The sequence below is a fragment of the Melanostigma gelatinosum genome (genome assembly GCF_949748355.1).
Source record: "Melanostigma gelatinosum genome assembly, chromosome: 14".
NCBI classification, from domain to species: domain Eukaryota; kingdom Metazoa; phylum Chordata; class Actinopteri; order Perciformes; family Zoarcidae; genus Melanostigma; species Melanostigma gelatinosum.
In genome coordinates this window covers 12,283,857-12,510,050 of record NC_136647.1, presented here as the reverse complement: position 1 = coordinate 12,510,050, position 226,194 = coordinate 12,283,857, and the positions used below count along the sequence as shown (strand labels likewise).

Genomic DNA, 226,194 nt, shown 5'->3' with positions numbered 1-226,194 from the left:
TGTGTGTGTGTGTGTGTGTGTGTGTGTGTGTGTGTGTGTGTGTGTGTGTGTGTGTGTGTGTGTGTGTGTGTGTGTTTGTGCATGAGGGTGGGTGGCCCCTCAACAATGGCTTATAACCTTGAGGTAATGAGGAAATGAAATAATGGTACATGTATGCAATCCTTATCCTGCAGCATTGAATAGAGGAACAATATTTACAGTACGGGGCTGACCACTGATCCATGTGTAAAGAACGGAGAACTTCCTCTTAGTGTGAATGTCACATGACGCAAGTAAACACAACAGGCAACCTGTTTGTATCTAATGAGCTTTCTAGATGTTAAAACTAGATTTTGATAACACAACAGCAACTTTTTTCACCTGCCCCTGTGCACAACAAAGACGAACTCTTACTACTTACTGTAAAGCCTTTCAATAAATTAAGGCCTAATATTTATCATTGAATATGTTCAGGAGGCAAAAAACAAAACTCCATGCCTGTGCCTTGGCCACCTTGTCCAAAACCACCAGGACCAGCTCCTCCAGGCCCAGTTCCGTAGCCTCCAGGACCGACACCGCCGTGTCCAAAACCACCTGACCCGACTCCGCCTGGTCCCAGTCCTCCAGTCACTCCTCCACGACCACCGTAGCCACCTCCTAGAGATAAATAAGATGGCAAGAACAATCAGATATACTTTTATACAGAGGTAAAAGGTATCACGGTCTGTAGGCTTGTTCCTGCACACCTCATATATACATTTTCTATGCATTTAGCTCATGACATTTGAACTTTACCGTCTATAATAATGCTGTGAATCTGGTATACTGCACCTTTAAATCAGTACTCTAACAACAGGTGGGCCTGAAAGTCTTACCTGTTTTTGGAGGCTTTCCACCTGTAAGAAAAAAGCAATCGCAACAATTAAATCAGCAGTAGCTCGAAGGAAATCTTGCTCGACTTTGCTCTACAGATATTCTAGATGTCAACCAGCCATATTTGTCTTACCGGCCCCAACACCTCCCGGTACGACACCCAGTCCACCACTGCCTGGGCCGAAGGTGCCGGGCCTGAAGCCTCCTGGTCCAACTCCTCCAGGTCCGACACCCCCTGAGCCGACTCCTCCAGGTCCGACACCTCCCGGTCCAAATCCTCCCGGTCCGACTCCTCCTGGTCCTTGACCACCATAGGCCCCTGACAAATACGGTCATTGAGACATTGTTATTTGAAAAAGGCATGTAGATGAAGACAAACCAGATATCATTTATTTTGTTCTGTATGTGTTTCTTGAACAGTTAAACACGTCAGTCCTCACATTCCTAACTTCAAACTGAAGTCATTGTCAGTGCTTATTAAATTGAACAGAAAACACAAATGGTATCCACCTCCACCTGCTCCCGGTCCGAAGCCTCCCAGACCAGCACCTCCACCAGGCTGAAATCCAGTCCCAGTGCCTCCAGGGCCAAATCCAGTTCCTGTCCCACTTGGTCCAAATCCTGTTCCAGTTCCTGCACCGGCTTCTATGCCGGCTCCAGCACCTCCTGCTGCTCCACCAGCAGGTATATATACACCTGATACAGAACCAGTTCAGCAACAGCAAATGACAACATGAATTTATGATGGTTTCAAGTTATAACTATATTTCAGAGCAATAGCACAGAGAAAAAGTGTGTAAGTGTGTGTGCATGTTCACTGTGTGTATGTGTGTACTTGTGTTATCAACCCTGTGCTCTTGAGTTTCTTTATAGCTGATAACAAACAGCCCTTCATCCAAAAGGCATCTTTGGTCATAATTCTCACACTTTTTGACACCTATGTTTTGTTTCACAAATCACGACAGCCAAAAATAGAAACACAGAGAGGAACAACTATAAAAGGAAAGGTTTTTTAAGATCCAACAGTCCAGATGTGAAAAGAAGAGGTCTGTGGGGAATCCTGAAGAATGTGAGTAACTGATCTCACAGTAATACCATGTACAGCACATCAACATCAAGCAGTAAATAACTCAACAGGTCAGTCATTCAGCTCTGCCTGCTGGATGCTGCAGAGCAGAAACCTCCTTGCCCAAAAGCTTTTGTTGTTTTCAGAGGAATCTTTATTGAAATTAAACTTTGGACATGAACAACTATACAATCATATTCACCAGAGATGCGTCATGAAAACAAATCAGCAGTTGGTCCTTGCAGTGAATTAAATAATATATAATGTATATTTAACATGATAAATGTCATCTGTATTTTGACTAAATCTAAATAAGTTCTGATGTCTTTGCACTGGCTTCCTGTCCAACAAAGAATTGACTTTAAAATCCTGCTGTTGGTTTACAAAGCACTGAATGGTTTAGGGCCAAAATACATCTCTGATCTGCTGCTTATGAACCATCCCGACCCCTCAGGTCGTCTGGGACCGGTCTACTTTCTGTTCCCAGAGTCAGAACTAAACATGGAGAAGCAGCGTTCAGTTTTTCTGCTCCACATATCTGGAACAAAGTCCCAGAAAGCTGCAGGTCTGCTGAGACCCTCAGCTCATTTAAATCAAGATTGAAGACTTTTCTGTTTGCTGCTGCCTTTAATTGAACCACATTCAATTAATATATTCATCAATTTCCTGCATTTCTGCATTTTACAACTGTATTTTATTTCTTACACTGTTTCTTTAATTGTTTTTAAATCTCCTTTTCTTTTGCCTTATGTTTTGATGCTTTTAATGGTTTTATGTGAAGCACTTTGAATTACCTTGTTGTTGAAATGTGCTATAAACTTGCCTTGCCTAAATCAATAAATAAATCGAGATATTTCTTTAATTTGACATTTAGAGATTGTGCAGGGTTCCCTGTTTGGAAAAGACAGTTTTTCCAGAGTGATATTCATATCTCATTGTTGAATTAGTAATGTTTGTATTTTTCTATTACTCTGTCCATGATATCATACGGCAACTATTATTATTTGTAGCCTCTCTGGCGGCGTGGCTCCAGGGATGATGTCAGTCTGTCAGTCGGCCCACCACTTTGCTGTAGATATCTGAACTCTGTTGGATGATTTGCCATGAAACTTTGTACAGATATTAGTGATCCCCAGAGAACTCTACTGACTCTGGTGATCCTCTGACTTTTCTTCCAGCGCCACCAGCAGGTCATCCATCCATCTCGCAAAACATATCAGTTGTCTATTAGATGGATCAGCACCAAGTTTCTTGCAGACCTTTATGGTTCCCAGGGGTTGAGACTGACAGAGTTTGATGCAGGCATTCATGGTTTTAGTAAACTTTAGTGTTTCCCTGACATTTAATTTAGCGCCACCATCAAGACAAAATATAAATTTGTCCAGTTGTTTTTTTCTTTTTTTACAATGAGCATTACAAAGCATTACTGTTTATTTCAAAATACATTTAAAATGAGCAAGTGAATGTGTTATAAAGAATCAGACAAATACAATATCGCAACATTACATGTTTAAATCCATCTGGAACCCTTTGTTCATGTCCTGCTCTATACCGTCTCCTGTCTAATAACGACACTTCACATCTGAAACGTAACTATCGTCATCACATAGTTGTTACCGTGTATATTCAGTTAACTTGTGATTCAAGCTGACTATTCAAAAATATAGACTTGTGTACAAATACTCATCCAGTCTGCTTCAGTAAAACAAAAACACAGAAACTAAACAACCAATGACGCGTCTCCTTTCTCTCTACTAAGTGGTTCAGCCCGACCTTGTATAAATTCAAATTACAGATCAGCCTTTCAGCTTTTTAAACCGCTAACAAGACGAGGGAGAGGATGACAGGAATCTCCTTGCAGCAGCCAATTCGAAGTTTAAGCAGATGAGACTAAGAGATGGGATCTGGAGGGATGAGGTCTGGAGCACATGGTTATCATTAAAACCTTTAATAAGGGCCACTAAAAGGCAGGTGCTGCACCTCATTAAAGATGTGGCACCTTATTCAAAGATTTAACTGCACCCTGACCTCACGCTTAAAGAGGAGGCACAGCTGATCTGATAAATACACCTCAGCAGAGAGCAAGCGATGCTATGATACTGTAGTTTGTCTTAAGATTGCCGTTCTTATTTCACATGTTTACGTACTAAAGTGCTTTCAAAGTTCATCCAGACAGATGTTGAGTGTGGAAAGTTACGGCAACAAGTTTCAATCATTCAACAAAGCAAAAACGTTTTGTTTCGTGCTAAAAAGAAAGAAAAGCACTCTATTTTGCGAGGAGTTGGCAGTACTCTTGAAAACTTTTGGATGCAGAGAAGATAATATATTTCCAACACAAGCTCAGAAGTTTAGATTCTTAAACTGACAGCAAGACTGGAGATGAGTTTAACTGTTGGTTCAGAAATTTCAAATCCGTTCACACAAGACAAAATCTAAACTGAGTGATGGTGATAACCACCACATAATACAACAAAACATGCAGTCACTTCTCTTCAAACCACACTGAAATAAGTTCAACTATTCTTTATCATCATCGCCGTCAATAATCTGCAGCAGCAAATTTCTACGATAATCCTAGACAACTTCTTCATCATCACCATCATCATCAGTATACTAATTTCTGCAGCTCACAAAATCTCTCAAATCTCAGAAAATGCACTAAACTACCATGAAAGAAAACGAGACCTGAGTTCATGCATCCGTCTGCTGCAAACACTGCTACATAAACTGTATGTGATACCTGATCCACAGGTGCTGCACTGCTGAGCGCCGCACACCTGCAGTAAAGGGAACCCACCTCCTTGCAGTGAGGGTTTCCACAGAGCCAAGAGAAAGACTCCATGTAGGTACGTGGCCACCATCCCTCTCGCCATCTCGCTCCCAAATGTCCCTCTCCTCTTCCGAGGTCCAGGTTTTATCAGGGCTCAACAAGGCCTTAAGAAAGAAGGAGGGGAAATGAGAGATCAGAAAAAAAGGGGACAGGATGCAAGACAGGACACTGTGTAATTGGCTAAGAGACACACACAGAGAAAGCTAGACGAGGACAGGAGGGGCGCGGGAGAGAAAACACTGGATCACCTGATTAAACCAAATGGGTTGTTCTCACCCCCCAATGACTGTTGGGCTGCATTTATTTGGTTCTCTTCTGCCAAAAAGAGGGAGTTTGAAAGGTTGGTGGGGGTCTGAGAGACACACACACACACACAAAGAAAGAAAGAGAGGGGGAGAGAGAACATGTATGAGAGGTAAAAGAGTCTGTGAATTGTAAAAATTGGGGTCTCTGATTTTCATCCTCTCGAGACACCTCAAAAAGAAAAAGCAACTGTGCCAGATTTCCAAACAGTGTTATGTTTGTCAAGTGGAGGAGAAACAGCTCTGGATCAGCATCCTCTGGGAATATGTTTACAAAATAATAACAGAGCAAAAATGTTGCAACTTTTTAAGTACTGCTTTTGAATTTACTTTCAAATAATATTTATGTGAAAAAAATCCAAATGAACACTGAAAACCTGATAAAGGGCTTTTTTCTCATCCCTCAGACTTTCTCCTACTCATTTAAATGGTGTGGATAGAAAACATAGTCTTTGTGCATGGTACTAATAAATACATAAATAAATAAATGTATACTGGTAACATAGTGTGAGACTGACATGTAACTATAATGTGTGTGTATAAAGGGGGGTGGAGGTAGCTTGTCAAGCATCCAAAAATCAGAGTTAGCTGCCAAAGAAATAAAGAAGTTATGTCAATAAAAATAAAACCTTAAATGAAAACATGCTCTTCATAGACTGGTCAAATATATCAGTACCTGAGATAAGTGAATCCCTGTCACCTTGAAGTCAGATTGGAGCATCTTCTGCGAGGGGAGAAAACACTGAAGAAGTCCAAGAAAGTATAGGAGGGAAGGAAAGGAAAGGAAGAAACATGAGGAGCAGACAGAGAATAGTTATAAAAAGGAAATGCAAAATACTTTCCTCTCAGCATTGCAGTGCCAGGCTCTTAATGACTCACACAGGTGGTTGTGCTTAATACGAATGAGTTGCATCATCTTAAAAGATGTCACCTGCCTGGTTAGTCACCTTCAGACAAAAGGACTTTCACCCACAAAGTCTTGTGTTTTTTGCTCCCAGCTGCCACAGAGTCACACCAGTCAGCATACAGTGTTTTGTACTTCTTTTGTTCTTGGACCAGTGGTATTCCTGGGATTTGTTTCTCCATGTTTGGGCTGGCTGGTTCTGTCCCAGCTCTTTAGGGTCGATGTCAAATTCTGAAACATATTCTTCCTCTGGAGTTAATGGGCCTGGAAACAGATGAAGTAAGTGGGCTAATGTCACCTAAACATTGAGAGAAATGTTGGGAGATGTGCATCCTTTGGCAGAGGATGACTGAATGAAAGATGAATGTAGCTTCAGCTGAGTATCACTTCTTTAAATACATCCTGTTCACCTGTAGCACTGTGACCGTGTGGCTCTTGTCCACCTGGGTAAACCAAACATGGCTTCTGGGCTGTTGGTGATCTCATTATCAAGCCCACTTGCAACGCAGTTTGCTTGCCCAATGACTGCCACCTCAGCCATGAGATTCTTTCATGAAATGATAAATAGCTTAGAACAAGTGGCTGAGTGAGCCAGCAGCAGAGGCTGATGTGTATTACACCAGTCTGCAAATGTTTCTGAGATGTGATCATGTGGAAACCTTTGGCTCCGAGTGCTGTCCAAAACGGCTCAATTAGAAAACGAGTGTATTGTATATTTGTATTTCTGCATGAGTGTGTGCTTGCTCTGCATAGTTGTGTATGTACATGTGTGTGTGTGTGTATGTGTTTGTGTTGGAGAGAAAGAAGCAGAGAGGCAGTGCTACCTGAGCACCCATAATTGGTCTTAAAGTGTAGTTTTATTGCTCTGTTCAGCTTTGATGGAACCACATAGTTATGCAGTGAAATAACACAGGGGTAAGAAGATTGAAGCATGAAGGGGAGAATGAAAACTACATGCTGAGAGACATATACATTTTTTCTGTCTTGTGGTTATTAATACAGGTGTGAAGTCTAGACTCCGCACCGCACCTCAAATCAATTCTTCAGCGGGATCGCTGAGACTGACTGGAAGTAGTCAGAGGAACCAGCATGTCGCAGTTTGGTTCCACTTTCCACGACAGTTATGTGCTTTGTGCTGACATAATTACACTCGCACATGTAAACATATAGAGCAACATTAACAAACATTTGCACGTTGTCCGGACAGTAATGTGCCTGAAATCCATTTAAGAAAAGTGAGAATACGCTGACACACCTTTATTCCTGCTTCTTATCTATTGTGCCTCCTCTGGTTTTACTTTGTAGAGAATGTTTAAATGGATCATTATTGTTATTATTCTTCCTATCAAATTCTATTGTGCTTTAGTCACAGTGGAAACGTGTAGACATGACATCATTTGGCCAGCTATCCACAGGAATAAGAAAAAATGGGCTCAGAAATGCAGGTTCTGTTGCCAACAGTTTCTTTAAACAAAGTTAATGTGTTATTCTGAATATGGCCATCAGTGTGGTAATGGTTGTAAATAGTGTGATTCATACACTTTCAGTCATCACAACAAGCACCCACACAGTCTCTCTCATCAACCTGCTGTCCACCTCCCACATGCACACTACTTGCAGTGCCATGTGCCCTCATCTTTGCCAGCTCAAAGGAGCATATTGGTGTTACAAATAAAGTAGCCAACTGAGTATAGCCTGTTTTTGAGTTTACCTAACGTCTACCTAGCGTTTACCTAACGTCTGCTGCCTATATATGGGCGTGTGAGCACTGGAGGAGTGCTCACCCCCCTCCTGACAGGCTGGTAATTTACCCCTCTAGGTGACGGAGGGGGAGAAAGCAAGCGATAGGGAGGAGAAGTCAGAGAAGGAGAAAGAGAAGGAGACTGAAATGGCGTGACCCAGTCGGACAGAAAAGCAGACAGACATGCACTTGTTTGACTTCATAAAATGTCCAGAGTGCTGGTGAATATCAGGCTAAAGGTCTGGGTAGGATCGGCTTCCACTACTGATCTGTGCCAAAGACTGCTAAGAGTACGTCTGCAAATCTCACGACACGTCCACAGGCCCCATGCCCACCTATATACACGACGATGGGTCCAACTGGGAATCATGTCTTTGTAAAAGCCCAACATCAGGAATTCTTCTTTTCCTTCAGGGGTTGAAAGAACACCAAAAGAGCAGAGCTTTACATAAACACTGCAGATCTGTAGCATACAGCAGGAATCATCAGTCAGTGTTCAACACCGGACAAAGAATGTCACTGAAAGACATCAGGGATACAGGAAAAGTGTGTGTGTGTGTATGTGTGTGTGTGTGTGTGTGTGTGTGTGTGTGTGTGAATCAACACCTCCCAACTTCAGTTTCATGAGTGAAACAAGAGCGCATAAGAAAGGAGGTGGAGTTGCTGTTTTATTTCATGATTCTCTTCAATGGAAGCAGATGCCCTTTGGTCATTTTAGTTCTTTTGAATATGTGGCTCTGAATTCCACTCAAGCTTTATTCCTAAACATTTACAGACCGCCTAAATACTGTGCAACCTTCTTTGATGAGTTTACTGAACTGCTGTCTGTAATCTGTATTGATTTTGACTGTGTTGTTATTGTTGGTGACTTTAATATCCATGTTGATAATCCCCAGGACAGAGAGTCTATATAACTATGTGGTGTCCTTGATAACTATGATCTGACTCAGCATGTGACAGGACCCACCCACAACAGGGGGTACACTCTGGACCTAATCATCACCAAAGGTGTAAACATTTCCAAGGTTGCTGTGACTGATGTTGCACTCTCTGATAATTTCTGTGTTTTCTTTGAGAGTGCAATCTCCTTGCATACAAATGTCCAAACCAAGGTTGTGACAAAGCGTTACATCTCTGAAAACACCAGTGAACTATTTATTCAGAAGTTCTCCTCCACACCAGCCCTCTCTTGCCTCTCAGTCAATGAGCTTGTAGATGGCTTCAATTTTAAAGTAAAAAATATTATTGATGCCATTGCACCCACTAAAGTGAAGGTTGTCTCGGGGAAGCAAAGATATCCTTGGAGAAATGCTACGCTGGTCAAAATGGAGAAACGAGAGTGTCGGAAAGCTGAGCGCAGGTGGCGAAAAACGAATCTCCAGGTTCACTGTGACGTCTATAAAGAGAGACTTCGCAAATATAATTTGGAACTTAGAAATGCAAGGCAGTCATTCTTCTCTGACATCATAAACAAGAACAATACACGCGCCTTATTTGCTGCCGTCGACAGGCTAACAAACCCTCCAGTGTCGGTAGCTGCTGAACTCCAATCCACCTGGGCATGCAATCAATTTGCCTCCTTTTTTACTGACAGAATTCAGAAAATTAGACAAGCAGTCAGTGCCTCCACATCAACCACAGGATATGTGTTGTCCCGATCTAACATCCATTCAAATATCATGACACAATTTCATTCAATCGACCGTAGAAGCCTAGAAGACATTATACTACATCTGAAGTCATCCTCCTGCTGCTTGGATATTCTACCAACACACTTTTTCAAAAATATTTCAAACTGCATGACCACTGATCTTTTACAAATTGTAAACACATCCCTTCTCTCAGGTGTCTTCCCACAAGCCCTAAAAACTGCAGTTATTCAACCACTCCTAAAGAAAGCTAGTTTAGACTCCGCAACGATGAAAAATTATAGGCCAATATCAAACCTCCCATTTTTAAGTAAAATAATTGAAAAAGCGGTTTTCCAACAGCTGACCAACTTCTTGGTCAGCTGAATAACTGCTTTGATGTTTTCCAGTCAGGCTTTCGACAGCACCACAGTACTGAAACTGCTCTTGTTAAGGTTTTCAACGACATCCACTTAAACATAGACAATGGCAGAAGTTCAGTCTTAGTGTTACTAGATCTCAGTGCTGCATTCGACACGGTCGACCATGCCATACTCCTAGAAAGACTAAAAATTTGGGTGGGACTCTCTGGCACAGCACTTAACTGGTTTGAATCCTACTTGAAGGGCCGAGAATACTTTGTGTCTGTAGCTGATTACACATCAGAGCTGACTAAAATGACATGTGGTGTTCCCCAAGGTTCAATACTGGGGCCTCTTCTGTTCAACATCTACATGCTTCCACTAGCTCAAATTATGGAAAACAACAAAGTGTGTTATCATAATTATGCAGACGACACACAAATCTACATAACTATGTCACCAGGGGACTATAATCCCATACAAGGGCTGGGTAACTGCATTGAACAAACCAACAACTGGATGTGCCAGAATTTTCTTCAATTAAACAAAGATAAAACAGAAGTAATTGTTTTCGGTACCAAGGACGAACAATTGAAAATCACCGCTCAGCTTCAATCACTGATGTTAAAACCCACAAACCAAGCCAGAAATCTAGGTGTAGTTATGGATTCAGACCTCAACCTGAACAGCCATATCAAGACAATTACAAAATCAGCCTACTATCACCTGAAGAATATATCAAGGATTAGAGGATTTATGTCTCAACAGGATTTGGAAAAACTTGTCCACGCATTTATCTTCAGCAGACTGGACTACTGTAACGGTGTGTTTACAGGTCTCTGTAAAAAGTCCGTCAGAAAGCTGCAGCTGATTCAGAACGCTGCAGCTCGAGTCCTCACTAAGACCAGGAGGGTGGATCACATCACCCCAGTTCTGATGTCTTTGCACTGGCTTCCTGTCCAACAAAGAATTGACTTTAAAATCCTGCTGTTGGTTTACAAAGCACTGAATGGTTTAGGGCCAAAATACATCTCTGATCTGCTGCTACCTTATGAACCATCCCGACCCCTCAGGTCGTCTGGGACCGGTCTACTTTCTGTTCCCAGAGTCAGAACTAAACATGGAGAAGCAGCGTTCAGTTTTTCTGCTCCACATATCTGGAACAAAGTCCCAGAAAGCTGCAGGTCTGCTGAGACCCTCAGCTCATTTAAATCAAGATTGAAGACTTTTCTGTTTGCTGCTGCCTTTAATTGAACCACATTCAATTTATATATTAATCAATTTTCTGCATTTTACCACTGAATTTTATTTCTTACACTGTTTCTTTAATTGTTTTTAAATCTCCTTTTCTTTTGCCTTATGTGTTGATGCTTTTAATGGTTTTATGTGAAGCACCTTGAATTACCTTGTTGTTGAAATGTGCTATACAAATAAACTTGCCTTGCCATGTGTGCGTGTGTGTGTGTGTGTGTGTGTGTGTGTGTGTGTGTGTGTGTGTGTGTGTGTGTTAGCAGCAGTGTCTTATGTCGCCTGTGAATTCTTGAGCTCACCAGAGGGAGATTCAGAAAGCGATTGTGCAGGAATGTCAACGTCTCACATGCTCTGCAGAGCCGCTGTGAACTCATCATAAATCAGAGGGTGCTTCCTCTGTGATGTCAGAGATAGAATTTCAGATACCAGGACATGAACACGAGACTTATTTCCTGCCAAGTTTCTTTGCATAAGTCAACGATGGAGTGTGCGTCTGTGTGTCTGTGCCACTCTCACCGTCAGATGTTTCATATCGCACTTTCTTCGGGCAGACTGATGTAAGAGGAATGATGAGGTCAACACTTCATGCGGGGCGTCCTCTGACATGACACACACACATGAAATACACATAATGTAAACCCTCACATATACAACCCATCACACTTATGCAAACGTATGTCTTTGCACATGCAGAGATACTGTAAACACTAAATAGATTTTATGGCCTTTGGCAGTACATTTCATGACCTTTTTGAGCTTCTTGTGCGATATAAAGCTAAACTGACACTCAGTAAATCACAGTACCTGGTTTCATTGTATGTATATGTGGACCAAATTGTGTTTAAAACAAGTTCAGTAGTTTATCGGCTGTTTCTGATCTTTTTTTTGTCCCCCAATCCAATTTGTACATCAAAAGACAAACGGCACCAAGCGCTGACAACAGCGGAACATTTCCCCTTATGTGGGTAGGAGGAGAGCTAGTTAGCTGTTAGCAGATGGTCGTGGGAGTCCCACAGTGTGTTTGGCTAACGAAAACTAAACACACAGCAGAACTGACATCTTCTGTTCAGAAGAAGCGTTAAACAGTCAACACGAAGCGTTACACAGCGAACTGCAGTACAGCTGCATTCAAATATGAGCATATCTGTTGCGTGAGACGTGGGAGTGAAAATAGTGTCTTTCTTGGGGTCTAACTGAGGGCAATCGTGATTTGTATTCATTTAATAAAACATTACAGCATTGGTCGCTGCAGACACTAATAATCTGATCAAATCTGCACTCTACTGAGTGCACTTTTGAGATGGTCTCTTTTGCCTAATAATCTATGGGCTATCATCTTGAGCTTAAAGTTAAATGTCATTTTAATTAAATACATCTGAAACCTTTCAGGCTTGGTAAAATAGACATATACCGGTAGTTCAACGACAATAATTCTCTTTAAGTGGGAGAAACCCTCTCTCTCTTGCGTGAGGACTTCAGTGCATAAAACATAGTTTGAGATTCATCAGATACAGTGGCAGGACGGCTAAATGACCAAACCTCTAGAATGTTAGTTCACTAAATTAGATCTTTAACAAACTCATTATTCCGCCTTGAAAACATTTCATAGTTAATGTTAATACAGCTTAATTACTATTATCTGTCACTGCTTATCCTTTACAGGGATGAGCAATCAGGGCTGGAGCTGATCCCGATTGGTAAAGCCTGCACATGTCGCCAGTCAATCTCAGGGCTGACACATGGAGATAAACAACCATTTACGCTCACATCCACACCTATGGGCAATGTAGAGCAATTAACCTAACCTGCATGTAATTGGACTGTGGGGCGAAGTATTGGGAGAACATGCAAACCACACGGAAAGGCCCAGCCTGCAGTCTGTCACATACTTATTTAATTTTCTGCCTTCTTCCTTAGCTTTCACTTTTTAACCTCCTGTCCTTTTCCTTTTTTCACCACATTCAGTGGCAGACGTTTATATAGTGGAAATACAGCCAGTGCCGGGACTGTAATCCATCCCGAGCCACGCATGGGTCAGGCCCAAAGCGGGCATGGAGTCCCAACTGATTTGAAGTGCAACATCCCAGCAACAGGAACTCCGGTCATGCAATCTGAAGTCATTCAGCTCCCCGTTTAGCGAGGATCACCCAGCCGAGGACCCCGATGAAAAGTCCATCTCTGTCATCACCACAACGTCAGGACCGAGGCAACCAGCTGGAGGCAATTTGGACGCTGAAATCATCTCATTCTGCTGCTGACATCATCAGAGGGGGCCAGCTAGACAGCATCTATCTTGTTGCCTGATCAGATTGCCGTTTACACTTATGAACGAGTACGCTGAAAACTTGATGCGACCTCCGCTGACGCAGTTCACATCCATCGTGGAGGTTTCTGCAGTTGCTCGGTGATTGGTCACAGTCTAAAAGATGATGATGAGATGGTGATGGGACGATGAGGACGAGTGCAATTCAGTGTCTTTGTTTAGGTTTGTAATGACAGCGTACAGTCAGCAAGTGCGTGTGTGTGTGTGTGTGTGTGTGTGTGTGAGAGCATGCAGTGTGTGTGCTTGTGTCTAAGGCCATGTTCACACCAAGTATGTTTGAAATGATATTACTTTCTCCCTCGACTCTCTTCAGTTGGTCAGGTGCTTAACTTGCCAGTCAATCTGTAGCCACACCACCTGAAATCATAGCTCTTGGTCCTTTTCCAAGTGAACTGTAGCGCTTATGAGCAGTGAGAACATAATTGTACCGTCTACAGGAAATTGCCCTCAAAAGCACCATTTCACAGGCATTATGAAGCAGGCTCTGTCATTGGATAGCCGAGTATAACTCATGCCGGAAAGTCGAGCGTAAAAATGATTCATGATTCTCATGTTCATCATTTTTTGCCACATGTTTGTTCAGGGTATGAACCGAGGAAGGTGAAATAACATGAAGAGGTCGGAGAGGTCCATCACGCTGTAAGATCACAGGTTACCAACACGCTGTCCAGAAAATGAACATGTGAGTCCAGTTTTGTTTGCAATAACTGTTAAGGATGAGGACTTTGATGATATACAAAAATGCAAACAAGTAGGGTTTTCATGCAGGTTTGAGACCAAAGATAACGAGCTGGGGAGTGAATGCACTTTATGAAAGGGAGGATATCAAAAGATGATGTCTGAGTTCCCAGCAGGAACAGATTGATATCGTTTTATTAGCAGAGGGACCCAGATGGACGCTGAAGCCCCCACTTGGAATTCTCTCCACTTCCAGAGTGAACGCTGACCTGCTGCTTGATGTAAATAGCAGAGTGACAAACTGTGAGAACAGTGAGAGAGGTAATAAACCTGCACAACACACCTGGGATAATGAATGTCATTTTATGATAGTACAGATAACATTTACAGTATCCAAAGTCATATTAAAACTGTGTTTAATTGAGAAAATAAAGTAGAAATATTTTCAGTGAATATTGTGTCTAATTGTAAATAATACTCTTTGATCTTCAGCCACAGACTCCAGCATTCAGATAATATGAGACCACCAGATGTCTCTTTAACTGACTGAAACGTCCGATAATTGACCCCAGAAGAAATACTACACATTGTAACATACGTAGATGAAATGCCATCCGAAGAGAAATCAATCAGGGCTTTATTATTAGCATGTAAATACAATACAATACAATTCAGCTTTCAGTTATTCTGAAGCATCACCATATCCCAAACGTTGAACAGTAACGTCACCAAATCCTACATGTTCACACTGGACAAGGGCCTGCTGTGTTACAGACCGTTCACTCTGCTGACTCATTAGAACATTAACCAAGTGGCCAGCGAGTGTCAGCTTCTTATCGCCATGATTAATGTCATCTAAATGCCACCGCTGCAGTGGACAGGTGGCCGGGTCCGTCACTTGTGACGTTGCACAGTCTCTCACCATATCGTATCCACTGACCTGAGGTTGAACACATTGCTCACATACAGCACATGCATCATTCAGGCACAGCAGCTGACACATTTTAGTTGGCACTGAAACCTGTTTCAATTACTTTTTAGTTGTTTTTTTGTTCTTAATTGCTGTGAGAAAGGTACAATAAGACTTCACTTTCGATAGGAACATGTTAAAGAAAGAGGCTTGAATAAACGAGTCAAATGTGACTGAAGTGAGAAACTCTTGATAACCAATGAATAGCTAATAGCTTCAGTCCTACCTGCCATCTTGGCAGACAGGAGGCAGCTGAAATGTGTTCGCACAAAAGGAATGTATGCGTCACTTATTTAAAAAAATGTGCTGAGAGAATATGTGCACGCTTTCTTTTATGAGATTTAGTAATGACACAAAGTAGGACACTGTCATGAATCATAACTTTGGGTAACATTTGACTTGTATCTTTACTTTGTATTGTGATATTTTATTCCGTTATGAGTTGATAAGTTATGTTACTGCTGCATCATTTATACAGCAATGTGGGCATAAGATTTAAGTTCCACCTTCTCTTACCATCGGTCAGTTGCATCAGTGCATCGCTTTTTCCAAAAATACATGGAAGCCGCTTAGCTGCTCATCAAATCTGCATTTAGTGCACTACTGCACTAAACTGAAAGTGATCTGAGAGAAAGACCCACATTCCTTAACCTGAATCATCGTGTCAACTGCTGTGTCATACCCACATCTATTAACTCCATTTATTTATGCAGACAGAATAATGTTTTGTTATTTAACCAAAGTTATTGAACGCGTTTGACTTCGTCCCTGATATCCGTGGCTGTGTACAACATACGGCACCGTCGTCTTATTATATGGGAACATTGAAAAAGAGCAGCGTTGACACCATGAGCTGCATCAGCTGCTGTATTATAACAGTTGGCAGAATATGTTGTGGGTTTCATGGTTTTATCCCAATGTGGACTTGTTTTTGCACATTCAACAGGATATGCAATCAGCTGGTCTACGAACGGTAAACTTTTTAAATTTAAATGGTGACTGCTGATATCTTTGGTAGATGCCTCAAAAGTTAAATTGTTAGCAAAAGTTGTGTCTCATTTCATGCTGGATCCTGCCATACACACCAACAGTGTGACGCTCACAGCATATTGTGGGTATTCTGTTTGGTGGCTTTGAGAAACTGTCCTGTTACAGTGTACGTACTCCTCCCCCTGACTCTGACTTTCAACTGCTGTTGCTCTTTTTTGATGCAGCTTGTCCAAGTTCTGACATGTGTTATCGTGTCTTTCAAACCATTCCCCGAGCCATATCCAATTTTTACAGGGTTTTTACATTCACACGCACAATTGAGGCTGCAGTGGAAGTAGATTTGGTTCATCGAGTGAAGCGTAGCTTGACATAAAGGCCTAATAGACAAACTGAATTACAAAAAAAATAACTGAAATTGAAATGTTTCAAAAGTCTCCGCCCCTATACCCCTGACTTTTCTTTACTGGAGGGATGCCCCTCTTACATTGGCATCCGAGTGTTTGAGCCAGACAGCGTTAAAGTTAATGGATGTTGCTGTGTTTGTGTGTGAGAGAACAACATCGCTGACCTGTGCAATGACTACACCACTGTAAACACATGAATTACAGTTCTTACTTTGACGATAGAGAGCAGATATGGATGTGTTGTCTTCAAAATGTTGGGCCATCAACGTGAAAGGAAACGTCAAAAAAGAGAGGAATGGGCTTCAAAAACATTAGAAAAACCATCAAGTGACCCAGTGAGCATGACATGAATGAAGAGAGATGATTGTGCTGTTATTTGTCCAGAGTTGAGAAAGTTTGTCTCGCACCCAGAGGGCCAGTGAGCAGGCATGTAACTAATGCTGTCATTAAAAGTGTGTTAAATCCGTGCGCCGACTAGATTCATAGCTTGTCAAATGACTTAATGCAGCAATTAAAATGATGTCTTTCTCGTCTGATAGTCAGAGCCTTGGACTACATGATATTGAGAGCACAGACAACAGAAACTCACTTGTCTTCTGCACATGGATGTCGGTGCTGTGCAGAACTGTGTGTGTTCGGTGTGTGTGTGTGTGTGTGTTGCCATTGCATGCCACAGCTATGCCCGTAAAGTGTCGGATCTTTGAATCACATCCAAAATGCAACAGGAGAATTTAACCACTTTTCAGTGAGAGCAACTTGGAGAGACAGACATGAGACAATTGGCCTGAGCTGCCACTCAGGCCTTTGGCAGCAGGATGCATGAGCTCTGCTTGTGACGCATACCAGCAATACGTCCTCTCCTCCTGCCCATACATAGAATCAGGCAGCCATGATATAAATATTTTGGCAGCAAAAACTGTGACCTACATGCTGAAACTATGAGCAGCGCTGAAGGCTGTTTCTTAGAGACGAGAGAAAATAAAACGAATGAAGTTACTGTAATCTTTTTATAGACTATCTGAGCAGTCTGGTCGGCTGAATGCCTTCACTGGCTGGAAACTCGTGCTTGAAGTACAGTGTTACACATACTTTGTTGTTGATTGATTCTAATGGACAACAGTGGCCATAGAGATGCTTTGCTATTAATTATTGTATTGTCTGTTTTCCTGGAGACGATTGAAAATCGGAGAAAAAAAAACCAAATCCAGGTTAAATGAATATGATTACAAAAATACCATTTTCAGCCAAAATATTCTCCAGTTTTTAAGGACTTTTCTTCACAACAGTGATAGAATATATGCAAGTATAAAACATTTGCATGACATGACATAATTAGAGACATTTTTCATATCACATTTTTCGACACTGACCAAACCTAAACTCGAGACGTATGCAGCACATTATCAATGATTAGCAACACAAAAGTTCAGCTCAGCCTGGACAGTGGATTGCTCTCTAGATTTGATACGTTTAACCACACAGGATGGAAATATCTACAGCTCAATCTACAGCTCAATACGAGCCAGCTGTTGGCACTTCATTACAACTTTTATGTGGCAGTCATTACTCATTCAGGTCTATTACGCCGCCTCTATAAATGTGCTCCAAAATTATGTATATATATTTTTTTCTGGCTGGAGTTTGCAGAACAGACAAGCCAGTGGAGACTTGAAGTTGCCTTTTCATCATGTGTTCAGAGATAGAGCTCCATTATCTGGGGAGGTCCCAGCACACTCGAGCCAAAACCATGACCTCACTGCACTGTGGGAAATGTCCGTGGTGCTCTACCTCCATCGCGATTTAATTTAATCATGTTTTCACTCTGTCGTGTAATGATAGGGATTCACACGGCTGTAGCTGGGATTCCCACCGACTAAACACTCCCCGGAAAACTATCTTTTGAGTGTCAAATACCCAGTACCGGTAGACTTAAAAGGTGGTTCTGAAATGTCTGTGTGTTGCTCTTTCACGCAGGACGGAGCTGTGATCAGTTTGGATTCACAGCTGTTACAATGGATTCCTAAGGCAAAAAGAAAACACACCAAAGCATCCATGTGAAACTTCTCACTTCTACAGCATAATCCACACGTCGTTGTTTATTTTGTCAACTAAAGCAGCTGTGATCTACGCCTTTGGAACACTATTTATTCAACATCTGTAAACAGTCGCTATTAAAAACCATTCTCCGTGGTTTTATAACTTATAACCTGTTTGGGAACCCTGTCCACAATATTTGTTAATCCTTGCTACAAAAAGTGAAGCTACGTTCTTCTGGAGGTGTCAAAACCACGTGGCTCTTGAGCCTATAATCTCCTCGGCTTCTTGCCTTGTTCAGAATTCACGCCACCTTTACTTCAAACGGAGAAATGTGCACTCATTTAGCAAAAATGGCAACTGGAGTTTAACCTCTAGAAGACACAGATCTAGAGTTTATGATCAAGCTCACGAGATGGACGGCAATGAAAACAAAAACGTCAGGAAGACAAAAAGGCATTGATTGAAATTGCGTGTCAAACCATTCACTGCCGTATTTTTAATTAAAAACATTCATGTGTTCTGAGTTGTCCAGAGTGAGAATATGGTGTAATTTCTACATATGGCATGTACATATTGTCTTCGACTTTTTAACCCTCATTTCAGCATTTGATAAATGGAATCCAGCTGCTGTGAAGGTTATCGTGTTGCTGTCAACACTGTCAGAGCAGTAGAATAAATTATAAATTATTTGTGTTGTTTTGTTATTTTGTTCCCTATCGCATGTTTAGGGAGACCAAATGTTTTTCTTTCCACCTGCCTGTACTTATATTTTGTCCGTAAATTTTTGCGAGACTACGCTGTTTGTATTATGCAAAGATTTATCCTGGATTGATGGGGAATTAGACTTCATAAACTACACTGAAATTGTTCGACCATGAGTTATACATTGTAAATATGAACCACATTGCCTGCATGACATCTTATAGCAGAGGGATTTACTATAACATGCCTGCTTCACACGCTCTGCCCTGCTCGGAAGCATGACACAGTTTCTACAGCAGGTATTGTCAAAGATATCCCCGGCCTACGTCAAACCACCGAGTCCTATTATGAATGTTTGATGCTCCATTTAGAGGGAGTATTCACTTACAACATGCACTGCACTGTGCTTTACGAGGTCAGGGGGCTGGCAGCGGAGACGGGAAGAGGTGATGTCACTGCCCGGGGAATATCTCCGAATCCCTCTCGACTTGGATGTTTGATATACAGCACATGAGTCAAAGTGATACCATATTGTTACCTATGACCTACTTTAATGTTTAATGTGTGTTTGTGGTGGAACATATGGCGCTGAACATGACTCTGGTGCCGCTACATGCAGGGTGACATAACTCGGCTGCATCGGTGTCACACCTTCCACTCAGCAGGCCGTGTGTGTCTGTGTAAATATATACTATATGAAACCTGGGGTTGAATATATGAATATATCAACTTTCTTGAATGACGTTTTGAATGTTTCTTGCATCTATATCACTCGGCCACAGAGCATTTATGTTGTGCTCATTCCTCTCATTTTCCACATTTAACAGAAATGGAAATATGTCAGGATTTGTTTCAGTTCTAACTGAACTACCTGTATGTGACAGCAGTAGTTACCAGTTAGATACTTAAAAAAACATTTATGCATTAGTAATGATCATATATGTGGAATGATACAACACTCTGAATGGACCTATTCTGAATAATGAGCACTGAAGTGCAGTTTGATGATAATACACATTTTGAATGTAGGACATTCAAATTGTTTGTTGTGGGATTACATCTTCTGGCCTGAAGGGTCTGAATACATCTTACACACACTGTTTCTGAAAATGAAAGATGCACGCTCTATCGGTGATACATCGTTGCCGTTAATATGATTGTGAGACTGATGGAGAGACAGAGAGCATGAATCTTTTCTCCACATTTGATCCACAAAGGCTGGTTATAATTTTGGCAAATACCACATGATTAATGCCCCCCTCCCTGAGGACCATGAGCTCCATGTTGATGTAATAACTTCATGCCTGTCAGGGCACAGACAGCGCGGTCTGTCCACACCAGCATAAACAGAGCACAGTGACACATTCAACTCACATTCACTCGCATGCAAAGTATGAAATATACAGTCGCTTTTATTTATTCTCATTCGCCGTGGCAACAAATGTTTGGAGAGGCAGGAGAGTGAGAACATACAACTGCACCAAGGAAAAGACGGGATGTAATGTGTTGTGACAGTGTCGTGCTGTCAAGGAGCTTAGTGACAGTTAAAACCCTCACCTCTGACTCAAGTGGACACCAGCTGAGGTTGGAGTAATCATACATGCGAAACTTCTATGTGTTAAGGATCCTTACATGAGTATTAAAGTGCAAACACCAGTTAAATAAGAATAAAATCTGTGTGTACTGGATGTGTGGAGGTAAAACACAGGGATAGATTGTGTGAAAGACATGTAACATTTGAATGTTCTATATGTTCTATATGTGAACCCCCAATAGTCATTTCAAAGAGTCTGTGTAGGGCGAGGACTCCAAAAATCGAAAGGTTACCATATTTTCATCTTCTGAGAAGACTGAACTGCTTCAGACTGAGTCGGTCAGTCGTAGAAATAGTTTACAAAACTCTCATTGAGATTGTGCTCGTGTTCCACCTGACGACATAGTTTCGTCGTGACTTCAGGCCGATTAGTCAGCTTGTTACAAGACGTGGCGTGGCCAGAAAGGGCCATGAGCATCCTTTGTTCCCTCAGGACTCTGGAGGATGCTTTCAGATTTTGTTGAACCAACATGTCATAAACTCTCACTTCTTTGTGTCTGTTGAGTATTGTCAGACCTAAACCAAGCCTGGGGGCACGTCACCATCAAGCACTGGACTGGTGAGGGCCAGTGGATCATGGTGAATTTACAATGACCGTAGCTCTGTCCACCACTTGATAGTGGTATTAGGGGAAGTGTGCATCCAGTTTGACTTAAGTTGAGTATTGCGTGTTTGAATTTTCCAGACGTGGGACACAAGACAAGTTTTGGGACAGACCCTTTATTTTGTGTTTTCATAACATATGTTCTGTTTTGTTGTATTCACACTTTTCACGACACTGTCCAGTGACCATATTTGTTTTATCAATATGTCAGAGCAAGCTATTCTAAAACCCCCTCATTTTTGACACCTAATTTTGAGAGAAATAATACATTTAGGCCACATAACTAAATGCTGCCCATATGTTGTGTACTGTAAGTCTAAAGGGTGCAGAAAAAAATAAAATGAAACCTGAACTGAAAAGCAATTCTACAAGCTCAACAAACGTGTTGTTTTAGCTGTGCGGCTTTGTGAACTCTGTCCAGAAAACATGACGAATCTGCCTCGTGCCACCACTTGTTGTCTCAAAGACAAGTCATCAGCAACTGAGGTTAAACCAACACTGCAACTGTTACAGTAATGAGGAGAACAAAAGATGAGAGAACGTGCACAGACAGCTGGAGACATACAGGGCCTCGAGGATAGCCATCTTTAATCATCACCAGCTCTGTTTCAATTTTGGCTGCAGCCCAAAAGGGGAATACTTTCATTCAGCCTACAGTCAATCCACTGTGAAAACAAAGACATCAGCTTACCATTCTATGACTCACCGCCCTTTCACGTTGACCACGAATGTTCCTCTCCGCCCTTCCTCGCTAATTTCTGCCATCACTGCGCTGTCTTGCTTTCAACTTTTAGCCCTCAGTGCTAGAAGCTTGATGAAGCTGACTGACTGACCTTTTCGTTTTCACAGACTGCACAAGGGGTTAGAATGAATAGTGTAGGAGCCAAATTGAATGTGATGTTAAATATTCATTTGTATTTACATGTTTAACTGTAATCACATCTGTTTCTACCTTGAATGTTACAAGGATGTCGTTATAATTTGTTATAGAAAGAAATACACGTAAGTGACAGATAACTGGCCCTTTAAGGACACTGTGACAGTTACTGACGGTCGTGAGTAATATCTGAGGCAGTATGGAGCCGCACAGTTTTCCGAACGTGTTTGGGACCGTGTTGGGGATCGTGTTATAAAACGTGTTAAAGGGAACGATCTACGTGGATAACCTGTGGATACATATAGTAGGTCAAAGTAATCAGCATACTTTTAGGAGAAAGGAAGTTGATTGACTGACTTGTACGAAGAAAATGGATCAATAAAACACGTATTGCTTTTCATCTACGAGCGGCGTCGGTGTGAGATATGTGCAAAAGACAAGAAACACGCGTCAACTAAAGGTTTACTTACTGCTAAAGATTTGGACGCTACATAAGTCGGAAAACTCGCTCCTCACGGAAAGGAAAGGATTATCGATGACGAGGAAATTACGACGCGAGGTGCCAGGCTACAGTTTTGGACAGACTCCGGTAAGCATGTGCTAATAAGCTAGCTTGCTGGGTGCTGGTGATCGTGGAGTGTTATGCTGGTAGCGTAACTCTAGGAGCTGTCAATCAAGTTCACGTGGATAAGGTGCATTAACAGTATTACTGCGAAGCAAAAGGAACCCGATTGAAACGCTATTATGGAAGAAGAAGAGTTTGTCATAGGGAAAAGGCAAGTGATAATGACAGAGAAGGCTGTAGATGAAAGAAGGAATAAGCTAATACAGCAAAGACGGAGTAAGCTAGCTCAACTAACGAGCAAAACCAGGGAAATAGAGCGACTACGGGAGGAGGATCCTGATGTTAGCACTATAAAACGAAAACTGAGAGTTGACTATGAAGGGTTACTCAGAGACTTTGAAGAGAAGAACTATGCTCTGAAACAGTTCCTTACTGAGGAGGAATACATGAATGATCAGCTTTGTTGGTTTGAACCTAAAGCACATGAGGCCAACGTTTTCATTGCTAAAACTGAAAGATGGATAGAGTTGTTTGATGAACGTGCTGAGCAAGCAAAGCTATGTGATGATGAAATCAAGCCCTCGGATAGCATATCCACGATACTGTCTACCACGAGTAGAAAGAGTAAGAAACATGGATCAGAAAGTGGGAGTTCTGTGTCATCCACAGCATCATCTATTCGCCTTAAAGCAGAGGTGGAAAGAGCTACATTGCTGGCTAAGGTCGCCACATTAAAACGAAAACAAGAATTGGAAAGACAGGAAGCTGAATTAAAGGCTAAAAGAGAGGAGTTGGAGTTGAACATTGCTTTAGCAACTTCAGATGCTAAGCTTAAAGTGTTGGAAGATTTTGGCATTGGACGCATGTCGATAGTCCATTCAACGCCAGGAATAAACGATGTCAGAGAAAACTTAGCATCAAGAGAAGGGCACGAGCATCGCAGCCATGTGGAAACTGGTCCAGTTCATCTTCCTAACCCACAGCCAAGCGATTATGGTCGTTCAGTGCAGCCACCCAGGAACGCTGAAATCAGTGGCAATGTTGTGGCGACATTGTGCAGTGTTATGCAGCAGCAAGCCAACATCTCAGAGCTAATGATGAAGCAGCAAAAAGGATCAACTTTGCCGCCGTTGGACATTCCCACCTTTAAAGGAGACCTGCTCGATTACCATCTGTTCATAAGGGCCTTCGAGCATGGAGTAGAGGACCGTACTGATAATGCCAGGGATAGGCTCTACTATATGGAGCAGTTTACTAGCGGTCAGCCCCGAGAGCTAATTAGAAGCTGCCTCCACATGGATCCTGAGAGAGGATACAACAAAGCCAAGCAGCTTCTCAAGGAACAGTTCGGAAATGAGCACAAACTTGCCGTGGCCTACATTGATAAAGCCTTAAATTGGGCTCCCATCAAACCTGAGGACGGTGAGTCTTTAAACGCCTACTCACTTTTCCTTACTGGATGTTGCAATGCCATGATGAACATTAGCTACCTGGAAGAAATGAACAATGCTGCCAACATGAAAGCCGTTGTCACAAAGCTACCTTACAAGTTGAGAGAAAGATGGAGGGGAATCGCATGTGACATTCAGGAACGGCAGGACAGGAAAGTCAACTTTAAAGACCTTGATGACTTTATCCGTAGACAAGCCAAAATCGCTACGCATCCAATATTTGGCGATATAAGGGATAGCCAATCAGCTAAGTCAGCTACAAAGGTGCATGCAGAGGCAAAGACACATGATTGGAGAAGCAAGAAAACATTCACTACAAGCGCAATGCACATAGACCACAAGGTTAAAGACTTTGAACCAAGCATGCAAAGGGGTCCCACCGACATTGTGGCAACAAACTCATGCATGTTTTGTAAAGGACAACACAGCATAGACTCATGTAAAATGATGAGAGGGAAGCCACACAAAGAAAAAATTGAATATTTGCGTCGCAAAGGACTGTGTTTCAGCTGTTTAAGGCATGGACATATGAGCAGGAGCTGCAGTGAAAGGCTTTGCTGCCAGGTGTGTTCTTTAACACATCCCACACTCCTGCATATGAAAAGACGAGACGATGCAACTGAACAGGAAAGCAAAGCTACCGACAATACAGAGAGAAGTGGTGGTCTTCCAGTCACTAGTGCAATGGTATGTGCTGGAAATAAGCTATGTGGAGTCACTGGGGCCGGCGAAGAAGAGTGCATACTCTCAATAGTTCCTGTCCGAGTCAAAACAACAAAAGGAAACAAAACAGTAGAAACGTATGCTTTCCTTGATCCAGGAAGCACGGACTGCTTCTGCACAGAAAAGTTAATGAACCAACTTAAAGTCAGTGGAAGGAGAACAAGCATCTTACTGAGAACGATGGGCGATGAAAGACCTGTTGACACTTACGAGGTGTCCGGCATAGAAGTCAGTGATCTGTCTGAGGACAACTTCATTGAGCTCCCAAATGCCTTCAGTAGAAAAAACATTCCTGTAAACAAAGAGAACATTCCACGTCAAGAGGATTTGAAAGGATGGTCTCACCTTAAAGACGTGAGCATTCCTGTAATCAATGCAGATGTCGGATTGCTCATCGGAGCTAATGCGCACAAGGCCATGGAGCCATGGCAGGTTGTGAACAGTGTCAACAACGGACCCTACGCCACAAGAACTAGGCTAGGATGGACTGTAAATGGACCATTAAGAGGACGTAGTGCTCACCAGCAGGGAAAACAATGCAAGGTTTCATCAAACCGCATCTCAGTAACAAGACTTGATGACCTGTGGCAGCAGCAATTTAAGGTGGATTTCCCTGAGAGGGAAAAAGATGAACAGGTCGAAATGTCCAGAGATGATCATTGCTTCATGGACATGGTCACCAGATCAGCAAAGCTTCTGGATGGGCATTACAGCTTGTGTCTACCACTAAAGAACCGGATGGTCAACATGCCAAACAACCGTAAAGTAGCTGAGCAAAGAGCACTTAACCTACGGAGGAAGTTCAACAGAAATCCAAGCTATCAACTAGAGTACACTGCCTTCATGACTGACCTCATGGAAAAAGGTTATGCTGAGCAACTATCAGACGATGAGCTTCAAGGCAATGTGGATAAAGTCTGGTATCTACCCCATCACGGTGTATACCATCCTGTGAAGCAGAAGTTAAGGGTGGTGTTCGACTGTGGTGCATCATACCAAGGCATGTCATTGAACAAACAACTTCTACAGGGACCAGACTTAACCAGCAGTCTTGTAGGTGTCATAATACGATTCAGACAAGAACCGGTGGCACTTATGGCAGATGTGGAGTCGCTGTTCCACCAAGTCAAGGTGACAGAAGAGGATTCTGACCTTCTTAGGTTCCTGTGGTGGCCTGGGGGAGACCTCACGAAAGGTTTGGTGGAACACAAAATGGTGGTGCACATATTTGGCGCTACTTCTTCACCTAGCTGCGCCAGTTTTGCCCTGAGGAAGTGTGCTGAGGACCATAGGGAAGAATTTGATCCAGAAGTGGCCGACACAGTGCTTCATAACTTTTATGTGGATGATTGTCTCAAGTCTGTGGCGACAGAAGAGAAGGCAGTTGTGCTGTGTCAGGATCTAAGAGCAATCTGTTCCAAGGGAGGTTTCCGTCTCACAAAATGGGTCAGCAACAGCCGTAAAGTCCTAAGCCAAATTCCAGGTGGTGAGTTGGCCAAAGAGGTGAAGAACTTGGATCTCGAACAAGACAAACTCCCAATTGAGAGAGCCCTAGGAGCACACTGGTGTGTTGAGTCAGATACCTTTCAGTTTAAGATTACTGTCAAAGACTATCCTTTTACCAGAAGAGGCCTCCTTTCAGTTGTTAGTTCAATCTATGACCCCTTAGGAGTTCTCGCACCAGTGGTGTTGCCAGCAAAGAAAATCCTCCAGGAACTGAGTCGGATGAAAATGAGCTGGGATGACGACTTACCAGAAAAGGTTAAACAACAGTGGACAGATTGGTTGACAAAACTTCCCAATCTAAAGGACTTCAAAGTCAACCGGTGCATCAAGCCACCAGGATTTGGAAATCCTACTTACGCACAGTTGCACCACTTTGCGGATGCAAGTGAGGAAGCTTACGGCACGGCTAGCTACTTACTGTTGCGGAACGAGAGAAATCAAGTTCACTGCACATTCATGATGGGGAAGGCCAGAGTGGCGCCTTTAAAGCAACCTACCATTCCACGGATGGAGCTGACGGCAGCAACAGTTGCTGTGAAAATGGACACGCTGCTGAGAAAAGAGCTACAGTTGGAGCTATCAGATTCTGTATTTTGGACCGATAGCACTGCTGTGGTCGGATATCTTCAAAATGAAACCACTAGATTCCGTACGTTTGTGGCTAATCGGATCTTTGCTATCTTGAAAGGTTCAACCACAGATCAATGGAGATACGTGAACACTGCCACGAATATAGCAGATTGTGCATCAAGAGGACAAAGCGTGGAGGCTTTCATGAAAAATGACACATGGATCTCTGGTCCAGCCTTCCTCAAAGGACCAACAGAAGAGTGGCCTAAAAACCCCGAAGGCTGCAGGATTACGTCAAATGATCCCGAGATAAAGAAAGTAAAAGCAAACCTTGTGAACGTGGATGAGGACAGAAACACAATCAGCCAACTGATGAACCATTTCTCCTCATGGACAAAGCTAAGATACACAGTGGCGTGGCTCCTGAAGTTCAAAACCTTACTGTTGACTTTCTCACAGAAGAGAAAACAGCTTTATGCAGCCTTCCGTCAATCCGACTTGGATAAGAGTCAACAGGTTCAACAAGTGAACACAGCCATGAAGAAATTCAAAGCAGGATTAAAAGGATCTTCCTGCTCAGTTGAGGATCTTGCAAGGTCTGAGCTGGAAATCGTCAGACTCTGTCAAATGGCAACATTTTCTGAGGAGATTTCATCTCTGAGCAAAGGGCAAAATGTAAAACAGAGCAGTCATTTGCTTAAGCTAAACCCCGTGCTTCAGGATGGAGTCTTGCGTGTTGGAGGAAGACTCAGTCGAGCTGCTTTGCCAGAAGAATGTAAGCAACCCGCCATCTTGCCCAAAGACCACCATGTTACCAACATACTCCTTCGCAAGATTCACGAGGATATTGGGCACGCTGGAAGGAACCACATGCTTTCTAAAGTGCGCCAAAAGTATTGGATTCCCAGTGCCATCACAGCTATTAGGAAAATCATCTCAAAATGTGTCACCTGTCGCCGGCTGCATGGGTCCACAGGACAGCAACAAATGGCAGACCTTCCTCAGGATAGAGTGTTTCCTGATGATCCACCCTTTTCCAGAGTTGGTGTTGACTATTTTGGACCATTCGAGGTACAACGAGGAAGAAGCTTGGTTAAGAGATATGGAGTAATCTTTACTTGCCTAGTCATCCGGGCAGTGCACCTTGAAGTTGCTTCTTCCTTGGATACCAATTCATGTATCAACGCTATACGTCGATTCATTGCCAGGAGAGGACAAGTGATGGAGATCCGCTCAGATAACGGGACAAACTTCGTTGGGACGGAACGTGAGCTGAGAACAGCTATTGATGAAATTAATCACTCAAAGGTTCAAGGTTATCTTCATCAACGTGGAATCAAATGGACCTTTAACCCTCCGACAGGCTCTCACCATGGGGGAGTTTGGGAAAGGCTCATCAGATCAGTGAGAAAGGCTCTAAATTCTACAATTAAGGAACAAGTTCTGGATGAGGAAAGTCTTCAGACTGTACTTTGTGAAGTGGAGGCAATAATCAACAGCCGACCAATCACAAGAGCATCTAATGATGTGAACGATTTAGAAGCCTTGACACCAAATCATCTCTTACTGATGAAGGCTAAACCAGCTTTACCACCTGGACTATTCGACCATGATGACCTCTACACTCGGCGGAGATGGAAACACGTCCAATATATGGCCGATATATTTTGGAAACGTTGGACCAGAGAGTACTTGCCACAGCTCCAGGAACGGCAAAGATGGTCAAAGGCATCGAGAAACTTCACTCTGGGAGACATCGTTCTTTTAGTGGATGACTCTGCTCCAAGAAACTCTTGGGTCATGGGGAAGGTCATTAAGGCACTTCCAGACCACAAAGGACTTGTTCGTCAGGTCTGCATAAAGACGAAGACTAGTGTTTTACACAGGCCCATTACAAAGCTGTGTCTGCTTTTGGAAGACGAACAGTGCTAAAGACTGAGCAACAGTGAGGAGTCTATCTGCCTCCGGCTCTTATATCGTTATTTTGTGAGAATGTTCCTCTACAGTACATGGCTCTCTTACTTTAAGTTAGATAATTGTTTCAAATGTTAAATCTTGAGAACAATTAGGGGCCGGTGTGTAGGAGCCAAATTGAATGTGATGTTAAATATTCATTTGTATTTACATGTTTAACTGTAATCACATCTGTTTCTACCTTGAATGTTACAAGGATGTCGTTATAATTTGTTATAGAAAGAAATACACGTAAGTGACAGATAACTGGCCCTTTAAGGACACTGTGACAGTTACTGACGGTCGTGAGTAATATCTGAGGCAGTATGGAGCCGCACAGTTTTCCGAACGTGTTTGGGACCGTGTTGGGGATCGTGTTATAAAACGTGTTAAAGGGAACGATCTACGTGGATAACCTGTGGATACATATAGTAGGTCAAAGTAATCAGCATACTTTTAGGAGAAAGGAAGTTGATTGACTGACTTGTACGAAGAAAATGGATCAATAAAACACGTATTGCTTTTCATCTACGAGCGGCGTCGGTGTGAGATATGTGCAAAAGACAAGAAACACGCGTCAACTAAAGGTTTACTTACTGCTAAAGATTTGGACGCTACAAATAGAATTATCATCCAGACTGTATCATATCTATTTCACATGTTTTTCAGGATGTTCAGGCCTCATTGCGCACACCTCAAATGTAACCAGTAATGAAATGGGAATGAGAATGAAATGACATCGTCCGAAAGCAATACATTCTCCAACACAAAATAATGAGACAAATGGGACAACTGGTTGCTCTTTGTGAAAATGTAAATCAACCAGATCCGTGCCAGGCTGTTGATGCTATCAAACTCAGCAATATCTAAATCTGTCTACGTACAATATAGACAGTAATAACTATATAGTTCAGTGTTTTAACATCTGCAGGATCTTCTCATTGTGAACCTTGTGTGAATAGTTACCCAGACCTACAGTTTTTTTCTGGATGTTGAGGGGATTATTGACTTTAGTTGTCGATCAGGTACTTCATACATTCAGGCTGTATGCAAATCTTGCCCTCTGCAGCGTCAGTATGCTTGAAACAAAGTGCCTGTCAGGTCCTTAGACCCTGTTTTCGACTGCAGAAGAGGGACGGCTGCGTGCAACAATTGAACCCACTTTATTCACCGAATTGCAGGGTGTGCAGTCGACGAGGTTCAAACTTCTCTCTCAAGCTCTCTTTTGTCATTCTTCAAACTTTTTGTGTACAAACAAGTGCAACACAATGAATGCCATGAGGAGAGACTGGCCGGAAGTGTCCCCGGTTGTACGATTCGAGTGTTGAGAATATAAACACACGCAAAACACAGAGAGAGAGATCAGGGAGGCAGTTGGATGCAGCCATGAGGAGGTTGTGGTGGCAGACTTTTAAAACCTGCCTTAGTCGGTACAGGTCTTTGCTTTCAGGGTGGTCAAAGCACACATCATATGATTCCCAAAACACGGCCCTTACATTGACCATAACGTGTCCTGTTCGGTGAACGCATTTCAAGAAAGAGAAGTGCCATATCTATACCTTCGGTGGAGAAAATAAAAAAACATTCTCTCATTCCAAAATCTTTCCTGTATTTCCAAAAAACAATCGCTGAACTTTTCCCAGCTTACAAACGACCCCATGCACAGGGTCCTATGGCCTCATTTTAATTCAGTGATGGACTCTGTCAAAGTCATACACAAACACTCTAGTGAAACAGTCTAATCTATTGAAAAACGTCATATCTGGAGATTAATAATTTACACAAGGGGATGTAGGCCAACATTATTCTGGCATGTTAATCAAGCATGAAAATATAGAACTCAAGAGGTCGCTATGTTATCATAGAAAACATACATGAGTAATCACACAGTCTATGCTTGCAGGCCTCTGTTTTATGTCACGGGAGCCGTGGTTTCACATGATTCAGAGCTGATAACCGACCGTGTCAGCTCTCTTATGTGCGAAAACATTGGCTGCATTTGCAATTAGGTATGTATGCGATTGTCTTTGGTAAATATTGTAAAATGGCCATTGATACCGTGTGATCTGCACTTACCCACAGCTTTGATAAGAGGTAGACCATATCGGTGCTGCTTCTGTGCTTTTTTTTGACAAGGGTGCAGTGAAACAGACTTTCTGTTCTATAGTACCATGAATATATTTACTATGATGGTCGCATTCAATGTACACAGAATCTGTATTTTGTGTAATGCTGCTCAACATCAGCTTAGTCTTGCGTTGTTTGTCAGACAACGGTTTTAACGGGGAACAGTATGAAAACAGTTGGTGAAATGTGAATTGTCTCAGTGTTCTTGTATGAAGGAGACTAAAGTGGGCTAATACTGTAATTCTGGCAGAGGTATATCAATGCTGCACTGCCTTAAATGGGAAACACAGACCCAGACCTGTGCTTTACTACAACATGGCTCTGATTAAGACCAGATCGGTCTGCCTGTGGTTGGTTCTGAACCACAGCCAAGCACTACTCAGGGACAAGACTGTTAACATTGAATGCATCAATGTTGATCTCGCCCCCATTCCAGCCACTTATATCTGCTTCAGTGGAGATCCAGAAGAGCTCATGTCATTGCCAAATGGCTGGTTAGGGAATTGGTAAATTTGCGGTCCTTTTACAGAAGTCGAACATAAAGAAATCGATATAAAAGAATTCAGATTCTGATTAGATTTCTTGCCATTTGCACAGGAACAGGACCGTAAAGTTACATTGGAAATCGTGTGCGTATCTCTAAGTCACACAAAGACACAAGTATTCCACCATACAGATGTTGAAGGATGCACTTTTTCTCTCTAGCCCATTATCTCAAGATCAGGAGAGGTTCTCTCATGATGATTGGTTAAGAAAACAAACTGTATTTTTTGCAATGCATATTATCTCAAGATAACATGATCATTTTATTATTTAATTAAAATTGGTCTCAAGCATTCAAGGAAAAGACTTACAAGGAAATGTATTTCAGCCATCCTACTGATACTTTTGGCTGTAGGGATGGCAATTTCAGTCGGCCCACCACTTAAATCCACACTGAACTATCTAAGTATTGGATGGATTACCATGACATTCTGTACAGACATTCATGGTCCCCAAAGGATACATCTTAGTGATCCCCTGACCTTTCATCTAGCGCCAATTGGTTTCAATACTTTGGTTTATGACCAAATGGATGACGGATAAATGACGTGGTCTCCTGTATCTGATATTATCAGACCAAATCAGATGCTGTGTTAGCACACCCACAGCAATTTTTCAACAGTATTTTGTTATCTCGAGATAACAAAATACTTGTATCTTGGGAAAACAGCTTGGTTATCAAGAGATAGCGAGACAATTTATTCATCATCTTGACATAACACAACTGAAAAACAATATTGCAACCAGGGTCGCCATAAACGTGCGTGCGACAAACTTATTTTTCTCACATATACTTTCATTTTTCATAATGAGTTGTGATGCCGTGTTGTTGATCGTCACCTCCTTTCTCTTTGAAGATGACATGTTTTCAAAGCACCTCCGTCTCATCTGCAGTCCTGGTTACATCAGTTAATAAACTTTCTGTCATCAGGTGGTTTGAGGAGAACCATCTGCCGCTCAGTAGGCTATCCTAATAAGAATCCATCACACCTTTCCTACTGCGCTAATAAATATTTTAATTGTTAGTCTTAAGGTTACCTTCTCGTTTTTGCCACCAAATTTCTTAACTAGCAACATTACAGTATCTCGTTCTTCTTTCAGTGCTTTGAGTGTCCCCTCCATGTTAAGAAGGGATGTTTGCTACCATCTCGTGGCCAAAGAGAAAATTTCATGAAACAGATGAAAGCAACTTGACGAAACAAAACTTTTGTTTTCTTGCTAAGAGACTGATACTTTTTCACATCCATACATCCCATTAGATTTGCATGCCTTAAACATACAGTATATAGTCCAGCTCCAATTCCACGGGTCACATACCATTTGTCATTATTATTTATGTAGCCTACAGGATATTTTTTATCTCTATAAACAAAACAGGATAATATAGGACATGATATATATTCTGTATCCCATGATACCTATGGTTTTTTTTAAATAACACACAAATGAAATGAGTAGAGCGCAACAGCAATCAATGAACACTTAACAACTTACTTACTTACAAACTGACTAGAATGAAGTGAAAATAAATTGGAGTATGATATCGAAAATATCAAAATACGTAAACAAAGGAATTATCTTGTGGTTTTCTTTATATTTTGAAGTTTAGGTCCAATCCAACTCAAAAAGCGAACAGGCCTCTGTCCGTCGTTGTTAGCCGTAGATTACGTCATCAAAACAAGCCGACCGGAGCAGCATGGAGGAACCCTCTGAAGCTTTTCTGACCTTCTAAAATTATTCCTTTCATATAGTTTCGGTGAGTTGGTTCTTCACATGCTACCTTCAGGGTACATCTGTGATAATGTCAAAGTCGGTGAAGTTTGTAATTCTTGCATTTAATTTTTTCTTAAATTGAAGCTAGCGTTAGCTCCAGCAAGGCTAGCTATATGTAGCCCCTGTTTGTGTTCACATGTCACGCAACGTTAGCCACTGTTTTTCTTCACTTCATCCTCCCTTTTCAATCTGAATTTGTAAAGGCAAAGTAAATACTAATGTAAAACATAACCAAATGTTAAGGTTTGCACAAATTGGAGCTATGCTAAATGTATGACTGTTACCTTTCACTGCTGAGTCAATGAAATCGCAATAAATAAAGCGTGATGGAGGCCAGTTACACATGATATCATGACATGTAGGTAACCAGAGAGGAATTGAGCCTTCAGCTGATCATCATGTGTCAGATAGTGGCTCGAGGCAAATGTCAACTTTTCTTGATCTTCTTTACTACAGGTTGGAATTCAGCTTTCCAGGATGTCGGTCAAGCATGTGTCAGTCCATGCAAAATGGATCATCGGCAGAGTAATAGGGACCAAGATGTACAAAACTGCCAAAGTGAGAGTCACAAGGCTGGTGCTGGACCCATACCTGCTTAAGGTGAACCTTTTAACAATGTTCATCCACTGCTGATGCGTACATGAAGGACAGGTGGAGGATACACAGCCTACTTTCCAAGGAATAACCCAAAAATAACATAAATCTGGTTATATCTCGATCTTTTATTTTACTCTGCCACATTTAAAACTCATGAATTGCCCACAGGAGGACTTTGAACTGTTTTAGGATTCTTGTGTGATTATGATACCTGAGTTTTGCTATGGATGTTAAAACAATCCTTTTTTTTCTGTGCTGTAGTTTGAGAAATGGAAATATGTTTCAACAAAAGTATTTTCTGGAGATATTTTTAGCTCCCTCTAGTTCCACACGACAGCTACATGGCAGCTACAGCTACCTTTACTGTTAATAACAGTACCACTACTACTCCTGTGTCATCTCATAGTTTTCTGATCCATGCATTTTCCCTTGAAGAGATAACACATAATTTTTTATTTTTAAGACGTCATCTGTTTTATGTTCAGAAAATTAAAAACTTTGGGTGATTTGGCAGTTTGACTTGGTTAGCTGTAGTAACTTGTGATTTTCATTTGCCATTATTTGATGGAAATAATTTGTCACATAATCCGTTGTTAAAGTTACGATAAATAATCTAAAATTATAATTCTACACAAATTATGAATTTGCCACTTGTAGCCACCGGTGAACTACATCAACTTTATTATATACAACCAAATATTAACAATTTTAGAGATTAGTGATTGATGTACAATGACTATGTACTTAAGTCTAATGTTGTCTTTTCTTCCCAATAGTACTACAATAAGAGGAAGACCTACTTTGCCCATGATGCTTTGCGACAGTGCACTGTGGGAGATATCGTCCTTCTCAAGGCTCTGCCTGAGCCCAGGTCCAAACATGTGAAGCATGAACTGTCTGAGATGGTCTATAAAGTTGGCAGGGTGGTCGACCCACTGACGGGAAAGAGGGTTGAAGGAACCGAGTTTGCGGAGCCTCTGACTGACCTTCCACTCGGCCTGAGAGAGGACACAACGTTATCAGAAAAACTGCAGGAGCTCAACATCTCTGCCGCCTCCAGTGAGGCTGATTCTCCGCCAGCACAAGCTCCCACTTCATGATAGAAAACTGCATTATTTTATGCTGTAAGGTTAGCTGAAATATCACTCTGCACTTATGTTTGTTTCAGGTGTTCATGTAAATATACATTTATAAACCAGTCATCAATATACATCAGTTAATGTGGTAAATAAATGTTAGTTGCTTCCTGCTACGGTAGTTTTGAATTCAAGTCACATTTCTGATGAATTTACAATAAAATGACATGGATGCATGGTTTCATCCACAAACATGTATGCATGGTGTTCTTATCCGTTTACTGTGGGAGCAAATATCTTTTAAAGACAATACAATCAAATAACATTGCCACTTATCCTGTTCCAAATAGGATCAGACACATACGCATTATAAAAATGTTCAGTCACTAGGGCATTCTTTATCTGGCATTGGCATTAATATGTCTTAAGTAAATCTTCTCTGATTTATGTTCTCTTTCACAAATTTGAATACTATAATATAACAATAATAATAATATAAATGTGCACCATGCTGCATTGAAAATGTAACAGATCATTTTGATTGGTGGTCTTTTATTTTGTAAGAGGTGAAAATAGAAATTAACAACAGAGCTATGTTTATGTCCGAAGACTTGGAAACCTGGTACATGAAGTTATCACGGGGTTACGTTGAAGTAACGTTAAGTAACGTCAGCTCCACCGGGACCAGCCGTGTCAAAACAACCTCCAAGTGACAGCTTTCAAGGGAAAGATGGCGACCCGAGTCCTTCAGAGAGTGGTCAAAGGCCTTACTCAGACGACAAATGGGCTTCAGAAGAACGGACAGGTCACGGTGGTCGTAAGGTTAGACTTTTTCAGTTGATATTTTTGCCGGTGCAGCTGTATAAATGCTACTTTAAAATGCATTTTATCTTCCGTAGAGTTGACACCAATGACAAAGTCCGGTAGGCTAGGTGGCTAAGCTAACGCTAGCGTAAGGACGCTGGCTAACGTTACGTTCAGATCACCCGTGTAACGTAGATAGCATTATCCCTCTGGCTCTAAACGTGCTAACTCTTTGCTAACGCTAATTATTACCCTGCCACTTAACAAAGTTGTGAGCCAACTTGTGTTAGCACTTATCCCTGCGCACTTCGTAGTTGTATGCGTAGATGTATAACGTTAGTTGCTGTGAGTATAAATACTACAAAATCACAACTTTCTGTCAGTCCCAAACTTCAAGGTCAGAATACTATGAATCGCTTGTACAGCGTTTACTTGTTTTGATAAGTCAATGAGCTAGTTTCTCATGTTCTGGCTGCGACAGGTGTGTGTCCTAAACCAAGCTATGTAAACAACGATGATATACTAATATATAATACATCATATATAACGAATGCACAGTGTAAAGTAATAGTTGTGTCTGTAATTAAACACTACTCATGTGGGAGGGCTCTTAAGGGCCCATGTAGACTAATCCTCTGGTTATGTGCAGTATGTACAGCGCATATCCGTATCGTTTGCTGGCCACTGAGCTGGAGGTTGTATTTTTTGCAATGAATGAGTTGGATAGTCTAAAGATAATTGTACTAAGTTTGCTGCAGACGTCACTGACGCGCATACAATGCATCCTTGCACGATGCAGTTTTATTTATACTGCACGTTTCATCACAAGTAAACTCTATGTGACCTGAGGTGTCTGACTGGACAGCAGTGTGTGAGCAGGCCAGACGTTTAAAACCATTAAGGGCTTTAGAGACTACAAGCAGTTTTCTGTTGTTTTTCGTCACTGATTTTCTTCATTGTGTAACGGAAGAAGTGGTGGTGCCGAATCCAACTTTTGTGTTTTTGTTTTACCTCAGGAGCCTCTCAGCTCACCATGAAGACAGCTGGTTCAAGTCTCTGTTTGTTAGAAAGGTCGACCCCCGAAAAGACGCTCATGCTCATCTGCTCGCCAAGAAGGAAGACAACAATCTGTACAAAATACAGTGTATGTATTGTTTGTGACTTGCTGTGACTGGTCGGGTGGTACATTGCAAATCATTGCCCTGACTGCATGTGTTTTATTGATTTAAAAATGATTTCCCCCTAGAATAATCTTATGAAATCTGTGAGATGGTGTATTATCCACTCATGTTTTGTTGTTTCCTTGCAGTTCACAATGTCAAGCCTGAGTGCCTTGAGGCTTACAATGAACTTTGGTAGGAAGTCCCTGTCCCTGAACTGACTTCATTGAGATTCTTGTTGAGGAACTGGTGCATATTTTTTACACATTTGTGTTTGTGTGTGTGTCCGTAGTGACGACGTCTTGCCTTCCATTCATGCTGATCCTGAATACCCCTGTGAGCTTGTGGGCACCTGGAACACGTGGTACGGAGAGCAGGATCAGGCAGGTGAGAGCAGCATCAAGCTCCAGGTGTGATGGTTACCATAAAGAAAACTGACAAAGTAATTTAACCAGCTTCTTAAATGTGAGGATTTGTTGCTTCTTTCTATTCTGTTATGTTGTATTCAATATTTCTGTGCTTTTAAGTGATTGTTGGACAACACAAGCATGGTGGTGTAACTTTGGGCTCAGACAAACTGTGATAAACAATATGTTCTGACATTTTTATATAAAATTTTTGTATTAATAAAATATGTTCACAACATGTGCACTTGGAAATGATATTCAGTACTATGCTTCCTGTAAAATTGCAGTATTAATAAGTGATTTCTTGATTCAGTTCAGTCAATTTGTCATCTTGATCACTGGACTCAGAATATTGTGATGTAAAGAGCGTGTTTTCTCATAGAAATGAACTAGAGATTCATAGTTGTTTCTCTTGATCTCTTCATGCCAGCTCAGATCACAGGTGGTCAAGTGAGAAATAGTTAAACTACAGTTCTTAATATAAAACACCAGAGAAAATATCGACACACCGAGATGTATTCAAGATTTGCATTATTTTTGACTCCTCTGCTCCTTCTATTGTAGTTCACCTGTGGAGATATCGGGGAGGATACCCGGCTCTCACCGAGGTCATGAGCAAACTCCGGCAGAACGAGGTAACGATGCTCGGATTAGTTCAGTTTACTGGCAGCTGGTGAACGAAGAAGAACATAACATTGTTCAGAATGACATAAGTAAATTATTTCTTTAGGTAATACAAGAATACAGTTGTGTGTTTGTACTGGATGTTAACCCCCCCAAAGCAGAGTTTAATATTTTTACAGATGTTTATAAGAGTTGGTGGTCTGAGGCAGATTCAGGTAGTGTGTTGCTGTTGTCTGTCGTTGTCTGTAGGAGTTTACGCGCTACAGGAACGAGAGGGGGAAGATGCTGCTGTCTCGTAGGAACCAGCTGCTGCTGGAGTTCAGTTTCTGGAATGAACCGGTCCCTCGTCCAGGACCCAACATCTATGAGCTCCGATCATACCAACTCAGGGTAACGCCACAGAAGATATTCATGCTTCCTCCCGTTATACATGAACGTGTTTTTCAGTAACGTGTGTGTAACGTTTGACAGCTTACTTCCTACTCTTCACATTCTTATTTCAGCCAGGGACAATGATCGAGTGGGGAAATTACTGGTGAGGCATAACTTTCTTAATCTTTCTCCTTTTCTTCTTTTACACGTAGTTTCAGAAAGTCATGAAATTAGATTAATTTAGATAGTTACTCTGAAAAGCTCCTCCGCTTTCTCTCCATGATGCTGCAACAGTAGAGCTACCATTATGATGTACCTTTCCTCACTACTGCTTTATTGGTTTTGCAGATTGTAGCAGATGAATATCAGTCAACGGTACTTTTTGGCTACACAATCTATGCATGACTCCAAAGCATGACGAAAGATATTTCAGAAAAACAATTTGTAAATCTCAAGCATAATTGACCTATTTACCGTACCCTGTATTTCATCGATGTTGGTATCTGAATAATTTGATAATGACGACTGGGAAATTTGCCCGTTAATGTAATAAAGCCAAACATGCTTTAAAACAATTCTGAGGTTGTAACATCAACATTTAAAAGAAAATGATTGGGATATCTGTGAATATCTGTTTCATTTGTACTTTAAAACGTTACAAATTCGCTCTGATGTTTTAATCGACACCACCGTTGAATTAAAAGTTAGTGTTTTTGTAATGTTGTTTTAATGTGACGTAACATGTCGGTGCTCTGCAGGGCGCGTGCCATTGAGTTTCGCCAGCAGAACCACGAGGCAGTGGGAGGCTTTTTCTCACAGATTGGAAGTCTGTACACGGTTCACCACTTATGGGGTGAGCAGTGTTTCCTAGTTTTTAAGTTCCAAGTTTATGTGGGATTATACATTTATAAAGGCATCACTGTATCGCAAATGATTGCAGAAAAATTAGTTTATGATTTACGTAGCAGCTTATGAGGTGCATCTCTGATCCCTCGAAGTGCCTGTGTTACTATTCAGGAAATGTGTAATCAATATTATGTATGTTTTAGGTCATGAATTTGATCAATATAATTTAACGCAAATGTTTCAGAATTCCGCACTTTTCTAAGAGTTTAATACTTTATGTATTTCATGTGAATTTTGAGTAAAGACTACAAAACAAGCATGATTATTATTTTCTTTTTTTTCAGCATACAAAGACCTTCAGTCCAGAGAAGACACAAGAAATTCTGCCTGGCAGCATGATGGCTGGGATGAGGTTGTTTATTACACAGGTAGGTCTCAGTTTGAGGTCTTATTTCTCCTCTTTACCTTTCTGATATCACTGGACAATATTATCCTCTGTGACAGGACTGTGTCATCATGAGGATATGATGCTAACGTGTTGTCATTTCTCTAAATGCTTGTTGTCCAAATTAATGATTTCAGGCAAACAAACAAAATATATTACTGGAGTTTGTGTTCTACACACGATTCATTGTGTACAGTTTTTAGTTTTTATTGATGTTTTCAACATTTTCAAACACATAAAACCCACAGAGGCAAAAGTCAACAAACAAATAAACAAACAGAAAATCTAAATAATACAGAAGACAAAAAGAAAGTTTTTTTTGTTCCATTTTTATTAGTTCACCCATTTTCTCTGTTTGAATTGTTTTTACATGTATTCTCGTATCTGTCATTTATAGATATAAATTATGATAAGAAATATATGACATATATATATATTATTATTTTGTTTTACATTACTGCATGACACTGAAATCTGTTTGTAAGAACGTTTTTGTCTCTTCTCCGTTCGACAGTCCCTCTTATTCAGCACATGGAATCTAGAATCATGATTCCCCTGAAGAACTCGCCCCTGAAGTAACCACAAACACCGGAGGAACCTCTCAACAGCCACTGATCTGTGGAGAGTGTAACCAGCCATCAGTTGGTGCACTGCCGGGGAAATCTGCATAACATCAACGTGTTGTTTCAGTTTTTGTTTTCTTCTTCTTGCTTGTTTCTTCACTCTGCCCTTCACTCCCCTTTTCTTTGTGGGCCTAGAATGTCTTATTTCAGATGATGAGGTTAAAACGGTTATCACCAAAACTGGATCTGTTACAGCTGTTACTGATCCATTAATGCGCTTTGTGGAGACAACATATTATTTCACATGCCCCCTCCTCTTCACTCTCTGTCGCTATCTTTTTAAAAGGTCTGATTTTAAGAGGCTTGTCTTCTTATTTTTTGATGATTTGAAAACATCAGTGTGTGAATGTGATACCAGGAACAGATCAAACATTTAGCAGTTCTCGTGCTGGTCACAGGCGCTCAAAATGTCTGAAGGTCTTTCAGAAACATCACTGTTGCACTAGTATTGATAACGAATCAAACAAAAGTTACTGCTTCTAGTATCTCACAACAAACGCACTGCCTCCAGAGCTCACAGTTCGCTATCAATATGAACTGGACAAGCTTCTGTACGTGTCACAGGTGATGTGGTCAGTTTTACAAAGAGGAGCATGCTGATTATAAATCAGTGTTCTGAAATCACCGCTGAAGCTGATGGTCAGGGATGGAAGCCTGTATTGTAGGGCCACAGTCAGACTCTGGCTTTACATTCAGTAATATTTCACCAGGTATATCCATCAAGAAGATGTGACTTTATGTTTACATGGCTTTGTTCCAGCCAACTGATTATGGCGTGTTGTTTGAAGACGCACAGAAATTAAAGTCCACTATCACACCACAAGTGTCAGGCTAGTCAGAACAGTAAGCCAGACTTTGATGTAGTGCACAGTCTTTTCATACCGGCCGGATACGTGACAACAATGTCCAGTTCTTGTGGTGAAGTTGTGGTGAATCTGCCAAAGGTGTCATTTTAATTTAACATCATGCTGGCTCTTCCAACTGGGAACAAGATGATTCAAATGATTAGACAATGTTTGATTTCAGAACTAATCTCTCACTACAAACTGCTGTACACTGACTAGTTTGACTCATCCCTCTGTCAAGACATTAATGCCAACTGGGTTATTGTGTGCTCCAACTGAGATTAATGGGTTTTTTAAATGGTCAGATTGTAGATATAGATAGTGTGTTTATTGATCAAGCCAGAGATATGGTCAACTCTGTATCTGTTAATGAGGTGGGGTACTCTAAACTGTCTGATGACAAGTGGAGAGGAGTATCCCAATGTGGTAAATGCGAATTGCAGTGCTTTAATAAGATTAGTTGTACATATTGAATTAAACGTCTGAAAATGGAATAAAAAGTATGTGACTCCTTTTCTTCATGTAGGCCAGGGGTCAGCAACCTTTACTGTCCAAAGAGCCATTTTGCTCTATTTTCCACCAAATAAAATGTGTCTGGAGCTGCAAAAGCTATTCGATATCACAGCTTATATACGTTTTATATATAGTTATATTATATGTACAAAAACGATAGTTTGTTGTTTATATGTACAAAAACGATAGTTTGTTGTATTTATGAAATAATAGAACAAGAATAAAGACAATTATTGACATCTTATTGCTATTTTAACTTTCATGAAGAGAAAAAAAATACACTGGCATGTGTAGGCCTACATTGAGGTCACAGAACTAAACAGAACTATGCAGGCCTTGAGTCCTCCCCATAGTTGTGGGAAATAACTTAGAAATAAATATAACATAGCTGCAGAAGTGAATCAAACACTGAACAATTCAAGTCTATTTGGGCCCTCATGTTTGTGGAAAATAAATAAAATAACTTTGAAATAAATATAACATATAGCTGCAGAAGTGAATCAAACACGGAACAAGTCAAGTCTATTTGGGTCCTCTCCCCATGTTTGTGGGAAAAATATTAAATAAAAAGTAGCTTACTTTGAAATAAATATAACATATAGCTGCAACCTAATATCTTAAAATGAGTGAAGATAAAAAATAGTTTCGTTTGAAGTGACTATAATTACATACAGACATATCAGCGAAGGTGATGTAGTCAGCGCGTCGTCGGGTGTGCCTTTTGCTGCCTTCAGTGTATGTCGGAGATTCATGATCATCAAACCATAACAATGTACGGCTTCGACGAAGTAGCGATCATAGCAAAAATGTGCAATATTAGTTATAATTTGGATTTATCTGCAAACATATGATGTGCAGAATATTCTTCCCAAAAATATCAAAAACAATCAAACAAGCTTTGAGAAATGTGCACGCGTTTCCATAACTTTTAAAAACAGTGACTTGTATGCATCAGCTGCAGGAGTTTGGTTTAATATTCAGCCCTTTATCTACCAGCCATTGCCATTAAGGAAACGAACTGCAATATATATGTTTTACCCTGATCATTTGCACAATTACTTGTAATCAGTGCTCTTAAAAGTAAACGGGGAGTTTGAAGATTTCTTAAAAAGCGTATTGTCCGAGCTTGGACTGGTTCATAAACGCATCACGAGAACACGTGTTGGAGCCTTCTAGAAACCGACCCTCCTTTCGAGAGCGTCTGAGCCCTAACAGTGCGGACTCTCCACCAGCGTTACTTTTTACCTTTATTTCGCTGGTTGAGCTGCTTCGCCATGTCTGCCATAAAATCTCTGAACCCTAAAGCAGAGGTGGCCCGGGCCCAGGCCGCCTTGGCGGTTAACATCAGTGCCGCCCGGGGGCTCCAGGATGTGCTGAAAAGTAACCTGGGACCGAAGGGGACCATGAAAATGTGAGTGCTCAGCAGCCCTTTGTGCAGGACGCGTGCTAAGCTAACACTGCTAAGTAACGTTAGCTGCGATTCACCGGCAACGTGTGGCTGTCTGCGTACGTAACGTTATCGCTATAGTTATTCTGCACATTTATCAGGGATTTATTTTGGAAATCAACCCTCGTGTACAAGTTTGTCCGCCTGCGCCACAAAGTATTAAGTTATATCACAATTTGAGCCAGTTTAGGCCTCCACTGGCGTAGTTCCCCAGCGCACGTTGTCGTGCGCAGTCATCGCCAGGATGCCTTTTGACAACCACCGAGCTAACGTTAGCATGTTTGTATCAATCCGTTATCTGATTACGATAACGGGAAAATACAAAGTGTCTGTTACCGTAGCTTTACCGTCAACTACATTATTTGGATTGATGATCGAATGAATGACTCGAGCACTAGTAACTCAGTTACGTTAATTATTGAGGATTAACGCTGTTTCGCAAAGTTTAGTCCGATAACACCAGCTAACGGCTACTGCATCTTTGTCTGTTAACTTGGTAAATGGACCCTGGACGTGGTTATGTCTGAATTAAAACTTGTGTTGACTAACTGTTGACCAGCAGGCCGTGTGTTGTAGTGAACCAGCTTTCATTAAAGCTTCTCTGTTTGGATCCGCAGGCTGGTGTCTGGTGCAGGAGACATTAAGCTGACCAAAGATGGAAACGTCTTGTTGCACGAGATGGTAAGGAAGTGATCTGTAAACTGACTTCTTCTGTGGTGTCCATTTATTGTGCTTCATTCTTTACAGTTGGAGCGACCACACCCCTAATTTATGTGGGATCCATTTACTTAGACACTGAAAACCCCATTTATTTGTCCGTGTATGAATTAAGCAACGTACGTCATTTGAGAACATTCATTGTTTGAGGGATTTGTCTTTTTTTTTTAAATAAATATAAAGAGTTTTTGTAGCGAAAGTTTATATTTGAGTAAATGAATAAGTCATTAAAAGTAGAATGTTGCTTCCTAATTTGGGCACATAACTAATTTATGCCTATTGATGAAATATAAAGTAAATACTAAGTCTACAAATGTCTAACACAATGAACATGCTTACATTTTAAATGTGTTTGCCATGCATTTCCAAGACATCTGCAGTCACCTCAAGGGCTCTGTGAACATGTGGTTGTCAATAATCAGTCATGAAAGTAATCGTTAGTTGCAGCCTTGAGGACTTTCTATTCTATTTTTCACCACGCAGCAAATTCAGCACCCGACAGCATCCCTCATCGCGAAGGTTGCCACGGCGCAGGATGACATAACGGGAGACGGCACCACATCGAATGTCCTCATCATCGGTGAGCTGCTGAAGCAGGCGGACCTCTACGTGTCAGAGGTAAACTGAGATAAATACACAGTGAACTATTTCTTAGAAAATTAAGAGAAAGGCGTGTCGTTTTACAGCTCCACAGTCACATGCCTGTCTGGTTATCCAACAAGAAAGTAAGGCAAGGCAAGTTTATTTGTATAGCACATTTCAACAACAAGGTAATTCAAAGTGCATCACATAAAACCATTAAAAGCATCAAAACACAAGGCAAAAGAAAAGGAGATTTCAAAAACAATTTCAAAAACAGTGTAAGAAATAAAATGCAGTAGTAAAATGCAGAAATGCAGGAAATTGATTAATATATGAATTGAATGTGGTCCAATTAAAGGCAGCAGCAAACAGAAAGGTCTTCAATCTTGATTTAAATGAGCTGAGGGTCTCAGCAGACCTGCAGCTTTCTGGGACTTTGTTCCAGATATGTGGAGCAGAAAAACTGAACGCTGCTTCTCCATGTTTAGTTCTGACTCTGGGAACAGAAAGTAGACCGGTCCCAGACGACCTGAGGGGTCGGGATGGTTCATAAGGTAGCAGCAGATCAGAGATGTATTTTGGCCCTAAACCATTCAGTGCTTTGTAAACCAACAGCAAGATTTTAAAGTAAATTCTTTGTTGGACAGGAAGCCAGTGCAAAGACATCAGAACTGGTCTTAGTGAGGACTCGAGCTGCAGCGTTCTGAATCAGCTGCAGCTTTCTGGCAGACTTTTTACAGAGACCTGTAAACACACCGTTACAGTAGTCCAGTCTGCTGAAGATAAATGCGTGGACAAATTTTTCCAAATCCTGTTGAGACATAAGTCCTCTAATCCTTGATATATTCTTCAGGTGATAGTAGGCTGATTTTGTAATTGTCTTGATATGGCTGTTCAGGTTGAGGTCTGAATCTATAACTACACCTAGATTTCTGGCTTGGTTTGTGGGTTTTAACATCAGTGACTGAAGCTGAGCGGTGATTTTCAATTGTTCGTCCTTGGTACCAAAACAATTACTTCTGTTTTATCTTTGTTTAATTGAAGAAAATTCTGGCACATCCAGTTGTTGATTTGTTCAATGCAGTTACCCAGCCCTTTTATGGGATTATAGTCCCCTGGTGACATAGTTATGTAGATTTGTGTGTCGTCTGCATAATTATGATAACACACTTTGTTGTAAAGTAGAGGAAACACTTCTTTTTTTTTTTACCCAAAGTGGCATAATGAGTCTCTTCAGAATGTATTTTAATGTCCAGTATTTGGCTATATTTTCCTTCCATAATGCTCGTTGAGCATTTGTGCACAGAGAACACCCAGGGATGCTAGCGTAGCTCCCCCTGTTCCATTGTATCTGTGCTACAGTAACTCTGATCTGTACCTCTGCATTAGGAGAGTCCCTTCCTCCCCTACATGTATTCAGCGGATCAGAATAAACTTAATATTGCTTAAACTGACACAAATACACAGTGAATTATTTCTTGAGAAAGGCATGTCATTTTAAAGCTCTACAGTCACAGGCCTGGATATGTTTTCCTTCCATAACTCCCTTTTGGTTTCGTGCTGCAGGGTCTTCATCCCAGAATCGTTGTCGAGGGCTTTGAGGCAGCGAAAGAGAAAGCCTTGGCTGTTCTGGAGGAGTTGAAGGTCACTCGGGAAATGGACAGAGAGACCCTCATCCACGTAGCACGCACCTCCCTCAGAACCAAGGTCTACGCAGAGCTGGCAGACCTGCTCACTGAGGTGAGTGCAAAAAATGCACCAAAAATGATTGTTTTCTTCGTTATTGATAATCTTGGTTGACAAGTTTTATCCTTTTGGCGGTAAACTGTCAAATAATGACAAAATTGTTTGTCTGCAGGCTGTAGTTGATGCTGTGCTGGCCATCACTAAACCCAATGAGCCCATTGACCTGTACATGGTGGAAATTATGGAGATGAAGCATAAGACCGACTGCGATACACAGTGAGTTTTAATAAAAATCTGAAGACTCTGCTCTCTCACCCCTTTGCCAATGGCGGTGCAGGAGTGTATCAGGGTCCCAAACGTCTAAAGAATGTTGGGTTTCTTTCTTTCTCAGGCTGATCAGAGGTTTGGTGTTGGACCACGGTGCCCGACACCCAGACATGAAGAAGAGGGTGGAGGACGCCTACGTGCTGACCTGCAACATCTCTTTGGAGTATGAAAAGACGGAGGTCAACTCTGGCTTCTTCTACAAGAGTGCTGAGGAGAGGGAGAAGCTCGTGGCTGCGGAAAGGAAGTTCATCGAAGACCGCGTGCAGAAGATCATCAGCTTCAAGAACAAAGTGTGTCCCAACGGGGAGAAGGGCTTCGTCGTCATTAACCAGAAGGTATGCTCGACGAGGATTCATGCAGTATTGGCATTTTAACTGCGGCTCAACTTTTCCTTACTCGTAGCGCTTCTACTCTTACTTGGTTTAAGTAACTGCATCTCCCGAAAGGGGGGAGTGATATTTGAATCACAGCAGCTAATATTGGTAGCGAGAGCCACAAGCCTGCAGACTCCGAAGTGTCTGTAAAGTGTGTGTAAGCGTAGCTAACAAACATGACACGATAAATGACCGAAAAACACAGGAAAGATTTACCCTGAGCTGAAATGAAAACAAACTCCAGATTATGTTCCTTCACTGAATCGATGCAAAATCGTTCACGTCCGCATCGCGATGCACCATTGTTCACCAGACTACAGGTCAATTCACAAATGATTCAGGACTTAGAATTTCTATATGGACACTTAGTATTCTGTGATTTGCAACACGTCAGTGAAAATAAATGTCTAATCAATCCTAAGTGCACAGAGAACACTCAGGGATGCTAGCGTAGCTCCCCCTGGTCTCTTGTATCTGTGCTACAGTAACTCTGATCTGTACCTCTGCATTAGGAGAGTCCCTTCCTCCCCTACATGTATTCAGCGGATCAGAATAAACTTAATATTGCTTAGACTGACATAAATACACAACGAATTATTTCTTGATAAATGGAAATGTAATGTTTCTTTCTGTTGTGTAGGGTATTGACCCATTCTCCCTGGATACCCTAGCCAAGGAGGGCATCGTAGCCCTGCGCCGGGCAAAGAGGAGGAATATGGAGAGGTGAGAAAGAAACATATTTTAATTGTTACAAATGTATAAGTGGCCTTTTCTGTACAATGGATTGTAGTTGCTCTGTTTTTGGGGGCTAGCACCTGTTTAACACTAAAATCTACTATATTTACAAGAAAGACTAGATCAAGAGTTAGGCAAATCGGGTTCAAGATGTATAATCTAACAGGTATTATATATAATGTGTAAAAATAAGCATTCATGTAAAATAACATCACTCAACACCAGCTTACTAGAAACTTAATATGTCCGTAAGGTAGCTATAGCTGTGCTGTTATACTTGATTACAACTCTGTCAGCGATTTCCTGTTATTGAGACTGCTGCTGTCTTCAGAGCGCACCGTGATCCCACCACAGCACTCCTGCTTCTTTAGCAGTCGTACTTTGTTTAGCCACAAGGGAGCGCCCTGCAGCACAGACGTGGGACCATCAGTACAATCCGTCATTTGCTTCTGTATCTTGTTTGTTGTTATCGGAGAGATACTAGAAATTGTAGAGGTCTGGAATGTTAGGCGAGTCTGTTGCGTTTACTATATTGTGAGATGTGACATCTCACCCTGCTGGGCCCATTTAGCAAATTCTGAATTTCTTAATTGTGAAACTCGAAGTATAAATGAAATGTTAAACTCATGTGCTGTCCACAGTTGCGTGATGTTTTTCCTTCATAAATCATAGAACGGAGTTATTCATACAGTTTGTTTTTCCCTCGGCAGGCTCACCCTCGCTTGCGGTGGCATTGCCATGAATTCAATTGATGACCTCACACCTGATTGCTTGGGATACGCTGGGTTGATTTTTGAACACACACTGGTGAGTATTTGTGTTTTTTCTGTGTGCATTCTTTGTTTTATGTAACTTCAGTATTTTTTTTTAACCTGGACACTATTTCCCAGATTTTTAAAATTGGTCCCGTATGAGCGAGAAAGCTGCAGACGGTTATGTAACGAGTCACATGACACAATAGCAAAACCAGTCCACATTAGTCACTTGGATGCATAAAGTGGGCCCCTCCCATGTTTGCAGGGAGAGGAGAAGTTCACGTTCATCGAGAAGTGTGGGAACCCTCGCTCAGTTACCCTGCTGGTGAAGGGACCCAACAAACACACCCTGACACAGATCAAAGACGCCGTGAGGGATGGTTTACGGGCAGTCAAGAACGCCATAGAAGATGGTAAGACACCATGGAACCTCTGTGTGTTTGTGTTATATGACTTAGTTTTATGGGAATATCATTTATTGTATCAAAAGTGATCAGTTATGCTGTTTTGCCGCCAGAGTGCAGCTCATATTTTGATGTCCAATGTTCCTCAAATGTCCAATTTAAATCAAATAGATGGTTTGCAATAGTCTTGAGTTGATCCTCTTATCTGATTGAATACATATTGTGGTTTATCACACATTAACTGTTAAGTTTTAACATTTTTACACTTGCAGTTTTTGAAAAGAAAAGAAGCTGTTTTCTGAAAGTTACTTCTGTCCCTCGTCAGTGGGTTTTGTTTTCCTGTCAAAGGTGACCGTAAAGCCCTTTAGACATTTGTTATCCAAATGTTAACCAAATTCATTATCAGAGTTTATGAAGTTCCCCAAACGGTCACTCTAGCTCAGGTAATTTCTCTTCATTCTTATCTTGTTTTTCATAAAATGAACACCTGAACTTGTGGTCAGTGTATCTGTTAGTGTGAAATGCAGTTGGTGTTGTTTGCACAGCGAACACCCGGGGATGCTAGCATGGCTCTCCCTGGCCTTTCATGTCTGTGCGACAGTGACTCTGGTCTTTTCCTCTGCATTGGGAGCGTTTCAGTCTCTCCTACATGTATTAGCTGATCAGAACAAACTCCCCCGTCATTTCAAATGCGTTGTTCTTGCCTTCTTGAGCAAAGGCAATTTGACGTGCGTTTTCTGAGCGTCTTCTTTTCGTCTCTTCAGGATGTGTTGTGTCTGGTGCGGGTGCGTTCGAGGTGGCTGTGGCCGACGCTCTGGTGAAACACAAGCCCAACGTGAAAGGCAGAGCCCAGCTGGGAGTCCAAGCATTTGCAGATGCTCTTCTCATCATCCCCAAGGTGACTGTTTTTACTTAATCTCCAGGCTTTCCGTGTTTCTCTGTGATGTAGAAATCCCTTCTGCATAATGCTGCCTATAATATCTCTGGTCCTCTTACCAAAGTTATACTAGACAGAAAAAAATGGTAAACAAGATTCATTGCTCGTTAACGTTCATACTGTACCAACCTCTGTTGATTTTAACTCTGCATCTTCCTCGGTAGGTTCTGGCCCAGAACTCTGGCTACGACCAAATGGAGACCCTGCTGAAGCTGCAGACGGAGTACAAAGAAAGTGGTCAGCTAGTGGGAGTGGACCTCAGCACAGGTCAGAACCACAACACACTGTCATTAGAAGATTGTGCCACGCAATAGATATCAAGCCCTCCACAATACATGCATACGTGCTTGTTTTGAATTGAATCCCATTGTTCTTCAGGGGAACCCATGGTGGCAGGAGATGCAGGCGTTTGGGATAATTACAGCGTAAAAAAACAGCTTCTCCATTCATGGTGAGAATACACATTTCTAAACGGTGTAAGACTTTTTTAAATATTTAAAATTCTCCTTATGCATTGTCTCCATTAATCTCTTATGTGGCTGTTTATTCCTCTACAGCACGGTCATCGCCAGCAACATCTTGTTGGTGGATGAGATCATGCGAGCTGGGATGTCTTCTCTCAAGGGTTAAAGGTGAACTGAAGAAGTAGCAGCTGTTATCATATTCACAGGGACAGTTGTTTACCTGACGGTTCAGTCAAAGTGGACCTGCTCTAGGAAGCCTGAAGCACCCCAGTCTGACGGACGGCCAGCTGTAAACCCCACAGCATCCATCGCAGCGTCTGTCAGGACCATTGTTATGCTCGTCATGGTTTTTGTTTTTTCATGGATTTGTCAATGCTCTCCTCTGATTGGTTTATTTATGAGATTTTGTTAAACGCACTGGCCTCTAACCCTCAGTTCTGTTTCTACCCATTAAAGATTTTTTTGGCTCTTGAAAGATTTGGTTGTTTGTTCTTGAATAGTAATTGGCTCCATAAAATATAATTGCTGATTTGCGAGACAGAAGCTCGGTGCTCAACCTCAAAAATGTACTTTTCTTTTTTTTTTTTGCTTGTAAGACAAATGTTAAAAACCAAATCCAGACTAAGCTATTGGCGCAGTAACACACAAACAGTGGTGGAGTGTAACTTTTCATAGTTTTTGGTACTTGTACTTTAACCCCATTATAATACAAGCTATATTTACGTCAAATATATATTTTACACAACTAACAATTGCAAAATATGCACTGTTAGAGATTCAACTGTTCGACTGTATATAAGATAATTGGATTTAGCTTTATCTCCACCTGTTACATTAAAGTGCTTCTCACAAGAGTACATTATAAACTTATATTATCTACTACTTGATAACGTTTTTGTTACACGTGCATATTTATCTGTAAACTTCAGTGATGGCATTTGTTGAAACTAAATCTATGCATGATTAACTCATTTTAAGAGTAAAATGATACTTTTTAGTAAAAACACAAAATTTAACCTTTTTTAGATCTTATTTAACTTCACTTTTTAACACGGACATACAGTAGTTTAATGAATGTACAAATCACAAGTACAAATGTATTTATCCAGGGGAGCAATTTTTTTTTCTGGCTCAATGAGTTGCTTTAGTGGTAATATGTCTGGTGGTAGATGATCTTTAATATCTCGGATGCTACAAACACTTTGTTTTATTTCTTTGCGTAACTTTACTGGAGCTTATTATTGATAACATGGATAGTTTCCGTTTTTGTACATACAAATAAATGAACCCTGGTGTGTTGGAGTTTTAAAAAATTCGAGAACGTTTTGTTTTACACGGAACCTTTTTATCGTTGAACACACTTCCGTTGCGACGGTGAAATCTCTCCGACAGAGAAATGTAACCGTTAAGCGAAGTATAAGAAGTTTTTGCAGCTAGTTTAATCTTAAACCTGTATTTAAATATAACGCTATTTAAATACGCTTAATGTAAAATCAACGTCAGCTAAAACCAGCCCGTCAAAAATGAACGTGCAAACGGTTTGCTTGATATCTGCGGTGTTTTTACTGGCAGTGGCGGGTAAGAAATCACCTTTTTTAATTTCTAAACATACAAAAACATGAAATATATCAACAATGATGAAGGCAAGCTTCCTCCTAACAAACAGCAGCAGATGAGATGTCGAACATACCGGGAGGAAAGATGTTAATGGGAACCAGTGCAGCTGATGGGAGAGACGAAGAGGCTCCCACCAAGGAGGTTCAACTGCAGCCCTTTGAAATAGACACATATCCTGTCACCAATGCCCATTTCAGGTAATCAAACTTGAGATCTGATGTATCATATTGGGGTGTTTTTGATAATTAATTAAAAAAATATAACAAAGCCGTTCACTTGGCCTTAATTCACCACAGAGACTTTGTGAGAGCGCAGAAGTACAAAACTGAAGCTGAGACGTTTGGTTGGAGCTTTGTGTTTCAAGACTTTGTGCCAGAAGAGCTGAAGAGCAAAGTCACTCAGAGAATTGAGGTACTGGAGTTTTGAGTTTTGATTTCGAAAAATAAAAGAAATAATCGGAACATAACTGTTGGTCTGATATCAATTGACCATTTAAAAAAATATTTTAAAGGCTAAACAATTACTATATTATTCAAAGGATGAGTAGATCAGTCAATAATGAAAACATAGTCAGTAGTTGGTGCTCTATAAACATTACAATAAACATTCGTCTGACATACTGTAAGTACACTATTTCAATTCTCTTGACAGAATTGATGTGTAGCAATTTACCATTTGTAAGGCCGTCTGGTGAATAACTTGTGACTCTTATTTCCCATCCAGTCAGCTCCGTGGTGGTTGCCCATAGAACGAGTGTTTTGGAGACAGGTGAGGTCGTGAGTGAATCCCTATTTCTGCTGTGGTTTTTTGTGCCTTTCACTCCTTTGACCCTCTACTGTCTAGCCTGCAGGACCCGGTTCAGGCATTCGGGAGCGCCTGAGCTTCCCGGTGGTTCAGGTGAGCTGGAACGATGCTCAGGCCTTCTGCCGGTGGAAGGACAAGAGACTGCCTACTGAGGAGGAGTGGGAGTGGGCTGCGCGTGGGGGGCTGCAAGGTACACAGTTTACACACTGAAGACATAGATGAAATACTGCATGTGTCACCATTATGATACTTTTTCTACTCTTGACTAACATTTATTGAACACAGCTAGAACCGGGCTTTGACTTACATTAACACTTCACCAGTTAAAGATGAAAACACAGGACACTCAATAATCGCGATGTCATTTCATTGTTTGCTCTCCTCTTAAGGCTCTCCTTCCTCTTGTGTTCCAGGTCGGACTTATCCGTGGGGAAACAAGTTCCAGGGCAACAGAACCAACCTGTGGCAGGTCAGCTTACAACAATAATGCATGTTGCAGTAGCATTAGCACATTTGTATTAACTTTGCACCAAAATATTGTGTTGGGTACTATTTGACTCTTTAAATCAGTGAATACCAACAGATATTATAGATATGTTGTCACGCTTTCACATAAAAAGCGTGTGGAAATGTGAAAACACATGCCATGCAACAACTAATAATCTTCGTTTTGTTTTAGGGATCATTTCCGGATGGCGACACTGCAGAGGATGGATACCATGGGGTCTCTCCTGTCACAGCGTTTCCTTCTCAGAACAGTTATGGTAAGTGTCCATCGTGTATTGAAGTTGACAAAAAAACATGCATGATATGAGATTAAAAGTGCTACTTTGAAACAGAGATGACTTTAGTTGAAAGCAACAGACAGAAATAGATGTTTCCAGAAAATGTTGAAACCAAAGAGAGTCCAGGCCTTGTAATATTATGTAGGTGTGCTTCCTAATAGTACAAGAGCAATGTTGATTCCTCATGCAGGACTGTATGACATGATGGGAAACACATGGGAATGGACGTCCACACCCTTTCCAGCAGCACAACCAATGTACGCGCTGCGGGGGGGCTCCTGGATCGACACCGTGGATGGTTCAGCCAATCATAAAGCACGAATCACGACCAGGTGAGTTCTTTAAAAAGAAGAGACGCAACACTTTCAGACTCTTAAGTCCACAGAGCATCAGTACGACAGCGACTGATGGTCTGATTCTGTGTCCTAAAGGATGGGCAACACTCCCGACTCTGCCTCTGACAACCTGGGATTCAGGTGTGCTGCCGGCGATGGACACAAACAAGGGAAGAAAAAAGACAAAACTGAACTTTAACAACTCACAGGAAGTCCCAAAAAATGAAGAGAAGGACAATAATATACATAGGAGCGAAATAACAAACATGGAAAAAAAAAAAATCAAGGGACAGAGTAAGTATCAATGACGAACCAGGAATCTTAATGGATGATGATGATGACAGGAGGAAACTATTTCTCCTGTGGAGAACTTTTTTTTTTATGAATTAAAAGAAAAAACACAAACATACTAATACCTAACATTCAAGAAATAAATACTTTTGCAAAGACGAAAAAGTTATTAAATGTTTTTCATAATGTAGTTCACACCCCTGAACAACAATATCCAGATCATTATACAGGAGTGACTGAAGAGACTTGTTGAATAATCGCTGAGTGTAAGAAGTAGGACACTCTTTCACTGTTATTGCCGGTCTTCCTTCCACACGCTGGGATCTGTCTTTTGTTGAGCGTTTTATGTGACTGGGGAGTAAATCGGTCCGTCTGTTTAGTCACAGCCTCGTATAATCCCGTCTTTGTCTTTTTGTTTACTTTCTCACCATGAATACCCCGCTGAGCGGACCTTTGGACTCATTCTGTTAAACACCAGAGATAAGAAGTTTTGATCTAAACTCCAGTATCAGTAACTGTATAAAGGCCCAGAAGTGATCAGGTATTTCTGATCCGGTCACACAATCCAGAGATATTATGCAAGTGGGGTGAAAAGTGTTTTTAGTAACATTTGTCATTGCCAAATATTTCCACGAGGGAAAATCAGAGTTGACCGTTGTGTTCTTGTAACATGGACAGTTTTGCAATTTTTAAATCGACAAAAATGTAACGTGTACCGGTAGTCAAAAAAAAAAGAAGCAAATTATGCAAAACTACTTTAAATTGGACTTTGTTTTATTTCTTGCAGTCTCCTATAGTAGTCTCATGATGTGAGCTGCTGCATAATACATTAATAGTTTACATGCACAATCTGGATGCTTGCAAAATCATGAATCAGAGTTCAGTCAACAGTGTGACATTATTTCCATGTGTTGAATATAAATCAACCTGTTATGCTACTTTTCTTTTTTAGAATTTGTTGTCTTTTTTAATTTGTTTTCTTGCAGGTATTTGCCTTTTCTGTCTTTTTAACAACTGTTATTTCCCAAAATATTCCTGAAACAACAACAACTCTGGGAATGAGTGGCACTGTCTCACCCCACTGGCAGATTTTAATACATGAGGCTGAATATGAGACTAAATTAAGTTTCACCTGTTTAGAATAAAATGCAAGTGATTGGCGATGACAAAGGATAAAATAGTTTTAATCGGAAGACTCCACCTATCTTATCTAAGCAGTGACCTACTTCCTAGAAAGGAGTGTACAAAGTGTGCAGCACAGTTTGGCACGCTGCTTTAAGGAGACTGAGAAGGAACAAACCGTCAACCACTTCCTGCTGTTGGATAATAATACAAATATAGCTCTACAATTAAATTTGATATGTAACTCGAGTACGTCACTCATGTGGACAGTCAAGTGAAGAACGTGTCAATTTAAAACGTGGCATGACTGAAAAGATGGCAGCACTCTATGTGGCCCTCTGAAACAAGGCCATAAACAGGAAAAAAAATGTAGTTGAAATTAAAATAACTGATTATTTTAGTGTAGTTTTGTTCTTTGGGTGTAACCTTCAAATCAACTCACACCTGAATGAAGCTTTCTCTTGTACCAACACAAAAACACCGTCAAGTAATCGGTTATAAAAGAGGTTTATGTGTCACCGACTTGTCTCTGCTCATGGGTGTGGGTGATTTGTCACCAAAAATCCCCCCTCTTAACTGCAAGGAATGACTACAACTGGTGTTTTCCACAAAGCATTTTAATCTAAAAATAAATTGATGGCTAGGCAAAGGAACAAAATGACTTCTAAGTTACAACACAGAGATTCAACATGGCTTCATTTGACTGTAGATAACTTGTATCTGTTTTTTTCTGGTCTCCATCTCCAGCCCTCTGCTCTGTGTCACACGTTGCCTGATTATAAGATAATTATGAATCAGGTATCATGAGTCAAGCGTGAACAATCTGATCGTCACGAGGGATCAACGGTCCTCCTCCCTTTGTTCCCCCGCAGCTCTGGTATGTTTGAACATCACATGTTTGAACAGCAACTGCGAAGGAGGAAGAAAACAAACACAGGCAGCAGTGACATCACATCATGTCATGTCGCGTCTCTGTGAAGACGCAAGCAAGTCAGGAAAAACGAGTTTGGGGACATTCTGTTCTCACCTTCCCTCCTTATTTGTCTGCCTTGCTCTTCTGTGGTTTTCTATAACCGAACAGTATCTGCAGACGGTTCGACTGACGCAAGCGGATCATGGCAGACGCTCATTCTTTCTCAGCCCTCAACGAGAGGCTGAGACCTCGATCCAGCGCCAGTAAACAGCTCCACTCCTCTCTGAACAGACTGGAGGACAGACAGGTGGCCTCGCTCAGGAGCAAATCGTCATCCAGCCGACCCACAGTTGTGCGAACAGCACCAGAACCGAAAGTCTCCAAAGCCGAACCTGAAGACGACTCTGAGGCGGAAAGTTTGTTCTCTGATGACGACAACCCGATCCTCATCAGTGACATCAATCTCAACGACTTTAGAGGAGTGGACCTGGCTGACGACAACAGAAGCATTTCCTCGTCTGAGGAGAAAGACCAACCAGGTGAGCTGGCCTCGCAGGGGGCAGGTCATTCCTCACAGTCGGTACCTTTGGACGGTGAAGGTGGGAGCCCCCTCCAGATGAACGGGACATTACCAGACTTGCTCAACAGTGGCAAGATGCTCGTCAGACGTCGGACAGTGGGACATGTCTCAGAGACGGTAGGAGGACAGTCTTTATGTGTGTGTTTGAAATGAGGGAGAGTTTGTGAGTGTCCACAAACACTTTTATTTTACACTGGATGACTTTAAATCTAATCTGCAACAAACAGGCTTGTCGAACAACAAAACCTGTTATTCAGGGAGGGGTCGGTCCCATCGGCCAATCAGGAGTATCGGTATGACAAACAGAAAAGCACAGAATTTAAGATGCGTATTTGTTCCCAGAACACCAATAAATCCCGTACTGCAACATAACGTAGTGTGATGAGTGTAGATGAGTTTGACGCTCTGACGTCAAAGAGTGATGAACTTCAGTTTGCAGTGAAGAACTTTTATGATTTTACAGCTGACACGGCTTGATTTGTGGTTGATGGAAACAGCGTTGGTGGGAAATGTTTTGTGCCTCATACTTTGTCAATAACTTTCATGACTGTTACCTTCACGTGTCTTTGAGTGTCTACATGAATGCATTCTTTCGTGCATATTTGCAGTGTTTGCAGGCGCTGAGTAACTGCTCAACTTGTGCGACTGCATTTCTTGTTTGGTTTCACTCAGGACTCTAGATCAGCAGTTTGTTTACATTGTGTAAAAAAAAAAAAAAAAAAGTGTTGACTTGTGAAAATGTCCTGATTATGTATGTATTACTGCTTATTGTTTTTGCAGCTTAAAGAAGTGCGCAGAGAGGTGGCGCTGTCTCGGAAACGGAGTGTCAGGCTGAAGGCGCAGGTGGACAAACTACAGGAGAACAGAGATGGACCGGAATGGAGCCAGCACAGAGAGCGGGTAAGAATACACACACCGTCAGGGCAAAGTGTGTACATCACCTCCGCAGAGCTGTTCTCATGTCTTTCTGTTCCTTTCCATCCCCAGGTCACAGACGAGGTTCTGTCCATTCTGCGGCTGCTGCGCCCCCTTACAGAGTCGAGGTCCAGCCTTGTTCCTAAAACGTCTCGTGGGGAAAACAACCTGGACACTTCCCTGGCCCAGCTGCAGAATGTGGCCCGCGAACTGGCAATCAACCACACCAAACAGGTAAAGGCAACACCCGTTAATCATGTCAACCTCAGTTTGAGTCCATTTTTGTGAGCGTGTTACCCAGAAGAATGTCCGCTTTGCATGTAGACAAGTAGAACTCAAGGAAAGGTGTCAGCTAATTACAACTGACGATATTAACGTGGTACAAGAAGTGGCAAGACTTTTTCACCTGTACAAAAAAAAGAGCCATGAATGCATTTTTGGCAAAACAGCACGGAATTTCTGCCATCAACGAGATAGCCCAGCTATGTGGCCTGACAGGTTTACAAGCAGCGGTATCAGTGATCCCAGTCTTTCTGGTTTTCACTGCAGAGAAAGTCACGAGGCGTGTGACTGACGGTGGGATCGGATCAGAATACTGTTTCAAACTCAGTGAGGTTAGAGACAGAGAATAACGAGAGTCCTGCCCAAACATAACCTGCCTCCCTTTGTCGTTCGTTCGAAAGTTCAACTCTGGAAAAGGAAAAGGAGCAGAGGAGAGCGCTATTCTGCAGCAGGCGTTACGGGACAGAGATGAGGCCATAGAGAAGTGAGTACAAACACGACGCACGCAGTCACCTCCTCTAAAGAACCAATGAATCAAGATTCAAGGAACGAGGGAGCTAGGCGACATGAATCTATTTTGAGGAATGTGTCATTCTTTCTGTTCCGCTGTGCAGGAAGAGAGCGATGGAGACGGAGCTGCTGCGGAGTAAAACAGAGATGATGTTCCTGAACAACCAGCTGCTGGAGGCTGTGCAGAAACGCCTGGAGCTGTCGCTGGAGGTCGAGAACTGGAAGGTAAAAGCTGAGACAAAAACAGTGAATATACTGAACAGGGAAAGATAAATAAATAACTAAATTATTAATGAAATAGTTATATTGCGCGAAATAGAGAAGTCAAACGGAAGTAAGACAGAGTACACACACACACACAATTGATTAAACATGATACTTTCAGGACTGGGACCGTGTTCAGCTATAAAACACACACAATACAAACAACGATTGAAGTCCACACACATTACAGCCCATGCAGTGTGTATGCAGGCGTTACTGCCAGCTGATATCCTGCCAGTGTTGTGTGTTGGCCTCAGCCCTCATCTGGTGAGCGTCTGGCTCCCTGCAGGGTGAAAGTCAGACTACTTTGCAAGGGTTGTTGAGTTCACTGGTGACAGCAGCAGCAGCAGCGTCTGCTTCAGCTGTAACCTCGAAATCCAAACAGATTTCACCTCAACATGCTTTCATAAAGGAAACAAATAATTCGGTTTTTTTGTGTGTCATATTGCACATTTTGCAGAAAGTGTTTACTATTTGGAGCTAAAACACCAAAATGTCAGTATTGCCATTGTTTTTTTATTCATTCTATATCGGTCAATTCCTTCGAACCCTCACCGACTTTCTTTTGATATTGGAATCATCATATTTTTATAATATGTACAACAACACACACTAGAAGTGGAATTAGTCATTTACAAATGTATGGAAAATTGAAAATTATGAATATTAGTCACTATTTTAGAATGAAGATACAAAATAAAAGGCTACACTTGAATTATAAAATGCGTAGACTATGATGTGACAAACTAAGCCCATAAAAAGGTATCTTTATGAAAAATTTGCACACTAAACCCTTCATTTGTGACAAATTCATCCTTTTTTTTTAAATGTATATCTTGTGTTCTGACAGCCTGTTTGTTTCCCTTTGATTCAGGAGGACGTTCAGCGTATCATCCACCAGCAGTTGCTGACTCAGCAGCAGGCAGAGCAGGCTCAGAAGAGGCCCTCCCGCCTGGGCATCCTGAGGAGAAACAAATCACCCATCCAGCGGCCAACAAACTTCCCGGCTGTCGCTGCCACAACCAACCCCAACCAAATCTTCATCCCCAGAGCTGCAACTTTGCCTGCTCAGACTCCCAGCACGCCTCCTCCTCTCCAACGCAACTGGAAGGACAAGCTGAGGAGGACCAAGAACGCTCCTGAAGTAGGCCAGACTGCAGCGCCGCAGGAGTCAGGGGGAAAGGGCGGCGCCGGTATCTTCCAGGTCATATCACTCGATTGAAGCAGAGACGACTTTGCACCGAGTAAAACTACTCATGTCTGGCAATTTAACGTCCCCCTCCAGTCACAAATGTGTTTAGCTTATCATCCACTTGTGCAGAGTTTGACACAAGAAGGCCGTTTTCACATTCATCTGCTGAAGGGAGAAAGTTTCTCTGTGCTCATTTAAAATCCAACACGTGTACGTACATGAATGATTTGTGACATCACAGATAGTAACCAATGGTGGTCCAGTATGCAACTTATATTAAGTGTGGTGCGGAAACACGAAGCCTCCGGTGCACAAACACTGAGAATGGACTTTTCATTGAGTTCGGAGACATCTTGAGTCCAGCAGTTAAACCTCTGAAATTAATAATATTTACATATTCATACGTTCAATGAGGGAGGAGTAGATGTCTTTTTAAGAAGTTTTAACAAGGTAATTGAACCTCTTTGTGGGAGGGGGGGGTCTTCCATATATTCTTGGGAAAACATGCTTTGGATCTTTGACTATTGCAATTTACTCATAAATATAACTGGGATCATAAATGACCCATATACTGGTTTGATACTGTGACAGTTCACTACATCACTTTAGATCTTTCATCGTCTGCACATGTTTTTATTGTTGCATTTAAGAATCAAAAGCAAAACGCAAACTTTGTCGCAGATTTGTCATTTTATTGTATAATATCATTTTGTACATTTTCAATTATATATAATCAACCCACTCCTATATGCTTCTTTGTCATGTTTAAAATGTATATATGCCACTATCTAGAATAAGTGCCCCCATTGTGACAACATGTTGAACAAACTGAGACGTATATAGCACAGCAAAGTCACACCTGATGACAAGAGAAAAGGCATGCTCATAGTGGACCGTTTAAAGCCTTTTAGACTTCTGTACTCGCACCAAACGAACGCAAAACACAAGATCGTTGTAAACATCTAGCGCCGTGAAGGGACACACACCCTCGTCTGTTAAGCTTCCTTGTGAGAAAAGTCACGCAGAACTGGCAACCCAGCTGCCAATCGAAAGTCTGCCAGTCATCATTGAAGAATAAAAGTTTTGTTTCACTTTTCCTATCAAGTCTTACAGAACTGGAAAAAGGAGCTCTTGACAGAAGAGGCACACATTTACAACACCCTGCTTATTCACACAGATGGCAGTTTCACTACAGGACTGTCCTGCGCCAAACAGAGGAAACAGAAATAATATTAACACTGTTTTACGATTAGATAACATACATTGCTGCAGCATTTATTTTTGAGATACCCATATAGCCTCGTCTTTATTCATAAAGATAAGTGAGATACGGATAATAACTCGATACAACATGTTTAATCAAAACACTGCGTGGACAAATACAAAGACATAACTACGTTACTACGGCGTATTGCCAGACAGACGGGAGAATAGTATAGTCGTTTAATAATTAGCATATCCACTTGTGTGACCTGAGATATTCAGGAAACAGATTGTGACAATACTGCATTTGAATGTTTCAGATTGGTTTTCATACATTATGTTGACAGATTATAGATCATGTTGCCATAAAAATATAACAAACGCTACGTGATGACCTCGAGTCATTGACCTGTAAAGCCTCACCTCTGACGCACAGCAGGTACACGGAGGAGAGGACCGTGAGAAATACTTCCAGGTCAAAATATCGAATATACATATCACAATTATCAACACCAAAATAAGTCTCTACAACAAACCGTCCGTACACGCAAGGTCTGCATTACAGCCTCCCTTGCAGAGCTCAAAGCTCCCGACACAACACCAAACTCCCTCGGCCAAAGAAACATCTTTTACTTCGAATAATCTTATCTCAGCTTCTCGTATATACAGTATTCGTTTCATGCCGTCAACACTTTCATATCCAACCCCGTCTTACTGCTGGTCCACCTCAGCCGTCCCGGAATATACTTGGCCTAACGCAACTTTTCCTACTGGCATACGATAAAGAAAGCACTCTGCAAATGAGTTTCTTTGGATTAGTACATCGCCTCCTAAACAGCCCCATCAAATGATATACAGTCTACCTACCGACCAATAAAAACACATCGAAAAACCAGCCAAGCTCGTAGCACTACCTGCAGAAAACAAACGAAATGTTGACCTACGCTACACTGCACTAATAATGTTAAGAGGAGGATTGGCTGCTGTAAAGGGCAAGTTTGGTCCAGTGTTGGCAAATATTAGCATCATCAGTGACTCCACTTGCTCTTGCTGAGGCTGCAGAATACTAACCGTCATTTTTCAGTGAGGGCTCGCTCAGGAGTGCTGAGCATTGATAAAAGTCCTGAGGCGTAGGCGGGAGGCAGCTAGGACTGGAGGAAGGAGCTGATGGAGCTGATGAAATCTAAGGGTTTGTCTGCGTGGATCCAGTGGCTCGCATCCGGGATGTACTGGATGTCAGCGTTAGGGAACAGCCTGTGGATTTCTGGGTAATCGTCGGAGCTGGATGAGGAGTGAAGACACGGGGGGGGGGGGGGAGTCATTAGAATATCAGGCAAAGCGAGGTGGTGAGAGGGCAAAGGAGACGAGAGGAGGATGAACGGGTAACGATGAAACACAGCGGGTGTGTTCACACATTCAGTTGCTGCAGTATAAATACAGATGAAGCGTGAACTAATCATTTCATCAGGGTGTTGACATGGTTCTGGTGATTTGTATCTGGTTAAATTGTACTTTTATTGTCATTATTACATGACTGGCATGATGCAGGTTGTTTCTGCTGAGTTTGTTTTTGAAAAGGGTTGTTCGCGCTCAGCCTCGTTTCCAGAGCAAAGCATGAAAAGCCCATTTAGGAACAAGCACTGGAACTAGGCTGAGGCCATAAACGCTTCAATAGATGGCATTTTAAGTATTCTAAGCTTATGTATCTGTTCCTATAAAAAAAATAATAAGCCATCCGTCTGTGGTGTTTTATACCTGATATAAGCAGAACTGGCTCCACCCAAAAACAATGTGGGTCCGTGATAGACTGTGTTGAAGCTGGGGAAGCTCATGATGTCTTCAAGGTGCGCAGAGATGGCCTCCAGGTTGACCCTCCAGGCATAGTGGCCATTCAGCTCCACCAGATTAGTCAGCAGGAACTGCCGCACTGAGCGCTCCTGAGGGAGGCAAGCACAGTCAATGACTAGACGAAGACATTTCTAGTTTCACAGTTTCACTTTAAAGCAGCTACAACCCAGATGTTTATATTAAAAGGATCTGTATTTAACATTCAGAGCATTAATATAGCAGCAAACAACTATTATCGATATAATGGAGTAATGTCTACCTGAGCAGAAATATATATGTAATATTCTAGACAAACTAGAAGGGGGTGAGCAGAGAAGGAGTCCTGACCTTGACTAAACTGCGCAGCTGATCCTCAGCCATCCGCCTGGCAGTGGAACGTGGGATGTCGCTGGAGATCTTCATCTCCTGCATGGCCTTGATGTAATAGCGGAAGTTGGTGCGTGTGGTGGTCTGGGCTGGACTGACGTCCACTACCACCAGCCTCTCCACTAAACCAGACTGCAAACATACAGCGAGAGAGCGAGAGAGAGAGAGCCAATCAAGACAGTTAGTTGTGGCATGAGGAGCAGAGCAGGATTATTAGGTTCAGAGAGGACAGGGATGTACAGTGAGACAGATCAGGTGACGTCCAGCGAGAGGACTGCAGCGTCGTCGTTAAGTCGTGGCGACATTTCTCTCGGCCGCTAACCTGCGTCAGGGCGGTCGTCATGGCCGTTTTCCCGCCCATGCTGTGGCCGACGAGGACGCACTTCTCGATGTGCAGCTGGGCGAGGAGGTGTTTCAAGTCATCGGTCATCGCTTCGTAGGTCAGCTCCGGGTTGTGAGGGCTGTTGCCATGGTTACGGGCATCTACAGTCAGCACCTAACTGGACAAAGGACAGTTAGGACACTTGGAATGGGGGGGGGGGGGGGGAAGAGCCAACGGAGTGGAAACAAGAACACTTCTATGTCCGCTGGATTGGTTCTTTTGGCTTTGACAGTGGCAGCACCATCAAAGGCTGCATTGTGCACATAAGGTGACGAGTTTCCTCAAGCAAGCCAAAGAGCGGATTATCTCTCAGTATTTGTTACAGCGGTACGGACTGGTGAGGAGTTGTATCAAATGACTGCTTGTGCATTCCCAGGGCTGCTTGTATAAGAGTGCTATTGTCAGGCTGCTGAGAACAAACTCAAACACATTAAGGGGAATTGTTTTTAGTGTAACAACACAGACAGGTGTGATGTCTTCATCGCTGCATTACCTTTCGGCCTGTGCGCTGCACCAAGGACTTCGCTATTGAGTGGAAGTTTGATTTGCTGCCAAAAAGGCCGTGAAGAAACACCAGGGGAGTGCTGTCACCCTTCCCATCGAAGACATCGTAGGTCAGGTTGACTGGGCTGAGGGACAGAAAAACAGTTCGAAAAATCAGGTAGAATCTGGTAAGGTCTGTGGTGAGAACTATGTCAAAACTACAGGAACAGTAATGCATGTAAGGTACACAACTGATGAAACTGCCAGGGAGGGGAAATGCTGATGCTGATATAAAGGGATATTACTCAAAGAGAGGAAAGCAGTGGCAGCATTGCGCAATGATTGCACAGACCTACTGGTTCAACATTAGGTCAACACACGTGTAGAAATACATTGTTGAAATGGTGTTGACTCAACTCTATTAGGGTTGTGACTTTTTTGGATCCTTCGTTAATTTACTCAGTCTGTAAAATGTGACAAAATAGTGGAAAATGCACTTGACATGAACTATTTACATTTGAGCCGACATTGGCCTATTTCTTTGGATGAATTACTTAAAAGATTAATATTCTGTCAACATTTTATTTCCTGTCGTTCATTGAACTGATAAATCAATAATAACTTTAAAGGGCTGTATGGTTTGTGATACCCAAAGGGGTGACGCTGCAGAAATGATACGTTATAAATGTTTGAGTTCACGGGTCTGGGCCAATTCAAGCCCACTTAAATGAAGGATCACATATAGAGTGTGGTTATAGTTCGCATTAATGTACCTCAGCATAGTTTCATCTATCCTGATTGATGACTGATTTAATGCACCACCTGGCGAGCACCAAGTGCCACGCCCGCGATGTTTGTGACCTGAACAGTCGGTGCACGAGGTTTTAACTTCAGTGAGGACTTCCTGCTGTTTAAAGCAGTTAAACCCTGATGCGCCAACGTTTTAGTTTGAGGAGCGCAGTGGGACGAGAGAGGCCGAGTGGACTGGTTGTATTCTGCTTTGAGTGAAAGAACGAGTAGAGAAGTTGAGCCAGATTGTGAAGTGCTTCGGGTCTGTCGTTCAGACAAGTGAGTACATCAACACACTGCTGATCAGAACGCCAACAACTACTTTGTTGCAGCAACGATGTAGTGGAGTGTGCGTGCGTGGCGTGTTAAATGTGCAGCCTCTGCTGAGCTGTAATATGCGTGTCTGTGGCTGCAGCACGTGTGGAGGTGTTGTCTGCTTTGGTGAAGTTTTGTTCTGTTGAAAGAAGTTTCAGGAGCAGTTTTGTCCAAAGCTTGTTTTGATTATTGTCCATAATTTTTGTTTCATTGTCTGAGTTGTCTCTCTTTTCTGATTTTATTATTGTAAAGCTACACTGAAGAAGGCAGTTGTTTATTTATAATACATAATGTACATATTATGTATGCACAGACTGTAGAGATGTTGCTGTTCTTGTCCAACTTGTGTACAAGTCGATATTTAACACAACCTAGTTTGTAGCCTACTCCTTAATTTGGTAGTTTTATAAACACATTTTATACAACCCACTTTAGTACATTTAACACAAGTGTTTTCGCTTGAGTAAAATGTCTTTAAAGGAACAGTACTTCTACCTGAGTATAATATTGTCGTACTTTTTTCACCTCTGCTAATAGATTACATTGCATGACTACAGCTAGCTAAATCTGATGCAGTATTGTACAACAGCCCTGCAATACATCTCACCTTCATACAAATGTGTTTCTAATAGTGTGTCTGACATAGTAGACACACGCAGTCATTGTAGCTAGGCTTACCTAATAAACTGGCAGCTTAGCGTACATGTAGCATAGCGTACTATATACTAAATATGACACAAATCATCGTTTATATATAGCTGCATAATAACCAAATAAAATAAAGCAACAGACAGGGAATCCATAACTAACATCCTCTTTGGTAATATAGCGCAACTGTGAAAGCATCGTGCTAACCGTCTGAATGTAATTTATGTAAACTGTTTAAAGTTAACAGTTACATTAGCTAACAGAGATACAAAGACACGGTGATGAATTTAACGGTGTGCTTTAAAAGACGAACATTGAGCTGCCATGTCCACCAAAGCACCATCACACCACGCCGCAGCTCAGGCGGACAGAGGGCATCAGTTAGCCGGGGAGCTAGCAGGGATACCTGGATGAGCTGGCTGACCGGACCGTGGGAGCCACCGGAGCCCCTCCACACACATCCTGCTGTCCGGGGAACAAACGACACGACGGCCGGAGCCTCAGCAGTCCTCTGTGGATCAGGCGACAGAAAGCACTCATAGCAGCATATGCTCCGTTACCGGGCGATCGACAAACCGCATGTGCGTTTAAAAAAACGGCGAGAATGACAGGACTCTGACTATGCACGGAGCGCCCGGAGGTCGAGAAGAGCGCAGCTGAGGCTGCGTCATGACGTAGCACGCACACGATGACGCTACGCTTGTCTCCCTGAGTTTAGTCTCTCAGGCTGCATTATGAGCATAACACAATTTATATTTCTGCTGCGATGTAGTGTGAATATTTAGTTTGACCCTACCCGGCTGACTATAATCTAAGGGTATGACTCTGTACTCATTTGAATAAACTGCCCGTATAAGCTGATGTGAAGAAAAAGAAAAACGTTTTAATGTTAAATAATAGTTGTTTTTTTACTTCTAGGTTTTTGTTTATTAAAATGAAACCCCCAGTTATGAGGTGAGACATGAGTTGAGATGAATGTAGCCTCTGTCTTATTTTCATAGCCTTATTCATTTGTTAATTTAAAATGACCCTAGACGTGGATCTGAATCTTGGATTTGTTCAATATGGCATGCACTTTGCATTTGGACAATAAAAGAGGAGGAAAAAGCAGCACCAAGAAGCAAAACTATACACATTGCTTTGTTGGGCCACCAGGTGGCGCCAGAGCAGCACGATGTAGGCTACAACCTTCTCTTCCCTAACAAAATGATTTCCTCACTGCACTGAATACAGAGCTGTATCTGTGAGAACAGCTGGCCGTATCGGATCAGGTCTTTCATTGCCTTGTAGACACAAGTCTGTCGATGTTTCCCTCACCAAGCTGCTCTTTCATTTTGGAAAATGCTAAAACACCATGTTATGTTTGGGACTGCTGCTGCATTGTACATGGGTTTACACTGTACATCAGGAGAGTTTACTGATGTGTATTGCATTTTATTACTTTTTGTTGTTGTATTATTTTGTATAGTGCTTATGTGCATGGCTCCTGTCATGTACAGGGACATAAAAACAATCAGACTGTGGGCCCGGAGAGCCTGGCCTCCCTTGCAAACATTCATTGCTATGGGAGAGATGTCTGCTGGGATAAAGCATGCTGTGAGCTGTCACCATAGTGATTGCATGAGACAGAGGCCGGGGGAGCGCACGGTACAAACCCACATGAGAGGGGAGGGGGAATTGGTGGATGAGTTGGCTTTTTTTTCCTTCTTCCTATTCAACATTGTGCCAAAGCTCCAGTTTTCCTTAAACTCAAGGATTAAATACTTCCAGCACCACGTTTCTGATGCGAATAGACTTTTGTCAACAATATCTTGAATCTTAAGTGATTCAATTGTTTGAAATGCTGGCTTTATTTCAAATAATTAAAGCAAATTCTAGTGCTATTGTATTGACAGCCAGTTGGAAAATTGCAACCCAACGGCTGATTTAGTGTTTATCATACAATTAAAAAATATTATGACAAAATGCATGCAATGTATCCATATCCATTTAAAACTACAATAAAAAGTAGATGGATATATGCAGGGAAGGAAGGATGGCAATTGTTTTTCAAAAAATATCTAAGATTCAATAAACATTGATCAAAAACAGAAAAAAAGACAGTTTATGCCTGAATATGAAATGAAATCATTGTCATGCATTGTTTTAAAGTTAGTTGTTCTTCCATTTGACTTGAATATGGTCAGATTGTGCTGACATTTCGCCTCGGCCCTCCATCCCTGAGTACTGTGGTTTTACTTCTTTACTGTGTAATGAAGCTGAGCGTCAGACAGCTAACGTCAGCTCTTCATGCTACACAGAGCACAGCGAAGAAAGCCTTTGTTCTCAACCTGCTCTTTTCCAAGAGCCTGCACATGCACATGCACACACGCATTACTTGCAGGTCAGTGGTGCATTTTTTTTCTAGTTTTTTTTAAACTAAGAAAAAGATCAGGAATGATTTAAACATCTCATATGAATAAAGTAAATGTATTTGCCCAGTTTGGGCATTCATGTCCAATGCTCTTTTCCAAGGGCCTGCACATGCACAAGCACACACACATTACTTGCAGGTCAGTAAATGCGTGTGTGCATGTGCATGTGCAGGCCCTTGGAAAAGAGCATTGGACATGTGAAACCAGCAAATCACTGCTGGTTTACAATGCAAAGGATTTTAACTTCTGCTTCTCTGATACTTCTGCTTTCACTGGTGCACTGTGACATTTCCAGTGACTGTTTCATCTTTAGAAACCTTTGTCCACCGTTAAATGTTTTCATTTAGAATCTAATTGGAAATATTTAGGGGGTTTCAAAAGGGCTTTAATTTTAATTCATTGTATATATATATATATATACTGTATATATGTGTGTGTGTGTATGTGTGTATATATATATATATATATATATATATATATATATATATATATATATATATATATATATATATATATATATATGTATAAATAAGAAAAGTCAGACACTTTCCTGGAAAAGTTCTTTCTCTCACAGAATTTGTTGTCAGATATCAAAACAGAGTCAAGCGGTATTAATTTTTTTATCCGTCTCGTCATATAAATGGTGGTACCAAAATATTTCTGTCCATAGTCATTATTTTAGTCTTTCACAACCGCTCCAATTCATCTGTATTTACAGATAGTTTGAAGACTCAATTGCCCTTTCCCCACTTCCTACTTCCCCACTTCCTGTGCCCTTGCTCGGACCGCACCCATCTTCGACCCCGGCCTTTATTTTGATCTCAACTGCACACCTGAACAAAGGTTTGTGACTGCATCTTACAAATTTGTGATGCTATCTTATTGACATAATCTACTCAAACCATAACTGATTTAATGAGCCATTCGCAGTTTTACTGTACCGGCCGTGTGTACTTAGACTTGCATGGCTTAATCTTTGAGACAAGCATATGCCTCTTCCCGCTACAGTAAATCTACAGGTGCTCTCGGATCACATTTTTCCACGATGACACACAGACAGACTCACAAGGTGATAACAATTCCAACGTCGCTGTCACGGCTGGTAAAAAACTGTTTAAACTCTGATGGCTGTGGTGCCTTTTTTTCTCAGATAAATAAACACATATTCTAAAACATTTGTCATCTGTCGGGGTTCACTTCATGTTCATGTTTTTGGCGCTGGAATATATCTGACATTCATTTAGTTCCCTGGAGGTGGAAACTCTACCTTATGAATGCTTCCATGGACTGACTGAAGCTTTGGTTCTGATGGATCACAGCATGAGCCAACATGTTCATTCCATATTACCAGAGAGACCTGTGTCTTTATTTCTAAATACAAGATTTAGAGCAAATTAATGTTACAAACGTATCCACAAAATAGAGATTATTCTCTGTCACTAAAATGTAATATGTAGTTGACATATAGATGACTGTGTTTTTGCTTATCATCTCATATCTCGCACCTTGTGTGGTAGTACTGCCTCACCACATCTCCTCTGACTCCTTTAAGCTTCGTAATGAATAATAGTATCTCAAGTATAACATCTTTATTGACCCACGCCTGATGAAGTGTTTGCAACAGATTGTATATCTGCTTTGCACAACTTTACAATCCGTCAGTCAGTGAGGTTAAAGAATCAGTGATAACCTGCTTCTACTTTCTAGAGCCTCTATCAGGCACCAGTTGGACTTTGCTGTTGGGTCCTCACCGCGTTTTTCAGAAATCTGCTGTGTTCCTGCTGGAAAGAGAAGTTGACATTCAAATGTTCAATGAACAACATCTATGAACTCTAAGAGAACAATGGCCTTTATTCTAACTCATTTTTCCTGCCCTGTCATGCGGCGTTAGTTCTCACTTTGTTCACTTCATAGTGTGTAACACTGCACGCTCAATAGCTTCACATGGAGATCTACAATGCAGTGAGGAAATCTCTGGTTTTACGTCTTCTTCCTTTATATGTAATTAACTGAATGTATGCTTAAGCTCATTAAAGGTACCCTGTGCAGTGGTTGACCACTAGTAGCGCTATGGAGCAATGTTTGTATTGTACCAGAGCACGCATGCAACATGATACGTGAATTTAGCTAAATAGTTTGGTAGCACTAACATGCTGCCATACAGTAAATGCTGCAACTAACGACTTTTTTCATGATTGATTTCATAAATTTCAAACAATTTTGAAAAACGCCCATCCCAGTTCATCCCCAATCAACTAACATGCATACCATGATTTGTGACTTTGTTGGTTTCAGTGGACAGAGATTATTCTGTGGACAGAGGAATTTGCAACACATTCTCACCCCCAACTAAATAAACTCCCATCGTCACAGGAATCTAGGGTTTAGACAACAAAACCACTTAGTTTTAGGAAAAGAGCGTGGTTGACGTTAACTTAACTAACAACTCATAACGACGCCCTTTAGCACCCTTTTCTGTCAAATTGGTCAGATTCCACTCACTGACCCACTTTGAACATGGTCCTTTGTGATTACAGGGGAATGGCGAGGTGTGTGTGTGTGTGTGTGTGTGTGTGTGAGTGAGAGTGAGAGTGAGAGTGTAGGTGTGTGTGTGTGACTGATTGGTAAAACCTGGTGGCAGAGAACTGGCTTTAAGGGCTGATAAAGACCTTTGGTTTTATTTTTTATTTTATTTATTTAACATTTTTCTTGTTTTGTTTACAAGGCCGTGAAATGTTGTGACTCTAGTTTAAAACCTTTATGTGACATTTCCTGACTCTCCATTAACAGTGACAGTGTTGATATTCATTCGTCATTTCAACCACATCTGTTTTCCTGTTGTATCCTACCCAACAGAGACACAACAAAATATGCTTTCATTGATGATTAGCAATATCTACTAATTATTATTTTAATATGAACTCATGTTTAAAAACACAGGATTGCATTTACATTACACGTGTGCATTTGTAGTTGAACAAGTTGTTTGTCAGTTTGTCAAATATTCTGCTTTTCTTCAAAACTATTGGGACAATTGTTGGACAAGGTTGTTTGTGTTCTTCCTTTTCTGTCTCTCACTCGATCTTTCTCATCTTCACCGCCAATTTGACCTTTTTGACGGTTCATTCCAGTTTTCCTCCACAGTGTAGCCAACAGGCCAACATCTTTGGCAGGTATATGGTAGCCTAATGAAGCCGACGGTATACCTGCCACACCTAAGCATTGTTAAGCTGTAGGTAAACTGCGAGATGAATTAAACTCACCCGTACCGCTGGCTAAACAAAGAAACCTAACTCCCAAAACCCAACCCTACTTTCACCTTTTTAGACTGTTTGATTTGGAGCGATGCGTGTTTGTTTGGCAGCACGTCCTTTGCGATGTCCCTTCTAAATTCTTCAAGCACTCTTAAACAAAAAAGGATGAATCCGTCTGTCTTGATCAAAGAGGAAGAACAGAAGCCCCCTGCATCATTCTTAGTCTGACTTTTATTGAAATCTTCAACACGTTTGAAATTCAAGCACTATTATAAAGCATTCAACAAAGAAAAATTCGATAAATCCGCTGTTTTACAATGTTTGGACACAAAAGTATAAACAAATGTGAAACTGAACACCAAATCTGATTAAAAAGAGATGGATATGAATTGATGAACCACAAAACACATCCTTTTGATGTGGAAACAAACATCTTACAGCAGCTTTAGTCATATTGCCTCAGGCTGTCTCACACACACACACACACACACAAAGAGGACCTTTGGCTCTTTGTGTGACAGCGGATCATACAGGCTGGTGCTTATATATATATACAATCTAACACAGAAACGCAGTGGAGTGTTCGAATACATTACAAATATATTTTATTCCATAAATATAAAATAAACTCACATATAGACACATACAAAGTCTTTGTGTCACAACTGAAACAGTGATGTCCGTAAACAGTGAAACTGTGATGGAGATAAAGTTGTTTCCCGGGGCCATATCATGGATCCATCTTCAGTTTCAGTCTCAGTAGAAACTCTCCTAAACAAATATTACATGCAAAACACACACACACACACACACACACACTGAACAATCACACAACCAAATCCATGTAAAACGAGAGCGAGCTCTTCCCTGTCATTGTCAGCGACACACAGCATTTTAACTGACGGTTTCAGTCAAACACGACACCAGTAGGCCGACAGACAATGATATAGCGACACACACTCACAAGAAGCACTTTCAGATTCACATAATGCCACAGAAGTTAAAGCATAAATACAACATGTTCTCAGAAAATTCAAAATAATTAAGTTATTTGTTTCTTGGAAAACATGCTCTGATGTTCATACAGAAAATAGGAGCCTCTTTAACAAGACACACCAGCTGCAAAGCAAAAAAAGTTCTGTAAATGAACATGTCGGCCAAAGGCAAAGCAGAAAATCAATAGTTGTACACACTTCTTCATTTCGGAGTCTTTTCGTGGCGTTCACCCTGTGGTTTCAGACCGTAAACTACAACACAGACACACAAAAGCACTCATGTGCAACAAACATTTGAAGTTCATCCTGCTTTCCAAATCAATCTGTCAGACACTTCCGTTCAAACATAGTCTTTCCTGTCGTACCCTGCACCTGCACTGGTGCTGCGCGGGGCGGTGTAGGCCATCCGGGGCGGCTTGTACTTCTTCTCTTTTGGCGGGCAGCTGCTGCACAGCATCGCCCCACCAATCAGGAGCAGGACGGCCGCTCCCCAGCCGATGTAGAGCGATACCCCGATCTCCCTCTTCTGCGCGGAGATCACGAGGGGGTTGTAGAAATCCCGGACGATGACGCTGGCCGACCAGGAGACGGGGATGAGGACCAAAAGGCCGCCCAGGACAAAGAAGATTCCAGCTATGATCATCACTTTGGCCTTGGATGCCTCGTCTCCGATGCAGTTGGTGCACTTGGCGCCGACGATGGAGATCAGGACCCCCAACACCCCGAGTATGATGGCGATGATCATCATTGCTCGGGAGGCCTGCAGCTCCTGAGGCAAGGCCAGCATCGAGTCGTAGATCTTGCACTGCATCTGGCCAGTGCTCTGGGTGACACAGTTCATCCATAAACCCTCCGTGATGGTCTGAGCGGTGATGATGTTGGCTCCGATGAAAGCCGTCACCTTCCACATTGGCAGGGCGCATGTAACTATTGCAATGATAAAACCAATCACTCCAAAGGCAATGCCCACGATCTCCATGCCCATTGACATGCTGGCTCTTGGTCTGGTGACAGAACAAAATTAAAATAGAGAGTCCACAGATTTTCCAACAAAACTTTCAGATGCCGGTGAAGGTCCTCCTCTGTTGTTCTGGTGTCCTTGAAATGTGTGAGCACCTGTAAGAGGGTGTGATGTTGCTATGAGATGCTGCCACAGGAACAAGAGATCCTTTATACCTCAGGAGAGCGAGGAGGAGTCCCCCGGTGATGATGTCAAAAAGGAGGCCGTCTACACAACAGAAGAAAAAAAAGAACACCACCTGTGTTCTATATAGTGGAGGAGGGGAGCTGGAGGCAGGACGGGTGAGGAGGGATGTCATGGTGGGAGTGTGTGTCTGTGGCTGGTGGGGGTTGGTCACCAGTAAAATGTCTGTCTCTTGAGAGAAGGGAACGAGAAGTTCTGTTTAATATCGTCCAAAAAAAACCTATATGTGTAGTTCCTTACACTGACTTGCATGCAATAGTTAACCACAGTGCAAAACAGAGAGGTAGCTTCAGCCTCTGGCTGTACATGGAAAGCTTGTTGTGAGTAAGCATGTAAACACACACACGAACACACACACACACAAACACACAGTCGGACTGTCCCTCTGATACTATTGGTTACTTCCTGGTTCCAGTCTTTAAACAGTCAGGATTCGTTGTTTCGGAAAACAATCCCAAAAGCTCTGCTGGAAACCGGAATAACTGCTCCCAGAGTAAATATGAGCAGAGAGAAAACATGATAGGCTGATTCTCAGACACCTTTAGCATATAGACAGCAGGATCTTCTCAGTATCGGTTGAACTCTTTGCTCTGACCAAATGATTCCTCGAAACACACGTGGTTGAGTATTCTGTAAAAATGATGTTATTATGTGAATCCATGTTGAAGATTAGTCAAACAAATCAGAAAAATGACACTAACTAAATTTAGAAAATAAGGATTTGTCTTTTTTGTTCTGTAAAAATGTTAAAGGACTTTTGTTTTTAGCTCGTCATTAACTGTCAACACAATGATTGTGCTACGACTGTTCATCGCCAACAGGCTGATCCAGTGTTTTTGTGAAACACACGAACGAAACAAATGTCGTTACATTATGAGTCTCGAGCTCACAAAGCAATCCCCAAGGCTGAACAACAGGGAGGCTCTGCTTGTCGTACCATCGTGCTGATGTAACAACATCAGTTGATGCTTTACTGCAGAGATAACAGCGATAACCTGAAGGCGACCTGTATCAGTACAGGTACCTGTATCAGTACAGGCGACCCTGTTGACCAGCTGCTTGTGTTACCAAAACAAGAGCCGAAGCTGCTTCTGTTTTTGCTATAAATGTATATTCTCCATTTTTAACCAAGTCAGACATTATCATATTATCATAGTGGAAGAATGCAAGCTCAAACTAACACACATCTACGTATGGACAAATTATCGTGTCACCAGTGGAGGAAAGTAATTCAGTGTGTTTACTCAAGTACAATTTTGAGGTACTTTACTTCAGCATTTCCGTTTTTGATACTTTATACTTCCACTATTTATAATATATAGATGGATGATGTCAGATAAAATCAACTAATAAATGATGATGTATTATTATAGTTTAAGTTTGGACTTTATTGCAGTCGATCAAATAATTAAAATGGCGACATATTTACAAGCTGACGTTCATCAATAACTATTATTCAATAATATACTAAATGGCTCTGCATAATGAGTGCTTTTCATTTCGATATTTTAATAATAGTTAAATAGTAACACCCAGTGGTGGAAGAAGTATTTTACTTAAGTTTACGAGGTTTGTTCAGTGTTGTTCAGAGGAGCAGAAATAGGCTGTGTGTAGTAATGCTCCTGGAGCAGGATTAACAGGCTGCTCTGCCACCTGAGCACACGGGGCCGGACCACAGAGGGATCATTTCACTATTCAAAAGAGGAATGAGTTGGTTTCTGCAGATCAGACACCAAACAGAAAGGATTAACCTTTACATCACAATCTAAAAGAGAATCATCTGTCACGCACAACTCACTAACTCTGTAAAACATCAACACCCGTTTTTCATGCTGTTTATGTAAAATGGTGTAAAAGATTTTAAAAACCGAAGAAGGTAAAAAACAAATACAGTTCTTGAACAATGTGCTCATTTTGTCTTTAACTTGTTCATCTTAATTCTGTTATTTGAATTTCCACTTTTATCTCCAAAGTATATGGAGTCAAAACCTTGTCACTATTTATGGCTTTTCCTCTCAATTATTCAAACATTTGTTAATCATCTTTATCATTGTTAATAAGAACCCGGATAAATTAGGCCCACATCATGTTTCACAGTGAAAATCTTTATTACTTTGTTATTTAAGTTATTTCAATAATTTCAGTCGATCTAAAACCAAAACATTTGCATCCAAAGAGTAAACTCAAAATGTTCTCTCGATATTGGCAAACACATACAATGTTAATGCATCAAAAGCCATAAAAGCATCAACCTTAGTATACAATGTCTAAACACAGCATTCATAAAGCATCGTACATGTTATCAGCACAAATAATAAATATATATATATGTGTATATGGGATGTAAATGGGATAAAGTCTCTTAACTGAGATAAAATCTGTGAACTTCTGTTACCATATTCGGTCACGTCTTCTTAAACTTGATTTAGACCGATGGTAAATGTAAACAGAACCATCAAACATCCCTATAGAGCTTTTAAATCACGTTTTTTTTTAAGTATTAAAAAACTGCCTGCAGATTTACAATTATCTATGTCCTTAATATTCTCAAACTTTTACCATTTTACCAATAATTATTATTTAGCTTCAGTTCTGTGCTCATTTCCGGACAATGTACAAATAAGCAGGATACAAGTGAAAATAATATGAAGGAGGTCACATTTCCTCCTACTCCCCCCTCGGTCCCGTACTCTTCCCTCACACGTAGTCCCTCCTGTTGTAGGAGCTTGGAGCGTTTGACCTCGGTGCGGCGGAGTACGCCATACGACTCTGAGGGTGCACGCTGTACCTCGGTTTATCTTCCTTTGGAGGGCAACTGCAGCAGAGGATGGACCCTCCAATCAGCAGCAGGGCCGCGGCAGTCCAGCCTAGATACAGCGCCGCCCCGATCTCCATCTTCTGACCAGAGAGGATGAGTGGACTGTAGAACTCAACTATGATGGTGTTTGCTGACCAGGAAACGGGCACCAGCTGGGTCAGAGCGGCTGTGATGAACGCGCCGCCTGAGGCGGCCATCACCTTGGCTTTAACCCCTTCATCCTCGATGCAGTTGGTGCACTTTGCTCCGACCATAGATATGAGGAGAGCCACCACCCCCACGATGATGGAGACGATGGTGAGCGCCCTGGCGGCCTGCAGGTCCTGAGGTAAAGCCAGCATGGAGTCGTAGACCTTACACTGCATCTGTCCCGTGCTCTGGAACACGCAGTTCATCCACAGGCCCTCCCAGTACACCTGAGCTGTGACAATGTTGGAGCCAATGAAGGCCGAGACCCTCCACATTGGCAAGGCGCAGCTGGTCACACTCAGCACCCAGCCGAGCACTGACAGACTGATGCCGACCAGTTCAAGTCCAAAAGACACCATAGTGCACTCAGACAAGCGTGCCCCCTTTTGGATCAAAAGCTCCTTTATTAGTCCTTCCTCTCCTCTCGGTTCCTCTATATATGATTTTCTCTTTCTCTCGGTTTTTCTTGCTTCCCCGTCTTCCTTTTATTTTCCAGCTAACACTTAAAGGCCTTCTTGCTTTTGCCCTTCAAGCCGCACTTTGTCGACCCTTCTTTCCACCAGGTATGTCCTCTCCTCAAGCTGTAGCTACTGCACCTGCTGCTGAATCCAGAAGTGTCGATTTGTCACAGTGTGCTTCCTCCACAAACTCTCTGCTGCGTGTACGTGTCCGCTCTGACGTTTCCTCTGTTCTTCTGCTCTTAAGTAGTCGATGACCCTTATCTGTGCATTGTTTTATTACGAAGTGGTCAGGCCCTCCTAAGAGATTACATCACTCGTCAAACCAAACCAATCAGGTGAGGCCTGGGCATTGGCCTCATTTACCACCTGGGTGTGTTGGTGTTCGTGTGTGTGTTTTTTCAAATGAGGAGTAGTTTTATGGTTTAACCTTTTGCCCATGGTAGGTCTGGGTGTGTCGGCTTTATTGCTGTCAGTAGGTAATGAGTGGCCAAGCCGAGCTTGTTACGTGGTTGATAGGTGACCACATGAGGCCGTAAGGAATATAGAAACATTCTAATAGCTGTGTGTGTGTGTGCGTGCGTGCGTGCGTGTGTGTGTGTGTCTGTGTTTGCATAGCGTGGGATTGTGTTTGAGTAAGAGTGAGGAAGAGAACTTTGGCACATATTAAATGTAAGCCTTCTCCATATCTACCCCCTCCCTCTGGAACTCTCTCCCCAAAAACATCCGAGATTGCACTGACCTTTCCACATTCAAATCACAAATCAAAACTCACCTGTTCAAAACTGCTTTTAATGTGTGACTATTATCGTGTACTTTGTTTTTAGTGTATTGTTTTTATATATGATGATTTTAATGTAAAGTGTCTTTGAGTGTCATGAAAAGCGCTATGTAAATAAAATGTATTATTATTATTATTATTATTAAGCAGACTGTTTTTCTGTTACATATTTTCTGTTTCCATTATTTTTTGTTGCTGTGATGTGCCACGTTTTCATAGCCTCGACAAAAACACGATGTGACAGTTTTTATAGCTGTTTTTATGACACGTACCATCTCCAGTCACACAGGCGATTTTAGTTAATGACAAACTAGAAATGTTACAAATATATTTCATAGATCTGACCTCTGTGAACCAACTTTTTCTGCCAATATTTTCTTTTTCATGTTGAGGAGAAACACACAAAAAATTGAAGCTTTTGAAATCATGCTAAAATCATGCTGTGATTGGTTTATTTGCTTTCACACCACAAACGAAACACACCAGAGTCCACTTGGAAGAAGAGATAGATCTTTCTCCGCTGTTTGATCCGCACCAGGGTTCCATTGACAGCTTTCACGCCAGCCCAAACAAACCGTATACTAACCGGGAAAATGGACCTCAGTTCTGTTTTAACCAAAGTCAATGGGTGAGACCTGTGAAAGCTTCAAAATTCATGAGTGATGTATTCACTATAAATAATTGCTGTTGGTATTGACATCTGACCAAAAAGCCATTCAAAAAAGCCAGTAACTTTGAGACGAGGGAACTCATTTCAAAGTATCCTTTTTCAACATCTTAACACGGGGTTGTCTTTGAGCAGACAGTCTCCACATAATAAACATAAAACCAGCAAACAACAAAATTGCGAACCAAAATGTAAGAAATGTCATGCAGAAATGGAAAAGAGTTTTGGTTCATGGTTGTAATTGTTGCACCCTTAAAATGAACTGTCCCAATACACGTCCATCTTCGTTTTGCAACTTTTATTAACAAATCCCACGGTTAAGCACAAGCACATTTTTGCCTTCAGCCTGCATCACGGTCTCCAAAGACTCTCTTAAAGCGACAGCGCTTTCTTCTAAAGTGTCAGTACAACAACTTTCCTCCCTTCACAGTTAGTAAGTATACAGTTAGGTAATATTTTCAACGATTGACGTCATACAAATATGAAAGAACTTAAACACGTATGATTTTACATTGACACACTACATAATATTGGACTATTAAATGTAATATTCTCCCACAAGGTTGACTGTGATTTGTCCAAGTCATCACTCCGGTGCCACTATCACACTCTGACACTTGTATCTGGTATATGTGATCACATTATCACACTTCAACATTAGTCAACATTACACGTCTGCTAAAGAATGGTAAACACTGTAACCATGATAAGATAAAGCCTGATAAAAGGCAATTCATTGAGATTATCTTTGTATTTCGAAAGGAAACAAACAATCCGCTTACAATTCAAATCATATTTGACTGTCAATACTATCAGCTTCTTTGTTTGCATGCTTAATCAAGAAATATCTGACTTTGGAGCCGTTGATCAACAGCACTACTACGGTGTGTACTCCAGCAAGCAGTGTCTTGTGCACACTCTTTTATTTGCACACATCAAAAGGTAGCATTTCAAGTCGTGTTTCTTCACCAATTTATTTTAATTTATTAATTAATTAATTTAAACCCCGTCTACACGTATACAGATATTTTCTAAAACTAATAGTGTATTTTCTCCACACGACTGTTCTGGCGTGGCAGACTTGCCTAACAATGTTTGAGACACTTTGTCGTGCCAAGCCAAAGGCCTTAGCTGTCTTCCGCAGTCTAGTTGGGTAGTACAGTGTACAGGCTACCTTTTTCAAAACACCTGGAGATCTCATCACCGTTGATTCCCCTTCGGTGTGAAGACGAAGGAGCTCACTCAAAGATACGAGTGATGCTCTGGACATGCAAAACTTTTCCTTCTACTTCTCATCGACGACTATCCCTCTCTGTAAATTGTCCTTCCATCGGCTGGTTCGACCAAGCCTGATCCAAAACCGTCGTTTCTTGGCCCAGGATGGCATCCCCGTCCTCAATGCTGCCTGCAGAGCTCTAATTGGTTAGTTTTATGTTGTTGTTTTTTCAGCTGTTAGTGACACCAGCATCACACCAAATGAAACAGCTGGAAAAGGCCTGGAGTAATCATTCATATCATTTTCATGTCACCAAAACAGCTCTTTACTCATGAATACTGTAACAACTCCATATATATTTGTGCAGTGTGTGGAGTTTCACTGGCGGCTCAATCTCTCACAAGAGTTGATAAATGAGTTTCAGATAGCAGAGCGATGATCCATTTCCCTGTTGTGTCCCTGCGTGGGTTGGTGGATTCGTGAAATTGTGAGCTCTTCCTTCTCTCCAGCTGCAGAGTAAACACCAATGATATCATCGTATCCCACTGTGTGTTTGGAGAGGTTATTTCAGAACGCAGACTGTATATATAACAGGTTTATCTATTTGGTCAACTGCCAAACGAAATTCAGATAGGTGCATGGGTCAGCAACTATAAACACACTGATCATACTGTGCTAACCTGAATACAGGAGGGAAGACAGTTACAGGAAATACCCTTCCAGGAAGTACTGATACTGCCCTGCTCTGAAACTAAAGTACATGTATTATTTGTGTTTTTTATTCAACGTAACAAAAAAAAGCACTTAGTGGTAAAACGGAAGAAAAACTACCATTAATAACCAAGGGTCAGGAATTAAAAGAAGTGTGACGTATAATAGTTTGTCTGTTACCTCATTAGGAATTCAACAATCATTGATACATCGCTTCTGCTGTACTTACATGTTTTGTGAGGATGGTTGTAATACACACACGCAAAAAAAAGTCAACACATAAACAATTACACGTTTTAGTTTTAACCAAGTAGTGCCAGCAATAATTCCCATCTCAAGTGAATGCAGCATGACGTTTCACTCATGACTCTCTTGATATCAATCCCTCTCCTCTTTCAATTTTTTCCCCCTCCGTTGTGATAGTAGCTGACTCACACCTGCTCGGGGGATTTGTACATTTTATATCTTAAGTCTTCTTTGTAACTAACTTGTATGGTGTAATGGGTGTAACCAAGTTCTACTAAGTTATAGCGTAACTATAGCTGGAGCAACAGGCTGCAGTTTCTGCTACTTAATCTGCAGCGTTAAGATGAGATAAGATAGACTTTATTGTCCCGAAGGAAATTTGTCTTGGAAACATACATACAGTGTACAGTGTCTGCTGTTAAAAAACAATACAATACAAAATAACATATTGCATACATACATTACATACACAGACTGTCGCCAGTCCACATACCCGCACACACAGTACCTACAGTACTTACAAAAGACAAAAGACTGCCACCGGCCAACAAACACATTTCACACTGCCCATCGTATAACGCACCAGTAGTGTATGGTTAAGATATTAAAAATAAATATAAATCGGTGTTCCAGGGTTAAGCTCTGGCTAGCTCGCCATTTAGGGCTTTGATGGACGAGGGGACAAAAGAGTTCTTAAAGCGGTTGAGCTGCACTGAGCTGAATACCATCTCCTCTGTTTTCCTGACGTTGAGGATGAGGAAGTGTTTGTCGCACCACTGGACCAAGTTCTGAATCTCATGTCTGTACACAGCTGTATCTGATGTGTCAGACATGAGACCCAGGGTGGCTGTATCATCAGAAAACTTGACCATGTAATTGTTAGCAGTGCTGCATGTACATTCATTGGTGTACAGGGTGAACAGGACTGGTGAACTGACGCACCCCTGGGGGGCGCCGGTGTTGATGGTCAAGGGTTCAGACAAGGTCCTGTTCACCCTGACCTGCTGGGTACGGTTGGTGAGGAATGAGTGGTACCACTTAATAGTGAAGGGGTTGACATTCATCAGCTGCAGTGTATTCAGGAGAACGTGAGGCTGTAGGGTGTTAAAGGCTGAACTGAAATCTACAAACAACAGTCTGGCATAGGCCCTCGGATTCTCGAGGTGTTTAGTCACTAGATGCACTATCAGTGCCTCTCTTTTGTACAGGTTTTTTTTGTCATTAATGATACAGTTTGAGCCAACGGTTGCAAAACATCTTATTGTAACTGACTCTCCGTCCATCCGCAGCAGGGTATTTGCAGACGTCCCTCTACCCAGCAAACTCTCAGGATGTAATTCACCATAATCTGTGGTTCAACACAAGCAGTTATGTCATTTGACTTTGTTGTCTTCCCTTCACACTGACACAGTGACAGTTGGGCAGGGCCACTTACAAGTGTCAGTTTGTAACTATGGTCATGCAGTGTGTTGGGAGGAGCATCTTCTCAACGGTTGTCTTTTGCTCCGTGCTGAGACACATGACGCGTCTTTGTGTATAGTCAAAGATAGAAGTCCTGAGTCTTTACTGTACTTTCTACAATATTAGTATTTATTATATTCACAAAAGAACACAGAATGAACATAAAAGAAAACAAAAAACAAGTTTGTCTTCCAGGACCTTCGCCTCACTCAGAGGCCGTCCTCTCTCATAAAATGTGTCACTTTGTTTGTTTTTCTCTAAAGATCACCTCCCTTTCCCAGCTCCATTTTTTTTAACCTGCAATGGCCCTGACGCTTTGTCGTACTCTCCTGCATATCGACTTAACCTACAAATTATTCAAAATAACATTTAAGTCAAAATATGCTGAAGTAACTGTAAAATTCCTGATTTTAGAAATACTAATTTCACGGTCTTGTTCAAAAATGTTTTTTTCGCCAGAGGGGGTAGATTGCACACCAGTCTCAATTGACAAGAATGAAACTTGTACATAACTACAATAGATAATGAAACCTCTTCTTCGACTATAATAAAGAAGACAAGCTTCTAAACTGTCTGTCTATCAAGATGAGATAGTGGCAGTTTAATTCAATAGAAACTGTTGGCCTGAGAGGACCTCATAAAGATGTTACACCCCATATTTAAGAATGGAAAGCAGTTTACTAACGAACACACCAATCTTTTTAGTCAAAATCACACTTATAATAATATAGGAGGAATATCTCCTTGGCAATCACCAGCCTTTCATTTCAAATTGCCCGTTTCAAAGAGAGATGGGGATTTCCACTGGCAGCCTTTATTAGGTGACTGGTCGGTAGCGATACTGCTCTATAAGCGGACTCTCTGTTACTAAGTAATACGTCTTTTGAAAGCGGTAGCCTTGGATTTAATGGCTGCTTCAAGATTTATGGACACATTAAAAGTTGTTTGAACACTGGGCGATGCTACACCACCCCATCCTTCTTTCTATTTGTGCAGAAAGCTCCAAACAAAATCAGAGTTGTGTATTTTATTGCTGCATTGTGGACATATAAAATGAAATGTACAGGTTCACACCGGACTACATGACAATAAACTGACAGCATAAAAAAAAAGTCTAACGCTGCCTCCTCTTAGTCAGGTTTAAACCTAGTGACTTTCAGGGAAATTGTGTGTACACCACACTCACACACACACACACACACACACACACACACACACACACACACACACACACACACACACACACACACACACACACACACACACACACACACACACACACAGTAATCGTTTTGAAAGAAGAAGTTGCTGCCTCCCTTTGGGCAGAGCGGTGAATAGCACACAGGGTTTCTTTCATGTCAGAGTTACAACATTTAGAAGTCCCTAAATCCAGACCTGTCACATACGCGTATATCATAACACTGACTCTTTTTTGTTGCCCTTCCCCACTCCGCCCCCACACCAATTTCCCAGAAATATCTCTTTTCCTGTGATCTTGTATGAACAAAACAACCTTGTATGCTCACTTACAACCGGCCCTCAGTCTGATTCACAGAACACACACAGACTGAACATAAAAGAGCTTCTCTCAAAGCCTATATTTCACTTTTCACTTTTTCAATTTGCTTTGAGAAATGCAATTCTGTTTCTTAAAGTAACAAAATGACTAAAGGCCCATTTCACCTTTTCAGCCACCTGTAATTATCTAAACCCAGGGAGTGTCATGAAATCACGTTGGAGCTGCGTTTATCAGAGGTCACATGCTTTTAATTGCAAGTACTGTGTACACGCCTGTCGACAACACCGAGAATTGCAGAAGACCTGTCATTAAATACACTGAAGCACATACATGTTTCTGCTTTTTACACAGATACGTCTTTAAAAACAAGACTGCATATTTTGGAGACAATCTGATAAAGTTTTTGATTTGTAGGGTTGTCAGATTTTGAAATTGTTGGTAAATGACACGAAGAGGGTCACAAAGAATTGATAAATCACAATATGTTCAAGTAGAGAAGTTGTTATCTGGAGCAACATGCTTCTTAACATTAGAATACAACTTTCAGACTTGACAACGTAAGAATACCTGATATTTAAAAGACATCATAATTATTTAAATTTCAAACAAAGTGTTTATTTAAAACTTAAAGTAGACAGCTGTCACTTCCTGCCTCAAAGTGAGAAATGAGATGAAAATGAGAGGGAAAAGGTTGTCTGTTCTGACCTGCAGGATACATCTGGGTCAGAGTGCAAAGCAGTGCTTGCTCCTCCCTCTTTACCACCCTTGAGCTGCCCTTGAGCAAGGCCCTCAACCCCTCCAGTGGAGCTGCTCGGTGGCCAGCAGATCAGACTGTGGTCTGTCTTCAGCCCTCCGCTCCCAGGCGTGAATGTGTAAAGGCTTGTGCATGATTGCCATAGTGACACATGCCATAAAATGACATCATCACAGCGTGCACATCATGCGCCAAATGCTTGAAACAAGGTGCGGTCTCAGAACATTTCAGACATGGCCGTCTCAAATTCTTAACTGATAAAAGCATTATTGTCTGAGAATTTTACAAAGACGGACAATTAGGCAGTACAATAGACCTGAAATTGCTTTCAGCGACACGCTCCGCCTGAATAAATAACGGTGAACCCCCCCCCCCCCCAAAAGAATACAAAAATTAAGTCAACAACAAATACGTGAAAAAGAAACAAGATTTATCTCAGACATGGGATATGTTCCTTCATCAACATAAAGAGGAAATGTTTTCAATAAAAATGTCTGCAAAATGTTCATAGAGAAGACTGTTCACTGATAATGTATTTTGAATTTGTTCTCCTACAATATCCGATCTTGCAATAGCGTCTCCGCTCGTAGCAACTACGGAATTATTATCATTACTATGTTCATGCTTCGATACTCAAGGCTTGTTCAAGGGACAGATCGTGGTATTGATTTAATGTTGAAAGCGACAAAAATGACGAGGAAGCACGAGACCTGTTCTTGACTTCAATTGAAACCACAGTCATTCATGCGGTAAAATGGACACAGTTTCGTGAAGACATTCCAAATGTCTATTTAGGCTCTTCGTAGTGTCATCTGTAGTTTATGAAGGTGTTGTACAGCAGACCATATTTGGTCTGTTGGAAGTTTTGTTAGAAAGGGATTGTTGTTAAAAACAGACTGAGTCATCTCACTCGGGATGTTACTCCACCCTCTTGCTGCTGCAGGTGAAACTGAAAATGGGGGAGGGGGAATAAGAGGGAAGATGAACTGAACAAATGTTCTGTTACCATCATGTTTTCTTCAATCAGATGCTCACATTGTGTTAGAATTGTGTGTTCAATATTTTCACGTGTTCTTTTGTTAAACTCAGTGAGACAGGCAGGATGGTTGGGGAGGGAGAACAGGTTATGGGTTTGTGGCCTTTAAGGGAATGAACCTGAAGAGCAGGGACTGATGACGGTGAGCTGTTTTTCCTCCATGGCCCCTCCTCTCTCAGTAAGGCGATCATATACCTGCGCCTCTGGATCCTCTCCCATTCAGCAAACTCACTTGACGAACAAAGGACTTGCCTCCATCACAGAAGGAAGCAAACAACCTCCAGGCTTACCTCACTGCCAGAGAGGAATTCGTTTTAAAAGAGTTTCGTTTGAAGCAACTCAAGGAAATCAGCTCTCCGCGATGGTGTCTACTGGGATACAGATTCTGGGCGCAGCTCTGGGGATCCTGGGCTGGATCGGCGCCATCATTGTGTGTGCCATTCCCATGTGGAAGGTCACCGCTTTTATCGGCAGCAACATTGTGACCGCGCAAACCTCATGGGAAGGTATTTGGATGACCTGTGTGCACCAGAGCACAGGCCAGATGCAGTGTAAGGTCTACGACTCCATGCTGGCCCTCAGCGCTGACCTCCAGGCTGCCCGGGCCCTGACCATCCTCTCCATCGTGGTGGGCGTCTTGGCCATCCTGCTCAGCGTAGCCGGGGGGCAATGCACCAACTGTGTGGAGAATCCTTCGTCCAAGTCCAAGGTGGGCATTGCAGCTGGAGTTATGTTCATCATAGCTGGGGTCCTCTGTCTCATCCCTGTTTGCTGGACGGCCCACACCGTCATCCGAAACTTCTACAACCCGCTGTTGGTCAGTGCCCAGAAGAGAGAGTTGGGTGCTGCGCTCTACATCGGGTGGGGGGCGGGCGCCTTGATGTTGATCGGAGGGGGGATACTCTGCAGCAACTGCCCTCCTAAGGATGAAGACTCCTACAAAGCCACGTACACAGCTGCCAGATCTGAGGCTTCAGCACCAGCGTCCGGGAAAGACTTTGTCTGAAACAGATCTGAACGTCTGTAAATAGATCCACAAAGCCATGTTTCCTGGGACAGATGCACTGGTGCTACTGGGTTGTGTGTGTTGATATTCCAGGATGTTACTTGAGCAAAAAGTATTCCTGAGTCTTTGATGGGACCAAACATTGAGAAAAGAACCACACCCAAGGAGTAAATTCAATTGTATATGTTAACAGAGTTATTTGTATGTGTATGGTTTTTGATATGAAAAGTAGTCATTTGTCTTTTCTGAGTCGTTTGAATATTCTATAACCTTTGAAAAAGCTGTATGTGGGTTGTTTTTATAAACCGTGTATGAGATTCACGATGTACCAGTTAAACTGTAAATAAATATTATGTTTACAAATCAGACATCTTTTGTGCTTGCTTTTTATTTTCACCAACATGATTCATCCAGGGCTCTTAAAATGGAACAAATCAATATCAATATCATCAAAATTAAAATCATTGAAATTCTACATTCACAGGTTTTAATATTAATTGTACTTTTTCACATTTAGTGACACAAATGTTTGAACAAGGATCCTTTAAAAGCGGTTGAGAGTCTATTGTGTGACTTTCTTGTAAATCAGGTTTAGGTGTGGCAGAAAAACAAGGTCGTTGGAAACTGGTCTTTGTTCAAGCTGTGAGCCGTTAGGGCAACGATGTTTGTACTTCTGTTCACAGGACCAACTTTTCTGTTGTTAAGAGAGTAAATAATATATGAATATATTCCTCTAAGAATCTATTTTGACCGATATGATTAAAGTCCCTTAATTGAACATCCAAACTTCGAGCTTGAGATCAATTTCAATTGTATTGAAAATGATAAAAGCTATTCAAAGGTTAATTCTCTGTTCAAATGAAGATTGGATTGGAGAACGCTTTGGCCTTTCAGAAACATCCACTTCCTGGTCTGTTTTTAATCGAATATACGGTACTGACCTAAACTGTGAACTTTAGAGTTTGTGTTTGCTCAAGACTTGGTCTGAATGGGTCTGTATGTGTTTGTGTGTGTGTGTGTGTGTAGGTGTGTAGGTGTGTGTGTATGTGTGTGAGCACAGGGATTTGGAGTCATTGTTCCCAGTCCCAAAGTCTTGCTTGAGGTAACAAAGCTTGTATGTGTGGGAACAATGAACAGAGAGAGAACGAGGTTTGTGGATATCAAGTCTCAGCTTTCCCCTTTTGTCTGGGAGCCCAGAAACTCCACCCTGAAAGTTTGAACCACAATGGGAAGCAGCCATCTTCTCACAGTGGGACCTCAGAGCCTCAGAGCACTGCAAACTCTTCCTCGAGCAGGTGTGAGCGTGGAGTATATGAGAGCAATTACAATCTCTGTTGTGTTTATGCACTCGGAATCGAATAGTCTTCCAGACGGGAACATTTCTGTAAGGGCAACCTTCTGAGTCGTGGCTGCAGTGGCATTATCATGGTTTCTCAGGGCCTCCAGATCATGGGTGTGCTGCTGGCCTTCATCGGCTGGCTGGGCACCATCATCACCTGCGCCATGCCCATGTGGAGAGTCACCGCTTTCGTCGGGGCGAACATCGTCACCGCCCAGGTGATCTGGGAAGGCTTGTGGATGACCTGCGTGGTCCAGAGCACGGGCCAGATGCAGTGTAAGGTGTACGACTCCATGCTTGCGCTACCTCAAGACCTGCAGGCTGCCAGGGCCATGGTGGTCATCTCTGTGATCGTCGGGGTGTTCGGCGTCCTCATGGCCGTGGTGGGAGGAAAGTGCACCAACTGCATGGAGGACGAAGTGGCCAAAGCCAAAGCCTGCATTGTGTCCGGAGTGATCTTCATAATAACAGCCTTGCTGATCATGATCCCAGTGTCGTGGTCTGCTCACGCAGTGATCAGGGACTTTTATAACCCCATGCTGATTGCGGCTCAGAGGAGGGAGCTCGGGGCTGCACTTTACATCGGCTGGGGCTCCGCTGGGCTGCTGCTGCTGGGAGGAGGCCTGCTCTGCAACAACTGCCCCCCAAAGGACACAAGACCATACATACCTGCCAAGTTCACCCCAGTGAGAACCGCATCTTCAAACGTTGACTATGTGTGAGTGTTTTGGCTGGAACTGCAGCATAACATATCTCAAGATTTTCATGAAAATGTGTTAATGCTCTCACCAAAAAGTTGCACAGAAATATCTCTTTCTTCAAAATGATGTTTTGTGGATGACTTAACAAGAAATCGGTGTATTTGGTTGCTTAGGAAAAGGTTAGGATTAAATTAAATTGACATAAATTGTCTGGTGGTTTGTTTTTCTCTTTTGTTTTCATGAAATGTGTCCCTATCAAAGGTTGATATATGCTGTCAATTATCCGTGAATCTAAGGCCTGAAAACCTGTAACATTTCACTGAAACAATACGTTGAAACAATATATTCTCTGCTGCTGTGAAAGCCAAAAAATCTGAACGAAAGGAGATTTCTCAAAAGCTAATTTTAATAATAAACAATATGCTGTTGAAATCAGATGTGATTTTTTAATATTTTTTTTTGTCAACTGTATGATGATATATTGATCACTGTTGGACTTCCAATTGACTTTCAGATGTCGGAAATAAAGCCTCTTTGTTCATATGTTCCTTTCTCATGTCCGCTCTGCACCTGCAAAAAACACTGAAACTGAACTTCTCAATACGCACGAGTGATAAGGCACTCAGGAATCCAGAGCAGTAGACTCCTGGGAATTTACTCTGTATTTGTTTGAGATGCTTGCATGGTGTAATCCACTGCCCTTATATTAAGACGGTTATTTACAGTTTCTGTCTCAAATAAAATGGACGTCCCTGCCAGAGACAACAGTGCTCTTTGTATGCTTGGATTCACGTTGCTGAGGAACTGTTTTATATCTCCAAAGAATGGATATTTACACTTTGCCCAGTAAGAGCACATCTGCCAATTCTTGTCAGGTTGATATATTCTAAACCTCTAACGGGTTTCTTTTCCTTTTTTTTTTAACAGACATTTTCAATTGAAACCAGTCTGAAAAGGAAAACATACGCCCCTGTAACCTTTCGCTGTTTTGGTGGAAGAAGTATTCAGATCTTTTACTTCTAGAAGCTGAAACTACCAAAAAACGTACAGAAGTATAATTTAAAAGAACTAACTTTAAGAATCAAATATAAAAGTACTCACTTTGCAGAATCCCCAGTGACATGCTATATGCATGGTAATTATGATGTGAATGTAAAAGCAGCATTTTAATGTTTTAGCTGGTTGAGGTGGAGCTAAATTGAACTATTACATATAGTCACATAGCTTTACAATCTGTACAGCACACAACAACTTTGATAGTTTAATCTACAACAATGCAGTGTGTTTTATGTGTAAACATATTTTTAAAGTAACTATAGTTACTTTATAGCAGTGTAAACAGTGCAATTATTTCTCTCTGAAATTTAGCATTGAATATCTGAATATATTGACGATCTGAAAACTTTTACTGAACCACATTGCTCAGGAATATGCATTTAGTTACGTTCCACCAGATCAGTCATATCATTTATTATGTTTATTATCTGACTGAAAAACTAAATTACAAATAAATCCCACAACAAATACACAAGTCGTCTTTCTGAAGTGCTTATGTTGTAAATAAGATAAATAAAAACAGAGTCCGACACTGAATTAATATAGAAATGAATACACAACAATGTAAAAAGAAATGAGCTAAACTTCAATCTTAACTCATGTTAACATGTTGCATAATTGTAACATGGCACATGTTACAATTACCCAAAAACTGTTAGTAAAATTAGTCACAATATAAATCACAACGTCATAAGCAACACGTTTGTACTGTGTGTGTAAAGTCAGATGCTGTTCATAGAGTGCTGCCTCTCATGTAATGCAGCAACTTATTTTTTTTATTTATTGGTTTATTTGAACGGGACAGTGCACATTAATAAAAACATTTCTGCAAATGTGCCAGAGTTAGCCAAAAGGCTATTTTTCATCTGTAGTCCCAAAAACTCAGACAAATTCCTTCCCGGGCGTTGTGGATTTGGGCGCGGAGTACTTTGCTCCATTGTAGCGGTCTCCTCCTGACGGGCACTGACAGCAGAGAAGAGCACCACCGATCAGCAGAAGTCCTGATGCTCCCCAGCCCATGTACAAACATGCACCCAGCTCCCTCCTCTGGGCGTCAGGGACCATGGGGTTGTAGAAGTCCTTTATGACAGTATTGGCAGGCAGCGACACAGTCACCAGACACAGAGCCCCACTCAAGATGAAGAAAACACCTGCGGAGATGGCCACTTTGGCTTTTGCTACTTTGTCCCCAACGCAGGTGGTGCATTTCCCCCCGACCACAGAGAGCAGCAGTCCGAACAGAGAGAACAGGATGGCGATGACCACCATAGCCCGAGCCGCCTGGAGGTCCGGAGGCAAGGCCAGCAGGGAGTCGTAGACCTTGCACTGCATCTGGCCGGTGCTCTGCACCACGCAGGTCATCCACAGTCCTTCCCAGATGGTCTGAGCCACCACGATGTTGTTCCCGATGAAAGCAGATACTTTCCACAGGGGCAGCATACAGATGAGTATGTTTCCAATCCATCCAAGCACCGCCAGCCCGACGCCCAGAATCTGCAGCCCTAAAGATACCATTGCAGTTTGGTGGTACTTCTTCTCTTTCTTGCTCTGTTGTCAGTTCTTCACGGGGCTGCTAACTAAAAGCTCTCCCACTGTGAGGATGTTTTATATGACTCGCAGATGCCCCTGAGTAGCCCCCTCCTCTGGGTGGGCTTTGGCTTTAGTGCTCAGATATAGACATCCATCATGCTGTCTTTGAGTTCAGAGGTGTTTCTCTCCTACAAAGAGGCCCTCTGGTGCCGCAGCAGAGCTCTGAGAAAGAAAAGAGGTTCAAACAGTGTGGTTCAGGTCTGATGTAAGTGAAAAACTAACTTCATGGAGTAGAAAAATAAACTGTGGAATATAAACTGTCTAAAATATGAACATCAAGTCTTCTGCAAATCAATCATGTCAAACAATAATGGATTAATCATAGTGATTCCCAACCAGGGGTTATGTTGAGAGATATAATAGAGAAATGAGAGAATTTACATTAAAATGTGTTTAGGAGGAAAAGAAATACACAAGTAGGATTACAAATGATCTTCAGTACAATTATTGTCAGAATAAAACAAATAAACAATACGTATGATGTATGAACCAAAAGCTATGTGTCATGATGTATGTGTGTGTACAATGGGCATGAGTTCAAAAGGTCATTAAAACTCGCTGAGGTTTTGTGATGCAGGCTAACGCAAAAAAAAGAAGCTTGGCTCTGTCTCATTAGCAGTGAACTCCTCAGGTCACCTGAGGCTCACTGGCTGATCAGCACAGGTGGAATCACTCAGCTTGATTGCTCCTCTGGTAAAAGAGCATGAAATAAGGTGGTGACCGGCATTCATCAATGCGATGTATTGTTCATGGTCTTTTACAGACAAAAGAGGAAAATTGTTATTTTTTGTCGCTACGTATTGCAGAATGTTGCACCTGCATCCTTCCATGTCTTATTTCTTCTCACAGTTCAGATGAAATAAAGCAAATGAGTCTATTCAATCAATAAAGTAAAGTCGACACACACAGAGACTTTTCGAATGTTTTGAATTGTCTTAAATGTCACGAATCAAGAGAAAAAAATCATGAAAAATAAATAAATTTATTGGAAGACTATTTCAGATTAATAATTGAAACAAGTATGTGAATTGCGGTATTTTAGAGTTTATTGAAAAAGTTTCTATTTCTATTTGAAACAACGCATTTGAGACCTCACAAAATCACATTTTAGCCGTGGGTGGTCAACAATTAGGGGACTAACTTAATGACCACAGGTGTTTTCAATTTGAACAATTTTGAACAACCAATCAGGAGAGGCCACGGCCTACCATGTGGGTATAAGAGCTGCAGGTGAGCACTCAGGGCATGTACTCTATTGTTGCGTCTGCTCAGCGTGAAACAAATATGGCATCTGCAGGTCTCCAGATTTTGGCCGTCTTCCTGGCAGCCGTCGGCTTTCTGGGCGATATCATCATCTGCATCCTGCCCATGTGGAAGGTGTCTGCTTTCATCGGGAGCAACATTGTGACGGCGCAGACCTTTTGGGAGGGCCTGTGGATGAACTGTGTGAAGCAGAGCACCGGGCAGATGCAGTGCAAGGTCTACGACTCTCTGCTGGCTCTCCCTAGTGATTTGCAGGCGGCCCGGGCCCTGGTTGTCGTCTCCATCCTGGTCGCCTTAATGGGACTCCTGCTTTCTATCGCTGGAGGAAAATGCACCAACTGCATTGAAGATGAAGCCGCCAAGAGCAGGGTAGCCATTGCTGCGGGGGTGTTCTTCATCGTCGGTGGTATCCTGTGCCTGATCCCCGTCTGCTGGTCTGCGCACGTGGTCATCAGAAACTTCTACAACCCCGTGATGATCGACCCTCAGAGGAAGGAGCTCGGAGCGGCGGTGTTCATCGGTTGGGGCTCAGCAGGACTCCTGTTGATTGGCGGGGTACTTCATTGCTGCCATTGTCGCCAGCGTACAGATGGAGGATACACTGCCAAATATTCTGCTGCACGCTCAGCAGCCAGCGGAGGAGCCTATGTTTAAAATGTCTGCTTTCTTGTTTAGCTCTAGGAAACGGGACTGAACTCTTCAAAGCAATATTCTATGCTCTTAACTTTATTTCAAGTTTGTTTTTTGCTGATTTTGTTTTTAATAAATTAAACTTTGCTTTTAATCACTTGACATTTCTCGTTTGTGGGGCGTCTGCTTGACGGTGACTTTAAAGATTTTGAGATGGTGGTTTGGGCTTTACAAAGCCTTAGTGCTTGGCTTCCTTCAACCTAGTTGGTATAGGGGTCTTACTTTAGTTTTAATGTTACTACTTTGCATCTTATTTACACTTTCAAGTGTTTCAGTAACTCACTTCTAGCCTAAAGTATTCTCTGTGGCTAAAAAATCTGAAGTTATGCCAGGGTTGTGTGAAACTGCTGCAGTAGGTCTTTCAGACATTTATACATGGAAGGAGACTTGTGAACTAGCATGCCCAATACTAACTTGTATCTGATTCTCTTTTGTGAGCACTGAATTTGAGTACACCGACTCTTATTGTTCAACAATCTCAAAATGGGTTTTTTTTTTTTGTATCAGACTTATTTCATTGTTTAATTCCCCCCCCATTGTCATTTCTGAGGGAGCGACATAAAACACTAGTTTCACTCCTCAGATGCTCTCGTAAGATTGGTGCTGTGTCTTAAGCGCTAACACTTACCCTGGCTCTGTCCAAAAGCAACCAAATCTGCTACCATCACCTCTAAAGCTCATTAATGAACATGTATTATATATTTGTTTAATCTATAATAGTTTGACCACGAGGTAATCTGCCACATATCCTCCTGTCAACATGCTGGTAGGTGGAGTTTTGTTACCGTTGGACAGACAGGCTCGATGTTTCACTTGTCTTAGTGCTAACTGGCTACTGGCTGTGGCTGCATATTTACCGCATAGACCTGAGAGAGGTATCGATCTTCTCAGCAAGAAAGCATATTCTGCAAACTGTCAAACAATTCACTCCAGTATTCACGAACTTTTACACAGGCAGTACGTGATTCATCTGCATTCTTAAACCCGGATGACACTTCTAGTCTCTTAAGTATTATCAACACATGGTTTTAAATTAAATCACACCAGTGAGCATTAGTTTTGTTAATATTCTCGACTCTTTTCCTCCCATTTATCAGTGTGTGCTTTATTCCCCTGAAGCTCTGTACAAGAATGCTTTTTTTTTAAAGTTCATGCATTCATTTATTTTTCTTATTTAAAGTCTGACCTGAAGATATGTGAAAGTTGGCCTTTTCTGTAAACAGTTAAAATTGCTGCTTCGATCCATTTAAAATGTGATTTCAGCCTTTTGTATTGGGTCACAAAGCAGTCTTTCAGACGTGAGCGCTTTTGTCTTCAGCTTTCTCCTCCTACTTATCCATTGTGAGCAGGAATCAGGACAAGCAGGAAACCTGATCCACAAACTAGCGAAGTCCACTCCCTGTTGCTCTTCCGTCTCACACCTGCACCGCAAAACCTCACAGCAAAACACAACCACTGCTGTGTTTACAGCCGCGTGAACGCTCGTAAAATGATCTTCAGCTCAACTGAAGGTGGATTTTGTTGCTGTCTTTGACTTTTTGGCGAACATTAAACACATGCCTTGGATCACTTTTTTGGCAAAATGCAGACGCAGCTCGTTGGTATGTGTTTGGCTATCATCGGCTTTCTTGGCACCATCCTTATCTGTGGACTGCCTATGTGGAAGGTGACCGCCTTTGTTGGGGCCAGCATCATCACCGCTCAGGTCTTCTGGGAAGGTTTGTGGATGAATTGTGTGATCCAGAGTACGGGTCAATCGCAGTGTAAGGCCTACGACTCCGTTCTGGCTCTACCACAGGATCTGCAGGCTTCCAGGGCTCTGATCTGCGTCTCCATCGCTGTCAGCGTGGTGGCCATCGGGCTCACTGTGGTCGGAGCCCGCTGCACCAACTTCTTTTCAAGGGACTGGCTGGCCAAAGCTAATATCGGCCTGGCTGGAGGATTGGTGTTTGTTTTAGCAGGGCTCCTGTGCATTATTCCTGTTAGTTTGTCGGCTTCCAACATCATCACAGGTTTCAACAACCCCCTGCCCACCTCGGAGAGGAGGGGAGAGCTCGGGGCGTCCATATATGTGGGCTGGGCGTCTGGAGCTCTGCTCGTCATTGGAGGAGGGGTGTTGTGTAGCACTTACCGATGCTGAGGATGAGGAGGAGCCTATCAAGACAAGACACGTCGACGCCATGCGACCATTTGAGAATGTGCAGTAATGTGCTTACTGTGATGGACTTTGTTTTTGATTCCAGCTTCTTTTTCAACATTTATTTCAACCGTAGCTAAATGCACTGTATTGACATTTTACAACTACAGTAATCCATGTAAAATATGAAATAGTCAAGCACAGTGTATGTAAACTGTACGACCAGGACATACAACTGTTGTTTTTAAAGTGAAGGATGATAAAATGAAGTTTGGTTGAGCCAATAGTTGTAAAATGTGCTATTTTAGGATGTTAATGATGAAAAAAAGAGATCTACATATATGTTTATGTGCAGTGCACACTATGAATGCTGCAAAAATAAATAACTTAAAGTCCTTTAATTAAAGATCACTGTTGTCATGTTCATTAATAATATTAAGCTTTTTTTTAACTGCCAGGGAAATGTGTCTCTGCAACAATGCAGTTTTACTATTTTACTTGTCTCTGCATACATGATGCCCAGAGAAGAGAGAAATATGTTGCTTTCAGACCCTCTTTGCAATACGTACACATATCATCGTGAATGAAGCCTGACAAACCTGATTTGGTTCCAGCTCAGAAGTGTTTGAATATACTCTGTATATTTACAGACAGCTCACAAGTTGCCATGTCTCCACCATATTTGCACATCTCTGTTGATCTTTGTGTCATCTGTCTGCTGAACGTAACAGCAACCCATAACAGCTGACACGAGCAGCTCACTCTGCATTCCATCGAAGACAAGAGAAATGCACAGTGGATATATTTTTGGTAAATCAGTTTGGGTTTTAGTTTATTGCTGCAAACTGAATCTTTTTAAATGGGAGGGCAGGGCAGGCAGATCGGGGGTCTGGCACTGGTTCTGATGGGTGTTTTAGGAGTGTGTTTGGTATGTGGAGTGCCTATGTGAGGCGTCTTTTGTGGGGGCAAATATTGTGACACCTCAATCGGTAAGTTTACCACAGGTCAGATGCAGTGCAAGAGACACACAACACCCATCACTTTGACCTCTGACATCCAGGCTGGACGAGCCCGCACCTTGATCTCCATCCTTGCTGGCCTCCTGGGCTACATTCTCACCCTCGGAGGAGGAGGCGCCGTCAACTGTAGTGACGCTCCATCGGATCCCTTAGAGCCTTCGACCACCTCTTCCTCCAGAAAAAAGGTGCTGATGTTGTATTTGTATCGTGCAGACTGGGTGTTTTGGGATTTGCTAGGCAACACTGTAATAATAATGTTTCAGTTTTTAATCCTAAAATTGTACCTCAAAACAATAAAAATAGAGGGCCACTGGTGAAACCTTGCTGTGGGCTATTTATCCTTTGTGTTAGTTAGTTTTGAAGGAACACTACTGTATTTAGGATATGCACTTTATGTAGGATTAACATCAAATATGTAAGATTTGGACATACGGTCCTTCTGCAAAACAGAGCCTCAAAATAAAAATGCTGGAGCCATCTCAAGGCCTCTTCCATTTCCGTTAGGTGGTGTTTAGCAGTACATATAACAAAACAAGTGTGTAAATTCATCGGATTTACAGTGAACCTGGCTTTTGATGATCTGGGGTTTTTGGGCAGTAACCAGCCTGCCTGGTTGGTAATCCTGCTTAGCGGGCACTGACAAAAACTCTTTCTGTATGTTAATGGAATTGAAAGCCTCTGGTTGGGGTTTGAATATGTCTGACTTTAGCGGCTCCTTTCGCAAAAATACACTTTCACAGCAATTTTCATTGCACTCACAGCGATGGTCTCTGTCATACTTCAACAACAAACAATTTAGGCCCATCCAAATTATTTTAAATATATCTTGAAGTCCCAAACCTTCTGCACAGAATCACTGATCATTGATATATCGTATCAGTGATATCCTCTGTTTATCCAGGTGTGTCTGCTGGGTGGAGCTCTGGGTGGACCTCAATCTACAATGAGGGTCATGTGACTGCAGCCCTGAAAAGAGAGGTGGGCTCCTCCATCTGCATAGGCTGGGCCTCCTCCGTGCTGCTCCTCCTCGGCGGTGCTCTGATCTGCTTCGTCTGTGGGGAGCGGGAGAGAACCCCACCTCCCTACTACTCCTACACCCAAGTGCATGAGCATACCTCCCAGGTTAAAGCTCAGAGTGGGCTGTTTAATCAGCCTCAGGAGACTCAACCAGGATCTGAGCAGGGGACGTTTGGCCGTAATCCCTCACACAGATCAGGGAGACCAGATAAGGGGAAAGGTTTATTCATGGGAATGAAGCCAAATCTGGTCCATGACCTTCCCAGCAGAGCCACAACAGTGCCCAGTGATTCTTTTTACAATTTGACCTAATGTGTGAATCTGCATGGATCATTTCTCTGAGAATGACTGAACACAATAATCACTTAACAGTGGTCACTGTTTACATGTTAATTCATGTTTGATATAATGACGTTTGATATTGTTTTTCATTGCTCATGATATCTGGGTTTACAAGTCATTACAAATATACCAGAAAACATTTGGTGTCTGGTATATTTGTATGCTGTTTTTATTATTTATGGAGTCTTGAACCTTATAAATCATCATCAACTTCAATGAAGAACTGCATAAGATGATACATGACATATATCAACAGTGTAAAGTAAGATTATTTCAACAACTGTAAAGCTACTTATGTGGAAATAAAAGGGTAAAACTGTATGTTCGGGGTTGAACTTCATGAGTGGCTCTGTTCTTTCAACACATATTTGATCAAATAGAGTTCATGGGTTTCCCATTTCCATTGTATCTTTATCAAGAGATGGGACATGCACGCATTTGTGTATTTATATGGTAAAATATGATCTATTCATTCTCTTCCTCCAGAGATATTGTTGTGATAAGACAAGGGATTGTTTAGCATGTTTTTCTGAGCTATGTATTAAAATAAGGACAGATATATCAAGTCGAATCTAAAAGAAAACCAGGATTTCTTTGTATTTAAAAGTGAAGATGAACAAAAGTGACATGAGTAATAAATCACAACTGGATGGTCTCACAGACATGAATCACACAAATGAATAAAGTAGAAACTGACCCTGAATCGGAGGCTTACCACAGTGACATTTGTGTTGATCACTTGGTAAGTTCCTCTTTGCATGTATCTGTGCTGTATTTCAGTGGGTTTTGACCTCTGTGTGCATCTCTGCTGAGAAGCAATCTGGTCAGGTGAGATTTCTTCACAAACCAGTTTCAGCTGAGAGGCAACGGCGGCAAACTCCTCCTCTGATTTCTCCCTTAACAGCAAAACCTGTAAGTTCCTTCCTTTGAGTGGGCAATAAAAAACCTCCACCCGCTCCTTTGTCTAAAGTAGATAGAAACTTTTGCAGTCTTTTTCATGCACATTTTAGTCTTAAAAACATAGATAAAAATCCAAAATGTGAAGTTTTTTAAACTCTCTGCATGTGAATACACAATGTTTTAGTATTTAGTATGTTTTAGTATGTTTTAGTATGTTTTAGTTTTCCTTGTATGCTGTTTACCAGTCCCCCTCACGAATACATTATGTTTTCTATGACACGTGAGATTCAGAACATGACTGCTATATATGAAACGCATTGTATATTTATGAAACTTGCATGTATAGTTACTGTTTTGAGTCAAGCCTGATACTTTGTACTTTTTCTCGATGACACTAGAATGTTGATGATTCTGTGACTGATTCACAGTAGCTGCTTGAGTAGAATTTTTCTTTTGTCATTTGTAAGACACATACAGTATTTGTGAGCATGGGAGACAGTGTTTCTCTTTAGTCCTTTTCCATCTCGTCATGGCATTTAAAAAAAAAGGGAACAGTTACAGTCATGACATGTGCCAAAACGCTTGCTGTAAAGCGGATCAGGTTTGTCAAGTGTAGCTGAAAGAATGCTCACCAACAGGTTGTGTGACAAAGTGTGCTTCCTGCCAAAGAAACGTTGCTACATAAACATCTACATGAGAATAAATATTTTGAAAGCAATACAGAAAGCCTGCATTATATTCCTTTATATTTCTATGTTTTCCTTTACATAAATACATTTCACCATAAATTGGTGCATAGAAATTCATCCGAATGGAGGAAATGAAGCGCTTGACACTCAAAATGTCCGGTGAGAGGAGCCCCAGACCAATGTTGAAACAAAACCTACGCCCTTGATCAAAAGTATCTCTCTGAACTTTAGAGGAACAGCAAGATTAAAGATTATTTTGAGCCGTATTAAAAGGTTAAGTAGTGTGTGTGAGTGTGTGTGTGTTTGTGTGTGTGTTTGTGTGTGTGTAGGGAAGGGTTTTGCATGTTTCAAACAGGTTTTTCTGCACAGTAGGCTCTGCTAGAATGAAACTGGTTTTCTCTCATGAGATTGTGTTCCACATTATTCTCCTTTTGTTACAAAAATACATTCTGGATGCACGCATTACTCACGCGCACAAAAGCGTTGCCAAGAGGATGTGTATACATATACACACACACACTGAGCTCACTCAAGTATTTACTTTTAAATCAAATCAAATCTGACCACTGCGGAAAGAAAACAATGCAGCGCCTCATGAGTGTGCATCTTGTAAACATGTTGAATGCCCAGAGGCCTATCATTCTCTCTGCTTCATCCAAAGCTTATCGTTCCCAAAATATTCTCGTCAGACAAAGATGATAAGGGAGGGAATAGATGATGTCACGGTTTTGCTGCTACAACTCTCTCCCTCTCCCTCTCTGCTTTTCCATCAGCCTCCTCCCCCTTTTGTTTCCCGATAGGTGTGGTGCATCCACCTGACCAGTAGCACACAGAGAGCCGCTCAGGTGACAGAAAAGAAAGGGCACTCTCAGGTGGAGAAATAAAGAGAGAGGGGACTCGGAGAGAGAGGGAGGAAGCAGTTGAAACTGACAGGAGTTAGGGATACGAAGGAGGGACTAAGACAAAGGAAATGTATGCTGTAAACAAATGAGAGAGACACACCCGGAGTCAAGCTACTTGAGGCTGGACGGACAACTGAAAGAGTCAGACAGGGCTCTGCGTTTCTGGGACACATACTTTACAACATCGCAACTGTGGCAAGAACAAAATAGCTGAAGAAAAGCACAAAAATGGAGGCGAATGAGAACGGCAACATCACACTTTGAGAAAAACTGACAAAGAAAAGCTGACAGAGAGATACAAGAGAGGAGAAGAGTCACCAGGAGTGAAATCAAAAGAAGCTCCACAGACAGGAATAAAACCATTAGAGCACTTTTCAAAGGACTGTGAGGATTTCTCGAGCACCCTCAGAGATCTTCCCAGCCCCCCTACGTCATGGCCTCTATGGGGATGCAGATGCTGGCCAGCTCTCTGTGCCTCCTGGGTTGGGCAGGGGTCATCGTCAGCTGCATAATGCCCCTGTGGCGGGTCACGGCCTTCGTGGGGAGCACCATCGTCACCTCCCAGACCATCTGGGAGGGCATCTGGATGACCTGCGTGGTCCAGAGCACAGGGCAGATCATGTGTAAACCTTACGAGTCTCTCCTCGCTCTCAGCGCAGACCTACAGGCCGCCAGGGCTCTCACCGTCCTCGCTATCGCCACGGGCAGCGCAGGCCTCATTCTGGCCTTCATCGGAGGGAAGTGCACTCGCTTTTTGGACGAAGAAGGAGGCGGGGTCAAGGGCAAGGTGGCTGTAGCAGCAGGGGCCGTTTTGATTGTCACAGGGTTGCTGTGTTTGATTCCCACATCATGGGTGGCCGGGTCCGTGGTGAAGAGGTTCTACAGCGCTTCCATAGATGCCCAGCGGAGGGAGATCGGAGCCTGTCTCTATATCGGCTGGGGAGCGTCCATCCTGCTAATTCTGGGAGGGGGTTTGTTCATCAGCTCAAATTGCCCCCTCAATGCCCACAACACAGACAAGAGCCCTTCTGTCCGCTACCTGGTGGTCCGCTCCTCCAACGGGTCCAGCAAGGCAGGTCCTCAAAGCAGCAGAGTGCCACCAGCAACGTCTCAGCCTGTCGGAGCGGTGCTTCCCAGGTCTCAAAGCGAGAATGGAGCGTCAACAAAGCCACCGCTGTACACAAGAGCTCCATGGGAGGACGGGCCTGAGACGGACTCGAGACTGGAGTCAGAAAGATCATGGGCACCATCGACAAAGTCTCAGATGAAAAGACTGGCGTCAACAAAGTCTGAAAACAGTGAGGCGCCATCTACAAAGTCTCAGCTGAAGCGAGCAGAAATGGAAGACATTTTATCAGTGGAGAGTGACAATGAGGATGCGTCCTCAAATCCAGCAAGAACATACCTATAATATGACACACACACACACACACATGCACACGTATATCCGCACTTATGTTTACACACAATACAGAAGTTTTACATATAGGAGTTATTTAGAAGTAGTAGTTTACTTATTTTGTGACAATTTACTGAGGAAAAGTAGTTCACTGTGTTTTTATAGTTATCTTTATACTTTATATTTTGTACGTTATTTTGATAAAAAGACGTAAAGAAGGAGGTCTGGACTACATTCACAATATGGAGGAGAATAACAGTTTTTAAATTCTTATGTGCACTAAAACAGAATTTAAAACCAAACAGTAAGAAACTAAATCCAGGTACATGTGAAGTATGCTATTGTTATTGTCTTTTTTATTCAAAGAACATTGTTGGTTTTAACTTTGACATGTTGTGGGGCGTTACACTGGTATCAACCTTTCTCACTATTTAAATGCATGAATGAGGATGAATTCATCCACATTACCAACTTCAGCTCAGACGTTTTAGCTTGTTTGTTTCTGCTGGAGGTACAGCAGCCTTAACAGCATCAAGTGACTTATGAAACATATTTTAGCCTTCTGATACCAATTCTTGTTTTAATCCAAGGATGTGCTAACTTGGTGAGATCTATGGCCGTGAAAAACTTAAATATGAATAGTTACAATTTTTAGATTGTGATTTTGTCACAACTGTGAAATTTGATTCTGTGTTTATTTTATTTGTACAGATATTATTGACAAATAATTGTTACATTTTCATTCATACTTTTCAATAAATGACTGTAATTTGATTGAGCTGGTCTTTTTCCCTTTTATAAATGTATTAAACGTGCTAACAGGTCACACAAGTGCCTTTCTTTTAAAGAACACAGCATGAACTTTCGTTCTAGCTCCTGGCTATTAAAATCTACATGAAAAACTGGTTTGACAGAAAGTGTGTTTACAGCGGACGTGTGCAGCGTTGGAAGAGGGAGGCACAGTGTGTTTGTAGAGGATTCAAATTCAGTTTCAGTCAGTCACGTTTATGGAACATGTGTCGTTTTATTGATTCATTTATTTATTTAAATGTGCAATAGCATCACTTTCTAATCTAATGCTGCCAGTTGTCTAAAAATAATAATGATAATACATTTTATTTATAGAGCGCCTTTCAGAATACTCAAAGACACTTAAATCATTAAAATCATCACATACAAAAGCTATACACTAAAAACGTAAAACACACAATGCCAAATACACAAGTTGCCAAATACACAAGTTTTACTTTAGAGAGGACCTTTTGTTATGGTAACATTTACATAAGTAAGGAGGAAACTAGAGAAACAAGTAGCATAAAATAAAACATAAAACATAAATAAAAACACACTGAAGTAATCCAATAAACATGAAATGAAGTTCTCTGGGTTTGAACAATGTTTAGGTGTACAGCATGACTGACGCATCGGTACAGGCCACTTTAATGCAAACACTCGATTGATGCTCAGCCTCGTCTCTTACTATTGTGAAACACTACCATCCCATGGTCAGTGGAGAACATCTGATCAAAAGAACCTTCCATGTTTCAGGTCCTGCTTGTCCCAATTCCAGGCCACATACTAAATATATCCAGTTGAATATAGCCATGAGCATGTTGTTTTTCTAAGTATGCATGACTGTTCAGAGTGCTGATTTAGTCACTTTTTCCGTTTGAACCTCATCGTGTGGTCGCGTTGTTATGCTGTAGTTGAAAACGATATCAATATGAGAGTTAAAGAATCACACAATGATGTACATTGGATCATTATTTATACAGTTAATGTTACTAATGATTTAATGTGCATCGATTTGGACTTGTACAATCCTGTTTACATGTATTACATATTTATATTTATATTCATAGTTATATATATATTTATATAATTCATTGTTCTTCAAATAGGGTGTGTCATTGTGTTGAGTATTTGTTAGTCCGTTTCATGTTTTATTTTTAAGTTCACTCCGCATGTACCATGAATGCCATGTCTGGTTTCATTTCCTGTTTTTGAGTTTTTTTTCTCTCCTTTTCATCGCGTGTCCTGCCCTAATCAGTTGCACCTGTCCCTCTTTACTCCTGCACTCACCACCTGCTCACCTGCTCTCACTTCCCTCGTTATAGTCAGTCACTACACCGCCTCACTCCCTTTGTTGTCACATGGAGTTGTTCACTTGTAACCTGCCTGCCTTTTTTTGGATTCTTTGCTTGTAAGCGTTTTGCTGAATTACATTTTTTTTCTTTGTATTAATCCGCCTGACAAGTTGTCCCTGTCCTTAAAAAGACATATCTACAGCTTTAATTTAGAGCAGTACATTGATTTTAAAGATCAAAACATTTACTGGGAAGAAGCCTACACTCAGTTTAAAAACACTGCACATACACACATTTAACCCTTAGATGCATAAGTGGGTCAAAAATGACCCGGTGAGGTTGTTTTCTTGAAATATCTTCGTAATGAAAAATTGTTATCATTTCATATTCCAGGTATTCCTCAAAAAACATGTTTTTGATATAATGCCATTTACATTTTTAACTTACCTTTTATACATTTTAAGAAATTGTAGTTTTTGTATTACTACCCCACGCTTCCATAAGTGGGTCAAAAATGACCCGCATGCATTTTCTATGGAATCCAATGGGAACCTTTGATTCTCATCAACTGTTTCTGTCAGGAATAAATTTACTGTGGACCACACAGACTATATCAGAAGTGTCACCCCTCAGGAAGATTATTTTACACAGCAAGAGCTGATACGTGTAAGTATTATCTTCATATAATATTGTGTGTCTTTCGTGACTGTTATTATTATTTATCAACAAATTAGCCTACTTTATAACTAGCTAACACTAGCTAGCTAACTAAGTTAGCTAACATTCCTATATGTAGTGTGTGTGTATTTATTTATATCGCTACATATTGATCTATTGAAAACATTACTCTTATGTTTCCTCATCCAAGGTGTCATGGCTGCTAGATACACAGCTGAAATGGTCCTACAGATGCTGGATGATGGAGAGGCAGTAATGGGGTTGGACTCAGAGTCTGAAATTTCTGATGATGAGGACCCAGACTATTGTCAAGGTGGCAGTGGCAGTCGTCCACCTGGAAATCCAACTGAACAGGATCCATCTGACTCAGAAGAGTCCTCTTCTGTGTCCTCTGAAGAAGAAAGTGTCCAAATCATGTCCAACAGAATGAGTCGGAAGTGCTCTTACTGGAGCGAGTTACCTCCCACCCAGGGCAGAACACAGAGCCACAATATCCTCAGAAGTTGGTCAGGGCCTGCACAAGGGCTTAGCACCACTGTCTCACCAAAAGATGCATGGGAGCTCTTTATCACCGATGATATAATACAAGAGGTGATGAAGTGCACAAACTTGGAAGGACGGAGAGTAGCAACAGCTAGAGGAAAATAATGGAAAAATGTCACCAAAGATGAATTCATGGCCTTCATTGGATTGACCCTGCTTGCAGGAAGTGAGAAGAACTTGGATGTATCAGTCCGTGAGCTGTTTGGGAGTCCTCTACATAATCCCATGTACAAGGCCACTATGGCTGTTGGAAGATTTGAAGACATTCGCCCTACCTTGCGCTTCGATGATAAGAGGACCAGAGCCTTCCGACTGGAAACAGACCATATGGCAGCCTTCCGCTATGTATGGGACCTGTTCCTGGTCAACTGCAGACAGTGATTCATCCCCAGTGATTGTGTCACTGTGGACGAACAGCTTGTGCCATTCAGGGGTAGGTGCAAGTTTCTACAGTACATGCCAAGCAAGCCCGCCAAGTACGGCCTAAAGATCTTCTGGGTTTGTGGTGGCCCATGGTGCTGTGGTACAACATAATTGACATCGCCACCTTGAATGCCTACACCTTTTTCACGGCTCAGCACCCAGAATTCAAGAGCGGCATCACCAATGCACGACGGCTCTTCCTCAAAGAGCTGTCAAAGGAGCTTGTCACACCACACATGAGGAGTCGACTGGAAGGCTGCCCGCAACTGCAAACCCCGATTATTGAAGCAATGGAAAGGTGTGGGGTGACAAAAGCCACAGCCCAGCCACAGGAGAGAAGCAGACAGGGCCAACCAAAGAGAAAGAGGTGTCAGATCTGCCCAAGTAACAAAGATCGCAAAGTCAACAATAGGTGTGGGAAATGCAATGTACCTGTGTGCAATGATCACAGCCAGAAACAGGTAGTTTGTCTGAACTGCATACAGTGATGAGACAAGAAGGCAAAACAGGGAAAAGAGAGAGGAACTGTCAATGACTGGACAGTTACACACATACACACACACACAATGGATGTTCACATTTTTCTATTGCTGTTCTGGGTAATTTTCTTTTTCAAAATGTTAAAAGGTGAAAAATAAAGATATTTCAAACATGAAATCATTCTTGTGTGGTCCTAAATAAAATACAAAATATTATACAAGTGATTATTCTGAACCAAAATGACAAAAATGGCATAAAAACACATTTTTTCTAATATGGGTCATTTTTGACCCACTTATGGAAGAGTGTAGGGTCCAGTCACTCGTGCATCTAAGGGTTAAACAGAGCATTAAACAGTGTTGTTAATGTTGGAGAAGCAGCTGTCACGGATGCTTTTTGGACAAGAAATATGTTCTGTGTCTGGCTCAGTGATTGTGAAAATGATTCACAAGAATAAAAACACTGTCACAATGTGGTTAACCTTGAGACGCAGACGCCTAATATTTACCAGCACGTATTTTTAATAATACCAAAGGGAGAGTAGAACACGCATCACATGCATTTAGTTAATTTGTATTTGACATTTTCAACTACCCACAGTAAACAATGTTTTTACGACCGCACACATTTGTGTGAGCGAGAATTTATTTGGCAAGACGATACAGGCAATACTAATTCACATCCGTGTCAGTCAGTAAAAGACCGAGAATATCAAAAGAGAAATCTCGACAATTGACATTTTAAGTGTAGATTGAATTACTTGATGTTGTATCTCCTTGCATATTTTGTCTACATTTGCTTGTCTGACTCACAATATGGTATATGTCACATCTCTGCGATGCATTGTGCTTCAGGTTTCTTGTAGTGGTACACCATGAGCCTGACATTCCTCTTGTCCAGTTTTCCACCTCAGTGACAGCTACAACTCCAAAGCCCTTCTTCCTCCATCTGCTTCAGCTCACGCTCCAGAGCAGCTTTGTATTCCAGGTTGTCGACGCTTTCTCTGCACGCCATACCAACGTAGCCACTTAAAAAAAGAACAGGTGACAGTGTAGCTGATGGGTAAATGGTTTCATATAACGTAGCCTATATAAAATACTATTAAAACGTTCATGCTGCTACCTCTTTGGACAGGTAGCAGCTGTTCTCCCAAAATGCTTTGCTTGAGGTCTTGGTACAGCCCTTTCTTTTGGGCCTCCTCCAACATAGCCGTGCTTCCATCAATGCCCCAAAAATGTCCAGAATCATCCTGCTTCATCCGTTAAACACACATGTCACTGAGGTCAAATTGGATACTGAAAACTAATTTGAGAAACTGTTCTTCCACGTTGTAAAATCAATAAAACAGAAGCCTGGATCGAAAACAGCAGTTTAAAAAAAGATGTGCCTAACCAGACAGAATCAAAAGGAGGTAGGTGATACACTTTCACATGTGCACATGTATACTCAGAAATGCATCTTACTTAATCGAAAACGTTATCGACAAAAATCTTACCGCGGAGCCTTCATTTCACCTCTGTTTGATCATGTCCGCCTCGCTTTCGCTCTTAAATTCAAACCAGATTGGAAAGAAAATTGAAATTTCAAGCAATTGTGAAAGCCTCAAAATATAATTTCTCCAAATATTTTTGTAAACCACAATAATAATGTAGAAGCCAGTTCTGGAGTGAAGTGTATATGTAGGGTACCAAATTAGTCCAGTAGATGTCCCCCTTGCTGCTTTGGCTCTTGAAGCTACAATAGAGGTAGATAGGCCTTGTCTCCTTCTCCTGGGAGTATTTTTAGTTTTGAGGGTAATTTTGAGTCAAGCTCTTTGAAAACTGGAATTACAGAGTTGAACTCGTCAAAGTAACCCAAATGTGTATGAGTGAATGTATAACAATGTAGGTGGGAGTGCATTTCTGTCAGCCTCACCTGTCGATCAATGGCCATTGTCTTTCTCTCTTTCATTCTTTCTCTACTGTCACATGGGACATTAAGTGCAATATTATGGGCATGAATAACAATGTAGTCTTACACTACTTATACTTTAGACCTGATAGTGTGCACACACTATGTACAGACTGATCCCTGTCTGTTTGTGATCCATACTACTTACCTGAATTTGACCCAACAGCATATTTCTTTATTCTTTTCTAGTCATTCAATTTTTTTTTTAATTTTTGTTAACCATCACTAGACCAACCACAATGTTTTCTGTCTGTTCTGCAGCTGTGATTTTACCCTCTTTGTCACCAGTCCAGTACCGCAGACCACATCCAGCACGACAGCTGCTTCACGGGCGCCACTGAAAAAGAAGGAGATGCTTTTTGCTACATGACTAGCGGCATCGTAGCCCAGAACAACTGCATCTTATTCAAGGTAGGATTGACGGAGCACGGTGGTTCTTTCAACAAACAATCTCAAGCAACACTCAATACAGAAATATATCACATTTCATTCATGACTGTTCATTTGAAGGCCTCCTTCACTTTTAGGTGCCAAACCATTTGGTGGTAGAAAGAAAGTACTATTTCTTGTGTGGTTGGTTCCCTTCATATATTTTAATATGTATCCCTGTTTTTACTAAGACACACATACAATGAGCACAACAAACTACAATCATGCTGTTCAAGATGTATAAGGGATTTTAATAAGTATAATTTTTTCGGGAGTCTGAAGAAAGAAACAATAAACTATCAACCTCTAATTTTGTACACAAGGACAAGACTGATAGCTAATGTATATTTATTTATGATCCTCTAAACAGTGTTTAACTGACATGAGATTGAAAAGATAATGAAGGAAATGTGTTGAAACGCCTCGTTAATGAGGCATTAAAGAGGGCTTTGTGGTATCAATGATTCAAAAGAGCCTAAGAAGTTACAACATCTGAGGTTTTCCTTTCTCGTGGCTCAAAAAATGAATAATAATAATAATAATAATAATAAACTGAAATTTATAAACAATGAGTTGAATAATAATATAGATACATGTCATGTTTGAATGTCTTTATTGCACGTTTGAATACCTTTACTGCATGTGTGATCATGTTACGTTTGATCATTCAGAGTTGAGAACTGGCAGAGCGTCTGCTAATTGTTATCCATTAGAGGCCAAGGCTGATAAGAAAAAGGCTGGAGGAAGCATGAACGGAAAAGGAGACACGAGAAGTTGCCAAATACAAGTCGAAATCGATGCACATTAAATCATTAGTAACATTAACATTACAAATAATGATCCAATGTATATCATTGTGTGATTCTTTAAGGTATAACGAAGATGAACAGCTTCTCATCAGTGTCCATGTTGGAAACCAACCTTTATCTTGTGTATCATGCTCTGAGCATTAGTGAAACAACTGTTGAGAAAGTTTTACCGTAAGTCTTGAATTGTCTTTTGTTCCATGTCAACTGAACAAATGTATTGTGCTGATACTGGAGTTTTTATACAGTTGTATACTTGCTGTTTTGTCGTAGAAGTGTTCTACTTTCGATAAGTTGTCGCTCTGTTTCCACTGAGAAATGTTTCTCTCTTGTAGGTCAGGTTGTAACTAACGAGACTGGAGCAGTGCTGGTAAGAAAATATGAGTCTTCTCAATTTCTACAAAACAACTTGTCTGCATCTTTGTTATACAGCCTGAATATTTCCCAAGAGCCACTTCATCACTACAACTGCATCTATTTTTTTTTTCTTGATTTCACAAAATGTGGAGGAGTGATCCCAGCTGCCATTGGGTGAAGGCAGGCTTCACCCTGGACAGGTCACCAGACTACTACAGGGCTGATATGTAGGGACAGACAACCAATCACACCTACGGGCAATTTAGAGTCATCAATGAACCTGGGCTGCATGTCTTTGGACTGTTGGAGGAAGGCAGAGAACCCACGCTGACAGGGGCAGAACATGCAAACACTACACAGAAGGGCCGTGCAGCCCGGGATCGAACCTGGGCCCCTCTTGCTGTGAGTGCTTTAAGTTGTTTTAGATATTTATTATTTTGATCAATGATTTTTTTTTTCTTCAGAATGTAATTCTCTGCTCCATGATACAACCACACACTGTATAGAAGACCATAAATGCATTATTTTGTCTTTTATTGGTGTCATATCAGACCCGTTTTCAGTTTTTCTCCCCACAAGTTATATCTCTAATATATAACGCAACACTATCAGCTCTTAAGTTATTGGCCTATTCATCTGCTGTCTACTTTTTCCTTCTCCAACCTATTGTTCTTATATCAGCTTTTAAAAAACGTTCAACATCCAACTCATATCATGCAGTTTTGTTTTGTTTTAATGTATTAAAAGTCACGGTACAAACTGTTGGATTAATATAGCCCAACATGGGTTTGATGAGGTCATTACAACAATATCAAATTAGGGTACATTTTTATTTCATTCCACACAAATCCAAATGGCTTTAGTCAACACAACGCTCTTCACTCTGTATTTTAATATGAATATTTATGCATATTACTGCTTTAACAAAAATAGGTACGCCCTCAAATGTGTGCTCTGTAGAAACTACTAGATGTGATAGTTGAATACATCTGATCTCCACTCAATTGTATAAATAGCAATGTCATGTAATAGTTGCAAATACTTGTTAAATTCAGACTAAAGTGTAAACTTGTCCACTAAATTTTAGCATTCAGTTTCAGCAATTCATCTATAAACTGCACTACAGCAACATGATCATTGCAAACGGCCAAACCTCGGAGGTAAAGAGCAGACTCTTAAATGACTCGGATGACATTTTGTACAAATTGCCATTACTGGACATGAGTTAATTATTCTGCAAAGGATCAAGCCAATCACCCACTTAGACATTTGGATTGTCTGTAAAATATGTATTTGAAGCACATTATTCATAACAATGATTATTAAAAAAGAGGAAATGTTTTGCTCCATAAGATTACTAAATTGACTGACACATTATGCAAGAATGATTAAATCATTGTCTATGAGACAACAACTTATGTCTGCACAAACATCAGGAAAGCATTGCTGTATGGTCACTGTTGTAATGAAATTATATGAACAAAATCATTTCACAAATCAAATCATTGACACAATCTTGTTGTGCATGTGAGAAACAAAAGGCATCCCCTCGAGTACAATATTGTTTTCGGTGTCAAAACATTTTTTATTTTTTTTAACGACTTGAATTTGGCAAGAAAATCCCATTCTAGAACAATAAAACAGTCAACTCCCCACAATGACCGCAAGAAAACACATACGGTGACGTTATTTAAAGATTTATAGGACAAATAAATAAGGTCAAAGATACAAACTGAAGCACTTATGCAATGGTTTGAAAAAAAGAAGAAAAAAAAAGACAATTCCATTTACATAAGACCAATGTTGGCCTCATTTATATATCAATGTGCCAAAATGAACCAATCGTTTGTCAGCGTTCAGTCCATGAAGAAGTCTGTCCAACAGGCCGGTCCAAATAACCAACACGCAGAGTGTCTGGCTGTGCATCTTGCATCCAGCCTCTCCCTTTTTAAGGATGCAATGAGGAGTGTAGTAGAATAAACTTTCACTAAGTTTATATTTGTTAAATACAGTGCACACAACGCTGTCAATGATCTTTACCGTGTGAATTAATATTGGCCTTAACCAAGTTAAATACCATACTGTTTATCTCAGGGGAAAACAATTCGATTCTACCTGCAGTGATTGTCTCCAACACTGACCCTGAGAAGTACACGAGCCGAGGAAAAACAAAAGAACAGGAATGCCATGAATCTGTAAATCAGTCCGGGTATGGCATTAACCCCAAACCTAAAGTGGACCTAACGCTAAGACACATGAGCACAATGAGAGCAAATAAAACCGCCGCAACTCCACAATCATAATAGTAAAAAATAAAGTTCAAGGCACATCAACAGTCTGGAGTACAAAATATAAAAACTTGAAATGTATACTACATGCCTATGAACTACGATGAGGCACTACAAACAATAGAGGCACCTGTGTGCTGTGAACCCAGTAACAGAAACAGCAAAGAAACAAGCGAAAGACCAAACAGCGTTTACCTCTGTACACACACCGTCCCTCACACGTCAGCTCGTCAAAATTTGGACTTTTTTCTGCGTTGAAATTACTACTTTTATAAATTACTTTAATCCGCAAGATTACAATGTTACTTTTTCACATTAAATATTAATGATCAGGAGTTGTTTTTAAGTGTATTTAGTGTTCAAAGCTACATTCAACAATAGATTGGTACATGTATAGTCAGAGATTTGGGCATTTTTTTTATTTACTGTTTTCAAAAGTCAAGTTTAAGACTTAAACACTTTGCTGGTTTGAAAGAAGACGACCACATGAACAAAATCATAAGGACATTTAGTACTTGTCAGAAGATCCTCCAGCCTGAAAAGGTAATTCACCAAGTTATTGTAAATGCAGGAACTTTTGCCTAAAGCCTGTTTGTATCAAACGTTAACCTCAATCCGTCCCAAAATGTTGTTACGGCATAAACGTCGAACCTGTCATTGAGTTATGATATTATATCTGACATCTTACAGCTAAGTATCCCTTAAAACCACATCAGCAACTCATTAATGCAGCCATCTTCAGCACCATGCCCTGAATCGGTGTTGGATACACACATTAGTGTGTTCATTATTTATATATTTATAAAAAGAAATGTGGAAGGTGCTGTAGTGTAGCAGGTGGTACAACCTGTGCAGGCAGCCAAACTAGTGTCTGTCTGTTGTTGAGGATACATTTAAAGTCTCTCCATAGCACACAGTCGTGGTGTATGTGTCTGTCCGTTAGTGTCAAACAGGTAAAAACAACAATAACCAAACACGTTGCGAAAGCACCGAGTCACAACAGCCAGTGCCCTCCTTCCTCGTACTGCATGACTAGGATCACACTTCTTCAAAGTAGGCCCTCTGAGACATGTACGCAGAGTTTCGCTGCAAAACAAGACGGGTATGAGCAGTTTGAAAGAGCAAAGGAGGCCAAACTCAGCGCAAAGAAACGTGCATTTGTGGTGTGATAAGCAACTCCGAGTGTACAGTTATGGAAAATGACTACTAATACTGTTCCATATGCTCCGCAGCCTACATGTTTTGTCACCCCACGACAGAATATATAAAAACAGAAACCCGTTAAGCTGTTGGATGTTTTGGCTCAAAAAAATGTTTCTTATTTAACTGTAGAGGAGAATGTTTGTGCTTCACGGATGCAATAACAATTCTGATAGGCTAGTCAACATCATATACTGTCAAATTAAATATATCATCAATTTTGACACTTTCTTTTTCTTATTTCCATTGAAGAGAAACGTTTTTGGCACTATAGTTCCCATGATGCTTTGGGTAATGCGAATAGGAAGTCTGGTGTTACCAACGCAGTAAGCTGTGGTTTACTCATGTGAGCTCATTATTATGAAACGGGGGAAACACTTCTCAGTATCAGCTCTATTCACTTGTTATGTACTCTAAAAAGCATTCCAGCAGGTAACCAATCGGTAAAACTTATATTAGTAATAATAATACAAAGAGCATACGTACGTTGCTGTGAGGGGCGTAGGCGGGCTCCTGGACGTATCCCCTCGCCTCATTGCGGAGGCTGTAGACGCCAGCCTGTTGCTGCTGCTCCTCCAGCTTCAGAGACTCGATCTCAGTCTTCAGCTCCTTCAGCTGGTCCTGCAGGTGTTTACTCTTCTCCATGTACTCCAGCCTGCGTTAATGCACGTCACGATATCACGCACGAGCAGATCTGTACAGTCTTTCTAAAAAAAAAAAAAAAGTGTTGTTGCAGGAGAGTTAATCTCACCTCTCTCTCTCGATCTCCATAGACAGCCTTTTCATGTCGGAGTCCTTGAAGTCGAGGCGCGACGGTGCCGAATCGTAAGCCAAGTCGGCCGCTTCGGGAGGTGCAGGAGGCGCAGGGGGAGCAGAGTAGGCGGCTATGAGCTGGAAGACGGGCAAACCGATGTCAAGTAAGTAGTAACACAACGTTAAACGTTTAGTGATATGAAGCGTAACATAATGCATTGTGTATCGCACCGTATCTGCCCTTTGACAGCTGTTATTCTGAGTCACAACACCAAATGAAAGAACTATTCCTATCCAAGTAAATCCAATCTACAACAAAACACTGAACAGTTGTTGGTGGTACACATTGCATTCATGCTTGTATGTTTTCTGTGGGAAAATGCTCATACTTTAGAAATATGTAATACAAATGACCTTTTAAAGATCGCAGGTAATCAATGGCCTGCGCTAACTAAAATCACTGCACTGAAAGAAGCTGCATTTATGTTTCAGAGGTATTCAAGAACAACCTTCTTAACACAAAAAAGCTAGATTCATCCACAAAGAGACATGACAAAGGCATCCCAAAGAGCACACATGCAGCGGTAGCATCACTGTACAGGGTATGTTGTTTTCGTGATCTCCAGCAGCTTCTGCTTGGCTCTCCGCTCGGCGTCCTTTGCCTCGGTCAGGTCCTGTTTCAGGTGATCTGCCTCCTTCAACCTGGAATCAGAGGTCTGGTTAGCTCGAGGCTGATGGAAGACACGGTTATTAACAGCAGAACACTTTGTGTCTTTCACTTATTCCGGATACATATAACTTTTTAACCAACTAAAACAAGTGCTTTAAGCGACACCAGTCGAGATGGTTCCAGACCTTCTCTCAGACTGCTCCACCAGTTTCACAGCCAGCTGCTCTGCCTCCCTCATCTTCTGCTCCATCAGCCTTTTCTCCTCCTTGGTCTTCATGGCGGTGACCTCTAACCTCTGCCTGTCCTGCTCAGCTTCTGCAGCCTTGTGGGCCAACAGCTTGGCCTCTTCTTCAGCAATCTGAGCCTTCTCTGCCAGCAGGTCTGCGGTCTCCTCAGATCGCAACTAGAAAAAATGCATTGGACCATTTAAAAAACAAAAAAAGCATTTTTACAAACTAGTATAGGTAGTTTAGAGCTTAGCGTGATGGAGAAATCTGGTGCTGTATCGTCCTTTCAATCAACACCAGGAATGCAAAGCTTGCTGCCCAAACAGGAGCTCACCAAAAAGTAAAAAATGAAGTTCTAACCAGTGCGTCGTTGGCCAGTCGTGCCTCGTCCTGCAGCTGGAAGAGTCTTCGTTCCATCTCTTCCTTTGCCCGCTCTGCTTCCTCTCTCATCTGTTTTTCCCTTGCCAGGATTTGACGCTCCATCTAGATGGATGCCAGGAAACTCAATTCAAGCTAAGGCAATCAACCAGGATCCCTGACTGTAGTACACATATGTATGCATGGTGTACATCACGTCTAATCTGTTATTCTTATTCCTGTAGTGGAGCTGAGAGAGAGAGAACTGACCTTCTTGCGGGCCTTCTCCTCTTTGGCTTGAGCCTTCATCTGTTGCACTTCAATGGAGTCCACCTTCCTCCTCCTCATGAAGAGGTCGTGGTTACCGATGCACAACTGCAGGATCTAAAGACAAACCGGCGATATCTTACGTCACATAACTCTCGTCTAACTTTGTTATCGTTGAACGTTCACGTGGACAAAGAGGCAACCGACCAGCTTGTTGACCCGCAGTTGAGAGGAGTAGAACTTGAAAACATCTTTCTTCTTATCCAGGGGTTTGATTGTGAACTGCAACATGGGAGCGTTAAAGGATTAGTTTCTACTACTCGACAGACAGCACAGCTTTGTTGCCTTTACAGCCAACTCATTAGAGTGAATATCCCGTACTGAACAGCTGCAGATGTTATGAAGAGCTTTATGCGTTCGCAGTTGTCTTTTGCACTTAAAAGTCAAAGCAATACTTTCCTAAATAATTCTGACCGCTGCTTGCATTTACCTCCTTTTCGCTGTAAGAGATGTTGCGGATGCCGCTCCAAGGAAAGGATTTGTTGGGGTTGAGTTTGCTGTTGGGGTTGTAGATGTGAAGACCTTGAGCATCCACTCCAAGTAGCAGGTCTGTGTCCCTCTTGTTTTGCTGTCAACGGGATGTGTAGGACAAATGCAAACCAACATGATGGGAATGTTTAAGGTTGCAAAACATGTATTTTAACTGACAGAACGTCAAGGCACAGTTATTTACACTCACTGTGATTGCAAAGTAGCTGACACCGTACATCTCGAGGTCCTGAGCAATTTTTAAGTATTCCATCTCGGCCTCATCTCTGTGTGGACAGCGTAAGAATAAAAGAGGATATCAAAGTACGATACGGTTAACACAAGAATCTAGGACAACACGTTTTTTTTTTTTTAAAGGGGTTAATTTCTCTTAACATGCCGGATTTCAGAATGATTTCTGGGTCAGTCCTACCTGGCGATGCCTCTGTGCTCTGCATACCAAGCTGTGATCTTCTCTTCCCACATGTCGGCTGTCATTTGGTATTGCATCAAAACCTACGATACAGACACAGGAACAACGTTATGTACTGCATGCACGCACACAGACATTGGCTACCTGCTGTAGCATTAAAGCACACCAGACAGACAAAGCAATACAAGTAAACTACAAAAGTCAAATGTGCACATAGTAATGTGAACTTACTCTTTTTGGCAAAAGCTCATCTTGTGCCAGGAAGCCCGGCTTGTGGAAGTTTGGGTCGTAGTCCCCATACTGTGAATGAAAGTGATGGGGAGACTTTTTAAAGCATCAGCTGTGAATTTCAGGTGGACTTTAAAGGAGAGTATTTTTTGAGCTACAGGAAGGACAAACATGATAGTGAGAGAACATGAACCTTGCATGGCTTTCTTACCTTGGCCTGGACGGCATATGACGCCAACAGAACGGATGCTTCAGGGGAGCAGAATATCTCCTCATCTAATATCTGTTTCTTCACCTATACAAGAATTCGAAGAAATGTAAAAACATTTGTTGAATTCAGTTTTCTAAAACGTGGAGATGAATTCTCTTCACCAAAACAAAACTGATATCACAATCTCTGAAAGTATTTTTAAAACAATGAGGCCCAAAGAAGAGACGCACCAATACTGACTCAAGTGGCTGGACCGGGTATCGTCGACAATGGGGCGATCTGGTGCCATCATTTTAATAAACAATTCAGTACATTTATGTCTATGTATTTCTTTGTAATATTTTGTTTGAGTCAAGCCTGATATTGCCTTAGACGTAAAAAGATGATCCTAGTTTCTTCCACACAGTGACGCATAAAACCTGTTAATTAAACATTGGTGTCGGATCGGTACCCAAAGCCCACGGATCAGTACCGGTCCTGAAGAAGTCTGATCAATGCGTCCTTAGGTCAAAGGTTATTTTTCAAGACATGTTTTCGGTTTCATTACCTGTAAGAAGAAGAGGTGCTGAGTTATCTCTTGGACCAGCTCTTCTTCTACTTTTTCTGGGAAGAACTTAGCCAGGAAATGAAATGTTATGGGGGAGTCCTTGGGAACCTCCTGGTCCAAGACCTGCATAAATAAATAAACAGGAGAAGAAAAGTGCACAATAATATGTTTAATAGACCAAACTCTCACGAAAGCGGCAATGTCATGTCATGATTAATGACACTTTAGGCAATTAATAAACTGAATATCTTTTGCTTTTGGACCGTTTCTCAATTTAAATACGTCACCTTGGACTCTGGTAAATTGTGATAGTTATTTTTTGTTGTTGTGATTTTTTAGAGACTACCGGTATATAATAAATGAATTATCCGACAATGAGTTGCATGACTAGTTGCAGCCCCACAGTTCAGATTAGCCTGACCTTTCAAATTCTGGACAACACATACAAATCATCTGCATTGTGCAAAACATTTCAACCACAATTCATTCATTCATTTCTTTGCGTCACGTGTTTTTAAATCCTCTTCGCGGGTTCACTCCTTCACTCACCCGTTTCTCTTGTTTCAGCCAGGCGTAGGTGTCCTTCACCGTGTACCTGAGTCCAAAGAACCAGGTCTCCCGCAAACCAACGGTGCGACACACCAGGTCAAACAGGTCTTTACCTTTCCACTTCACCTGAGAACAGTAAGCGACATAGAGAGCAGTGGGTTAAGAGGCTTCAAGACAGTGGGTTGTTGTGCAGCTGCGGTTCTATCACTATTTCCTGTTAAAAGCAGCCCAAACATGAACTTATATTTCCAACTGAATTTTGCTTTACTCGTTGTGTTAAATCTTGATTTGACTGATTTTAGAGGGGTTGCTCGGTATCTTTTAGCAGAGGTGTGCCACCTTGCCTGAAATAAAGACCACATTCACTAACATTAAACATCTGTACACTTTATAAGGGGAGGAAAAAAGCAGAGGCACTCTTTCACACAGCGTCATGTATTTAATGAGCGTGACTGTCAATTAGAATGTCATCTTCTAACTAAATAGATCACAAAATGAGATGCACTAGAATCTGGGAAGCTTACATCTGCTCAACAATTTCCCTGAGGGAAACCCTGACTGATGAGATTCCAAGGAAGTCGTGCGGCGTCTTGCACTAAACAATGAATGGCTGTAGATATGAGGAAACATGCTTAAGTCTGGTCTCCTACGTTCAGCACAGGTACTAGAACTTCAAAACTAGTTCATAAGGCATTGGATAAGTCTACACATCGTGACTTTCAGGCCATTCTTCAGTGAGCTTGCGTAAATGAATCCTTACCTCACAGCTGAACTCCATTTCAGCATCCATGGTGATTACTTTGACTTTGAACGTCTTCGGCTGCTTCTTCTTTAATCCTAGGATAGACATCTTTAGGGTGTTGCTGTCAACGGAACCTGTGGAAACACATTGGAAGTATTTCAAGACGGGATAAAACATGACATAGAGAAGGATGCGTCCAGTAACTAGAACAAAACATTCCAATGTTATTTACAAGTTTAAACTTTTGGAGAGATTCAAGCCACCGTTAACTGACAGTTAACTGAAAGTGGTATTTGAGCTGAAAATAAGCTTTTACAGGGAATACAACACGAGTTACCGTTAGCTTACTTCTTAGTTAAACACAACATGCAGCTAAGTATAGACAAGGCCTATTACCAGCGAGTTAAGTTACACACGTCTGCCGTCCAACAAGGCTCACAGGGAGGCTGCACTTTTTTTGTTGGAGAGTCCAATGCTAAGCTAACTGATATTACTAGACACCGCTAGCCTTTCAGCTATGCCACGAAAACGCAGCAAAAGAAGTTGTAGAAAGAGCGGAACTTTGGAGAGATCTCCATAATGAAATGTATCCAGCGGATTTACTTTGGAGCTATTAAAAGTTGGAAACCAATTTGCTAACGTTATCTGTAGCTACGTGCTTTCGCTGGTTCGCTTGCTTTTTACATATCAGGAGGACTTTCCAGAAGAATTTTGTTTTGACTCCGAAGTCACTCTACAGGTGGGAACACGAATAGCAGCCCGGGATAAAGTTAACTGCGCATGTGCACGAATTTGAGACCTTGCCGCATTCAATGGTTATCGGAAATATTGCATTTCCAGGCGTTTAAGGGGAGGTAGTATGTGGCCGTGAATGCAGCACCACGCTGAATGGAACATACACATCATGACTTATGCAAAAAACAAATATGAGTTGATTTACAACTATATTTCCATGAAATGAGTGTCTGTGAATCATAGACGTACAAACTTTGGCCATTCATTATCTTTTCTGCTCATGTTTGCAGGCTAACCAAGGGAATATATAAAAGCAGGAAGGGTCATTGCATCAGGGATCAGTCTGTTGGCCTTTATAGTGGTTTAAAGGAAAAAACAAAAAAGGGATTTGCAAAAACGAAAAACGAGAATACCATGGTATTTCCGTATTTCCGTATTTCCGACTGAACGGTAAAACGGATGGCTAAAACGTACACGGATCTTGGGGGACTTTGGTTCTTGGTTTTTCCGTTTTTGAATTCAGAACGAAAAACGGAAATACGACCGACCATTTCCGTTTTCCCGTTCTTGGTTTGAAATGAAAAACGAGAATACCATGGTATTTCCGTATTTTGTTTTTTCCGAATTAACGGTAAAACAAATGACCAAAACGTACACGGACCAGACGCGCTTTTTGTAGTCCATCGTCGGAAAAATTGTAGCATCATCACGGCAGACGTCAACAACAACCGCCGTCGCATTATAATTACGCAGCTTAGTGGGGGGGAGATCTTCTGTACACGTTGGTCGTCTTTTCTTACCGCTATCTGAATCCTCCTTCACATCTTAACTTGACTCCACAGGTTTTCTATCGAGTGCAAGGTAAAGTGGTTATAAAAGACATTCGGACGCACTTTTTAGACTTTTCGAACGCACCCCAGATGCTCCACGTAGTAGTTGCACAGTGTACAGCAGGCTACCGACCTGCAGTTTTCATTCACAATTTAATCTTAAACTCTGAAATACATGTCTTTATTACCACTTGTCTCCGTTTCTTTCTTTCTTTGAACAGGTGTTTTTAGTAGCCTGATGGCAGCTGTCAGTAAGACTTTTGAACATGTGAAAGCGATGATCTTAGCAGCTCATGAAGGCGTCACACCAGGAGAAAAGGTCAACTTCTACAACTCCTGGGCAGAGACCTATGATCAGGTGAGTTTTATAGAAGTAAAATATGATGAAATGAGCAAACATATTTGCAGTATTTTTTTTTCTCCAGTTAAATTATAGGATTGTTTTAATGTGCAGGGAGACATTAAAAAGGTGTCTTATACTTTCTTTAAAACTAGCCAAATATAGATTTGCCGTTCTCATGTTAACCTTCTTTATTGCTGCTTAAAGCCACTGTTTCTTTTTTAACACCTGTTTTGAGTAGGATCTGGCTTTTCTGGACTACCGTGCACCAAGTCTGGCAGTAAGCAGCATCTCATCCCATTTCAGCGGTGATCGGGAAGCAGCTGTAGTGTTGGATGTGGCCTGTGGCACAGGACTGGTGGCCAAACAGGTAACTCACAAGATACAGGCTTGACGCAGTAATAAGTCATTTAATGTTCATTTTTTCTTCTTCTCAGAGTTACCAGACTAAAAATATTCTTTTCTATGAAATATGACTTCTGCGATGATGTCAGTCTTTAGTTACCATGTTCAATTGATTTGACCGGTATGACTGTTAAAAACAAAATGTGTTGTACAGATGAAGAGACATGGATTTGGACATTTTGTGGGGATTGATGGAAGCGAGGCTATGCTGATGTTGGCCAGAGAGAGCGGGTTATACCAGGACCTGAAGCAGTCCATGCTGGGAGAGGGGCCACTCCCGGTCCAGAAGGGTAATGTTATGGTTTAAGTTATGTCACATGGGTCATTCATCTCTGTGATTCAGGCGGTGATCCTCAAGCGGGGTAGGTTAGCCGACTTTATTGACTTATTTTGAAAAAATCTTTTATCTTTCATGATATTATGCTTATTTAATATTCTTAATCCTTCCTGTTATTTCCACTACTACTGCAAACTGTCTTATCAGCTTCCCCCCCGTCACTTCCTCCTGCAGGTTTGTTTGATGTGGTTGTGATCGTTGGAGCACTAAGTGTTGGTCACGTCCCAGTTGGTGTCGTCAGAGAGTTGTGCAAGTCCACCAAACCAGGTGAGAATGTGTTTTTTTGGTGTGATGCTGCCTCTACTGCAGTTCTGATTCTTGGTAGTAAATCAGTACCGCCTCACTGTAGGTGAGTTTAATAAATCAATTGAAAACACCACTTCACTGTGACCTGAATCCACTAGGTGGCCACGTTTGCATGACAACCAGAAGTAACGATACCAACGTGGAATACAAAGCCGCCCTGGAGCGTGAGCTGAAGCAGATGGAGGCCGAAGGGCTCTGGACTTGTGTAGAGGTCTCTGAGGTGGAGGACTGGGAGAGAGGGGTGGCAGAGGAGGAGGTCGGCTACATATCTGGTGCTGTGTACCTCTATAAGAAAGTAGCACATTGCACGACAACGAAGATGTGACATCACACCCAAGGTACAAAACGACTCAAGAAAATGTGTACTTGGCATCTGAAAGCAACACTTCAGATTCTTACATATGTACACTATCTTGTGGCTGTGCAGTAAATTCCTCCGAATAGAAAATTATTGTATAAACATGACAACCATGTGATAAACAAAGTTGTAACTTATGTCTGTTTACTGTGTCTAATGCATTCATATCTGCTGCACATTAATCAATTTAAAAGTTTAATATGAATATGAAGCGTGCACTTTGTAACTCAGCAGAACGATTCAGATGACAGGGGGCCAATTAGATCTCAGGCAACCCGTCAGCCATGACGGTTTTGTTGTTTAATATCTTACACTGATCACCAGAACATAATGACATCTCATATCTAATGAGAGTGAATGCATGATTATCTGACCTATGACCCCTGACTATAGTTCAGCAATCTGAAGGACTGTGTTTTGTCCAGATTGAGTTTATTTGGGTTGCCACCAGAGGGACATGGGGACCATATTAACTTTCTGTGGGCTTCAATGATTTAACTAATAATTTACAACATGAAAAAAAATCACAAGATGTTAAAGATTATCACAGTGTTCTAACCAAGGTCATTTTTTATGTTAATTTACAATATATCAGAGAGAATGAGATAAGTGGTGAGACAGAGTGAATAAAAAGGTTACACTCCCTTCTGAATTTAATCAGATAATCTTCAGTCGCACTAAAAGACCTCAGCATTAGGATAAGTGAGTTTGTTTATGTGTGTATTAATAAACGCGGTGTATTCACAGCTGTGACTGCATGGGAGGGTATTATATTTAGTGTTGCACCACTCTGTAGCAGCTTGTATTTTCTCACCAGCACTGCGATGATTCATCATCATCTGAGGCCTTGAGTCAAACTATCAAACACCAGACACATGTTGTTTTTCCCAGCCAGCTGAAGTTCGGAGACTATATAAGACGGTTCAACTGTACCACTGTACCTCTGTGAGGACGTGTCACTGGACAATGAGGCTTGTTCGTGGTTTGTTGTTGGTGCTGCTCAGTCTGTGTGGGTCAGGGGCTCAGGAGGAGGGTTTCGCCAAGGTGGGTGAGATCAGAGAGTTTCAGGAGACAGCTCCAGGAGACACGGCTGACCAGTCGATCGGGCTGACCAGGAACCAAACCACCCCTGACATCTGGGCGGAGGTGAGGGATCTGAGAGACATGGTGGTGGAGCTTAGGGTGCACCTTCAGCTGCTGCAGAGAGAGAATTCTGGTAAAGACTGGTTACTTTCCCTGTTGAGTGTTCATAATGTTGTCCTTTAACAGTTAGATTGAAGTGTTTCAAGTATATTTTTTGAGTATTGGGTCAAAAGAAGGGAGTCAAGATACATACGATTTGTGGTGCATCTTAACAGTTTACTCTGTAATTGTCTGTCTATAATAATACATTCTTAAAAATCTGTGTTATGGATAAGATCATTTTGCTACGGTGAAAAATCAGAGCTCATTGTGTTATTGAAATTGTTTCAGAAATGAATTTAACTGTTCTAAAAAACGTTTTCTGTTTTTCAGTCCAAGAAGCTCGACTGACTGCCACCGAGAGCAAAACCAGCGACCTAGAAAGAGAGAATGCAGGTATTTCACTGACGGTGTTTAGTTTAATACTTTTCACGTTTAGTTGTTTTCTATTCTGTTGTATTAATTTGTTGAAGGTTTCACATGTACATCATTGAATGTAATTTTAGTTTCGGCTTTTTTTTTTAACGAAAAAGAGCTTAAAAAAAGAGCATTGAAAATATTTCTGTATTTAAGGTGTTGGACACAATTTTGACCTGATGATGGCGCTAGAGGGAAAATTAATAGATTAGGTTTTTGGACCTTGGATCTGGGTGTGATCTACAGAGATTAGAAAAGATAATTTGATACATTTTTTAAATGTTTTTAACTTATTGCAGTTTAGTTTTTTAAGCTGCCATCTTGGCACGGACCCCCTTGTAAATGATATTCCAAATCTCAATGGGATTATTGCGGCTAAATTAAATTGAGATAAAATAAATGAAATCACCAAAATTAATCCTGAGGGGGACATGAATATGTGTACCAAATTTCAAGGCAATCCATCCAATAGTTGATGAGACATTTCACTAGAAATCACAAATTTCAATCTCAAATTCCGGCTGGAGGAAAAGTCAGGGCATTAAAGTCGGTAGGATTCGTCCTCTGGAGATGAATGTCTGGACAAAAGTTCTCGTTAACTGACTGACAGACCAACATCCCTAGACACATGACGATCTAGCATGGTTAAAAATTGACACACAATGAACGGAAGTAAAAGTAACTGTGACACAACTTTACTTGCGGCAAGTAAACAAGGTGCACGGAGAAGGGAAAGCAGTCGTAAACAGTCAAAAACTCCAGCAACACTCAAAGTATTAAAAATAACTTTTAAGATGAACCAAATGGCTTTAGTTGCCTACACTTAACCAAACCTTAACCACACAGCTGTCAGATGAGAAATGACGAATGCGAATCGTTTTTAACATTATAATGGTTGTTTTGGACGGCTCCAACAAATGGCTTGTTGGACAGTGAGAGTTAAATGTGGTTTAAAGTTTGTGGTTACATTTTTGATTACTGGTTCAACAGATAAGATGAGAGTCAATATGTACATAATTTGTTGTGCATGTAAACAGTTTGCTCTGCTCTGTAATTTTCTGTCATTGCATTAACTCCAGATTTCCAGACCAGACTGAGCAGCGGTGAGCGTGAACTTCTCGTTAGCAAGTCCAGGATTGACCAGCTGGAGAGAGGAAATGCAGGTGATGAAGTGTGTCAGGGAGCTGATGGACTTGTCGTGAGCTCCAGGTTAAGGTTAATGACATACATTGACCTGTTTTTGTGTTAACAGAGAACCCAAAGGTGGCCTTTTACACAGCTCTTACTGATGCAGGATATGTTGGACCACACAACACAGACATCACACTGAAATACAGCAAGGTCTTCACCAACATTGGCAGTGCTTACAGTCCAGCTACAGGTAATGCTTCAGGACACATGGACATGTAAGTCTACATGAATCAGTTATTATTGCTTTTCATTTTCTACTCTGACTCTGCAGGTTTCTTCACAGCACCAGTCAAAGGGGTCTACTATATCCAGTTCACTGTGTGTGGTAACCACACAGGTCTTATGGGTGTTTATGTGTACAAGAACAACCAAAGGATCATGTTTAACGTGGAGTGGAAGGAAGACACACTTTACAAGTATTTCACTAACTCTGCTGTCTTGGAGCTGATGGCAGGAGACAAAATCCACCTGGTTCTCCCATCAACCCATTCTCTCTATGACGATAGAGATAACCACAACACCTTCAGTGGCGCCCTCCTCTTCCCACTGTAAGCGTGGCGTTTAGGCTGCTGTGCGATTCATTTGTCACAAACCCTGTTGCCATTGGCGACACTGTGATTATGAATCTGACTTGCTTTTTGTGTCATCGCATGAAAACATTTCAATACATTTAAAAAAGTGATTATCTTCATGTAGGAACATGAACTCCGCTGATGTTCAAATACTGAAACTGTTTAACGGTTCAAACTAATAAATGAATTGCACAGAAAAATAGACCCTGTGAGTGTTGTTGTAACAGGCTATTATATTACTGGATTATTGTTACTCAATGTTAAAGTGGCATTTTAAAGTTGGAGCTGGCTGAGGTGGAGCTAGTCCTAACTTTTACATACTGTCGGGTAGATTAATTAATAATCAATTATGATTTTACTGATCATATGCAAACTCTGAATCTTTTGCGTTAATTGTGCTCAATTATTCTGTTTTGACTAAAATGGGTAATTGATTGACTATTACCTCTTCCGCTCTGTCAAGTAAGAGCCTGGAAGACATTAAAGTCAGACTTTTGTTTTTTTAAGTTCTAAAAAAAAGAAAGAAAATTCTATTACAGAATGGCTTTAAGGGCCTTTTGTTGCATTAACTGTCTCATTGGCAATGATGGATCTGCTCGGATGAGATTATGATTACACGCAGAAAAGGATTTTCTAAGAACTAAAGAAGAGTGAAGGAGATAAGTGGAGGAGGGAGAGGGTTTCCCTCACGGACTCATCACAGCGTGATGCCCAGCAGCCATGGGAATATCAGGTTTGGGAGAGTGAGTATCATTGAGTGTGGGAGAGTGAGTATCATCAGAGAGTTCATTTTCCCTGGAGATGAGTTTGCGTCCTCTTTAACTATTGAGACCCTGAGACAGTTTCTCCCATCTGTTCTAACTGTGATCGGTCCCATGGCATTTGGCAAACGGATTAGAGTAATAGGAGAGAAGGGGCAGCGGTACATTTAGAGACTGTGAATTGCTTTCGAGGCAGCGGTGACTGAAGAGGGAGGGCTACAAATACATAAAGGAGTGAAATCACGTCCTAGTCGCAGAAAGAAAGAGAGAACAGGCCTCTGAGAGGGTTTTGCTGTGAAGCCATTTAAAGGAATGAAATAATTGGATGCTGGATGCCTCGTCTCAGCAAAAGCAAGAATGCAAACCCCGTTCTTCCCGTGAGTGTGAGGCATGTGGAGGAGGTGAAGTCAGGAGACGGGAGTTGTCATCCAGTAAAACCACAACCGATATCTTATTTTCACACATTCAATCTTTCATGGCTATTCTGCTCCACTGTAGATGAAAGCGAGCCGCTTCCCTGCCTGCTATCGCCACGGTGAACTTTGCAAGAAGTGAATGAATGCCTGACAAACCAATGGAGGCAGAACAGTTCAATTCAATCCCATGACCTACTATTGCCTCAATTGGGCTATGGTTTAAAGAACAATGGGACAAGAAAGGGCAAGCTCATTCTCATTCATCCTCATTCAGTTTATGGTAATTGAATGCAGCCGAGTTGAGGTTATTTGACCCATATTTCATTCAAACATGTCATTCCTTTGATTTAAAGTTTGTGTACAATTTGTGGTTAGTGCGATGATGACATTTGAAAAAACAATTCTTCTGGTAGTGTACTATTTTTGGACTTTTCTTGGATTTACTGTTAAAAGTCATATTTAGGATTAGGTTCAGTTTAGGGTATAATGTCCTGCCTGATTTAAAGAAATAGTTCCGTATTCTGGGATTTATGTTTTTTCACTTTCTTTCCAAGGGTTGGACGAGAAGGTTGAAACCCATGTCATGTTTGTGCGTTCAGTATATTGCTGGAGAATGGAGTTGAAGCTTGCCTGGCTCGCTCCTAAGTTTAAAGGAGCATTAATACGTGTGTGTGTGTGTGTGCTTGTGTGCACCGTCCGTATTGCAAGGTCAATACTGCACATCAGTCATCTGGGCCTATGGGGTTTCTCTAATCTGTCAAACTCCAGCAACAGTTGACTGCACGGAACAAATGGTCGATGCAGACTGTCTGTTTTATATCTACAGGGCTTGTTTCAGTGTGATTTATGAATGTTTGTGTGTTACATCTGTATGCGTATTTCTTTGTGCATTCTGTAACTACTGTGCAGCCTCAGAAGGGACTAACAGGCTACAAAATGAGAACTTTATTTATTTGTATCCTTCCCATTAGGATTGAGTCAGTGAGAATAACAGGAGAAATAGATGCTTTTATTGATTTTATATGTAGATATTTCTTATGATTCAAACGGGCCGTAATAGAGTCTTTCTATTGGTGTAACACAAAGACTGAGTGGCTTCTTTAGCTGATAAACGTTGTCAATGAGATGCAAATCCATGCAGCACTGAGGAGGGAGAAAGCCAAAAGAGCTGGGCTACTGCACGCACTCAATCACACGCACGCCCGCACAATATTAAAGCCTAACTTTCTTCTTCAAATGCTTCAAACAATACATGCATTCGCTGAGCAACTGCATTGTAAAAATGGTTTTCTTCTTGACAAGTCACTTAGTGATTCACACACCGTCGATGTCGGCACACAGAGCCGTCTGGGCAATCCTGTGCACAAATCGAATCGAGTCAATCAACCTCACACAATCCAATCATTCTGCAATACAGGTCTTCCATGCGGGGCCTTATTCAATAACAGGAGAATTGTATTCCAACACATGATATTTCCATTCCAAAAGTTCTCGGTAAACTCTGTCGAATTGAAGTGGTATTGGATTGAGTTTGTACATTTTCACAATTGATGGTACATTCTTCATGTAGGGAGTCTTTTATACTGAGGAGGAGAATCCTGGTATCTGTAGCAGAAGCAGTAAGTGTAGATTGTCTCAATCTTTTGAAAAGTAAACATTTTTAAATGTGTGGCTCCAACGGACGAGTATAGCCTACTTCAGTGTGGCCAGTTATTATAAAATGAATTGTAATATCAGTGGGCGTAGCCCTCTGCTACTGTTTGACTTATACCGAGATCAGATCACACAATAGTGTTTTTAGATGGTATTAACGTCAGATTAGGCCGTCATAGAGATATGAATCGATGCTGTCACACACAGACTTTACCGTCCCGCCTGATAGCACCAACATTGTTTATATCTGTTCTGCAGCTCACCAACACGAGGTCACACTGTTGATTTGACGACAGATCAATAGGACAGGATACTGTCAAACCAGAAGACAGTGAGGCACCTCTGACACTCACAGCATCATGTGTTTGCTGATGCCATTTTGAATGCATTTTGTTTGGTGTGCACTGTAATTTTCAGCAAGGACGAGGATATTTTTTAGAACTTGTTGTTGTGCAAAACCGTTTTTACCGTGAGTTGAACATAACGGTTCAGTTAAACTTTCTTTGAGTAAACAGTTTCAGGCTTCACTTTCTTTTTCCTCTGGATCACTTTTGCAAATTCAATTGAGGATAGAAATGTGGTTTTACTGTCACCTATCATATATTTGTATTATTGTGCTTCATTATCACTTTCCACAGCCTCTGAAAAAATCAATTATAGTTACTGTAATTACAAAATCTGTATGAACCCGTTTTCATTGCAAATATCAGGTTCCACATATTCTGATCCAAGTACATTATGGAGACCATCTGGAGGCAATCTAGGCCACTGCATGACATCCAATTCTGCCACCAGTGTCAAAATTTAAATTATTTTGTTTATGATTTGGCACAAAGACAATTTGAAGGCGATGACTAAGCAGAGGAAACAGCACACCGCAGAATGATAGATGTTTGCACAGAACAACGAGCTCTGGCCTCTGTTGATGCTGGAGGCTGACGTGTGTGAAGGATTTTTCCATGTTATTTTAATCTGTAAAATTGTTTGCGCACATTTGTTTTGTTACAGGATGCCAACTAAAACAGAACTTGAGAGGAAAAGCCCTCAAATTGCTTATCTACATGTCACACTTTTCAAAAACATATGCAAAATGGAGATGATAAAATAAATGCCAGCTTATCTTTAAGAGATGTCAGTGGATTCGTGTGTGTGTGTGTGTGTGTGTGTGTGTGTGTGTTTTGGCTCAACCTCATAAATCCTCAGGCTGTTCATCTGAGATTTGGCATCTTCTCCCTGTTTGTCTGCACGTATATTTAGATATTAAAATATGTGTGTGTGTGTGTGTGTGTGTGTATGTGTCTAACTATTCTCATGTGGTCTCTTATTCTTACCTTCTCTCTCTCTCTCTCTCTCTCTCTCTCTCTCTCTCACACACACACAGACACAACTGCTCCCTTCTTATGGCCTACTTATGGCCTTTTCTCTCATCCAATTTATAAAGAGACTTCAGTGTCTTGCGAAAGCACACTTTGACGGGATTTGTGACTGCCGAGGAAATGAGCTGCTCTGTACGAGGATTGAAATGGTGACTGTGTTGGTCTTCAACCTCCTCAGGCAACAATCCCTCGTTGCAACCTCTTTTCACATCACCGTTCAACATATCTGAAACAGGACTGTAACTAAAAGCTGTCTTCAAATACAGGAACTTAACGACACATAACCTGGAGCTTCCTGGAACCGAAACCTTTCTAAACTTGTAAGGTTGGTTCTAGTTCTGCGTTGTATTCCCGTTGATGACTGATAAGCCTGTATGGGCCAGGATTTATATTTCTGGGGTTCCGGTGCAGCCAGCGGATATCCGGGCCAAGACTTCCTTTTCCGTGCCCTGCTCATTGCTTACTGTCCAATTTGCCACTTGATGTGAGACTGGACTTGGAGTTAATTAAGAGACGACATGTAGCCAGATAACAAAATATTTTTTAACGAATAAAAGTCAAAATCATTGTCAGGCGACAGCCGGTGGTTTCCCGGACTGCATTTCAGCAAATGTGTTCTGCCTCGTTTGCTCTCCAGAAGGACTGTTTCCCTGCATTCAACCAAAGCCCGCTGGAACTCGATAAGTAGCTTCTGCGCGGACTACAAACAGAAACCAGAAAGCTTCCAATAACATGATCTTGTCCTTTTGCCTACAGAGTCTACATGTGAATGCAGAATCTGTTCATAGAGATTGGATACCAGGACAGACGTGACCATTATTATGTTTGTCATGCAAGTGCAGTCCAGTTGTGGGACAAAAAGGGAGATTTAAATGGTGTCCCGTGTTAGAAAAAACCACAAACATTTGGATTTGATTGTAATTCACTCCCAGTAGTTGCACCAAAACACAATGTAAACACACAGAATAAGCAAATGAGTCTGTGCTGCTGTTAACTCTGAGAAGTCTCATTTTCTGTTGAATTATGAGAGCTTTTCACTGGTTTTGGCTATTGCATATGTATCCCCGCCTACAACAGCTGCTGATAAAATGCCCTTGACCTCAGCTTTACCAGTAAACACGGAGGTTGCACTGGGAAGCTGCTTGCATAAACACAAGGATCTGGATACATGTGAACATGAGCTGGAAATCACCAAGGAGGAAACATCCTCAATTGTCTCTTTCTGTCAATTCTAAAAAAGAAGAAGATATTTGTCTGCAATTCCAGGAACAAGAGACTGAAAACAAGAGGTGCTCGGGTACTCTTAACTTGTTACTCTGCAGGCCACTGTCATGCTGGTGGGCAGCGTTCCATATTAAGTACGCCCTTGATCCCTTCGTCCTTCTACTGATGTGGTCCTGAATCAGATTATACAAACGTTTCAACATGCACACTTACACAGACGTGCGTGACAAACATACAAAGACCATTTGTACAAAGATCACACACACACACACACACACACACACACACACACACACACACACACACACACACACACACACACACACACACACACACACACACACACACACACACACACCTTGTTCGGTGTCTTTCAAAGTTCAGACACGTAATTCACTCAAACTCAATCATACCCACACTCTCAGCATTTACACCTTCTTACCCCATTATATTGCCGGCTCACGCTTTCCCTTTTATGACGAAGCTAATAAGCAGACAAAGGGGGAGGAAATGAAAAAAATTAGTTTCAACACAACCCTCATTATTTTCATTCACAACACCAGGGATATTGTAATTGCAGAAACACCTTGCTGTCTCTTCTTCCAAACCTCCATGTACTGTAAGTCTGAACCCCCTGAAAAGAAGAAATGATTGATGTCTCTCTCTCTCCCTCTCTCTCCTTCCCTCTCTCTCCCTCTCTTTCTCGCTCCCTCTCCTTCCATGCAGTCTTTTATGTTCTTCGTACGTTTGCCCCGCATGACAAGACTGAGTGAATATTAGTAAGAGGGTGAAGCTCCATCTAAACCTACCGTGTGACACAAACTGGCCTTTTATTGTGCACTAGAAAGCCTTCTTCCCGCATGTCTTTGATTCTCTTGCTGCAGAATCAATACAGAGCAGACAAACATGAATGCATACTGACACACTCACAGTCACAAACAAGGGCACACAAGCACATACACTGATATTTGCAGAGAACACCTTGTGCAGGTGTTCTGCTGCCAAGAGTTTCTCAATGTTACGTTGTTCAGAAAGATTGAATAAGAAAAAAATGTACTCTATGAGTTGCAGGTAATTCTTGATTCAGGCCCAAAACAGATGGATGTCTGCTGAGGTGGGTGTGGATTTTGTTGTGGCATTTTGGATAGTGTAGAGAGAGAGAGAGAGAGAAAGAGAGAAAGAGAGGGGTATGACATGCAACAAAGGTCCCAAGGCCGGAATCTAACCTCGGACATTGCAGTTATGGAAGGCACTGTACACACTCTGCGATCAAGGCGCTCTGTGTGTGGTGTGTTTGATGTGTGTGTGTGTGTGGTGTGTTTGATATGTGTGTGTGTGTGTGTGTGTGTGTGGTGTGTTTGATGTGTGTGTGTGTGTGTGGTGTGTTTGATATGTGTGTGTGTGTGTGAAGTGCATTGATGATGTAACATCCTACTCTTCATGCTGTTTTTCCAGGTCCACTCTCCAGGATGCTTGGAGGTTTTTTTATGGAGCTGTTGCTGCACATGAGATGGGCGGGTATACTGGCTTCTGATTGGCTGTCCCACATCATGGCGAGCTTCCCCCACCCTGTTCATGTGTCAGTCGGCTGATGCCGGCTGCAGCAGCTGTGCCGTTTGCGTGAGCTCGCTCCTCTTTGGCATGTGCTGATGGGAAGGTTTCATATCTGGCTTCCAAGCAGCATTGAATTCATGTGTTATTTAAAAAGAAAAAAAAATCATGTAGACTGGCCAACAATGATTATCGCTTTAAGGTGGATTTTTATGTTTTATAGTTTCTAGTTTCATGGACAATAACCAGATTTTATCCACCGTGCTGCAACAGTTAAACTGACTATGCAAGATGTTCAAATGATTCATTTCATGTGTGTTTGATTGCATGTAAAAGGAGAGCCGGTGCGTTCATGAACATATGTGCATGTTTACATGCAGATGGGATGTTGTGTTTGCTGTGTGACAGATGGTGACTTGCAGTAGGTGGCCACGTTCAACTTCAACCTAGACATGCACAAAAAGTATTTGTACAAAACATCTATCATGCTCCGACTTCCTGGTCAGACACTATTGTAGCTGAGGTGAGACATTGAGAAGTGTCCTGTTTAGATAGAGACCAATGAAAGCAGTGTTACTATATAAAGGCATTATTGACAGATAGAGCCGAGAGTTTATTATGGGGCATTAAACTGGCAACAGATGGAGACCTTTGCCCGCTGTTGTAGTTCAAGCAAAGGGAAATATCATCATTCTGCCTTGTTTTTTGTCCCTGGTCTGGCCCTATTACTGCATGTGTATGTGTGTGTGTGTGTGTGTGAGCTCACACCTGCTTGATGCAACTATGCTTTGCTCATTAGTATTAATGAATCACACACTTAATACATTCAGTTCATCATCTCTGTCTCTTTCAAGTCATTGTAGTTCAAGGAGACATTGTTAATAAAGATGAAACAAATTACGAATGAAAGCAGATGACAGGAAACATATGAACACAACAAGTAATGACTGCAAAAACAAGGGGTAAAAATATCTTAGAGGTTAGACCAAATAAGGACAATATCCAATCTGTGACTCTTTTAGAGTATTTAAGCCTTGAGTAGCATTTACTTTGCACTGCCATCATGTCGGTGGTTGAACAAGCAACAGCCACCACAGTTTAGTATCACACTCTGAGACACCTGTCAGTCAAGCAAACACTTGCCATGAGATACCCCATTTTATTTACATCTTTATGAAGCAGCAGTAATAAAGCTCTTTTTAGTAAAAATGACGGATAATATCAGACATACATTCATCAGGTGGACAAATACACAAATCCCGATTAAAGCTTAAGCTGGATGTTTAAATAGGCAACTGTTTGCTAACACGTGCTCCCTAATGATTGTGTCGGTGTTGCGTATGCAGCTTGTTCTGCTGACCTCAAGTTTGCAAACAAAATCTATTCATCTTGCTTCAAGATTTTAAAGAATTAAAGGACACAAACTAGAAGAAGTAAGATTCACTAATAATTTACCTAGGTTAGTAAACTTGTTTATAGACCTTGCATTATTAGTGAGAAATCAGGGGCTTATAAATTAATAACAGGTTTACCTTTTCAAAACGGAACCATTGGTTCCCACTCGGTCATAGTCTCCCTCTAATATTTTGTTATTATATTATTCCTTCTTTGTTTTCTACCTGGCTATCTCTGGCTCTTTTTGTATCTATTCTGCTCTCTACAGCTCTCTGAACCAGCGGAAAATCCCCAAACCATCAATCCTGCATCCTCGCAGCCTCAACGCAGTGGCAATGAAATGTTAACTTGTGTTGTGACAAAGCTGGCCTCCTTTTCCGCATCTCCGAGGATTTTGCCAGCATGAGGTGAGAAGAGAGGATGGGTGGGGGGGGTCTTAGGAGACGTGTTTAATGAGAAACTGTCAAGGATGAACTGGTAAGATTGGGTTGGTGGCAGGAAAAGGTCAGGTAAAGGAGTGAAATGAAATATAAGGTAAAAGCACTGGAATGAGATGAGGAGGGCGAGGAAACTTGTAGACGGGGCTTGCATGTGAACGAGAAAAGGCTGGGAGGTGGGAAAGTAGAGGGGAACAGGGGAAATTAAGATGGAAGACAGGTCGACGGATTGGTGAGTGGAACGGGTTGTAGCCGATGGGGGTGGGTTGGGGGTGATGGGGCACATGCAGGTCCATCACTCTCTCTCTGGTTTCTCCTTGAGCCTCCAGCGTTGATTTACTTCCCAGCACCGAATGAAGATCCCCTCTGCTGTCGTCTGCATCCGTCTCCCGTTTAGTGCTCCCTCCCAGGGGTGATATTAATACCCGAGGCAACGCGGTGCTTCTATTCACCTGCTGCAGTGGGGACTTTATAGGGCACTCCACTGCCAGAGAGGAAGCGCATTACTCACAAAAGAAAGTGTGGTACTATGTAGTTGCAAATTTATTTTCTGTTTCACAATAGAGAACACTCCACAGAGCTGTTATGGCCCTTCACCAGAACCTGAATGAAACAAAACAGACTTTTGTTGTCGGGTGACATTTACTGTGAAACATTTAAAAGTGTTGTCACAGAAGTTAGCTCTGGTTTCAGCTGCGAGTTTGGTCCAATGAACATGTGACTCAGAACGCTATATGTTACCATGGCAATTCCCACGGCAGCTGAGTTGAATATTCCTGTCGCTTGAGTCTGAATAGCTGGCCACACTTGAAGCGACGTGTATTTCCATCACATTATCTTCTATTCAGATTCGGTTTACAAAGGGAGATGTTTTACAGATTTAGACAAACACACATGCGCACACACACACACACACACACACACACACACACACACACACACACACACACATGCGCACACACACACACACACAGGAGTCCTCCTGACTCCTCATCAAGTGTTTGTTACTGTAACCTTCCTGCCCGTCCCTGCTCTTCGCTTCTCCGTTATTCACTCTTTCACTTCACCGTCACCCCTTTCTCTCTTCTTCCTCACCTCTTTCTCTCCACGACCTCTCTTTCACCTTAAATATAGATAAACTCTTTAGCTGCCTGTCTTTCCCACCTCTCTCCCTCTCTTCTTCCCCCTCACTATCCCTGCGCAACCCTTCCATCCCCTGCTCCTCAGTGATGTTTCATTTACTTTAATCTAGTTTGATGCTATTTAATTTAGAGAGCCACATTGCACTCAAAACAGCCCGGCTAGCTATGTTCACGCCACCTGGCACTGCACACCAGTTAATCACTTTTGGGAAGAAATAACTGAGTCACTGTCTGTCTTCCTGGGCTGCCTCGTCCTTTTATCCCCTTCACTGTGCTTACTAGGAGACATCTCAACAATACAGCTGAGTAAAACAAATCGCAAATTACTGCTTGTGGCCCTAACTATCGCCAAGAAAACGATCCTCATGAACTGGAAATCAAGGAATAACACACATCGCACACTGGAGAACCTTAATGATAGAATATATTTCAATGGAAAATCTAACCTCATCCATCATATACAACACAACAGAACACCATTCCACCTGGTCATCCCTCACTATGTTTCTGCAAACGTGACACCACCCATTCTATTAATATTGAAATATGTATAGTATATATACCGGTGTATGTTTTCTATTTAGTTTTTCTTGCCGGACAACCAATTGAAACCCACGTACATGCATACATGAACATCCATATGCACACATACTTACCTGTTTTTCATTTTTTTTTTTTGGTTTGGTTTTTTAAATTATTATTATATATATATATATATTCTTTTTTTTTTCCTCCATCTCGAAAGGCTCAAGGACATTCTCACACACACACACGCACACATACACACAGACTGACGATATGATATTTGCTGGCTTTTATCCCACTGTTCTTGTCATCCTCTTGTTGTTATGTCTATGTATTGTCTTAATATTGTCTCGTGTCTTTCAATAAAAAAAATAAAAAAATAAAAAAATAAAAAAATTTAGAGAGCCGTGACTTGTGATGGCTCAGCAGGGATTCGGGGGTGACGCTGAACTGTCGCATGTGTGTGTGCGTGTGTGTCCCTGTCCGTGTACGATCACGCGCATGTGCATGCATTTACAGGTCTGCAGTGTGCACACATGCACAGACAATGCCCTTCGGCATTTTGCAGCCTGAGTTTGTCTCAATGAAAACAAACTAGCTTAGAATCATGCCAAGATGGTTATTACTTATTTACACGGCTGAGTAAGAGTTAGGAGACAGTATGACGAGCCGGATTGAAAGGATGATAAGGGATAGTATTGAGATAGCCATTGTGGGGAAGAAATGAGGGCTGCAGGATGAGAAATAGATGAGAAGAGGAAGCCGAGGAAGAGAAGTGACTTTGGGGAGGCCAGATAAACAGACATATTGTGACTGCATGCATTATTGACAAGGAAAGTATTAGCTGGAGGGAATGATCTTCACTTGCAATAATCTCCAGACTGCTTTGACATGCTGCTATATATGCAGTACGCTATAAAGACAAAAGTCAATTTCCCTTTAAAATTCATCCCAAAGGAGCTATTCTATAAGCTACAGAGGACAGATCCAAAAGTCTGAGATAAAGTAAAATCTTGTCCATGCAGTGTTATCTGTGATGTGTATCTACTGAAACAAGAGGCCGCGAGCAAAGACTTGCTTTATCAATTCTGTTTAAGCTGTTGCTCCAGTCATATGAGAATATTCATGTCAAAACAAAGAATTGATTGTAGCAACAAATATATCAGTTTTTATTGAACATACAGTTGTATTCAGGCCACTGCAGTGCTGTGAGTCTTGCTTGATAGGATTCAAAACATTTTCCAGTACGTTTATTTGCGAATTTAAAAGAGTAAAATGTTTTTGTGCAGCATTGTTGAGTTGCTTTTTAAACTAATTAACAGAAATTCCTTCTGGTAACCAATAAGAATACAGGAAAATAAAAGGTTTTTACGAAGACGTGGTTCAGAATTGCGTTTGTTGCTTTTTACCCCCTCTTGGGCAGTGTTTTTCAGTGTGAACTCATTTGCCGTTGTGTATCAAAATAGTTAGTTTACTTTGCAAATCATGAAGTTTTGAGCTCAGATGAACTTCTAATCCTGTTAATTTTCATCCCTCAGACTTTCTCTGAGAGCAGCAGTGATGCCAGGAACATTACCATATCATAAATTAAAAGTCATGTAATCGCATTTTAATGAATCCTCATTTAGGTCTGTGTGTGTGTGGAGGGGGGGGGGGATGATGGGTTTGTGTCTACAGAAGTGAGTCTGTGCTTTTGTGTGTGTCTTGTGCACGTGACTCCAGCATCACTTTTTAAAGGGACCCCTGTCGTGCACGTGCTCATAATGCTGCTCAGACGGAGAAGGGCTATTGGCTGCACTCTCAATTCTATCTCATTTCATTGATTCAGTTACTTTTTCCATTTTTCATTTTGTTGCTTATCTCTTGCTGTTGATTTGTATTTACCTTTCCACGGCCTGAATGTAATCAGGTTTGGATGTGCCCCTTTACTGTCGCTGTTCATACAGTTGGAGAGATATATATGTAGAGAAATGTTTTTATTTGTTTGTTGACTCTGTCCACGTGTGTGTGTGTGTGTGTGTGTGTGTGTGTGTGTGTGTGTGTGTGTTTGCATATAAATTTAGGCTGATCCAACCTCAAACCATTTGGAACCAGACAGAATAAGAAGAACTTTGCTGCAGCTGAATTTAGGTGTCTGGAGGGTTGATGGACTGGCAGCTGCCTGTCTCAGAAGAGGAAACGGTCTAGAACAGCTTAAACCCACCAAGGTGTGAGATTTATTCATGCTGTGTGTGTGCGTGGGTGTGTACGTGTATATGTTTGCTAGGGTTCCGCTGATATGAGATTTTTGAAGGCTGATTCTTGATATTTTTGCATTGCATAGCTGATATTTTCTCCATTGTATTTAAGCATTTTCATGCCAAAAATTACAATATTTATCTGTCACCTCCTTTTTCTCAGGTTGAAAGTGCTTCTAAAATAGCATTTAAACTCTCATGTTGCACTAAAACGTCCCCTGAAACCCCATTAAAAATGTAATTGCTCCAGGGTTTAGCATCATCCATTTGAATGGGGTAAACTGTGGGATAAATTGAGCTTTTAATTTACCAACACATTATTAGATCATTGAATGAGGACATGAGATCTGCAAAGAACATAAAGAATGGATCTGTGGATCAGTCATGTCAGCGATATACAACACTGACTGACTGGCACGTAGCAAGATGATATATTGTGATATATTGTGTGTCTGTGTGTGTGTGTGTATTCCTGAGTGTATCATTCTATTTTAGGGAGTTGATGAGTCACCCAGTAATCTCCAAATGGAAGCAGTGTTACATTTTGAGGATACATCCATCATGTCTCCAGCAGGTCATCGGGTAATGCGGTGCACAGCTAACTCGTTAGCAGCTCCACCAGCCGCTCGCTTTGCCTATTACTACTCCGGAGTTGGCAGTAATTCCTAATTTTATGGTCAGCACGGGCGACAAGCTATGTTCAAGTCACAGTGGCTTATGTCATTACAGGCTGTCAAACACACTTTACTTCATCAATTTAGCTGACAGTTTACAAACAGGGAGCAGGTGACGCTTCATTGACTTTCTCAAATACACTCTTTGGGTCCTAGTTGCATGCTATATACTAATTCCGACAGTGTTTCCATTATGCAAAAACAGCACATTCCTAGTGGGGGGGAAATGCTTGAATCACATATGCTCACTAATGCAAGCATAAAATCTAAAATCGCCCCATTTCTGAATTTGGTGCAGATGGACACCGTTTTCACATCATTCATTCTGCAAAGGAAATAGAGGATCTGCTTACAGCTGGAAATAGTGATTGGAAAATGGTGGTGTGATGGTTCTGCCAAAATCTCACAATTCACGATGCAGAGTATATGTTATTCTATTTGTTATATGGAATGGGGAACTCACTGACTGACAGAACAAGGTTACTTCTTCTTACAAAGTAGGTACTTGCTGTATCCAGCATTTCTTCAGAGAAAGAAAAGCAAAGAACAGCCCTGAACGGCCCTGATGGAAAAGATGGTTTCATTCTACTCCTCACTGGTTTCTGTATAATTTGATTGACAGATGGTTCATTCAGCCACCTAGCATGTTTTTTGTTTTTTGTTTTGATGGCCTGTCCTTTTCCAAACAATTTCCAATGACGGCTTCTCAGATGGTTCTGTGTGAAAAACCATCTTGTTAAATATGTAGCGCCTTTATGTACCATGGAAAAGATGCCTCTGGCCTTAACCTTAGTGTCCCAAGCAAAATGATGCTTAAAAAAAATGCAATTAAATTTTCTACAAAGCCCCAAATTCCACAACCTAGACAATGTCAGTAATTTTTATTGTGTGAAGCTAAATCTGTTATAATGTTCATTATCTTGTTTAATGTCTCTGTCACGTCTGTGTCTGCACATACGCTCTCTACATGTGGATGTTAAATCCAGTCAGTGTTGCATTACTTATGAGGTGTTGCAGACATAACCTCCCTGAGGGGAACTTTACATTTTACCCGTTTGAGGGTATTGCATATTTTACAGGACAAGTTTTGTGCTTTCCTGCGTGAGGAGCAGTGCGGGATAGAGATTTGAATAAGGGCACATGATGACCAAGCTCGTTGTTTGGCTGGTTGACCTTTGAGCTGTAATGTTGTGATTGAATTATATATTCATGTCAAGCAGTTCCAGCATTCACCTGTTTACCACAGATTTGTCTTGATCTCTCTTTCTCTCGTTAATTCGCCAATCATTTACTTATTCGTGTGTGCACACAAACGCACTATATCACATTTATCTGCTGATTGTTTTTGTATGTTCACAATCCTGGGTACATAGGTGAATGTGAATTAATCTCTTTCGGGGTTTAAAATTGAATTCTCGATGATGCCTACAGCGCAAAACTCTAGCTGACAGAATATCCTGTTTCCCCCCCCCCTGGAAGGTCACCGTTGCTGCAGGACTTGGAATAAGCATGGCAGTGATGTGGAGTGGAATGGATGATGGCAATATTTAAATGACAATGAAAATGAGGTTGAATTTGAAGAGATTATACAGCAGGGTTGTGATCTGAAACCATAATATGCTTTATCATGCTCCTGTGGCTGCCTGGTTCCCACTTCATGAGGGAGCAGGAAACAAGATCAAGGTAGTTGCAACTTTACAAAGTAGACAGAATTTATATCAGAAGTAATTGAAGTGCCACACGTGTATACAGAAGAGGACCGTCTGTCGTCTGCAGCTTTAGACCGCAGTATTAAGACAGAAAGGTATACAGTTAATTTCCAGTTTCAGTTTTATTATAAGACTCAACAGAAATCCCAAACATTGCCACCCCTTAAGATAATCCTTTCATTTTTATGAATACACTCTGGAAGAGGCTATTAAAGCAGCACATTATCACCACCTTTCACTGTCGCGGAGGAAATAGATTGCCTTGTGAATTTTTAAATGCTAATGTTGTTCAGAAGACTGTTGTAGTGAGACCTCAACAGCGACTATTTCAATCTATAAATTCACTCTTGCCCATTTTTCTTTTAATGCCCCCACGCTGACGACAGCCGTGGTAGCAGGTATTGTGTTTTTGGGTTGTAAACTGCAACTTGGTTGGCGGAGGCATACAATGGCGAGGATGTAATTCTGGCCTGATCTGCTACTGCCTAGTTTTCTTCTTTTTGTTTTAATGTGGACCATTTTATACTGTTATTTCACTTATTTGTTGAGTACATTTTACTGGATTTGAGTATTTGGGACATTACAAATGCTCCAAGATTCCAAAATTCAGCCCTTGTAAGACCTTTTACTGCATGTCGTTCCGTTATATGTTTTGGCTCTCCACTGTCAACAATCTAATTCAAATAATCCAGTGTGTTAAGTCTGTCACTTCAGGCTATGTTTTAGTCACGGTTCTGTCGTGATTAAAGCTCTGATGGCAGGATAAAGGCATATCTCTATTAGTGAGCAATGAATGGTCTGACAAAGCAAATATTACTGGAAGAAATAGGGCAGCCACTTTTGATTGTAGACATGACTCCCTGTATTGATTTATTGTAAGTTCAGAGTCCATGTAAGTGTGTCCCTGTGGCTCTATTTGATGGTTTAGATTTTGTCTCATGGCTCCTCCTATTTGTGAAGGCTGAGGTTTTTCCAATTGCCAAATCTCTCAGATCACTTAGCAGGATCCAGCTGTGAATGTAAAATCCATCTTATACTCAGGGTGAAGTGTATAAGCCAGTCAGCAGGGAACTGCAACACAGCTGAAAATAAGTCAAGTTCTTTGACTCAGTGGAGCGATTTGTATTGATGGAGACACAAAGACGAGCGGCTGACATTTTGTTGTTATGTGACAGAGGGATTTCTTTCTTTCTTTTCTACTGTGAATGGCAAATGTCACTTCTTTGCAGCATAATGAACAGTGTATGACCAATTCACCATCCACCTAAAAAAAAACTAAATTGGATTTCTCAGTACCTGTGAAAATTGTGCTCAGCTCATGAGCTTTAAATGATCACATATCCGCCACACAGCTGTGTCGAGTTAGGACAGCAGATGGACTCCGGTAACATGGCAACCCTTACAGAACTAGGACCTGGATGGGACCCAGTCATGGATTGAACCTTTTAATCTGCCCTTCAACCAACTGATGGGCGACAAATGAAAGGAAACATGCTCCAGGACTCACTGGATGGGTTGATGGATATGGAAATGATGTGAATTATGAGCTATGACCTTCACAGTCACCAGATCTCAACCCATATGAACACCTATGGGAGATTTTGGAGCGAAATGTCAGACAGCCTTTCCCATCAAAACACCAAATGATGGAATTTATTGTGGAAGAATGTTTTCCATCCCTTGAATCTGAAGGAGCACCGATGCTGCTCTGTAGGCTTGTGGCTGCTTATTCATTGATATTCTGTCCTACAACATAAACCGGCCAAAACAACTGTCGCATACAAAAGAGTAGAGTATACCTAAGATGCATATCACAGTTTTGAGTTTATAAAACAAAAAAATAGTAAAAACAAGCACAACACTCGATTAAGCAAAGGTCTAGCTCTTTGATTTAATTTCTGAGGTATTAGAAGTTATCATTCAATACATAAAACCTGAGCTACAAGTATAAACGTTTAGAAAAATATGACTGTTGTGTATTACTCAGGGCTCTGAGTAATACACAATCATTCAATCTGAGTGTTGACATTGTGACATATTTATTGTATGATGTCACATAGTCCTGCATCTGTATTTTTTCATCATGACCTTAATGGAAATAAGTCGGAAACATACTTTACTTTATTATAGGTTTGTGATTTAATACCTTCCATCTTCCACTGTTTGGTTTTTCCTTAATTTGGTCACCCAGCTGTACATGTTCAGTTCACAAATGTACGGGACATTTTGGCTGTTAAAAAGTCAAAAAGTGGTATTTTTGGGACTGGCGTATTATAATATTGTTAGGCTATAAGGGTTCATCAATCCTCAGTGACATCTTTCAAATGACATTCATATATTCATTATAGAAGTGAGTGGTGATGTATGAAAAGGAAAAGTCCTCTAACTCTCTCTCAAGATAATGTTGGTGCCTTTGAACAAACTCAAACCTAATATAAAAACGGACAAATCGCTGTCATGAAGTTTAGATTGTCTGTAAATGAGGACGTGAGGCGCATCACATTAACCTTCATTTGTCCGGCCTCTGCTGGAGAAAGCTTCAGCACCATGGACAGCGCCAACAAATATCAGCGCCACAGATAGCCACGTGTTCGGTTAACTTCCACCACTTTAACATGATTTCTGTGAGAATTAAAGGTGACATTTGTTAACTCTGTGTCACCATGTGATGTGTCTCAGATTTGCCGCATGAACCTTGAGAAACTCCATTCGAAACCTCTCTTATGCTCATTAGAGTTGCCCGCAGTGCAGTTATCGCACCAGGGTGAAACAATCGTGAATCATTTGAGTTATGCTTTTCACTGATGCCTCAACTCCCAGTGACAAAGAGCAGTCTAGTTGTCCACCCCCAAGGCGCAAATGCATTGACCCATTTCAATCAGCGGGAGGGAGATAGATTTGCTGGTTAAATAAGTTGCTGTTACCACTTTTAATTATAACAGCGCAGCATCGCGGGAGACACAGTTTCAACCTCAGGGCCAGCACCGCAATTGAGCCGCTGTGGTCCCACTGGCGAGGAAAACAGAGGCGTCACAGGCTATTACATAATTAGTACAGGGGATGTAAATGATAGTGGTGGGGTATTCTAATGAGGCAGGGGGCAAAAGACATAGACAGTCTGATCGGGAGATAAAAGGAGGGGATACACTGTGGCAAAAACAGAGTTTTGGGTGGAGGAAGATGAATCTTGACGCCTGGTCCACGAAGAAGATGAACATTTAGGATGGGTAGTGGAACGGTAAGAGGGGGGCGGGATTACATACACTGCATCATTTAAGTAAAGCCTGCAGCTGATGTCATTTCCTAAGCACCATAATTGGTCATCAATGACTGCGAAGAATGGCTACATGAAAACACACACTTCCCCAGGGGGGATCTTGTAGCTTCAATGATCCATACCTTCATTGCTTGGACCGTACACCGCCCCCCCCCCCCTCTCTCTCTCTCTCTCTCTCTCTCTCTCTCTCTCTCTCTCTCTCTCTCTCTCTCTCTCTCTCTCTCTCTGACTCCCTCTCCACACACCTGCAAGCAGCTCCCATTGAGCGCCACGGCGTCGCATATTCCCCGCTCACCTACACACAGTCGCACCTCTGCTGCCGTGGCCCCCATGTGGCCCCTCCCTTACCGGACTGGACTGATAAATGGTTTAAATCTGTCACCAGGAGTTGCCGAGATAAATGCACCGGGAGCTTCGGAAAATCCCTGCCCATCCCTCCGCTGTTTTACCGATCTGCGCTCAAATCTATCAACGGACATCATCCAGCGTTGATTCGACAGAGTAGATTACATTTAAATCGTGATTCATCTTTTTGTAAGAGGTGACTGGCAACAGCAGCAGCACGCAGCTCCGGTTGTTAGACCCAGACCCGGGCGGCTGGGTGGCGTCCGTCTGGGCGAGCTGATATAGGACGAAGATTTGGCACTACCTGCTTCATCCCAAATTCTCAAGATATGACAATAAGAAGTGAGATGTAGAAAACTGATGGAAGTGGGTCTGGGCTTCAGCTAAAACCGACAAAATCTCCCAGCAGCACCACCATCATCCTCCTCATCCTCGTCTAACCAGTGGATGTTTTTTTTTTAATAACTGTCTAAAAAGTGTGGAGCACATGAGACACTGGTGAGTCCCCGAGGCAGGTCCCACACACAGACTGAATGAGTCCATCTTTGGCTGTCGGACGGACTCCTCAAGAGCACAGAACGGATGCAAACAGACTAAACACATCTTTGAAATTCAAAACACCTTCAGCATCTCCGCCGACGGTGTTCTAACCGAGCGGGGTGAACCTGACACCAGGGAACCAGTCGTTTCACAGGCAGGTAGGCTACACTCCGACGACTTATTAGTGTGCCACCTCTGGGTTGGTGCGTTATAGGTGATCAAGTTGATTACCGCGACCGACCGCCCATGCGGCGGTTCCGCTGGCGGTGGCGAAGCCGCGCAGGCGACTGCACCTGTTGTATTCTGTGTAAATGTGAGGGGCGTGCTTGTGCGCGTGCGTGTGTAAATATACCTCTGTATGTGTTGACAGCCTAGATGAGCTGTGCTGTTTTAATGGCTGACAACGTGATGGTGTCTATATTTGCATTCAGTATCCGACTCGGCTATATTTCAACTGCTTCTAAAAATAAATCTATTTCCAGCTGTTTCCGTGCGCCGCGCGCGTCAGTGCGCGCTGCGTGGGTTTGATCGGTGTGATGAGGTGATTATAGGTCCATCACACCCGCGTTATAAGTGTAATTACAGTATAATTGTCTCAGCACGCATATTGGCCGCTCACATATTGTTTGTGATGAACGGCGACATGGCTGCAGTCTAAACCCAGTTGTATTCATTCTAATTGCCAGATGCCCTAAAACTCCACAGCCATAATGCGCGATCGCCAAATCTGTCACCTGCCTCACATTCATCTTCTGATGCCCTGGGGGACGCGCCTGTTGATGGTAACGGATGGAATGTGTTGTGTACGTTGTTCGAATTTACCTGCGTGTATTGGGCAGTGTGGGTGCGAGCATTTTGGAGGGTCGCGCGCATGAGTGTTTTTTTTTATATTTTCATTCTTAGACACCCCATTCTCGGTGCAATGACGGCGACATGTAGCGCCGACTTTGAGCATCAGGCGGTGTGAATTCAGCTACGCTCCCTCCGCTGCAGATGTGTGTGGCAGCTCATGGGTGTCCAACTATTTTCCCGTGGGTTAGGACTCTTTTAACATCCATCAAGCGTTGTTTCAGATCACCTGACGGAAGATCAAGGGCGCACACGTCCACATCTCCTCTGCCTGGGCTGGTGGTCAAGCACCAGAGCTTTCCAATTGGCGCAGCAGCGGGTGGTGGGGTCAGATAGAGCGTGTTGGATGACCCAGGTTGACCTCCGGGAGAAATGGCTGTTGGCGACAAGATGGGCAACCCATCCAGCGCCTCTGTTGAGGAAATGTTTTTAGAGTACTGCCTTGACGGGTAAGAGAGAGACGGCAGTGATCACCGCTGTGAGGCTGTCTTTGCCCAAGGTGACTCCAGGAGGACACTGACAATGTGACATCAGACAGAAAAGATCGCAAGTTATTTGCTTCACATGCATTGTTTTTATGATTGATTTAGCTGCCACTCAATAAGAAGCCATTTCATTGTTACCTTTTGAGGTAACACATGTCTGTCTGTGTACAATTTGTCTGCTGTCCCTTTTTGTTTGGCTTTGTGGTCTATTTGACAAATCACAGAGTTGTAGTTTATACATTTATCCGGTGCTTTAATCAATGTGGTCTGTCATTATATTTAGCAGGCGACAGGGGCCTTATCTCCCAAACTGGAGAAGACGAGGGAGCTAACTGACGTTTTAGTGGCTTGAAGTAAAAAGAGAACAATTTGTTGATTTATCTTGAAGTCCGTCTGGCCAGCCAGCGAATCCCACATCAGACACATCAGTCCTTGGATGACGTTAAATTACACCGTTTTGTTTTGATGGTTAATCTGTGACTGCGACAGTAGTAACCTGTTTCCTTTCATCTGACGAATAAGGCTTGATTCTGTATACTGTTGTCTTGTCCGGGCTACCTGCCTGTGATGGCAGCGCTGTGCATGTGCTGTTGGCGAAAAACACCATTGTGACCTCTCAGCTCTTTTCTGCTTATGCATTCCTCTCCATGGGGACAGACAGAGGGAGGTGAGGAAAAAGCATGATTCTCCTCTCTTCATATTCCCAGCTTTTCACAGTCTGCGCTTCAATTTGTTCTGATCCCCAAACTGCAGACTTGAAACTCGGCCCCCTGGGGTGCAGGTGACCCCACAGTTCAAACACTGTCAGCCAGCCCACTTTCATTTGCTTCTTTTATCCCCTTTGCACTCCCTCCTCCCTCTCTCACCTGTCTGTCTGTCTGTCTGCCTGTCTATCTGCCACTCCTCTTCCTGCTCTCAGCCAGGCAATGAGGCTTATCAGATGGAGGTTTTGTGCTGAAGCTTGTCCTTGTCAGCTCTCATGGCTGTCTCTGTGACAACAGTCTGTGTTTTCACATGTAGAAAAAAACTCTATCCAAAAATATATGGGAGAAAAATATGGAGTGAGTGAAAGAGAGGTAGAAAAAAGATATTGAATCAGTGTGTGACTGAATACGATGTATGTGTATGCGTCTCCGCTGTTTTTGTTTTGCCATGAGTGAGTGGGTGTTTATATCAGTGGAACAATTGTGAGAGCATATGGACTCATTGAATAATTGCTGGATCCTGTTTCATTTGAGGAGCTGAAGAATTTAGGGATTTCAGGTGGCTGTGGCTTTTTTTAACACCAATTAAATGTTCATTTTTCATTGTGACTCGTTTTTAATCTTGCGACGAATGAATTCATATCCATACATGTATCCTCTTTCAACTGCACCACAGATCACTGATACATGTTGTACAAACTTCATACATCATAATATAAACCAACCAGTCTCTTCACACCACCGCCGCCTAAAGGGGAGGAAATAGCAATGGTACATCTCATATAGTACGTACCCGACATCCACTTGGTGAACTTGTCTTACATCCATTCTTGCACTAATGCATCCATAATAATTTAACATGTATCATTCATTACTAATTTCTGCAGAAATACATTCAAAATAATGTGCCCATATATATACATTTACAATACACATGTATAAATCTGCTGTATATATGCCAACACATTAACCAAAAGAGCAACATAAACATACCCCCAACATGTTTACTTTAGCCTCTGCATCTGTACTGCCGGCCTTATCAGTCACAGCTTAAAATAAACAACATATTATTGTCAAGGGAAATATGACAAATTTGTCTCTCGCTTTGTATTATTTTCAGCCATATTTCATATGAACCTGTTGCTTCCTGTCAAATGTTTCTGTCCGTCACTTTAGAATGAACATGTGTGATTTCTTTTTGAGTCAACCTTTCTGTTGTATCATCTGTTTTTTGTTAGAAACAGAAGAAAAAAGGCTCTTGTGTTTTTTACGATTTGTGTTGAAAAACAAGCCGAGGAGAGGAGAGGAGAGGAGAGGAGAGGAGAGGAGAGGAGAGGAGAGGAGAGGACCGGACCGGACCATGTTTCCAGAGAGCGAGACAGTCCCACTTCTATCTCTATCTGTCCTGTCTGGCACTGACACACTCACAAAATGCTCTCGGGATCTCTATCTTGTCCTCACTCTGTAACTTTCTTTCGATCGCTCACCGCAACAGTTCAGCATGTACTATTGGCAGGAATATGAAGCACATCGCCAGTGTCAAATATTACACAGGGGAAGCCCTCAGAGGGGCAACTGTCGTGAATCAAAGCAGCGCTTCGCTCTGATGATACGACGGCAGCGGTTGTGGCTGATTGATGCCCTGTCAAGCCCCGAGGTCTCTTGGTGAGGTGTTAGGTGTCAGTGTGGGGTTAAAGGAAACGTTCGGGAATGACAGGACTTTAGTACTTTTTGTGAACAAAGAACAAGCAAAACAAAGACAGCGAGAGAATGATTGCTATTCAGAGTTCCTGAATGTATTCTGATGGTATTTTATCAGAACAATGAACAACACTGGATTTTTTTTTTGTTGAATCCATTGAATTATAATGTGATTACATCATTTGTCACTGTGATTCTGCCACGAGGAGACAGCGGTTCCTCCCAGGAATGAGAATTAGCAGAGTGGAAGGAACAATGTTCCTCACAGGAGCTTGTGTTTCTAAAAAGGGCTCATGACTGTGCTGGTAGTCAGGTTTTGAATACACATGCACACACTGAGACTCAAATCCCTCTTACCTGTAGTTTTCTCGCTCACGCACACACACACACGCACGCACACACACACACACACATGCAAAGTTTATTTAGATTGTGTGTGTTTACTTTGCAGGGAGAAGATGCCATTCCACCATGTGCGGGCGGGCCTGCTCTATCCAGACAACTATCTGAGCAGCTCCCTGACGGAGGGCAGCGAAGCCTTCCAGCTCAATAGCATCTCCACAGAGGAGCTGGGAGGTGAGTGTGCTTACAGAGCGAGAGAGAGAGAGGGAGAGAGAGGGTGGGAGGTGGTGAGGCTGCCGAGTAGAGTGTGTGAGGTATACTAGCAATTAATGTTTCACTACTGGAACAATGCAGTTACAATGCCTCAATTCTCCCGGGGAACAGTTTTCCATTTAGCCGTTTTGTCAGAGATTGACTGGATGCATTGGTTTCTAATTATGGTGCTTTTGAATGAAAATCAGTCACAGGATGACAGAAATAAGATATATATGACCATGCCTGAAGTAGTGCATTGATATTGTATTTTACATTCAAGTTTTCAATCCATTTTGCGTGGAAATTGCATAGTGCTCAAAAAGATCTGTTTGGTGAATAGATTGTATGAAAATACAACTGCACTTTGACAATTTGAGGTAAAGCACAGCCATGTGTTTTGTCTGTAAACAACCAAAATCATAGGTGAAATCCCCAGTATTGAATGCAGCCTTACACACGTATGTTATTCTATAGTCAATACAAGAGCCCTTAGGTTGGGTTCAATAAAATGTCTCAATATGATTGCATCAAAAAGGAATCGTGTGTTTCTGAAACAACACCCTTCTGATTGAAGGAAAACGATGGTTTATTCCAACATGAGTTCATTTTCGTAGCTCTGGACATTGATTGTATCAGCTATGATAACATTGTACTCCCCAAAGTAATTCCTGAGATCTTGAATGTGGCATCGGGGCTACAAGCATGATCGATTCGACAACAGGCAAGTTGTAAACAAGGTTAGTCCAACTCATCATGAGGAGAAGACAAAGGCGGATAGTGAAATAACAACTCAAACTGTACAGCCAGACTTCATCTTTGACCGACAGTACTTATGATATAATAATAATAATAAAACAGAGTTCACAAAGTCTTTGCCAGTCAAAGCAGCAAAAACAAGGCAATACTTGGCGTAGTTGTGTGCTCCACAGCCTATGGTGTGCACTCACAGTTTTCCTGTGCATTGGCATTCGATTATTAGCAGCATCATTACAGATGTACTCACTTTCAGTGTTACCTCCAAATATAGTGGTAAGCTATCTGTGTTACCCAATAGTAACCAACTGCAGGTTTAGGCTGAAGGATTGTGAAGCATACTGCATGTCATTACATTTAGGTCCTGATTATAGGCTTTGACATAACCTCACATGTTACATTTGCACAAAACAAAGACTTACTCTGCAGTGAGTGAATATGTTTCTTACATGAGTTGCTTTGGAGGGAAATAAATAGCTAACCCTGACACTGAGCACGGGCAAAGAGCATGAGTTTGTGTCTGACTGAGGCTGTTTGTTTGTGGTTATACATGTGGCCTATTGTAGTTTGCTCGAATGAGCTTTGGTATGAAGTACTTTGTTGCATAAATCTTTTAATCCAATGTCCCTTGTGCACAACTCGACTCAACCCAGTTCACTAAAACAGTTACTTTGGTGTCCTGAAAGCAGAGCTTGTACAGTGACTGAAATGTCTCACCATCGTCAGTTTGGTTTGTCAAGGGCAGCCAGAAGGTTAAGATAGTTTGGACCTGTGCAGAGCTATTAGGTAAATTCAATTTGGACTTTTAGACTCCAGACATCATGATGAGGCCTCCAGACATTATATAAGCCCTGTCAACCACAGATCCAAAGCAAACAATTGGACTGTTTGATGTGGACAAAATATCCGTGGCTCTTCATGATCATCAGTTAGCGCAGATAGAAGGCCAGTTAATCACCCCTGTGTTGGATCGGCGCTATCCTTTTCTCTGGTTTTGAGGCGTTTCATCAATCACAGTGAGAACATATACAGTTCTGGGGGGTTGAATTCGTAATACACCGCCGCACACAGGCAGGTACAAACACACACAAAGGTATTGCACTGTAATATGTCCACGACCAGCTCATTCGTACCTGATTGAAAACGTACTCTTCACTGTTGAGCTGCATACAAATACGTCTCACTTTGTTTTGGGAGATTGCACGCTCGCCCGCATTCTCAATCCCTGGCCTCTGATTCTCACTTTATAGAGGCAGTGGCTTGGCCCCCGAGTCTAGTTATCAGCCGTTGGGGATGTTTACAGGCTTATATGGGGGCTGCGACTGAACTTCGGCTCTTACGCAGCTGACAGAGTAAAGACATTGAAGGCAGATCTAAAACTGGCTTATTACACAGAGGAAGGAAGGAGCAGCATGTCAGGACGAGAATATTATTGACACACGGCCTGAGGGAGACAAACTTCATGTACAATGCATTGTTTAAGTTAGAAATAAAGATTCGTCTTGGGAATATTATGATTTAAATTCCTTCATGCAGCATGCTATTACTCTTCTCAGTTGTGTTTCTCTGCAAAGATCTGCACAAATGGTGAATGCAAGCTGAAATGACAGCTTCTCCCGCCCCTGAAGTGTAGAGATCCACAGGAAAATGCTCGCCCGTGCAACGATGCTGAATAAAGACTTGCAAAGTCTGTCCTGTCTCTGCTGTCTTCATAAAGTCGATACATTTGACCACCTCCACCCCAGCCCAAAGCTCCACCTCCGCTCAGAAGGTGCCAACTGATGGGCAGGTAATTAGCCGGAGATTGAGATATTTTCTAAGAAGGTCCTCAGAGGTTTGAGTAATTCTGCTGCACGAACAGATCGATGCCTCATGAGCTGTGTGCGTTTACTGACAATTTCAAGTTAGAAGGAAGCCTTTTATGTGGGTGGAGAGAATCGGAAATGCTCTTGGCAGTGCTGGTGGAGATTGTGCTCTGTCGAGGGATTGATACAGAGCCCTCTGGGTTTGTAAAATTCAATAAGTATATAAAGATGTAAGAAAGACAAGGAAAGAGAGAGAGGGGGGGACTGCAGGGAGGGAGAGCGGGAGATCACCACCTTGACTTGCCTGAGAGAAAGGATGCATCACTTCCAGTTAATGGGAAAGCCTGTAATCAGCACCAGGGAAGCACATTTCAGCACCGTGTACAGACCTGCTACAATCTGTTAATCACTCATCATTTCATTTACATCACCTGATGACTCACTGTTACGATGTGTAAGACTGTAAGCAATTACAACTTGTTCAGATCCCAAAAAAATCCTCAATCCTAAACGGCAAGTAAATCGGTCATTGAAACACATCAGCATTTTCTCCAGAGAGGAAAATAAATGATATGTCAGGCAGGCAGGCAGGCAGGCAGGCAGGCAGGCAGGCAGGCAGGCAGGCAGGCAGGCAGGCAGGCAGGCAGGCAGGCAGGCAGGCAGGCAGGCAGGCAGGCAGGCAGGGAGGCAGGCAGGCAGACAGACAACACAATGATATGTTGTTCGTTTGTCGTGCAGAGATCCGTGAGGCGTTTCGTGTTTTGGATCGTGATGGGAATGGTTTCATCTCCAAACAAGAGCTGGGCATGGCCATGCGCTCCCTGGGTTACATGCCCAGCGAAGTGGAGCTGGCCATCATCATGCAGAGACTGGACATGGATGGTGAGGCACTACATAAGGACACACACACGGGCGCATGCACAGAGCACACAAACACACAGAGTGAACCTTTTCACACAAGTCTGTTCAATATATACTGCATGTATAATGTTTGTTTCAGTTACTGTGTCTGTATTACAATATGATAAATACAAGTAAAAATATTTTCCTTCCATTGAAAGCAAGCCGAATGAATGTTTGCTGTGTTGAATTTCAATGTGCTGGAAATGATCATTGTTAAAAGATGCCAAAAACACACAAGTTAATGCCTCTACTAATTGCTTGAGGCAAAATGAGATATTCTGTGTTACTGTCAAAATGTCCCGGCAAAACAGTTTCTAAACTGCCTTAATAGCAGCAGGTGGACAATTGTCAAAAAGAAATCCTCCTGAAGACAATAAAGAGAGAACCTGCTGCTGCTGCTCCTTAAACTCCAGCTGTGCTTGTAAATCCACAGAGGATTGCAATTACTCCAAGGTAGTCCCCGAATCACAAACAAGCTAGACAATCTTTCATCCGGTTCTTATTTGCCTGCTCTTGATTCACAGCTTGCGGTAAATATCAAAGGTCAAAGCTAAAAGCTTTTTGCTTTTGCCTCCATGAGTCTGACCATGTGAAAGCAGCGCTGCCATTTGTTCTGAGAGGAGACAGTACCTCTTTTAAAATCCTCGACCTCTGACTTCTAACAAAGCACTGAAAGCGGTCGCAGTGCAAAGTCAGTAGACAGAGAACTGATGCTGTTTGTAATAATAATAATGTTGGATTAAAAGGTAACGCTTCATTTTACAGGTCTGCAATTTCCATTTACAAGACATTTCCTACAAAGAACTGTGTAACTTGCCACTAATTGTGGGGGGGGGAAATGAATTTCCTGGAAAGAACAACTAAAATTAAACATCACCTAAATATTATCGAAAACTTAATTCTCCTTACATGTTGAATTGCATGCTTGCCTGTGGTTAGTACCTAGGTTAGTACAGCAGTTCATTATAATTGATTAGAAGTGTACTGATTGAATATTGTCTCTATTTCCCCTGTAATTAGCACCAAATTACATGTTTCATTCAAGAGAAGTTCTTGGAAATGATTCAGAAATTACAGACCCATAAAATAAAGTGGTATCTAACTTCCAATACTAGCACAGCAGCACTGCGACTTGTACAGACTGCATGTAATGCTTCTGATAAGCTGCTTATTGCCAACAATAAATAGAGCATCAGATAACTCTAAAACGGTGGTCACATCAATTTCGGCGATACATCGTACAAGTTGTTTATGCAGTAACTCTGTTGTGGGGAGTATTAATTCCACGGGACGCTGGCTGTTGATTGTTGTCTCAAACAACGTGCAGCATGTAGAATACAAAATGCCAACACAAGTTGTGTCCTTTGAATTTAAAATTGCAAAATGTCACTTCAACACAAAATAAATCTATAAACGCAATCGCTCGCATGCAAACACACATAGGCACGGCTTTGCATAGGTGCACACACCTTATTTGAAAGGTGAATTAGTGCTGATGATGCATGGGTGTTTGTCATGGATGAGGGAACATCCATCTGTTGATCTATCTCAGTGCGCTTTTCTTTGTTTCGGCAAGGGAATAAACTTCAGCATGAAATGCATTATTTAGCTCTTTTCTGCCAGCATTCCTGTCTGTGTTTCTGATTTTCTACTGTCCCTGTGTGTGTGTGTGTGTGTGTGTGTGTGTCTCTCTCTGCAGGGGACGGCCAGGTGGACTTTGAGGAGTTCATGACGATACTGGGGCCCAAACTGCTGTCATCTGACAACAGAGAAGGATTCCTGGGCAACACCATTGACAACATCTTCTGGCAGGTGAAAGACAAAACGTTCTCCTCCTCCCAACGCTGGAGTTTCTCATCACTCACAATCCCCATCACTTATGAGTTACGTCCTTTACGCCTCCTCTTTCTAACTCTGCCTCACCTCTCACTGCGTATGCCAGCAGTCAGGTCAAGTCTTACATCCTTAAGCACAAACTATCGTGTCTGCAGGGACTCTCCAAAGGCACGCACCTACTTAAGTGTAAAAATGCACACACACACACACACACACACACACACACACTCTCTCTCTCAGGCCCCCCACACTGTTCTTTTATTCTCTGACAAAAACAGAGACTTTGTTCTCCTTTCGACTCAGGGCCTTGAGGGAAAAGATACCTGCTGATAATTATAGTGTGTTTCTTTTCGTGAGTATGTGTGTATTTTTTGGGGGTTGGGTGTGTGTTTATCATCCACAGTGTTGCAGAGGGTATTTCCATAATAAAGATATCAGGGATGTGACCCAGTATGAGGAAAGTCTGAGCTTGTGTGCTTTCAAGTGTCCAAACCTGTCTCAGTAATAAGGCTGCAACTCATCTGCATGCTTTTGAACGTTTTTGAAAATTGCTCCTGACAGAAAATGTGCTGCTGTCAAAGTGCTTTTTTTGCCTCTTAGGTAAGACATGCGACAATAATGAAAAGTGCAGGGTTTTGACTGTGTGTTTGTGTGTGTAGAAGGGGGGGGGTGTTGAGTGTGAGGACAGCTGGTGTGTGTCTGTGTGTTTCAGGTTACAAACACATACTGGGCCACATTTACATAGAACAACAAAGAAACAACAACTATCTGTGCCATTCACATGTTGGAAACTTAAGATTTTAACACCGACATAATTTCTTTCTGAATCGTGTGAAATGGAACGCCTTTTATAAATGTGACACATTGCATCTGATGGAGCAAGACGGACTTCAGTGTGCCAGCCAGCAAGGCTGAAGGAGATGAGAATGAGATGAGAATAGAGAGAGACGAGATGGACAATATGCGAGGATGGGGAGGGTGGTGTGGGGGGGTGCCCCACATAACGATACAGGAATATAAAGGAAAATCACAAAGGAGGATCGTCGGAAAGAATGAAAGAAGAGGTATGAGAAGAGCCTGTGATTCATGAAGGTCGCAGACAGTGTTCGTCTCAGGGTTGATTTAAAATGTCCCACAAAGAGGAAGACGGACTAAAAGAAAACAGGAAGAAGAGGGAGGAAAAATGAGAGGCGGAAAGAAGAGAGAAGCAGGATAGGAGAGAGAGGGAGAAATGAAAGCAGAGCGAAAGAATATAGGAAGAGAGAGGAGGAGGGGATGAAATGGTGGGAGGAAGTGTGTCTCTGGGGACGGTGAGAGCAGCGTTTTGTGCGTGTGTGTATTTTGTTTGTCTGTTTATATTTCACAGACCTCAGCGGGAGACAGGAAGAGAGGGAGTGTCGTATTAAAGAGAGAGAGATGGAGGAGAAGGAGGCCCATCGTGGTGGGCCATAATGACTCAGTTCACAGTGTTCAGATAATATCCCCTCACAGTGAGATGTATAATGATTGATTTCTTCGTAGGGACTGGAGTTGGTAGCTTTTGAGTGTAATTACATTTTGTGTGCATTTGTTTGTGGAATACATGTTGTGTGTCAAGGTGATTGTCTCCTGTTGTTTGATTTAGTGTACAGGTGAAATATCTGAAAAACATTTTTGTTTTTCTCTGGCATGGTCTGAATAACAGCTGCTGGGGAGATTTAGATATCTGCTTTGACAAAACTCATTTGTGCTGACGGTTAATGAAAAAGTCAGCATCCTGCCTACCAAATGAAGCTACAGTGCCTACAGATGGAAAACAACAACTATCCTTTGAGCCAATGTTTTCCTGCGGGTTAGGATGAGGGTATTGCTGACCATTAGAAGTCTAATTTCTCCCATTTGCTCCAGTTATATACAGATGTAGCTACTCCAGGACCATGTGACATTACTGGTGTGGTTATCGGTCTAACAAAGCACACTTCTGACCATCAGTGGTGCAGTGAAACACTATTCGACCTTACAAGTGCCCACTTTGAAAACGGTACGTGCTGTAGTGTTTTGTTGTCGATTTATTTTTGATTTTATGCAACTAAAACTACTTGTTTAAAGGAGCAGTTCAACTTTTGATGCTGCGATATGCTTGTTTTTGCCACTGACTCTCAGATTTTTATGATGGAAACGACCCTAAAGAGAAATAAGACTATTTTCTTGATCTTTCACTTGATCCCGTCTGTTTGTTATTGTGTGTCTCGCTTGGAGAATTCTCATTCTAAAATCTGGCATTGCAAGAACATTGTCGAAATCAGCTGAATATTCAGCCGTGACATTGAAAAACTTTTAGACAACAAACTAGCTCGTCTTTCTGCACAAACTCTGACAACACAAGACTCCTCTCTCCAGCTGTCACTTACGTTTCCTTTGTTGTCTTCCGGCGACAGGGCACATGACAATAACAAACAGGAAGTCAAAGGCAAGATTGTGGTCATGTATTGACTCATATTAGTCGATGGGAAGCCATCGAGCTGTTTAACATTCTGAACATGAATATAGCAGCAAATAACTATTTGCCATGTAGATATAGTGGAGTAATGTCTACCTGAGTGGAGAATGAAGTTGCTCTCCCTCTCTGTGTGTTGTAATCCCAGTTTCTCCGTGCTTTGTTGACATACCCGGGCAGGCCAAATGCTTTTAGTTCATGTTAGTGCATGTGAACGTGCCCCACTGGTTAGCTCCCAAGCGCTGCTCTGCGCTACTTTCATACGGCGGTTACAGCTGACAATGCCACCCCTGGTTGGACATTATTAGCTGGTTGTTTGCTCTTTTATATCACTTTTAGCTATGAGCTGCCAGCTCACCGTCGATATGTTGAGAGCTGTTGAGAGGCAATCAAAATACGCCCAATCTCGGTTCCTAGGCACCTTCCAGCACTTCAAAAATCTACAATGTCATTTATTTTGGGTGAGGACAGTCTCTCCAAGCAGCCAATTACTTCCCTTTATCTACTCAGTGTGAAAATAGAATGACAGACTCTTTTAACTTGTGAACATCCAGTCTGCACTCATTTGTGTCAAAAGTCACATTACAAATGTAAAGTTACAGTTTTATCAAGTTAGTTAAATGTTTTATTCGTTTCTTTTTGGTCGACTACCTGTCAGTATTGACGGAAACAGAAACTGAAGAGAAGGATGGAGGAAGCAGAACGAAATAGCCGGACAGTGTGAGACAGAAGCTTGAACTTGAAGGTGCCACCTAACGCTGAGACAGAAAAACAAGACAAAAGGAGTACAGAATAAAAGAAACAATGCTTGCAGGTTGTTACTCTGGGTGACTTGTTAGAGAAGGGTTAGAAGACAAAGCAGGTGGACGACTGGTGAAACAAGCTTGTTCTGTGGGAGGGCAGGAAGGATTAGACGGGAGGGACGGAGTGTAAGCACCTGTTCTTGTGATTGATGTGTCCTCGCTCCTTCAGCATGTCATCGGTCACTGCTCGCGAAGGACGAGATCCTCATTCAGATTTAGGGGGGGGGCCGAATGACTACGTGAGAGAGAGTGGGACATTATCAACAGCTTATTATAATTATCTAGTTTTGTGATTGCATTTTACCTGAACTATCACTTTCAACTGATGCTTTACTGTCACCTGAACGTTTTACACAATCTCAACACTTCATTCGTGTATGTGATTATGTGATTATGTGATTATGTGGCGTAACGTAGCGGTTAAAACCCGCCTCCTCTTGTCGAAGGTGCTCTTGAATGCTCTTGGAAGCAGGCATGCAAAATACATGAAAATGAAAACACTGGTTAGTGGTTGGCCATTAGATTTGAGATGACATGACTGCGGCGTGTTTGGTAAACCCCACAGCTCCACCGAGAGGGTGGTTTCCCAGTAAACTTTGGGTTGTGCCCGACACAGCTAAGATCCACAGTGAAGTTACACACGAGGGAAGATGTTCTGAAGTAGTCGAAAAATAATAAATTGGGTGTAATCGAGACCTGTGGTGAGTCCGTGTCCATCGGGGAAAGCTTCTGTTGTGTGGTATTTATAGTCTCAGAGACCAAGGCACCGATTGGCAGAGTGCTCTCAAGGCACAACACATGAGTATTGTCTTCAAAATTCAAATATCCACCACTGCAGAGAGAAAAGAACAGAGTAGATGATAATGAAGAGCTTTTGATGCTGCTGCAGTGTTTGTTGCATTTAATCACGTTCAATTGTGACTTTTTCTGTTTCTGTTGATCTAATTCTTCTATTATTCGTTTTGCAGTTGACTGTAGCCTCTGCTTTCTTTATTAAAAATAACTTATCTCACCTGCACTTTCATACTAAGATATGTCCCCTCTATGTTTTTGTATTTGTGTACATACAGTTTCCTTTAAGCTAAAGAACTATTGTCCAACGTGAGACAGACGCTTCACTTGAACTTGAACGTGCCAGCTAACCCTGACAGCACTGCTGCGAGACAGAAACACAAGACAAAAGGAGTACAGAATAAAATAAACAATGCTTGCAGGTTGTCACGAGGATTAGACGGGAGGGACGGAGTGTAAGCACCTGTTCTTCTGATTGATGTGTCCTGGCTCCTTCAGTATGTCACCGGTCACTGCTCGCCAAGGACGGAATCCTCATTCAGGGACCGAATGACTCTGTGAGTGAGAGACTGAGTGAGTGAGAGTTGGAGATTATTTCTTGTTTCTCTAAAGCTTATTATTATTTTCTAGTTTTTTGCATTTTATTTTGTCTGACATCACTTTTAATTGTTGCTGCACAATCAGCTGTTATATCTTATCTCAATACCTCATTCATGTTTCTGATTATGTGGCTTGTAACTTTGCGGTTAGCTACCCGCCTCTTCTGCTCGTAGCTGGAAGCCCGGGCGTTTACAGTGACAGGTGATAACCAGCTTCATGATACTGGTTGTCCAGGATGATTTAGGTTCATTTTAGTGAATAAAGTATCCTCGGGACAACAGCTAGTGGTTGGCTGCCAGCCAAGTTCTACAAACTTGTTTTTCTCTCTGTGGCTGTGGATGTCCTTCAGAGACCAGATATCACTCTGTTGGTTGTAACAGGTAGCGGTTCCACTGTGGCCTTTTCCCCAGTCGACAGACAGACAGGAACATTGCACATTCTCCGTGCTCCTGCTCTGAGCTGTCATGTTGTCTGTCCTACGGCTGCAATCCAAAGAGTTGTTACTCCTTTTCTCAGCATCCATTCAACGCAGAGACAGAGCTTTGGCAAGAAGGTGAGCATGCTCAGGCAGCTCAGGCCCTCCAACTACGGCTGCCACTCCCTGTTTCTCTGCCCTGGAGGGCCACACAGGGTTGCATGAGTCAGAGCAGTTAAACATTCAATCAGTATTTTTGTTTCACCGTATAAATTCAAGGTATAATCTAAGTGGAGAGCAGGGCCGTCTTTCAATCAGAGGATCGGCGGTTCTCTGGCTCCGCTAGTCGCATGTCGATGGGTCCTTCAGCTTAACTCCAAAAATTGCTCCCGTAGCTGTGCCTACGGTGTGATAGAATCTGAATTGTAAGTCGCTTTGGATAAAAGCGTCTGCTAAATGATTGTAATGTCAAGAACTTAAACGGACATTTAAAAAACTATCATTAAAATTGTAGGCCCATTTTGAAGATTAATCTGAGATTAAGTTTTTGTCTATTGTTAGTCCATGGACAAACGCAACAATTACATTTTGTCTTTTAACCGTCTTTGCTGAGAAAAGGGTACTTTTGGTTCGATCCAAGTTTTCGAAATTGAGAATAATATTGATGTTAGGCTCTTTTGTATTTTGTTTTTCTATTTACCAAATGGAGTGTTCTGCATGTGACAGAGGGGAGAGTAAACGAAAACACGTTGCATCAAAACCAGAATGATTTAATGAGTGTGTCTGTTTATGTACGAGTGGAATCATTTTTCTGTTGACTGCAATGTCCCAGGTTTGCTGTTATGTTTTGTTTGTGACGTACATGTGTGTGCATCCACAGGCATGTTTTCATCATTACGGTGTAAATCACCTGAAAAAGCAGTATGAATGATTGCAATTAATACACATTTGCAGTGCCTTCTGACTGCATATGCACACATCAGCAGACATGCAAAATACATAAGAAAAACAGACTCAGTATTAAGTTGAATGCATGTATAAAATGTGTGTGTTAACGTAGATGCTGCAATAACATCAGTCACATCAGAACTGTGGAGTATTTCCAGTGGTTGAGCTGTTTTCTTCTGTTTCCGGCCTAATGCTTCACATTTCAACGGACAAATATAAGAGTGGTATCAATCTAATCATCTAACTCGCAGCAAGAGAGCTATGCAGCTCTGCAGCTTTCCCAAAATGTCAAACTATTCCCTTGAATTCAACTGCAAATCTGACCAAGCATTCAAGGTCAAGTTTCAGTCATTTCGGTCAGTACCAATATTGAGGTTCGATGCCCAGTCCTATCAGCTGTTTGTCCTTTGGTAAACAATCTGATCTTTTACCTGCGGCGGTTGAGCATAAAAGATGTTGTTTTAAGGGTTTAGCGAGCATGAAAATACCGTTCCCTCTTGAAATGAACATCTCATCACCATCACAACTCTTTTACGTCTCTACCACAATTTGTCGAGTTCTGTTTTCTCCATCTGTGTCTCCCACTACTTCTTTTGCCTCATTTGCTCTGACCACACCATACTTTCCTATTTTCATCTCACAGTACGTATCTCTGTCTTTCTCTCTCGATATATACGGTAACCCCATTTCTTCCTCTTTGCTTCGCCTGCCTCAGTATGTCCATCTGGGTATCGGGGGGGGGGGGGGGGGGGGGGGTATGGTATTTTGGAAAGGCAGGAAGGACGTGGTGTTTTGGAAAGGCAGACAGGGAATAGGACAGAGGCTAAGATTCATACTTCGAGTCAGGAATTGGTCAGACCCCGTTAATCATTTTTAACACAAATGTGAACACACAACTGAGAATACAACCACTTAAAGGGGCGCACATGTGCCTGTCTGTCCTTTGCCACTGACGCATCCATTAAACCAATTGGGCTTGCATACATTTATTTACCTTTATTAATGCACGCACGCACACACACATACACAGGTTTGCATACTGATTCAGGCACCCAAAAATAGCACCAGTAATGCTAGGCATCATGCTGCCGTTACATTACAACTGACACCTTTCCAACGTTCAAACTGTACCTATAAATTACACATTTAGGCAATAAAACACAAACTCATACATGCCATGAATTTGTGCAGCTTATACATTTCACACCTCATTCTTATCTTCTGTATTTATCTGCCCTCATAAAGCCAGTTTGTGGATGACTGTGTCTCTGCATTGATCGCCTTTTCCCGCTGCAGTTTGACATGCAGCAGATGTCTCTGGATGAGCTGAAGCAGGTGCTGTTCCACGCCTTCCGGGACCACCTGACAATGAAGGACATAGAGAACATCATCATCACCGAGGAGGAGAGCCTCAATGAAAACTACTGCCCTGAGTATGAGGGAGGTGAGGAAGCTGTTCTCGTGGAAACTTTGCTTTTATAAATATATAGGTATATAATATACTTGGAGTTCGCATTAACTAAAAATGACATCCATGGGGCAGATATGTCACTACTTATTGGTTGGGGCAAAATTAAGCAAAATACCCTCCCTACAAGACATCGGCCAACATAGTCACAGCTAGTCTGGCCCTGCAAAGTTCAAACATTCAACTATAAGCAGCTCTAAAGCTCACTGGTGTTATCTCTCGTTTGTTCAATCAGGACACAAACAGAATTGTAGTTACCACGAGTTGTAACTTGTTGGTGACCAGGAGATACAACAGAGGCAGAGGGAAATAGTGAAGAAAAAATATTGTGGAGTGTGACGGCAAGAAGAAAGGTTATGAAAAGTAAGATCGCACAGCAACAGTATGGAAACTTGTTCTGAAGTTTTTGTTCAGTAAGAATAAAGTGGAAAAAACACTTCTTAACTAACACACTTTTAAATGACTTTCTAAGTCATGCTTGGGAATATTCAAGGTGAAATTCTTCATTTTTAATCTGCTGCTCTGTTAACATGAATATCCATCAGAGAGGGTTTCATCTGTAACGGGGGGGGGGGGGTGAGGCTGAGGCATATTGAAAAAAACAGATGTGATATTTAAATGATAAACTATATTAGTCTCAAGGTAATGCATATTTTTGTTATGTTTTAAAGCCAGCGTTTGAGAGACAAAGTGAAACACAAAAGGCATTTTTCTTCAGATGTAAGACCAAGTTATGCTGCTTTGGGGAGAGGAGAGGCAAACACCTGAATCTGACCCTGTGTCAGTTCTGGTGCGGAGCAAGAAATTGCCTTTCTGCTGTGAAACATCCACAAGTAGGCCAAAAGTAAAGACGGATCAAACACGCAAGAAAACCAGGAAAGTCTTAATGAATCCATTGGGTAGTGGCCTACAGTCTCAAGGAAACCTAAAAAGAGACAGCTGGGAGGAAATGGAGAAACTTATCAGAGAAGGGACAGTGAAGGAGGAGATAAGAGGCTAAAGAAGGGATCAGGGAACTGCTGGCTTGGCATTCTCTTTCACAAAGGTTTTGGGGTTGAGAGAAGGAGTTAGTGAGAGGAAACTGTAGAAAGGTGTTGAAAAGATGAGAAGTAGGAAGCTGGAGAGTGAAGAAGGGATGAAGAGGTAAATAGCCTCTCTTGTAAGGCACAGTTGAATTACTCCCTACATTTAATCCTCTTCATCCTCAGCTTCCCTCTTTCATGCGTGCTTCCTTTCCATCTTCTTCCTGTCCGTCGGGACTTCAACACCTTCCACAGTCCCTCTTAAATCCACGACTCAGAGCTCTGAGTTGATTTGTTGATGCAGCGTGTGATGTAACAAACTGAGACAAGGAGGCTGACAGGGAGGACACTTTTGGTGCTTGCTCTTGGACGACACATCTTCCTCTGCTCCTCTTCCTTTTTCTGTTTGTCTTCGGGACTATTTCTAGTGACTTCGTGGAGTCTCTGTTGTTGTTTTTTTACAAATTAAATGAGTGAAATATAACGTGTTACCGGGCTAGCTCTTTCCCTTTGCGCCCAGTCTTTATGCTAAGCTAAGCTAACTGTCTCCCGGCTCTTTCGCCATGTGGTATCGCCCTTGCGCTCTAACTTCCATCAAAAAGCAAAAAGTGTATGTCCTTTAAGGTTGTATTTTATATTTATTGTGTATCATTACATTCCAGTCAATAAACGAATCAATTAATGAACTAATCACCATCACATGAGCGGCACAAACTGGGGATAAAGAATAACAACCACACTCCTGTCTATTATTTCTTTTCTCTTTTCTTTCACTCCCCTCAGTCCATCCCAAGAAGAAGAATCGACAGACGTGTGTCAGAAAAAGCCTGATCTGCGCCTTCGCTATGGCATTCATCATCAGTGTCATGCTCATCGCGGCCAATCAGATGCTGCGGAACGGCATGGAGTAACCAATTGCACTGTGAGCATGGGGAGTGGACAGAACAGCCATGACCTCACATCGTGTCTTTGCAGCCGAAGCAGGACCAGCCACAACCCGAGCACTTCTCTAAACAATCAGTTGAGTTTTTTAAAGTTTAATTTGAACTGACCTTATAGAAGCAGACAACGTGGGTGAAATGAAGAGAAATTAAGGTATTTTTGTTTTGCATTGAAGATGTCATCACGTAGCGTTACTGGACTCACTGGTCACCAGGAACCTGAACTGGAAAATAATTCTGTTTGTATAAAAACTGTGAGAATAAATTGAGGGTATTATTTTGACCGCCCTTTAAACTTGATTTTATAATTACGAAAATGTTTATAAGGTGCTTTGAGTCATTCCTAATTTGGAAATCAAACAGTGGTTATTATGGACAACTGCATATTCACCCGAGAGAAGTAGGGTTAAATGTGAGTGAATGTGGGCGCTGAATGTGGCACAGTATTTAGATGCATAGTAAATCCCTCACACCTCATATTGTGATGTTTTAACATCACTCCTTCTGTGAAACGTCGACATGCTCGATTCAGTCCACTAATCTTGGGGCAGATGAAGTCTTTATGTGTATCTACGAGGAGCACAACTCAACACTCATTGAGGAACCAGTTAAGAATCATCACTGTCCGCCTGTCTCTAAGCCTTGGCATTGATTGATTGATTGATTGATTGATTGATTGATTGATTGATTGATTGATTGATTGATTGGTTGATTGATTGATTGATTGAATGATCCCATGACATTTGTGTGGGTGTGTAAGACAGTACATCATGTCAGCTCAGGCTGTCTGAGAGGTTAAAAATGTATGAAGGCGGAGCTATGGTTTTGGTTATTAGTACCAGATATAGATATATTTCACCTCAGCATCTCATTGTATTGCTGCCCAACTGTGGTAAAATAGGCCGCACAAAAAGCATTCCAGTATATATACTGCCATATCAAACAATACTCTAACTCCCATGGATTTCACTGTATATACATACATAAAGTAGTAGCCTACTGTTTGTGTGGAAAGTATTTTTTTTCTCAAGCAGAGTGTATGAAGGGTAGAAACTAGTGAGATAATTCAGGGATATACAGTAGAGCTTTGACATGCTGTGCGAGCAGCTGTTTTCTTAGAAAAGGTTGCAGTCTAGTGGTTCAAATGAGATCTGCATCCAAACGCTTCAACAGTTTACAAGGTGTTCAGAAGGGAGGAACAACGCCACTGAATTTGAGCTTTTGACATGTGTTGCGTCAGTGTCACTGTAGCGGTTTGGTCTGTGCAGGTGAACATTCACTGTTTTTAATAGCAAATCTACAAATAGTTTCCCCCACAACCCAAATTGTGTCATCGTACCAGTGTGCAGCTCAGGATTGGATGAGAGCGTGGAAGTGACCGCTGCAGTAGCTGTGGTAGTTTCTGGCGTCATAGCTATGTGTTATGGTTTAGACCTGATAGCACTACATTTTTATAAACCATACTGTGGTGAAAATGTTTGGAAAAGACCTTGTAGGAGTTTACAATCATGTTCCTCTTCTTTTGTTATGGATAATAATAACACCCTTTCCCGATGTTGAACATCCTAGTGACACCTGGGAGACAGAGAAACTTCATTGTTTATCTATGTTGGAATAGTATTGTAATTATATGTTCATATTCTGGTATTGTTTTCCAAACATTTCTTGTCATTCAAAGATAAGATTACAATTAAGTTTTTATGAAACACATTTAAAGAATCAGTGGAACACAGTTCATTACGGTGAACATCAGTTCTGTGATTTTATTTGTGATTATTTTGCGCTATTAACAGATATGGTAAACATGTTTTCATTAATGTTGTGACAATTCATTTTACCACATCACCCGGCCCTATGTTGATGCCATCTTTGGAATACACTGTTCGTTCATACGGATTGCAACATTATGTGTCATAACAGCGACATATGTGGATTCCGAAATTGCACGGTGCTCCCGTTGGACCTGATTGGATCAGAGACTGGTTTGGACTTATTACTACCTTTGAAGCCATTATTTGTTCTGATGAAAACCAAACTAGATATTTCAATCACACTGATGTGCAGCCATGTGAGTTTATACGCTGTCCGGGTAAGACGAAATATAAAGGGGAGAGGGCTTTCTCTTGAAATAAAAAATAGCTTTGTAAGATCAAGTATCACAGCAAAAATGTATTATATTGTAAATCAGTATGCATGTTGTTGTTTAGATTTTCACGTCTTTGAAAAACAGGGAAATCCAATTTAATCTTTCTTTGTGGTGGCACTGCCTTGGTTTAAATGTAAGTACGGTATGTACTACTCCCACATATTTGACTTTCCAGTTTATACTGTAACAGCCATTGTTTTCTAATTTCTACCAGCTATTAATCAAATCAGAGTGCAGGAGAGGGCATTTTCATAAATATGCAAATACAATGTCACATCATTATCGTCATCATCTATGTTTCACGTCATGTAGGTTAGAGTCTGTAGGCCTCACTGTGGTTGGTTAAAACTGACATTGGATACAATATATTGTGTGTTTTAGTCACATTAGGTTTTTATTGAATGTTTTCACTGCCTCATAGTCCTGTATAAACTGCTGTATAATGTTTGCTTCACTAATCTTTGTGAGTCAGTTCATGTCTTTGATATTCTCAGCACATTGGCATTTGACCAGCGGGACCATGTTTTCACCTCTGTCCATTAACTTCATGGTCCTTTTGAAACCACCATAGACCAGTTTATCTTTACAACTCTCCAATAATTGTGCCATTCAGACATCCTTGCATGACTATGTAAGGGAACTTATTTGAAAGACCTTTTATCAACACTTTTGAAGTTTACATTATCATACTGTACATCTGTAACAGGACGGAATCAGTTCATGATTTTCATGTTTTTGAAAGTTGCTTTGGAGATTTTGTTTTTACCAAAACATGTTTTTACCTTGTAGATTGTATGGAGATAAAATTAAACACAGATATGTAATACAGCCGTGGCATGCTGCCTCGAAAGGGAGAAAGAAAACAGCAATAGTCGCCATCCGAATGTGTATTTAAAAATGCAAATAACACATTTAATCTGTTTAATCAAAAGAAATATATCCATATATGTTTATGCAATAAAACCTTGTTTTGATAGAAATATAAAGCATCTGTATTTATTTGTGAGAGATGTTTGTAACTAATAACCAAACAATAATACCCAGTACTATAAAAAGATAAAACATTATTACACAAGACTCCAAAGCTACAACTTTTGGCTTTCAATAAGCTGGTGAGCAGGGACATTTTCACTGACTGTTCGTAATTATAAAACGCAGTATTAGGCAGGCTTGTTGCTTCACTTGTCACTTGTTATCAAACTCGCTGGTGCCATTTTGAATACTAACCCTAAAAATAGGATGACAGCACAGCATGGTTTTCACTGAGCGCCCTTTGCTGCAGTCTCCCCATGCAGGTACCAGAGCGCACATAAAGGAGCTGTGAGTCAGAGGAGCAGCCTCTTCATGTGCAGAAAGCTCTCACATCACCTTATATATGCAGGTCGTGTAGCGCTACAAACATAACTGCTTTGAGTGGGTTAACCTTGGCATTTGTGAAAGACATGCGCACAAAGGTTACCCCTCCACCACTGAGGTGTGCATCTTAAAAACACGATGGAGCTGGATGCCATATGTGACGGCTCGAGATCAATTTGGTCATTTTTTTCGACATGTAAAAGGCATCCTATGGAGCAGTGCACACATCAGCCCTGACTCTAAATCGTGATAATTAGGGAGCATTGGTCAAACACAAGTGAGAATAGCCTCAAAGCAAATGCCCTCAAACCCCATTAACTGCCAGATAATGAACCAAAACATTCCATTAAGTGGACAAACAAGGCATTATGCTAAGTTCAATGGGCCAGGCAGACATTAACAGCTTGCCTTACTTGCAAATCCTTTAGTCTGGTTTTATCTTTGTGGGTAAAATGAGGGTGTTGGCTTTCATAAAGTGATTCCAACTTGCTCAATTAATGATCAAGTAAAGGGACACCCGTAAAAAAGAAGCTTTACATTATCCGTCTATCTTCATTACGCTGGTTTTATCTCATAATTCATGTTGGCAAATTGTGCATGCAGGAGAGTCATTGATGACATCAGTGATTCATTACAAGTAATCATGCATGAAGGACCAGCTGAAGAGTTGCCAGATCGTCTCAACTGTCGTGGTAACTGGTGGAAATGTTCCTCTGAACAGAATATAAAACATGAATTCACTGAGAGCATCTGTCTTTCTGTTAAGAGGAAGATTCACACCACAACTTGGCTTTTTGTCGGCAGGATCCTAAGTGAACTACAACTGGTAGTAGATTTGGATCATAAAGACACTGTGTACGTTTTCTGCAATTTGCCCATTCGTTTTGAGATCATCAGACTATGTGATGTTTGTTAATCCCCACAACACTGAGAAGATGTGTTTAAGGACACCTACTCAGGGGGGAAACATCTGTCTTTATCTGAACTTCATTAAGTAGCTCTCGCTCTTCAACAGACCGGCTGGGTGGGAGGGCCGCATTTGCAAATGTGGATCTTATTTATTGCAATAAAACTCCAAAAGGCAGATGCTCTCTTTAAATTAATGTTTTAATTATATTAAGAGGAGAATTTGCACCATAGTAACTAAAGTAAAAAGAAAAGAATCCAATAAAGAAGTCACGTATGCAAAACAATCACTTTAATATGAGGTATTCATTGCATGTCTGTTGCTCACATGAACCTCTCGAACAAAGAGTTGATAGAACACGGATGCATGCACAGACAGCATGAATGTAAAATACTGTACTTTCTCCCAGCACTTAGAAACTGATCAAACCAACAAACAGCATCCAGTTCAATGATGTACACATTGAAAAACACCTCCGAAGGAAAAAACAGCTTATTCTGTCTTGTCAGTTTGTGGTAAATAATTTATATGAAACACTTAATTAGACTTCAAGGAGAAAAAAGTGTAATTTACAAAGGTAACACTGCTTATCTATTGAGTATAATATGGCTTACAAATGCCATAAAAACACAATAAAGTTCTTATGTTTCCAAAAGTTTAAAAGGCTCCGCAGCTTAAACACCTAAAAAGGATAAAGGCACAAGTGTAACAATTTTTTTTTTTTTAAATCCAACAAAGCATAAGACTTACTTGATGAATTAATACTTATCTGCAAAACCTGCCTGCTGTGTTGTGGTGTGACTGATGATGGCAGTTATTTAACAAAAAATAACAGCTGAGAGGGTGTAAAGCGTCAAAACTGTGATAAAAATGTGTTTGTACAGTGAAACAGCATTTTTAATACCTTTATGTCTCCTTGTACCTCTTAAGGCAAACGTTATTTGCGCTCTTGCGTGTAGCTGCTAGATTTTAGCTAGAGGATTCAAGTTGTGTTTCGTAAAACTCAATGAATGCGAGAGGTTGGTATGGATTGATAAGATCAAGTTATTGCACCCTGATCCATGACAGACTTTGGCACAGTCTCCTCAAAAGATGATAGTCAAAAGGTGATGGGAGAGGACAATGAGACAAGAGGTTGCTGGAACATGTGTAATTAGGGACAGAGGTAGGAATACGATGGTAGACAGAGAGGACAATGGGAAGCGACGGAAACAAAGAAGAAAAGTCCTGTTCAGAACTCCGTGTGTAGGTGACTGTAGTCTCGGCTGCCTGCCAGGTTCTCGCTGGGCTTCATAAAGATGCCCTCCATGGCCTTCCACAGGCTGTGCTGGCTGGGGGTCGACATGGCGTGAACTTCCCTCTGACCGTGGATCGGCCGTCCGTACTGCTCCCCTGTCACTGACAGTAGTGCATCAGTGGACTTGTGACGGAAGCGGACGGCCTCCTCGCGCTTCCATACGGATCCCCCACACTGAACCGTCCACTCGTCCAGGTGGTCCCCTTCCCCTTCGTCGCCAAATGCACTCACTTCCTGTGGACAGGAGAGAAAGAGATTAGACGAAATAGAGTAGAGGATGGCGCACCTTGCTTTTGTGACATTTTACATAGATAATACTTGTTTTTATTTCAATCTTCAGCTATCAGCCGACTTCCATTTTTGTACAACAGGAACAGCTTTCACAGACGCCAATATTTACCAGGCTAGATATCCAAACACAGTAAACGTAAAGACATGTTCGGTTTTGTCAAATACTCTCTGGCTTCTTGTTTCTTCCCCAAACGTACAGTTACGTCCACCCTTTAGCCTCCAGTGAAGGGTGTACTAATACTACTGATACGAATGTATCAAACTTCTCGGGTGGATGAGGGAGGCCAGACAGCCTACGTTGTATACGTCATGTGTATGTGGATGAAATCTTCTGTTGTGGAATGTGAAAAACATCATTTGGTACAAGTTCTGGAAACCAGGTTGAGAAACTGCTTACAAATAAAACAACCAGACAAGAATGTCTATTTTCTTCCCATACGCATCTGTAAAGGAACTCCATCACATTGATGCAACAATCCTGAAAATCCCAAAGTGACATAAAGGCGACCTGTTTATTGATTTACAACATATTAGACGGATAGCTTTTAGTCACCAGTCGGGCTCAGATCAGCCGCACAAGCTGGATGTTAAGAGAATAACTACCATGGTGTAAACAGCATACAAAAATGTCTGACAGTTGACAAATTTTCTATAATCGCAAGGGACAAGTCTTCCAACCCTGTTACACTTCAACGACAGTGTTTTCACACTTCCTCAGCATTGGAGAGGGATTTTGTTGACCCGAGGCTGTTTTCCCAGAGAGTCTGGTGAATTTCCTGAAGTGTAAAAAGCTGCTGTCAACTCAGTTCCCCCTCAAAATGTTGGTCTTCACTAAATGTGAGCATCAACATCTTGGTATTTTACATCAATTACTGCATATCAGTAATGTTACTGCAATGAACCGATCAGCGGACTTAACAAGTAGGAGATGAGTAACAATATTAACATTCAACTTTTTGAATTATGCTGGAAATGTCAAACTATTAACTTTAAGACATTAACTTTAAGACATTAACATAACTTCAATCTCTGCAGGCGTTTATGTGGATGATGCTTCACAGAACTTGACACCTCTTCTCTCTCCCATGTACTCCTCACACCACCCACCTGGTTAGAGGACAGCGGGGAGGCGAAGTAGTGGCTGTGCAGGTTACGGCCTGTGTTGACATGGGTGAGACGGATATTCTGCCCGCATTTGACCGGGGTGCCACGATGGCACATGGTGTCCCTTGTCCCACGGACACTCCAGTAGCTGTTACTGTCTTCCACTGTAGTCACCCCTGTTACAGACTGCTGACCGCTACCTGCCACACACACACACACAAGTTCACGCAGTGAGCAGAAGACCAAACTAGGATTTTGACACACAAAAAAATATATATATACAAATATAGTGTAATTAAGGAAGCTTAAGACTCAGTTTGTTCATGATATGAAGGTCTGTAAAGTCACTGACAGTTGAATTGGTGATTGTTGTTTTGGGTTTGACTTTGAACCCGAGGGCTCATGTTGGCAAACAGATTATGGTTAACTTTGAGGGCTACAACATTTCTATATTTGCTGAAAGTTTGGACTTGATATGATTTTGAGGTGCTGCTTAAAATAAAAAGAGAATGTTTTTTTTAGGGAAAAGCCAAACGTTAATCTTGTTCATACATACTGACTTCATGTTCATCCCGTCAGTAAATATTTGCTTTTTAAATATCCCCGAAAAGAGGCTATGTCACCAATATTGAATGTGTACCACTCTTTGACAGTCTGGTTACACATAATGGTGACAGCCTTCATTATATGTCAAATCAACACTGTTAACCTTTGTACATAGAAATCAGTCATTACAATTACAGAGGTGGGCAGCGGTGAATTAAGTTAATGTATATGAAAAACACAAATTATGTTTATTAATGCGTAATAATCGTTTTCTGAGAGGAAACTCACCGGAGCCGTAGCGTACGTCGTGCGAGTGTAGTCTCACATTGTGCTTTGTATTTAACAGTTTAAGGACGGATCCGCATGTCACAAAACCCAGTTCCGTACCAAGTGACAGTCCAAATATACAGGTTAGCAATAATAAAAGAGTTGGTAGAGAGTGTGGAAGAACAGCATGTTCTAAATAACCCATTCCTATTAAATCCAAATACAGCCGCCGATGGCAGTTAAAGATATGTATTTTTTTCGCTACGTCATTAAAGAGGTACCGTATGCCAAGGGGACGCTAGTGAAACAGCGCCCCCTAGTGACTCGGGGTGCTCACTGCATATAACTTACCTCTCGAGTTTTTTTTGGTTTATTTTGGAGTTTATTTCGCGTCACTGTGATATGTTTTTATGTGTATGATAATGTGATAAATATCCTCATTAAATACTAGCAATGGTTATGTTGTGTAACTAGTCTTATTTAGTTGTTTCATTTTGTGTAGAATCAAGGTGAACCAGCAGGGGGCGTCACATTTCTACTCAGAAGGATGGAAGCATCCCGGAATTGCCATCACGCCGCTCGTTGTCGGCCATTTTTACAAGTACAAGCTCCCCGAAACACAACACAATCCCGTTATTTTTGTAAACATTAACGGAGTATACCACTGCAGTGAGACGCGTAAGTCCAATTGTTCCGTGATACGTGGCGACCTTATCACTGTGCTGCTCAGCTTACCGCCGTTAACTGGCCAACGAGTATGCAGTTGGCTGTTGTTGTCGTTCTAGCTAATGCTAGGCTAAAACACTGATGTGCAAAACGTTAGACTGCGACGTTGGCTCAGAGGCCTTGGTCTATTTCTACAAACAGTGAAATAGGGTTGGTTGTTATTTCATTGTCAGCCGATGTATTACTACGTACAATACATATGGCAAACCAACAACGAGAGAATGACGTTAAATGCCAGCTATCGTTACTTGGTAAGAGATTGCTTGCTAGCTAACTAGCATGCTAGGATAGGTAGCTCACGTTAGTTGGTGGTTGCTAGCTCACAGGTAACTTACAGTAAAGTAAGCTAACGTTGTTGACTAGTACTCCCAATATAACGTTAGCGTGCCAGTTTGTTGACCGAAACGCTGAGGTATCATCTCGATAACGTTAGCTACTGTTACATTTAACGTTAAAGCAAGGCGCTAATCGCGTTTGAGTGATCGATTCCGTCGGTGTTGTGTGTGCGCAATGCGACAACGTTAGGTCACGTTATTTTTTATTTTATTCTTTAAACGCCAGCTAAATCTAGTTTTGTTGCACGCTATATCGCAGTTAGAATGAAATCAATGGTCAGTTTAAATGAAAATAAAATAATACAATTGTTCAAACACACAACACTTTATTTTTATATTCTGGAGGAGATCTTAAACCTTAGAAATATACCTAAATGTCGCCATTTGGTGGAGTGGTGCAACCATAACAAACTTGCATTTTAATATTTCACTCAATGTTGTCATTTAATGTTAACGAAGAGCTCGAACAAGCTGATGAAGAATATATATGTTATTCTCCCAGACAGTGTGAAATAAAATAATTGTTTCCAATCTTGAAGCAGGAATGAATGAAAATTGGATGTTATGCAGTGATATTGCAAAGACATCATAACACTGGAGCATATTGCATGTGTGTGTTTAGCTTTTGTATTTGTGGCTAATGCTTTGATGGTGTTGGGAATGTTTACTGACAGCCTCTTGCACTTCTTAATAAAGTAACTATCTATCTATCTTCTTCTTAGGAACAGCAGTCATGTCCGACTTTATTGAGAGCGAGGCCGAGGAGTCAGAGGAGGAGTTTGATGAGAAAGACCTCAAGCCTAAAAAGACCCAGAGGTTTCTGGAGGAAGATGGTACGATTTGAATTGTTCAGTTCTGGATATGTGTTTCAAAGGTGGGGTTGCATGACGTGTGAACCATTTATCTCTTAATTTCTCAACAGATGAAGAGGAAGAAGAGAACACAGAGGACCAGGATGAGCGAGGAAATTTACGCGGACTCATTGATGATGGAGAAGAGGAAGGGGAGGAGGAAGAGCGTGCAAAAACTGCAAGTGCAGCGGGGAGTGACTCAGAAGAGGAAGTCAGGCATCGCCGTAAAAAGCGCAGTAAGTGCATCATATGTTATAAAGTATAATAAAATATGTTTTCTTAAAACATCTTTATCCGGGTTAGGGTTAGTCACCGTAGTACACAAACTTAACTCGGAACAGACCAGGTCCTTATTGTGTACCTTGTCTAGAAGAAATAATACAATTGACCTCATATTAGTGTTTTTCCAAGTATCTTAGTCAGCAGTTATTTACCAATATAAAACAGAATTGATTGGTGCCAATTCAAGGTGAATCGCCATTCTATAATACTCTAATAACATTTAATTTAATAAACACAAATTACAAGAGCATTGTCTTTACAGTCGTAGCAGTTGTTTCCTCTGACTGAGACTTTTCCTCTTTGCAGATTATGATGACTACCTCGATGACGATGATCTGGACCTAATTGAGGAGAACTTGGGTGTAAAAGTGAAAAGGAGGGTAAGAATGGCTTCTCATTACTACTATCTCGGTAGTAAGTGTGTACAAACATTTTCGTACTCTTGAAAAAGTTTATTCTAGCAGTACTGATGTTGTATTTGTCTTGTGTCACAGAAAAAGAAATATGAACGTGTAAAAACGCTTGATGATGACGAAGAGGATGACGACCAGAAGGACATGATCGCAGATGAGATCTTTCATGGTGATGATCAGGGAGAGCTGGAGGAAGGCGAGGCTGTCGACGAGCCTCTTCACCACGCAGATGATGAAGAAGAAGGAGAGGACGAGGAGTCAGGTAGGCCAGGAATAAAGGTGGTTCGATCTGTGTGGACCCGAGTATCTAAAAAGCTGCGAGATAATATAGAAAAAGAGTAATGTAAACTCAGTCCCACGCTTGATTTCTAAATAAAGTGGTATATAATTGGTTTGTTTTAAATGTGTTGCTTTTGTCTTACAGATATAGACGATTTTATTGTTGATGATGATGGCCAACCCATCACCAAAAAGAGGGGCAAAAAATTCTCAGGATACACGGATGCGTGAGTATAGCAAAATATACAGCAAATCTATCCAATAAAAGATCCATCATTGGCAGGGCAAGAAGCATGCTAATAAATATTTGTATTTGGTAACAATGAGACAACAAAATGGCAAACTGGTTTAAGACATGAGTGAAGTGAACCACTCAATCACTGCTTCTCTCCTCTTCGCTGTTCATCCTCCCACAGAGCCCTCCAGGAGGCCCAAGAAATTTTTGGCGGAGACTTTGACTTCGCTGACTTTGACGCAGACGCATACGACCAGGGGGAGGAGGAGGAAGAGGACCAGGATGAAGAGAGTTGGGATCGGCCCAAGAAGCAGACGAAGAGGAGGCAGGGGAGGAAGAGCATCTTTGAGATCTACGAGCCCAGTGAGCTGGAAAGTAGTCACATGACTGACCAAGACAATGAGATCCGCTCAACAGATATGCCTGAAAGGTTCCAGGTGTGTGTGTTTGTCAGTGTTTTTGATGCTAACAGTGTTGTCACTGTTTCACACATTCATATAAATAAAGTTATTATTATTATCTAGGTTCTTAATGACTGCTTTCTCAGGTTTATGTATAGTTAAGCCGTGACATTTCATTTAGTCACTGATCAAATTTGAGTGAATATTTTCCTGATCTGTACTCCGTCTTATAGTTACGGTCTATCCCTGTTAAACCTGCTGAGGATGATGAGCTGGAAGAGGAAGCAGAGTGGATCTTCAGACATGGCTTCTCCACTCTTACTATCTCCATGCAGGTACGTCCTTTGACACTCAGGAATGCATCCATGCGATATGCAGTCATGATACCTGGTTAGATTCCCCTTTCTGTGGGATAGATCATTGGATTCTCCTTAGCTCTAGATCACATCTAGATGCTTTCTTCTTTTTTCTGTGCCCTAACCAGGAGAGCACAGATTATTTAGACAGAGGGACGACCACGAACTTCAGCCGGAAAGGTCCCAGCACGATTGCTAAGATCAAAGAGGCCCTCAACTTCATGAGGAATCAACAATTTGAGGTACACTGAGCTCACCGTACCCATGTAATACATTTCCTTCATCTGTTTCCTATGAGTTACATTTTTTTCTAAAAAACAATAATATTATGTCTTTTAAGAAAGGATGCATTATCGCAAAGAACCAATTTCATCGTGTTCTTTTCCCCAGGTCCCATTCATCGCTTTCTACAGGAAAGAATATGTGGAGCCAGAGCTAAACATCAATGACCTGTGGAAGGTGTGGCAGTGGGATGAAAAGGTAAACTTGGTATTGCAATAGATTACAGACTGAACAGAAAGCCGTTGTATGATCCTCTGGGTGCACAGCCAATCTTACAATAATCAATTATAAGATGAATTAAACATTGTTTTAAGTCATTCCCAATCATTTGTTTTCACCATCCTGGCGTTTTGTTTGACACTTCTGGTTTCTTGACTTCAACTTTGTCATCCACCAGTGGACTCAACTGAAGTCACGCAAGCAGAACCTGACCCGTCTGTTTCGGAAGATGCAGTCCTACCAGTTTGAGCAGATCTCAGCCGACCCCGACAAACCTTTGGCTGACGGCATCCGTCCTCTGGACACCGCTGACACGGAGAGGTACGTCTCAAGGGCCCAGGCTTGAAGAGATAATCTCTTATTATGTGTTGTGTGGCTGTATTTGGTTGTGACTGCACGAAGCAAGGAATAATTGCAGGAGAAGAAAGTGATAAAGGTCACATGGTGGTCGACGATAAACACAGTTTTCTGTCCCTTTCAACCCTATTTTATCATTTTCTTATAGGCTAAAAGATGTGCAGACTCTTGAAGAGCTGTGTGATGTGTACAACCACTTCCTGCTCTACTACGGCCGAGACATCCCCAAGATGCAGAACACTGCCAAGTCCAGCAAGAAGAGGCTCAAGAAAATCAAAGAAGTGTCCGAGGATGGTAAGATGAACGCGTCTGAATTGAACATTAGATGATGGACAGATTCTGCAGAATTGTTGAGTTCTAATTGAAACAAATTCTTCAGTTAGGAGTTGAGCCTTACTGTAACAATTTGCTCCATGACCGATTTTGCTTGTTTCCTCGTTAGGTGAAGAAGAGGAGTTGGAGGTAGAAGAAGAAGAAGAAGAACAGAAAGGACCTGACCTCAAGCTGGCGTCTCGTAGAGATATGTACACCATCTGTCAGAGCGTGGGACTTGGTTGGTCTTCTTTTTTTACCTTGCACACAACAGTCCCAGTCTTCAAGTATCACTATATTCATTTGTATTTTGTTTTGTTTTTTCCTAGCTTGGTAGCACTTCAACTTCTCTCTCTGTTTCTTCCTTCCTGCAGATGGCTTGGCTAAAAAGTTTGGCTTAACTCCAGAGCAGTTTGGAGAGAATTTGAGAGACAGTTACCAGCGTCACGAGACCGAGCAGTTCCCGGCCGAGCCTGTGGAACTGGCCAAAGATTATGTTTGCAGTCAGTTCAGCACTCCCGAGGCAGTGCTGGAAGGAACCAGGTACATGGTGGCCATGCAGCTTGCTCGTGAACCGCTGGTCAGACATGTTCTCCGACAGACCTTTCAGGAGAGGGCCAAGATCAACATCAAGCCTACGAAGAAGGGCAAAAAGGTACGGATACATTTATTCACAGACATTTAAAATCAAAAAGATAATCACACATCTGATCCTAAATAGAAAAATCTAAATCTGATCTAAATCTGCTTTGCCATTTGCTTCCCTCCTGTAGGAGGTAGACGAGGCTCATTTTGCCTACTCCTTCAAGTATCTTAAGAACAAGGCTGTAAAAGAGCTGAATGGGGATCAGTTCTTGAAGATGTGCCTGGCAGAGGAGGAGGGACTGCTTTCCATTGACATCTGTATCGACCTTATCGGGGTCAAAGGGTAAGCACAGTGAAATGGCGAAAGATCAATGTTGAATAATTCATGATTTTGGCCACTTACATTAAGTCAGATTGAATCAACCAGATGGAGGAAATCATAAATATACAAACATCCCGAGGTCTTATTATTCTTGTCACTTCTGTTGTTCGTACACATCCATTGGTCATAGGACATTTATTAAGCACAGGACCTGATGTGTTGTGCCATTTTTAGCGTCTGTATAGCATGGTCGTTGGTGAAAAGGAGGGTTGATAAGTAGGATAGGCCCCTTGAGTTTAATTTGTTTTTAAGCTGCAGTTTACTTTTTTTTTAATCCACATCCTTGTCAGTGGAACGTGTCGCTTTTGAATTATGACCGTGGAAATGTTAAGGCTCTCCTTTCTGTCTCCGCTTCTCTCCTCTGGCTTCCCTCAGGTATGCTGGGGACCAGACGTACTTTGATGAGATCAAGCAGTTCTACTACAGGGATGAGTTCAGTCACCAGGTGCAGGAGTGGAACAGGCAGCGGACCTTAGCAATAGAGAGAGCTCTCACTCAGTTCCTCTACCCTCAGATGGCCAAGGAGCTCAAGAGCAAACTGATCACTGAGGCCAAAGAGAGCATTGTCAGGGTAAGTTCCCATGATATCTGTCGCCATACATTGTAATATTACATTGTTGAAGTAGTGTTACGCAGAGAAAAATAACACAGTAAACTCATTGTGAACATTTTGCTGTTCATTTCTCCTCACAGTCCTGCTGTCGTCGCTTGTATAACTGGCTCAAGGTGTCTCCTTACCGGCCAGATCAGCAGGTTGAGGAAGACGATGATCTGATGGACGAGAGTCAGGGCAAAGGCATTCGCGTGCTGGGTGTAGCCTATGCGCCCAGCAGGTATACACCCCACACAATTTTCTTTTTCTCATATATATAAGCTACAATTTTTTGGTATTGACAATAGAGATCTCACTTTACAATGTGGGAGAAATACTGCACGTTCTTACAGCCGTGTAAGACCAAGCACAGTTTACTGCATAAAAGACACACTTATGTTCAGGTTCTTACTTGCGAACTTTGCTTTGCTGCAGCAGAGATACACCGGTGTTCTGTGCTCTGATCAATGGCGAAGGGGAGGTGGTCGACTTCTTGCGTCTGCCCTACTTCATGAAGAGGAGGAACGCCTTTAGGGAGGATGACCGAGAGAAGAAGGTACATGCAGAGGACGCAACCGTGCTTCTCTGCAGTCAACAGATGCTTTTGTTCGGATGGATGGATCCTTTGAGATGATCGCTCATTTGTGCGTGTGTGTGTGTTATCTTCAGGCCCACGACATCGAAAGTCTCAAGAAGTTTCTGTCTGGCAAGAAGCCTCACGTGGTAGCTGTCGCTGGGGAAAGCCGGTAAATACTTGATTTCATCTGGACATTTTGAACAGCATTTACAAGTTCTAAACGGAGATGGTAAAATAATGGTATGTGTGCAGAGATGCTCAAATGATCATGGAGGACATCAAGAGGACTGTCAGCGAGCTTGAGCAAGAGTCCTCTCTGCCTGCTGTTGGTGTGGAACTTGTTGACAATGAGTTGGCCACACTGTACATGAACAGCAAGAGATCTGAGGTAAATGCTTAACACCTCACCGTGCTATCTTCATCATACACAAGCACAGGAACATCAGTGGTTTTGCTCTTTGACAATGGCAGGTAACCACAGCAATTGAATTAACTGGTGGATCCCAGATGTGGCTCAATGCTCCCTCTGCTGCTCATTTATTCCCGACCCTCTGCTTTCTATCTGCGCAGGCGGATTTTAGGGATTACCCTCCCTTACTGCGACAGGCTGTGTCGATAGCCAGGAAGATCCAGGATCCGCTGATGGAGTATGCTCAGGTTTGCAGCAGTGATGATGACATTCTCTGCCTCAAACTACACCCGCTACAGGTGAGACATTGAAGAAAGTTCTTTTTATCTCCATCTATTGCTGTATATTGTTGAAACATAGTTTGTTTAAAATTGATCACGGCCAGTTTTACAATGTTTCCTGTGACATTTGCTTTTTTGACATTGTTTGTCCACCTTTTATTCTCCTGTAGCGTCACACAGACCATCACATATCCGTCAGGAACAAGCATTAAATATTCTTCTCAGCCTAGTCAGATGCATAATAAATCAACCAATCAGTTGACCAGTATTAAGATAATGATGTGACGTTTTGCTCCTCCAACCTCACTAATGGCTGTTAAAATGAGACGCTTGTAGATATCAAATGAAGCGTCATTCTGTAGCTACAATTGTGTGAAAGAGTTTTTGTCTTTGTCAGGAACATGTGATGAAGGAAGATCTGCTCTGCGCTCTTTACTGTGAGTTCATCAACCGCGTTAATGAGGTCGGAGTGGATGTGAACAAGGCCATCGCCCACCCTCACACTCAGAGCCTCGTCCAGTATGTCTGTGGTCTGGGACCAAGAAAGGGCTCCCAGCTGCTCAAGGTACGTTTTTATTCATTCATTTATTGTGTCGCATACTAAAGTATTGAGCCCTTTCTGCTGAACTGATGATCACCATGGTCCTTGTATTTGGTGCAGATTCTGAAGCAAAACAACACTCGACTTGAAAACAGAACTCAGCTGGTCACAATGTGTCACATGGGACCCAAAGTTTTTATCAACTGCGCTGGTTTCATCAAGATCGACACAGCATCGCTTGGGGACAGGTTGGTACCTTGTATAGGGGTCTGTTACACGCTCAGACTATTTCCCATCGTATCTAATACTGCTGTTGTCAGACAAAGTTGTGATCGACCATTCAGCCTTTTAAATCAGCATTTCTTTTCTTCCACACAGTACCGACTCCTACATTGAGGTTCTGGATGGATCTCGTGTCCACCCTGAGACGTACGAGTGGGCTCGCAAGATGGCTGTGGACGCCCTCGAGTATGATGAGTCGGCAGAAGATGCCAACCCGGCTGGAGCTCTGGAGGAGATTTTGGAAAACCCAGAACGTCTCAAAGACCTGGACCTGGATGCCTTTGCTGAAGAGCTTGAGAGACAGGTGTGTGTGTGTTGTGACCGCAGCAATGTCTGACATTCATGAACAGCTTGGATAAAATATTGTACAGTGCGGAATAGGGCTGTCAAAGAATATTCTTAATTCAACGATATATTCAATTTGTAAAAAAAAAAGACAAACCAGGCTCCTTCCAGCTGTGCACTCTAAACGCCGTCCGACAAAAGTGTTTCTCACCCTCTCACAAAGTTTTCACTCCTGTTTTCTTCTGTGCTTGGTTCCATGTAGGGTTACGGCAACAAGGGGATTACTCTGTATGATATCCGTGCAGAGCTGAGCTGCAGATACAAAGACCTGAGAGTTGCCTACAGAGTCCCCAACACTGAGGAGGTCTTCAACCTGCTCACCAAGGAGACTCCGGAGACCTTTTATATTGGTAATATACACCACACTGAAGTAAACATATTTATCTCTTGAATTCATTTTCACCCAAAACAATCAATCATATATTCTTACCCACTAGCACTAAGACGATAGCGCAGAATGATGTTGTTGGAGCACCAGTCGCAGTACAGCTGCAGCTCTGTCGGCCGGTGTGGTTGATGCGTTTCCCTCCTTTTCTTCCAGGTAAGCTGATCACCAGTATAGTAACTGGTATTGCTCACCGGCGGCCTCAGGGAGAGAGCTACGACCAGGCCATCCGTAATGATTCCACAGGGCTGTGGCAGTGTCCCTTCTGCCAGCAGGACAACTTCCCTGAACTCAGCGAGGTACTGCACACACGAGTGTTCTTCTTTTGACGACTTAGTCGTACAAAACAGCCGAGAGTCTAACATCTAAACTCTCTTGTGTCCCTGCTTTAGGTGTGGAATCACTTTGACAGCGGTTCATGTCCAGGCCAGGCAATCGGGGTGCGGTCCAGATTAGATAATGGCGTCCAGGGATTCATTCCCACCAAGTTCCTCAGTGACAAAGTGGTCAAACACCCCGAGGAGAGGGTCAAGGTGAGGCGTCGTTTGTTTTTGTGATATTTGTTGTGCTTTGCTTTCTTTTACTTTTATCAATGTCACCTGTAAACATTTGAATGTCTGAGAGTTTGCAGTTGGTGCCAGTTAAACTTCCCAATCCTGACATCATCCGTGATTAATTGTTGTCTTATTTCTGCGCTTCCTGTCTTGTTTCTGTCGATTGTGTCCCCTGTGTAACACTCGCTTGTTCCTCTTCCTTCAGGTGGGCATGACGGTTCACTGTCGCATCATGAAAATCGACATTGAAAAGTTCAGCGTCGACCTCACGTGCCGCACCTCCGATTTGATGGACAAGGCCAACGAGTGGAAGCTCCCCAAAGACAGCTACTATGACTTTGACACAGAGACCGAGGACCAAAAACAGGAGGAGGAGCTCAAAAAGAAGCAACAGCGAACACGTTAGTATAATAACAGCGTTAACGAGAATGCAGATCTACTGAGAATACTCTGTTTGCTGCAGCAGAATGCAAGATTAGCTGTGGACAGACACAGGCGATTGCACGGCCCTCCTGGCAGAGATAATAATGATAAAAGTTGTTTGAATCGAAATAACGAATAGAACAGTGCGCTTTGGGTATTGTTTCCTCATAATACACTTTGGTTAACATTTACCTTCACATCACTGTCCTTATACTGTTTGTTTGCTTTCTGTCTTTTCAGCATACATAAAGCGTGTGATTGCCCACCCCAACTTCCACAATATTAGTTTCAACCAGGCAGAGAAGATGATGGAGGCCCTGGACCAGGGAGACTTGATCATCAGACCCAGCAGCAAGGGAGAGAACCACCTCACGGTCACCTGGAAAGTAAGAAACCGATAGAGAGGTACTTATTAACGTGGCAGTCGCTCAACATATCCCAGTCTAACTGTGTGACGTCTTGAAGGTGGCGGATGGTATCTACCAGCATGTGGATGTGAGAGAAGAAGGCAAAGAGAACGCGTTCAGCTTGGGCCACACTCTCTGGATCAACAGTGAAGTACGCTGGTTTCCTCTTTGTTTCGCATGAGTCAAGCCTACAGAAGATGTGTTGTGACGCATCAGTGCTGTTTTGGCTGCTGCATGTTCCTCAAGAGTCTGTTGCGTTCTCTGCAGGAGTTTGAAGATCTGGATGAAATCACTGCTCGGTATATTCAGCCTATGGCGTCATTTGCCAGGGATCTACTGGGGCATAAGTACTTCCAGGACGGCCTCTGGGGGATCAAGGAGGTATACTTGTTCACTCTGATATCATTACTCGTTACTCTTACATAACTCGACAACTCGTCTCATTCTACTACTTGTTTTTTTGCCGCGAGTTGCAGCCCTCATATCTCGTTTTGTCTTGTTCTCTCTCTAATAGAAAATGGAGGAGCTGTTGGTCAAGACAAAGCGGGAGAAGCCTACTTTTATCCCTTACTTTCTTTCGGCGTGTAAAGAGATGCCCGGAAAATTCATACTGGGCTACCAGCCTCGCGGAAAACCACGGTGAGCAGGAATGTTTTTTGACTCTTCTGTTTTCTGATTATTCGCTGTCATGATGCCATGAATTGAAAATGTTGAATGAACAAGTTGGACTGATTTCAGTGGAGGCCGATATCAAAGATAATTGTTCCATTAGTCTTTCCTCAAATCAGCTCAGGCTCATATTAAATCCACAGAAACAGCAGGCGCTGCTATTCTCAATCACTGGGGAGGCGGGACTTATCTCGTGGCAAATTAGATTAGATCTATATTTATTTTTTATATATAATTTACAACGCCAGTTATTTTTCATATTTAAATGTGCTAAAAAAATGCACATTTCTAAGAAACACAGTATTTCAAACAAAGCCCAATTTCAATGACCAGTTACATTTGAATAGCTTATCACCGAGCTAATGTTGCCTTGTTTTTTTTATTTTTTAAATTAAAGAAGGGATGTGGGAGAATACACAAAATTTTGATTCATAATGGCGGCAGTGATGGCTGAGGGTAAGCAGAATATATATTATGTAATTATACACCCCGTTTTTTTCCTTTATTATCATGTTTTGTTAATTATTTATACGGGATGGATATTTTTAACAATCCAAAGTGGGCCTTAAGCTACAAAAGGTTGAGAATCGCTGCTCTAAATATCACAAATCACAGTCACATATGGTGACATGCGCAGGTCCACAGCGACTTCAGATGTCATTCATGTCACAGCACCACATCCTTCTTATCCACTCTACCGCACAGCTGTTTATCTGCCGAGACATTTTTTACTTCATTTGTTGACGACAGGGTTTAAATACAAGTAGAACTGAATTTCAACATGTCATCTTCTTTCTTTGTCTAGGGTCGAGTATGTGACCATCACCCCGGATGGCTTCCGCTATCGTTCACAGATATTTCCCACAGTGAATGGACTATTCCGTTGGTTTAAGGACCATTACCAAGAGCCTGTGCCGGGTATGGAAGCACTGTACCTAATGTTAATTACAGTGTATATTACGCCAGTCGAAGGATGTTGTGGGTTATGAACGTTTTCCCCTCCGACAAAGGTATCACTCCCAGCAACAGCAGCCGAACGAGGACGCCTGCATCCCTGAACGCCACCCCAGCCAACATCAACATCGCAGGTGAGTCCGGCTCTCTTCCGTACACACACAATCTACATTTGAGTGGAGTTGTAGTACATTTGACTACGGTATTTCCTAATGTATTCCTTCCTCCCCAGACTTGACGCGAGCTGTCAACGCCCTCCCACGCAACATGACCTCCCAGATGTTCAGTGCCATCGCCGCAGTCACAGGCCAGGGCCAGAACCCCAACACCACCCCCGCACAGTGGGGCTCCAGCCAGTACGGCTACGGTGGCAGCACGGGAGGAGGAGGAGGAGGAGGGAGCTCCTCTGCTTATCATGTGAGTGCAGGTGCATGTCATGGCTTTTCTCTGGTAACTCCTTGAGCCACATTCATCACCAGCACTTCCTCCTCTGCAGGTATTTGCCACACCCCAGCAGCCCATGACGACGCCCTTGATGACGCCCAGCTACTCTTACACTACACCGAGCCAGCAGGCCCTGGGCACGCCGCAGTACACCAGCACCACTCCGCAGTCCTCGCACTCTCACACACAAGGCCATCCCCAAGGAAGCCATGTGTCGCACCACAGCCATCACGGCCACAGCAGTCACAACAGCCACTCGTCCGGCACGCCGTCGTCCTCTACCTCATCCAGAGGAAGGACGCCGCAGCAGCAGCAGCCGCCGCAGCCGCCAAAGTAAGTACAACGGGAATATGCGTGGGCGACCTGAAAGGGCATCCTGGTTCTTTGGTAGTGAAACAGATTATTCATGTACTCATTCATGTACAGTGATCCTAGTAATCACCCCAGTGATAAGAAATGTAAGATTCAACAACTCAAATCCAACCAGTTGAACGATATCGATGAGTGTTTGTTTTGCTGCTATTAGATGGTGCTAAACCCACAATCTGCATCATTTAAGACCAAGCAGCAGCAGCCTGCCATTCAATCTGTCACTGTATTTGACTGAAATCCTCTGTCCTCCCTCCTTGCAGGGCCGGCAGCAGCAACGCCTCTGCAGTGGACTGGGGCAAGATGGCGGAGCAGTGGCTGAAGGAAAAAGAGGCGGAGGGGAGGAAGAAAACCCAGAGGATGACGCCACGACCGTCGCCCAGCCCGATGATAGAGAGCACACCCATGTCCATCGCCGGAGACGCCACGCCCCTACTGGACGAGATGGACCGATAGGACATGGAGGGGGGAGTCGCTACACCCCCCGCGCCCCAACTCAACTCCATCCTTCGTGCCGCTTCTTGGTCTGGATAGCCCTCCACCTTTATTGGCTCTCTCCCACAGCCCATGAGCCCCTGACTGTCCATTCATACTCGCCCGCTGATATTGCAGCTGCAGTTTATCTGTCTGGTATCACGGCTCCTCCTTCCTTCCTCTTGTCTTCCTGTATGTCATCCCAGACAATTCACCTCCTGAAATGCAGCCAACTCCTCTGGCTGCACAGTATTCTGTACAGTCAGATTAACACGTTATGTGTCATGCAGAAAGTCATTACAATGGCAAAAAAAAGAAACTTGAATATCAGACAGCAGTTTAATATAGGATATGGACCTAAAACAGACAATGTCAGACAAGCTGTCCTTCTTTCTTTATTTTTTGCGACTGGTTGTAGTTTGATCCATGAATGGCTTTGACAGAGGGGCACAGTTGCAGTTTCCAGAATCCGCTTTTCCTCCTTTTACAGTTGCTGGATTTTTGCGAGCAGTTGCCAAAATAGCGTTATGCCAAGCCAACCAGGAAATATAATTTTTTGTATGGAATGCGTCAGAATAAATAAAGCCTGTTTTTTCTGTTTAAACCTTAAGCCTTTGCTCTTCACATCTGTCGAAACCAAACGCACCTGGGACCGTACCGACACACCCGTCAAGTGTGCGGGCTGATTTAAGAAAGAAAAAAAAACTTAATGAATTCAAGGAGAAACCTTCATGTGAGCTCGAGTTACTGCTAGTCGTCTGTCTCCACTACGTGCTGTATTATGATCAGCTGACTTCATTTATTTGGCTCCTGTAGATGGCCTCTATTGTATTGTTCACTCTTATTTGACCTGAGAATTCTCTGTGGACTAACATTCAAGGCACCAGTGCTTGTTTGAGAAGACTTGGTCTGCGTTTATGAGAGGCGGCGCAGAAGAAGCCGCTTTCGCATTTTTAAACGGTTGATTTTAGTGACCCATAAGTGGAAGTACCTCGTCATGTCAGTGTCATTTTTGAAAAGTTGACTCAAATTTGGCTCTCGTGTCCTCATTGTTCAGTGAGTATTTTAGCCTTTGACACTTTTTGGGATTTGACGCTTGCCACCTTGCAGGATGTGATCTCCCGAAACACAGCTGCTGCATTTCATCTCAAGACAGTATCGACAGTAAAAAAACAAATTAAAGATGTTCCAGTGGATGAGTTCACTGTCAGAAGAAGCTACTATCAAACTGACTTCCCACTGCGTTTGTATGTATAATATTCTGAACTGCACGCAGCTATTTCAGTAGAATGAATATATTGTTGTTTAAAACACATTGAATCTCTATTGTGATCGTCGTGTGGCAGTTTTAAGCCACACTCTGCATCCCTCTTGACTTATGCATCGGGTTGTTTTATTTTCTGCTGTGCCTCTATGCCACAGTACAAACGAGCAGCGCTGGTATTCAATGGTATGCTTCATTTTGCGGTGTGCAAAGTATGGTCCCATAATATGCATATTGTTTTAAATAATTATGTTTTTGGAGTAAACTTGGTTTTACGTCTCTTGCCAGATTGAGATCTTTCTCAGCGTGGCTGCGATTGGTTCGGCGGTAGTTGGTGATTGAGGAGAAATGATGTCTCTGGCACTGCTGATGACCTTTTCTACCTGTGAGCCCTTTAATAAAAGTGTTCATATTAAACCCCTGAGTCTTGTTCGTGCTAATTTGGGAAACAAACTGGCAGTCTGGACATGTGATGTACATATAAGCGTGTGTGTGTGTTTCTTCACGGTACAAATATGATTAGCTGAGAACAGAATGTGAGGAATTTTCTTCATGGTTCGTTTACACAATCTATCTTTTTTTTCACTTCAATAGAAAGACAAGACAGCGATCAAAAGCAGTTAAAGAGCTGTAATAAAAGTCTGCGTGTTTAATAGTAGACGAGAGAACATTATGCAGACTTCTTCCTCCTGTGACTTAACTGAGTGAGGGAATCAATTAGTCTCGGATGTAACTTCCTGTTTGTTTCTGTCCCTGGAAACAATCCCTCCTTTTTTTCGAGATCATGAGAACGGTTATCTCAGAGGACAGAGATGTGTTGTGGGTTTGACTGCGGTCATGGGAGCCGGCGTATGCGTCACATTAGCACCACAGACGCATGACAAGAGGACCAGCGAGGAAACCAAAAATAAAAAAACGCACATAAGTGTGGTGCTGATATTTTCTCCAATGTGTGAGAAAGATGTTGCCACAGACGGACTATTTATGAAAGCAAGAGCCATTTAATAACACATCTGGAGGGATTTTCTCTCATAAAAATGCTAACGAGCATCTCACAAGGCTTTATTTGTTGTAACCCCGGCCAGCAGCGCAAACATTCCTGAGAGGAAACAAATGCAGCTTTTACAGATATTACATCGCTATTGACGGGGCCTACTCGTGACCTCCACAACGAGCGTGCTGAGTTTCATTTCCCGCCTCATTGTGCCGTTCTGTGTTGCTGTGTGGTCAGTAAAGTGTCTCCAAGCGGCCGTTCTCTCTCATCAGCAGCAGTTGGATTTCCTCTTGCTCGGTTTGTGATCGGCTTCTGTTCTGTCTGTGAGTCCTGTGTGGAGCAAATACAAACAACGAACTGAACATTAAGTGAGCCACACTGTTGTACTGGGAGACGTGTTCCTTCATAACCATAAACGTGGGTAGTGTAGATCATTTTAAGTGTATGAAGGATGCCATATATATACATCTATCAGAGCAGTGGTTCCCAACCTGGAGGACGCAAAATGATTCAAGGAAAGATTCAAGGATAAGAAAGATATAAGACTTTTTCATCCAGTATGTCTAAAACCCTTCACAGCAAACAATCTGAGAAGAAAAAATCACTTTGTGATAAAAACTGCTCTCAGTTGTAGAATCTGTGATCAGAGATTACAATCACGAGTAGCACTATGGAGGGTCTTGTTTGTCTCGTGCTCGTGCAAACAGACCTGATGTGATATGCATTCCTGATGTGGTTTCACACACAGAGCTGCAGGAATGAGTCTTAAAATCCCAAAAGGATTATTTCATTAAGTTTAAGTGTCATAAATGTTTGTTTGCCACAGAGCTTATTTTCTGCAAAAACTTCAAAATCCAATGCAAGAATCCCATCGTCTTTTCATCAAGAGAACCAGTGCGATGCTACCTTCCACAGAAGCCGGGAGGAAGAAGAAGACTGCTAGCAAGTGATGGTCATGTCTACATGGTAACCCTTGTTTTACAAAACTCTGGTGAGATAAAAACAAAAGGGCACATTTACTTTTATGGACAAACAAGCAAAGACGGTTGGTGACCACTGAGCACTACATTTGTATTAATCTGCGTCTGCAAATAGCCCCGTGCAGACACATTATTTACTTCTGTTTGAGAAATGTTTACTGATTCAGTGATGATTCATTAAACTGCTGTTTATTTGTGAGTTGTTTAAGATTTACATCTTCGGGAAGAACAAATTGTGCGTATTGAGGTGTCGAAGATGGAGTAAGGCATTGCTGATCTTTTTGTGGAGAAACTCAGTTTTATACTTCTGTCGACAAAATCAAAAAAGATTATTTTTGTGTCTTAATAACATCTGTCTTGTCCTCTAGATTTTCTGATCCCAGCTTTAGACATGCCAGAGATACAGACCATAGGCTGAAGCACTGCTTGGGTTCACATGTCGTGAGAAAAACTGATTTTCAATTGTGGAACTGATCAATTAGTAAATAAATCAAATAGGTAAAAGTGTGACGCTGCCGTCTTACTAATGAGACTTAATTGAGCAAACTGACTCACTGATAATGTCACCGACGTGCCTCGAGCCACTTTTCTCGATCTCGGACAAAACGTTTGCCTCAAATGTCAGAGAGGCCACGCGGAAGAAGAAGTCCCCGACACCGTCTCCTGGATCAATAAAGATGGAGGACAGAGTTGAGCGAGACAGAAACAGGACAAAGCGGAACATGAAAAGCATGCAGGGATGATGACTGATGGGGATTTGTTCATTATAACATGCGATTGACTCCCACCTGACTTGGCAGACACAGCCCAGTACTCTGCTTTGATTTCCTCAGAGAGTCTGATGGCTTCCTCCTCAATCTGAACCAACCGATCAGGAGACTGAGGAGGGAAACAGAAAGAAGGCAGTTGGAACGGGGCAGTGGATGAAAGTGATGAAGCTTCAAGCGACTATAGAAATAGACTGATCATGGTAAGATATTCAGAGCTGCAACAATTAGTCAAATAAACAGCTTTATTTTCTGTCGATCGACAATCAATCAATCAAGTGACTCGTTTTTGATGAATTCCACCTACACTGAGGTCTTTCTTGGTACCGACAAGGAACAGTAGAACACTGGACGGGTCATTTTCCTTCATGGCGTCCTCCAGCCACTGCCTGCATAGTCAGACAGACAATTATTCAACTTCAAATGACATTCTAGTGGTACAATAATTCGATTGTAATTCCTCACCTGGCATGTGTTAAAGAGCTCTCACTGCTCAAGTCGAACACCACTATAATGGCTGGAGAGACAGACGGTACGAACAATGAGAAGGTGTTTGAGACGACACTGTTCATTCACTTTCGTAGAAGGTGAGACGTTTAACACTTGGCTTCGGAGACCGAGCTACATTCACCTTGTGCTCCTCTGTAATACGTTGAAGCGATGCATTTGAAGCGCTCCTGACCTGCAGTGTCCCACCTGAAATAGATCAGATGCAGCTTTGAGATATTTGGTGCAGATGACGGGAAGAGGAGAGAGAAGAGCTGTGTGGATGCTGTCCCCTTTAAAATGACAAGAATTCGACACACGTGCACTTACCTGCATGACGAAAGCCAACACAGAGAAATGTAATTACATAATGCGAGGCCTTCAATTTGTAGCATTAAAAAGACCTTGTTGACCCATTTGACCCCGATGATCAGTCAGTGCAGGAAGTGAGTTAGTTTGCTGAGGGCTCAGTGTGTGTGTGTGTGTGTGTGTGTGTGTGTGTGTGTGTGTGTGTGTGTGTGTGTGTGTGGCGACATACTTACAGCTGTAAGCTGAAGGGAACACCGAGCACCTCGAAACGCTCCATCTCAAAATCCACTCCTATGGTTGCTTTGTAGTTCTTATCAAACGCACCCTTACGAAACCTTAAAGGAACAAGGGAACAGTGGACGAGAGAGAGAGAGAGAGAGAGAGAGAGAGTGAGAGAGAGAGAGAGAGAGAGAGAGAGAGAGACGTTTCTGACGTTCAGAAAATGTCGTAAATGTGTGTGGTGCATAAGTGAGTTCTTCTTTTTCTTTTTCCTCTACTTCGTGTTCTTCTTCTTATTATTATTATTAACAACAATCATAATCTTAACATGTCAATACAATTAATACAAATAAAAAAGAATAAAAGCAAGAGAAAGCATTAAAACGGGTTCATGAGGTGATTTTAAAGAGATTACTCATTCTGATGAATAGAAAATGTTGACTGATCAACAGTCAGACCGAATGAATTCATTTTATCTGACCTGATTAATTAAATACTAAATGATTGGAGAAAAAACAAATAGTCACAGGTTTGCAGTATCATCATAGTCTTAACCCTGACTGACATTTCAGATCTAATAAATTTGGTTTCCTTATCTCACTTATGTATTAACCGGGTTGTAACTCAGTTACAACATATGTGTCTACGTATTCAAGTGTTTCCGTAGCAGCGTTGTAGCACTTCCACAAAAATGTGAAATTAAAAAAGGCAAAACAGTCATTGACCTGTAAAGATTTTAGTCATCCAGAATGGCAGCTATATACATCTGCAGAGGAAAACACTTCAACAAGTAATACAACCACAATTCAAATCAGACTAAAATCTACTAACAAATCTAAAGACAGCCACACAATCCTTTAAATTGATCTAAGTATTCACGGCTGCTGCTTACCTGCTGATCAGACACGTTTTCCCAACCGCAACATCTCCCACCACGATGACCTTCGCGATATTAAAGCTGGCAACAGAAAGCCTAAAACAGTCATTCACGACTCCAAACAACAACAGCATCAAACACACAGCAACGTGATCAGTGACATGCAGACGTTATTTAACTGCTTTCTATGCCTTACAGCCCCCTTAAACGTTTAGATATTCTTAAATAAGTAGCTGTAGCTTTAAATTTGATCCTTGAACAGACTTCATGCATGACGCCCTTATCACTGGAACTCCAGGGGTCAGGGGTCGCTGTATAGCTAAAACCGCCAATAGGTCAAATCTACCGAATGCATCAGTTTTCAAGGTGCAAGGTTACATTTTGTATTATTCTACAACACAGGGTTGTATAAACGATGTTGAATACACTTATTGTAAGTCGCTTTGGATAAAAGCGTCTGCTAAATGACTGTAATGTAATGTAAGTATATGTAATGTAATATATAACACATTGCAACTGTTGTGGTCCCTTTACTCACAACAACACTCACAATCAACCCAGGACACATCACTCAGTCCTGAAACCTCCCACCGTCACACTCTTCTTCACTCAATGAATGCACTCAACTTATAGGCAGTTTTGTATCAAATCTTTCTTGCCAAACAAAAAAATCGAAATATATTGAAAGTTAAAACACTCTTACTTTTGTGTGTGAAACTCAAGGATTTCTGCATAAATTGTATTATCAGAGAAAAAGAGAGATAATAGCTCTGTTTTCTCACGAAATCTGTATCACTCCTCTGCGGAAAAACAGTCCCCAACAACTGCACATATTCTCCTGTTTGAGTAACGTTCACTAAAAACTGAAGCGCCCGGCTGATTTAGCAATTTGAGGTTTTATTTTTATTACGAAACTACAGTCGGGTAGTATTGAGAGATGGACTTCTCGACTTTTTTATGTGTCATCGGCCTTGTCCTTTCAATAGACCAACAGATCAATGCAGTCAGATGTGAAGGGTGAGGTCGAGCTCTGTCAGCTGACTCAGCATGACTTGAAGGGCCCGGCCTGAACTAATTCATTGAATTTAAAGACATCACAGTGTGTGTAGCAGCAGGAAGGGCGGCCGGGTGGTGTCTTGTCTGGTTCACCCCTCTGTGACTTTACCTCACTGTGTCTGTCTTCTGTACGTGGCATGCAGCCTTCACCTGTGGGTGGAAGCCATCTTTGGTGTGCAGCGCTGCATTCGGACTGAAACACTAAAGAAAGTGGGAGAGGATATGGAAAGAAATCAATTGAAAAAGGATCATTGGACAGTCAAAATAAAAGTAGAGGGGAGGTACACTGAGTGTTTTTTCCCCCTGGCTATTAAATCAATCAAATCTAAAAAGCGGAGAAGTTGCAATGAAACGAGGCATTGCTTTATCTTAAATGTAACTCAAATATCACATGTCGAAGGCTGGAGCAACATTTTCCAAATTTGCAGCCGTCCATTTCCAGAGAAACAAAGAGCAGCATTTAAGACTCTAAATACCCTCATCATCAGCACCAGCACTGTTAGCTGTAATTGTATTACAAGGCATGTGTGAGTGAGTGTTTGTCACTAACAGTTGGGAGCTGAGTAATGACCCGGTCCTTCTTCACAGGTGGCAACATGCTGCTGCAGTGGATCAATGCGCACACACCTTCAAAGTGCCACTCTGACTGATAGCAAACACACACTTTTCATTCACTTCAAGAAGACACACACACACACGCAAAACTAGGAAAGGATAGTTAATGTCTTCACAGTTTTCCTGAAAGAGAGCAACGAACAGAAAGTTAACATGTTGTTAAATATTTGCAGACTAAATCAGAAACAGTTTGCAGTGAACTAACATCATCAAGTCAGATCGGATGAAATTGTGATGTGGCAACACTGCGTGACATTTCTCATTGGACAATTTGTAGATCAAGATTTAAAGAAGGGTGTGTTATAAGTGTGTTTGCAGATAAAGGATGGAGCAAAAAATAAACTTGCTGTGTAAAATAAAAACAATCTAAAAACAGGTTTAAGTTGATCAACTTTACCTGAAACTGCTGGGTGGTAAAATGCAGAAGGAAAGATGTGAGATGTGATTTCCAAAGTCTGTCGAGAAAATAAACCCGGAACAAAATGATGCTCACAGCAACGAACTGAGTCTCCGGACTGAGAAGCTTACAGACATGCAACTAATGAGACTCTCCGTGTAATTATTGGGAAAACCCGCCAATAAACCGTGAAACAGCGCCAACGTGTGGCCAACTGGTATTTTTTACATTTTTTTATATTCTACAATAATTAGATTAGTTCATTATAATTCATAGGATGTGGCTCGTATATATTTACATGTGCAACATTTAAGTTGCCATCGCATGCTTGAGAGTCATTTTAGTTTCTGGTTTTGTCTACATCATTACACTTAAATATAGTGGCGTATATTACGTATTTAAATTTGACTTGAATTATTTATTCACACAAGAGTAAATTCATCCAAAAACACCAGTACGATGTCGTGATGTTTACCCTCCGGTACAGCAGAGGGCGACAGAATGCCTTTTGAGTCAGTTGATCGCGCGCCAAAACTAAAGACCAAGTGACGTTGTATTCCTGCGACATTAAGGGTTTAAATATTTCGCCATCGCGACTATTCTGTCTCTTTCCAAATAGTCTGTTGAGACTAGAGGTGCGTCCGCCACCGCGCTCTTCATTTAACTTGTTAAAAGTAGTCAATGTATAGAAGGACGCACCACTTCCGGACCCAGCAACACGTTAGTAGCGCTGTAGTTTGAGACTGTGATTGACAAGGCGAGGTATCTGCTAGCGTAAGTGTAACGTTAGCGTTATCCTGACAGGGCCTCAAGCAGCCACGTGCAGAATACCCGAAAGATGGACAAAATGAAAAAGAAGTGAGATTTTTTCAGCCTGGCTTTCAATGAGTTTCTGTCGTTTCACTGCATTATTGCAACTATTGCATGTGTTTCATATAAAAGTCAAACTCGTGCGTGTTTGTCAAAATTACCTTGTTGGTTTTTCATCATATGTTAAAACATTACCAATGAGTTTAGAGTGTTGTCTTAGTGTAATGTTAATTAAACTCGTGATTTTTATTATAAATATCTCTAATGCTTTAATTTTTTTTTTCTCCATAGGTTGCCCTCCTGCTGGCAGCTCTTTGCACAAGTTTTACAGGCCATACATTGGATAAACTGGGCCTCCTGATGTGTCTACAAGGTCAGTTACGGTGATGAAAACCCTAATGTGTCTCAATGCAGATGTCTATGATGAAAGCTGTGAATAGGAAGTGCCGTCTGATGCGACAACTGACGATGTTTCGTTCTCACTGTTCTGAGTCCAAAACTGCAATTCTGTGATGATCAATCTTTACAAACTGTCAATGGTACTTATACCATTATACTTTTACTTTGTTTTATTTAAGACTAGTCAAAATGGAGCCAGTCAAGATGCCGAGTCACAACTGAGGTTAGTTTAATTTGTCTGTGTAGATTTGAAGCGTTAGTAAACTAATTAGTTGTCAATTGTTGTGATGAACTCTAAACTGAAATAGCTGGAATTACCGTCAGATTGTTTGTGGTGAGATTCGGTTTTCTGAACATTGAAAGATGCAGTTCTGTAACTTGTAACTCAACATTAATTGACATAATGTCGCTAACAAATCGTAACCTTGTTTTCCCCCTTTTATAGATAAACTGGCTTGTGAGCTGCCATAAGATGTGACATTGCCATCTTGCGTCTCTGTCCAATTAAACCAGATGACTAAAGATTGTGCAGGTGAATATGCGGCCTATCTGAAAACTACAACTAGCTGCTCCTGTTGTGATGAACTCTAAACTGAAATAGCTGGAATTACCGTCAGATTGTTTGTGGTGAGATTCGGTTTTCTGAACATTAGAAGATGCAGTTCTGTAACTTGTAACTTGACATCATGTCGCTAACTAATCATAACCTTGGTTTCCCCTTTGTAGATGAAAAGGCTTGGGAGCTGCAGTATGATGTGATATTGCCATGCTGTGTAATTGTCCAACTGCACCAGATGACTAAAGATTCATGCTGTGCAGGTGAATATGCTTCTAATGTCTGAAAAAACTACAACTCGCTGCTCCTGTTGTGATGAACTCTAAACTGAAATAGCTGGAATTACCGTCAGATTGTTTAGTGGTGAGATTTGGTTTTCTGAACATTAGAAGATGCAGTTCTGTAACTTTTAACTCAACATTAATTGACATCATGTCGCTAACGAATCATAACCTTGTTTTCCCCCTTTTGTAGCTTTAAGGGCTTGGGAGCTGCAGTAAGATGTGATATTGCCATGCTGTGTAATTGTCCAGCTGCACCAGAGGACTAAAGATTCATGCTGTGCAGGTGAATATGCTTCTCATGTCTGAAAAAACTACAGCTCACTGCTCCTGTTGTGATGAACTCTAAACTGAAATAGCTGGAATTACCGTCAGATTGTTTGTGGTGAGATTCGGTTTTCTGAACATTGGAAGATGCAGTTCTGTAACTTGTAACTCAAAGTTAATGTCACTAACAAAATGTAACCGTGTTTCCCCTTCTGTAGATAACGGCTCATGAGCTGCAGTAAGATGAGACATTGCCATCCTGCGTCTTTGTCCAACTGCACCAGATGACTAAAGATTGTGCAGGTGAATATGCTTCCCATGTCTGAAAAAACTACAACTAGCTGCTCCTGTTGTGATGAACTCTAAACTGAAATAGCTGGAATTACCGTCAGATTGTTTGTGGTGAGATTTGGTTTTCTGAACATTTAAAGATGCAGTTCTGTAACTTGTAAGTCAAAATTAATTGACTTGATGTCGCTAACGGATTGTAACTTTTGATTTTCCCCTTCTGTAGATGAAACGGCTTGTGAGCTGCCATGAGATGCAATTAAACCAGACTACTGTGCAGGTGAATATGCTTCTCATGTCTGAAAAAACTACAACTAGCTGCTCCTGTTGTGATGAACTCTAAACTGAAATAGCTGGAATTACCGTCAGATTGTTTGTGGTGAGATTCGGTTTTCTGAACATTGGAAGATGCAGTTCTGTAACTTGTAACTCAACATTAATTGACATAATGTCGCTAACAAATCGTAACCTTGTTTTCTGCCTTTTATAGATAAAATGGCTTGTGAGCTACCATAAGATGAGACATTGCCATCTTGCGTCTTTGTCCAATTAAACCAGATGACTAAAGATTGTGCAGGTGAATATGCTTCTCATGTCTGAAAAAACTACAACTAGCTGCTCCTGTTGTGATGAACTCTAAACTGAAATAGCTGGAATTACCGTCAGATTGTTTAGTGGTGAGATTCGGTTTTCTGAACATTGGAAGATGCAGTTCTGTAACTTGTAACTCAAAGTTAATGTCACTAACAAAACGTAACCTTGTTTCCCCTTCTGTAGATAACGGCTCATGAGCTGCCGTAAGATGTGACGTTGCCATCCTGCGTCTTTGTCAAACTGCACCAGATGACTAAAGATTGTGCAGGTGAATATGCTTCCCATGTCTGAAAAAACTACAACTCGCTGCTCCTGTTGTGATGAACTCTAAACTGAAATAGCTGGAATTACCGTCAGATTGTTTGTGGTGAGACTCGGTTTTCTGAACTTTTAGTGGCAGCTTCACACAGTGCACTAGTGACATAACTTGTGGACTCAACTTCCTCTTTCTTATCCCTCAGAATTGGATCATTGGGTGACAGCAACTGCCTTTGTAAGCCTGCCAACTGCATGAGGTGAGAATCCAGCTGCTTCATTTTAATGAGAATAATTATGTATAATCTATAATAGTTTATTAATCAATACTTGTCTGACTCCCTCTCTTCAGATGGCAAGATCTGTGGGCACCAGCTGAATTAAAAAAAATCATCTGTGTAAGAAGCAGAATTACCTGTCAATAAAGTGTCATAACAGCCTGAAAAAAGTGAATAGTGTTGCCTTTCGTTGATCTTACACTAACACACAAATATAAAGGTGACATTTTTGAAGTAATGCCCTAAAACTAAACTCTGCTGTGAGAGATCACTCTCAACAGTCAGAAAGATGCTGACTGAACGGCAAAGTTGCATCAGTCATGGCCATGTCTGTTACTGCGCTTAGTGACCAGAAAGTCATGGTTGGTTGCACATCGCAGGTAGACTGATAGATGATTGATCTATCAGATTGCATCACACTACATAGTTTACACTAGTTCACAGAATAAGTGGCAGAGCATGTAGGTCCCGTCACATATGATCAACATACCATGTTGCACTACCCAGTGATGATTAGATCTAAACACTAGTTTAGTTTGCATTCCTGTTTAACTGCAGTGAACATGTCCTAATGTTTAAGAGTTGGTGTTCCCTTCATTTCATGATCTATTTCAGACGTGCGTTCAAACTGCAGAAATGCTCGTTCAAGCAGCACTCAGTAAAATTGTGTATCGTCTTTTTGGAGCAAACATGGTATGCTCTTGTATCACATGCAACCATCAGGTGTTATGGCTTAAATGAAACCTTAAGGATGACTTCAACATAAGTGAAATCCGATCACTAGTATTGTTACCGTAATGCTAATAACTGTCCTGTTTTCACGTATTTCCTTTAGTGTGCACTGCAAACTGAAATAAACAAGACTCGGAGGAAAGAGTCACCAGTTTGAACCAATATTAATGCAGCCTGTGAAAGCTGCTGTAACGAGTTTCAACAAGCCTGCAGAAGACAAAGTAAACTGATGAAGAGATGTCTATAATGGCTTGTGTGTATACATTTGTGTTCAGTGTTGATAAGTAATGGCAGATGACTTTTTTAACTTGCTAACAACAAATTGTGAAAGAAATATCCTTTATTGCGTGGCATGACAGCTGATTATAAACAAAATAACACAATGCCCGAACAGTTATTACATTATGTATAGTATCCATAGCAGACAGACTTATATAATGTATCATGGCAGATGGCTGCTGCCGTGTCAGGAATTATTGGAAGCTTTTGTTTCTCCTTTGTACGCTTGTCATTTGCTAGTGGAGACACCAAAAAAAGAGCACAAACGGAGAGCCAATATTTTGTTCTATTCAGTATCATGACTTGTCTAACTTCACAAGCACTCTTTATTTCAAAGAACATCTTTGTTTAACAGTCTGCACCAGCTGCTAGTTTTTCCTTGCAGGCATGAGGCTTTAAACAGGCAACATGTTTGCAGATCTGTACTTCCTGAGGTGGTTCTGCTTTTTACCTTCTGATTATTTGCAAGGCAAGTCTATTTGTATAGCACATTTCAACAACAAGGTAATTCAAAGTGCTTCACATGAAACCATTAAAAGCATCAAAAGAAAAGGAGATTTAAAAACAATTAAGAACATTCATTGCATTAAAACATTTAAAAAAACTAAGAAATAAAAAAACAGTAAAATGCAGAAATGCAGGAAATTGATTAATATATTAATTGAATGTGGTTCAATTAAAGGCAGCAGCAAACAAAGGTCTTCAATCTTGATTTAAATGAGCTGAGGGTCTCAGCAGACCTGCAGCTTTCTGGGACTTTGTTCCAGATATGTGGAGCAGAAAAACTGAACGCTGCTTCTCCATGTTTAGTTCTGACTCTGGGAACAGAAAGTAGACCGGTCCCAGACGACCTGAGGGGTCGGGATGGTTCATAAGGTAGCAGCAGATCAGAGATGTATTTTGGCCCTAAACCATTCAGTGCTTTGTAAACCAACAGCAGGATTTTAAAGTCAATTCTTTGTTGGAGAGGAAGCCAGTGCAAAGACATCAGAACTGGAGTGATGTGATCCACCCTCCTGGTCTTAGTGAGGACTCGAGCTGCAGCGTTCTGAATCAGCTGCAGCTTTCTGACAGACTTCTTACAGAGACCTGTAAACACACCGTTACAGTAGTCCAGTCTGCTGAAGATAAATGCGTGGACAAGTTTTTCCAAATCCTATTGAGACATAAGTCCTCTAATCCTTGATATATTCTTCAGGTGATAGTAGGCTGATTTTGTAATTGTCTTGATATGGCTGTTCAGGTTGAGGTCTGAATCCATAACTACACCTAGATTTCTGGCTTGGTTTGTGGGTTTTAACATCAGTGATTGAAGCTGAGCGGTGATTTTCAATATAGTGCTGCAACGCTTTTTAAATATGTTTTAGACTTATGTTGCATTCAAAATGTGTTATTTGTGGGTTTTTTTTCTTTACAGATGTTTTCAAGGACAAATCATCAAATGGAGTGATCCACATGTCCTGGAGTGAGGCAAGTCTGCTTCTTTCTGCATGTCTGCTACATTCTTCTTTTTCTTTCTCAAGACATCCAACACACTTAAAACGACGTGTCGCAGAAATATTCAATCAACAGCTGAAGTAAAAGTCACACGACTGCCAAATAAAAATACAGATTCTGCTGCATTGGCAATGTAACTATTATTAGTACTAATGTATGTTAAGTATTGCATTACTACTATCAATGACGCCATGTATAAATAACATTTTACTGTTGTAGATGTTTGGTGTGCCTAGTTTTGACACACTTCTATATCTAATCCATAACAAGGATTCAAGGATCATTTCTTGTCATAAAGCGTCACAGGAATGCACAACTAAAGAAAAACTAAACAGTTTTTTTGGTTTCAGCGGTCCAACTTCTCCATGTACAACTCGACCGAAGCCGGCACAGGAGACGCACAAGAGAAGATTACTGCAACCAAATGCTGCTTTTAGATTTTTTAGAATCATCTTCCTGTGCACAGCCTGTAGAGCAGCAACACGTTTCTGTGATCACATTGTGAAATAAACGTTGTTACCGTCTGAATGGTGAATTGAAATCTTAATTCTTGTACACAATTCATCATCAAACTGCAAGTGGTGGCTGAACAAACAGGAAGCAACAGAAGAAACAGAAATGATTTATTAACTCATCACTGGACTACAGGGGAAAAATACAAAAGAATTCACAACAAGTGATCAGAAACATCATCACTGGCTCACACGTCGGCCCACACTTCTGATGAAACAAGATCAAATGTACTTCATACACTCATTCCTATGTGACGTGGGTCTCACATTTAGAAGTTTCTGTTCTCATTTCAACAATAATAAACTCCAAATCCACCAATTGTAGTTCAAAAGAACGATTGTGCGGCTCTGTGTCGTCACTGAAGACCAGCACACTCTGCTGTTTGGATCCGTCCACTGCAGTGAATAAGTGGAGTCAGCACATACAGGATAGTTGGTAATATGGAACACTATGGAACCGGGTAACACCGGACTTATACTGGCAACTGTGGCCCCGTGGAAGAGCAGGGTCGTCCTTCAATCGGCGGCGCGATCCCCGGCTCCGCTAGTCCGTGTCGATGTGTCCTTGGGCAAGACGCTGAACCCCAAAATTGCTCCCGTAGCCTTCGGTTTATGAATGTTGTCAGAGTGTTAGATCGTCCTGGTGGGCAGGTGGTAGCCCCCCCCCCCCCCCCCCTACCATCAGTGTGTGAGTGGTGACATGTGGCGCTAAAAGCTCTTTGAGAGGTCGGAAGACTAGAAAAGCGATATATAAGTGCATTTACCACGACTTTATTTTGAGTTAATTCCACAAACTTTGTTCCAGTAAATACACACTCGAGCACCAAAATAAAGGCTAAAAATAATACCCAACAAAAGCAATACAACACATGATATTTATTCCTGACAGAAGAAAGCTTGCAAAAACTACAGTGCTCAGCTGTTTTAGCAAAATCAGTGAGCCTTGAAATGTTTTGAAAGATTTACATCTTCAGTCACCAGTGGGCTTGGCTGACAGGCAAGGGAAGTCGGAAGGTATTGACAGTAGAAGACACTGACTCAGTGTTGGTTTTTGGTATTTTCATAAGATTTGTTGAAAAACAAAGACGTAAAATAACAGAAGCCGTACCTTCTACACTGTGCTGCACAGCTCTCAGTCCTCCTCCTTCTCTATATAAGTCTTACAGGACGAGCGTGCTATCTGTCTGGCCATGTACCTGTCCCTCGCCGTGCTGACGGTATGATCCGTGCAGCGCTTGGCAAACTTGTTCGCCATTTCCTCCGTATCCTCTTTCTCCTTTGTCTCCTCTGTCTCCTCGCCTTTCTCTTCATCTTTATTTTCCGTGCTCGGTTCTCCGACTGCTTCCTTCTTTTCCGGATCTTTTTCGTCCCCCTTCACTGCCTTCTCATTCTCTGGCTGCTTCTTTCTCTCCTTCTCTTCTTCCTGATCTTTGTCCTTACACTTGTCTTCCTCTTGATTCCTTCTCTTTTCTCTTTCCCCATTCCTGTCCCTCTCCTTCGGGCTCCTCTCCTTCTTCCCATGCCTGTCTTCCCTGTCTGTATCCTTGCCTCTGCTCCTGTCGTCTTCTCTGCCTCTGCTCCTGTCGTCTTCTCTGCCTCTGTCCCTGTCTCTCCTTCCGTCCCTGTTGTCTCGCCTTCCGTCCCTGTCGTCTCTCCTCCCGTCCCTGTCGTCTCTCCTCCCCCCGTGTCGGTCGTCCCTTTCCCTTCCCCTGTTTCGGTCCCTCTCTTGATCTCTGTGCCTCTTCTTTTGTCTCTCTCTCTCCTTCTCTCTCTCCTTCTCCTCTCCGCTCCCTGAGGAAGGTGACCTCTGTCTATATTGCCGTTTTGAGTGTGCAGAGCCTGCCCCGGGCTTGCTAAATTCAGATTTCGGCTCACGCCCCTCCTCGCTGTCGCTGCCTGAGCTTGGAACATTGTCATGGGACGTAGATGAGGGAACGGGTGAAGTCGTCGCCGTGTCTTTTGAAACCTTTGAGTTTTCAGTTCTGTGGAAGCAGAAACAGAGAGATGCACATAAAGAATAGTTTTTAAATAATGTGCGTGTTCTCGTTTCCTTTACGGATGAACAAGTGATGCGAAGCTGTGACTGACTTGTTGGCTGAGGAATCCGGTATCGCCTCCTCTCCTACAGTCTGATTCAGCAGGTGGCGGTAGAAGCCGCTCAGATCTTTTTGTTTCTTCACGTCCAAAGCCGCTAATTAAAACAAAACATTATTCAAAACACATCATTTACATACCTTCGTATGAAGTGGCCTCTTTTCCACAACATGTTTAAGTCCGTCTCTTCAGGTCACGCTTTGTGTGCCCGAAGGAAGGAGATACTTCTCCAAAGACTTTTTACATAACCAGATGTCTTAGATTACAAAGCGTTGCTATGAACAAATACAATTTAAAATATATTCATATGTTCATATCTGGAGTTTAAAGTCTCGGTCTAACCTTCCATCGCTTCCACTCTTTTCTCTCTCTCCAGCTCCTCCTTCTGCTCCTGCAGTTTGAGCTTGTAGGCGGACGTAACGTAAGCGTCTTTATCTGCAAACTGCTCTCCTTCTGCCTCTCTCTCCTTCTGGATCTTCCTCTCATCCCTGCGTTCTTGTTCTTTCTTTCGGTCCTCGACCGCTCTCATTAATTGGTGGATGTACTTTGGCTGGAACAAAAAAAAGACGCACCAGTAGGATGTCAGAACTCAATATCGGCAGCACAACGTGCTTTAGTGCACGCTGGACAGTCTCTCTCTCTCTAACCATCACTTTGAGATGCTGGTGTGGACGACTGCAGCCATACAGGTGTTTAACATAACGAGATTACCTTTTTGTCAGCGCCTCCCAGCATTTTTTTGTTGGTCTCAAGTCTCTGCTTTTGAATGTCATCGTACACACCATCGTAGTCATACACAGTGCTGTCCTGTTCCAGGGCCTTGTGCATCTCCAAACGGGTCTTTAGAACGAGAGCGAGAGAGACCAGAGAAATGTAAATCACAGAGGTGTGACTGTAAAAAGTAAACGAGTGTATCGCTACATGGACTGAAATCACATTAGGTCCTTTGATTCTTCCTCTCACCTGCTTCATCATCTTCTTTTTGACAGCCTCTTTCTGCAGAGTCTCCCCAACTGTGGCCTGAGGAACAAAACATGTTCAGTATATTTTGTATCAGTATATTTTAATTATCATTTATTTTACAGAATTATTTTTAGTTTCCATAATAGGGGAAATACATTAAATTCCAATGCAGTGATTGGTGAATGACAAGAGACAACTTATTTTTGTCCTGCTTGTAACAAATCCAGAAGTTTACTCACCTCATCGTCCGAGTCATCCTCGAACACCGAGTGTTTCTGCAGGCTCTGCACTCCTTTCTTCTGTGACAAGATCAGCCCGTACCTGGACAATAAGGAAACAAGGCCTCGTGAACCAGGTCATACCAAAACCATCTGTACTTCACATGCGAGTCGGAGTTCATTGAGAAAAGGTGTATCTCTGCTGGGGGGGAAGCAAAGGCTTCGCATCTGACAAAAACTAAAGCATTTGAATGACCAGCAAATGGCCTTAAAGTGGGTGACTTGTACTTTATTTTGGGGATGACTATCTGCATAGTGAGAGTTACAGATTTGGTCTCCAGGATTTAGAAACAAAAAAACGCATATGCTGTTGTCAATAAAGTTTATCTTAGAATTAGACAACACAACTCGTAAAGAGCGAACTATATATTTTCCATTTTCCAGTGGCAAGGGCAGCGATATTTATAGTTTGTTAAATGTTTTATGAGACAGTTGACTTTCTGTAAACAATAGGTTAATGCAGTGCGTTGTGCACCAGAGAAAGAGAAACACAAAACGCCTAAAACCGATACGAAATCTACCAAATGAGGTAACGTTAACTGAATGACTAACTTTAGCTGTGACACAGTCCCTGACAGGTTGTCTTTGGTGAGGTAAAAAAACTAAGAAATTGAAGGGCAAGTTTATATGTAAATGTCAGGTATGAAAAGGTGCAAATCCAAAGCTGCGTGCAAAAAAGGACCATATTTGTGTAGGTTTACTGACGTAGCTGGTTTAATCGCGAGGTTAGCATAACGTCAGCTAACGTCAGTTAGCGTTAGCTGCAGGAGCAGCAGAGGGAGAACCACCGTTTTCACAGACAATCCTGAGCCGTAACAATACGGCTGATATTACATACTAAACTCTTTGAAATGACTATAACTACAACCCCGACCAAGTTAAACAGTCGTCTTTAAATGTGTATCACACGGTATCGTAGGTGCGTTAGCTTTTCTACAACTTACTGTTTAGTAGGGGCCGCCATCTTGCTCTGCTGACTATGAACGAGAACAACAGATTCGACACAATATTTTATTAAACCAAATATGCTCTATAACTCTCTCTCTGAGTAAAATCATGAATGACAAGTTCTGCTATGTACACGACAGACATGTATGTTTTTGGACTGCGGTCAAATCAGCAGATACTCGGATCTCCGTGGTCAACCCAGCAGACACTCAAATTTGAGTGCGCCTATAGGCTGACATTCACGGTAAACGCATTCAAACGGATCGGGAGCAAGTGAGGACTTTGCAAAGTTAGCGGAAAGATGAACGTGAGACAACATCCGGTTGTCAAAATAAGATGTAAAAGGATAACAGAATTTATCTGGACACAAATGCTTTTAATTTAAAACTGTTAAAAGATAGGCCCAATGATTATTTTGATAATCCTAGGCACCATTTATCACTGGGATTTTATTGATTTAGTCTCCTACAGAGTCTGCATTTTATCAAGTTAAAATGCAGACACTAAACAGGCCAACATTAAACATCTAGTCTCAATTCGGCTTACTCCGAGTGTAATCATCCAAAGCTCATTTTACAACCCATTGAATGGGGTCCTAACCTTCAGGTTGGGAACCAGTCTTATACTTTATACAACCACAATGACTACATAAAAGCTTATAACAGATAAGTAGAGTAGATAAGTATTTTATATAATGTTCCTGCAACCATACATAATATAGCTGCAAAGTGCTACACTAAAAATACAGAAAATACTGCGATGAAAGTGAGTCTGCTGTTCTTACTCGAGAGGAAACAAAGACATGACAGTCTGTGGCTACTATCTGTCTTAGAGCAAAGAAATTGCTCTCATTTCACGTTATTCGCTGATTTTATATGATGTTATGTTACTTTCGATGATGTCAGCTGGTCTGTTCTTTGTCTTAAATCAGATCAGAGACTAGTGGCTCACCTGTGATTGAAGCTGCAGCTTTGAATTCCCAGTGCCTCCTCGGAGTGACTCTAAATCAAAACACCATTATCTCTGTCTCCATCGCATCTCTGGCCTCACTGCTAATCCCTCTGGTACAAACAAAATGACCAAAGCTGCCTGATGGATGGAAGAGTGGATGGACAGATGTAATGGTCGTAAAATGAACTACGGGGCATGTAGATAAATGGATTGGTAGGACAGGAGGATGGATGGAGTTATGGAAAGAAACTACACATGGTAAAGTTAGCGTGAAAATTGAACAAATACCTTTTTTAACTGAGAGGCCCATTCTTGCTGATGAAAGACAAGCTAATACAGTTCATTATTCATGATTGTTGGATATTGTTTTTGCCTGGCTCCAGACCTTTGAATCTCACAATGACACATACTTCAAATACTTTTTCTTACGTTAGAGTACCACAGGTTAACTCTCTTAAACCAATCCATGAATACACTCTATGGATATTGTACAGTAAACCAACATATTTTTTATTTCATGCTTAGAATTTACACATTGACTGTAGAGGTTGATTTAGGGATAACATGTAGTTATGTTACTCAACCTGAAGTTTGAATCGATTTTAAGAAAATTACAGAAGAGCTGACTTGACATAAGTTACAGTGACTTGAGATTGAATTCACACTTAAGGTAGTATGTATGCATTAAATTGATAGTTTGCATAATATCAGGCGGTAAATAAGTGTAATGCATGCACATACATATCATATTATGGTATTTTTTAAAGGGGACCTCAACCAACTGTACACATCCAGATCAGTTTACTCATCATGAGGATTACTATTCAGCCTGTAAAAACAGTTGTATCGTGTTTTTCTTTGCTCTGTGCTTTTCAAAGTCTTCAAAAATGTCATTAGGATTATGTTGATTTGGATTTATGTCTGACTTTGGACTGAGGATTTACCAGGCGTGGAGGGTGTCATGCTTTTTCTGTTTTTGCATCTGAGCAAAATTGCTAAAACTTAAATTTACATATATCTAAAAGGTATATTATGTTAATGTTTTTTATGAATAAATAACTCTAAGAAGCAGATCCTCGTTTTGATATCGAAATCGTGTGACCAGCTAAGCTACTCGAAGTTGACGTGACAGTTTAGAGGAAGTATAACAGGCGGAAGTGAGGAACCAGTGATCAGGAATCACAACAAAAGTAGCCCAGTTGAGCAGAAACCAGCCAAATCTGGCAAAACTGAAGGGTACTATTAAAAGTGGGTGGGCAGAATTAATTAAGGGAGTAAAGGTCAGGATATTTCGGCCTCTGCTGCATCGATTTTGACCAATATTTTAAAATATTTAGCGTCTCTCAAATCCCCCAACTTTATGGAGAGTACACCTTTGAAATATACCTTATCTGAAAGTAATTGTTGTTGGTTGATTGCAATGGAGGTCGATATTTACTCATCTTTCACCATAATTCACCACTAAACCACCAGCAGCTGCATCAGGCTTTTTGTTTGACTGAGAGACACTACTCTGGCTTCTTTGTTTACGTCCAGCACACATAGGGTTAATCGAGACTGACAAGCCATGGACAGTTGCGCATGCGCAGGTGGCGCCAACTGAGGAAAGAGCCGGGGAGTAGTCAAATAGTCTACGGTCAGTCAGTCAGAGAGAAGGAGCGAGCTAAACGAGAGTAGACCAACAACCCGGGTCGCAAATACATTATGCTCGTCTCGCCGCTTTCGCTTCATCTCTGGTGTCCGCTTCCCGGTCGCTGAATGGCGCTGGTTACCGTGCAGCGCTCACCGACCCCCAGCACCAGCTCCAGCCCCTGCGTTTCGGTGAGCGTCGCCTTTATTTAACCCTCCTCCGCTACCGCTGACACCACTACCAAACACAGATGTCTTTAGCTGTCGAAGGTGTTTTTTAGGCTCGATTTCCGCTGTCTTTTCGTCGGCTGCCGACTATCATAAGTAGCTACATCAGGTCAAAATCGTATATCCATCTTTCAGTTGTTTGGTTCTGTTATTTAGATAGCTATGCCTTGTCTGAATAAAATAATACAAATATCATGTAATTCGGTCAAGGCGTTACAAAGTTATTCCACTTTGAAGATGGTAGAAACGTGTGGATTAATGAATAAATTTCCATGTATCTGTATTATAGACAATGGCACCGTAATGTGGAGGATTATCACAAATTTGGCAAACAAAATGTAACCATTTGCTCTGAATTATACTTGCAGCCATGAAATTTGGATCTTGGCACAAACAAAAGCCGATCTTCAAGATGACAGTGACAAATTTTATTTTTATGAATGTGTTTGCTCTGTTATCTATGAATCGATTCCCAATAGGTATAAGGCATATATTTCACGGCTAGGAGAATTTAATTTGGTTCTATATCTTTTTTATTGAGTTTGATCAACTTGAAATGTGATCCAGAGATAGCCAAGTTAAAAAAGGCCGTATCTGGTTTAATTTGACTTCCCAACCCTGCTGGAGCACACATGGACTCGTCCGCCATGTCTCACACTGAGCGCGTGACGTCACAGAAAGGGGTTATGGCTTTAATGGCATCGCCCAAGGCAGCCGGCGTTTGCGGCGGGAAGGGTGGGTCAGAAAAACATTCATTTACAGCCGATTAATCAATTTATAGGGATTTCTGTTACTTACCAACAGATTCTATGTACTTTTTGCTACAAGATACAGTGAAATCGATTTTCTGAAAGTGATGATAGACGCATGATTTTGCTAACTGAAAGCTCAAAACTGAAAGTCAACAAACTTCTCGTGTACTTAGAAATCTCGTTGACCCACCTGCATGGAGCTGCGATCGTCTGCTTCAATCGTGACTACTCTCGGCTGTTCCAAATAAGGTTCGGTAACAACCGTAAATGGTTTTGTGTAAGTCGCGTCATTGAAACTCTGTGCCGTGCAGCGAGGCGGCGGTGGAACCCCCGTTACTCGCCTTCTCGGGCTAGTTCGTCACAATGTATGCGAGCAATGAATACAGATGTTTTGATATTATTAATCTACATTTTATAACCTTTCCATAGATACAAACCGTTTTGTTCTAGCCCGAAAAATAAATTCACAGCAGCAGAGTTACCGCGCCAGGTCTTGTGTACGCTGATATTCTACACGGATCCACTCTGGATCTGATGTCCCTATCATAAGTGCCTTGCCTTTGTACTCCTGCGCATGCGTGACATATAGCGCTCATCATTATCAGTATTGTTACTCGCTGCTAAATTAACCTGCTCGGGAATGGGTTTTTTTTTGACTGCAGTTTGACAAGGCAGTGCATTTAGTAACGTTAGCTCGCTAAGAAAGCACAGCCTTCTGTTAGTGTTTCTATTCGACTGTTGACATGGTTCCCGTGTGCACATTTCCGCCAGTTCAAAGGTCCGAGTGGCCTTTAACGTCATCTACTAACGCTACCGTCCAATAAAGGAGAAGATGCCGACGTTCATTGATCGGCTGGTGGAGTTAACAGCAAATTATACTGCTAGCTAATTAGCGTAAATGGAGTTTTAGTTTAGCTATCTAGCAAGAAATATATATGTCATGCACTTCCGCTCGTAATAAGCGCCTGTCGACCTGCATAAATGCGGGTATTTACTGTTGTCTGTTGTCTCTCTCAGTCTGTCTCCTCCCCAGACTATCAGTCCTTTTTGGCACGTTTTCTCTGCCTCTCTCTCCCTGTCTATGTGTGTGTGTGTGGGTGTGTGTGTGCGCGCGCGCGCGTGTGTGTCCTTTCAAAGCAGAGTAGCAGGTGTTTTTTCGGTTCTCTTTGCTGGTCTTGTTTCTACAGAAGAAATCTCACCAGACAGACAATCAGGAAGTAACACTCTCTGTTTCCCATTCAAGCCGTGTTCTCTTGTCTGTTTCACACAACTTTACACACTTTCTGTGTCGGTTCTGCTGCGTGTGTTGTTGACGTGTCTGCGCCAGTCCTTATGTTCTTCAGAGTGATTCAGTCATAGTGACATTATGTGAGAAATTATCTGCTTCACTTCCCATAGCTGGTTAACTAGACAGCGTTACTGTTCGTAACTTCTATATGGGTATCTTACCAGTAAGACATAGACCAGAAGAGTGGCCGATATGGATTAAAACCAGTATTAAGGTCTTATGTATAATTGTATATTGTGACATTGATGTAGGTGCATTTGGAATGAGCTCACCAGACTGCAGTGTCTGTTTTTGAATGAAATACGTGACAAATCAAGTAAAGAAATCCAATAAAAGTCTAATGTTGTCGTTAAGCAGTCTTCCTCATTGATTTCCAAGTTCCCAAAACACCCAAGAGATAGCTTCCATGGAATAAAAACTTTAATTTCTGATGACTTTATCTTTCTTAACAGTGTGTATTAGCATATTATTGCCCAACCCTACAGTAAAACCAGAACCATTTTGTCTGTTTCCTTGCTAGTTGGACTCAGAAGATTAAAATAACTGTGTTCAAATGTACTTTCTACACCCCCACTGTCACAAAAACTGCAGTCAAGTAATTTTTTTTGAACCAAGAATGTCGGTCAATAAAAAGCATTTTCTTGTGGAAATATGCTTTCAAGTTGCAACCCGCACACACATACAGTGATAACGCATCGCACAGACATGTCTGGTTTCCGGTGTATTGCTGTCATGTGATGTGTGCGTGTGCGTGTGCGTGTGTGAGGTCTCTCTGAGATGCAAACTAGCTGTTTTTCCTTGAACCATATGTTAAACCTGTTCAGCCTCACTGGTGTGTGTCTGCTTAATAATAAGGGTGTTTGTAGAAAACACATGCGGTGTACTACACATTTTGCCTTGTGGGGGGGGGGGGGGCTTTACTAGTTTTAACCCGGTGATTCTAGATGCTGTGACTTGTGACTCCCAGTGCAGCACAGACTTGTCTCCTGTTGTGAAGGTCCCGGCCCAGCGTTCATTCAGGCAACACATTTCCATACGATTTGGTAAAATCCTCGCACATTTTCATATATGTAAAATCTCAGTGTGTTTTGCCAGCTAAACAAAGTTTGGCTGATGTAGGACACAACTGCTAAAACCCTTTCCCATCTAGTGAACTGAAATAAAAACTAAAATATAAACTCCACTGTGATGTAGTGTTGCCTCACATAATGATGTACAATCAAGTGAAATCTTTTGTACACATTGTCTCCAGAGTCACATACTTTATGAGGTGTTCAACAATCCACAAGATCTGTTTTAAGTATCTCGTGTGCTATTGAGTCAGAGAGCCCTCAATGGAAACCTGCTTTGAATAATGTGGCTGAGAGTGCTTCTGCAACACAGTCACACGATCCGGCAGTACATTCTGGTAGACCCAGTCCTACTTTGCTTCAACAATAACTGCGTGAAAACGTGACCATTCTATACCATGTTACACTCATACTGGAAATGAAATTGACCAGCAGCTCTGCAAGTGCAAGTTTTTGTCTGTGCTCATCAACCTGTGATCCACTTCTTTCTTTTATTAAGCTGCTAATGTTTTTGTAATGTTGTAAACAAGATAAGACTCGGGCCGTGCAAGATAAGTGCCAGGTGTTAATCTGCCACGAATCCTTCGCCCGCTCAGTTAGCAAAGTTACATATTTCACAGTGTGATTTGGATTTGTCTCTTATTCTCTCTTCCTCACTTGTTTTTATAGGTGAATATGTTATTCTCTGACCGGCCACACCTTAAAAACAGGCTGAGGTCACTTTCCTGGAGAGTAAACAGATTGAGGCAGAACTCTTCTTTCCCTCCCGTCTCTCTGCGCTGTTCGAGCTCTTTGCTCGGACCGTACACTGAATATTGTGTTGGATGCTACTTGCACTTTTAATGTGTTTGTCTGTATTTGTGCTTGCTAGTATGTAAATACACACCTAACCTATTTGCTGCTATTTTAAAATAAGTTGTAAGAGGAATGTTTGCACGTTGCTGATAAGAGCGTGTGTGTTGTGTTATGTAAATAGAGTGCCACACAAGGAAGTGATCTTTATTAATCCTAAAAACTAATTGAAAACTAAAGTTTCTCAATAAAATGGAAAAGACTGAGATTTTATAATTATGCAATTATTATAATGAGTCAACATCCAAATGACAATATGTTGATTTTAATGTTGCGTCTCTATCACCAAGCTCAGTTGTTGAAAGTCAAATATTGTGCTATACTGATACATTTATGTCATTTTCTCTCTTTAGGAGTCCGGTAGCGGGGAGGATGACCGCCGCTCTCAGCCGAGGAGGTAAGACACGTCTCTTATGTCACCTCAGTGCAAAAAAAACAACCTTTTTCCAGTTTCCCCACAAAAAGGATGTGCAGTGAGATTTGTTATAAACCAGGAGTTTGGATAACGGTGACGTTGTGCTGGCCGAGTGGTTAATAACACAATGAGCGTCTGCTGAAGTGTCTGAACACAGAGGACCTGTTATGTTGCTACCTCTGACCTGGACCAAAGGCGGAGGAAATAGACTTTACGTGAAGAAGCACTTGATGATGAATCACCAAATGTGTCTGACCCTGCAGAACTTCCTTCCCGTACTGATACAGTGAGCTGCTGCGCTATTGTGGTCTTACAATCGGCTTCTGTCCCTCGTTGCCTCTGGCATTGTACTGAAGTCGGAATCTGGTTCATCCTGTTTCACTCAAACACATTTGCAACTGTTTTTTTAGTCAATCAGCAATTTCCTTCAACTGCCCTACGGCGTTTATTTGTTCGAGACACACATGATACCCGTGAACTTAAGTTTCAGTGACACTCTTCCAGCTTTGTTTTGTTTGGTCCTTTTAATAACAGATGGAATCTTGCAATCCTCTAGCGTTTTAAGATGATTAGTTTGCTAGCTGTCCAATAGAGGGCAGTGGGCTCCATGTGAGTCAGGTCTGTGTATGTGGGTCAAGGGATCCAGGGGCAGATCGGTAGCCCCTCCCAAAGTCAGAGCGCCTCTGTGTCTGTCTGGTCATTGGAGCTCTCTGCCATCATACTGAGAGGGCTTTCTGTATTTGTGCAGCTGGGAGTGAAATCTATATGCACACAGTGAGGCTGTGTGTTTGCACACAGATAGGTATGGGAGCACATGTCATTTATGGTATTTTGTCAACTAATATTGTTTTTAAATTTCTTGTTTTGAAGTTCTTGGACTATTTGACCATTGATGCTGCCCTTTCATACAGACGTACACATTTAGCTGAATGTATTGTTTTCAATCATGGACTGTAAAACCAGGGGTCCTTTATGGAACATACAATGCCACGACATTTCTACTTGTACATGCCATTAAATGTTTCAAATGAAGAAATACCAATTTATGAATTAGGGCTGGGCGGTATGGCCAAAAATGCATATCACGGTATTTTGTAAGATTCTGGCGGTTTCACGGTATATCACGGTATTTCCCCCCCCCTGCGTTAAAGCATTAATTAATTAACGCCAAAAAGAACCGGCAGGCCAAACGGCCAGTGAGCAGTGAACAGCTGTTTGTGTGGCGTGTCTTCCTTTCCGTCACTTCCTGTTTCCTTCACCTACATTCCCCTGGGTCCTAAGCCCCTCCAAGTACAGCTTCTTATCACCCTCTATGTGATACCCTCTTGTGTCGTGGTGTTTTTCCCTGTTAAAGAGCATTAGTTGTGGGTTGTTAATTGTTGTTATAACCATGACTAGGGTTCCCTCTCAATACAGTTAAGACAACTCGCTCCGACTGTGGCGCTCACAGTGGTATTATATATATATATATATATATATATATATTATATTATATATATATATTATAACGATATATTTTGCTGCCTGTTGAAGAGCGACAGAAGTTGTTTCGGCTGCGTATGACTGTATATGAAAAATTCATCTCGTACGGGAAATTAAAACCGGTATACCGGTTGAACCGGTATACCGCCCAGCCCTAATATGAATATCAAGTTAGGAGCTGGGCCTTGTCTTGACTTCAGGATAGCGGTGTTATACCGGGCTGCAGAGGCCAGGAGATATTGGAATTAGTTTGACATCTGAATGGTGGAGTGTTGTTATAGTTGTTAAACGTCGTTAAGATCGGTTCATTTACATTAATGTGCTGCAAGTAATTTGTATTGCTCTGGGTAGTGGCTCACTCCTTCTCTCTTTTGACTTTCATTTCAGTTTTTGTTCCTCAAGATTATTACGCTATTTCTATTAGTTAACGGTTAGTCGAGGGCCAGCTGTAGTGTATTCACATGGTCTGAGGTGTTTTGGCAAAGAGACAAAAAAAAGAGACAAAAGAAATCAGCTGCTGCAGAGCTCATCTTTGACACGGGGAGTAACATTCATTCAGACTGTAATGAGGCTTTGGTGATGCAGTGTGTTTGTCTGCGTAAGCCAGACTGCAGCGCTGCTGATTAAAGTCAGTGACATCAGCTAAAGCACCAACGTCAGTGATGGAAGTACAGAGAGGAAATCAGGGCGGGAGAGAGGAATTTATTATGACGCGGCTTATTTCTTGTCCTTTTTATAATCCACATTGTTTCAGATGCAATAATAGTGCAATCATTAATCATTCCCATGTGCCTTACCGTTTAGTTTGTGTGCCTCTAGTCCCCCCCCAAAAAAATATTTTCACTAATTTTGATGTGATCTAATGTATGTTTTCTGGCAGATTGATTCGACTGTAAATAATCTGATAATACAAGACTCAACTGCTTATAGGAGAGATGCTAATCAATCGTGTGTGTGTATTGAAGCAATGTTGTGTACTGTATTATATATGTGATGTTGTAATCACTAAGGTGACTGTCTGTTTGTATACATGGCGACACGAGAGTAACAGAAGAGTGTTCGGTGTCCGCCTGCATGTACGTTACAACCACACAAGCCTTCACTGCTTGTCATTGGACGGTGTACATTTCAGCAGTCAAATAAAAGAACAGTAAATTGGAATTTGAGAGATGGGTCCAACACCACAAACATAAGCATGTAGGTTGTTAAGAGTCCATGGATGGGATTGGAGAACAGGACTATGACCAGGACTGTTCCTAGCTAGACGCTTACAACAGATATGTCCTTAATGGATAAGACCAATGAAAGAAAGAGGATAAAGAGATGGAAGGGATTAGTGGGGGTCAATGTGCAAAGGAAGGAAGTCAGTCAGAGGAGGAAACTCATGACAAGTAAAGGAAGGCCGAGCACAGAGAGTTGAACAGGAAGCGGCGGTGTTGATTGGGTAACAGTCAGATTAAGCAGCATATCTCAGTCATCGATGAGTATCTCATGAGATTAAGTTTAATTCGTGTATCTTTAGCCGTGATTACGCCTACACTGAGCTCTTGACCTTCTGCTGCATATTTGTTGTCTCCTTTAATGATGGTATTGTTACAACATTTAGGATACATACTTTGGTATGTTGAGACAGTTGAGGGTCTGTAACATCATGGAGTAAATCAGGTCCCCTGATGTCGCTTCCTTTTGATTTCTCAATTATTTTTCCATTGCTGCTGTTGTTGTTCTGTTGCTGGAAGCAACAGCACATTTAGGTGTCAGGTGTCTCCTACCCTGGTGAGATGTTTCCATAAAGGCTACAGACCAAGAGTAGGTTACACAACTTCGCCACAATGTGTGGTCAGTGTGTGGCCTAAACTCTCCAGAGGATGCCCCTGTGTTTGTGGGGAGTAATTAATGCTACTTGCTACCAAGTTACTTGGTTTCTGATGCTGCTGTAGTCATGAGAAGATACAAAATTGTCAGTTATTGACAAAAATGACACTCCTATACTAAGAAGACCCTAGAGAGACAGACAATGTCTTGATAGGAAAAAGCATGTGATGTTGTGTAGTTGTTCACCAAACTGAACTCCATCCGATGATGTAAATCACTGCCTGCTGGTAGAGGGAGGAGGGGCTGCCTTTTCTCAGGATTTGCCAAATTTTCAGAAACGTGGCAGACTAAACTAAACAGTTGGCCAATACATACAGACAGCTTTTGCTTTTATCTTGTGGAGCCGAGGTTTGCGTTGGACTTATACTTTATGAAAGTAATGAAATAATAACGCGAAGGCTCTGTTGACGGCAACAACCGATCCACATTTCACAATAAAATCCCTGGACACACTGTAACACTGCTTACTAGAGGGAACTTAAAGTCATTCACGATGAGGCAACTCAACAAAATAGCGTACACTTGTTTAACAGTTGGCTGCCAGCTGTGCTTGTGGATCAGAGACTGAGCAGATCAAAATATTGCATTTCTACATATTTAAAGCAGGTTCATGCTTGTTGAACAGGTGTATTAAAGTAATGGCTTTTTACTCATGAAGGTTTCATTACACTTACTTACAGTAACGAGCATAGTTGTCGTCAACTCTCTTCACTGTCTCCACAAGTAGCCTCTGAGATGTCTGCTGTTCTTTTGTATTTGCTGGGCGATACAAAAACCATCAGTTAATGTATAATGATGCTTTTTAAGGGGCATTCATATATGACCACCAAGTCCCCTGTTCAATCCTGAACAGGGTCAATTCAACTCGATGTGGCTTTATTGGCATGAACGTTTTCACAAAAGAATGTTGCAAAAGCATCAAAATATAAAGGTACACAACAATATAATTTCAATCTCTCTTGCGGTAACATTTTCTCTAAAGTGGGCTACATCAAGGAACAGTTGGGACTCAAGTTGCAAGGAATGAATTAATGAATTGCAGTAGAATCTTGAGTCTATTGTCATGTCTTATTACATTTTGTCACATGAACAGATTCAATGATTGCCAGTCAAATTATTCCTTTTTATTCGTTTTATTTTCAACATAATCGATTTTAGTTTTTTCTTGCCTAAAAGCTGTTTCTGTTCGTCATGTTTTCGTCAATGACTGTCGTACTTTTCTCTGTTTTCACTGTGGCACTAATAATCCCCGATACATCGACAGACTGCTGTTCTCACCGATTGGACCATGAGTGTGTCTTCCCCTCCCGCTGGAGTTTTATTTTTTTACTGCAGCCTGCTGCAGACATAACGGTATCACACTGAGCAGATGTAGAGACACCTGTCCTGCTACGACATGTGCTATCATGTCAATATTTTTGCCGCTTCTGAATTTTACAATACTTTATCGTGTTTATCGGATATTTCCCTAAATCCTGAATGTCTATTAAAAGCAAAATATCAAAGTGGGACTTCACCAGAGCTTCTGCGTTTTCACTATTAAGTGCGGAGTGACGTCCTCCACTACAGCGCGCTTCTGTGCGATCTGCCCTCGCCACCAGAGCAGCCATGCCTCCCGGTGTTGTGACCGCACCACGGAGCTCATCAGCCGGATGCTTCTGCGCGTGCAGCGGGGTTAAGATGAGACCTTATTTCACCGGAAACTCCGTGATCTCTCAGGGGGAAATTTATCAGCTGTGAGTTTAAACTGTACCCAGAGACGCAGGCTCTCTGTGTACAGATAATGAATTGCACTCTTGAGGCTATTGTATTATCATTCGTGAGATGCCCAATGAAGCCAGCTGAAGCTTACTTAAACAGTCTCCTTGTATTCCGTCCTGACACAGTCTCTATGGGCACGGTTCATATTCTCAATTACCGTGCTTTACAATATTTGGTTCCAGTGATATGCAATGACAAAGGCATGTGGTTTTCCCCCCATGATGACTTAAAGGGAAGGATGTGGCTGCACATCAGCAGCAGAGTCGGTGGCTGCAGGAAGAGGTTTCCTTCCCTTTGCGCCATGTGAATGTCTGCCAGATGGCGTACTCTCATCTGCTCATATGCATTTTTTGGATGTGAGTAAAATGCATCTTGAGGGGCCACAGCAGGAAAGGCACACTGTGTACAGATTGTTCATGCATCAGAGGATGTGATTGATATGCCAGCCGAGTGTCTCTCGAGAATGAACCCTGGCATTTACTTTCTGTTTGTGTGAGTTTGATCAACCGAGTCAAGCCATAGTTTAGTGGTATAAGACGGCTGTCTAGTACCACTGTGTGTGGATTTACACTTGGTGACAGAGCGCAAACTCAATTGTCAGCCTCTGTCCTGAAAGGCTTTTTGCACGTGAAAATGTAAAAGTATCTCTGAGAGACAATTATGCTTACTAGCATGCTATGTGCCTCAGATCCAGTTCTCTGTGATTTTTCTTTCTTTTTTCACAAATGGTAGAACCTTTTTTTAATGTGAGTAATATGTGGGCTGTGACTGTGTTCAGAAAAAATTGTAACATCCAATATGTAGATGTCACAAATACATAACTAACTAAATGTTTCTAACTTTTAAAGCTGCTGTTCTGAAGTCACGGATTGCCTAATTATCACTTTCTTAATTACTGCTGCCCTTCTCCCCCTCTGTCTTCACAGCAGACGCTGACATAATAGGACTTCCTGTTTCTTATCGTCCTTCCTTGGCCTATATTTATCGTTGGCCATCAGTATGTATGGACAGTGTTAGTGGTGCATTCACTCCATTGTTTCATAACACAATGATGTCAGCTTAATACACTTAATAACACTTTGTCGAACATTGGATGTATCGTTGTTTGCTATGATTTCAGCTGTGATTTAAAAAAGAAATGAAAGGTTTGCATCGGTTAGTTTTAGACCGTTTCAATGATTCTTTTGTTTAGAGAGCAGAAGCTCAGCCAGAAATGCCGATTTCATGCCGGGTATATTTGTTTAGTTGTGTGCCGTAAAGTACTAAAGGCTCAGATACAGCCAGTTTGTAATTGCCTGTAGAGCACAAAGATAACAACTGCAGGTATGTCTGCTGGTTCATGTGAAAAATGAGCTTGATAGTTAAATGGGTGACCAGTTTGTTAGTTTTTTTTCACTGTGACTCAGTGTCTTAGTGTGTTGTACCTCCTGACATTTATGAACATGTTCAGTTAAGCCAGCTGCAGTGTGTAGTAAACTACTCGGTGAAGTGTCTTCAACTCATGAAGGCACTTTATTTCTCCCATTGTTGTCGTGTATGTATTGTGTTTTCTAAGAAAAGAAAAGATTAAATCACTATTATTGAAAAACATTTAACCTTCAGACAAAAGGTCACTCAATATTCAGCAGATGTTTTCATAATGAGGAACAAAAGCTTCTTTAAGTTTGGGAATAAAGGGACGTCATCCCAACAACACCAGCACTGCTGATTATATTTCTGTCGATGAACTGACCAATTAATCCACTCATTCTTTCAGTTCTTCAAACTATACATTTGCAAACTCATCTCTTCTTCAGCTGGAGCCAATAGTGTTTGATTGTTGGGTAAACTTACCTGTAAAAATAACAAAGTCATTTCCAGGATGAGTCTTATTACTATGTATGGGTGTCTTTCACTGATTTGTTTTTCCTCTCTGTCTGTCCAGCATCAGTGAAAGTTTCCTGACCGTTAAAGGAGCTGCTCTCTTCTTACCTCGAGGAAATGGCTCCTCTCCCTCGTCTGTCTCTCGCTTCTCACAGCTGCGAAGCAAACATGCAGGTGAGCGAAAAAGGTCTTACTCAAGAACAGTCGACTGTTGATAATGCTGTTGGTTAAATAAAAAGCAGCTGTTATTTACGCATAGCTGCAGATTTAGACTCTGATCAAAGATGTGTTTTATTACTCATATCTTACCAGGAGACATCCAGCAGCATCTACAAACCATGTTCACTCTCCTCAGACCAGAGGACAATATCAAACTGGTGGGTACACACTGCAGCGCGGCCACAACATTCAGTCGTAAGGTTGCCAATCAGCTGCTAAGGCATCAGCTGTGTTTTTCCTGCTGCAGGCGGTTCGTTTGGAGAGCGTACACACTCCGATCACTCGCTACATGGTGGTGGTCTCAACCAACGGTCGCCAAGATACGGAGGAGAGCGTGGTGCTGGGAATGGATTTCAGTCCTGTAGATAGGTGAGACAGAAACATACACAAAAAAAAAAAAGTGTGTATATATGTGTGTGTGTGTGTGTCTGCCTGTTTGATACTCTGCATAAAGTAGTAACATGGAGTTTTTTTTCTCCTCCCAGCTCCTGTTCTGTAGGGATGGTTTTGCCCTTATGGAGCGACACATTGATACACCTGGACGGAGATGGGTAAGAAAATATCCAGCATGTTTTAAATCACAGAGCGAACACGCACTGAACACCAGGATGCTAAGATGGCTGACTGTGTCTTTCTATTTGTTCTCCTCTGGTGTTCCCCTCCCCTCTCTTCTTGCTCCCAGGGGTTTCAGTGTGTCAACTGATAACACAGTGCATGTATTCAAGCCTGTTTCTGTGCAGGCCATGTGGTGAGTCACACTGGATTAATCACTCTGTAGAAACCGATATCCATATCTGCCATTTTATTGTTTGCAAGCGCTCATCTCAGTCTCTAAAGCGTGTACCTGGCATTTACTTGACTCTCCCCTTCATCTCCCGTCTCTCAACGTCTTACTCGCAGGTCGGCCCTCCAGTCGCTCCATAAAGCATGCGACGTGGCTCGTTGTCACAACTACTTCCCAGGCAGCTTGTTCCTCACCTGGGTCTGCTACTATCAAAGCAGGGTCTGCTCCGACCAGGTGCGCATCAACGAGTGGAACGCCATGCAGGACGTGCAGTCGCACCGCGCCGATTCGCCCGTGCTCTTCTCTGATGCGTAAGTATCGAGATCATGTGGAATGTGTTTTTCGCTTTTTATTTCCTCCCTTGAGTTAGAAATGATTTATTGTTTGTGCAGACCTACAGAGAGAGAGCTGACAGAGCGTCGGATCAAAACCAGTCTGAGGGAGATTATGATGCAGAAAGATCTTGAGAATGTCACCTGCAAAGAGGTGAGCCAGTGCTCCAGATGTTGGATTTGAAGATGCTTCAAACGGATGCAGCCATCACTGACAGAGTTATTGCAACAAATTGGGTCCCTCTCAAAAAGGTTTTTTTTTTTTTTAAAGGGACATTGTTATTTTAGTCACCAGTATTTATCTTAAAATAAAATGTAATATCTTCGTTTTAGGTTTAGATTTTCTGTTTTATTAATTTATCGGTGTTTGTCTGCGTTCCTCAGATTCGAACAGAGCTGGAAATGCACATGACGTGCAACCTGCGAGAGTTCAAGGAGTTCATTGACAATGAGATGATTATCATTCTGGGCCAGATGGACAGTCCTACGGAGATCTTTGATCACGTCTTCTTGGTAGGTGACCTCAAAACACCTCTAGAGTACCACTGGCAACAGTGATGTCTCATTACATTGAAGTCCACGTGATGAAAAAGTCCCAGAAAAGCTGGATCACCAATCAATTTGATAAGAACACTTAAGTATTGAAAGTCTCTCAGTTATTTTTAAATTTAAAATGTATGCACAGGGTTAATCCGTGTGTGGGGAACTTGGCAAAATATGAGTGTCTTTCGGAATTCAAATTTCGAGGAACTTGAGGTTCCTGTTTGGTTTGGAGTGCACATTGGATGTCTGGCATGCTTTGCAACAGGATTTAAGTATTATGAAAAACATCACTGGGAGGCTCTGAACTAGTCTGAATATTGCTTTTGTTTCCTAAAGGGATCTGAGTGGAATGCATCCAATTTGGAGGAGTTGCAGAAGAGCGGGTAAGGGGGACAAAAACAACAACACAAGCTGTACTGAAGTCAATAAAGACAAAGTATTATATGATAAGACCCGAGCAATCATTTTGTTAGAATTAGATTAAATCTCTGTTTTCTTAACAGGCTGCATGTACAATAATCTCTCTCACCTTCTTCTGATCTTTCCTCTCATGGTCTCACTCAGGGTCCAGTACATCCTGAATGTAACAAGGGAGATAGATAATTTCTTCCCCGGTGTGTTTGAGTACCACAACATCCGTGTTTACGATGAGGAGGCCACCGACCTGCTTGCTTATTGGAATGACACCTACAAGTTTATATCTAGAGCCAAGTGAGTTTCTGAAGGCTGCACGTTCTCGTTTTCGTCTCAGATCTGCTCATCTCGTGAGAGCAGTGTCTATTCACGTCAAAAAAAAAACTGCCTTACAGAACTGTTGACACTGATTGATGTGATTGATTCTTCAAATCTACTCCAGGAAAGCCGGAGGCAAGTGCCTGGTGCACTGTAAAATGGGCGTAAGCCGCTCTGCAGCCACAGTGATTGCATACGCCATGAAGGAGCACGGCTGGGATCTGAAAAAAGCCTTTGATTACGTCAAGGAGCGTCGAGCTGTGACCAAACCTAACCCCTCTTTCATGAGACAGCTGGAGGAGTATCAGGGCATACTGCTGGCCAGGTACCCACACAAACACACACACAAGCATATTTAATGTGAATTTGAGGGTGTAGCTGATGCATGTACAGCAGGATTTTGATCTTCTGTTAAGAAAAATGTTGTTTTATTTGTGACACATTTAGCACTATAACCTTATAAAATGACATTAAAAGCATGTATGTGCACGTTTATATGCTTTCATTAAGAGGATAGTAGTTATGTGAAAAGATTATAAGTTTTTTTTCTTTCATGTTTCTTCCCACCCTCCTACAGCAAGCAGAGGCACAACAAACTGTGGCGTTCTCACTCCGACAGCGACCTGTCTGAACACCACGAGCCACTGTCTAAATCTCACGGCCAACCGCACAGCCTGGGTCGCTCCGACCCCCATAACCAGGCCAGCAGCGCGCCTGGTCCCTCCGTGAAAGAACTGCTGGATTCACTGGGAACTTCGGCCATCACTGGCAAAGCTACGCACTCCGCCAGCCAGCCTGATACCGGCATCCACTCAAATCAGTTCAGCTCGTCGTCCTTTGCGGGCGTGGCAGCTCGATCAGGCGACGCTAAAGCTCGAAACCCTGAAGCCCCTTCTCATCCTGCTGAAGTCCGACTCAGCCAGTTGGACTCCCCTTGTCCCGAGTCCACAGCTGGCTCTGTGTCTCTGTTATCTCTTCCACTCTCCAACGGCTTATGTGACTCTGAGGAGCAGCCCTCCTCCCTTCCTCTCCCCCAGCCGAGGGCCGCCGCCGCCGCCGTGGTGCCTGAACCTAAAAAGACGGACGTGGCGACTGTTGCACAAAGTGTTTTGGTGGACCAGCCTCACCTGCCTCCATCCTGTCACCACCTCCCCCTCTCCCCTGCTCCATCCCCAACTCCAGTCTGCATGGATGAGTTTATCAAACCGCAAGCGTTGTCCTGCCCTCTACCTCTGATGAAACCGACGCTAGTGTCGTCTGCTGAGCCCTTGACAACACAAACACCGAGCACACAACAGGCTGGACCCCAGTGTTTGTCTGCACCAGTGCCTGTCAACAAAAACGACTGTGACGACATGTGTGGCTCGTCTGTGGACGGTTTACCAGCACATTCTCCCTCCACTAGTGATTTTACGAGCTACCCCAGTGCCACTCCACACGACAACGAGGTGTCGTTCGGCCACAGCCCCGATCACATTAACTTTTTCAGTGCCAGAGAAAAGTTCAAGGAAATGAGTCAAGATGGTAAAAGTCACTGTGCTGCAGTGCCGCAGTCGCCGCAGCTGAAGACTTGTGGCAAGGAACAACAACCACTGCCTCAGGAGGTCTCCATTGAGGAGGAGGAGGAGAAAACAAAGGTAAGGTTACTGCGTGTAGCAAAACTTTCCAGAACTACTGCACAGTTGCATTGTTCTCTAAACTTTGGGAGACATAGATTTTCATCAGCGCGTCCCTCAGGTGTCACTTTGGGTGTTTGGAGTTAAGTGTGTGGATGTTTAAATCTTTTTTCATGCCTACACTTGTGTAAGATGCACATTGTAATATAGATTATCCAAATAATTCTTAGATCAAATTTGAATTTTGGCGACATTTGGAAGTGTATTGAGCTCACAGCAAGTAAATTTGTTCTCAAATGAGTGTCTTGTTCGCTTGCTTGTGTTTGCTTTAGTCCAAGGCGCCATCTATTGGTGTAACATCAGAATCCATTTTACTTGAATGTTTTTTTTTTTAACATTCAAATGATCTTATTATATTGTCTCTCTTGTCTTTGTAGGAAATGACCGTCCCTGTGCAGGTCACAGGACTGAAGCCTTCCGTGCACACACAGGGCGCCCAGGACCAGGAAGTGAGCAAGTTCAGGCAGGAAATTGATGATGGAGATGTTTTATCACAGAAGGAAGCCGAGAATGTTAAAGAGGAAGTGAAAAACAAAGAAGAAGAGGAGGAGGAGGAGGAGGCTCCTGCTCGTCTGTGCAGCGATTGGACGAGGGGGTCCGTGCGGCGCGTCACGCGACAGCTGGAGCAAAGAATGAAACAGGAGCATGAGACTCCGTCATCTTCCTTATCTCCTCCGTCTCTTTCCGGCAGCTCCTCCTGCTCTCAGCGGCGCCCAACCAGCGTCCATGCTGCAACAACGGCGAATCCACAGAACGCATCAGTTGGCCCGCAAGTGTCAGAAGTTAGCGCTGTGCAGGAGGAGGACGGTGGTAATACGTTTGGACCAGTAAAAAGGGGGAGTGGTGGTGTAGCTGATGTGGGTGCACTAGGAAATAATGACAAAAGCACAAAAGGACACAAACTCAAGCCTGCTGATATTCGATTGCTCTCTACCTCTTCTCCTTTCCACCGCTCGGCCCAGTCTCCCTTTGCCTCTGTGAACTTCCTGTGTTTGGAGGGCGTGACAGAGTTTGAGTCAGGCACAGACTGGGACTGCTCCACAGAGGGACCTCATAGTGACATCATCATGAGGGAGACATGGGAGACTCTGTGCGAGCTGGGTGCCTTCCTGCAGCAGGTGAGCATGGACGGAGCCTGTAGGGGAAGGTGTGCGGGCCAGGTTTCTGGCCTCAGTGCTGGAACCGCTCAGATTCGAGGTAGCGGTTTCCAGAAGAGGGTCAGAGAGGTGGAAGCGAGGATTCGCCAGGCTGGACTGACTCCTCCATCCCTGATGAAGCGCTCCGCCTCTCTGGCCAAACTGGGCTGTCTGGAGCTGCTCGCCAAGGACCTGAGTGAGTGGGAGCTCAGCCGCTCCTCTGTAGCTCCGTCCTCGGCAGAACCTCTGATCCACACAGCTAGCGACGAGTCCAAGAAGCAACGGGTCCACAACTCTTCTTCCTCAGCCGGCCAGCAGCCGGAAGTCCTCGGGACGGGTGTGAAGAGGCTTTCTGAAGCTGGAGAAACCTCACCAGGAGCCTCTCCACGATCCAGTCCACAAACGGGAGAACTCCCGAACTCTGAACAACAATCTCGGCATATGTCTGGGCTCACACTTATGGCAACAAGGCAGCAATATGGAAGGACTCACCCCCTGCGGCAGCTTACGAATAAAACTGCTAGTACCCTTTACCACACCATGTAACCCTCACCGTGTGTGTGTGTGAGAGAGAAGAGGGATCATGCACACCTGTGAGAATTGGAAATCAAGTGCATAATGTTGGAATCATTCAGCAAAACAAACCAATGCCTCTTGCCTTAAAGAATATGTCTCTGTACATGTTTTCCTCTCTGTGAAGTCCGAGATATGAGATGCTTTCCATTGCAGGAACAGTGACAAGGCTATGAAGGCTCCAGTCAATTGAAAATAAACATTGGCAGAAGCGCTGAGTAGTTTGAAACACTTTCAGAAGAAGTCATTCAAAAAGCAGCAAAAACTATCAAAAGTGAATAACTTGTTACAAATGTTAACATGCCTGAGCCTGCACATATTCTCTTCACGTCATCGCTGGTTTCTCCATCATGAACTTGATATTTACTTGTTGTTTGTTCGTGGAATAGTTCGACCTGGTGTTAGGTGGAATGTAGCCTCTGTTTTCCTCTTCTTTTGCGGCCAATGTCGCTTCTTCAATATTTGCCGGTTGTGCTGGATTGCTGCCAAGAAAATCATACAGCTGGTACAATTTCACAGGTAAATGAATCCACCAAACATTCAAACACACTTCTCAAACCTGCAGATTTGGTTCAAAATTGCAAAAATGTAAAGAGAAACTTTGATTACTTGGGAGAAATACCATACTGGCGAATAATTCCAATTAAAGTTACCTCTGCTGTCTGGAGACCGGTTTTTAAACGTGGGTTATTATGCGAACAGCAGCTCATCCAAACATACACAGAGTCGAACCACAGACGCAACAGATTTGTGTTTTACCCGAAAGGAAGATGTATGCAGAGCGGGAAAAATCTACTGAAAATAGCGGCAGGATTCTTTTTGAAACACGATGCAAAGAGAAGAGGCATGCTGAGTTTTTTATTTTATTTTATTTTTTATTTTTTTTTGTTTTGACTTCTCAATACCTCAGTAAGTGTGACTCAAATCTGACCTGTGTAAACGTCAGGATTTCTGGAATGTCTCAAGTCAGAAATAATTTCAACTTCACAGCTTGATGAACTGAAGTAAACCAACTCGTCTCTCATGTCCTCTCAAACGAGACATGTTATGTATGCGTTGCTGTGTGGGAGGAAGGGTAGGTTAGGGGATTGGCCGTCGAAGGCACCGTGTATATTTGTGAGTTTTCAGCTGTTTTCTTTGGGATGTAAAGGTCTATATCGTGAGTGTTTACCTTTTTAGGAACTGTACATGTTTGTGTATCTGGTTCGTCAGTGTGTGACTGTGTAGCACAACATTACTATGTAACTTTTATTTTTATTTTTGATAATCGTTATCTATTTTGTACAACTTTTAGGAGTGTGCCTGTGACTGGCAAGTGAAGCTTCTCGGCAGTCTATCAGAGATGTCTGTACAGGGAGGCCTGTCATACATGCACTTTACTCCCGTTTTCTTTTTAATGTGGCTTTTTTTAATGTATGGTTGCTACTTTTGGGGAGCATGCTTAGGTAGTAGCAGCTGTTGGGTTTGCGTGTGTATTGTCAAAAACCGGATTTTCTTGTGTTTTATTTTAAACTATCAAGTGTAAATATTCTTTTATATAATGTGCTTCAACTGTGACCATTAAATAATGGAAATTATTGAGTCTGTTTTACTGTGTACAGTAATGTAAGGTCATGGCAAGATACGGTTTTAACAATCTTGCTAAGTATTTGGCGTTTAGCAATTGTTTTTAAATTGGTTTAGTCTACAAAATGTCCATAATTTGCGGTGCAGTATCTTCACTGACCAATATAATACAGCAGAAACAACCACCGTGACATTTTTTATAACTTTGATACGTCAAAGTTATTGCAGTTCACTGCCCATTGATACCGTAGATGTCCTGTAGTATAAAACCGAGTGAGTACAGTAATCCTGCTGCAAGGTAAGTCCTCTGCTTTTCTCCATTTTTCTCTTTTTGCAGGGAAAAGTTTGACCTCTTTCTAGATTGACAGCAACAAGGAAACAGCATGACCCCAGTACGTTTAATTTGTAGCATGCAAGACTCAGTATCGCTAACTACAAAACCAGACAACTACTTTTTAATACCATTTTTCACAGCCTTTGGACTACAAACTAGAACAACTGCAAAGTGAGTTTGTCCCTTGTGAAAACATAGTAGCTACTTTCTGTATCGCTCATTGTTTAATTGTAC

At 41.9% G+C, this 226,194-nt stretch overlaps 23 protein-coding genes and 1 long non-coding RNA gene across 31 annotated transcripts; 16 read left to right on the top strand and 8 right to left on the bottom strand.

Annotated features, from left to right (window-relative positions):
• The first annotated feature begins 33,215 nt into the window (after positions 1-33,215).
• mrps17 (mitochondrial ribosomal protein S17) lies at positions 33,216-35,255 on the top strand. Its single transcript, XM_079283970.1, has 3 exons — positions 33,216-33,309; positions 33,783-33,926; positions 34,700-35,255. The coding sequence occupies exons 2-3, from the start codon at positions 33,804-33,806 to the stop codon at positions 35,021-35,023; spliced, it is 447 nt and encodes a 148-aa protein (XP_079140096.1). The 5' UTR covers positions 33,216-33,309; positions 33,783-33,803; the 3' UTR covers positions 35,024-35,255.
• Positions 35,256-35,699: 444 nt separating this feature from the next.
• On the top strand, positions 35,700-41,625 carry LOC306788121 (protein NipSnap homolog 2-like). Its single transcript, XM_079283496.1, has 10 exons — positions 35,700-35,821; positions 36,820-36,947; positions 37,113-37,158; positions 37,256-37,350; positions 37,935-38,005; positions 38,244-38,384; positions 38,498-38,529; positions 39,125-39,219; positions 39,557-39,640; positions 40,172-41,625. Exons 1-10 carry the CDS (start codon positions 35,730-35,732, stop codon positions 40,234-40,236), a joined length of 849 nt encoding a protein of 282 aa, XP_079139622.1. The 5' UTR covers positions 35,700-35,729; the 3' UTR covers positions 40,237-41,625.
• Positions 41,626-42,818: 1,193 nt separating this feature from the next.
• Positions 42,819-50,541, top strand: cct6a (chaperonin containing TCP1, subunit 6A (zeta 1)). Its single transcript, XM_079283400.1, has 13 exons — positions 42,819-43,049; positions 43,703-43,766; positions 44,286-44,420; positions 45,951-46,124; positions 46,243-46,346; positions 46,462-46,732; positions 47,412-47,494; positions 48,217-48,313; positions 48,527-48,674; positions 49,430-49,563; positions 49,767-49,869; positions 49,981-50,053; positions 50,160-50,541. The coding sequence occupies exons 1-13, from the start codon at positions 42,913-42,915 to the stop codon at positions 50,230-50,232; spliced, it is 1,596 nt and encodes a 531-aa protein (XP_079139526.1). The 5' UTR covers positions 42,819-42,912; the 3' UTR covers positions 50,233-50,541.
• A 903-nt stretch (positions 50,542-51,444) lies between these two features.
• On the top strand, positions 51,445-54,052 carry sumf2 (sulfatase modifying factor 2). Of its 2 annotated transcripts, none has more exons than XM_079283110.1 (9): positions 51,445-51,644; positions 51,736-51,880; positions 51,980-52,094; positions 52,407-52,451; positions 52,527-52,677; positions 52,901-52,956; positions 53,167-53,251; positions 53,463-53,604; positions 53,704-54,052. In XM_079283110.1, the coding sequence occupies exons 1-9, from the start codon at positions 51,590-51,592 to the stop codon at positions 53,804-53,806; spliced, it is 897 nt and encodes a 298-aa protein (XP_079139236.1). In that variant the 5' UTR covers positions 51,445-51,589; the 3' UTR covers positions 53,807-54,052. The 2 variants fall into 2 exon arrangements, with proteins under 2 accessions (XP_079139236.1, XP_079139235.1); XM_079283109.1 differs by having other exon boundaries at positions 51,733-51,880.
• Positions 54,053-56,135: 2,083 nt separating this feature from the next.
• Positions 56,136-60,186, top strand: bicdl2l (bicaudal-D-related protein 2-like; the record flags this gene model as incomplete). The annotated part of the gene is made up of 6 exons (XM_079283347.1): positions 56,136-56,630; positions 57,294-57,413; positions 57,501-57,662; positions 58,112-58,194; positions 58,325-58,445; positions 59,359-60,186. The coding sequence occupies 6 exons, from the start codon at positions 56,136-56,138 to the stop codon at positions 59,704-59,706; spliced, it is 1,329 nt and encodes a 442-aa protein (XP_079139473.1). The 3' UTR covers positions 59,707-60,186.
• Positions 60,187-60,367: 181 nt separating this feature from the next.
• abhd11 (abhydrolase domain containing 11) lies at positions 60,368-66,310 on the bottom strand. The gene is made up of 6 exons (XM_079283803.1): positions 66,117-66,310; positions 63,969-64,104; positions 63,416-63,589; positions 63,055-63,225; positions 62,635-62,816; positions 60,368-62,160 (listed from the first exon to the last, which is right to left on the bottom strand). Exons 1-6 carry the CDS (start codon positions 66,248-66,250, stop codon positions 62,025-62,027), a joined length of 933 nt encoding a protein of 310 aa, XP_079139929.1. The 5' UTR covers positions 66,251-66,310; the 3' UTR covers positions 60,368-62,024.
• A 5,321-nt stretch (positions 66,311-71,631) lies between these two features.
• LOC306788590 (claudin-3-like) lies at positions 71,632-73,496 on the bottom strand. The gene has a single exon (XM_079284164.1). It carries the CDS (start codon positions 73,362-73,364, stop codon positions 72,714-72,716), a length of 651 nt encoding a protein of 216 aa, XP_079140290.1. The 5' UTR covers positions 73,365-73,496; the 3' UTR covers positions 71,632-72,713.
• A 2,778-nt stretch (positions 73,497-76,274) lies between these two features.
• On the bottom strand, positions 76,275-76,943 carry LOC306788589 (claudin-4-like; the record flags this gene model as incomplete). The annotated part of the gene is made up of 1 exon (XM_079284163.1): positions 76,275-76,943. The coding sequence occupies one exon, from the start codon at positions 76,941-76,943 to the stop codon at positions 76,275-76,277; it is 669 nt and encodes a 222-aa protein (XP_079140289.1).
• Positions 76,944-85,671: 8,728 nt separating this feature from the next.
• On the top strand, positions 85,672-86,807 carry LOC306788591 (claudin-4-like). The gene has a single exon (XM_079284165.1). The coding sequence runs from the start codon at positions 85,795-85,797 to the stop codon at positions 86,437-86,439; it is 645 nt and encodes a 214-aa protein (XP_079140291.1). The 5' UTR covers positions 85,672-85,794; the 3' UTR covers positions 86,440-86,807.
• A 926-nt stretch (positions 86,808-87,733) lies between these two features.
• Positions 87,734-89,805, top strand: LOC306788593 (claudin-4-like). Its single transcript, XM_079284168.1, has one exon. It carries the CDS (start codon positions 87,865-87,867, stop codon positions 88,498-88,500), a length of 636 nt encoding a protein of 211 aa, XP_079140294.1. The 5' UTR covers positions 87,734-87,864; the 3' UTR covers positions 88,501-89,805.
• Positions 89,806-89,941: 136 nt separating this feature from the next.
• On the bottom strand, positions 89,942-91,098 carry LOC306788594 (claudin-4-like). The gene has a single exon (XM_079284169.1). The coding sequence runs from the start codon at positions 91,048-91,050 to the stop codon at positions 90,418-90,420; it is 633 nt and encodes a 210-aa protein (XP_079140295.1). The 5' UTR covers positions 91,051-91,098; the 3' UTR covers positions 89,942-90,417.
• A 1,311-nt stretch (positions 91,099-92,409) lies between these two features.
• On the top strand, positions 92,410-93,042 carry LOC306788595 (claudin-like protein ZF-A89; the record flags this gene model as incomplete). The annotated part of the gene is made up of 1 exon (XM_079284170.1): positions 92,410-93,042. The coding sequence occupies one exon, from the start codon at positions 92,410-92,412 to the stop codon at positions 93,040-93,042; it is 633 nt and encodes a 210-aa protein (XP_079140296.1).
• A 1,518-nt stretch (positions 93,043-94,560) lies between these two features.
• LOC306788596 (claudin-4-like) lies at positions 94,561-95,524 on the top strand. The gene has a single exon (XM_079284171.1). It carries the CDS (start codon positions 94,661-94,663, stop codon positions 95,216-95,218), a length of 558 nt encoding a protein of 185 aa, XP_079140297.1. The 5' UTR covers positions 94,561-94,660; the 3' UTR covers positions 95,219-95,524.
• Positions 95,525-100,517: 4,993 nt separating this feature from the next.
• LOC306788588 (claudin-4-like) lies at positions 100,518-101,495 on the top strand (the record flags this gene model as incomplete). Its single annotated transcript, XM_079284162.1, has 1 exon — positions 100,518-101,495. One exon carries the CDS (start codon positions 100,518-100,520, stop codon positions 101,493-101,495), a length of 978 nt encoding a protein of 325 aa, XP_079140288.1.
• Positions 101,496-110,107: 8,612 nt separating this feature from the next.
• On the bottom strand, positions 110,108-118,909 carry nf2b (NF2, moesin-ezrin-radixin like (MERLIN) tumor suppressor b). Its single transcript, XM_079283830.1, has 17 exons — positions 118,633-118,909; positions 118,255-118,370; positions 117,495-117,620; positions 116,946-117,068; positions 116,399-116,482; positions 116,191-116,259; positions 115,960-116,042; positions 115,738-115,813; positions 115,489-115,626; positions 115,206-115,280; positions 115,002-115,115; positions 114,735-114,857; positions 114,333-114,550; positions 114,077-114,179; positions 113,476-113,615; positions 113,211-113,379; positions 110,108-112,610 (listed from the first exon to the last, which is right to left on the bottom strand). Exons 2-17 carry the CDS (start codon positions 118,342-118,344, stop codon positions 112,563-112,565), a joined length of 1,779 nt encoding a protein of 592 aa, XP_079139956.1. The 5' UTR covers positions 118,345-118,370; positions 118,633-118,909; the 3' UTR covers positions 110,108-112,562.
• Positions 118,910-119,630: 721 nt separating this feature from the next.
• On the top strand, positions 119,631-122,358 carry mettl27 (methyltransferase like 27). Of its 2 annotated transcripts, XM_079283554.1 has the most exons (6): positions 119,631-119,832; positions 120,023-120,159; positions 120,383-120,511; positions 120,701-120,836; positions 121,058-121,150; positions 121,288-122,358. In XM_079283554.1, exons 2-6 carry the CDS (start codon positions 120,040-120,042, stop codon positions 121,512-121,514), a joined length of 705 nt encoding a protein of 234 aa, XP_079139680.1. In that variant the 5' UTR covers positions 119,631-119,832; positions 120,023-120,039; the 3' UTR covers positions 121,515-122,358. The 2 variants fall into 2 exon arrangements, with proteins under 2 accessions (XP_079139680.1, XP_079139681.1); XM_079283555.1 differs by lacking the exon at positions 119,631-119,832 and having other exon boundaries at positions 120,039-120,159; positions 120,448-120,511.
• LOC306788160 (uncharacterized protein) lies at positions 121,408-125,043 on the top strand. The gene is made up of 6 exons (XM_079283553.1): positions 121,408-121,527; positions 122,439-122,763; positions 123,063-123,125; positions 124,226-124,309; positions 124,399-124,527; positions 124,609-125,043. The coding sequence occupies exons 2-6, from the start codon at positions 122,514-122,516 to the stop codon at positions 124,887-124,889; spliced, it is 807 nt and encodes a 268-aa protein (XP_079139679.1). The 5' UTR covers positions 121,408-121,527; positions 122,439-122,513; the 3' UTR covers positions 124,890-125,043.
• Positions 125,044-148,347: 23,304 nt separating this feature from the next.
• caln2 (calneuron 2) lies at positions 148,348-163,239 on the top strand (the record flags this gene model as incomplete). The annotated part of the gene is made up of 5 exons (XM_079283630.1): positions 148,348-148,486; positions 151,804-151,947; positions 153,668-153,780; positions 161,135-161,282; positions 163,112-163,239. Exons 1-5 carry the CDS (start codon positions 148,369-148,371, stop codon positions 163,237-163,239), a joined length of 651 nt encoding a protein of 216 aa, XP_079139756.1. The 5' UTR covers positions 148,348-148,368.
• Positions 163,240-167,947: 4,708 nt separating this feature from the next.
• sdf2 (stromal cell-derived factor 2) lies at positions 167,948-171,416 on the bottom strand. Its single transcript, XM_079283628.1, has 3 exons — positions 171,205-171,416; positions 170,374-170,570; positions 167,948-169,209 (listed from the first exon to the last, which is right to left on the bottom strand). Exons 1-3 carry the CDS (start codon positions 171,386-171,388, stop codon positions 168,910-168,912), a joined length of 681 nt encoding a protein of 226 aa, XP_079139754.1. The 5' UTR covers positions 171,389-171,416; the 3' UTR covers positions 167,948-168,909.
• Positions 171,417-171,783: 367 nt separating this feature from the next.
• On the top strand, positions 171,784-186,585 carry supt6h (SPT6 homolog, histone chaperone and transcription elongation factor). Of its 2 annotated transcripts, none has more exons than XM_079283614.1 (37): positions 171,784-171,861; positions 172,967-173,077; positions 173,167-173,331; positions 173,684-173,757; positions 173,872-174,052; positions 174,215-174,296; positions 174,486-174,741; positions 174,939-175,040; positions 175,190-175,303; positions 175,452-175,541; positions 175,741-175,883; positions 176,068-176,213; positions 176,362-176,472; positions 176,606-176,886; positions 177,005-177,159; positions 177,574-177,769; positions 177,892-178,031; positions 178,229-178,346; positions 178,460-178,536; positions 178,620-178,755; positions 178,938-179,075; positions 179,455-179,622; positions 179,719-179,846; positions 179,977-180,184; positions 180,428-180,575; positions 180,767-180,909; positions 181,003-181,143; positions 181,370-181,565; positions 181,828-181,973; positions 182,053-182,145; positions 182,262-182,375; positions 182,509-182,633; positions 183,469-183,581; positions 183,674-183,751; positions 183,850-184,034; positions 184,114-184,394; positions 184,694-186,585. In XM_079283614.1, exons 2-37 carry the CDS (start codon positions 172,978-172,980, stop codon positions 184,884-184,886), a joined length of 5,265 nt encoding a protein of 1,754 aa, XP_079139740.1. In that variant the 5' UTR covers positions 171,784-171,861; positions 172,967-172,977; the 3' UTR covers positions 184,887-186,585. The 2 variants fall into 2 exon arrangements, with proteins under 2 accessions (XP_079139740.1, XP_079139739.1); XM_079283613.1 differs by having other exon boundaries at positions 178,226-178,346.
• A 589-nt stretch (positions 186,586-187,174) lies between these two features.
• On the bottom strand, positions 187,175-192,982 carry LOC306788213 (ras-related protein Rab-34-like). Of its 2 annotated transcripts, none has more exons than XM_079283626.1 (11): positions 192,869-192,982; positions 192,407-192,594; positions 191,966-192,057; positions 190,816-190,881; positions 189,938-190,039; positions 189,541-189,605; positions 189,375-189,426; positions 189,217-189,298; positions 188,931-189,021; positions 188,698-188,805; positions 187,175-187,519 (listed from the first exon to the last, which is right to left on the bottom strand). In XM_079283626.1, exons 2-11 carry the CDS (start codon positions 192,452-192,454, stop codon positions 187,431-187,433), a joined length of 795 nt encoding a protein of 264 aa, XP_079139752.1. In that variant the 5' UTR covers positions 192,455-192,594; positions 192,869-192,982; the 3' UTR covers positions 187,175-187,430. The 2 variants fall into 2 exon arrangements, with proteins under 2 accessions (XP_079139752.1, XP_079139753.1); XM_079283627.1 differs by having other exon boundaries at positions 187,175-187,492.
• A 505-nt stretch (positions 192,983-193,487) lies between these two features.
• LOC306788218 lies at positions 193,488-196,766 on the top strand. Of its 4 annotated transcripts, none has more exons than XR_013772583.1 (12): positions 193,488-193,642; positions 193,970-194,051; positions 194,257-194,300; positions 194,523-194,609; positions 194,804-194,896; positions 195,108-195,200; positions 195,400-195,484; positions 195,696-195,749; positions 195,960-196,046; positions 196,247-196,331; positions 196,525-196,578; positions 196,671-196,766. It is a non-coding gene; the product is annotated as an uncharacterized lncRNA (long non-coding RNA). The 4 variants fall into 4 exon arrangements; XR_013772585.1 differs by having other exon boundaries at positions 193,488-193,726; XR_013772586.1 differs by having other exon boundaries at positions 193,488-193,726; positions 196,247-196,430.
• A 2,948-nt stretch (positions 196,767-199,714) lies between these two features.
• On the bottom strand, positions 199,715-207,684 carry nsrp1 (nuclear speckle splicing regulatory protein 1). Its single transcript, XM_079283623.1, has 8 exons — positions 207,650-207,684; positions 203,896-203,928; positions 202,913-202,994; positions 202,674-202,730; positions 202,422-202,550; positions 202,053-202,260; positions 201,705-201,807; positions 199,715-201,598 (listed from the first exon to the last, which is right to left on the bottom strand). Exons 2-8 carry the CDS (start codon positions 203,913-203,915, stop codon positions 200,749-200,751), a joined length of 1,449 nt encoding a protein of 482 aa, XP_079139749.1. The 5' UTR covers positions 203,916-203,928; positions 207,650-207,684; the 3' UTR covers positions 199,715-200,748.
• Positions 206,584-225,540, top strand: ssh2b (slingshot protein phosphatase 2b). Its single transcript, XM_079283617.1, has 15 exons — positions 206,584-206,671; positions 211,023-211,066; positions 218,127-218,239; positions 218,378-218,442; positions 218,532-218,653; positions 218,770-218,835; positions 218,967-219,032; positions 219,185-219,379; positions 219,461-219,554; positions 219,785-219,913; positions 220,280-220,326; positions 220,508-220,654; positions 220,800-221,000; positions 221,253-222,312; positions 222,729-225,540. The coding sequence occupies exons 1-15, from the start codon at positions 206,609-206,611 to the stop codon at positions 224,031-224,033; spliced, it is 3,717 nt and encodes a 1,238-aa protein (XP_079139743.1). The 5' UTR covers positions 206,584-206,608; the 3' UTR covers positions 224,034-225,540.
• Positions 225,541-226,194: the final 654 nt, after the last annotated feature.

Bases quoted from the DNA above. Each gene is read 5' to 3' on its own strand.
- LOC306788590 (XM_079284164.1), bottom strand. From the start codon at position 73,364: ATGTCAATGGGCATGGAGATCGTGGGCATTGCCTTTGGAGTGATTGGT.
- LOC306788596 (XM_079284171.1), top strand. From the start codon at position 94,661: ATGCAGACGCAGCTCGTTGGTATGTGTTTGGCTATCATCGGCTTTCTT.
- sumf2 (XM_079283109.1), top strand. From the start codon at position 51,590: ATGAACGTGCAAACGGTTTGCTTGATATCTGCGGTGTTTTTACTGGCA. The intron at 51,881-51,979 runs GTAATCAAACTT...AATTCACCACAG, and splicing joins GTCACCAATGCCCATTTCAG to AGACTTTGTGAGAGCGCAGA. The intron at 52,095-52,406 runs GTACTGGAGTTT...TTTCCCATCCAG, and splicing joins AAGTCACTCAGAGAATTGAG to TCAGCTCCGTGGTGGTTGCC.
- nsrp1 (XM_079283623.1), bottom strand. From the start codon at position 203,915: ATGGCGGCCCCTACTAAACA. The intron at 202,995-203,895 runs GTAAGTTGTAGA...CTTATTGTCCAG, and splicing joins ATGGCGGCCCCTACTAAACA to GTACGGGCTGATCTTGTCAC. The intron at 201,808-202,052 runs GTTAGACCGAGA...TGTTTTAATTAG, and splicing joins AAGAGTGGAAGCGATGGAAG to CGGCTTTGGACGTGAAGAAA.
- sdf2 (XM_079283628.1), bottom strand. From the start codon at position 171,388: ATGGGTTATTTAGAACATGCTGTTCTTCCACACTCTCTACCAACTCTT. The intron at 170,571-171,204 runs GTGAGTTTCCTC...TGTGTGTGGCAG, and splicing joins CGACGTACGCTACGGCTCCG to GTAGCGGTCAGCAGTCTGTA. The intron at 169,210-170,373 runs GTGGGTGGTGTG...TCCTGTCCACAG, and splicing joins CCCCGCTGTCCTCTAACCAG to GAAGTGAGTGCATTTGGCGA.
- mrps17 (XM_079283970.1), top strand. From the start codon at position 33,804: ATGTCGGTCAAGCATGTGTCAGTCCATGCAAAATGGATCATCGGCAGA. The intron at 33,927-34,699 runs GTGAACCTTTTA...TCTTCCCAATAG, and splicing joins TGGACCCATACCTGCTTAAG to TACTACAATAAGAGGAAGAC.
- LOC306788591 (XM_079284165.1), top strand. From the start codon at position 85,795: ATGGTGTCTACTGGGATACAGATTCTGGGCGCAGCTCTGGGGATCCTG.
- LOC306788213 (XM_079283626.1), bottom strand. From the start codon at position 192,454: ATGTTGCCACCTGTGAAGAAGGACCGGGTCATTACTCAGCTCCCAACT. The intron at 190,882-191,965 runs GTAAAGTCACAG...TTCTGTTGCCAG, and splicing joins CAGAAGACAGACACAGTGAG to CTTTAATATCGCGAAGGTCA. The intron at 188,806-188,930 runs GTGGGAGTCAAT...TTATTGATCCAG, and splicing joins GGCTGTGTCTGCCAAGTCAG to GAGACGGTGTCGGGGACTTC.
- abhd11 (XM_079283803.1), bottom strand. From the start codon at position 66,250: ATGAGTGCTTTCTGTCGCCTGATCCACAGAGGACTGCTGAGGCTCCGG. The intron at 64,105-66,116 runs GTATCCCTGCTA...TCTGTCCCTCAG, and splicing joins CGGTCAGCCAGCTCATCCAG to CCCAGTCAACCTGACCTACG. The intron at 62,817-63,054 runs GTCAGGACTCCT...TGCCTCCCTCAG, and splicing joins AGCTGCGCAGTTTAGTCAAG to GAGCGCTCAGTGCGGCAGTT.
- supt6h (XM_079283613.1), top strand. From the start codon at position 172,978: ATGTCCGACTTTATTGAGAGCGAGGCCGAGGAGTCAGAGGAGGAGTTT. The intron at 174,053-174,214 runs GTAGGCCAGGAA...TTTGTCTTACAG, and splicing joins AGGAGAGGACGAGGAGTCAG to ATATAGACGATTTTATTGTT. The intron at 179,847-179,976 runs GTTGGTACCTTG...TCTTCCACACAG, and splicing joins ACAGCATCGCTTGGGGACAG to TACCGACTCCTACATTGAGG.
- ssh2b (XM_079283617.1), top strand. From the start codon at position 206,609: ATGGCGCTGGTTACCGTGCAGCGCTCACCGACCCCCAGCACCAGCTCC. The intron at 211,067-218,126 runs GTAAGACACGTC...CTGTCTGTCCAG, and splicing joins CGCCGCTCTCAGCCGAGGAG to CATCAGTGAAAGTTTCCTGA. The intron at 219,033-219,184 runs GTGAGTCACACT...TCTTACTCGCAG, and splicing joins GTTTCTGTGCAGGCCATGTG to GTCGGCCCTCCAGTCGCTCC.
- LOC306788594 (XM_079284169.1), bottom strand. From the start codon at position 91,050: ATGGTATCTTTAGGGCTGCAGATTCTGGGCGTCGGGCTGGCGGTGCTT.
- LOC306788121 (XM_079283496.1), top strand. From the start codon at position 35,730: ATGGCGACCCGAGTCCTTCAGAGAGTGGTCAAAGGCCTTACTCAGACG. The intron at 37,351-37,934 runs GTGAGAGCAGCA...CTTCTATTGTAG, and splicing joins CGGAGAGCAGGATCAGGCAG to TTCACCTGTGGAGATATCGG. The intron at 39,641-40,171 runs GTAGGTCTCAGT...TCCGTTCGACAG, and splicing joins TGAGGTTGTTTATTACACAG to TCCCTCTTATTCAGCACATG.
- mettl27 (XM_079283554.1), top strand. From the start codon at position 120,040: ATGGCAGCTGTCAGTAAGACTTTTGAACATGTGAAAGCGATGATCTTA. The intron at 120,837-121,057 runs GTAATGTTATGG...TTCCTCCTGCAG, and splicing joins GCCACTCCCGGTCCAGAAGG to GTTTGTTTGATGTGGTTGTG. The intron at 121,151-121,287 runs GTGAGAATGTGT...TGAATCCACTAG, and splicing joins GTGCAAGTCCACCAAACCAG to GTGGCCACGTTTGCATGACA.
- LOC306788593 (XM_079284168.1), top strand. From the start codon at position 87,865: ATGGTTTCTCAGGGCCTCCAGATCATGGGTGTGCTGCTGGCCTTCATC.
- LOC306788160 (XM_079283553.1), top strand. From the start codon at position 122,514: ATGAGGCTTGTTCGTGGTTTGTTGTTGGTGCTGCTCAGTCTGTGTGGG. The intron at 122,764-123,062 runs GTAAAGACTGGT...TCTGTTTTTCAG, and splicing joins GCTGCAGAGAGAGAATTCTG to TCCAAGAAGCTCGACTGACT. The intron at 124,528-124,608 runs GTAATGCTTCAG...CTGACTCTGCAG, and splicing joins TGCTTACAGTCCAGCTACAG to GTTTCTTCACAGCACCAGTC.
- cct6a (XM_079283400.1), top strand. From the start codon at position 42,913: ATGTCTGCCATAAAATCTCTGAACCCTAAAGCAGAGGTGGCCCGGGCC. The intron at 47,495-48,216 runs GTGAGAAAGAAA...TTCCCTCGGCAG, and splicing joins AAGAGGAGGAATATGGAGAG to GCTCACCCTCGCTTGCGGTG. The intron at 49,870-49,980 runs GTCAGAACCACA...ATTGTTCTTCAG, and splicing joins GGGAGTGGACCTCAGCACAG to GGGAACCCATGGTGGCAGGA.
- nf2b (XM_079283830.1), bottom strand. From the start codon at position 118,344: ATGTCTATCCTAGGATTAAAGAAGAAGCAGCCGAAGACGTTCAAAGTC. The intron at 115,116-115,205 runs GTCGGTTGCCTC...GTTTGTCTTTAG, and splicing joins AACTGCGGGTCAACAAGCTG to ATCCTGCAGTTGTGCATCGG. The intron at 114,858-115,001 runs GTCAGTTCTCTC...GCATCCATCTAG, and splicing joins AGGAGAAGGCCCGCAAGAAG to ATGGAGCGTCAAATCCTGGC.